Consider the following 272,721-nt stretch of genomic DNA (forward strand, 5'->3'; position numbering starts at 1 on the left):
TAATGTTTAATTAGAAAATTAAATCTTAAAGACAATATAACTTTAAATAGGAATTAAACAGAAAATACAATGAAGCATTAAAAAAGAAAATTAAACATTAAAAGGTGGTAAAACATTTAAAAAGAAAACCTTAAAGATTTAATCGAAAAATTAAACATTGGGAAAGAAAAGGAAATTTTTCAAACAAGCTGATAAAACATTTGAAAAAACAACAATTAAACATTAAAAAGACAAAACATTTCGAAATCAGATCAGACATTAGAAGAGAATAAAAGGTGAGAAAATAGCAAAACTAAACATTTAAGAAGACTCAAACTAAAGATAAAACCTTTGAAAGGGCACCAGTTAAACTTTAGAATATCAAATTAAACAGAAGAAACAATAAAATGATCAAAAGAGCAAAAACAGATAAAGGCCTTAAAGTATTTTCTAGTCTGAAATGAAAACATCGTTGTTTCTTCAAACATTTCCTCTTTCTATGTTCTTGGTTTGATTGTGGACAGATTTACTAAGAACTCATTTCAGAAAACTGATTTCCAGATAAAGTCTACTAGTAGTTGAAGGCAACGATCAAACTAATGTTACCTTCTGATCTCCACAAACTTTACTGTTCAGTGAAGAGAATCAAAGTTTGTTCAGGATTTCTAAAAAACCCACAGGTGAAAGTCTGAGAAGAACTCAGATGGATGATCTAAATGTGAAATCAAGACTCATGGTCACAAGTTTTAAGGCTTCTGTTAACTAGAAAGTTCAAACTAACAGAGACGTACTGAGAAACTTTGAAAATTTCAGTCCTCAGACTGTCTGAAGGTTCAAACGAACAGAGAACTACTCAGGAACTTAGAAGATACCAGCCCTCAGACTGTCTGAAAGCTCAAACTAACAGAGAAGTACTCAGGAACTTTTAAAATTTCAGTCCTCAGACTGTCTGAAGGTTCAAACGAACAGAGAACCACTGTGGGACTTAGAAAATTTCAGTCCTCAGACTGTCTGAAGGTTCAAACTAACAGAGAACTACTGTGGAACTTAGAAAATTTCAGCCCTCAGACTGTGTGAAAGCTCAGGTCCTGAGGACTCAGGAGGTGTGGAGGCTTTGGAAAGTCTTGGAACTGAGGGTTCAACCCTCCAGCACAAAGGCTGAAGTCCCACCTCCTGAGAAAAACGGTCGAGTCGAGACCCGAGTTAAAAAAAAAATCGAAAACGACAAAAAATAGATGATAAATGCGCAAAAAAAAGAAGAATTAGTATCTGAGCGAATAGCTCAGGGGGATAAGAAGAGAGACTACAGAGTGGAAGGTCGCAGGTTCGAGACCCGCCACTGGCACTTTTCTTTCTTTGTCTTTGTCAGGATTTTGAGAAAACTTTAAGAAGGGTCTGGTCTTGAACCAGCGACCTGCAGCTCCATAGGCAAATCCTTAACTCACTGAGCTACAGATCAGATACAAAGAAATAAATTCGTCGTCCCTTTGGCATCGTAGTTGCTGAAGTGACCACATGGGCGGAGCCAAGGCGGAGCCTGGGTGGAGTCAGGGCGGAGAGTAGGCGGGGAGGTGGGTGGCGGCCTCCCCCCTCTACTCCCCCACCTCCCCCCCACCACCCACCACGCCTTCCCCCGCCCGACGAGTTCTTCGAGTCTCCACGAGTTCTTCGAGTCTCCACAGGTTTTCCCCAGTTTCTGGAGTTTCCACCAGGTCGGAGGCAGAACAAGTTGTCATGAAGAGGTGTTGAAGTCGGCCAGGATGGACTGACTTTTTACAGCTACTAGAAGGAAGACGACTAGAAGAGCAGGTCTTTAACCACCATCCATAAAATCCATGGAGTCGCTCCAGAGAAATGAAAGAAGGTCAACTTTTATCAACCTCCATCCAGATGTTCAACTTCATATCTTTGAGATTTTTAGCACCACAAACCTTTAGTATCACACTTTATTATCCTTTATTAGGACTTTCATGGAATCCACCAGCAGATTTAGTTTTTGTTGAGAAACTTTATTCTTGCCATCGTGGGACTGCAGTATTTAAAACTCTTCCTTCTATTTGACCTCATGTTTATTAGTTTTAGTGGAGAAAGTTATTTTAATTGTCAATTAGTCTCTTAAAAACTAAATAATAAATTGGATTAGTCAAGAGGTTTAAATTTCTTACTTTGTCATATTTTAAATATGACAAAAAATATAAAAATAAAGTGTCTTGAGATAATTTGACCTGTAATTGGCGTTATATAAATAAAATTGAATTAAAATTGTATGTATCTTGTAATGTTGGAGTAATTCAGCCATATATGTTAGAAAACACATTTTCTTTGTCCATTAATTTTAAAAATCGAATAATCTGTCGTTTTCTCCAGTAATTCATTTATTGTTTTGGTTTATAAAATGTCAAGCCCAAATATATTCAGTTTACGGTTATAAAAACCAAAAAGATTTACATTCATAATGCAGGAATCAGGCAGTTTTTCACTTTTTATCTTAGTTTAGTCAGAAAGATAGTTGATAATGTGTGAATTGTTGCAGCTTGTGAGCCGTAGAAGGTTTTAATCTTTGGGGCCGAGTGTCAGAAAACATTTATAAACCAACATCAACAAAGCACTCAACAAAGGGAAATCCAACTTTTGCTGACAATGTCTAATTAAAGGTCATTTATTTCCAATGTAAATGTGTGATATTCATCCTCTGGAGCTTTCTCTTCACATCGTCTTCCACCTGGACTGGTTTGGTCGGGAGCATGTGCAACAAACATTTGAAAAACTGCACTTTACCATCAATGAATGACACTGAAGTTTAATCTCTACATAAATGAGACTGAGTCTGGATGTGCTGCTCTTTCATTAACTCCTAAGTTTAGGGAAAGTTCAAACAAAAGAGGACAGTTCAGAGAAGACTTGAGAATGAGCTTATTTTGAACAAACATCTCAGACTTTCTGAGCTTCAGCACCTACAGCAAGATATTTTAACAAGCAACTCAAGAGATCCAGAAGTTGGAGAGAGTTAGCTTTAGCTGAGCCAAAGAACATGTGGGACGCTAACCTAGCAAACATTTCAGACTTTTCTCTGTGAATTCTGAGAAATAATTTACCATTTAATGACAGAGCTACACATCTTAACTCAGTCTCATTAAAACAGACTCTAATTCAGTGTCATCCATCCATATTAAAGTGCAGTTACCCAAAATGTTTGTTGCATGAGCTCCAACAAAACCTGTCCAGGTAGAAGGCCACTTTGACAAACAGGAAGTGGAAGATTCCAAGCAGATTTATAGAAGGGGGAACCAGACTGTACTAAGTGTGGTCGAGTATAGAGGGGTGTTTTGTGGGTTTATAAGGCTGATAATGATTATTAGTGAGACATTTGGAGTAGATATTCATTTGCAGTAAATGAAAGTATTTAAAATCTTGGAGTTAAACTTACAAGAACACAAATTCTAACAGAAAACTTTGTTGATACGTTTTTGTTTTGTTTACAGATGTTAAGTTAAAGGAGTTTTATTTGTGACGTATAACCAATCAAATCACTCCAGAAGACAGAGCGACCACAGGTAGATAAAGGTTCAGAGACAAAGTAGCACCATTTTTAAATGTATTTATTACCGTAAATCAGTAAAAAATAAAATATTGATAATCAGTAAATCAGTCAGCCCACAATTACTACAATTCTACAATGTATGTCTCTTTCCTTTGACTTGTTATTTGTACAATATACGATGTATATGATAGCGTTTTTTCATCCCAAAGGCTATACTAAGATGTTTTCTAAAAGACATACGATGCTACTCTGCTTGTTCTGGCTCTGGGCTGCTGCACTACTCCTCTGCTGTTTTCTGGATTGTACTCAGCTGCATACCTTCGTCCATCCGGCCTCCGTTGACTCGTCCCGCCTGCCGTCTCTGGAGCTGAAGCTGGATTGGAACAGACCAAAGTACAGTCCAATCACGATGCCAGCTGCCTCTCAAAAGGCTCCTTCATCTGGCAGGTGGCACCACTTCTTCTGAGGGGAAGCTGAGCTGGTCCAGCAGAACTTTGGAGATGTGTTCCAGTGGTTGGTGGATGTGTGGGGAGATAGAGAGGGACCTTTGAATTGTTCACAAAGGAAAACAGGGAACCTATTGGTAGTTTTAGTTTAGGGTGCTACTGCGGTGTGTTTTTGGGTTTTAAGAGGTGAACAGGAACAGGATTTTTTTTTTCATATTGATTATCTTTTCTGTTCTGTTGATTTATTTTTATTTTACTAACACCCATTTGCTTTTAACCCCCTCACATGTTGTGTTGTTGTAAACTTACTCTTTCAAATAAATTCTCGTCTAACCCTCTGGAAACCAGCGTTTGGACTGTTTTTGTGTTGCTCCTCACCTACTGACAGCTGTGGACTAAAGGCTATACTGTGACGTTTTTAGAGCGACATGCTATACTATGATGTTTGTTGGGCGACATGCTATACTATAGGCTTTTTTAATTGACATTACTGTGACGTTTTTTTTGTTTTAGTTTTTTTGTTTTTTTAGCAACATATAAGAATTCGAACAGTTTTAAAAGTTACTATATTTTTACAATGAAATTATTATTCTATGGCATTTTTTAGATGACATATTATACTCTGATGTTTTCTTGAATTACATACTATTTTGACAATATACTGCACTATGACATTTTTTGAACCACATATCATACATGACAATTTTAGGCAACATCCTATCATTTTGGGCTTTTTGAACCACATAATAATCTATGGGGTTTTTTTGCCGATATGCTGTACTATGAACTACAGGCCATACTATGTTATTCTTGAGTAAAGCATACTATACTTTGACATTTTCTGAACTACATCCTATACTATGGCGTTATACACAGAGTGCTTTGGTTACATGTTCATTTATAATCTAGATTTTTTTCTGTTTTGTTTTTTGACGGGATTACCACAGACCTGACTGTGAACACCGTCGACACCCACCTCAGGGAGACGCTGTCTAAGATCTCAAGGCTGCTTGGTCGTGGTCTTTCTGGCACGTACTCTTCCAAGATGAGCCGGGAAGTTTAACACTGATGGAATGACACCAGGTCTAAGCCGACAAACTTCCAATTCCTCCTCAACCCATAGTCTCTGGGAAACCTACATGGAGTAAGAAAAGTAGACAGAGAAGTAATTAAGTCTGTACACAACATATTAAAAAAGAAATCATGCTAATAAATTAAGTACAAAGAACCAAATTCGCCAATATACTGGAGACCAGAGCTATTTAATTTGATAAGTATAACCTTGTTTAGTAACATTTCAATTATTTGAGAGCAGTCCTAAAGAACTGCCTGTAATCCCAATCATAAAATGGGTTTGGAGGAAGAACATAGATTGTAATCTGGATATACATGAGTTAGGCTTTATAACTACTATTGGTAGTATTGGTGGTAGTAATAGCAATGTGGCTACTACTAGTAGTAGTGAGAGTACACTACTGCTGCTGATACTGGCACTGCTACTACAACTTGTAATACTATTACAAATGCTGATACTACTTCTACGACTCTAACAGCTGATTTAATGAGCCATTCGCAGTTTCACTGTACCGGCCGTGTGTACTTAGACTTGCATGGCTTAATCTTTGAGACAAGCATATGCTACTGGCAGGATCAACCAGGTAGCCCACAGAGGACTACTGCTGCTTGTACTTTTAGTATTACTACTACTGCTTGTACAACTATACTACAGCTACTATTAATCGTCTGGTATTTGGTTGTCAAGCTGCTAGCTCACCTTAGCATTTTGCTAGTGGCTAACTAGTTAGCTCTCATAGACTGGAAGCTCTCAACAAGATTTCATAATGAAAAAAGAGCCAAAAACTTCTTCTTCTTACCTATGAAAAGTCATTCCAAGTTTCCTTGTCTCAATCGTACGACGTAGTGTGTAACTGTATGCAGCACAGTGAGCCGGCATACTTGTTGTTTACGTTTTCACGCCGTCTACATCAACGGAATGCACTGAAACTTTTCCCCCACTAGCTTAGCCTTGCTGTAGCACGCAGCTCAAAGGGGCGTGTCCTATCTACTCATTCATATCTATGAGAACAACGATGGCTGCACATAAGGACGCCTGACGTTGATTAGCTGCGTAAATACCATTATATACAGTCTATGGTAAATACGTATGTGAATCGCATCATTGGCTGCAGCAGCCAGTCACCGGTCACTCACTGACTCACATTGAAAAATAGCACAGAATGAATTGTTACGTGTTTATTTTATTTACAATTTAGGTTGGATTATTTTTTTTTGTGCGCAGCGCAGATTTTCTGTGCGCAGAGACCGTGTCAGCAGTGCACAATTGCGCACGCGCGCAGCTTAGAGGGAACAGTGGTCCAGGGTGTCCCCTGCCTTCACCCCAAGTCAGCTGAGATCGACTCCAACCCCCCTGACCCTAATGAGGCCATGGGTCCTCTTATAAAAGCATTCACTCTCACAGGATTTTGAGACCTGGCTGCAGGGATTTGCTCGCATTCGGCCTCAATAGCAGTTGTGAGCTTGGTAACTGACGGTGGCAGTAAAGCTTGGCTCACAGACTGCATGTCTGTTCATAACAATGGTGCTGATCAAGGTTGAAGTCACGGCTGTGGAGGCCAAAAAAAATTCCTCCACAACAAACTTGAAATAGCTTTTCTTGGTGGATCAAAAGGAACAGGCAGACCTATTGCCGCAATATTGGAAATTAATATTGTCCAAGCACCACTGCATGCTGTGAAAATACAATGACCCTTAAATGGAGCAATTCATGAAAATCAAATTACACTTCAAATCCTTTTGTAATATCCACTTTTAGTGTACCCTAAATGCCACAAAACTTTGTATTAATTTGTTCTCATACCTGGAATAAATCAGTATCTATGCTGTCTGTAGTTTGACCACCCCTGCATTTCCATTAAACCCCTCAGCAGGATACCTATGGCATGTATTTGTTGACCCAAACGTATACACTGCTATCGTAAAATGATCCCCATTTCCCTCGCTTTGTTAATATTCCTTCCCACACCTCCTGCATATAGACCAGCTCCTCAGTGTCTGCTTTTAAAAAAGAAATCAGAATCCATCTCAGTAAATTATTCCTGTATCATGTCCCCCTCGTCATGCTCCTGCCCACCTTTTGGGAGAGGTGTGGGGAGCCCTGGCTTTGTACCTCATGTCATTCAAGAACAAACACTGAAAAACTGCTTGTCGTCGACTCGGTCTCATTACATCGCTGCACAGACAGTAGCACAGATGTCGCGGCTCCTGTAATTACATCTCCAAGTGCCGAGGTGCCAGTTTTGTGTTACCTTGTTGTTTACTGGGGCTGCTGTCATCGACTCTAACCGGGGAATTCGCTCGGCGTTCGTTCCAAGCCATTGTTACGTTTGTCTGCTGAGGTTTTTTTTTTAAAGGCAAAGGATGGGGGTCTTTCATTAGCAAGTTAAGTAGTGAATTTGTATGCATAAACTTAGCTCTGAGCGAATGAGCCGCGCTGTCTGAGAAGTGATAAGGGAGCCAGTGTTTTTAGTTGATGGAATGAAATTGCCCCTTGAAGATTTGGAGTTGTAAATGAGATGTGTGCATGTGTGTCTTCGGTAGGCGGCATCATCAACCTTTTGCAGCTACTGTAGCATCCTCCTCCTCATGCAGTTTTACTTTCCCTTAACTTTTCCTCACTTTTTGTTTTTCTTAATCAGAAAGGCCTGACTAACCACTCCTTTTTTTTCTACCTGTGTCGACTCCTCAGCAGGCTTCCAATGACAGTTTTAGTCTTAGCGGCCTAAGCTGTTGTGTCCAGCACGGACTCCTAGCAGAACTAATCCTACAGGTTTGTAGTAAGATTTGTTTCGCATCCATTCTTCCCAAATTCTGAGAGAAAACGCAATCATCTGTCTTAAAGCTGGACACATTTTGCATTGGTGTGTGCATCTCTGTATCCTCCTTCAAATGATTTCCTATTCCGAAATGTCTATTTCACAACCGTTTGAGATGAGGTATTTTTGATTTTGTCCACAGCAAAGCAAAACTGGTGCATCACAAAGAAAGAAATGGTGTGAAAGAAACCTTATTTCTGTGTCTGGCCAAGCTGCTCTTAATGTATTCTCTCTTTCTGTCTGTTCTCATTTCCTCATTCTCCTACAGTTCACCATCTTTTATAATGACCTTGGGTCGACTGGCTTTTCTAGATCCTAAACCAAGTTACCCCAGCAACCACACATCGCCAGGACAACCTGAAGCACTGCTGTGCATATGTATGACGTACAGAGAGCACCCCGAGCTATTTCTGACAGCGTTGTTGTTTACTGTACTCGACACATTAAGTGCTGTTTGTGTGGTATGCTCTGCAGGTATTCTAGGTTAGAACTAGCTTCCCTGCTGACCTTCCAACAACACAAATGCCACATGTGACCAAATAAACAATTCAATATCACTTCCAAGGTTTGTTTGTACTCTGCATCTGTGCTGGCAAACATTTTTACGGAATATTAATAGAAGACGGATGCACAAACCCATCATCAGGCAGCAGGTGCAAGGAGCACCACTCACCTGACTCTCGAATGAAATATTTCGGTGTTGCAGCTGCATTCAGAAGTCAGCATACCAGTTCAAGTGGCCTTTAACAGATTTTACCACATCAGTGCACCTGAAAAATGTAAGTTTTAAATACACACGGACAAAATTGTCGGTACCCTTCGGCTAAAGAAAGAAAAAGTACACAGTGGTCACTGAAATAACCTCAAACTGACAAAAATAAATAAAAAATTACTGAAAATTAACTAACGAAAACCAGATATTGCTTTTGAATTGTGGTTCAACATAATCATTAAAAAAAAAAAAAAAAAAAACTAATGAAACTGGCTTGGACAAAAATGATGGCACCCCTAGAAAACATTGAAAATAATTTGACCATTGGGACATGTTATACTAAGGTGGGTCCTGTAAGTAGCATCAAAGGAGTTTTCAAACTTGTAATCAGTCAGTCGGCCCATTTAGAGGGTGAAAAGTGGTCACTGAGCTGTTTGGTATCACACTGAACATGCACCACAGAAAGCTAAGGAAAGAGTTGTTCCAGGAGATTAGAGAGAAAATCATGGCGAAGCATGTTATAGGTAAAGGCTATAAGACTATCTCCAAGCAGCTTGATGTTCCTGTGGCAGTGGAACATATTATTTAGAAGTTTAAGGTCCATGGGACTGTAGCCAACCTCCCTGGACGTGGCGGCAAGACAAATTGAAGACACGGATGGAACGAATGGTAACCCAAGAGCCCAGGACATCTTTCAAAGAGATTAGAGGTGAACTCCAAGGTGAAGGTACATCAGTGTCAGATCACACTATCCGTCGCTGTTTGAACAAGTGGACTTAATGGAAGGTGACCGAAGAGGACACCACTGTTGACAGAAGTCATAACAAAACAAGACTGGAGTTTGCCAAAATACATGTTGACAAGCCACAATGCTTCTAGGAGAATGTACTTTGGACAGATGAGACGAAACTGGAGCTTTTTGACAAATCACATCAGCTCTATGTTCACAGACACAAAAAGGAGTGGACCAAAATACACATCAACAGGTGCAGAAGTCTCACTGAGAGTTACAGAAATCACTTGATGGCAGTGATTGCATCAAAAGGTTGTACAACAAAATATTAAGTTTTGGTTACCATCATTTTTGTCCAGGCCTGTTTTATTAATTTTCTTTTTGTCAGTTTGAGGTTATTTCAGTGACCATTGTTGTGTTTATTTCTTTAACGCAAGGATACCAACAATGCTGTCCGTGTGTGTATACATTAAGTGATCTTTTGGCGGTTTTAAAGCACAAGAAGCAAGCCGAAGCGATATCACCCCCTAAAACTTTGCAGTCAGGTTGTGTTTTTCACCTTTTTTGTGATGCAATCCCAATATTCATGCTTCTTTCTACTGAAATGTCTGTCTTTGTGGCAGCTACAGGCTCCACTCTGTTCCCTCACACTACCTTAGTCTGCCTGCCACGGTGCGCTGAGTTATTCTTGCTACCTTCTCTGAGGCTCCCTGAACTCTGACGCCATATTTTTACTGATAATTTTATGAATCAACATTTCATCAATATTTCATTGTTGCAGATAGATTGCACTAGGGCTATGAGTGTGCTCGTCTCCCCGAGGTTTTCAGGTTTGACATTGTAAGATCAGAGCTGACACTAAAGTCAGCCCTGTTGTTGCCCTTCAGTCAGTACTGCCTGCCTTTCATGTAAACTCTCCAGACAGAGTATAGTTGCTTTGTTGGAGGAGAAGACTGTTATTTCATCTGTTGTGTGGGGCTTGAGGAGTTGTGGAGAGAAAAGAGAGTGCAGGATCAGAGAGCCATTTTTGTTTTTCTGAACAGCAGTTCCACTCTGAGCTACTGGTAATGAGCAAGGCTGCTCGATAGCTCCTTTTTCAGCTGAAAAGGTGCCGCCGTATCGCCCGTCCGACGCATCCTCCCACAACTCTCCCCCTCCCTCGGCCCATTCATCACACTCAAAATGCCTCTCACTGCCCGAGCTCATCTCCAGCAGGTCGAAAGAAGATTGATTTGTTTGTGTACAGAGGCAAAGGGAGTGCGAGGGGAGCAAGGAGCAGAAGGAACGGAAAAGACTGAGGTGGGAGCCAAGAAAGACGGATGCCAAGGTGTGTTTTGTGTTTGTGAGCAAGTGCCAAAGACTCCGCCAGTCAGACAAGCACAAAGACAGTCACACAGCATGAATGCGTGTATTCAGCTCCGATCCAAAGATATTTTCACTCCCTTTCACTCGCCTCTCTCAGACTATGATGTCTACCTTTCTTGTCCAGTATATTTAATCTCCTTTGCACAATGTGACCAGAATAGTGGCAGTGTAAGTATTGTATCAGTATCAGCTCAGTGAAGATTTTCTTGACTTATAAATGGGCACATTTTGGACAAATAACCACATTGGAGAAAACCTCAGTAACATGTTCATAAATTCTGAAATGTCAGGCTGTCAAAAATGTTTCCAGGTAAGCAAAATGGTTTAATCATCTTTGTATCGTTTTTGTCTGAGCCACAGGGTGTAGGAATATGAATGGATTATGCCGTGTTGAGACCTATTATGCCTTCATATTGGGGCTGAGGAAGGAACCCTTCGAGTTCTGGGTAAACATCTGAGTCAGCCGAAATGGCGTTCCGTTCCTGTCAGTGTACAATCATTCATCTCTACGTGAGACCGAATGTTTTGGTGATGCAGCTAATTATCATTGGAAAATCTTTGCTTCGTAAATGTTTGATTCAATGCCTGGAAGCTGTGCTGCCAATTGCCGTCGTCCTGTATGCCTTGTAAAATTTCAAGGTCCAATTATATTGTCTTTTTTCATTTACGCTTTGAATTTACTGGCGGGCCCTGAATGGCTGCCAGCGAGCCGCAGCTCCTGCTGTAAACAGCCACGTTTAAACATTCCACTCATGCTGACATGGTTCAGTGGTTATGTCAAGCCTTAATCGACATGCAGTTCAGTAGAGCCTTTAAAGGACCCTTATGGCGTCCTTCAGGGTCAGACTGATATACTGATTTGCCATTGCTGGTTCATTATTTAAAGTGGATAGAACAATGTTATCCATGTCTATGGTGCTTATATGTGGTTAGCAGTTAGTTATTTATCATTTAACTTTATAGCATTCTGTGATTAATTTTAATTGCTTTTTAATTTTCCATGAAATGTGTCATTACCGTTCCTAAGTTAGGGTTGGGCATTGTGATGGATGGACGCATAGATAGGTAGATTGATATGTAAAGTGTACATTATGGAGAACATGCAGTGTCTAAAGATGTGAAAGAACAAACATACAATGTGCAAAATCACATAAAACCTAAAAATATCTAGATAAACATTTGGAACATAGCTCCAACAGCTGCCAAATCATCAGAGAATTTCTGTAGAATAAAGCTAAAGGCACTTAAGAATGCATCAGAAGCATCCAAATGTGGTCACTCTCAATGCTAGCAAGGGGAGGATATGGTTCTGCACTGCAGGTTTCATCTTCTTACAGTCACTAATCAGGACTCCGCCACTGTTTTCCATTGATGTTTTTCATCCAGTAGAGTGTTGGACCTAAAGAGAACGTAAGGGGCAAGATGGTTCAACTCTGTCTTGACCCTTGTCTCTGAGTAGGTGGATAAAATGCCCCCTCAGGGCATAAAAATATATATTATTATTGATGAGTTGCTGTCAGTGATGAGCTTTGGACCCTGCAGAGAGCTGCTAACTTGTCACTAATGAACACTAATGGCTGCCATTTCAAAGGTCATTCTTATTGGGTAATGTGCTCAATTCTAGATCCCCTGATCCCTCCTTGTCCTCATCTTTATTTGATAACTTAATCCCCCCCTCTTAACCAGCAGCAGCCTCCTTTCCCTGAGCTCCAGTCTTTAAAACCTGCTTTGCTGCAGTTGGAAGTAGATCTATAACCGTTTGCACTTGTTTGATTGGTAGCAGAGGGAAGGTGATTGTCTCCATCCATTTCACTGGGTAGAACCTCCACCTCAGATAGATACTTAAGCCAATTACTGCATGTCTTGGCCCATGTTGACCGCAGTATCCCAAGATCTATCAAGTAGTTAATGAGCTGAATATTCTGCTTTTATCCTGTTTTCTCTAAGAAGTCCGATCTCAGGGATTCAAATGTTGCCAAATTTTGGCACTGCATTCATTGTGCTGCAGCTTTGAAGGTGCAGTCTGTGATTTTGGAGATAAGTTTTTGATACTGAGCAAGTTAGCATGTTTAGATGTACCAGATTTAGCATCCCTCTCGATCCTACTGCTCCCTCTCTAACCATCTGTCCTCCTTTTTGTCAGTCTAGCACATGAGCACAAACGTGCACGAGCTTGAACATGCACAGGACACGCTTGAATAGTGGTCCAAGACATTTAATTTGTTTCCTATTTAAAGAGCCAGGACTGTGTGGGACCACCAGATTTTTTTTAATTGCACACACAACAGGCAGCTAGCACACTAGTAGATAATCACCGAATCTAGCAGAAGGTGTCTACAACCACTGACTGTATTTTTAGGGTACCATGTGGACATTTTGACCAAAGGGCTCTTTATAGTAACAAAGAGAGTTCAACATAGTCTGACTTTCTTTGCGTTATCTGGCTCAAGAAAACCTAAAGTCTAATCAGAGATAATTGGTATCACAATGGTGGTTATCAACCTTTTTTGTTATTCCAGGTTTTCCTCGTGTGGTCCTTTGATAATTCGAGGCGTTTTTTGACTCTTCTTTTAAAATAAAGTGTTGCATGGTGCCTGCTACATTAAAACATCAAAGGCATTGGAACCATTCAGACAAGCATAAAAGAGCACAATGAAAATGAAAAATATAATAAAATACTGAAAAGGGAAGGAAAATTTGAAATATATTAAAAAACAAAATTACAACTTGCATTTAAAACAAGCTATCATAGGAAAGCAGTGGCAAACAGAAAAGTCTTAAGCTATGATTTAAAAGAAGTGAATTGGAGCAGACCTACAGCTTTCAGTTTGTTCCAGATATATGGAGCATAATGAGGAGCTGCTTCACTGTGTTTAGTTCTAATTCTAGGGACTGAAAGCAGACCAGGACCTGATGACCTCAGAGGTCCAGATGGTTCATAAAGTGACAGCAGATCAGCTATATCAGCTATGTATTTTGGCCTAAACCATTCAGTGCTTTATAAACCATCAGCAGGATTTTAAAATCTATTCTCTGACAGACAGGAAGCCAGTGTAGAGATCTAAGAACTGGACTGATCTACTTTTTTAGTCCTTGTTAGGACTCAAGCAGCAGCAGCATTCTGTGGGAGTCCAGTGAAGACACCGTTACAGAAGTCTAGTCTGCTAAAGACAAATGCATGGACCAGTTTTTCTAAATCCTGCTGAGACATTAGTCCTTTAGTCCTTGATATATTCTTAAGGTGATAGAAGGCTGATTTTGTAATTGTCTTAATGTGGCTGCTGGAATTGAGGTCTGAGTCAATGACTACAAAGGTTTCTGGCTTGGTTTGTACATTTCATTGTAACACATTGAAGCTGAGCAGTAACCTTTAACCTTTCTTTCTTGGCTCCAAAAACAAATATTTCAGTTTTTTCAGGTTGTTTTAATGCAGAGCTAAATACAAAACGCTGCTGCTACAAATCATGCAAGAGAGTAGTGCTAGTAGAAAACTGTTAATTTATAAGGTAAGGTTTGTAAGTACCAATAAGTATCAATGCACTCTGAATATAGCTGCTTGTTTTTCACGAGAACTGCACATTAAAGCGCCTAAATTTAAGTCCTATAATGACGGATACATGGAAATGCCTTCAGCTTTTGGCCAAATCAAAGCAAAATTTAATGATACTGAGTATTTTCTGTCATAAATACAAATAGAATAGTAATTAATTGTCTAATCTGTGTTCTGTTAGCTGCAGTGTTAAACAGTCTTGGCAACTCAGGACCATCAAGAACATATTTATGCATGTAGGTTTCCATGGCAACGCGGCACATAATTTGTACTACTCTAAGTGCTGCTGACATATGGCTCAACAGGTTTGCAGGAACAATGTATTTGTTCAGCTGAGAATCTGTGTTGCTCATAGAAAATATAATCAGGAGAAGAATTAATGAAAGAGTGATGCTTATTATGGCCTATTTCAATCCTAAAGTCTGTACATGAGCTGCTCCCATGGACAAAGTCTGAGCCGTTTCCATGGTGATCTAGGAGGTTAAAGGAGATCCACCTTCATGACATTTAAACTCTGGCTTTAGGCTCAACATACCTCTGAGTTGTACCCGTGTTTTCATGAGAATGTCCCCCTTGTTTTGTTTGTTTGTTTCCGTGTTCACAAAGATGCAAATCCGTGCTCAGATGCAGACAGGTGGCAGTGATGTAAGAGACCCCAGCTGAGACAGGGAAGAAGACCAGAAACAAGCACGCATGAATAGAAACAATACAGGTTCTGCATGTTTTATGAGGACGGGAATGTATTCAATGCATTTGTTGGATGTCAGGGATACACTCTGTGTATTTTGATGCTGACTGTAAACAGAACCACCGTGTGTTGACAGGAAAACTCCAGAGGGCACCTTTAACTCTGGATGTCCCTTTTGTTTTCCAGTAATTTCCCTGGCAAGGTTTTCAATTCTGCTCGCTTTTTCCGGTTTTAGCTGGCAGGTGCGTCACTGTGGTGGCATCCTGTGTTGCTGTAACTTTCCCTCAAGCTTTAATGAGGGGTGCGTGGCTACTTTTTGCATATCGCTGCCGTATTGACTGAGTTGTCATTTGCATAGCTGGCTTGCAAGTGTGAATGTTTTGCCACTGGCCTTTGCACTCTCCGAAGACACTTCTGCTAGCGCTGACTGTATATTTTAGACAAATATGTGATTGAAATTGTATACTCTCCCTCCTCCGAGTAATAAATGACCCCATCTGGTTTTGCATACACACCAAGAGTGCATCATACTTCCACTACATGCACTTCCCATAGGGTAGAGTGATTACCATGTGTCCATAAATGAGCATTTTAGTGGAGAAAATGGCAGCACATGAGGCATTTATAGCCGCCTCTTGTTTGTAAACTGTACGTGCCAGTAAGCCCATGGTCTGGCTGTTAATGAAACGCCACAAGTTTAATCTAATGTTTAAGCCAGGGGTGTCAAACATGCGGCCCGCGGGCCCAAACCGGTCCTCCAGAGGGTCCAATCCGGCCCTCAAAGTGTAAAAACTACAGAGAAGACATTAAATGCTAATTTGTGAAACTGTAAATTTAAAATAATTCCTAGAACATGACAAGCTGTTTTGATCATAAAGTAAAATATTAGATTGCTCATTGCTCTTTTGTTGTTTTGTGTCTCATTTTTGTAATATTTTGTCTTGTTTTTGTCATTTTCTTGTGTTTTTTAGTCTGATTTGTCATTTGTCTCATGTTTTTGTCATTCTGTTTCTTGTTTTTGTCGTTTTGTGTTTCTTTTTTGTCTCGCTTGTGTTGTCTGTTTTTTTGTCATATTCTTCTTGCTTTTGTCTTTTTTGTCTCGTTTGTCATTTGTGAAATTTTTTGTCACGTTTTTGTCATTTGCCCGTTTTTTTGTCGCTTTGTAACTTTTTTGTGTACTTCGTCTCTTTTTTGTTTTGTTTCATGTCGTTTGTCGCATTTTTTGTCATTTTGTTTCTCGCTTTTAACATTTTGTGTCTCATTTTTGTAATATTTTGTCTTGTTTTTGTTGTTTTTTGTCTGACTTGTCATTTTAAAGGTAAAATACTATATACATGCCTGTGACTAAACGTTTTGTATCTTTATAGATACTCAGTGATCTGTAAGTTGTAATGTACAAATGATAAACTGAGGCATAATGTTGTTGAAATTGAACTTATTTTTCTTTAAAAAAAATCAGGTTGTTCATAATATTTTGTACAAAAACAAATCCTTAATTGTGAACATTTTTGCACTAAGACAAAGGAAAGGTTTAGAGTTGTGGTTATTTATCGGTATTATGCTGTGATTTTACTGGTCTGACCGACTTGAGATCAAATTGGGCTGAATGTGGAACCTGGACTAAACGCCCCTGGTTTAAATGAACAGCAAATGAAGCTCCGTCACATTAATCTCAGCCCTTGTGCAGACAGCATGAATGAACAGATAATGTTAACTGAAACACAAGCTGGGGAAAATGAAAACACAGAGGCAGACGGTGTATTTTTTGGAGAGAACCTGATGAACACCCGCCGACTGTTTCTTCACTGGCCGCGCTTTTAAATTTAACACCGAAGACAGATGCTGATGTGGAGCTGCTCTGCTGCTGTGTGATTTCTGATGTAATCTACTAAGCTGGTTCGATTCTGTTATTTCCTCGCCGGGTGGGCTGGAAAGGGCCTGCCGGGCGAGTCTTTGTTGGAAAATGGAGCATAGATGTGTGGTGGAGCCGGGAAGAGCCCATAGGAGCTGTCATAGTTTTGTGTAATGTAGGTTAATGCTGCTCATGGAGGCAAGGCAACACAATGCCACACAAACTCCCAATCAGACGTTATCAACAGGGTTTGCATGTAGAGGAGGAAAACTATAAAGCTGCTTCTGAACTGTGCTGTTACACTGTACATCCAGAACCCTTGTGGTTTGTCTTTATATCATGAGATATGAATTCTAATGAACCTATACCCCTCTGTCGCTGTATCTCATCAGAAACTGGCTCACCTATCAGCGCCACTTGTATCGGTCTGGGAAACTCACTGACGCCACCTGCAGGCCAGGCTGGCAAACCAGTTCCAGGCTACAATGGTAAGAGATGATGAAAATCCCTGCTACAGCACACAGCGAACGCATCAAACCTGGTCTATCTATCAAAAAAGATGCTTCTGATTTAATGTGTTTGTAATTAAATCTTCCTGTCAGGCTGTTATTTTAATCTACTCATGTTCAAACCGTTACCCCTCAGCCTACAGATACAGTCGGCCACAACAGAAATGGATAAAAACTTTGCAACTGCTTGTAATTCCCTGCAGAATGTTTAATCTTTTTGCGCTTCCAGTTTGCCAGTGGGTGATATACCACCTCTGAATATGAATTGCTTCTTCTCCCCTTTGCACTAGTCACAGTGATCGATGATGACATGCAGGAGGTGAAGCCAAGAACCCTGGGAAATATTGTGGTGAGGTAAGCTGAGTGGATGTGTTCACAAGCGTGCGAGGAGCTTAGTTAATGCTTTACCTTTCCTCTGGGACTCACACAAACACATCATGCTGAAAAAACGCCATCTGACCAACTGTCTGCAAATGAATAAGTACATTTAACCCTGTAAGACTCAAATATAGAAAAAAAAATAGCAAAAAAATGACATTATATATATATATATATATATATATATATATATATATATATATATATATATATATATATATATATATATATATATATATATATATATATACATATATATATACACACACACACATTTGCAAAAAAATTTGCAAAAATAATATATATACATTTTTGGGATTTTTTTTGCAAATTTTAATATATATATATATATATATATATATATATATATATATATATATATATATATATATATAAATAAAATCGGTGTCAATTTTTGCTATAGTCAACCAGCAGACGAAGTTGGGTTTTAATTTTAATTTTTAATTTCAACAAAATATCAGCATTTAATGTTCTCCTTGCAGTGAATTCATCTATGCAGAGTCATGTTTAGGGTTTCAAACGTGTGAGATTGGACCATCTTTATCAAGACACCAGCCAAGAACTGGGATTACTGTGTAGTCTCTTGTTCAATAAAGACTGAGTCGCTGAGCTTTCCTATCTATCCTGTGTGATTGTTTGAGCTGACTCAGTGTGAGTCAGGAAGGTGAAGTCTAGCAGAGTTTTTCTGCTTGTGGAGCCTCACTGCAGAGAAGTGAAATGAAGGCAGATCCGTCTTTACACACCCCTATGGCTTTCGGGAGTGAAGCCTCATAGAGTTGGGTGCTTTGCTTTAAAATGACCCAAACCAGAACAGATCCAACCAGACATTTTCTGTGTCGGGCCATTGGTGCATTGCTTTGCCATGAATGTTAATGTTTTTCATGTATTAAACTAAATTCAACTTATTATTCCTGCCTTTCAGACTACCTTTACCACCTGGTGCAGCTTTGTCGTTGTGGCAGAACCGGGATTTGTTTAAGAAGCTCTACTTCACCAAGTTCCCAGTAAGTTGGATGCTAATTTCTTCACGGAATCATTGCTATTCCTCCACTTAAGGCAAGAGCTGAGGTGGAGGTATGTTCTTTTTTTTCTTCAGAATTTTAAACAAAAAGTACCAGACTTAAATTCATGGTGGGCAGGTGGAGCATGGACAATGGGAGAAATCATTGTATTTTGGTGCAGCGTCGGACTGTGCTCTCTGAATGCACTCCTAGTTGGACAAGAAACATCTTGTACTGCAGAAACCCCATCTAATGTAACCCTGAGAGCAGTGGTTCTCAAACTTTTTCTGTCAGGCCCCCCTTCTGAGGACAAAAACTTCCTCGCGGTAAAGATCAGGGATGTCAAACTCACTTTAGTTCAGGTTCCACATTCAGCCCAATTTGATCTCCAGTGAGCCACACCAATAAAATCACAGCATAATAACCTATAAATAACCACAACTCCAACTTTTCCTCTTTGTTTCAGTTCAAAAAAGTACGTTCTGAAAATGATCACACTTAATGAACTAACTTTTTACAAAACATCATGAACAACCTGAAATTTCTTCAGGAAAATAAGTTTAATTTCAACAATATTATGCCTCAGTTGACCATTTACACATTACAACTGACAGATCACAGTTTATCTACGAAGGCACAAAACATTCAGTCACAGCTCTCTGGAACTGAACAATCTAGTATTTTACTTGATGATCAAAACAACTTTTTAAAAGTCTAGAAATTCTTTTAAGTTTATAGTTTTACAAATGTACAATTTACAGTTAATGTTTTCTCTGTAGTTTACACTTTGTAAAATCGGTCCGACCGAAACAGACCATCTGGAGGGCCGGTTTTGGCCCATGGGCCATATGTTTGACATCGCTGGTAAAAATAATCACAGTAGATGAGCCGAGGTGGTGACTTCACCAAGTATGCTGGTGTTCCAGTTGCACGTTAACGATGCGTTCTCAGAAGTCTGTACTTGCGTCCGTACTTTGCAAGTATGCAAGTATGGAGTTGTGTACTTGGTATTGAGAAACGGCCAGCGCAGTTTGAGTATTGTTGTGTGCCCACGTTGAGACAATAGTTCAGCTAATTAGTTCCACGTAGCTGGAACTTTTCCTCCCAGTCGTTTGCGTCTCCCCTGTCATGCCTCTGAAAAACGCTGCCTTAGAGCCAGATAAAATTCACATCCAGTCACGTCCTTACTTCTCGGCCGAATTGCACACAGAGCATTCGTAGCAATGAGCTAGAGTGCAAATCAAATGAAACCGCACGACTTGACCTTTCCAACGATTCCAGTTGTTTGTCTCTGTGACCAAGTGTTATTGAGAAAAATCATTTAGAAATTATATTCAAATGTAATCATAGTTATTATCTGCATCCATCTCCACGCTTGTTACGATTATTCATGAACGGAACACAGGAAACCGTGGAACTGAATATTTGTAATGTTGCTTCAGGTGTTTGTACAAACCAAAGTATTCACCATATGAAAACAGATGAAACTTCTGCTCTCCAATTTCTTCACCCGTTTTCAAACTCCTGCTTCTTGCTTGAACAAGTCCCAATACGAGTCTGCAGCAAATGAAAAAGAAACAGCAGAAATTAGTTGGAGTTGTTTCTTTGCGCAACAAAATACTGCTGAATAATCTGCTTTTGAAATTACAGCATATTTGTGAATTTTAGCTGGCATACCATCTCACTTTATCAGGAAAAAACACAAAACAAGAATTAGATTTTCATTGCAAAGATTCAGAGCTGCAGTTACTGTATGTGGACAGTATTTTACTTAAATGCCCTCCTACTGTCATGATTCTGCTATTGGCAGCTCTTCTCCACACACAAGTATGAAAAGATACCTCTAGTGCCAGCAGTATATGATGAGACAACATTTTCACTGAGATAAAGAATAATATCAGAAAAATTGCAAGCATAATCAGATTAAATAATGGCAGCTCTGCATAGTCTAGACTGTTCTAATAAAGAAGGTACAGTATACATGTGGGTTGTCATTGTAATGATCAAGATAAGAGCTTAAAAGTGAAGGCTTAAAAACAGAAAGGTATTTTTATACTGTAATACCTGCAGTTCTTTGAAGTGGTGCTCAATTCTGCTTTTATGATGCTGGATCAATAGTGCATGAGAGGTAGGAAGTGTTGTGTTTGTGGTCAAAGGTGGCCCTCTAGTGTTGGAATCATACATTGCAGAATCTGACTGTGACATTCCTCTTAATGTGAAATTTCCCTCTGATATAAAGGACATACTGACCTTTTTTTTTTTCTCTCTCAGGGTTACTATGACACCATGGATGCAGGTTTTGTGGATGACGACGGTTTCCTTTACATCATGTCCCGCTCTGATGATGTCATCAACGTGGCGGGTCACAGGTTGTCTGCTGGAGCCCTGGAAGAGGTACCAGAACAAAGTGATGATGATGATGATGATGAAGCTTTTCCCAACTCTTTTCTTGGCGGTTTTATGACGTTTGTGTTTTGCAGTCAGTGATGCAGCATCCAGCTGTGGGAGACTGTGCAGTGGTCGGTCTGGAGGACTCTCTGAAGGGCCACGTTCCCTTGGCCCTGTGTGTACTCAAGAATGGTGAGAACTGAAGTATTTTACACCACCTTTTGAGGATAATATTGCATGTTATTGGTGACTGGGATATCAGTATTTTGCAATGAGTACTTTATCTCTTCGTTTTTGCTGATACCAGACAACTTGGTCAAAAAAATGTACAACAAAAAGGTGGCTTTAAAGCTACATGTGCTTGTTTGCATTATACGCTATGTGTCTCAGGTGTGCAGAAAACCGAGGAGGAGGTCATAAATGAGATGGTGAAGCTTGTGAGAGACACCATCGGACCAGTGGCTGCCTTTAAGAAAGTGCTTTTTGTCCGCGGATTGCCGAAGACTCGCTCTGGCAAGATCCCTCGCTCCTCTTTAGCCAACCTGGTCAACGACAAACCCTACAAGGTATGAAACGACTGATGGCTTGCGCATTACAGTGGTACCTCATCTATCATGGGGGTTACGTTCCAGACCCTCCGGTGACAGACGAAAATCCACGAAGGAGTCATTATGTTTATTTTATTACTTATATACAGGGTGTCCATAAAGTCTCTTTACAATTTTAAGAGTTTATCACAAAGGCAGATGATAAGATATCTGAACCAGATTTGTTTTATTGCAATCAGTGTTTGTCAAAGTTTTCTCTACCTCATTTAACCCTCCTGTTGTCCTCATTTACTGGCACCAAAAAAATTGTTTCCTTGTCTGAAAAAAATCCAAAAAAATTCAGCAAAAAAATTCCCCAAATTTCTGAAAATTTGCAAAACCTTCAGGAACAAAATTCCAATAATTCCTTAAAAGTTTCCCTTAAAAGTTTTATTTAAAAAAAAAAACAAACAATTTGACAAGAAAATAAGTATAAAAAATAAGTAAAAATCTTCCAAAAAAAATCCTAAAAATATCTAAAGTGATTACATATATATATATATATATCAGTAAAACTTCTAATATTTTCTTTAAGAACATTCACCAAAAAAATCAATAAAAAAACCTATATACTGCATAACCCCGCAATATAGCGAAAAATCCACGATACCGAATGAAATTTCAAAATCCATGAAAAGTGAACCACGATATGGCGAGGGACCACTGTATATCCTCACCAGTACTTTTTTTTTTTTTTTTTTTTTTTTTTTACAAGTTCTGTGCTACAAGAACAACTCTGAAGGAAAATATAGTGTGTTTTGTTTCCCGTCCCCTGTGAGACGGATCCCACAGCGGCTCTGGAGACAGTAGAGCTCATTGTGCCCCTAAGAGTTTGAGCGATGATGTTGCATTAGCGGCCCCATACTCACTAAACAGAACCGAGGCTCATTTGGGATTTCAGCTCTTTATACTTACTGACTCAGTGTTGTTCTGATCAGACGCCCCCCATGAGACCTCCGTGACAAAGTGAGAAACAATATCTAATAGCGATAAACTGCAGCCATTACAGGGTCGTTCACAGGATTGATACATGATAGCTAGCGAACTAGCATTAGCTTACCCTCACATGTCGTTTAGTTCATATCCTCTTGTCTTCAGCTTGATTCTGCTGTATCGCCTCCCAAACTCTCCTGTGTGTCTCCTGAGTGTTTCGACTCGCTGCTCTCAGCTTTCTAAGACTCTTTTATTACTTTGAATCTGACAGAAAGCCACAGACTGAGCAGCAGGTGAACCATCGCCTCCGTTATGTTGCGTTTGTGTCGCACACAAATGACGTTAGGGACTTTCGGCTCGCCGTACTATGACGACTCCACACACGATGAGGCTATATGGAAAAACAACTAAAGCGAGACGAGCCGAGTCAAATACAATAGTGGTGAGCCGTACTGCGCCGAGTAGATGCTTGTGGAATCGCGGCTAATGCCTCTTAATATAGTAGGTTAGTTTACACACAGAAATGCGCGGACTCAGCTTTCAAAGCCTCTAGATACTTCATCCAAATGTAATAAATGCATTACAAAGGCTTTGTGGCACCATTTAGATCATGTGAAGTTTTTCACAGTAGGATTTCAAAAGAGCTGTTTTTCTCCACAGATCACTCCGACCATCGAGGACCCAGAGGTGTTCAAAGACATCGAGATACAAGTTGAGAAAGCTCTCGGACGTAGCCGAGCCTGAACTGAGCTGTACGACGACAGAGAAAACTGAAGCATGACAAACCAGGGGACACAATTTCACTTTCTTTTACAAGAAACATGCAAGAATGTTCACTCCATGTACAGTGTGCTGCAAAGTAGAAACAAAATTAGCGATTATTCCAGTTTTCCAAGTCTTGTTCTTGTTTTATTGTGAACCGGACCTAATCCAATATTTTCACTTGTAGTAATGAAATGAACTATATATTTTTTACTTAATCTGAATAATAATGTGAATTAAGGCTGCACTACAGACTCATAATTAATGAAAGGAAACAAGCTACAGCTACTGTTTTTACAGAACCGAGCGCTCAAGCTAAGCATTTTCAAATATGAATGACGAATAATGAAGGCGACTCATTCACTGAGTTTTTTATTTTATTGACAATGAAAATTTGTTTGCTCACCACTTAGTTTTGACCAAAGTACAAGAAGTAATAAATAAAAAAAATGGACACAAAATAAAATGATTCATCGTTCGTGCAAATTGAAGATGTAAAAACGAAATGAGAAGACGTCGTTTTGAGTTGTCCGTGGGAAATAACCAAAAGACAGAAAACAGGGCTGTACAACGGGTCACCCTGGAAACTCTGACGGAAACAAAGAGTTAACAGTTACACCAAATGTAAGTCACGGCAAGCAACAGGGTTTTTTTTGTCATTAAGTCACCTCACTTCGACATGGTCATATACACTCTACACACACTATGAGCTAAAGCAGTCTGTCTTTCAGTTATTTCATCGGTTTAAGTGTCCGAAGGGTTCGGGGGAGAAGGCCAGCTTGGCTGAAAAGTGTAGTTGTCCTTTTTGTGTTAATGTGTCGCCCGACAAAACATACAGTACGAGTGACGGCTTCTACGGACGACGTACTGCTTTCTTTTTGTTCTCTGAGGGCAAGTTTTGTGCAACTTCGGAGAGCGACGGCGTCTCTTGTTCCGTCCTTGGCTACTAAAGAGTCCGTTGAGTTGATGCGGTTGTATGAAAGTGCTTGTCAGGTTTGTTCCAGTGCGTCGACACGTCCTCATAAAATGCTCCGAAAGGATAATGAAGTTTTGTTGACTCGGGCTCGGAGTGGTGCTTGTTTTTCCTGTGTTCGCCACTAGAGGGCAGGCTTTCACACGACATCCACAATCGCTTCCTCTCCATATGGTGCAGCACAGGTTCCTCATCATCATCATCATCATCATCATCATTAGCACAATGAAAAAATAAAACCGTATGTACAAAATGATCTAGAGGGACGGGGGTAATATGGAGAGAGTTTAAAGAGCAGCATATATTAATCTATGGTCCACTAAATGAGGTGGCAGGGACGTATTTTTTGCACAAACTGAATATCTTTTTTTTTTTATACATAGATGTGTGTATATATTAAAAATGGCATATTTATATTAATTTACAGATAACCTACACATCTCCTGTAGAAGAAATACACAGTACATTATGCTTTGACAAGTTACTGTACATGTAAAAGGTAGAAATGGTGACAACGGAGGGGGGCGGCCTGCAGGACAGTTTAGCACCAGCATCTGGTGCTCACATTATAGGGGATGGAGCAGGGCATCGGGGTGGGGGGTGGTGGGTCAGGGAGGAGAGCAGGGCTTCTTGGCAGTGCGTGTCGTCAGAATGGTTCACTCCTCAGCAGGGTCGGCCCGTCCAGCAGCTCCACTAGTTAGTCTCCGTTCAGAACTGTACCTGCAGGGATACAAAAGCAGTAGGGTTTAATGACACCCGTGAAATCTCCAAAGCTGGGGAGATTTTTTACCAAAAAGAGAGGAAAAACTGCATAATAAGATGCAAGAAAATGCAGCTTGTAAGCCAAATTTGGTAGTTTAGTTACTGGCTATATTTACAAGGGTGACTTTGAAAATAGGATTATCAGGGTCAATATATAGCTGAGAGACTTTTGAAGTCCATGGGATATATCTTGCATACATTTCTATTAAAAGAAAAAAAAATAAAAAATTAAAAAAATTAAACAAAAAATGACAGAAGTGAGAAGCAAAATGATAAAAAATTGGACAAACGACACAAACGATACACAAAACAATGAATAAGCCAAACACAAAATGACAAAAATAAGGCAAAAAACACAAGCGAGACAAAAAGGAAACAAACGACAAAAACCTTGAGACAAACGATGAAAATCAGACAAAAAACAAGTGCAGAACAAAATATGACAGAAATGAGACACAAAATGAACAATCTCGTATTTCACTTTATGATCAAAACAACTTGTCATGGTCTACCAATTATATTAAATTTATAGTTTTACAATTTTAAAATATGCAGATAATGTTTTCTCTGTAATTCTTACACTTACCCAAATTTTTATTAAAAGTAAAAAATAACTTATGGCAATATATGAAATTTATATGGAAAATAACAAATTGTATCTGTGACCAAGAAATCACTTTCAACTAAGTTCCCCATTACAAAAACACCTCTCAAGGAAGTGTGTTGATTCCAGATCACATGACCTGCTCCACATGATGATGTCATTTCCTCCTGAAGAAAAGACTGGCCAGACTCCAAGGCTTTCTGAGTTATTTAATATAAAGTAGTGTGTGAGTCAAGTGTGGATTTATGGCACGTCAACAGGTTTACTACAATATTTTTAGAAATAACTTTCAATTTCAACTTTACTCAGTTGTATATATAATATTTAGAAGAATCTTTCTGTAAAAATGCCATGTGGTGTTTGGTTATAGGCGGCTATGTTGATTTTAGGCCTGAAAACAGCAAAAATGTCAACTATGATATAAAAAGTCCCGCAATTGCATATTGACCCATGAGCTACTAGCTGCATAAATCAGATATAAATGTCAATTTTTCTGCTTGAAAGCAGTAAAAAAACAAACATTTCTTAACACTTCTTTTATGCCAGTTATTTTAAACGAGATGGATCAAATTCTGTCTTGTGATTGGTGGTGTACGCTTGCATCCTTTAAGTTATTTTTAACAGCGTTAAAGGCTGTCTGCACTGACTGGACGTGTTTCAGACATCTTTTCTTGCCGTCTGTCCCACATGCATCTGACACGAAGGATTTGCGTCAGTGTTAATCAATGCAGCTGTCCGTGCTTGACGTGAAATGGATTGGTCATGAGTTGGAACCTTTGAGCTTTAAATCTGTTTACTTTAAACTCGCGCACATAAAGGCAGTAATTGCATATTGGGCTGGAAATGGTGATAGAATATGTATGACTGTGCCACTGACATGTAACTGAATGCATGCAGTACAGGAGGCGATGATGGTGGATGTTGTTGTCCATCACTTGTGTAGAAAAAGTATTCACCTCCTTGGATGTTTTTGGCATTATAGTGATACAAATTAGAATGACAGGGGGAATTAATGTGGCTTTTTGAAAGAAGGTCAACAGACAAATAGAGACGACAGGACACCAAAAATCTGAGCATTTAACCCTGTAAAACCCACTGCTGCAAAAATGCAACATCAGTATTATTTTTTTTTACTTCTGTTTTCTATTTTTTTTATATATATATATATATATATATATATATATATATATGTTTTATTTTATTTGTATTTAAATGTATTTTTTGGTTTATATATTTATATATATTTTTTAAAATCTTTTTTGCAGATTTTTTCTATATTTGGGTTTCTATTTACATATATATAACTTTTTTTTTACATTTTATTTATTTTTGCTAATTTATACTACTCATCTATCTATCTATCTCAATATATATATATATATGTAATTTTTGTTTTATTTTAGTTCATTTTTTTGGGTCATTTTTTTCTATATTTGGGTTTTTATATATATATGTGTGTGTATATATATATATATATATATATATATATATATATATATATATATAGAGAGAGAGAGAGAGAGAGAGAGAGAGAGAGAGAGGTGTGTGTATTTATTTAGTTTAATTTTATTGCTTTTTTTTTCTATATTTGGGTCTTACAGGGTTAATACACATCTAGACCTATTTTACAGAACCAGGACCGTGAAATAGTCAAATTCTTTCTGAATATATTGCAAATGTAACATTTTGCTTTAAATGCAGGGTTGGAAATAAGGGAGGTCAAAAGATTGAGAAAATGTTTTTTTTGTGCCTCTATGCAAATCTTGTACTGTAATGTGCACCAGTGCAAAAATGTAAATGTCAACAACTGAGGATTGTGTACCAGAATTCAACCCATGGTGCTCATTGAACTTTGCACTTCACTGTTTTTGCTGAGGAGGAGTAGTAGTACAATAAGCATTAGAAGTAGCAGCCTGCAGGGGACTCCAGGGGATGAGCAGATGCTTTGGAAAAACAAAATTAAAAACTGCAACTTTACTCACTGAATCCAACCTCTGTTCAGCTTTGGCTTTCCTTACTGTCTCTTTTAAACACTCTTTTCCTACATGATCACCCCATCAGCATTATATTATCGAGCTGATGCTGGTTCAGTTTCCTGCTTTCACTGCACCCAGATGCCTAAACTGGTAAGTAAACTGTTTGTTGTTAAACTACAAAACATTTAGATGACTACAGAGGTTGCAGGAGTAAAGTTTCCAGCAGGAAAACAGGGATATCAAGACTGCACTGTGTGTAGTGGCTAAGTCTCCCCTTGGTATAGGTCTGTGTACTTCTATCTGCATTGGACTGCATATGGAACGCTACTCAACTTGTGACTGAGTGTTTGATCCTTGGAGTGGATCAGTCTTTATCTAAGAACTGGATCTGAATTGCATGGAGGCCTGCAAAGGTCACGGCTAGAATTTTTTTGATTCGTATTACCTTACAATAGGTTGTACATCACTTTGCAACATGTTTTGGTGAAGATATGACTATACATATGGGCACTGTTCAGACTGTTTTGGCAATGTGGATACGTCCAGGAACACACACACAACCGCTGCATGTTGTCACTGATACAACCATTAGAAACTAATGTGCCATAGATATAATTGAGACAATGACATGACCTGCAGGCTACTGCTGACTGTGACCACAGAGACTCAGACACATGCATTGAGAAAGAAAACTAGAGGAGCTGTCACTATCTGAAGCCATTGTTGCGACTACAGCTGTGACATATTCATTTTTAATGGTTGTAACACTGACATCTTACAGTGACAGTGTGTGCATTCCTACAAAAGCAAATAAACACATCCTTTATAGAAGCGCTACAGGTTTGAATAGTGGAAGCCCAAACAATAGCCACATACCCAGCCAAAGCTTCATCATTCCATCCAGGTAGAGGAGCTGCAGCTGTGCTCACAACTAGCAGCTGGAAACTGTTGGAGATCTGCCTTTAAAAACGAATAATTACGGATAAAAGCAAGGAGCGTGAAGCCTATTGTGAGGGAACACAAAAGTAGTCCTCAGAAAGTTCTCACTGTGATCTTTAGGGGTTTCTGTAGAAGTGCTCTGGTATGTTGAGCTTAGAGGGAATCCCAACTTCCTTGGGCCACATGGTAGAATGTTATGCTTGTTCTTCATTTTTTTTTTCTTTTCAAGATCTCTTTGCTGATTGAATGAAAGCCCAGCTGGAATAGCCACAGGTTTTCAGTGCTTTCTTCAATATGTGTGAGCTGGTTTTCATTTCCATGAGTGCTGGAAGGTTCCAGTAACCTCCAGCTTATGTTCCACTGGGTTTTGGGAGGAAGTACTGGTCTGTGTGTGTTTGTTTCTGGTAAACCTCAATGTTGAGACAGCACAGTCCAAAAAAGGCAACTTGTTTTCCCCGAACTCCTTTCTTGTGAACTTTATGTTGCCATCCACAGAGTTCAAATGAAAGCTTTTACTTCTTGGGTTCTAACCCAGGTGTCATCCACATATCAGAACCAGCGGCTGAGAGTTGTTCATGTAGAGACTGGCCATACTGGGAGCCCACAGCACAGCAGTGCTTTCATCTGTACAAACCCTCATTAGATTTGAAGTAGGTGTTAGATGGGCAAAGACCCAAACAAAAAAACGTTAGTTCTGTTGTTTTGCACTGGTCGTTTTCTGCCTCTGTCTCAGATGTTGGTGTACATGTGAAAAAAGAGGTGATATTGAATGATACCAGTTTCAGTTTGTGGACCTTGTAGACATATTGTGTGTGATTTTGGACGTAATATACATATACCACTGCCTGATACTGGCTGGCCGCTTGTAGCTTATGATCAAACTGTCACTTCAGTGCTGCCTATTACATAATATGCTAATTTGATGCCCATCATCTAATTTTATGACAAGTACTGTTGTAAATGTAGGCTTTTATTTCTACCTTGATTGAAATTGTGGTGCAAGAAAATACACTAATAAAAGTATTTGTTGTTGCAACAGGTGCTTGTATTCGAGCTAGTTTTGGCAATAACGTCACTCCCTACAACAGAGAAATGGGTCAGCCATCAATCGTTTATTCATTTAACATTCTGGCTCAGCTGCTAGGCTAGCCATAGCTATGTTAGCTAAGGGGAATTCAAATGTCACCTCCTGTATTGGCAAGAAAATATGAAACAGCTTTACCTTTTAACTAAACAATTAAAAGGAGCAGTATAGTTTTGTTTATTTATGTAAAAATCATTTTCTTGCACTAAATTCTTAATAAAGCAAGAAATAGAGGTATACATTTAGGACAGTGCTTGTCATTAAGGGGGGTCATCAGCTGTTGGAAAGCAGAATACCATCCAAGAGCAGCAGCTGACCACTGTAAAAAGTACTTTCCAATCCTGCTATCTGTCACCACTCAGGATGAAGGATTCAGTAGAGCTCTCCAGTGCAAAAGAACCTCCTTCCAACGTCACAACCTTGGAAAGGAAGTCAGTAACATCTCTAAGCAAAGACCAGAGTATCACTACTACAGAATTCCGAAGATACACAAAGAAGGAGCAACTCCACTTCTTTTGTCAACAACATCCAACCTGCCCCAGATAGAACCACTGCATCGTTCAATGTCACCTCACATTTCACATGTATAACTACATCTGAGGCAGTAGAGACTGGCAGAAAATGACTACTGCAAGACATCTCTTTAAGCAATAAAACCAACTTCAACTCCAGTCAGACATGTGACTTATAGACAAAAACTGGGTTGCCCAAAGGAAAAATCACCCAAACACAAGCTCAGCAGTATTATATATGCAGTCGGGATGCAACATGGAGTGCACAGAAATATACAAGACCTAAGGGAGACTAAACAACTCCTCCTCAGAGTAAAGACCACTCGTTTATGGACAAATGGAACAGCCATCTCTAAATGCAAGAATTGAAAGTTTGCATGTCAGTGTTTTGGGTGGCAGTTAAAGTGTGAGGTAATGTTACATCAAAGAAAATCACAATTTCCATCGCACCTGACAGTACAAAGCAAACATTTGGAAAGGAAACTAGGGCAGGTTCACTTTGTAATCTGCAAAGTCTGGATAACTCTGACGAGGCCTATTTTAGGAGCCTTGAAACTGTCATAATCATGTAAATGAACTTTGCTAACTAATCTCTGCATGAGGCACTGAACTCCTCATTTATTTGAAGCAGATTTCTAAAGCTTCGTCCATAAGTGACTCATCTTTTTTGGACAGACATTAAAGGGGAGACATCAGGATGAGACGGTGGCTCGCTGCTAGCCCTGCCGTCTCGCTGCTAGCCCTGCCGTCTCGCTGCTAGCCCTGCCGTCTCCTATCACAGCTACCTGGCAAAGACGCCGCAGAGGCTCGCCAAGCCGATGAGACAGACATGCTTATCTTGGGAAACAATTGGCCCACTTCTGTTCAATCCAATATCTGTTTTAAGTGCTTCTGAGGAGAGCTGTGTATTTGACAGAGTCTGTGTTGTGTTACATACAGCGTACAGTTTAAGGTCCCTCTCTTCCTCCTCTCAGCAGGAGTAGGTTCTCACCGTGGAGCTGTCCAGTCGCTGCACCGCAGAAGGTCCGACTGTAGGGGGAGAGAGCGAGATAGAGCAGTTAACTCTGAACATCACGACTCCGACCACATCAGATGGACCCAGAGGGAGAAGGAAACATTCTTCCACTCGGTTTCCACCCCAAATAGGTGCCACAAGATTCCTCAACAGTGACAAGCAACAGTCTTTCCACACAATGGCGATAACTTGTAGTGTCACCCTTAGAGGAGAAAGCCATGGATCACTCAAAGGACGTGTTTGGTTTTGAGTGGACACCACCAGCGACTAGATTTCAGTGTGTTGCTGATGTCACAGACCAGGGAGCACAGAGAATCGAGACAGAGGAACACAGGAAGGCTGTTTCAGTGTCATTAGGAACACCTTGTTAAAAGAGAACACCGGCCAACAAAATCAATGCATTTGGAATATTTCCCAGCCATGTATAACAACCTGTATGGCCTATTTCGAAAGACACAGTTGCTAATACACTCTGCATCCTTTTAAAGGACAATTCTGGTTTATTACCGTCTTGGGTCTGTGGGTTTGTCATACAGCCTTCATCAGCAGATCAAGTTTGCTCAGTCGTCGTAGCTTTGATTCTGGGCTTAATGTTCATCCAAGTTGGTAAAAAAAAAAAGGTTGAGCTTGACAATGGAAGCAATAACTAGAGGTAGTCACAATGAGGAATGTTCCAAGCCAGCTGAACAAACTCCATTTTCTGGTGAAGGCTCTACTGCGTCATGGCTAGCAAAGGCTATGTTGGGTTGGTCCGCATCGGCTACTGGGACTAAACTAGCTACCACAGCTAATGGGTAGTTTTTCATGGTTTGGAGTCTTGCTTTAATTTCAGTAAGCCTTGCGGATTCACCTCGTGCTGCTAAAAGACTGCATTTATTACAAATCTCATTGTTGCCAAAGGAGGCAAACAAATAATTAGAGATACGGCAAAAAAGGAAGAAGCTAAGCGAGAAGCATTGAGATAGCATGTTAAGCTAAGTCTAAAGTTATCAGGGAATTTTAAAAAACAGGTTCTTGGGTGGAGCAAACATATGTTGCAATTCAGAATTAGCTGCTGTTTATAAAAATATAGTGTACTAGAGTCACTGTTCCTATTATTGACAGGAATATATTTGAACTTTAAAGAAATAATTGCTGTGATGTGGGAATACAGTGATAGAAGTAAGACAGAATTACAAGGGGAAATATGCAAGAGCAGTCAAACGGTCACACAAGTTTTAAACAAATACCCTGTTTAGCCAAACTTAATGGGAAGAAAACCAAGACAAACAATAATCACAGGAAATTTTTGGCTCACTATGCTTATTATAGTGCAGTTTTGATGTGCAATCAAGGAATACATGGGTCTCCACACTTGAGGTCTGGCTAAACTGTTGTTTACTACCTGTCTGATCTTCTGACTGTTCTTGTCCTGACAAACTTTGTAATGAGTTTTTCTAAAACCCCAGATTGGAGACGACATTAGCTGTGTTTCCACTGCAGCCACACAGCAGAGAATAGCTGGTTCTAGCTTCGTCCTCACTGTCTAAACTGTGCTGGACGCTAAAGAGACTCGCTCTCAGTGCTTTTCTAGCTTCTACCTGAATCTCTGTGGTCTCAAATTTCACTTGTGTTTGTACTTTCAGGTATCATCCCAGGAAAACCAATGTGTTTGTCACCCAATTAACAGATTTTCCGCAGTGGTTCAGATAAACTACTTAACCCTCGTGTCGTCGTGCAGGTCAACATTGACCTGTTTTAAAGGTTGAAAATATGGAAAAAATTGAACATTCACAGTGAAACTTCTGATGATGGGAAATCTTTCAACATTTCTTGGTGGAAAAAAAGAAATGTTACAAATATTTCTTAAGAACATTCACAAAAAAATCAACCAAAATCCAGCGAATTTTGGTTGATTTTTTGTGAATGTTCTTAAAGAAAATATTAGATGTTTTACTGATATATATGGAATCACTTTAAATATTTTTAGGATTTTTTTTGAAAGAGTTTTACTCATTTTTTGAAAATATTTACAAGAGTTTTTTTTGACAAATTTTGGCAATTTTTAAAAAATAAAACTTTTAAGGAATTAGTGGAATTTTCTTCCTGAAGTTTTTGCAAATTTTCAGAAATTTGGGGATTTTTCTGCTGAATTTTTGGATTTTTTTCAGACAAGGAAACAATATTTTTTGGTGCCCGTAAATGAAGACTACAGGAGGGTCAACCCTTCTGTGTGGTGCAGCGGAAAAACAGCCATATACAGCTCAAAACAACTCTCCCTAGTGGATAAACCCTATTACTTGTCACATTTCCCCCAAATCTCAGCAATTCTTTGGTGTTTCATAGGTTTCTGTTATCATAACCAACAAATGGTGGCCACAACCAAGAGGGCCCAAGCTTTAGTAAACCAGCGTTGTCCTTTATTATAAGCCTGTTGAAGCCAGTGTCCTCTTTTAACAGCAGAGGGATGAGGAATGACACAAACCGTCAGTTTTAGTTTCTGAAACATCCAAGACGTACTGTTTACGTATGTAAACCTCCTGATTCAGGCCAACTTACATAGCACCGCTCAGCCACCATTTTTTTTTTTTTATTTGTTTTTGCAGCATCGCTACTGTAACTTCAAGGGTTCCACCAGCAAGCATGGGTCCTAATCCATAACTTGAAAGCCCTAGTTTGTTACTACCAGGGTGACAAGACAACTATTTTGCAAGCTCTGCAAAACAACACCCTTGGAGTTAGAGATTTAAGAGTAGTGGAGTTAGAAAGAGAGAAGAAAGGCGAGGGTGAGAGACCACATAAAAAAAGGAGAGATACAGCAGGACAGCGGTTGGCAGAGATCATGTGAAGAGGGAGGAGTAGATGTAGAGTAGTAATAATAATATACGCAGGGCCAACAAGCCCGGAACCTTCAGAGGGGCATATCTGACCTTGAAACCAATCCAAATACATGTCGTCAGGACTGTCATCCAGCGCCTCATAGAGGACTGCAGAACAGCCGTCACAGAGTCAGAGAAAACAAGAGACACAGTGAGAACGCTCCCGAGAGCAGAAACTCCTGCTCCCAGGTGTGCTGCTTTCATCTACCTGTGCATAACCTTTGTGCTTAACAGTACCAGCCTGGAGATTGTTTTGTGAGTGAGAAAGAGAGAAATAAAATTGCCAATGGGTGAATGAAAGTGCAGAGGCAAGCCCTTACCTTCAGGGGGCAGTCTTCGGGAGTGACCGGACGTCGCAGTGAGGCGGAATCCTGCGGGGAGCGTTTCTGCTGATCCAGGCATCATACTGATACCATGGACGTCCCGGGGAGGGAACTGCCTCCGCCACGACGGACCTCGGAAGTCTTTGTCGTCACACTGAAAACACATGGAATTGGTCAGTGTTAGCAGTGGATAAAATCAGCCAAGCTAATAAAATAAGGACATACTGTTAAAAACAATACGTATGGGGCACCCAGGTAGAGCGGGTTGAGTGGGTGACTCAAAAACAGAGGCTATAGTCCCCGAGGCAGCGGCCTGAGTTCAATTCCAGCCCTCAGCACCTTTGTTCTTCTTCCTACTTTACCTGTCTGCCTCTCAACTAAGTTCCCCATTACAAAAACATCTCTCCAGGAAGTGTGTTAATTCCAGATCACATGACCTGCTCCACATGATGTCATTTCCTCCTGAAGAAAAGACTGGCAAGACTCCAAAGTATATTCTTTCTCCTTTTTCTTAGTTATTTAATATAAAGCAATGTCAGTCAAGTGTGGACCATGTTACTGCACTATCTTTACAAATAACTCTCAATTTCAATTTTACTCAACTGTATACATAATATTTTAGAGGAATCTTTCTGTAAAAATGCCATGTGGTGTTTGGTTATAGATGGTCATGTTGATTTTAGGCCTGAAATCGGCAAAAATGTCAACTATGATATAAGAAGTCCTGCAATTATATATTGACTCAGCTGGGTTTTCTTTTTGTGCAAAACCAACATATCCTTCAACCTCAACTGAGGGTTTTGGGGTTCAGAGGGTTGCATATAGTATGTGCTTTAAATACATTACTAGCAGCTTAATTTAACTGATCGCATTTACAGAATATATAAACATCTCTGACATGACAATATGAATCAGTACAATCTGTTTAACCATCTAAATAAGTTGCTGTTACAAATCCTCAGAAAGGACTACAAAGCTCTGTTAAGGCGTTCCACCTCACAGTGGTGTGATGTCTTCTTGTGTCTCACCTCATCCAGCCTCCTGTCAGTGCCCAGCGCCAGCAGATTATTGTACTCTCGCTCCAGAATCTGACGTGCCTGAGGAGACCGAGGAGAAAATAAATTACAACGCAATCTAATTTTCACAGGGCCGCCTATTTTTAGCAGCCTGGTAACAGAGGCAGCTGACACATTACGTTATTTGTGCTGCACATCCATTTTACCCGAATATAGATGAAGATAAGCAGTGAAAATTCACAGGGCAACGTGCCAGGGTGACAGTTGGCAAATCTGCATGTTCTGATTTAGATTGCACTCGCTTTTGAAGGCTGATACCAACATTCCTCTATTTTTGGACTGAAGCTGGTGACAGATGACATCTCTGCACATATTCAGCACCTTTAAATTTGCCAGTGTCAAAAAAACATTTGCACCATGTCTCCTGCGCAATAAAGATTTTCCTTACTGAATGTGGAAAACCAGTGAAATTATATCTAGACCATGAAATTTAGAAGAGGAAGAACTTTATATTAGTTCAAGTTCATTATTTGGGTCAATATATGATTGAGGGACTTTTGAAGTCCATAGGATATATCTTGCATACATTTTTATTAAAAGTAAAAGAAAAAAATAATGTGCTTTTATGTTCATTATGATCATGTCTTTACAAATTCCATAATGATTTATCATGGAAACAATCACTCATTAATAAAAAAATGACTGGATGTCACTAACATGTCAACTAAATAACCGTAACTAAACAGTAATAAAATGAGCTTATTCAAAAATTGTTTTGATTGATAGGTTTTCTGTCTCGTTTTTGTCATTTTGTGTCTCAGTTTCGTCAATTTCTGTCTCATTTTTGTCGTTTCGTGCCTCATTTTAGTCATTTTGTGGCTCGGTTTTATTGCTTCCTGTCATTTGTGTCTTATTTTTGTCAATTCATGTCTTGTTTTTGTCATTTTGTGTCTTGGTTTTGTCATTTTCTGTCTCGTTTTTGTTGTTTCGTGCCTCATTTTTGTCATTATGTGTCTCGGTTTCTAATAAAAAATGACTGGATATCACTAAAATGTCCACAAAATAACCATCCAATTTTAATAACAACCACCTTCTAATTAGCTAAACAATAATAAAATGAGCTGATTCAAAAATAGTTTGATCGTGTTCTTTTTATTAAGTTGAGATAATCATGACATATTTTTTTTCAATATATCAAATTTTATATGGAAAACAACTAATTGTATTTGCGTAGTGTTGCTGCAGTACCTGAGTGTTTTGGTTGGGGATCTGGAGGAGCAGCGCCAGGCTGCTGTAGTCAAAGTTGTCGTCGAGGGCGACCAGAGCGCCGTGCACACCGCTCTCCAGCAGGATGTTGGCGTAGTCCCTCAGGCCTATACTCTGCACCCAGCGGATGACCCGCTCATTACTCCACACCAGCACGTCTGCAGGAACAAGTATAAACTTAATACAAGTCTTTTTGCATGTTAATTTGGTTCAATCTGGGGAGGATTCTTTGTCTTTCGTGTATTCTTGCCTCTCATTTCATGCTGGCTCTGCTCCCTGCGTCTCTCCAGTTCTTTTCGGTCGTAGTTGAGCTTCTTCAGACACATGATGCCGTACTGTAAACTTGTTCTGATGTCAGAAAAACATACAAGAGAAAAACTTTATCCATGTGCAAAAACTGGTGGCTCAGCATGTCCCAAAAAACACCCTAAACAGGAGGAATTACCAGATATATATATATATATGCACACTACTGTTCAAAAGTTTGGAGTCACTTAGAAATGTCCTTATTTTTGAAAGGAAAGCAGCTTTTTCCGATGAAGATAACATTAAATGAATCAGGAATCCAGTCCAGACATTGCTAATGTGGTAAATGACTATTCTAGCTGGAGATTTTTCATGGAATATCTCCATAGGGGTACAGAGGAACATTTCCAACAACCATCACTCCTGTGTTCTAATGCTACATTGTGTTAGCTAATGGTGTTGAAAGGCTCATTGATGATTAGAAAACCCTAATTATGTTAGCACATGAATAAAAGGGTGAGTTTTCATGGAAAACATGAAACTGTCTGGGAGACCCCAAACCTTTGAACAGTAGTGTAATACTGTATGCATATTTAACATCTTTGAATCTTTTTAGGGGAACTAGACTGACTTTTTTTCTTCTGGCTGTGAAGAGAACAAGTGACGTGAGTTCGGTACCTGTGGAAGCTGTCCACCATTTTAAGGTGCACCCTCAGGTCCTTCTTGGTGAGGTGGTCCAGCATGCGAGCGTCCACTAGGCACTCCATGAAGTAGCTGCGGTACTGAGGTAGTCCTAGACTGGGCAGCCACTCGTTCCCTATCCACTCATGGTTCATGTCGCCATAAGCAAGAGTCTGGCAGGAAGCACAAAATCGGCACACTCTACCTTTATTCTGAGCCTCAAAAAGTAACCGATGCTTGTACAGCACACATTTTCAGCTGGACTGTAAGAGACAAGAGTTCTTTTCTTACCTGTGCCCAGCTTCCCTCTTCAGACTCTGACTTCTGATTCAAACACAAGGAAAGATCAAGTATACTCATGAGAGAAAATGCAGAATCACCGGCAAAGAGTCTACAAAGCAATGAGCAAACAACGCTAAAAAGCAGCAGCTGTTATACATCATTATTGTTGTCTACATTCGCAACCCAAAGTTGAGCTCGCCTCTGCTGCTTTTGCATCCAAGTCATATGAAATTCATTCCCAACTTCTGCTAAATTTCAACAAACCTTGAACGAACTGAAACCAGCTTTCAAGAAAGTTGAAAGGAAAGAAAGTGCCGCCCTAAATTGCTTTTTTAAGCTCAAATGTGGCCTGGCCTGACAGCTTCCATTTGGGTTGGAAATAGGTTGCTAATGGGCTAAAAATTCTATCAGACTGGCTTTTGGCTTTGTAGTTCCTGCAGGCACAGAGAAGATATTGCCAGATGCTTATAATATATGTTGTTTTTTATAAGGAAGGAAGGCCATTAAAATAAAACCTTGGAATTGTAATGAGTGTGTTCAGCACTCGGGGTTGAAGCAGTTTTGTGTTGCTGTGGAGTGAAGGTACTGATGGAATCTGAATCCAGCCATGTATTCGACTGGATAATTACACCTAATTATTACATTAAACCTTCCTGCTACAGCACAACAGATATTCACCAATAACATGGAGTTTAAACTTCACTGCACATTAGATTTCTGCATGTTTGTCTTTATTTTTGCCTGTGTTAAGAGGGTTTATTTTGGATACAAATGCTACATTTCACATGCTGCTTCATTAGGCAGACTCCCCGATGTGCCAACCTGGAAAAGCTGGCTGCTAAATGTGATTTAAATAACTTAGAAATCTGCAAGGGAAATAACAGCCTAGCCTTGATGATTCGTGACCTTCATTATGGAGATGGACTGAATCGAACAACAGCGAAAACTGACTTTAACCGTCCTGTTGTCCTCATTTACAGGCACCAAAAAATATTGTTTCCCTGTCTGAAAAAAAATCCCAAAATTCAGCAAAAAAATTCCCCAAATTTGTGAAAATTTGCAAAACCTTTAGGAAGAAAATTCCAATAATTCCTTAAAAGTTTGCCTTAAAAGTTTTATTTAAAAAAAAAAAAATCCCCTAAATTTGGCAAGAAAATTCTTGTAAATATTTTCAAAAAATGAATAAAAATCTTAAAAATATCTAAAGTGATTCTATATATATCAGTAAAACATTTTCAAACTTTAAAACACGACACGAGGGTTAAAACTTCACCACTGTTAGCACTGAGAAGAGGTTCACAGACCAGGGAGGTGGTTTAGTTTGCATGCTTTCTCTCCTCATTCAGCCCCTCTGATGTCCACTCTAACACACTCATATGACACATGACAGACAGAAAGGAAAGGGTGACAGTAGAAGAAACAGTGGGACTGACCGTTTTGGAAGGGGCTGCCAGGGTCTCCATCTCCTCATGGGTCACCCATACATTGCCTGATGGCTACGAGGGGCAGAGCCCAGGAGACAGAGCAGCAGCAGCAGGGTTGGTAGTAGAGGTCCGGTAGAAGGGGCAAGCAGTGTTAAAGAAGAAGAGCAGCACCACTGTAAGCCAATAGTGTTATAGCATCACGGTCAGATGATGAACTGGCCCCAAACCCGCCAGGGGTCGAAGGGCAAAGGACAAAAAAAACGCAGCACAGAACACAACATCCCAACAGAAGACGACTGCCATGCACAACAGAGAATAAATTAGCACCAATAACACCAACAGACACACAAACCCCACGTTACTCCTCTCTCCCTCCATCTTCTACCAGCAGAGGGTCACTCAAATTAAAAAAAAACCCCACCAGGTCTAATGGTATCTGCCACATCACCCCCCGTCTACTGGTGCCTTTCTGTCTCTAATTTATTGCTGAATGGGCCAAAACAATGTTGAGCATTTTGGGGTTTAAATTGACTCAAAATTAGCAATTAATTCCTTGAAAACCTAAGCAGCCTCTGGGCAGTTTTTGCTCAATTTTTGGTTCATTTCTCAATGCAATATTAAGTCCTGTATTGATATGGAAACAGTACAAGCATTGCTTGAAGTAGAGAGAATTAAAAAATGCCAAAAATATAATATAAAAAGAACAAAAGCATTAGAATTTCCTTGATTATATGTTTTTTGTCTCATTTTTGTCACTTTGTGTTTTGCTTTATTTATTGTTCTGTGTATCGTTTTTGTCTTTTTAGGTATTTTTTGTCTCTCTTGTGTTGTCTATTTTTTGTCACTGTTTCTCGCTTTTGTCATTTTTTGTCTCGTTTTTGTCATTTGTCCATTTTTTTGTCGCTTTGTAACTTCTTTGTCTAAATTTTTGTCATTATTTGTCATTTTGTTTCTCACTTTTGTCATTTTGTGTCTCATTTTTAGAATATTTTGTCTTGTTTTTGTTGTTTTTTTTGTCTTTTTTAAAGTAAAATACTATGTTGTTCAGTTCCAGATACCTGAAACTGAATGTTTTGTGCCTTTGTAGAAATATCTGTAAGGTGTAATGTCTAAGTGAAAAACTGAGGCTTAATAATGTTGAAATTGAATTTATTTTTCTTAAATTTCAGTTTGTTCATAATGTTTTGTAAAAAGATAATTCCTTAAACGTGAACATTTTCAGAATGTACTTTTTTGCACTAAAACAAAGGAAATATTTGGAGATGTGGTTATTTATAGGTTATTATGCTGTGATTTTACTGGTCTGACCCACTTGAAATCAAACTGGGCTGAATGCAGCCACAAAACTAAAATAAGTTTGACACCCCTGATCTAATCTGTATGACAGGCACAGGACTCTGATGCTCTCACTGCATGTTTGTGGGTCTCCGGCTGTAAAAAGCTGAAGTAAAATGACTGTTCTGCTTGACGTATGCTCCATTTACAAGGTCAATTAACCCCCTCTGTTAAGTGCATGGAGGGTTTTAAGTGCAACAACAATCCCGTCATAGCTGGGGGAGTTTGTGATCAGACATGGAGTCTCGTGCTCCGTAATGAAAATTTCATGAGGTGTGGAAGTGGAGCTAAGTGGTAGAAGACTGGGTGAGGTAAAGGAGTGACACGGGGGAGAGTACTGGCATTTAACAACAGGAAGGGACAGAAAAAGTGCCACAGATTCTGAGTTATGAGGGTGGCATGCGTACTAGTATAGTCGTCTAACACACAAACTTTAATGAATGTTCTCAGCTGGGTTTATATGACAGCGCACAACTTCTCACGTCTGTGTGATATATGGGCCGCATTGTGGCTGTGTGTGTACCTTTTGTATGCAGCTCTGCAGTGTAAACAGTTGCTATCATTAAGAAACAGCAGAGTCCTTAGACACTGTATGCAATTACCATGACAACAGGGAGCTGTGAAAGCAACCGTGGTGTGGAATAATTTGAGAGCTAAATTACAGTACACGCCGGAGCCATGTTTTACAGTCTAGACCGTCTCAGACTCCCACTGTAATATTCACTTATCTTTAAAAACGTATATAGATACAAATATAGATGTGCTCGGTGTGATCTTCTGTTTGCGAATCGTTTCCTCGCCACCTACTCGCGTTAGCCATGTGTGAAGGCGTGGTACATGGAAGCAGAGAGGACATTCGTTCACACAAACATTTGCTTCGGAGGTAGAAATTACATATTTTTGCGTCAAGCAACCATTTTTCTCTGGCTAGGGTGTTAGAAAAACACTGAGTAAAACAGGTCAGGAGCTCTTGTTGTTACTTGAGGGGGAAAAAAAATATCTAGTCGTTCTGAGTTACTGATTTCAGATTGTTATGCTTGTTGATATTTCATTTTTACTTCCAGGAAGGAGCAAATTAGTTTTTGTGTTGTGCTTTCCAACAAAAAGGTTTTTCATAAGTCATACAAATTATACAAGAAACACAACAAATACAAAAAGACAACTTACAAGGACATACATATATAGAATTTAAACACATAGTGCATGATTTAAAGGTCCCATTTAGTAAAAAGCAGTTTTTTATTGTGTTTTGTGATTGTTATAAAGTTGAAGGCATAAAGGAAAAGCTGTTATGATGTGAATGCGTTGACTTCTGCTAACTCTAAAATGTCTCAGCAACGAGAAGAATACACAAAATGTTCTGCTGTTGTCTGCAAGAGTGAACACAAGATTCTTCATGCACTCCCAGCATCTGAGCAACTGGAGACCCCAGCATAACTTTTATGAATGATGGCAATCTCACTTAACCCTGTAAAACCCAAATATCAAAAAATAAAGAGCAAGAACAACACACACACACACACACACACACACACACACACACACACACACACACACACACACACACACACACACACACACACACACACACAGTGTATATATATATATATATATATATATATATATATATATATATACACACACACACACACACACATACACACACACCCATTTATATATATGTTTATTTATATATAAATAATAAAAACTAATAATTAAAAAATCTAATATATATATGTGTAAAACCCAAACATAGAAAAAAATAGTAAAAATAACATATTTAGACAAAATTAATAAAAATAATTAAACTAAAAATGTAAAAATATTCTATATATGTATAAAATCTGTAAAACCCAAATACAGAAAAAAATTTGCAAAAATAATATATATTTATTTAGATATAAATAATAACAATAATAAGAATAAGAATAAAATATAACTGATGTTATATTTTTGCAACAGTGGGTTTTACAGGGATAAACAAAAGGAAAATCCTAGTGTTTGCACATTGCGTGGCTAATGTTGTTATTGTTACCATTAGCTTTGATTGTATGCTCACAGGTCAGAGCTCTGAAAAATTTGTAATGCTGACGCACATTCAGAAATGGCAGAAACTTAAGAACAACGTAAAACCAATAAACAATGACCTAGTGGGTTACTGTGTTTTCATGTCAATTCAACAAGATTTTTATGTAAAATTATTGCTCAGAGAACTGACTCTCCCAGTGGTCAATAATAGAAACAGAGAGAGTTTTCTTCCTGAAGGAGGCGTGGACAGCAGCATCTCAACTGCACTGAAAGTTTCAGACGCTACAACAGCCTGTCATGCTGAAATTAACCATCTTTGCAGTATTTTGAGCTGACATTCTGGGGACTTGTGAGACATTCATTATTTGTTTAAAAAGGGCACAATATGGGACCTGTAAAATTACTAAAACAAAAGGTATAATTCAACATTTTGGGCTTTCTTGCTGAGAGTTAGCTTAGCTTAGCATAAAAACTAAAAACAAGAGAAAAGAGCAAGCCTGGCTCCGTCCAACCAGTACCTCTAGAGTTTTTGAGCTACTGGTCAGTGGATTCAGTTACTTTATGACAGGGCTAAGCTAGCAATTTTCCCATTTCTGTGCGCTTGTGCTGAGATTCTATGCTTCAAAAGCTTCATAATAAATTCAGTGATATTATCGTGCTATTTCTTAGCTGGAAAACCAATACACTGGTTACCCCGGATGCTATTATCATTGCCTGGTACCTTTCTCGTCATTTCAAGCGAACTGTGAGGTCACTTATTCCTCCAGAGCAGTGCTGCCCTTAGCAAATGTTTGCAGAAATAAAACTCCCTTCTGCGTCCATTTTCCCACTTTTTGTGTTTTACTCACGGTTCTGGAGGTGGGCGGGGCCGAGGGGCTGGTGAGGGAGACCATTTCCTGGATGGCCAAGCGAAGTTTGAGCCGGTGCAGAGGGTTACTGATTCCAATCTCCCTCTGGATCTCGGTGTCGGACAGGGCCGACATGATGGCACCGCTCTTCACGTTGGCTCGGCACGCCGCCACGTACCAGGCCGGCATCCCCAACCACAACTTCAGTACAAAGAGGGAGAGGAGACGAAGAAGCGAGAGATGTTGAGTTTGGTAAGATGGAAACTAAAGCTGGACTGTATCAACTCATACTCCACTGGTTGTCCATCTCATATACATTTCTTGTGTTTTGGTGTGTTTAATTTCACATCTACTGAACCATTTGCCAAAACGTGTAGTTCTTAAAATATATAATCCTACAACAAATGGGTCAATATATAATTTAAGGACTTTTTGTAACATAGTTGACATCTGTGCTGTTTTCAGGCATAAAATCAACATGACCGCCTATAACCAAACACCACATGGCATTTTTACAGAAACATTCTTCTAAATATTATATATACAATTGAGTAAAATTGAAATCGAAAGTTATTTATAAAGATATTGTAGTAAACCTGTTGACATGCCATAAATCCACACTTGACTCACACACTACTTTATATTAAATAACTCAGAAAGCCTTGGAGTCTGGCCAGTCTTTTCTTCAGGAGGAAATGACATCATGTGGAGCAGGTCATGTGATCTGGAATTAACACACTTCCTTGAGAGGTGTTTTTGTAATGGGGAACTTAGTTGAAAGTGATACAATTTGTTGTTTTTCATATAAAATTTGATATTTTGCCAAAAAAGAAACATCTGTCATGATTATCTCAAATTAATAAAAAGAACACAATCAAAACTATTTTTGAATCAGCTCATTTTATTATTGTTTAGCTAATTAGAAGGTGGTTGTTATTAAATTCAGACGGTTATTTAGTTGACATTTTGGTGATATCCAGTCATTTTCTATTAACAAGTGACTGTTTCCATAATAAATAATTCTGGAATTTGTAAAGACATGATCATAATGAACATAAAGACATTATTTTTTTTTTTTACTTGTAATATTAATGTATTCATGATATATCCTATGAACTTCAAAAGTCCCTCAATTATACATTGACCCAAATACTGCCTGCCTGAAACTCAAAAATACACAGCACTCTGCCTTTGTAGCTTTATTTGACTCCATCCTTAACTGGAACATTGCGTTGGGTGGTTGACTAGAAAAACTGGCCGCAGGCTGTGTGTATCCAAACTCAACATTAGGGGGCAGAATTGTTTCTGTATTTTGGCATTTTCAACAGTTTGTTCTGTTACTCCAAAACAAGACGACCACAGACACAATGATTCACCGCAGTGATGCATCACACACAGTTCAGCTATTATTTTTAGCTTCATAATCAACTCTGTTGTCTCTAAATGTGAAGGCTGATTATTGGAAACGGGGTCATAGCTTAAGAACATTACTAATGTAGGTCAAGTCAATAGGAAGCTTCTGAGGAGGCAACGTGAAGCTGACGGGTATACATAAAGACCCTCTCTGGTGAGAATTAGGCTTCCTTTTTTTTAATCTTATTAACATGTCCATATGGTGACTTTATGTTGGAAGATAAATCAACACCGTGACTCAGCATTTTCCACATTGAAAATGCAGCGTACCAGTGACCTTTAGTCTTAAAAATGCAGATTTATATGCAACAAACATAAGGAACCAACCCTGTCAGCTTTACAGGATTGTATTTCTGTGTCATGATTCTGCTTCAGTATCATTTTCTGAGCCCAACATGGAAGGCTGAGTTACTTCAACAGTACAGTGTTCCATTGTGTACTGTAGAGCAGTCTTTTAGCGTCAAATCAATGACCAGAGATGGACTTTCGGCTCCTCTGTGTCGCTTAGAGTTGACTATATCAGCTCCATATATACACATATACCACCATAAACTGTGAAAACAAGCAAACAAAACCAATCAAAACTATAAATAATGTCCACATTAGAAATCAATTTTTTTTTTATTATTAGTAAGTCGTCTGAAGATCATTGCTGACTAGTGGTTTGACATCAGAAATGTAAATATTAGTGATGATAAACTACAAACTATAAATTGTTCTACAGAAACATCAAAAAGACATTAACTGTCATTAATCTGAAATGAAGACAATCTAAAAATAATTCCTGTATGTGTTATCTAACAGACACACTGCAGTTAAAGTCAGAACAACTTTTTTTTTTGGTTTGAATCAAAAGGACTCATGAGGGAAGAAGCGTCTATACAAGATTTTACATTTAGTTTAATTATAACAAAGCTGAAGTCTGTTATGATGTAAAATTCCCTCTAAATTAGTTCACTTTAAAATCCTTCTTGTGTACATATGATGCTGATATTCAACATAAAACTCAAAAAACTGTTTTCTGTCAGTTTATACTTTACTAGAACGCTCTGAAACATGGTGGAACTCATCAGGATCAATTGGAATGATAAAAAACTAAATTTTCTCCAATGTTTGTGACAATTTTAAGCCACATGGACTATTTGGATGAGCCAACTGTTGAAAAATAAAATGATTAAAAATGGTAAAAATTTTGGAAATCTATCACTGACATCTCTGTTTTACCAACTTCTCTCACTTTTTTATGGCATATCCAGACAGAGGAAGCCCATTTTTTTTAATAAAAGGCAAAAAATTTGGCATAATTTTTGGGTTTAAGAATGATTCATGAGCTAACATAACTGCACAAGGGTTTTCTAATCATCAATTAGCCTTTCAACACCATTAGCTAACACAATGTAGCATTAAACACAGGATGATGGTTGCTGGAAATGTTCCTCTGTTCCACTATGGAGATATTCCATTAAAAATCTCCAGCTAGAATAGTCATCTGCCACATTAACAATGTCTAGACTGGACTTCTGACTCATTTAATGCTATCTTCATTGAAAAAAATGCTTTTCTTTCAAAAATAAGGACATTTCCAAGGGTGTATATATGAATTTTAAAAGATTTTATTTCTTTTCCATTGTGTAGAGTAGTTTTTAAGTAAAATCAATGATGGGAGATGGTTTCAAAGTTCCTCTGGGTTGCTTAGTGTTGACTATACCAGCTCCATATGCATAAATAAAGCATTTATTCCACAAACAGTGACTATTTACCTCCAGCCAGGCTACCACTGTGGGTCCGTCCCACTGGGCGAAGGGTAAACCCTTTCTCCTGGCCTCCTCCAATAGCTCGTGTCTGAATGCAGGGACAGAGGAAACCCGGCATGAGCACATGAACTTTAACATCTCAAACACACATTTACTGATACAACACCCTCTTAAACTCTCTCACACACTTGCCACAAATCCCTGTAGTCTCATTCTGTGTGTGTGTGTGTGTGTGTGTGTGTGTGTGTGTGTGTGTACATGAGAGGAGAGTACTCGTACACATTTTATCTCTCAGTCCAGCCTGTACACCAAGAGTGTTGAAAAGGGCAACGCTTTATCATTCATCTCTGTGCTGACAGAGAGCCGAGCAAACACAACTGAAGACACACACTCATGCACACACATGCTTTGTGTTGCCGGGCTCATGAGGGAAATTCACTGACCGAATTTACAGCCTGTCTTTTTCCCTGTGCGACACCTACAGTATTTCTCATTGAAATTCATGTGTCATTGGTTTCCAGTCAGATTTACATAAACATCTTGTGCACCTGCAACTCAAAAGGATGTTACCGCTACTGTAAGAGCGCTTGCACTTGACATCACTTGAAGTTTGACACAATCACTCCTTGAACAAGGTCAGAGTTTCCATAATGGTATTTAGTCTTTTCTTTTCTCACCAGAATACAAGGACTGTTTCTAAAGTGCGTGTTTTAATGCAAATTTGGGCTCTAGATTCAAAATGTATACAGACTTAGAAAGTAAAAAAGCCACAGTTAGAGGACTGTGCATCATTGGTGGAGATACTTGATGTGCTGAGTGCAAATACAGTAATAAATACAAGGGTCAATATATAATTGAGGGACGTTTGAAGGACATGGGATACATCTTGCATGCATTTTTATTAAAAGTAAAAAAAAAAATAATGTTTTTTTCTGTTCATTATGATCATGTCTTTACAAATTTCATGATTATTATAGAAACAATCATTTATTAATAGAAAATGACTGGATATCACTAAATTGTCAACTAAATAACCATCCAAATTTAATACCAACCACCTTCTAATTAGCTAAACAATAATACAATGAGTTTATACAAAATTGTTTTATGTTCTTTTTATTAAGTTGAGATAATCATGACAAATATTTCTTTTTTGGCAATATATCACATTTTATATGGAAAATAACTAATTGTATCACTTTCAGCTAAGTTACTCATTACAAAAACACCTCTCAAGGAAGTGTGTTAATTCCAGATCACATGACCTGCTCCACATGATGTCATTTCCTCCTGAAGAAAAGACTGGCCAGACTCCAAGGCTTTCTGAGTTATTTAATATAAAGTAGTGTGTGAGTCAAGTGTGGATTTATGGGATGTCAACAGGTTTACTACAATATCTTTAGAAATAACTTTCAATTTTACTCAATTGTATATATAATATTTAGAAGAATCTTTCTGTAAAAATGTCATGTGGTGTTTGGTTATAGGCAGCCATGTTGATTTTAGGCCTGAAAACAGCAAAAATGTCAACTATGATACCTGTCAGCTACGTTACAAAAGGTCCCACAATTATATATTGACCCATAAACACCTGGGAGGCAGTTTGCTGCGGTACCCACTCAGTGAAGCTGGACACCTCATTGCTAATCTAAGCACAATTTTCATCCCAATTCAGCCACTCACAATTCATTCTGCTGAGAGAGAGACTTTTTTTTTGGGATGTGGTGTATTTTTAAGCTTTCTTCACATTTTCTGCACTTGCTTAGGAAGTGTTTCCCAAAGTGGGGTCGCTTTGTTTTGCCACACTTTTGAGGGCTGATGTAAATTGCACCTTATCGACGAGGAGCAACGGATAGATGCTCTCGGTCTGTCGTGCGCAGAGCCTTTCCTCTATTGTGCCGAATCCTCCCACATTTGGGAGATCGAGAGACGGAGAGCTGATAAACAGCCTTAAAAAACAGCCTGACAAACAGGGGACTGAGGAACACACTCACACCCACACAACAAAACAGCACAGCTCTTCTTATTCTAGTTTGTGAACACATTTCATAACAAATCTCTGAACCAACAAACCCCCATTCCCTGAGCGCGTTGTCAAAGAACTTGACAAAATGCGAGGAGTGGGTCTGGTAATAAACATGATAGACACTGTCAGCGTTGAAAGGCCTCAGTACAGTGAAAGGGCACTTAAACACACAGCTTACATGGGCAAACAGAGGAAATGTGTTCATCCAGACACAAACCAGGTACATTCACTGTCTTATCTATCCAGCACATGGGGGGGAGATAGAGCTCATGTCTTATGTTCAGGTCAGGTTTAATGCATGGAGAAATACATCCACTGAACATAGCTGGGGAAAGGGAAGTAAGGAAACAGTTATGACAAATCATACAAACAAAAAGAACCTTTTTGACATTCCCATAACCAGATATTGCAGCTGGTTATTTCCACACAAATAGATAGAGACACATATAAGGAGAGGAAGCCATTCTTGGGTATTAAAAATTGGGCCCCGGCTTTAGCGGCAGCACATTCTCTGTCCAGCCATGGGTGCAGCTGCCATTGAACTGTAAAAAGGGGGGAAGAAAACGTCTTCATGTGGTGAACGAACAAAACAAAAAAGAAAGAAAGAAAGAAAGCAAATGGCGTCATCAACAGCCATGAAGGATAGATAGATAGATAAGAGATGTCAGCTTTGGCACTGGTCTTTCAGGAGAGGACGGATGGCAGGACGGACAGGAGAGATGGACAGACAGGGCAATATGGCTGAGACAATGGTCATATCCAGGAGGTTCAGTTATACATCCTCACAACTTACCCGCTTTGTTAGAGTCAGAGGATGATGAGAGGGGAGAGGAAAGGGGGAGAGAGGAGAGAGGAAAGAAGGAGAGAAAGAAGAGAGCGACGGGGGAGACAAAAGTACACAAATGTTAATGAGTTAATCGGCAGTTAACGTTCTAAAAAGAAAAAAAAAAAGAAGAAACACGTGCGCAAACACACACAAACGCACCCACACACATATATCTCACGATGGAGGACATTCGTTTTTTACAGGAGCATCTGTAGATCAGTCAATAAAACATCATCTTCTACAATGCAGTCCTGATCACATCTCGTGCAGCAGAAGAAAAATGAGGAATGCACTGAAACACATCAACACCCCCCTCCCTGCCCCACTTCCATGGTTTTACATTCAAATGCTCAGTTACATTCAGATACTTGTTGCTACTTCTTGAAGGAAAAAAAAAACAACCAACAAAATACACCAACAATGAGATCACGGCAGTATATTGATCGATCAAGATGCTGAAATGGAAAAAAATAGTGCAGGCAGCTTAATGGCATGCAGCGTGGAGGAAGGCACCAAGATGCAAGGTGGTGGTGGTGGTGTGGCCTTAATCCCGGACACTGCTATGGAGAAGTCAGTGCAGTGGAAGGAAAACAACACATTTGTCAACGTACAACGCACAATACTCTCTATTGACCGACTACATGGGAGGCAAAGTTATTCGTCATGACAACTCAATGTGCACTTCGAGCAAATGACATTCATCATTTGGCACTGGGGCATGGCAATGCTCACACACACACACACACACACACAAACACACACACATTTATAAATTTATATATATATATTCTGCAACACTCCTGCTGAAAGATTTGATCTGCGAAGGGGTTTCCTTTTTCCTGGAGAGCAGGACGCACCCAATCTGAGAGTGTGTGAGTGTAATCTATAGGCGGTGTGTCAGGAAAGAAAATCTATAGCTCGTAAATTGTCAAAGCACCTTTTGTGGGATTAACTAGGCTTTTCAGGTGGGACTAATAGTGCGACTGGTGTGAATACAGTGAGGCTGATCTCTGCTTCTGGATCCTGATGCAGCTTCTGCTTTCTATCGATCCTGTTCCCAGCGTGGGCTGAGATACTACATACAGCACAGGAAAAGAATTAAAGGGACCCACAGGAGATGGAGACTATAGCTGCCGTCTGCGTGTCGGAGGTCAGACTGCATTCTATACTGTAATGTAGCAGTGAGGGTAAATACAGAAGAGGAGCTTCCAAACACTATGTTTCCTCCAGATATGGTTGTTTACTCATAGCCGTGTGTGTTAGCAGGTATATTAAATGGGTGTTGTGTATGAGAAGCTAAAACTACCGTCTGGGTGAATGGTGAGGAGGCACTAGGATTAAAGCTTACTTCTTTTTCAATCTGCGGTCCTTCTCGGCCTGAGTTCCCAACTTGCCCACCCCCATGTCCTGGCCCGCCATGTCTGGGTCCATCATAGTCGCTGTTAAGGGAAGACAAACCGACATCAGTGAATATAAACTGGAATTTATATGATTTTAAAAGAATCAGTACGTCTTTCTTGTTTCATCAGGTAAAAATGGTATTTCCTAAAATGTGTCTCTGATTATTTGGATTTCACATTTATATATTTATATTAAATTAATTACATCAGGGGTGTCAGACTCATTCTAGTTCAGAGGCCACATTCTGCCCAATTTGATCTCAAGTGGGCCGGACCAGTAAAATCACATCATCGTGATCTGTAAATAGCGACAACTCCAAACATTTCCTTTGTTTTAGTGCAAAAAAGAAAATGTTCACATTTAAGGAATTATCTTTTTACAAAACACTATGAACAAACTAAAATTTGTTAAGAAAATTAAATTAAATTTCAACAATATTATGCCTCAGTTTTTCATTTACACATTAAAACGTACAGATCACAGTTTCTACAAAGGCACAAAACATTCAGTTTCAGGTATCTGGAACTGAATGATGTAGTATTTTACTTTAAAAAAGACAAAAAACAACAAAAACAATACAAAATATTATGAAAATGAGACACAAAATAACAAAAGTGAGAAACCAAATGACAAAAAATGAGACAAACAACACGAAACAAAAGAGACAAAAAATTGGACAAAAAAGTTAGAGAGGCAACAAAAAGGACAGATGACAAAAAGCGTGAAACAAAACAACAAAAACGATACACAAAACAATGAACACTAAATGACAAAAATAAGACAAAAAACATAAGCAAGACAAAAAGGAAACACAAAACGACAAAAAAAGAAACAAAACAACGAATTCAGACAAAAAAGAAAAAAACGAGATGAAACATTACAAAAATGAGACACAAAACGACAACAGAACAATGAGCAATCTAGTATTTTACTTTATGATCAAAACAACTTGTCATGGTCTGGAAATTATTTTAAATTTATAGTTTTACAAATTTATGAATTGCAGTTAATGTTTTCTCTGTAATTTTTGCACTTAAAGTCATCACATGGGCCGGATTGGTCCCTCTGGAGGTCCAGTTTTGGCCCACGGGCCGCATGTTTCATGCCCCTGAATTACATGCAATTATAATCAAAATGACTTTTTTCAGATGCTAATGCATGCGTTTACACCAGTAACGTTAAACCTGCAGTGAGAGTAATTACACAAACAATGTTCATGTATGGATTAGGGCTGCAACTAATGGTTATTTTCATTGCTGATTGATTATATTCTTGATTAGCAATTAATTTGATCTATAAAATTTAAGAAAATATAAAAAAAAAAAAACAAGTGCTGATCAGTGGTTCCCATAGCCCAAGCTGATGTCCTCAAATGTCTCCAGTGTGGTTATGAGACATGCTTTGCCGTCATTAGCTTTTTAGACTGTAACGCTTCTTCTCAACGTCAATTTATTTCTTGTATCTGGATATTTCGTATGTTATTCCACAACAGGCTCCATCACATTCCTAGCTGTTGCACCCTGCTCCATCTCCATAATGGTTGTTCCTCTCTTTGGCTAAAACAATACAACTGTTGTTGGTTGATGTCGGCAGCCAGTGTGGGAATGTTGCCACAGAAACCAGATTTTAAACTCTGATTTACTGTGAAATACAGAGAGATTTACCGAGCGCTGGCAGGATTAACCAGCACTGTGTCAACTTGAATGTAATGAACCTTCATTTCTATGTAAAACTCATGCATGTCAACTCTAAGTAACATTGTGTTTCTGTTTATTAGCAGCAGTAACACAATTCTACATTTCAGATGAGTTGATTTAACATCAAGTTTTATGAACATGGAGACTATTTTACACCACATACCCATTTTTTAAAACATGAAATCAATCAGATTCTATGGTTATCAAGTAAAATATCAACATTTCACAAAACAAGCACAGTATAAGTTTCCATCAGTGTTACCAGACCTGTCAGACTAACACTCACCGTGTGGATCTACCATGACCTGTCTGTGTGCTAGATGTGCCAGTCGGCCTTTCTCCTTCTTGCCAAACAGTCGCCCGATGGACGACTTGATGCCTTTCTTCTTTGGCTGTTTGTGGAGGGAGTCTTGGCTGCTGGCTACACTACTTAGGGCGCTGGCCTCAGCCTCCAGAGAGGCCACAATCCTGAGATCAGAAACATACACAACAAATATGATTAGAAGTACTGTTAAAAGTTCTAGGCTTACTTCAGTTGGAGGAGAATTCTCAAACATCCAACATTTTGAATTCTGATGAAAAGCCTAAATAAATGTGAAGCATATTTGTACTAGTAGTGGACTGGGTCAATGTATAATTGATGGACTTTTGAAGTCCATGGGATATATATTCCATACATTTTAAAATAAAAGTTAAAAAAAAAAATGCTTTTTTATGTTCATTATGATCATCTCTTTACAAATTCCATAATTATTTACTATGGAAACACTCATTTATTAATAAAAAATGACTAGATATCACTAAAATGTCATCTAATTTAATAACAACCACCTTCTAATTAGCAAAACAATAATAAAATGAGCTTATTCAAAAATTGTTTTGATTGTTTTCTTTTTATTAAGTTGAGATAATCATGACAGATATTTCTCTTTTGACAATATAGCAAATTTTAAAAGGAAAACAACAAATTGTATCCGTGTCTGAGAAATCACTTTCAATTCAACACCTCTCAAGGAAGTGTGTTAATTCCAGATCACATGACCTGCTCCACATGATGTAATTTAGTCCTGAAGAAAAGACTGGCAAGATTCCAAGGCTTACTACACTACAATATCTTTATAAATAACTTTCAATTTCAATTTTACTCAGTTGTATATATAATATTTAGAAGAATATTTCCGTAAAAATGTCATGTGGTGTTTGGTTATAGGTGGCCATGTTGATTTTAGGCCTGAAAACAGCAAAAATGTCAACTATGATACCTGTCAACTATGTTAGAAAAAGTCCCAGAATTATATATTGATCCGACTCACCTATAGTCCATATCACATGATTGTTATTTTAAATTATTCTAATGTCTTTGGTCTTGATTCTTAAAATAAAAGACTTTTTTTAGTGTTTTATCTGGAAAATATTTCCTGCTTTCCACAACTTTGCTATTTAATCAAGTTATTCCTTCACTGATGCTTCATCTATTATTACTGTTGTCTGTGCTGTTGAAATATTATTGATGGCAAAATTGCAGTTAAATTGGAAACTTCATTACTATGAAGACAACATTTCTGCAGCCCAGATATTGAACAGTTAGCTGCAGGGCTGCATCCACACAACATTCCCAGGGAGTTTTTACAGGCCAGAATAGTTGCTGTTTACATCTCTCTGTCTGATAACCTGGCAAATACAGGCGATCTCATCCACTCTGTTACACTGAGACTCCAGGTTATGCAATCCCAGTACTCTGTAGTATTATTGTATTGCATTTCTTGTATAATTTCCATATACCACAGTCTTGAGCAACTGTTAAAAACAATATCCCTGTGGAGATTATTAAAGTTTTTCTGACTCATCTCATTTTCATCCAAAGCACTCAGAGCTAAGATGACTACACCATCAAAAACTAGGCCATGAAGCAGACATTTTACAAGAAAGAAAAGCATGTTCACCGAAGATACAAAGCTAGCTGAGCAAACATTTTCTTTTACACCAGTATACCACAAGCACTAACGATAAACTGTAATATTAAAGGCCCCATAATGAGCCTCTTTTCAGCAAATTAAGGAAATTTCCCCAGCATGTCTTTGGACTGTGGGAGAAAACCTACGCATGCACAGGGAGAACATGCAAGCGCCATGCAGAAAGATCCCAGGCTGGGACGCAAACCAGGGGTCTTACCACCGCTAACCACCGAACCTATTCCTGCTTCATGTGGCTAAAAATTCAACATAAACCGAAAAACAAGCTATTTCGTAACCAATGCGATTACCTCTGCCTTTTAAACGTGTGCACAGCGGACACTTACCCTCGTGCGTCGTTGTGCGAGGAGGCTGGCAGTGTGTGTGTCATTCGGACAGTGCGTGGCGTTGGAGGTGGGGATGTCTCACACTTAATTGTGGCCTTGTCCTCGCGGCCATCCTCTTCAACCGCCGCTATCTAAGGGACGAGGGCAGAGCGGCAGGACATTACACGTGACCTCGGATGCTTGTGAGTCGACAATTTATCCACGGCATCATTACAGCAGCCACTAAACCACGGATATGAGAATTTATGGTTAAATAAAATCTTACTGAAAATACTGTGTGTACCTTTCTCCTGTGTTTCCTCAAATCACTGGGCTGTATGGATGAGAGAAAAACAAACACAACAGTCATTATCCACGTGTGAGAGCATTAGTATGCTGCACGTTGGTTATAAATGAAAGAATTGGTTCATTCATATAAATATCATGCACCATTAGATGCCCGTGAGTGTTTGCCGTGTACAGGGGCATCTATTAAGAGACCAACGCTAAGGGATTGGTAAACAAGTCACTTGACGGATCAATAAAATCAAGACCTTATTTCTTTGAAAGCCTCTGGGTGAAGAAGACATTTACACATTACATCTTTCTCGTGCTATAGCGCACTATGAGGGCGTTACAGGAATAGATTTAGAATGGCAGGCACATCTGGAGTGTTAAAGCCTCAGGTCGCCGTGGAGACCATTAGGGATGGAGAACATATCATTGTGTATTCTAAGAGAAACTGTAAGGCATCCCTTTGACACCTCGGCTACGTGATGACAGTTTAGAGAACAAAGCAGCTTCACTGCATGCTTATTTAATATAGATCTTCAAAAATGTATGAACTCTCCATATTTGCAGATTAACATGCAGGGAGAGTGCAAACACAGCAGCTGATAGCCTTAATTTCTTCTGCCACCCTGTTTCTTTCACAAGAATCATATTTGCCATGACTGAAACAACCAACTACATCATAATATTCTATATATAATGGTCCAGCATTACAAAATGTCACAATTTATGGTGCTTAATTCAGTTGACAGCGCAGATTTGTTCAATTTTATCTCTGAAAACACATTTTATACTGATATAGGTGCTGATGAAGTCTTGATCAAAACTGATGTATATTTATTTTTTACATTGCTTGGCAAGTAAACCATAAAGTAACTAATAAAGGCTTTAATTATAAAAGTCCACAGACTCTTGCTCTTTGATATTCAAGTGCCTGAAGATTGCTCTTTTACACATTTGAAGACTGTAGCCCCAAATCACTAGGTGACTGTCTTTATCTCATAAATATTATTTATCATTAATTCATAGCCATATTAATTATACCTTTCTACATTAGTTTTATTTTTTTAAATATTATTTTCTATTATATATATATATATATATATATATATATATATACACACACACAAAAATATATATATGCATTTTTTTGTTATTTTTGCTCATTTTTTCTATATTTGAGTTTTACATATTATTTATTGCTCATTTTTTTCTATATTTGAGTTTTATATATTATTTATTTATTTATTGCTCATTTTTTTCTATGTTTGGATCTTACAGGGTAAAGAATCCATGTTACAGGTCACTCAAAGTCATATTTATTATTAATTAAAGAAGCCATACAATGAATTAAACATGAAGCCCCAAAGTGTCCATTTTAATCAGCAAGTAACTCATATTATGGAATGAGCGCTTTTCTAAAATCAAATGCCCTTTCAATAGATAGTACAGTGGAGCAAGTAAACAGTTAAAAAAATGAATTCTGTAAACACCCACAGATGAAAATTAGCTTGGTTGGGGTTATGACAGTCACTTACCAGTGTCATGACCCCCATGCGCTCCATGTCACGGGCGGGGCTTCGGGGGTCCAGTTTTGGGGTGGAGTGTCCGCTGGGAGGGGAGGAGGAGGCCAGGGAGGAGGCGGTGGCTGAGGCAGTGATGGAGGCTCCGTGGTGGTGCATTCGAGCCAGGTTGAGGCCCTCGAGGCTGACGCTGGCCACCCGGTTCTCAATCTCCTCCGCCCGCAGCTCCGTGGACTCCTTCTCTTCCTGGATCAGCCTGACAGGAGGAGGAGAAGTGAGTGGAAGATGTCTTTCTTCATTTCAGTCAGAAATGAAACAACAACCACACTGTGATCATCTCCGGCTTGACTAACTGTCTGACCCCTCCACCTACCGATGGGTTTGTAAGACATGTTATCTTTGCAAAATTGCTACAATTAAATGATTTTTTTTACAGCCAGATATGCTAAAACCACAGGGCATTGTTGGATGTTGAACTTTCTGACAGTCCTTGAACTACTCATCTGTGATTTTCCATTCAGTCATGAAACAAATCTATGGTTGAAATTGACATATTTCATCAAAATCACTTTATTCCACATGTCTAATATGAACACACTGGGAAAGAAAAAGAACCTTTTACTTTAATCAGATTCTTGAAAAAACAAAAAATTCTGTGCTTCTTTATGGAACTGGTAAGCCCTTATTGACACAGCTGTGACCATCAGTCACTTGACAAAAATTCAGAGATTTTTCAGTTGAACTGGGCTGAACTGCTGGCAGTGTTTACACCGAACACACTAAAGTAGCCACATATCTCTAATATGTAGAAGCAACATTTTCCCCCCAGTATTGGTAACACCTGTGGGTACTTGAAAAATGTTGTACATGTTGATTCTAGTTATTACATTTTTGTAAAAATAAATAATTTCTATTTTTTAAATTGATTTTTATGGAATTTGGACGCAAAAATGTGACAGAAGAAGAAAATTGCTTGGGGATGAGAGGGTTAAATGATGACAGTGCAGAATATACATTAATTGTTCAGTTGTGCATTTGTTAGAAGACTCAAACGGCAATCGAGATAGCAGTATCATTGCTACAGAATTCAGCCTTATCTTTGGATGTGGATTTCTGGAGATTTGCATAACCAACTCCCTTAAATACCTGCAGTATGAGGCAAACTAATTAAAGGCCAAACGTAAGATAAAAAGGCTAAAAGTCAAGTCATCAATTTTAACCATAGCTTTGTAATTAGCTGAGAGCTCAACTCGTCGGATCACTACATGCCATCAGATTTGAACTCTTCCTGAGAGAAATGTGCCACGGCGCCTGTTGACGGTGATGTAAATTAGCAGAGACCACAAGGCGCATTAACAGCCCTTGAAATAAAGAACTAAGTGAAGTTGCACCTGAGGTTATGAATACTTATCAGCACGAGATAATTGCAGCATTAACAAGCAAGAGGCAGCTCACATTTCCCAAAACATCGAGTGCAGACAAGAATAGTGTTTGGCTCGCAGACAGAAAAAGCCACCTACAGCCAACTGATACCTTCATATGGGCAGATTCCTGCATGCATACACAAAACAATGAGTAACACAAAACACAGAATGACAAAAATAAGACAAAAAACACAAGCGAGACAAAAAAGAAACACAAAACAGCAAAAGCGAGAAAGAAAACGACAAAAACATGAGACAAATGACAAGTCAGAAAAAACGACAAAAACAAGACAAAATGCTACAAAAATGAGACACAAAATGACAAAAGAACAATGTACAATCTAGTATTTTAGTTTATGATCAAAACAACTTGTCATGTTCTAGGAATTATTTTCAATTTATAGTTCCACAAATTTACAATTAGCAGTTAATGTCTTTGTAATTTTTACACTTCATAAAGTCGTCCTGAGGGCCGGATTGGACACTCTGGAGGTCCGCTTTTGGCCCACAGGCCACATGTTTGACACCCCTGGTCTAGAGGGTGGATTATCACGTAACTGGGCTTCTTACAGTATCTCTGGCTTGTTATTTTCTTGTGTCTGTAGTCAGCATATGAACACAAGTCAATAAAAATCGATGAGGTGTGGTATCTAATACTAAAAATGTAGTTTTTCGGTTAAGATATCGATCCAAGCTAACTGCTTACTCGCAAGCTAGTTATAATGAAGTTAACTAATAACTAGCTAGCTAGTTATAATGTAGCTAACTATTTACTAGCTAGCTAGTTATTAGTTATCCAACATTAAAAACATTTTTCTATTCAGTGACTCTAGAGTATTTTTGGCGCACTGGCGGCCATTTTTGAAAAAACTTGTTTATTTCCAATACAAAGTGTGATCTCACTTGTGTCTTTGGATAAATTTATTTATATGACCCTAAGGTACTTCCATGCCAAAGGGGACCTTTGCATCATGACTTGAGGTAAAATGCCTATATTTTGGGCTTAACCTCCCTACAACAAGCAAGGAGCCAAGAATGGAGCAAATAAGTTACAAATATGTTCATAAATAGGCAAAATTAAAGAACATCTCCACATTGAATAAGGTAATCTGCATCTTTCCAGGACATAATCTTAAAACTGTATCAGGTGGTAAGTAGTGCTCAAGTAAAACGGATTAGCAATGCAGCAGAAGAAGCCGATCAATACGTCTGGCCGGTTGTATTAAATTTATACTGCGCTGTGCGTCACGTACCGAATCTCCTTGTTGATGGCGTCCAGCTGCTCCTGCAGCATCATGGCCAGAGTTTGTGCATCGGAGTGGCCGCTGGGGGAGAGCAGGTCCATGGAGCTGAACAGAGTTTCCCTGTCGTCGTCATCGATGTCCGACATCTCGGTATCGCTCTCGAAGTGGTGGCCCCCCAGGACCCCCAACTGCTGGGAGCGCCATTCATGCTCGCCCAGGGATTTTGCCTGCAGACACACAGATAAATACAAAACAATATACATTAGTTCCAAACATATGCAAATTATGAAGCATCCTCAGAAACATGAAAACATTTTCTGAGTCAATATGTAACTTTATGTAACATAGTTGACAGGTATCATTGTTGACATTTTTGCTGTTTTCAGGCCTAAAATCAACATGACCACCTATAACCAAACACCACATGACATTTTTACAGAAAGATTCTTCAAAATATTATATATACAATTGAGTAAAATTGAAATTAAAAGTTATTTATAAAGATATTTTAGTAAACCTGTTGACATGCCATAAATCCACACTTGACTCACACACTACTTTATATTAAATAACTAAGAAAGCCTTGGAGTCTGGCCAGTCTTTTCTTCAGGAGGAAATGACATCATGTGGAGCAGGTCATGTGATCTGGAATTAACACACTTCCTTGAGAGGTGTTTTTGTAATGGGGAACTTAGTTGAAAGTGATACAATTTGTTATTTTCCATATAAAATTTGATATATTGCCAAAAAAGAAATATCTGTCATGATTATCTCAACTTAATAAAAAGAACATAATCAAAACAATTTTTGAATAAGCTCATTTTATTATTGTTTAGCTAATTAGAAGGTGGTTGTTAATAAATTCGGACGGTTATTTAGTTATTTTAATTTTCAATTTAAATTTTATTTATATAGCACCAATTACAGTCAAATTGTCTCATTTTAGTGATATCCAGTCATTTTTACTAATAAGTTATTGTTTTCATGATAAATAACAGTGGAATTTGTAAAGACATGATCATAATGAACAAAAAAAAAACAGTGTTTTTTTAACTTTTAATAAAAATGTATGCAAGATATATCCCATGGACTTCAAAAGTCCCTCAATTATATATCGACCCTTCTTCTTGTAATCCAAATTTCATTGTATGTCTTGTATTCTGCACTTCTATTTTAAAAGTACTGCTCTACGAACAAAAATACGTACCAAAAACAATTGGTTTGCAAACAAAGTGCTTTTTAACATCAGTCTTCCCTTGACACAGTGAAAATATAATATAAAAATATAATATAATATAATATAATATAATATAATATAATATAATAGAATAGAATAGAATAGAATAGAATAGAACAGAATAGAATAGAATACAGCAGTGAAAATATTTCTTCTGAAACCTTTCCTTTAATTCAGACAGGGAAAGGGACACCTTCTCTCCTTGGAACCACATATTTTTTGTGTTTGTTTGAAATGCCATATGCTATATTTAGAATCCAAAACTTTCAACCTCCTTAACAGGAACCGCCTGGACTCTTCCCTCTTGGCCCATAAAAAAACGGCTGTGACTTTAGAGAGAGATGAGAGGAGTTGATCTCGTTATTGAAGCCCAAACCGTCCTATAATATGCTCACAACCTAAGCTGGACCTGATGTGCTGTGGCTGTGATTGTGTTTTCAATCCAGTCACCAAACTTTGCTAAAATTAGTCATGTGCCTGCACCTGCTTTTACAAAAATAGAACTTGAACCTGCATTAGACTTGCCTTTAAGTCTGCTCATGTATACTTTTAATACTAAACTGAGTAAAACATGCAGCTTCTAACAATTTTCAATGGAAGCAAGATACAAAATGCTTTTCTGGTAGCAGCATTTTTGTACAGTAATAGTAATTAGAGTGCCTTTAGGAAGATTTATGCTGACTTTGCCAACTTGTAACTCAAACCTCACCTTGGGTTCACGCAGGCCCATTCGACCTCTCCTCGGCCGGCGGATGACCTTGGCTGAGCGGTAGTGATCCGACTGGGTTTCAGCCAGAGATCCCAAAGAGAATCGAAGCTCGGCCGACGTGTCCAGATGAGACCTGAAACGCAAACTTTCATGAGCAAAATCGCACCTGAAGTCTCCTGCTCTGTGTGGCTTCTTTTCAACAAACTCTGGGTCTTTTATTTTGAAAATCAAGCAGTATCTATAAGTGTTAAACGCAACAGGATAAGTAGTGCAGCAGAATTTTAAACATGTGGCAACAAAAATCTTTTGATAATGTTCAGTTTTGCCAACAGTAAACCAATCAAATCTCGTGTTTGGATACCTAATAGTCATAATGAAGTGGTGTAAAGTGTACTTTTGGAGGGATCAGCGCTTGTTATGCTTGCCTCTATGGCTGCAAATCATTTGTCTGTGGAGGAGATTATGTCTGCTACTGTCAACACATCGTCACTGTAATATTAGAACTTCACGCTGCGTGAAACGGAAGCCAGAAATATCCGAGAATAGATACCAGGGGATCAGTGATACCAGTGTTTCTAACAATAGTGTAACAGAACAAGCAGTTTCATCAGCAAGGGATAAAATAACACTCCTGGAGAGAGTGTATCTGTATTCCCTCCTTACATGTCTAGTGGAGCTTATGTTTTCCAGTAACAAAATAATCAAGCACGAGTCCGTAGCACTTTAAGTACACAGATGGCAAAGTGACTTTATGTTACAAACATCCATGCTTTTTTCCCCTTGACTCTACTGCTCGACTGTGAAATAGTTTAAGTCTGTGTCCAAATGATGAATAATGTTTGGACACAGAGCCATCTTGATTTCATGCAGTTGCCTAATTGTCCGTGTGCTCCTGAACGCCAGTGAACTGAACTGAATCTTCTTTGTCTTCTGCCCATTTCTGCGAAGCACTAGACTGGCAAGCTTCATCACCAGCAGGGACGCAGATTTCTTCTCTTTACTCTCCTAATAAATCCGGTAAAATCTGTCATAAAACTTAATTTTCTTGGCACACAGGCTGTTTGTGAATTTTAGCGGCCAAATCATGCGGGATGTATTGCAGATTGTCTTGTGGTAGTAAACTGCTACAGGTGCTAATCCGCCTAAAACCACTGACTGTTTGCTAAGCCCGTCCCCTGAACAAAGACAGGCCAATCATACCTTAGCAACCGTAACCAGGCAAGTTTTGGTTTACTCCACATTTTGAAGCAGGGAGTATAGAACTGCGGTGAAACTTGGCATTTAAAGAGTTTGAAGGCGTTTTTTTGCTGCCTTTCCCAAGCATAAGTGTGTAACAACTTATTAAACTGTGTTATCAAGTTAGGCTAGCATTGCTTAAAAAGGGTGTCCACTTTGGTAGACATGAATTATATTTTTAGCAAAGTTCCTAACTGCTGTCCAAACCCCCTTTCACACAACGACTCCTTCCTGTTAATGTAATAGCAGCTGAACTTGTCGGCGTGATGCCTGAATGAGCAACCTGCTCGCTTATTTTGTAAAAGTTGTGATGGCAATCTTACTAGGTGGGACCCAGTAATATTTCTGGCCTCACATAACTTTTAACACCACACACAGTCTGAATTGCATGCAGCCACATTAACAGATTAAAGCATAAACAGAGCACCTACAATCACAGGGAAACTAGTGAAACATGAATGGAGCCCTCGCCCTTGTGACATTTATGTGTTTGGAGAGAAATCCCAAAAAAAAAGGAGGAGGAGGAGGAGGAGAATATGGACGATGCGGTCGTGGCTCGGAAAGAAAGGCCAACTTTGGATGCGAAGTTTTTAACGGGAGCCTGAAGTAAGTGCTTGATAGCATCTACTAGCATTGCACGTTAGCATTCATTGTTATGGTCTGTCATTTTCCAACAAAATGCACCACATGTAAACATAACAAACAAAATGAATGTGATGACTATCGAGATGTTTTAAGACAGACAGCGTCTTATCAGAAAGATTTAACACAACGTACTAAAAGTCTGCTTGTGATATCGTTTAAATAGACGATTGAAGTGGCTTGAAAAATGTATCGACTAGGCTGTCTTCTTTGTTTAAATCCCACCTACTTGTTTTGATGCATTTTGCCATTGTCGCCGCAAATCATCTATTTGGATTTAGCGCCAGTGTCGAGCTGATCAGTACGTCATTTCATCCTGCATTTCTATTGGTTAGTTAGTTGTCGTAGGTCGCAGCAGCAGTCAGACTGTGAGACGATCATCCCAAATTTATGACAGTCAGAATTTAATCGTAGCTTGTCTTTGGGCGCAAGACCATGACAACGGCTGTCCTTGAACCTGTCTCACAGTACGACGTAGGACCACCGATTTAAAGCCAAGACCAAAGATATCACCACGATTCTCTCACGATTGTTATCTTTCGTCTGGGATGGCCAAAAATCGCAGAGTGTATAGAGGCTTTAAAAGGAACGCATTAGTGATTTATGGAAGGCTTTCTTCACATTTCAGCACCAATACTCATCCAAAAACATCAATGAAAAAGACACAGTTTCAGTGCTAAAATCACAATAAATGTTTTGACCTACAACTTCGCACCTATCAGACTTCAAACTGAAATCTCTGTAAAAATGGACATTTACTGTGGTGGAACTAACAGCACAGATTAATGAGATTCAACAATAATGAATTAAATCTGTGTTTTCTTTTTTTTTTTCTTTTTTTTTTTTTTTTTTTACAAAACATTAACAGGAGCAGAAGTTTAGTTTGTTGCTTCCAGCCGTTTGTAGGAGTCTTCCCTCTAAGTTAATTAAATACCTGCAGCATCAAATAGCAGGATCTAGGTTTTAGCAGGATCCATGTAAGTATCTTCAAAGTAAGAGAGTTGCATGCATTTATGCACACGTAACAATGGCACAACAGCATCTGTAACTGCACTGATCACTTAAAATACCCCCAACATAGAGACAGGATTGATCAGGCTCTAACAGCACTGTATACATTCCTTCATCTCACACAGGTGAGCTGTCACATATAGTCACAGTTTAAAAGCTGCAGCTAAATCATTTGGTAAACAGCCGCCATCTTCAGGTTGAGTTCTGAGCTCCCATCACAGCTGTGGGGATATTTTTATTTTCCTGTTTGTTAAGTATTAGTCAGATTCTCCTCACACATGGACAGAATTTTCACTGTTTAGAAATGTATAAATAAACTTGGCTGTTATGGTTTTTGGAAAGTTTGATAAACTGCCGTCAGATTCGATGTAGTTTTTTGCCTAATATTGTAATATTACGTATTATTAACACTTCATGTACTATCCAATCTCATGTTAATGGCAAATACTGTGTGCGGCTCTCTCTATCACTGTTGGGAGTATACCTGAAAGAAGCCATGAGAGCATTAACGGAAAAGCAACTGATGTCTGAATAACAGAATGTCTCTACTTTAACAGGCTGATGTAGCCGGCATTGTCCCATGTCTGAAAAGGATTTAAGTGGCAGCTATGATAAGAGCTGGTTGAATTCTTTTAAACACTAAGAAAAGGTGCTTCAGTGCTTCCTTTCATATCTCCTACAGCATAAGATGTACTGGTTCAACCTTTATAAATAGCAAGGAGATAATGCTGCTCCACAGTTCCTAGCAGCAGCAACATTTGAAGTGGCACTCCACCCACAACAGACATACGTCAGCAGCATCCAATGTCTCTTGATTATGTAGCCTAGCGTAAGTGCAGTTCCTTCCATCCATCCATCCATCCATCCATGAAGATGAAGCAGGTCATTCCAGATGTCCTTCCCCCCATCAACACTTTCCAGCTCTTCCTGGGGGATCCCGAGGCGTTCCCAGGCCAGATGAGATACATAATCACTCCAGCGATGTTCTGGGTCTACCCCGGGGTCTCCTCCCAGACGGACTTGTTCAGAAAACCTCCAAGGAAGTCTCCCCGGAGGCATCTAAATCAGATATCCAAACCACCTCAACTGGCTCCTTTTGATGCGAGGGAGCTGTGGCTCTACTCCAAGCTCCCTCCGGACGTCCGAGCTTCTCACCCTATCTCTAAAGCTGAGCTCAGTCACCCTTTGGAGGAAGCTCATTTTGACCACTTGTATCTGTGATCTTGTTCTTTCGGTCACTATCCAAAGTTCATGACCATAGGTGAGGGTTGGAACGTAGATGGACTGGTAAATCGAGAGCTTTGCCTTGCAGCTCATCTCCCTCTTCACCACAATGGTTCAATACAACGCCCACATTACTGCTGCCACCGCACCAATACGCCTGTCCATCTTACGCCCTATGTTCCCATCACTCATGAACAAGATCCTGAGATACTTAAACTCCTTAGTTTGGGGAAGCAACTCCCCCTAACCCAGAGGGAGCAAGTGTAGTTGGATTCTCTTAACGTGGCAGTTGCGTTTTCCCAAGTCTGCATGATTTATCCATTACATCTCCCCTTGACCTCATGATGTTTTCCATCAAAGTCAAAGAAAACTGGTTACAAAAAGACACAAGCCTTAATGCATTCAACTACTTGACTGCAACCCTTGACCTAATTCTAAATGGTAGTCTAACTTCATGCATGGATTAATTGGAAAATACTAGTAGCTGCAAAAAAACCCACATATTTCAGGTCAAATCCTAATAAACTGAGACACGAAGACACAACCAACCTACCGTGACAGGGTGGGTTCTGTGAGGGATCCTGCCCTCAGTCTGAACTGGTCGAGCTCTGATCTCAGTTTCTCAATCTCGTCTGCCAGCTGCGACTGGACGAAACAAATTGACAGCATCATTACAGTCTGTTATATTGCACATCCAAAGAATGATGATCCCAGTATCTCCCACCCCTAGTTACAATGGTGCATGTTAGTTCTGTGGAGTGACATGGCTGAAAGCTACTGCGGCTTATTAAATCCATCTTGCTGAATACTAACTGACACAGGGGTAATTGCCACTGTTTTCCATACTGCTTATGAAATTCAGCTCATTACCCTCACCCCTTGCGGGAGTTTATGAATAATCAACAGTAGAACTCTCTAAAAAAATTAATCTAATACCAACAATCAACCTCGTTATTTCTCAATCAAAAACTTCATCATTAAGGCATGCAAAATGCAGGTGGCTTTACAAAAACAGAGGTAATCATTTCTCCAAGTTGGAAACCTACTTTTTCTTGGATCGACTCCTCGTACTGTTTTCTGTAACCCTCTGAGTCTTGAATTAACAAATTCTGCAAAAAGAAGAAGAAGACTCAGTGTCTTGTCCACATCGTCTGGACTAGTTATGTATAGGTTTCCATATTTCACCTTTTCTTCTAGTGCTGCCATTCTCTCTTTCAGGTGGAGCTGCAGACGTTCGTTGGACTCTGTGAGGAGTCTGTCCACTGTGTCTGAGAGTCGCTTGTTGTGCTCTTCGTTCATCTTTTCTCTCTGTCGAGCCTGGGAAAAAAAAAACAACATTATGATCTACCAACTGAAAAATGAGGCACCAACCCCTTTACAAAGCTACCTTCCAGTATTCATAAAGAGGTCATCTGTTTTCGGAAGCTTTTGATGTGTTGAAAGCGAATAATTCACACAAGCACCTCCCTGCATGACCTGGAATAAATCACCATACAACTTTGCCCTGCATAATGTTTCCAATTATGGGTTAAATTCAGGTTTGCTCCCGTCTAGCTATGAGAACAGCAGCAACACTGCCTGCTAATCAGTGTGGCGTATCGCTAATTATGCTATTATGCAAATAAACCCCAAGCAGCCGGTTTTAGAAGAAGTCTGTGTCTGAAAAAGGAAGGTCAATAAAGGTCACAAAAATAGGAAAACAACTCCCTTTAAAAGTAAAATATGCAATTATTTTTTGCATTGGCTTTTTTTTTATTCATTACCAAAACAAAACTCAAAGTCGAGACCTATTATCTATCAGTCAATCACTTGAGTTTCTACTGAAACGTCAATATTCACCCATCAAACCTAACATCCAACAGTAAATAACTATAATTATGCTCATTATGTTACTTCTGCACATCATAATTTGTTTTACTCATTTATTTATGCTGCATTTTTATATAACTACCGTCTTTATTGGTGTTTATGTCTTCTTTTGCAACTACCGCATGCCTCCACTTTGCAGAAAGCTGCTTGGCAAGGTTACAATTCTGCTTCCACACAATATGCTATTCTCTCTCGAGCTGGGGTCTCCAGCAAAGTGTGAAGATGCTCACATAATCGAAAATGAGCCATACATGACTGCATCGTTTGTAAACATTTTACAAACCATTCTGTCGACAAAGTGTGCGAAAACACTCATTTGGTCAACGTTCATTGGCGATAAATGAGACAATGCCATCACTTGCAGTCGCCTCAAGCTGTCATGCTCATGCAGGAGTGGCTGCCTGGTTAACGCTGCCTGGCACGACGCCTCCGCAGTGACTCACCCTCAGCAGCTCCTGGTTCTTCTCCTCCAGCTGGCATTCCAAGTGCCTCATTCGCTCCTCAATGCTCCCGTGACGCTCTTCCGCCTACAGTTGGATCACAGCATAGACATGACAGAAACGAGAGAAAAAAAAAAACAGAGGCCACGATTATCTGTGTGTTTGACAGCCCAAGGCCCAACAAAAAAGAAAAGCAGTGGCAACAACACAAGCCAAAGCCTCTACCCCAAACTCAAAGATGGATATCTATTGTTTAAAAGCATAACTGGAAAGAGAGCTGATCGAAACAAAGAGGTGACGAGGAGAAAGATGGAGAACAAGGCCACCAAAGGACAGAATGAAAGAGGAAGAGAGCTGCTCCAGCGCTGCCAAGTATGAGCTCCAGCCAGAAGTGCCATGCAGCTGTCCCATAGTGGTAGAACAGCCAGAGCAGAATCCCAGTAAACACGTTCGCCACAAAACACTAATAAGATAAATGAATGAAATCTGCTCTCTACAGGAGTTGGCAGTAGCTGTGATGCCCTGTGGGACTACCTTCCTAAGAATGGAGTTCATGTCTTGGAGTTTAGCTTCCATAACAAAGTGATAATCATCAGGGGAGGAAGAGGAGCTGGAGTCAGACTACGTGGCCGAGGAAGAGGAGAGGGACATGTTGAAACGTCATGACATGACACCACATGGACACTTACAAAGGTACAGAAAAATCTAGACATGAGGCCATCTGTGGGAATGTGTTAACCGAATATGTGTTCATGTATGGATATATGTGCACGTTCTTACCTTGGTGAGGGCTGCTATCCTCTGGGCCAGTTCGGCCTCCACCTCCGGCAGCGTCTCGGCCTTCCTCATGGTCTGCTGGAGCTTCTGCTCTGCAAGCTCCAACCTCTCCTGTAGCTGCCGGTTCTTCTCCTCCATCTGCACACAAACACAATAAAGACAACATTAGTTGTTAGCTATTCAGAGGATTAATGGGATATCGCATCTCCTGTGTTCAGTGTAAGGTTTTTCAAATTACTGAAATGATAAGCCTAACAGGAAGCAGAGCGATCCCAGCCACCTTGCACCTGATTCTACACATTTTCATAGTGTATGAGGGTCTACTAAAAAGTTTTGGGACTGTGCCTTTTACAATTCAAAATCTATTTATATTTGGTTGCCTCACTGTTGCAGCAGCCTCCTTGTGCAGTGTTACACAGCTGCCAGTGCTCCAGCAGCATGTTCTCTAGAAGTTCCGTAATGTAAAGTACTATCTGTGATGACTGTGGAATCTTCCAAACTGCGCTGAAATCACAAAATTGTGTTGTTATGGCAAAAATCCTTAACATAATTAACATACTGTGATTCTATGCAAGACACATTGGAACACCCACATATTACATCATAGTTGAGGTTGTTTGCACCAAATATTCTCCCTCAGACACCTCAGAATGTTACAGGAGAACTGTAGCCCTTGGGGGACTAACTGGGTCAATATATAATTGTGGGACTTTTTGTAACATAGTTGACAGGTATCAAAGTTGACATTCTTGCTGTTTTCAGGCCTAAAATCAACATGGCCGCCTATAACCAAACACCACATGGCATTTTTACAGAAAGATTCTTCTAAATATTATATATACAATTGAGTAAAATTGAAATCAAAAGTTATTTCTAAAGATATTGTAGTAAACCTGTTGACATGCCATAAATCCACACTTGACTCACACACTACTTTATATTAAATAACTAAGAAAGCCTTGGAGTCTGGTCAGTCTTTTCTTCAGGAAGAAATGACATCATGTGGAGCAGGTCATGTGATCTGGAATTAACACACTTCCTTGAGAGGTGTTTTTGTAATGAGAAACTTAGCTGAAAGTGATACAATTTGTTATTTTCAATATAAAATTTGATATATTGCCAAAAAAGAAATCTCTGTCATGATTATCTCAATTTAATAAAAAGAACATAATCAAAACAACTTTTGAACAAGCTCAGTATATTATTATTTAGCTAAATGGAAGGTGGTTGTTAATAAATTCGGACAGTTTTTAGTTGACATTTCAGCGATATCCAGTCAACTTTTTGATCAACGCGCTGATATCTTTACACTTAGTACTGGAAAAAGAAAATCTTTCCAGATAAAAAAAGATACTTGACTTTACTCAATAATTAGTAGTAATTGCTAACTTTGAAATATAATACATATTCCACGATCTAAACCCTCCAAAGATCTATATAGCAAATACTTAGGATGCTGCTTATACACTTTGAGCCAATATGAGATTTTTGATGTAAAATATTTGCAGAAAGCTTTATTTTGAAATACTTATAAATCATCACACATCTGAGTTAATTAATTCTACTAAAACAGATGCTTTTAATATAAAAATGCTGGGCTTGCCGCTGTGGGAATGTACATCGTCATTAATTTATCCCAACAACAGGTAATCATGAAGGAGGTGTGATTGCAATGGCAGCAAACAGCAGCGACAAATTAAAATAGGAGATCAGAAAACAGAAGATGAATAAATTATGATAAAAAAAAGCACTTAGAAAAATATCTTCAAATATCCTATTTCAAATAGTCCCTTCAGTCAAAGGTTTTCTGTGCAGTGAATCAGAGCATTTACAGTATTTGTGTTGTGCCCCCTCTGAGAAAACCACAAATGTCTTCTACAAAGATGGATCTCTTCCTTCTTTTCCCTTTAATGTCAGCAGTGCATCATTGGCTGTTGAAAAATAGAATCGCAGATATTTGTCTGTCGTAGGAGGACTGGCTACTGAGGGCTCTGGCAGTGTGCCTTAGCTCGTCTTTAAAATAGCACCATAACAGAGTCAGAATAGCAGCAGCTCGGCACTTGCCAGGAGCGACAGTGGCAACTTTTACTCAGCAGATCCTGGTAATTGCCCTGATTAAGCATTCACATACAGTACACGCCATCATAAAGAAGGAAATGAAACCTAACATTCAGTGAAACTGCCAACAAGTGACTTATGTTTCCCTGTTGCACGTTAAGACTTCTCACCCCGCCTTGCTCAAGGCAGTTTTAAGACTCTTTTTTTTGGAGCTGGCTTGGCAGCCTTTGCCGTTAGCGACAGATGCTCTGCTCCCCAAAGCACCGGGCCTGGCAGCTCAATATGCAATAATTAGACTGGAGTGGGCTAAGGCTGCGTTGTGTTGTGTATGTCAGTGATAGTTTCTGTCTGAACTCATCCCACTGGTGTTTGGGATGACACTGGGGGAAGCATGACAGTTTGTTTTTGTTTGTGATATCCTCCCCAGATGCCCTTCTATCTTTTTTTGCCATTTTGCTCACCATTTCTCCTCATCCCTTCATTCCTCTGTAGCAACGGCCAAGCCAGCACCCCCTGGACAGCTCATCTTCAAACATCAGCGGCCTGATCCCGGGGTTCAGCTGCTGGCACAACAGCAAGCAAACCCATCACACAGCCAGCGAACAAGCGTGCTTGTGTGTGGCAGCAGGAGCTCAAACTCAAAAGCTTCAGGGCTTATTTAGGGGATTCCTCAACACATCTATTTTCTAGATCAGAGGGGTTATTTTGTTAGTGCAGTTTTAATGATGTGCTTACAGTTGGTTGTGCATGACAAAAAATGAAAGCTAAACATAAATGTTGCTAATAATGTGAAAGTCTCATGTGGTGGAATTCTGTTTTTATTGTGTTTTGTGCTTGTTAAAGAGGTTTAATTCTGCCTTACAAGCCTATAGGGACTTTCTGAGCTGCTACAACAGTAGAAGTAATAATTGTATAGTTCAAACTTTACATAATCTTGACCTTTCACTTGTGAGGTGGGCCTCTCAGTATCTTCTGCTAACTCTAAAATGTCTCAGCCACAGGAAAAACATCAAATGTTTTTGCTATTTGCTGCATGACTGAACACAAGTGTCTTCACACTCTCCCAGCATTTGAACAACCGAAGATCCAATTCACTTTAATTGATCGCAGTGTCAGCACAGCAATGGGAAAATCCTTAGTGTTAGCATGCTGTGTGGCTAATGTAGCTAGCATTAGCATTAATTTTGACTGTATGCCCACAAGTCAGAACTCTATCGAAAATGAAAGGGAGAGATCCAGAGATGGTGGAAACTTTAAGACCATTTTAAAACCAATACACAAGCAATAATAATAAAGTAATAAGCACAACAAACCATTTGGATTCGTGTGGTTTCACATCATCTGTTTTGCAGACTAGTTGTTTACATCTGTTTGATTCTCGCCTTCTCTCTGTGCTCACATGTACAACAGCTTTTTAGCCAAATTCCCAATAAAGCTGTTCTCATTTATATATCTTTTCATTTCATGAGACTTTCAATAGTTTGCTGAGAAAGGAGCTTTAACTGTGAAATTGCCTGGTCTAAACCACCTCATATGCAGCAAACCCAAACACTGCTTGTGTGTCTCTGCGATTACTTCTGCTCATATTAGTTTGATACTCTTTCCTTCCAGAGCTCAGCTGGTGCTTAAGCCCGCACTTATGAAAATGTCACTCAGTCTTCTATGGTCAGGCAATTTATCTAATTGGCTGCAGTGAATCACAAAGAATCATCAAAAGGAGAATGAATCTGTACCATCGTTTGATGACATTGTACAGCATTATGACTATTAAGGAGATGACTTTGAGTCATGTGCATCTGCTCAAACTAAACATTTAAGTAAAAAAACATCAAAATTCCTTCCAGTAGCAATTTCCTCTGACATTATCTGACACAATGTCAAGAGGTTGTCTCACTGCCAAACCTCTGTGGAAGAAGGCAGAGGGCTCTGTTAGCTGACAGGATCCATCTTACACAACCGGCTGCATTCATGGTTTGAATTCTTCACTGGATCCATTTAGATTATGGAGAAATATGACTGATGACGCAGCCGTGAATGGTCCGTTTCAGCTGCCACCTGGACCCAGAAAGTTCGAGAGCACATTGCAGAACTGAAAAACAACCACGTGGCGTCACAAACCTTCCTTTGACTTTACAGACCTGTCTGAGGAACGCCTCCTTATTGGCCAGCTCGTTCTCCAGCTTGTCATTGATGTCGTGCACGGAGGTGGACTCTCGCTGGGCGCTCAGGTAGCGTTTCTCCAGCGTGACGATCCGTTCCTCCATGTCCTCCTTCTGACACATGGCCTGCATGCAGAAAAACAGTGAAGTCAGAGCAGGCCTACAGTAACACAACAAGCAAGCAGGGCTGGACACAAACATCCGAATATTTGGTCGTTGTGGTGTATTCAAAAATTTATTTTGAGATCCGAATACTCCGAATCACGTCACACTTCACTTCACCCGTGTTTGTAAACAGAAGACAAAATGCCGAAGACGGAGATATCCATGCTAATGCTAACGCTGTCGGACTCTGAGATCAATGTGCCAAGCGAGAGATGGAGCAGTATTTGGCGAACTCTGCTAGAGTCCAGTCTGGCCCACTTGGATGGTGGAAACAAAACTGTGACCGCTATCCTAAACTGGCATTTGCAGCCAAATACTGCCACTTCCACCCTGTCGAAGCGCATTTTCTCAAAGGTTGGCTACATTGTGCACAAAACCAGGAGTTCGCTTTTGCCAGAAAATGTAGATATGCTCATCTTCCTCGCACATAACATGAAGAGAGAGTAGGTAGGCTACTGAAATGTCCGTTCTTGAAATGCCGCTGTTTCAATTGCACAACTTCTTGTTTTGTAGAAATATCTGTACATGTAAATATATGTCACTGTTTTGCACTACCTGTCTTATTCATATATATTACTATTGTTAATAGAATTCATTAGGTAAATGTAACATTTTCTAAATGTCCCTAACCCTTGCCGGTGAGCCGATTATTCAATTAATCGGCATTAACTGAGCCCGAATATCCGGAGCCCAGAAACTGCTATTCGTACCAGCCTTTTAACCAAGATGAAGGCGCTCTTAAAACTTTTGGATGTTAAAGCGTACAAAAAGAGGGAAAAAACCCCACATTTTTAGCTGCTGCTCAGCTTAACTTAAAGTCAAATCGCCTGCAGCTCTGCCTCTAGTTTGCAAACTCACAGAAGTGTTTTGCACACATAAATTTTGCAGGTTATTATCTGCACAGGCTTATTACTTAATTTCATTACTGAAGATGAATTATACAAACTGCAATCCAGGTGCATGTTATTAATACTGAACCTCCTCAGTGTTTATTGATGCTAAAGATAAAGGCGCAACATGTTTCCTCACATCTAGACTTCAGTAGATCCATACATGACACTGCAGTATAACCTACACAAACAATATAGCTTCATAAAGCACAAACACACAGCTGTGATCTTTTATCTCACACTGCTGCCATGAAACGATGCTCCCCCCTCCCCCCGCATGGAGGCGGCATTATCATAGAATTTCTGAGAGTTAATTTCCTGCATGGAGAATAGTTCAGGACACAAACGGCACACATTGTTTCAAAACCACACAAAATATAATAGTTGTTCTGAGAAAACTGCTGCTCTCAGAGGACGCAGTACGGGGTAATAACACACGCTCGGCCCGATAAGGCTGTGTTTGCCAGGCCACAATATCTGCCTCTGCCTACATTATTGGCAATCAATAGTCATTCCAGCCGAGGGGCCATAGGGGCATCAGCTTATATTCACAACCAGTGCCCTTCAGTGAAATTCAACCTCACACAGACGTACTGTATACTGAATGAAGCTATGATTGGGCCCTTAACTGCTGGTTTATGACACGACTTTCTCATTTCTCCAGGAAAGCCACTTTCAAATGGTTGCGTTACACGTTGAAGCAGCTCCAGAAGCAACCAGTGGTGGAAGTAGAAACAGCTGCTTGTTCTGCCTGGAGGCTTTTTTTTTTTTCTCTATTGTGTGTCCTTGAGAAGTGTTTCTATGATCAGCCAATTTGCATATATAGTATATTTATAGGATCCACTTGCTACTATGTGAGGTAGACTTTAACAAAGCCGAGCGCTTTCAGTCGCATGTATTCATGTGAGATACATAGAATCATACAGAAGGAGGCAGTGTGAGGGAGTATGCAAATAAAAGCCTTTTTTTTAGGCCACTGCTAGCCCTCTTTGATGTCTCTCTTGCAACTGTTATTCCCTTGCAAGTGTGTATGTCCAAGTGTCCTCAGAGTGCGTGCGTGTGTGTGTGTGTGTGTGTGTGTGTGTGTGTGTGTGTGTGTCTGTGTCTGTGTGTGTGTGTGTGTCTGTGTGCGCTGTAACCTCTTTGATGTCCCTCTGGTACTTGTTGTTCATCTCCTCTGACTTGATGAGGTCCTTGCGGGCGGTCTCCAGCTCCTGTTCCACCTCGGACACCCGGGAGGAAAGCGAGGACATGCGCTCCTTCATCTGGGCCAGCTCGTAGTTCTGCTTCTCCAGCAGGTCCTGAAGCTCCACCACCTGGCTCGCCTCGTGGGCCGACTCCAGAGAGCCGTTGGACAGACGCTGAGGGAGAGGAAGAGAGACGAGTAGGAAAAGGTGAGCAAAAAGGAAAAGAAAGGTTGGCCAAAGAGCTGTGAAAGTTGCCTGAAACATACATTCAGTCTAGATGTGGGGATGTTGCTGGATTATTTTGCTTTTCTCATTTACAAATTATTTTCAGGAGTAATTTGGGGTTTAAATCTCTGGACAACTGCTGAAAACTAATTTAGTTGCATTTCTTGTCTATGCACTTGGTACAAATTTCTAATCATCTCTCAGCAATTTCACAAATGTTCTCAAGAACACCTATGCTGCAGACTATTTTTTCCAAAAGATGACTCACTTTTATTTTTGTCCAGAACATAGGACTCACATGGATGTGAAAGCTTTTTCCCTGTTTTTTTCAAGCAATATTTTAAGAAGAACCTTCCTGGCAGTTGAGGTAAATCTTCTTTATTTTAGTGTTGCTGAGGATTAATTTAGCAACAAGAAAAGCACTCAGAGAGCGCAGTACTCCGCCAAGGCTGCTCAGTCGTATCATTTCCGACGGATGAAATCTCGGAAAAAATTAGTGGCAGAAATCACGGCAATATAGAATGTACCCACAGATAAAATTATCTTGCACTGAACACAGGCGTGTGATATGCATGTGTACGTTATGTACGGATACTGAATCGCGTGACCTAAATACGTAGCGAGCGGTGGGAATTGATGGGACTCAGAAACATCCCCACAATTTAATCATAAGTCCGCAGCGGTGGGTTTGTAGCAGGATCGCAATCATGGTGTCATCAGCAGGCAGCTGATGTAGTGTTCACATGTAGTCATAGTTAGAGTGATGCCATCTCACAATGATATAGGAATCTTTAACAAATCCGTGGATCCAGACTATAAGCCGTATCACTGCCAAAATCTAATCACTTGGTCCTTGTGTCATTTTTGACCTTCCCTGAAAATTTCATTCAAATCCATGATTCAGTTTTTGAGTAATGTTGCGTAGACAGACACAGACAGACAGACAGACAGACAAACGTATTCCACTCGTCACATAACTCTGCCTTCAGATATTTGTGGATGTTTACATGTTGAACTGCTATATAATCACCTTGTATAGTGTTGTTTGTTTATGCAATCTAAGGATTTTATAATGTGTCATCAAATCACTTTCTCATTAAAGGTTTTAAGAAAGTTTTGATGGGTCTAAAAGAAAAAAAAAGCACCCAAGTAAATAAATAAAGGAGCAGAAGTTTGAGATTTGAAAGCAGGAAAATAGACACATTATCGAGACTAAGAGCGAAGCAGATGGAAAGCAGTTTTCAGATTTCCTGTCATGCTTCGGGTTCCCGTGGCGTATTCAAGTGGGCCTTGACAAATCAGTCTCGCTTCCACTTCAGATACCGTGCCTCCTTTTGGGAGTTACACACATTAGCACTCTAATAAATTCAAGTTCAGAAGCTCAAGGCTTTGGTTCTTCCCCCTGCTTTGATTTTGGATGGCGACAAAGAATGGGTGACTGAAAATCACACCAGACTCCACTGGAGAATTGCTTTGACACTTGTGTTAGTAATCTGATCTGCATGAGGTAGATTAATGAGGCGAATTCCAGAGAGATTCAACTTGCACAGGGAAGATTAACACGTTAGAACTGATCACCAGTAAATAACAGTTTGAGATACCAAAGCTGTAGTTAATGTAAGACCAAGGAAAGGTGATCTCTTCATTCTCCGTCTTCCTCTGAGTCTCCACTGCATCAGGAGCAGCTGCCCATCCTCAACTATCCATCTGCGAGGACAAACCTAATTGGGCCTCTCTGTCTGCTGCCGCTGATCAATGATTCACCTGAGCAGGGAACAGGACTCACTAAATCACACGGCTGATTTTAATACCGGCACGCCGGCCGCTCATAAATGACAGACTTCAAGAATTTAGTCCTTCTTTATTGCTAAAATGACTCAGCTGTCCCACTGACGACGCATCACGCAGCTCTGGCTCCCATTACTGCACTCGTTTCACAGTCTCACAACATTAAGACACGTGTTTTTTTTATTTGATTTTATTTTAGGACTGGGAAGTTTAAAATGGACAGTCTTTTATACGACCGGCAAGAGCAATCTGAGATTTTAAATGCTCCCTTAAATTATCTTTTACTTTTAATTGTTCTTAAGTTGTCCAGTTTTTGAGGCATCTGAAACATCTGCTGTCTCTCCAGGATAATGGAGAATAGATTTTTTTTCCAGCAATGAGAAATGTCGCAAAACATTTTTGCAGGAATGTGTTTTTCCAGAAACGATGGGAGACATTGGAATTTCAAAGCAATATTTCTCTTCACAGTGAAGTTTGTGGGTTAATCAGAGGACCAGGAACATGTTTCCCCCCTGGCAAGACCTGTTGATTTTGCAATTCTGTACTCCTGCGAGCACCACAGACTTAATTCAATTAACCTTCATCTTACTCAGGTGGATTCAAAGGTTGGAGACACACTAAATACAGGTAGTGAACGTGCAGCAAAGTCTAATCCATCAGAAGTTAAAGCCCTGCATGAAAAATCCTATGTAAATCCTATTTCACTACTACTATATGACATTATTAGATTATTTATGCATCAGTTTGTCAGCAACATCTAATTGCTAGAGTATACTTAGTTACTTTATATAGTTTTACATTCAGGGACAGTAGATAAATCTGAGGGTTTGTTGGATGATTAACGAGAGGGGAAAGAAGAAAGAACAAAGCCTGGATACACAAAGAGAAGGTGAGAAATCAAGAGAAGTGAGAAGTTTTGAGGGAAAAAAAAAATCACTGTTTAGTGGAGGTGTTAACGACTCACAGGCATCTCAAAGCAGACCCAGATTTCAGCTTTTCTTACGAAGCTAAAAAGGTTGGAAACCCCTGATTTGACCCTGTAAACCCCAAAATCCAACAGCAGGTTGGAAAAGCTTTCTATCCTCAACACAAAACAAAAACGAACAAAATGAAAAAAAAATACTCAAAAATTACAGTAAGTCACCATGTTTGACATTAATCAAAGGAATTTAACTTCAGTTTTTTCTTTACCGTGATTTATAAATTACCACGGTGCCATACTGTACAGAAGAGATTTTGAAGTTCTCTCTACTCCTACCCATGGTTGTGCTGATTCTATAGTGAAGAAATATAGTGGAGATGGTGATATAGTGGAGCTCTTTAATGGAATATCTCCATAGGGGTACAGAGGAACATTTCCAGCAACCATCACTCCTGTGTTCTAATGCTACATTGTGTTTGCTAATGGTGTTGAAAGGCTCATTGATGATTAGAAAACTCTTGTATAATTATGTTAGAACATGAATAAAAGTGTGAGTTTTCATGGAAAACATGGAATTGTCTGGGTGACACCAACCTTTTGAATGGTAGTGTGTATTTAGTTACTTTCCTTTGCTGAAATAAACCCTATGCATACCTAAGCTGAAATTATAGCTCTATACATTCAGTATGTTGTTTAATTAAAGTACAATTTTGAGGTATTATGTTTAATTTTGTGCCACAATAGTCATGAATACCAGCACTTCTTTCATACCTGCTAACTCTGCTGAACCAACCCATTAAACACCACTCTAAATGACTACTTGCATGATATGGAAACCATAAATATAAGCAATTGAACACTAGAAAAAAACAATTCACCTCACTTCTCAAAAGTTGTCCCAAGTGAAGGAGTTGGGAGGTTTTTGATGACTGCAATAGTGAAACCTGGAGCCAAAATGGCCGTAAGCCACTGCTGCAGGCACTTTAGTGTGAATAAAACCCAATGTGAACACTAATAAAAGCAAGACAGTTATTAAAAGAGGAGCTATAAAGGCTACATTTATGCGCAGTTTAACTTGTTAATAAAACACTACAAATACACTAAGTGGGAGGCAGCCATGTTGAAATAATGACATTATTTGGATGTTTGCATATTGTTTCCATTCTAATTTTCCCAGAACAGTGTAATTTATGAAACAGGTACTACATCAATTTTTTAGCCATGTCCAGGATGTGTCAGTGAAATGCAGTGAAAATAATTCAGAACCACTGCTGTGCTGGATGATTACTAAATGAAAAATTAACAAGGTGAAGCAACCGGCTTCATCTGTCAGGCCTACGGCCCTGGACCACTGCACTCCTCCTCCTCTGATTAATTTGTATCAGGTACAGCTGGTCCTGCACCTTTGTCCCTGTCCTCACCCCGCCCACAATCCCCGGAGTTGGATTCCAATTGGACCAGGCAAAGTTAAGAAGGCTCATTCACTTAGCATTCGGCGGAGGTTCTGTGTAGGAGACATAGAGCCGCCTGGTGAACTATTAACCCGTTGATGCCTATTGTCACAAATTCACAGCATACCACTTTCATTCCGAATGCAGCCGAGATAGCGTATACGTTCCCCCAATGCTGGTTTGTGTATATTCAATACGTACCTCGGAACCTTTTGCAAGCACTGGTTTCTCGTAGGACCGGTCGGAGTGGGACCTAATTATTATGTATCTGTTCTATGTGTCATAGATAAACAATCTCCACTTATTTTAGCATCAGCTGGAAAGCAAAAACACACCCAAAAGATGTTATTTTATGTAATTGTAAATAAATTCAGGCGTCAAGGAGTTAAAGAACCTGTTTGTGGTTAATATGTGTGAGGGGATAAGAGCTAGTGAGTATGTTGCCTGTTGATCTGTTAAACTACATTATTCTGAGTATTTATTGTCATATTTCAGCTAGGGGTGCTGCCCACTGTATTTTTGAGTTTTCTTTCAAATAGTTGTTAGTTTTATTACCTTTTTTTCTTCTCACTCAGTTTGGGTGTTATCGGCAAAGAGGAAAGCTCACTTTTTGTTATGTTTAGTTCTTTGTTTTGGCAGCATCCATTTGCTTTAATCCCCTCAGTTTCCTGTATTGTTCATTGTTTGCGATACTTTACCAACTATTCCAAAAAATAAATCACCACCAACCAACTCTGGTCCTAGCATTGTTTCGTTTCTTTGGTTACTGTCTGGCAACCCTAGACAGCTGGGCTGTAACATAAAAAAACATTACAAATACACTAGTGGGAGGCAGCCATCTTGAAATGATGACATACTGTGGATGTTTGTGTTACACTTGCATGATGATGACAATGAATGATGACAACGTTCATCCGGGTGCCAGCGACTTCAATGTCTCATAAACAGTCTGCAAAGATACAAATACAATTTCTGATCAGTATTGACGGCTACCTTACTCTTCCTGTGAAGACTCGGTTTACTTCCTCGTGTCAGGGTAACAGCTAAATCTCACATTGCTACGCAACATAAACACACGAGATATGAAATATGCGGCTTAAACACCCAGTGAACTGCCAAATATATTTGCTTAACACTGCTATCTGAACGCAACAAACAACTGTTACTGTGCTATGTCACTATACATTGTTTATGCTACAGCTACCGCGGGCTGGCGGGCCTACATTAGCAGCCGATGCTAGCGATAGTTAGCTTCCTTCCAATATGACATTTTACACACTGCAAACAGAAAACACGGCACCAGAAATGAAACATAAGTGTAATACAAATATATACATATGGCGTTTGTGCACTTTCCTCACCTGCAAAGATAAAAATACAATTTCTGATCAGTATTGGCGGCTATCTTAATTCTTCCTGTGAAGACTCGGTTTACTTCCTTGTGTCAGGGTAATAGCGCCGGTCTTTCACAGTGACAAAACCAATACTGACTCCTACTGGCGAAAATTGGTATCGCCCTACAGTCACTTAAGCAGAAGCATGCAAGTTTCCCCTATTTTAGGAGTAACACAAGGCCTTGGAAATTATATTAAAACGAAAAATAATAGTGGTGGGACCAAACTAATTACAAGAACTAAAATTCTGGACATCAACATGAACAATAAATATGTCCAGGGTGCCACATTTGCATTTTGTTTCCATTCTCATTTTTCTAAAACAGTGTGATTTATGAGTAAGTTACTACATCAATCTTTTAGTCATGTCCAGAATGTGTCAGCAAAAGGCAGTGAAAATAATTCAGAACCACTCCTGTGCTGGATGATTACTAAATAAAAAATTGACAAGGTGAAGCAACCGGCTTCATGTGTCAGTCTGCATTTGCTATCTGCTGGGGAGATCCGTCGCTGTGCTAAAGGTTCAAGAGCTTAGAGATTCACTTGAGAAGCGCTTGTTTTTTCCCTCCCTTCTCACTTCTGACTCCATCCCCTCTCGGTGACCTCTTTCCACCTGCCACATTAATGACATCCTGTGAATATGTGCATGTGTTTCTCAAATCACGTGGACGGCGTTGTACGTCTGGAGAAGAAGGGCGATCGAGACAGTCATCCTCCCCTGATGCCACGTCTCTGTCAGCGCCTCCGACTGCACTGACACTGAATAACACAACCGTCACTCCAAGGTTACTGATTCTCCTTCACAAAAAAAATTAAAAAATCCTCCCGAAGACAAACACAAACACGTGTAAAACAACACATTCATATTAGCTTCTTTTATCTCCACAGAACAGAGCAGATGATAGCTGTCTCCTCATTACCCCGTCCTTCAGCAGGAACACTCTTCATCTCTTTACTCCTGATGTTCCTCCCCAAAAGCTGCACCCCCCTGACAAGACTAGCCAAGTAATAGCATCTCCATTGATCTACCCAGGTATCCTCTGCTGCCGTCTGCATGTTCAATTTTTTTTTCTTTCCCATCATCTGCATTGGCCTTTGAGCTTAGTCGAGTCCGGTTCTGACGCTCCTGACATAAAACAGCATCAGTGTAATCTAGTAAATGTTGATACAGCTACACCTCTGCTTTTAAATTAATAATCAGAAGGGAAATTTGTATTCAGCTGTGTGCTCCGGTGTGATGGGGAGGCTGAGATCACAGCGAGAGCTTTCACCTGACTGTAGATCACCTTCAGGATGTTGGCTAAATGTATCATGATCACATATGTTTGAAAAGGTTAGAATGATGAAACACCAATTTACAGGAGTTTTACCACCAAACCAGCGGTGTGGACTAAACGATGACTGCTAGTGCTGTGATTTTCAAACTGAAGACCTCTGTGGGTAATGTATAACCGCCCACGTAAATATGTACATATTTAATACTGTGCAAATTTTGGGAATTTATAAAACGTTTTCTGCAACCATAGCAACAGCTGGGCATATTCGTGGTCATGCCTTGTTTACTGAATAAAATAAAAAAATCCACACTGGCTGCAACTCATTTTAACCCTCTGAACCCCCAAAACCTGCAGTTTTCTTAAGAAAAAAAAAAGGAAGAAAATCGTAGAAATTACAGTATTTATTAGAGCCAGAAACTTTAAAAAAAAAAACTATCTATCTATCTATCCTTAATGAAATCGAGGCTGATGATTTAACATTTCTTTAAAATCCGTTTCTTCAGCATGTGTCATTTAAATTTTTTTTGTCCAACAAAACAACTGGGAAGACAGAAGTAACTCAGCAGCAACCAACAGTGATGTGACGAAAACTCAAGGTATTTTCAGCTAACCTCGATTGAACTGCAGGCTGTGTTTACACCGAGCAGAGAGGAGACAAGTATGGAGACAAATTAAAAACATAAGTAGGAAAATATCTACAGTGTGAGTCGCTGTTTTTTCCCCCAGTATTGCTAACCCAAAGTTTTCCTATTTCTTGGGAAAACAATTCATTAATAATTCCCTAACTTTTTCTCTTTTTTTATTATCTGTTATACTGTCATACTGCACAACAGACATTTTTGAGTTCTCTGTATTTCTAGCCATGGTTGAGATGCTTCCATAAAAGAGTAGGACTTTATATTGTATTGAAAAGTGACCTCGCAGTGAGGAAAAAATGCAATGGGAGCAAAAAACTGCAGGAATCTGCTTGGAGTGTTTCATGACTTTGGTGTATTAACTCCTCATCTATAGGTGACAGTAGTTTCATGCATTTTTAATTTAAGGTTCTGACGCTTGTGTGATTATGTGACACTAAAAAGGCTGAAATCACAGTCGTTTATAAAGAGGTATTAAACATATATTGTGTATAACTTGCTAGTTTCAAGAAAAAAAAAAATAGGCTAACTCCACTGGCTGATTTTGAAATTTTGAGCAAAATTTTTAAGAGGGAGAATTTTTGTAGTGCAGTATATTTAGGCTTTGAGCCCCATGGAGATAGAAAAAAAATCAGCGAAATCAGGAGGTCAACACATTTTGTATACTAGCTGTTCATTTGGGATCATACCGTAGCATATTTTGCAAATGTTGCTCAGTTAGAGTCGCATTGCACTTGAACAGTGATGGAAACATCAGGGTCAATATATAATTGCGGGATTTTTTTTGTATCATAGTTGACATTTTTGCTGTTTTCAGGCCTAAAATCAACATGGCTGCCTATAACCAAACACCACATGGCATTTTTACAGAAACATTCTTCTAAATATTAAATATACAATTGAGTAAAATGGAAATTGAAAGTTATTTATAAAGATATTGTAGTAAACCTGTTGACATGCCATAAATCCACACTTGACTCACACACTACTTTATATTAAATAACTCAGAAAGCCTTAGAGTCTGGCCAGTCTTTTCTTCAGGAGGAAATGACATCATGTGGAGCAGGTCATGTGATCTGGAATTAACACACTTCCTTGAGAGGTGTTTTTGTAATGGCTTAAAACTTAGTTGAAAGTGAGACAATTTATTCCCCATATAAAATTTCATATATTGCCAAAAAAATTATATTTCATGATTATCTCAACTTAATAAAAATAACACAATCAAAAATATTTTTCAATAAGCTCATTTGATTATTGTTTAGCTAATTAGAAGGTGGCTGTTATTAAATTTGAACAGTTATTCAGTTGACATTGTAGTGATATCTAGTCATTTTTTATTAATGTGATTGTTTCCATAATAAATAATTATGGAATTTGTAAAGACATGATCATAATGAAGATAAAAAACATTAGTCTTTTTACTTTTAATAAAAATGTATTCAAGATATACCCCATGAACTTCAAAAGTCCCTCAATTACATTTTGACCCATTACATAAGGCTGACTTACTGTATACAACCTTAGGAAAGTTTAACTAAAACACATTTGTTTTAAAATCATATTTTTCCCTGTATTCATTGAGAAAGCTCACCTTGCCATGGACCTTCTGTTGAGCTTCACTGCCCTCCAGGATGTCCTCTCCTCCCTCTCCAGATGCCACTTTCCTCTGGATGTGAGCATTTTGCTCCCGTAAGGCCACAATCTGCAGGAAACACAAAAACAGGTCACGAAATGGGAACAATGTAAATATACCTACATGCACATAGGAACACAGGGTTAATGCTGAAACAGAAACAGGGTCAGATTTTAAGCTGATATTGAATTGGATTTCTTTCAGTGTGTCTTAACAGCAGCAGCCAAACCTGTTGAAAACAGTGTTTCATACACAAAATTAGCACAAACGCCTCAGTTAACCAGTCAGTTTTCCTTCTTATGCAATACTAGTAAATTACAGCGTGTCCTCTTCGCAGAGGAATTTATGGACCTTGGCTTTAACAGCATGAGGCTGGAAGCATGTGAGCAGTGATACAATCACTGTAATTATCATGTTCTGCGGACCTCATACTTCATCTCACCACCTTTCTGCAACTGTCCTAAAGTCATAATCCTGTCAGAGGGGTGACCGACGACAGTAATAACAAGCTCCTTCCTTCACAAACACCGTATGATTACCACTCTCCTCACGATAAGGAACTGAAAGGTAGACGGTGTGCTTGGTTGCTGCTTGTCTCTCATAAACAATCTGAAACCCCTGACACTTCAGTGGTACCTCTTCTTTCCAAAACAAGACTTTCCAGAGCCTAAAAGAAGAGAATAGTGATCTGTAGCAAACAAATCATTAAAAATGACCCAACAAAAATGGCAGCTTCCTCCATCCACCCTGCTAAAGCTTCACTGAATACTTCAGTAAATTGCTGCAAATGCATCAATCTGTGTGGGCGTCGAATGTGTCAGTTCTCCTCAAGCTGCACTGAAGTAAACACTCCAGTGCATCTCTGAACACTACTACAGCAATGGAGAAAAGCACACAGCTATAGTGTAGCATTACTACCCTCAGTGTTGTGACAGTCCTCTGGACAGACAAGCCAAGCTTCTCCCTGCAGGAACCTGGAGGGCAGCTGAGTAATCAGGGAGACTGAACTCACCTGCAATGACTGCCAGTCGACTGTAAGCAAGCCGGTGTTAGTCAGCCAGTCTCCCTCTATTCTTGTCTTACACCTTTTCGGTTGACATTTAGTGTATTTTCTACTAATAAGTCAAGACAACAGCCATTGAGCCAAAGTGCTTTCCAGCAGAGAGCCTTAAATAAGTTTAAATATTACAGTTAAAGTCCTAAAGTGCTTTTTATGATGTTAATTCACCTGAGTAATTTAAATTATATAGTTAAAATTGTACAAAATCATATCACATACAAATTTACCTGACTAAATTAAACATTGAGTTTAAAACCCTATAGGATTAGTAAATATAAAGATTTCCCTGACTCAACTAAAACTAAATATACACATGAAACAGCCAAGTTGCTACTCATATGTGCTCTTTTTTTTCATTTGAAAACACAATAAACTACACCCAGAAGCACATACACAAAAGCTTGGTAGTAGGAATGTCCCAACCTGCTGTCACATATCTGGATTAGGGCTGATCAATCAAAGTCTGATTTCTTGAATGCATCACTTCCATACAGATGACAGAAAGGGAACATACAAATTGTGGCAAGTCACCTTCTATAAAAAAAAAACAAAAAAACACTCAGCTGAAAGACATAAAGCGTCACAAAAGTCTCTGTCATGGATTCGGAAATGCTTGTTCTCCCTTTTTGTAGGTTTTTTTTTTTTTTTTTTGACAATTTCAGTTAGGATTGCCAAGCAGCCCAGATGCAAGACACAATACTGTACTCAGGAGAACTAAACTGTGGTGCTTCAAATTTGCTCCCCTACTTGAAGGAAGAATATTGTGTTTCTCCCAACAACATATTTTTGCAGCGAAAGGAGCCTGGGGACAATCAATGAGTGTCGATAAATGAAACAATGCTCCCACGTGACTCTGAGAGATCTTAACCTGCACTCATTGACACCAAAGTGCAAATCACAGTTTCTGCCAGGAATCCTTCAAAGTGGAACACAGTGAGATCATCTACAACAGAGAGGGTTTATTTACACTCAACTTTGCCAGCAACAGCTTGGCTTCTCCTTTGCCGCTGCACAGTGCCTACCGAGCGACTCTGTTCATTATTTTTAACGAGGGCATAATTATGCCTCCGTATGTTGCTGTACCATTATTCTCAGATTGTCTGTAATTTCTCCAGCTCAGAGATCAAACGCGAACAACACCCCTGACATAAAGGCACAACAAATGATGAAGGGAGTGCTACAGACGCATCTCCAGCTCTGAAATTACAGAAAGCAGAAGTTTGCCAGATGCAAAATGAACACAGTGTCTTATTACTTCTTTTTGATGCGGTTGATCTAGCTCTCATCAAAGGCAAGCGTCTGATGGAAGGAGATAAGAAGGACAAGAGGCACCGACGTGAAGCGTCATGATTTCCTTATCGCTGTTTAACACTTCTGTGCTGGACTGAGAGGAGGTAATGTGATGAAGGAGGAGGAGTGAAGGGTGTGTGTGTGGGTGTGAATGTGTGAAAGAGACATAAAATTACCACAAAATGATGACAAAAAAACAAAAAATTAGAACGAAGACTGCAAAATAAAACAAAATGACCACAAAAAACTACCACAAAAACACACAAAACTACCACAGACAAAAAAAAAATCATAAATTGATGACAAAAAAAAATAAAGTAAAAAACCTCCAAAAAACTATTCAATTTGTAGTAGGATTGCAATCATGAGATCGTCAGCAGGCAGCTGACGTATTGTTCACTTGTTGTCATAGTTACAGTGATGCCATGCTGCTATCTGGAAATGATACAGAAATCTTTAACAAATCCGTGAATCCAAACCGTAAGCTGCATCACTGCTAAAATCTAATCAGTTGGTCCTTGTGTCATTTCTGGCCTTCCCTGAAAATTTCATCCAAATCCGTTTGGCCATTTTTGAGTAATGTTGCGCACAGACAGTCAGACAGACAGACAAACGTACACCGATAATCACATAACTCTGCCATTCCCTGGCGGAGTAATAAGTGGTTCAAAGACTGTCGGAAAGTTCAAAAACATGATTTTTACCATTTCTAGCTCTAATAAATTATGGAATTTTGGCACTCATTGGTAGGCTTTTTGACTCTTTTTGGTTAAAAATAAATTTAAAGCATTGTTAAGCTGTTAAGATTTTTATAGGTTCTTGTTTTGCTTACTTATTGAAACAATTTTTTTTTCTGGTATTGTAATTATTTTTGAGTTTTTGCTTGAGATTGGTGAAAATTAGCCTTTGAGCCACCTCTGCTGATTAATACCCATTGTCATTTATAAATAAGCAAATAATCAGCAAACAACAGTTCACCCTCAGACAGATTCCGCCACAACAGTCCGGATTACAGCAAATTGCAATCACGAGCAGTAATCAGCGTGTTGCCACTTAAACACCTGAGACCACACGAGGTCAGGGGCTGATGATTCCATAAAGCGTGTCCGTGTTGTCCAAATCCCCCGCAGGCAGAAGGGACTCATACCAGACCTCCATCCCAAATCAATTACCAGTCTGCTGGCTCACAGCTCCGCCCGCCTCCCTGGAGCCTCTGAAGTGTGGACATTTCTATTCGGTGAAGCCGCTTTAACCACCCCCTCCACCGCCCCAAGGTCCAATCACTCATCCGTCCACAGCTCTGACAAGTGTGCTGTTAAGCATTTATGAGGGAAAGCCTCACAGATGTACTGTACGCTTTCTCTAACCTTGGCTGTGTGATGTGAGAAAATCCTTCAAAGTGCTACGTCCGCAACAGAGACGTCTGTCAGGGACTTTACAGTTCGGTTAAAAAGCAGACTTTGTTCAGAAGCTGTCAAAGAAAAATGAGAGACAGCTGTAGTAACCAGCGGTCTGAAACATTATGTTTTTAACTGTTCGCTCCTCTTATAAAAGCCTCTCCCTGTCTCAACCACTCCAGGCGACTGGAGCATCTACTTCCATAAAACATATGGGTCAATATATAATAGAGGGACTTTTGAAGTCCATGGGATATATCTTAAATACATTTTTATTAAAAGTTTAAAAAAAAGTTTTTTATGTTCATTATGATCATGTCTTTAAAAATTCCAGAATTATTTATTATGTAAACAATCACGTATTAATAAAAAATGACAGGATATCACTAAAATGTCAACTAAATAACCGTCTGGATTTAATAACAACCACCTTCTAATTAGTTAAACAATAATAAAATGAGCTGATTCACAAATTGTTTTGATTGTGTTCTTTTTATGAAGTTGAGATAATCATGACAGATATTTCTTTTTTGGCAATATATCAAATTTTATATGGAAAATAACTAATTGTATCACTTTCCACTAAGTTCCCCATTACAAAACCACCTCTCCAGGAAGTGTGTTAATTCCAGATCACATGACCTGCTCCATATGATGTCATTTCCTCCTGAAGAAAAGACTGGTCAGACTCCAAGGCTTTCTGAGTTATTTAATATAAAGTAGTGTGTGAGTCAGGTATGGATTTATGGCATGTCAACAGGTTTACTACAATATCTTTATAAATAACTTTCAATTTCACTTTTACTCAGTTGTATATATAATATTTAGAAGACTCTTTCTGTAAAAATGCCATGTGGTGTTTGGTTATAGGTGGCCATGATGATTTTAGGCCTGAAAATGTCAACTATGATACCTGTCAACTACGTTACAAAAAGTCCTGCAGTTATACATTGACCCATATCATTACAGTTTGTCTGCTGCGCCTCACTTTCTTCACACCTTGTCATGTGTTTGGACTGAGCGCGCCCTCATTAACACAAACCAACACACGACCTGCCTCTGCTTCCCACCTGCCATCTCTATTTCTGTCCTCTGCCTCTCTTTGCTCTTTTCCATTCCCTCCTCTCTCGTCTCCAAACCCCATCTCTGCCTGTCCATCCTCCCTTCTCCCCTCTTGTTCTCCTCTCCTTGCTGACTTTTATTCTGGGCTCCAGTGTCAGACTGGCATGTCTGATAGGCTGTGAAGTGCCAGCCTGAGGGCTTTTTCTCAGCAGGAATAGGACCATCTGCAGTGTGAGAGCTGCTCCAGCACTTGTCGGCCTGAACCAGGAGGCTGAAGAGGCCACCTCAAGACCACAGTCGCTGCTATGCTTCAGCCCCTCCTGGGTTCTTTCGACCTGTTCCCTGGAAAGTCGCTGATTCATAATTCAGGATGCATCTCTGGACACTTTTAAGGACACATGCATTAGATCTGAGATTTGAGTACATCCTGCACATGTAGTATTCTGCCTTTTTATGTTGCACATTCAGTGTCTTTCACGCAAAACACTTTACAAACAGCTAAAGTCTAAATGGATTTTTTAACCTGCTAAATCCCCACAACCATCCAGTGGGTTTTCAAGGGCATGTTATTGTTTGAAAAAAAAAAGCCACATCACAGCATTTACTGAAGCCAGAAACTGTGAGAGAATTCAACTTCCAAACAGCCCCTGAATTAATCATGTGTGACATTCAGTTCCATCAGGGAAGATAATCAAATCAAAGCATAAAATCCTGATATTTAATAAAAAATGCATTACTCTATGTGTCGTACTTGAACCATTCACCCTAAGCACTCTCATGCTATAAAAAACTTTCTTCATGCAACTATGAAGCCATTAGTGACCCACCTACAACTAACAGCAAGGTGACAATTATTCAGAGACTTTTTGGCTAAACTGGGATGAACTGCAGGCCGTGTTCACATGGAGCAGAGAGGAGACAAGTATGCAAACAAATTAAAAATGTAAAGAGCAAAATATCTACAGTATGTAGAGTCAGTACTTTTGTCAGCATTTTAGAGGAGCAGGACTTGATATTAAGTTCAGGAACAGTTTCTTTCTGAATCATATTATATTAATACATTTTCTGATGAAAAATGAGTCAGCAGTGAGTAAAAATGTGACAGGAGCAGAAAACTACCAGAGAGTTGAAAGAGATGAATTGAAATTTGCCTGTGACACCTCAAGACTCTTTCAAAGAACCTCAATCTTCCCAAGTCTTTTTATTTTACTGTATACTAAAAGTCTTAACTCTCAAGTAGAAAAATATACAATATATACAGTCATGGAAAAAATGATTAGACCACCCTTGTTTTCTTCAATTTCTTGTTCATTTTAATGCCTGGTACCACTAAAGGTATATTACCTGAAGAATACAATGAACACGAGAAAAAATGCAGCTGATTCCATAATACTTTATGTCGTATTTGACATGCTTCAGCTTCACTGTATTCCAGGGTATAAGAGGACATTTCATGTCATCAGCAGCACATGTAAATGTCTAGAGTGGTTTCCTGCTGACATTCAAGCCGTAGAACAACTCAGAAGTTGTCAGTGTTATGAAATCACTGGACCTCAGGTGGTAATTGTTATGGGAGGGCATAACAATTACCACCTAAGGTCCAGTGATTTCATAACACTTTCTGTCCCCAAGGTTTGCACTGTCTTTGGGCGGAATTCCTTTTGCTTTGCTGCAGCGATCGATTGGAATTCCCTCCAAAAATCTCTGAAACTGCCATCACTTCCATCTCCTTACATTTTTAAACAGAAACTGCAGCAGACCCTTGTTGACTACTGCACATGCCGAATGTTTTCATTGAATTTCTAGCATTAATTTAGGGTGTTTTTAATCTCTGTTTAAACACTTGTGTGTAATTTTTTGTATATGTATTGTTTATTTGTTATTGTTCTTCCTGCTGGGGCCTCTTCCCAGGTCATCACTGTCAATGAGAAATTGTTCTCAACTGAGCTTACCTGGTAAAATAAAGAATAAAAAATGTTCATTATATTATATAAAACTGGCAGCTCCTACCTCCTGATTGGCTGCTGTGAGCTCCTCCTCTAAGGCAGACACCCTCTCCAGCGACACTCGTAGCCTCTCTCTTACCTGAAAATCAAAACAACATGTATCATGATCTCCTCACTGATGGACTGCGTTATTAACATGCATTTGCACTGAGGTGACTTCACTGTAAAGAGAAAAATGCAGTCAGTATTTTCCCCTCTGACTGCTGTTTAAATTCCCCTCTCAGCAGTAACAGAAAAGCAGGAGAAGGAGCTGCTGTCCTTTGTTCCTCCCTCGGCCTCACAATAACACTCTGCCGCGGCTTCAAAGCAGCATTATGAAGCTCTCATTGCTTTTAAAAGCACCATTTGCTGAGAGGAGATTCCCCCTCTCCCACTCCTCTCGTGGTCTGTGTTTGTTGTGATGGTGATGGAACAATTACTTGCACCGTGTGGCGACTGTGGACCTCCGTCGCTGAGGCCCAACAGGACGCCACATCTCAGAGGAGGTTGATCCTGGATTAAAAAGTTAGCTGGGGTCCACGTCGGGATGCTGCCCCTGCCTCCCAGCCGCCCAAGACGGCTTTTATTACCTTGAACAGCATGCCGTTGGACACGCTTTATAAATGATGGCTTTTAGAGGAGAGGATGAATAGATTACAGGGGCGGCGGTGATGTGGGGAAAGGGGTGAAGGTCATAAATCAGCAGGCTGGGAGGATGAGAGGAGGCTGCTGAAAGGGACGTTTAGAGGCTAAAACCAACAAACTGGAGCAGGAAATTACAGAAATGACAGTGCAGGCATCATCTGGAATGAGATAATTTAACCACTATTTTATAATAACATAACAATGTGGAAGAAATACTAGTTAGCCAAGACAAATAGTGTTGTTTTCTAAATACACTACAGTTCAAAAGTTTGGGGTCACCCACACAATGTCATGTTTTCCATGAAAACTCACACTTTTATCCATGTACTAACATAACTGCACAAGGGTTTTCTAATCATCAATGAGCCTTTCAACACCATTAGCTAACACAATGTAGCATTAGAACACAGGAGTGATGGTTGCTGGAAATGTTCCTCTGTACCCCTATGGAGATATTCCATTAAAAAATTCCAGCTAAAATAGTCATTTACCACATTAACAATGTCTATATTGGATTTAGGATTAACTTAAAGTTATCCTCATTGAAAAAAAATGCTTTTCTTCAAAAATAAGGACATTTCTAAGTGATCCCAAACTTTCGAAGGGTAGTGTATTCTTGTCATTTTGGACAAATTCAAGTAACTCTGGGCATAAGTTTTGAGTCATTTAAAAAAGTTTTTAAGTCAAAATATCCAAAAGTGGAACTTTGTCTGGTCAAACATCAAATTCTACTGATGTTAGAGCATCAAAAGTTGGTGAAATGTCAACCACAGTCTGCATTTTAGTTGAAATATGGATCCATCCATATATATACACTTACAGGAAACACAATAAAAGCCTCAACTGAAGATTTTGCGCTTTTTTCCATTTTGAAGAACAAATAATTATTCATTGTTGTAATTTGGGACAATTTTGAGTCATTTTAGACAATCTTTATCTTAATTTGCAGAAACTTTAATTATTTTGGGACAAGTTTTGATTTTTGTCTACAATAAATTCTGCTGCCTCCAAATGCTGACTTCTCTTCCAGATTTTTTAAAAAGACCTTTAACATTTGAACACTGTCAAGTCTTAGACTCTGGCCGATGATTTGTTACTTAGATTCCACTTCATCAATCTGGACAGAACTGAGGTTTGAGTATTTGCTGCTTGTCCACTTTGACATGAGTCAGTGATGTGCTCATGGACTCACCTTCTCATCGAGGGCTTTATGGTGTTCAAACAGGGACTTGAGCGCTTTGAGGACCTCGACCTCGCTGGAGACTCCTGAGGGAGACTGAGCCTGCCGCTTGACCACCGTCATACGAAGCGACCGCTCATGTCGGGACACCAGGCACTCCAGATGTTCCAGCAGCAACTGAAGGGACACACAAGACAAAGCAATGTTGATATCAATCCTGAGAAAAAAGTAGAACTGCTCGACACAGCGGGATAAAAACAGAGGAATCCAAAAATAAGAACAGAATGTGAGTTTTTGAACTGTATAATTTTTCATTGATTTGCGTAACCTTCTGAACCCCAATACCCTCAGCTGGGTTTGAAAGGCATGTTGACTTTAAAATAGGATACTATTTATCAGATCTAGAAACTGTAACGACAGAAAGATGATTTTGTTTTCCCAACAGTCCTTGAACTCAGCTTAAAGTCATGATATTTCCCTTTAACTTCATAAATCACTCAGCATGTCGTTTTTAAAAGTTTGCCAAAAACTAACCGTTGGCGCTGAACAGATTCTACAAAAAAGAAAAAATTCTACAATTTTCAGTGCCGCCATGAAGCCATTAGTGACTCAGCAGCAACCAACAATCACATGACAAAAATTCAGGGACTTTTCAGATGAACTAGGTTGAACTGCAGGCTGTGTTTAAACACAGCCGAGTACGGAGACAAATTAGAAATTTGAGTGGTAAAATATCTATTGCATGTAGAGCTACCATTTTGTCAAATTTTGGTAACACGAGTGGGCAAATGTTGTACATGTCGATGAGAGTTTTTTAATTTTTTGTGAAATAAATAAAAATATTGTAAATTTTCATTAAAAAAAGATCTGAGATATTTTGGTTCCCTCTACTTCTTGTCACAATTGTGCTGTTACCATTAACACTTCAGCAGTTAAGTATTATGACTTCATGTGCACTTTATAAGGCTCCCTTCTAGACCTCAAAGACATTTCAACAGTCTAATGATGCTATCAAAGAAAACTATTCATGCAGCAGATGTCAAAATAAATTTCTTTTGAAATTATCTTAAAGAGAAATCCTAATGGAGCACACACAAAAGCATGTTTGCTCTTCCAGTGGTTGGAAAAATATTAAAATAAAAAGTTGCCCAACCCTTTTATTATGATAATATATTATCACATCATTTACAAATTAAAATCACTGTAACCACCATCCTTCATGTTAATAATAACTGTCAGCTGTATTGATTTATGTCGTTAGAATCACAAGCCATGTTTACAAATATTTTCCAGTAATAATTTTCCCTCGTGCATCATGCATACAGTACAGTCCTGGTCACCACTATTGGCACCCTTTCATTTTTTGCATAACCTGTACAGTATCTTCAGAAATAAATGGAAATGTTTCAAATGGCAGATTTCAGCTCATGACATTTTCGATGGGATTAAGATCAGGACTGACTGGCTCCATTTTTTGCTTTTCAACTATTCCTGTGTGCTTTTGGATGTGTGCTTTGGGTCTTTATCTTGCTGGAGAACTCATGATCTTGGACCCAAACCTAGTGCTCTTACACTCAGCAGCACATTTTGCTCTAAAATTCCTTGGTAATTCTCAGATTTAATGACTCCTGTGGTACGGTCAAGGCCTCCAGTACCAGATGCAGCCCCACAGCATTATGGATCCTCCACCACGCTTAACTGTTGGTCGGGTGTTTTTTTTCTTTATGTGCTTCATTGCGCCATCTGTAAACAAATTGTTGGTGTGCATTGGCAAAAAGCTCTATTTATGTTTCATCTGTCCACAAGACATTTTCCCAGAAGGACTGTCTAGGTACTCTTCGGCAAAGATCAGTCATTCCTTTTTATGCCTTTTCTTCAGCAATGGGGTCTTCCTTGGTCTTAGAACATGAAGTCCTGCTTGGTTTAGTATGTGGTATATGGTATGTGTTGAAACCATTACCCCAGATTGTTCCAGGTCAGCTTTCAGGTCTTTGGATGTTTTACGTAGTGTTTTTTTTACACAGTTCGCACCAACCTTCAAAGACTTCTCTCATCAATTTTCCTCTTCCCCCATGTCCAGGCAGGTTCTCGACAGTTCAATGCTTAGCAAACTTCTTAAAAACATTGCACACTGTTGAAACAAGGGCACCAAGGTCCTTGGAGATGGCCTTATACCGTTTAGAAGTCTTGTGTTTGGTAATAATAACACTTCTGATTTCCTCAGACAGCTCCCTTGTCTTCACCATTGTGACAAAGGAACAGGGAATAACATGTGGCTTTTTAAAACGTTAAAGTCATCATTAATTGGCTAATTTATGTCATGTGGGCCCTGAAAGTTTATCACCAGGTGATTCTAATTTCTGATTAATTACAGCTGAGTCAAAATGAGAGGTTTTCCCACACTGATTTAAATGGTGCCAATACCAGTGTTACAGTGCATCTTTTAATTTCTCTATTTCTTTCCTCCTAATGCTTTTCTTACATTGTTGTTTTGTCATTTGCTGTTCAGTATCAAACATGAGTTGTCTGTAGACCAAAACTGTTTCACTCGATTCACTTTTTCATGAGATATTCGACATTATGTATTTAAATTCCATGGGTGCCAATAATGGGGAACAGGACTGTATATGTAACATCTTGCCAAAGTCTGAATAATGTGAATAAATCTCACTCGATCCTCCTCGAAGGTAACCACAACCCCTTACAACAACAGCGCACAAAAGGATTACGCTAATCTGGGCTGCCACAGTAGGTAGCGAGTCACGTCAACCGCCAGCAGAAAGCTACTCAAGGACAGAGAAGAGACGCAGAGCTGCGAGGATGACTGAAAAGACGGCAACTACACAACAACGACTGGGGGATGTGAGCGGGAGTGACGCTGCCAGTCATGCTGCAGAGATAAAACATTATTTGTTGCTGTTGCTCGCTCAGGTTCCAATGTGAGATCGGCTCAGGATCATCTGCTTTCATTCCCCCCCTCGCTGCTCACTGGGGCTGGGCACACCGTGGTGATGCAGATCTCCACGCCTCACTCAGAAGTCTTCTAAGGAAGTAATATTATAACCCCAAGATAATGATCTGGTTACAGAATCTTCTCTGTGTTGTTTCCTAGAAAAACCTCGCCGTCACTGCACCGGTCCAAGCATCTCCCACTGAGGCTGTCTGACAGAATGCAGCTGGATTCAATGCATTCTGTGGTTAACCACTGGTTAGGAAATCCAACTCCTACTTATCTCTAATCAACTGAAAGCAACTGCATTTTTAACCCAGCACTGAGAAGATACTCTGAAAAATAGATGTGACAAACAGCAACGAAGGTGAAGGTGAGAGAACTCAAGATTTACATGAAACCTCTCCATCCAGCAGAGCCTTTTATATCTCCGTTATTCCATCAAGGACCTTCTCCTCAACCATCTCTGATTCCTTGAAATTTGTAAAACTATGGACATGTAACCCTCCTGTTGTCTTCCTTTACAGGCACCAAAAAATATTGTTTCCTTGTCTGAAAAAAAAATCCAAAAATTCAGCAAAAAAATTCCCCAAACTTCAGAAAATTTACAATACCTTCAGGAAGAAAATTCCAATAATTCCCTAAAAGTTTCCCTTAAAAGTTTTATTTAAAAAAAAAAAAATCCCCCAAATTTGGCAGGAAAATTTATGTAAATATTTTCAAAAAATGAGTAAAAATCTTCCAAAAAAAAAAAATCCTAAAAATATCTAAAGTGATTACATATATGTCAGCAAATCTAATATTTTCGGACCACAAATTTTTTTAAAGATTTCATCCATTGGAAATCATACAAAGACTGAGCAGCCTTGGCGAAGGACTGAGCTCTCTGAGTGCTTTTCTTGTTAGAGCTATACTTACTCTGATTTGAATGTTTTTATTGATTTTATTATTGTACTTGTATTCATCAATACTGGCATATTGCACTGTCTTTTTGCATCTTCACTTTGCTCTGTTTCATCCTATTTTCTGGCTTCCTGCTGTTATTCTTCCTACTCTGCTTCTGCTTTGTATGACAAAGCACTTTGCAAACCTTTGTTTTTATAAGCGCTTCATAATCAAGTTACTATTATCATTATATGAATCCAGAGAAAACAACACAAGTAAAGTAAAATTGCCCACCCTAATCCAAATCTAATCAATAGCACCCAATCTAAACCTCAAGCATCTGGATTGCATCTGTTGCTATGACGAACAACACAAAACAGGGACATAATCCATAATACTTTTATCCCCTTTTTGGCTTCAAGCGAAATTTGTGTGTCTTATTTTTCCCAAAGGATAGTGAAGAGAAAGTTTCAAATAGAAAACACCGCAGCAGTGATGAGAATCTCTGCGGGAGAAAGCGGGAACATTTTGACAATGAAAACTGGTAACAGTGGAAATAAAGACCCCTGCAGACGACTACAGCAGACTGAGCATCTTGTCTTCTTTTGTCTGTCTCCGTCTGTAGCCATCGTGTCTACACACACACACACACACATGCTTCTGCACAGTCAACAAAATGCTAAATCGATCGGGAGGTCAGTGTTTACTCCAAGCTCTGCCTTCAAAATAAGAGCAGAAAATAGCTGCAGTCTAATAATATCCAGTAAATATTTTCATCCTTTTTCTGTGCTATCATGGCTCTACTCAGGTTTGATCTTTATCCCAAACATCACAGAGACACAAAATGACCAAAACGAGACACAGAACGACAAAAATGAGATACAAAATGACCAAAACAAGACACAAAATGACAAAAACGAGACACAAGATGAAAAAACAGAGACACAAAATGAAAAAAATGAAACACAAAATGACAAAAACGAGACACAAGATGACAAAAACAAGACACAAGATGAAAAAATGAGACACAAAATGACAAAACCGAGACACAAAATGAAGAAAAACAAGACAAGATGAAAAAAATTAGACAAGATGAAAAAATGAGACACGATGACAAAAACGAGACACAAGATGGAAAAAAACAAGACACAAAATGACAAAAACGAGACATAAAATGAAAAAAACGAGACAAAATTATAAAAACAGACACGAGATGAAAAAAATGTGACACAAGATGACAAAAACGAGATGCAACATGAAAAAAATGAGACACAATGACAAAAACGAGACACAAAATGAAAAAAATGAAACACAAAATGACAAAAATGAGACAAAATGACAAAAATTAAACATGACAAAAATTAAACACAACATGACAGAAACAAGACATAAAATGACAAAAACGAGACACAAAACGACCCAAAGGAGACATACAACAAAAAAGACACAAAATGACAAAGGTTAACTTGTCTTTTTATAGTCCTAGCATCTGTTGTCAGCCCCTCAGTCTACCGTGTGCCTGAACATGCCTTCAAAGATTTAATTATGCATTTCTAAAACCCTACCAGTGACAAAACCAGGCTTAATTAAAGTTTGCTGCGTCATTTCCTGTTGGAGGATTTGAGGTGATAATAAAGTGAGAGAGTGACAATGACTTTTGTCTGGCCCCGTTTCTTGCACCTCACCTCCCTCCGTTCTGTATTTCTCAGCCAGCGTTGTGCAAAAAAAATTCTCCTGCCTCCACCAGAGAAAGATAGACTGTAAATCCACACTTAATCAGCGCTGGGATGGAAAACAGAGTCTTATCTGTCAACAGCAGAGCGCACTTGCCGCTTTAAAACAAGGAAATAAGATACAAGACTTCAACTCTACCAAATCGGGCTGATCCGCTAATGTCTTTAGTTGTGTTTTTTTCTTCCCAGATTCTTTGAAGTGGACACTGCAGGGCATCAGTGCCATTTAGACTTAGTTTTCCTGTTGAGCAGCCATCCATGTGGAGTGAGTGGGGAAATATTCAGGCAGAAAGTGGGGAGCTAACGAGGTATGTCTGGGCATTGGAAACAGACAGAGCGCATGGTTGCTTCAGTGCTTCTGTAGCCTAAAAACCGTAGCCATGAGATAGCTTAAGCTTCCTCAGGGTGGCGTCTATCGCAGCATGCAGCAGGCTGTCGTTTCCCTGCGATATTAAAATCTGAGGCGAGTTCTGGAAGTTTGGGGAAACTTTTGGAATCCAAATACAGGGGATTGAATATGGATGAAACAAGCAGCATCATGTTAAAAGCAACCAAGTCAGGCAAGACACGGATTGAAATTAACTTTTTACCAACTTTTCTGACTCATTGTTTAGGTGATCCTAAACTGCAAATAATACAATAAAAGTGTTATTTGTATCGTAACTTCCCCCTTAGACATTAGTAACATTTTTCTGTCCTCTTTTTAATAAAAACAAGACACAAAATGACCAAAAATGGGACAATAATGACAAAAACGAGATACAAAACAACCCAAACAAGAAACAAAACGACAAAAACAAGACAGAAAATGACCAAAATGACATACAAAACAACAAAAATAGACACAAAACAACAAAAATGAGACACAAAACAACAAAAACGAGACACAAAATGACAAAAACGAGACAAGATGACAAAAACGAGACACAAGATGAAAAAATGAGACACAAAACGACAAAAACGAGACACAAGATTTTAAAAAAATGAGACAAAATGAAAAAAACAAGACACAAAACAACCAAAACGAGACATAAACAAAAAAAGACACAAAAGGAAAAAAAACCCACCCGGAACAGAAGAGGTGTCTTAATTAATACAGTTAGTTCTCCATTTCCTAACGCCTGACTGGGGAAACAGTTGGATCATTGGGTTTCTATTTGATTGTATTAGATGTTCAAGTGATTACGGATCAATTCGTTTGAACTTCTGCCAGCTACCCTCACATGCATCACTACTATTTACTCTGGAGTCCTGCAAGATTAACTGGCGGCAGCGTAAGCAGTTTGGTGAATGTGTTCAGATTTGTTGCTGGCCTCACCCTGGTGTTGTTCCTCTCCGCTTTCAGCTCAGAAATCTCCTCCTCCTTCTCCAGCAGCTGCTCCCTGCAGGCGTTCAGCTCCTTGGTCAGTGCAGCAAACTCCTGAGCAACAACAAAGGGAAAGAGAAAAGATGGGTCAGCATCACAGTTAGCACCACACAATACTCTGCAACAGCCCTCCATGGTGTAAGAGTTGCATCACTGTACCTTCCCTATAAGCTTTAGGCGCTGGACAGCAAAAAAGAGAAGAATAACATCCTCTACAACAACACACAACCGCTAATATAGACTCGTATTTTGCTGCTTTTTGTGGTAATATTGCAATTTGACATGGCAATGTATTCATTATTTCAACATAAATCACACAATAAAGGAGAAGGATTGGATGCTCTAATGGTAATCTGTGGATGAAAGAGGATTGGCTCCATGCAGTGGTGCAGGCGCAGTGCCAGGAGTTGTGGATTTACACCTACAGTACTGAGTGACAACACAACGGGAGGACCGGCAGGACGATGCTTTTGTGGCTGCAGAGTCGTACTACGAGTTCAGAGCAGCAGCTGAGGAGACAGACTGAGAGGACTGTGACGGAGTGACAGCTGCAGAGGCTGCATCACAAAGGCGGCGTGCAGTTTTAGTCATACAAACACATTACAGAGGCAGAAATAATCTCAGACGCGGCGTTTGAACGTCGGTGGGCAGATTAAACCGGGACCCACTGAGAAGAGGAGGTGACTAATTAGTGGGCTAATCCACCGTTTATGAACTATGGCAGCATTAGAGCTACTGTACTCCACCTCCTCCCACTAGGACTTCTGTTAGGAACATGGGCAGGAGGGGAAGAAGACGAGGAAGGGAAAGAAAGAATAAGGAGGAGGAGAAAAGGAGGAAAAGAAGGAGGCGGTGGAGGAAGAAAGAAAGACAAGAAGGCAGAGAATGTAGGATTAGGATAAGGGAGAACAAGGACACAAAGAGGAAGAGATTGAAAAGATGGAGGGGAAGGAGGGGGAGTGGAGAGGAAAGGGTTGAAGAAATTAGAGGTGGGTAAAAGGGAGGAAGAAGAGAAAGAGAAAATGCAAAGAAGAAGACAGGAGAGGAGAACTCAGCTTTATTTAGGACCCTTTTGCACAAAAACTCCAATCAGCACTCATTATGTTGTACTGTAGAGGTCATAAGGACACATAGAGCTGTTAAGAAAAATGAAACGCTTGAGTCATCCAGTAATATATTAAGCAAACAAATGAAAACTCTTGCATTCAGTCCATCCCTGTCTCTCATCATCAATACAAGATCTTGATGAAAAATTAATTCATCTCTGGACAGAAACAAAGGCTGTGACATTGCAGAAGCTTATCGAAACGATGCCACAGTAAACGTCCGTCATTATCAGAGCTAAAAGCAGTCCATAGAAATATGAGTGTGCGACTTTTTTTTGGGACAGGCAGTGTTTATCTGGCCGGCCACTTTGCTTTTCTCAACCAAAACCCCGAAACAGTCACTCAACCCTCTTGTTTCTTTAACCACACTTCTGATTCACTAACTCACCGAGGGATTCTGAGCTATACATGCATATCTATGAGAGTAACGTTGTCGTAAACAAGCCTCAGAGGAGAGACAGGCTGTCGCTCGGGAAGACTTCAAACCTCCATCCCTGTCATCTCAGTCTAAATTAAGCAGAGACAGAACAAACACATCTTGGGGAGCAGGGCACGTCAGCCAGGTACAAAGAAATCAAACAGAGACACAACTGTCTCGCTGCATTACATTTTAATTCCAAACAGGTTGATGTGACACAATAACCGACATGCTCAGTGTTTGATTTCAGACTCAAACGAGGGAAATGTGTGCATATTTTAGTGTGTGTAGTATGGAGACAAACTGCAGGAACTGATGCACTACTGTGGCCTGCTTCTCAGTAGCAAAAAGGTGAATTTGCTCAGTTTAACTCCAAAAATATTAGTTACAACACAAGAGATGACTTCTCTTACGTCAACTGCACAGACAGAGCAGCTTTAGTAAATAAGTTCTTCTGAAGGTCGATGCAACAGCAGCTGAAGACTTTGCTCCACAGTGAGTCGTCATATTGTATTGAACCGCACTACACTGAAAAGAAATTTATTATTTTGTCCACCCCCATTCACAGACAAGATGTGTACAGAATATTAAACAGAACTTTAATCCCATTATCCTAAGATAATTCAATGATTTTTTTTATTCATATTAATTATCGCGCTTAAAAGAAGCAGTCCTTTGAGTGTCCTTTCCGCCATTGTCAGACGCTGACAAAATAAAATATTAAGCATTAATTAACTGTGCTCTCTCCATGCGGTTTCTTTATTTCCAGTTCTGTAAGGAAACTCCAGCAACAAATTAACAATTAAGTTGGACTATGGGTGCAACTGAGGGTTTTTTTTTTAAGTGGTGATTTTTTACAGCAATTTGTCTACAATGAAAATGACACTACACTTGGAATTAGACTCATTTCTCATTAGAGGTTATATGATGTCTGCATGACAAGAAAGCACAGTTTTTATGATGATTTTAATAGAAAAACATGGGGAGAAATGTCCTTAGACTGCTAACAACTGCATGCAACAGTTAAATTTCAATATAATATCCAGCTTAAGACCCCAGAGGCAAATCTAGGCCAAGAAAACTAATTGTCCACAAAAGTCAAGAAGCCAAAGGTTAAACTGCCAGGACAAACGCGTCTATTTTATGTAAGGGGGCAGTTAAAACAATGTCTAGTTTATCAACAAAGGAAGCTAAGGTCAACTGTTAGGGCTGAGCTGTTACCGTAGCAACGGGAGATAGGAAAAAAGAGTGTTGGCGTGGTAACCAAGCCATCTCTATAGAGGCTTGACCTATAATGGGCCTGCAGAACAGAAGAAGGAAGACTCTAAGTTGCATTTTTAGGAATATTTTTTGAACTTTAGAGGATTCTTACTGTAAGATTATGCAAACAACTCTATATTTATGTCATTATTACATCACTTTGTTCACATTGCAGTTATTCTATGCTAAATATAATCTAACCTGGTTGTATTTTGCTTTTAAAGTGAGCCATACTCCCAGTGGGGATCATCGTAATTATCATGGGAATTATCTTTTAATGAAGCTCCAGTGTCTGTACAGAAAACTTTGCCTACTGCATGCATTTTCCCAAACCTGAAAAAGCATGCAGTAGGTCAGGCACAAAACAGAAGCTTAGAGTTCATAAATCTGCCTCCCACAGGAATGCAGCTAATCACAGTCAGTTCCTCTTCAGAAAAAAAAGCCGCTCTGCAAATTGAACAATTTTTTTTAAATGCTTGTGAGACCCAGCAATCCCCTGCGTGCTCCAACAGCACCTCATCAACAGCCTGCAGTAGACTCTCCCTGCAGCTCATCTTTAAACAAGCTCAAGTCTCGGAGCCACGGTTTCCCTTGGAGCCGAGTTAAAGGAAAGACTACGAGCCCAAGGGTGAGGAAATGTTTCTGCCTCCTCCCAAAGGCCACACTGTCAGGAATCTGACAGATTATGAGCTCTGCTGAAACAACATCTCACATAGTTGTGGCTTCTAGAAACCGCAACATTTCTAAAGCGGTGAAAATGTTCTTTAAAAGCGCAAAGAAAGATGCTCTAACAGATGCGAACAGCAGTTTATAAAGTTGCAGAGTAGACGTTCAAGGTTTAACTTTAATCCCACACACAATGCCTGCTGTAAATGTCAAACTGTGCTTAAACATGACTGGATGCAAGCTGTGAGTGTTGGTAGCTGGTGTTTGGAGAACAAAATGTATGTCTTTGAAGTGAAAAAGTAGTTTAGTTGTTATATAATGTTGGCTGGTTTCATCTACAGCGATGTCCACAATCAGTAACATCATCATATGTTTAGTAGCACGGCTCAGTATCCTGTGAGAAACACACACCTCTTAAACTTTACAGAGCAGCCATGTTTTCAGCTTTGTGACACTTTCCAGCTAATCCAAGGATTTTTTTTTTTTTTTTTAAATAGTTCATTCAGCTTAGAAAGTAGTGGAACTTTCTCCTCTCAGCACAATCACTTAATCCTTCAGTTTATCACAAACATTCAAAAGTTGTGGACGCACAGTTTTCACTGGATAGTCTGAAGTCTGAAACTTGTGACTGGAGCTGCTACACTAATGTAGTGAATTATATAGTGAGGTAGAAGTAAAAAGTTGTGCAAAAGCACCTAAAATCTGTACTGAGGTACAGTATACATGTAAATTTATTTTGTGTATGAGAGTAATACTGAAGACAGAAAATTATGGGGTCATCCTTTATTAACCTTGCAGCAATGTATTCACAAACTCGTTAGCAGTTGCCATGAAGTCATCCCTTGACTCCACACCACAATCTGCTAACTTCATCCTCTGCTACATGTGCTGCAGACAGTGTTGAAAGTGTTATAAACAATGGAGCTGGAGCTGCTCTGCTGCATATATATGTAATGACACATTTCCAAGTATCTTTCATATTTGTGCATATCAGACAACATATATACCAACACAGATATATCTGTGACAAGTCAATATGATAATACCAGGCAACTTATATACTGGTCAGGCTCTACTGTTGACATTCTCTTCAACTGTTGTAATAAGCCACCAGTCAGTCAGTGTCTACAACCAAAGGCAAACCAAATGAATACAGAAAGAGACAAGCTAGGAGACAACGTAATAAAAAGACAAGATAATGCTTTTAAATGTAACATGCTAGTGATTTTTAACAGACATTTGCAAGTAAGTAATCAGAATTTAATGAAAAGCAAACTAAAGAACTAGTTCAACAACATGAGGAAGTATTTGCCTCATTCATGTGTTTGATATAATTTTTTAAAAATCTGCCCACTAGCCCATCTAAGGTTTTACTCAATACACTACTGTAATTATCACTACAGCAATGTAAAACAGACAACTGTGAGTTTTCATTTTCAGTCAACCTGTCAGACTGTGCTAGTTTACATTTCTACTACACGACATATTGTCTCTCCAAATTACTGGATACATCCTCAACCTGGAAACATCAATATGAAAACAGTGAGTCCCATCCGAGGTGTAACATAACCCATTATGCTTAACCAGAGTTGCTTACAGCACACCCCTGCCACAATGAATTATTCACAACAACCAATATGCAGCAAATGGAAGTCAGTTTCCATTCACTCGTATTTATTTTGCTGTATCTCTCAAAGAAAACCACAACCCGGTGAGTTTTTATTCCCAGGAAACTCTGCCTCCAGGCGCTACTCTCATAAATAACATGAAAATGGATAGAAAAGTAGAGAATGGCCGAACGCACGGCGGTGGAATATGATTCAGTGAGTGTAGAGACAGAGAGGGGGCCGAGGCGTAAGCGTATAAATAAAAGGTGAGGATGCACATGCTCAGGCTTGCGTGACAGAGCATCTTCAGTGCATCAGTGAGGTGGACTTTCACCTCTGCTGTGGTTGTACAAGTCAGTATGTGCGGTTCACTCGGATACACTCAGACTGCTGGGATGCTCTGGGGACAGCAGTGGATTCCCTCAGGGGAGGAAAGTAGTGCTGGCATTCCTCAATGTCGCCGCCCAGCTGTGAGCAGCAGCAGCAGCAGCAGCAGCAGTTTGCTAGCAAAAGGTTTCAGAGTTGACAGGAAAATGAGGAAAATGAGCATCTAGATCAGAAGTGTCGGACTCATCTTAGTTCAGGGGCCACATTCAGCCCAGTTTGATCTCAAGTGGGCCACATGTTTGACACCTCTGTTCTAGACAGTAGGGACTGACCGAGACGTGCTTTCCAGGGTCGATACAGATGCCGATTATTGGTGATCAAGAAAGGCCGACTTCCGATATTTGGGACCGATATACATAAAACCTAATGTTGTGACGTCATGTGATAGCAGAGAACCTGTCATACATAACTACACTTCTTCATTAATAAGGGTGACTACAACTGAATTTGTAAACTGTAAATACTAGTGATTAAATTAGAACGTTCTCCTCTGTTTATGTTTGTCTCCTGCAGTTACATCTGCTGCAATTCTCTATTTTTCTTAGTCTTTTACTGTTTTATCATTTTTATTGCCCACTAATGCCCATATCTTAAAGTTTTATTAACTTTTTTCTTCCAGACTCTGTTTCAGCTGATTTCTAATTCAGCCACTAGCCGTTAGCATTGCATTAGCCACTGTGAGAGGAGCTAATTTCCTGGTTTGTTGTTTGTATTTCTGGTTCAGTTCTGGCAGTCTCTGCTTGAGAGACATTTCTCAGACTACAGAGTGATCAATAATTGGTCAATAGAAATACAGCTAATCAGAAAAATGCCGATAATCGGCCAGGTCGATAATCTGTCTACTAGATACTGTAAAGTGCATGTATGTTTGGCTGTGTACAAGCCAAAAATGTCATCCAAGGTCGTTTCAGCAGGGGTCAGTTTTGATGAAGTGTTTCCACTTTATTTTATAGTCCATTCAAATAGCTGGGAAGTATAAAACAGCACTTGGATGAGCTGAGGTTTTGCTCCAAGCCTCTCTCTAGCACTACTTTACCCATGACCTGCCGGACCAGTTTCCCCCCACCTCTCTCTTTTCCCCATTTCTCATTACCTGGGCAAACCGCCTAGCACTGCAATATGTCAGGTAGCTGTATGTGTGCATGTGTGTGTGTGATAGAGAAAGTCTAAATGCATGAGCCTAGAAGGTGAACTCTAAATAAAATGGTGGACGAGGATTCCTCCCTGAGTGGAAGACTGTCAGGCCAAATTACAGCAGCGGCTCCATATTTTGGGTTTTTTTCCTAAACGGAGGTGTGCTTCTTGCAGCAGAGTCATGCTTCCAGGCTAAAAACAAACCCTGGCAATTGTGCGTGGCTCTGGGGAGAGCAGGAGAAGCGCTGGTGTGATTGACGGCATGCTGATTCACCCAGTGAAACACAGGGAGCAGCTCAGCCATGTGATGAGACGTCTCCTGCAGCCAAAGCTTCGGAACTGCCTGAGCGAAAAATAGGTGTTGACAAATATTATCTGAAACCAGCAGCAAAATTCTCAAAAGCCTAAAAACGAGGCAAATGAAGATGAGTCAACAATGCTCTGTTCTTAGGAATAAATTGAGATAACTTTGTGGAAAGAAGCTTTCAAACTGCAAAAGGAGCTCTTTGTGAATGTGTCACGAGTCTCATTTGGTGAACCGCAAATATTGTTGGGGAAAGCACCAGATAATGAGTAATAAGCAACAAACAAGCTTTATTGTGATATCTGTGCTTTCTCAAGAAAAGCTAAGCTGTGGCTCTTTATATGTATTTAACACAGTGGTGTATTTACAGTGTGAGACCAAAGGGAGGACAGGACAGAGGGTGCTGATAAATAACTAATGAGCTGAGCCTGCTGTTATTAATGCCAACACTGCATTTCCCGTGGTTTACAAGTGTCTACATGTGCTGGAGAGTGATGCCGTGCTGATCTCATTTTAAACATTTACATCCTGTAAACCTGCGGCTGTGCAATGACCCGGCAGACTGGTACAATCAGGTACGAATAGGTGCCGCCAAACTAGTGTTGTTTTCATCGTTTTGATCATCAAGATGCTTAAGTGTGTAAACAATGACCCAGTGAGGTTGCTTTCTTGCAGCATCTTTGTAATGAAAAGTTCCTAATTAAAAAGAAACATTTGAACATTTGCCCTTCATTGTTGATAGTTTATTTACCATCAGAGATGAGAATCAGATAGTGCCGGACATCACTAAAGATCACAGATTGGTGACTACAAAAAAGAGCAAAGACCGCATCAGGGACAAACCAGCACATTTTTAAAGTAACTTATTTTATCAAAAACTGGTTGAAAAATCTAACCACAAGTGCAGAATATTAGATCTGATAATGATAATCAATCTATCCCCGGTATACAAAAACTATGTACAGGATTTTTTATCACTAATCCTCAGTGTTGTTTTTACGAGACTTCCAAAAAATGTACTTCTCTCTTTAGAACTGCAGCTCTTCCAGAAAAATGCATTTTTACAGAAGCTGTTGGTCAGAGAGATGGGACCTCTATTATATCAGTCACAGAACAGCAACAGCAGCCCACTGAGGACGCTGCCAGCTGAATTCTTGGCCTACATCTTGCTGATAAAGAGAGATCGCTCACCGAGACTCTATAGATCGGACACCGAGGAGCCGCAGAAACCCCGAGGAACCACTGCAGGAGTTACAGCTCAGCCTGCAGGCTCATTTCCTCAACCTTAGATGTTCAGAAAGGTTATCTGTAAGTGTTGCATCCAGCACACTTTTATCAAAGGGTCCTCCTCAGGATTATATATCTGCCTTTCATCTGTGTTCAAATAACACCAAAGGACACCCACCATTTCTGCTGACAACCAAGCTGCTGCTGTCATACAGTTCCAAAGTACCTCCAGAATCTATGTGAGAATGCATTAATATTCCAGTATTTGTAGGTTCACTCTTTCTTTTATTCTCTGAGGAGAAAGTGGCAGGTCGTAAAGCCATCGTAACTTCAAAGAGCTACTGTATATTTTTCTTCTTATCCCAACACAAGAAACGCATTTAATTCGATAAAGCACTGACTGACATCTGATTTTACGTCTCTTTACACGTGTCCTCTAAAAATCCACATAAAAATCAAATGGCTTTTCCCACTGGAAGATCTTTTGTGCGTAATGAACCAAGCAGAAATGAATCATTCACAATTAAGCATTAGGCTGAGACGAGCCAGTCATGAATGAATCCTCTCGGCTGAATAATGCATTGATTTCACTCGGCTTGATTGCCTGTGATTAATTTTTTCCCTATTGGACAGTCAAACATTTTAACACACAAGCTAAAGGAGACAAAAGAGCAAACAAACAAACAAAGCCTGCACAGAGTTTGTTGTTGTGATGTTACATGAGGACAGAGGTGGACTGGTCACTGCACTCATTCATTTAATGGGACCAACAGCGGAAAAAGGATTATTTCAGGTAAAAATTTTAAAAAAAGGGGAAACGAAAGGTCAGTCGGGGTGTTTGCATAAATACATGTGTGTGTGAGAGGGAGAGTGTGACGGCGTTGATGGTGGCAAGGGTGTGATTTACAATAACCTTTAGCCGGCGAGGTAAGAGGGGTCGTCTCTGTGCTGTAAAGGCCACTTGAGGCCAAGTCGTAAATCTGAGAGTGGAAATTACAGCCTGGAAATTTACTGCCCTTCAAGTGCCTAATAACTAATTTTGATCCCTTTGAACTCCTGTAGGACGACCTGCACACCGGCCTTCAACCTCTCACCTGAATGGAAGCTGCGCAGGATTAAAGAGAATTTGCCCCTTCATTGGAACACAAACGGATTAGTCTCATTACAAATACCAGGCGGCAAGAGATGTGAAAAGTATGTTAATCCTAAAGTCACTGCATCTGCAGGGGGTCCTCGGTTTATGACGTCATGGACCTACAACATTTAGTTGTTGTGTCGGAACTGAGTTATGGGCCAGTCCTCGGTTTAACGTACGCCGTTTTGTCGTTACATCGGATCTGGTTACGTGGAACTCGTTAACGATTACGTCATCATGCTGCACTATTAGACGGCTTTGTTTACATTCTTCGGTCCACCTTGGATTATGCTACATTCACTAACTTTTCGCCTTTCTTTATGGCTCCCAAGCATAAGTTAGACTCTTCTCATGGCAGTGCTTTGAAGAAAAGGAAAGCCAATCAGAGGTGAGCTAACTAAACATGGCACGTTCACTGACATCAGGTAAATCTGGAACTGAACAATGAACATTGAAACCTCAACATCAACAACAATATCAGTCCATTTTAATATTCTGTTGTCTTCTTGTAAAATGATTCATACATGCATGAAAGTCATTGGTATTCATGACTTTTATGAAGAACTGATTAATATCATGATGCACGTAACGGCTTTGTTCACATTTTCTCCTGAGTTCTGACTTGCGGCAAAAATCGACTGACATCGATCTGAAGGAACGGAACTCCGCCGTAAGTTGAGGACCCCCTGTATACTATAATGCAGAATTTCAGTCTTAACCCTTAGATGCATAATTGGGTCAAATATTACCCAATGAGGTCGTTTCCTTGCAATATCGTTGTCATGAAAAGTTTTTATCATTTCATATTCCAGATATTACTCAAAAACATGTTGTTGATATTATTCAGTCAAAGTTTTAAAGTTAGCTTTTATACTTTTACAGAAACTGTAATATTTGTATTACTACCCCAAGCTCTTTATCACTGATAATATCATACAAGGGGTGATGAAGTACACAAACCTAGAGGGACAGAGAGCAGCAACAGCTGGAGGAAAAGAGTGGAAAAATGTCAACGAAATGGATGTTGACATTCTTCTATTGCTTTTCTGTGTAATATTCTTTTTTTTTTTTCAATTATCAAAACATTCAAAATCTGTTATAAAGTGAAAACTAAACATATTTCAAACATAAAATCATTCTTTTGTGGGCAATAATATTATACAAGCAAATAATACAACTTATTATTCTTAACCAAAATGACAAAAATGGCATCAAGACACACTGATTCTTATACGGGTCATTTTTGACCTACTTATGGAAGAGTGTAGGTCCAATCAGTGGTGCATCTAAGGGTTAAGCGCATCAGTTATTTGCTCCACCTTCAATGAAAAAGAATTCTTTTCATTAAAGAATGAATGGATATGAAAGTCCTGTAGTTCAATGAGAGTACAAAAGATGTGCAACTGAACAAAAAAAACCCAAAAATCTGGTTCTTTGATTTTTAAAAAAAGAAGAAAAAGTCAAGGGTATAAGAGAAAAAGCAACCTCCAACTTCCAAATAGCATAACTTTTCTTTATTGCAGCCCTAACAATCAACTGAAACCGAAAGGTTTCATTATATTAACCAAGTTGGTTAAGCTTCCCTTTGATATTTATATCGATATTTTTATCTTTAAGCTACAGGAGAGTAAAAATGAGGATAGGAGCTTAGATTTTCAGATTTGGACTGCTTTCAGAAGCTTTCAAGCAGTAAAAGGAGCCCTTTGTGAATACACTGTGGCTCTGATTTAGTGGACTATAAAAACATTAATGGACAGTGCTCCTGCACAATACGAGTACCTGTTTTCACTGAAATAGAATATTGCCATTTGTTGCAGTCTCTATTTGCAACAACAATATGTTCATCAGTTTTTTTGTTCCAGCTTTTAAAGCGACAGCAACTGAAGCTGATGAGTATTTCGGCATTTGGAATCAATCTCCCCATCAAACCGCCAAGAAGAATACATTTCTCCTCAGAAATTACATTTTAAAATGATCTGTAATATCCTGTAATTCTCCAGGAGATTCCCATATTTCAGTGTACGTTACGGAGCGGAGTGTAAATGTGGATTCAGAATGGTATAAAATACTTTCTGAGTCAGCTGCTCCTCCATTTCACAGAGCCAAGTTTCTCTCGAGGCAAGTTTAATTGTATATGTAAATTTCTTTTCATAAAACACCACTGACACATGGCTTGAATAAATGGTGTTCAGAAAAATGTTCCTGCGTGTTCAGACAACATTTTTCTGATACCATATGAATGAACATTAACTGAAACTATATGAATGTTTTTGCAGTAAATTAGCACCAGCAGCCTGTTAGCTTAGCTTAGCACAACAACTGGAAACATGTAGTCTGGCTCTGTCTGAAGGGAATAAAAACTTTCTACTGATGCTCATTACATTAACAAAAAAAGCATATAGCAGACACAATACATAAAAAAACACTAACATGCACAACAGTACAAGAACAAGGAATAAAAATACCCCAAAACAACAGTTAAATGTAATCATACTTTGGTCCAATTCAAAAGAAAAATACATTTTTTAACTTCTTTAATCAATTTTTAATTTTGTTTCAATTTTCCCCCAGCTGTAGGATTTTTTTTCCTTAAAAAAAAAACTGTAAATACGTCCAAAAAAATGTAAAAACACAGAATTATTTCTAAAAACATAGATGCATTTTGTATTTTTTCATTTTATTATGGACAGAAAGTCTTTTTTTTGTAATTTGACAAAACAGGAAATGTTAAATAATGTTCAGTTTTAACAGCGCATTTTGTGTAAGCTGATTAACATTGCTTGCATGTTAAATGTAAGGTGATAAAGAAATTTTAAAAAGTCAAAAATGTGGAATGTTTTCCTCTGAAAATATCCATTTTAACAAATCTATATTTATACATCAGTCTGCTGAAATATTTTCTCTCTGTGTCTCTGTGAGGAAAGACCTGTGCAAAAAGTGAGCTGACAGTAATTGAAATATTGTGAGGAAACACATAATACATACTCTGATAAGGTTACATAGTCAATCTCCATCTCTTGGCCTCTTAAGGCATCACATCAATAGGAGTAATTACCACACTGGGATGTTCTATGAAAAGCCAACAAGCGCAGCGTAGAGGAGTGTCGAGCTTCCCTCACGCATACAATATGAAAGTGTTTGAGGATTCCTGCCCATGGAGGCCAAGGTCACGGTAAAGAAGCTACAAGCCTCATCTCAAGGAGGATTATTTGGCTTTCACTGGGGAAATGAGAGTGAAGCTATGACAGGAAGTATCATAGAGACATCTTTTCTCCAGTACACGGATGGGAGCAGTGTTTGCTACAGTGATAAACTGATGCGGCTGCAATGCGTGGCGATACCGTGGCCGTATTAAAAAGGTCAGGGAGGAGGTTTTATTACCCAGTCAGAAAGCCCACTGTCTGTGTTCCACATGTAATGTTCTGTCTTCTCACTTGGTCCCAATAATGTCAGGCATCCAGGCAGCAACAGAGCTGCACATCGTCATGAAGCAGCGGCCAGAAATGTCACACCATCCATCATTCATTACCAATGCAGAGAAGTACGCTCAGATTGTGCACTTTTTTTTTTTTTTTTTTCAGGGACCAATCAGCAGCAGACTAGCTTGGCTTGTTCAGCAGGAGATGATTCACATGGCTGATGGCCCTAGCTGTGAAATAGGATTAGTGTCTGGTGTTGGGATGCAGCTAATAATTAGCAAATAACCCTGTGAATGTTAGGCTCCTACTCTGCCTTTATTTACCAGTTAAAAGCGAGACCTGTCTCCATAAATATACACTTCTTATTCTCATTCACAATTACGTTTTGGTGGAAATGTTTGTTCTCTCGGATAGTCTGTGATTGTGATGTATAAATAAATACTATTTTGTATCACTGTACTATTAAAATCAAATGCTTAACGGGAAAGGCATGACACTGCAACCTAGCAGCAACTTCATCTAGCAAAAAAAAAGGATATTTGATGAAAAAACTGTTGTTGTATTGTTGTAGTATTTGTTGTTGTTTGTCATAGTATTTGTTGTATTTATTGTAGTATTTATTGTTACATTTGCTGTAGTATTTGTTGTTGTATTTGTTGCTGTATTTGTCACAGTACTTGTCATAGTATTTTTTGCATTTATTGTCGTATTTGTTGTAGTATTTGTTGTTGTATTTGTTGTAGTTGTTCTTATGAACAGAACTCTCTTTTTGAAAAAAAATGAAGTCTTAGGAGGTTAATCATGACATTTTCATAACCCGACCAAGTGGTTTTGGTGCTTAAACGTAAACAGACATTGAAAGAAAATGAAGCTGAAGTCTAATAATAATGGCTCCACATGGGACATAAACTCCAGCCTCTTGGGTCGTCCAAACTGCTAACATGAATGCTGTGGATCCCTTAACAATGGAAACGTTTACTTCAACATAATGCTGTCATGTGACTGGAAGAAAATACATTTCTTTGTGCAGATTAGTTGTAGTTGAAAGGAATTTTATGGTGACAGAGTTGCCACCTGACACTCCATTCTTTGGTGGACATAAACAGGAAGAACCTTCACTTAGCTAGCCTGTTTGACACAAAAATCAGTGCAAAGCCAACAATCACCTACTATTCTTTATAATAGTATAACGTTAAAGTCTCAATTTGATGATTATAATGAAAAAACCTTTTGTTGTGGTACCAATTAACAGTCATTTCAATTTGTGAATAATCTGCCTATTATTTTATCAGTTATTTAATGAATAGATGGGTCAATCTTGTTTTCTTTCATACTATTATAAATAACAAATGACTGCTCCTCTACACTTGAGACTCAGCTCTACTTTTCTATAAAGAGAAGAAATGATTTAACCCCTGAATCTCATGGGTATTTTTTCTAATTTCCACCTGAAATAAACATCACTTAATTTAGTCGGGAAAAGCTGCTGAACCAAAAGACCAAAATGAACAATCATGGGCTCTCTACTGATGAGAGATACTTGAGTTGTGACAAACATTATTTCTCAAGGCCACGGCGAGATGTGAAAGACATTATTTTTCTTCCACATCATCGAAATTGTACATTAGAAAGTAAATACCAGCCTTATGTGACCTGTTTTCACAGAATTGTCACCTGTGTCTCTACCAAATTTGGTGCAACAGAAGTGACACACAATAATTGCTATATCCATTTAAGCTATATGAGTACAAGGTGTTCTCGTCACTGAATGTGGATTATTATTATTATTATTATTATAATTTTTTTTTTTTTTTTTTAATAAATGGTCCTAGAACAGGGACCTCCAAGGTGGAACATCTGAGAAACTAAAATAAGCAAATGATTGGTATTTCTGCTTGATACATTCACTAAAAGATCTGTTGTCTACAGATACCTTCATGTTCTACATGCCTGAAATGAGACAAACCCATTTGAAGGAAATCAGATTCGCTGCCGCAGTGCTACGAGAGGTGAATGAACACTACGGAGATGAAAGCCACAGAACATGAGCTTCGGTGTAGTCTTATAAATCAAAGTCCGGCTGCCAGATAAGCATGGCAATTTTAGTTAGGCTCATAACCAACTGAGCAACGGAGCCGTTCGCTTGGGCGAGGTGCCACATTTGGAAAAATTCATCAGACAAGTGGTGGGATTTGCAAAGATTACAGTAGGCAGAGAGGGTGGGCTTTGGAGCATTGATGATTCAATCCCTGTCCATGCAGATAAAGTCTGCGACAGCCACGATAAACAAAGCACCCTCTGTGTATCAAAGGAGCACCGGCTGAGGTTTACTTCTCAATGATATGAATGAGACTGGTAATATCGGGGAAGCGACATCGCAAAAGCAAAGAAAGACAAGCTGTTTCAAACTTATAACGTACACGAATATACAGAACTCCATCTAGAGTGAAGTGAATCCCTATCAGTCTGCTTCTTCAGGCAAGTGATTAAGTGATTTGTATTCTCCTGACCCTTTGACATTTCCTTCTCCTCCCCTGCTTTGTGTCCTGGACGTTTTGTCTAAAATGGAGGCTGCACAGCTATCTCTAATCCCCAGGGACTTCCGAACCCACTGACCTGAACCTTGGCTTCATTTGTTACAGATCCTTGAAAGGAAAGCACCATGAACCCCCAGGATTAAACTGAAGGATCCTTGGAAATAAGCTACAGTAGAGAAAAAAAATACCCAAGAAGATGATCAAATATATCTGAGAAGTGACTGAATTACTGCACAGGAAGCAAAAGCTTGAACTGCTTCTGCTCTCAGGGGGGATTTGTTTCTTATGTATACAAGCTCAAAGTCATTCATTAAGATTTAGTGCAGTTTGATGAGACCAAAGAGGTATCAAGGTGATCATACAATCCCCAATGCTGGTTTATAGTTGACTATAAAGCATTGTGTGTGGTGTAGTTTTTGCATGTATTTAGTCCTGCACACATCATTAAAGCTAAATGGTTAATAAAAATCCTGATTAACAACTACTGGCTCAGCATTCTGACCCGAGGACGGCAGTTTAGAGCACTGAGAGATTACAGCACCGCTAGAATTTTATTTCACCGTAAGACACATTGTTACTGCTTTAGCGGTAGAGGGTCAGTTCACCCAAATTACGAAAAAAGCTTCTCATTTACAGCCAGTGGCATCATTTAGCGGGAACAGCAGAATTTCAATAGGCTTCAATTATTTCTTAGTTTTCAAGTCACCGTGGAGGGGAAGCATTTGAGAGGTGATAAGAATAATAAACATTGTGAATACCTACAATGTCATGGCAACTGAGCACATTTAATCTGCCGGTGAGGACTATGTGTTATGGTTGAAAGGTTTGCAACAAGTGAGTAAGCAGACCTATATTGACAACATCAAAGATTGGACAAATACATTGAATGCCAACACTCTGGAAAGGCATGGTTGTCAACGCTATTGCGCAAGACACCTAAGAAGAAGAAGAAGAACCTTATCACATCCCTAAGCTTGTTTTGGGAGCTTATAGCTTTTGCAAGTCTATCTTTGTCAAGCTTCCCGTTAAGAGAAGAGATACATTCCAAATGTAGTGCCACAGGCCCATGGTTTGTTAAGATGCTTTTCTGTTCCTCTGCTGGGATGGATGCACCTGGTTCTTCTTCCCCATTGTTCTAAGAAGACCTCAAGACCTATAAGACGGCTTTGTTTACATTGGCCGGTTGTATGCCACCTTGAATTGTGCTACATTTGCTAATTTGTAACTTGTAAAATGACTTTTTCATGACTTTTCCGAAGAACTGATTGATATCGTGATGCACGTAACGGCTTTGTTTACATTTTCACCAGAGTTCCGACTTGCAGCGAAAGTACAGAACTCTGACATAAGTTGAGGACCCCTTGTACCTGTGTAGGAAAAAGACTAAAAGGACCACTGTCGTTGACTTCTTTAAAACATGATTTTCAAAGCTGTGTGCACCACAAATTAATCTTGATTCTGCTCTTTTCACTGCAGAAATCTTTTCAGACGTCTTGAAAGCTTGTTGAATAAACCTGAACACTAATCAAGAGCAGAGTCTATTATTACCTCTACACACCTTGTTTGCAAACACTACCAGGATCTGCTATTGAGCACGACTGTTATAGATGTTGTAAAAATAGATCATATGGTTCTCAGAAATAGTAGAAGTAATGGTCAGATGCCTTCCAGGGCTGATGCATTAAGATCATCATGAGAACCATCTGATACAAAACTTCATCTCCTTTTCCCCGCACTTGTCTTCTCCAGTCATCTGAGCCGTCTTTGTGGAGACGACGTTATCGCTCTCCTCCAGGCCTCTCTACCGAGCACTCTTACGGACACTTAGCTCAGCGGCAGATCACACGGTTTCTACACGAATTACATGGACTCAGAAGGAAAAAAAAAATCACAGTCGTGGACGCGAGGTGAGATGCTATCCGAGGTGCCCTGTGGGCTCATGATGAGGCATGATTAGAGTAAGGTTGGTTCAAAAACTGCCTCAGAAACATCAGAATCAAACCAGCCAAACACACATGTATCATCCATGCTGGCTCGTAGCTGCAGTGTTGGCTTTTAAAGGTCAAACTGTTCAGGATAACAAGGTTTTGTCATGCAGCTACTCTCTTTAAACCACTACCGACAGAAGTAAAGACCGAAATATATATCTAATCACATTTATCCTCGGCTCTACAAGCGTGTACATACTGGATTTGCAGTGAAGACGAGAAGAAGAGACATGTTGCTACACATAGGCTCTCACACACCAGTACTTCCTCCTCCCTTTCTCTCGGTCTCTCTGCAGGTAAACACTGAAAGTCAAATGGCCTCTGGCGCTCTTCAGAATGAATTAATGTTGAAGGCCTGGTGCTGTGAATCTCTGGCATTTTAGAAAAGGTCTGCAGCATGAAGGAGACCACCTGAGAGCCAGGAAACAGCATCCAGAACACACACACTGATCAAAACAACTCTTTCTGCTTTTTGGATATGAACAAGCAATTGTTTTGTCCATTTAAAGTTCACACAACTCCGTGTTTCTGCGTGTTTACAAAACAAGGATTTCCGGCAAAGCGCATCAGCAGCAGCGGGGAAGGAGAGCAGGCAGGACGCAGACATTAACACAGATCGAGGCAGAATGGGACGATAATGCTTTCTGCTGGCAGGCAGGCAGAGGTGCTGAGATAAGGAACCTGCAAGGCAAGAAAATGCAGCACAGACAAGTCGCAGGCCATGAACATGCAGTCCAGCCTCGTACATGCTGACCGCGTACATCAATGCCTGAGCAATGACTCAACAGTGCAATCGCTTCTCTTGTTAGTCCGATAAAACGGCTGTGATTGGCTCCAGCAGGGGATAATGATAACAGACAATGATAGTTTTTATGCTGTGAATTCGAAATGAGCTGTTGATGATGAGGCAGCTTTCTGGTCTGGACTGATTGGAAGAGAGGTAGAGAAGCCGAACAGACGATGTGATTGGGCGCACAGACCGAGAAGACTGTCCTTGGGAAGCTAATGTCCCCGAGTTCTCTAGAGGCTCGGTGGCCAGATGTTTTGCTTCGCCTGCTTGCCTGGTTTTGGCCCCAGCGTCCCATTACGAGCAGCATCCATCACACTGTAGCATGAAGCTCGCAAGCTGCAGGACGCAACAACAAGCTCAGTTGTACACGGCAGGTACATGTGGTTTGCTTGTGTCGGGTAAATCGCTCTGGTAAAACAATTGGAAAAAGTGTCTTCATTTCAAGGCAAAGTTTCATATGTTTCAGAATTGGACAAATGAAAGAAAGCATGTTATTGTGAAAATACTAGAAAAGAATCATGTATTAAAGCATAAAAGGGGCACTCCACTAATTTAATTTTGTCTATTTGTCAAAGGACAAAATAGCCAATGGTAAAAACCCCTACAAATAACAAATTTGGGGCATGACGTTTGAAAGACGTGAGCGTTTTTAAGTCTGACCCATATTACAATCTAAAGTCAGAATATCTCAGTCTTGGCTGCATCAAATTTCATGATACTTTTAAAAATCTGTATCTTGTGCGCCGCCCAGTTCCATTTTTAGCCAATTCTCAATGGCTAAAAATGTTGTAAACAAATCAGTTGTGTTGCACTGTTCTGTCTGAAATCTAAGCTTAAAATCATGATTTTTTATTAAAATCACTTTTTCAAAAAATGTATTAAAAATAAGCCATTTAGATTGACATAATTCTGTACAATGCAAAAAATCTGCAGCTTATGGTGCAACCAGGAAGCTATTAGTGACTCAGCTGTGATCAATGGTCACATGATAAAAATTCAGGGACTTTTTGGGGTGAGCTAGGATGAACTGCAGGCAGTTTGTACACAGAGTAGTGTAGCGACAAGTATGGAAATAAATGAAACATTTAAGTTGTAAAATGTCGATGACGTAGCGTCACATTTTTTCTAGTATTAATAGCAATTTTTAAATAAATTTTTGTAAAAATAAATAAGCAGAGAAATGTACCTTTTTCCTCCCTTTTTATGATTTACGTCATAACTTGTAATAAAGCAGAGAAGATAATTTTGAGTTCTCTCTACTTCTAGTCATGGTTTTGCTGTATCCACAGAGGTACAGGACTTCATATTGCGGTGGAAAATTAGCCTGCATTGAGTAAAAAACACCTGGAAACTAATTGTAATTCAAAGGATTAGGACGATACAATTTGCAGCACAAATTATTATTACTACTATATTATTTTCCAGGTATAATCTCAAATAGGGAAGGTTGGAATAGGCTGAACAAACTACTTACAAGTGTGGCAGTGAGGGAACACGTGCAGGTTTTCCGCTCTACTGTAACATGACAATTAAAAAGCCATTAAAAAGACTGGGACCCTCCTGGAACATCAAACGGTGGAAATTTTGCCTACAACAGAAAACAAAGAAAACCCTTCCACACATGCTCCGGTCATTGCAGTGACAAAGAACACCCAGGAGTCTTCAATTGTTTGCTGCAGCACTTTACCGGGTAGGGCAGGGCTGTGCTGGTGCAGAAGGAAGGATTGCTTCACATCAGCCTCAGACACTCTGCTCAGCTGCCACGCTTGTCTACAGACTCAATCACTCTCAGATTGTCTCTGAGCATCACAAGTCTGCCGGCCTGAGTCACGCAGTCAGAAGGCAGCAGATTCCGTCCATCCATCCATTATCTACACCCTGCTAAATCCTCATTAGGGTCGCAGGGGCCTGGAGCCTATCCCAGCCCTATCGCAGGGCTATATATATATATCAACGGACAATTTAGAATTACCTCTGCATATTTTTGGACTGTGAGAGGAAGTTGGAGTACCCAGAGAAAACCCACATATGTACGGGGAGAACATGCAAACTCCATGCAGAAAGATCCCAGGATGTGACGCAAGCCGGGTATCTTCTAGCTGCAAGGCGACAGTGCTAACCACCGATCCACTGTGCAGCCTGATAACAGATTCACTCATGGAATATTTTGAGGCCGCAAATACACACACTCGTGTTTTTTATTCGTCTCTAAAGCCCTATTCGCATGGGATTAGTTTTACCTCGGGACCAATGGTGATTTGTAATAATTGCGGAGGATTTCTGTGATCTTAATCCCGTGTGAATGCGCCATGTCTATAATCTGTGAAGTAAAAATTCCACCGCAAATTACCTACCATATTTCATCAAACACCAACGTCATGTGATAATACTAGTCACGTGTAAATCTGCATCTCAGTGATTGGGGGGTATTTTAGTTTTTTTTTTTTTTTTTGTTTGTTTTATTGCACGTCTTTTTCTACCTCTTTCCCAGTTGAATTCTGGGGGCTACGGTGGAATTTATTGACAGCATTTTAGGTGCAAATGCGGGAGTAGTCCAATACAAAACAGACCTATGGACCATTCACAGAAATGACAAAATCAGATCAACAAGAAGAGGGAAATTTCTGAGGATATTGAGATGGATGAGATGCGTAGCATGCAGCAAGAAACATTTTTCTAGGCCTGTCTTTCAACAATCTTAATACAAACGCCCTGACAGCCCGTTATCCCAACAATGCTGTCCACTGTTCTCAAGTTACGCTGCTGCTTTGACACATTTACTGTTGCCATGACGTCTACATACCACGTTAAAAGTGATCATTTTAACCCGAAACCACAAGCTTTCCATGAACCTAACCCAGTGTTTTTTGTGCCTAAACCTAACGAGATCCAAACAATAGCGTTGTTACAATACAGGCTTTTAATGTTTTTAACCCTCGTGTCGTCCTGCGGGTCAAAATGGACCTGGTTTTAAGTTTGAAAATGTGGAAAAAAATATATTTTCACAGTGAAAACTTCTGATGTCCACATTTTCAAAATTTTTGGGAAATCTTTGAACATTTTTTGGTGGAAAAAAAGAAATGTTAAAAAATGTTTCTTTAGAGCATTCACAAAAAAAAAATCAACCAAAATCCAGCGAATTATTAGAAATATTATAAGTTTTACTGATATATATGTAATCACTTTAGATATTTTTAGGATTTTTTTTGAAGATTTTTACTTATTTTTTGAAAATATTTACAAGAATTTTCTTGCAAAATTTGGGGGATGTTTTTTTTAATAAAACTTTTAAGGGAAACTTTTAAGGAATTATTGGAATTTTCTTCCTGAAGTTTTTGCAAATTTTCAGAAATTTGGGGGATTTTTTTGCTGACTTTTAGATTTTTTTCAGACAAGGAAACAATATTTTTTGGTGCCCATAAATGAGGACAACAGGAGGGTTAATGTTTCCTGGGGCGACCAGTGTCTGTTTTTTTTCTTGCATGTAGCAGCCATTTTATAGAAGGATGTGCACAGATTTGACATCATATCTGGGTTGTAATGCCAGTAAAATCGAGTAAAATACAGACTTCGCTTATCCCATGCGAATGCACTGCAAGAAACACAGACGTGGGGAGAGATCACCAGGCAATACTAATCATAAGTAGTATTTACAACATGAATGACAGAGCAGAATGACCAAGAGTACAATTCTGTTGTAAAGTGGAACTAACTGTAGCCTGTATCTATGTTTCAGTAACTCCAAGCAGGTAAATCTCACATATAAAACTGTGATATTGAGGAACATATAAACACATTTCTATGCCAGTGCAGAGGAGTAGAGTATCTCCCTGTGATGCACAAGGCATATATTGCACCATACTCCAATATGCAGTGTAATGTAAGACCAGAATACTGACAGCAAGAAGCACTACAGCATTCTCTCAGGACACAAACAAGTGCTGAGGCTCCCTTGTGGCATCTTAATGTAGCAGCAGGGTCACATCAAGGGTAAAGGAAGACTGATCTGCTGCAGGATGCACAAGTATGACAGAAAACATTGGAAAAGTGAACGGATAATGCATTTTTCTGACACCGAAAGGTATCAGTGTAACCTAAAAAATGTTAAGGAATTTTAAGTAATATGCACTATTGCTTTACACTGCAAAACACAAGGGAAAGCACAAGTCAGCAAACTGAGTGGGTGCAAGCAGCATTTCTTCCCTATTGTCCCGCTGCCCCCATTGTTCTAAGAAGTGGCTTTTCGATCCAGCCGTGCTCCCGCTTTCTTCACAAAAACACGTCGAACTCTCTTATCACGAGTCCTAAACAATTCCATCCAGTACAACAAAGGCCGAGGTTCACAAGCAATCAAAATTTAGATCCTGTATAATTCGTACTCCCGGTGTCCTTTTCAGTTCTAACCAACAATCATTTCCCCTCATAAAACCTGTGCAGTCAGTTTTTGAAATCTACATTGTTTATACCCCTCTTTACTTGCGAGCAATCTTCTAGTTTCTTTGCCTCTTTTGGCACATTGTTCCATTTCTTGGCATGGTACCCTCACCAACTGTTGACTGTGTGTCATGTTGCTGCTGTGCGTCCCAGTGCACATGTACACAATAATCACAAAATATGGACCCACTCTTAAAGACACTGCTTTAAAACACAACTGGTGGTCTCAAAAAAATACACAGATTGCCTTTAAAATGCGGCTGGTAACTGTTCTTGGATTGTTTTCTACATTTTCACAAAGATAACGTTAAATTAACCATTTATGCCACTGAAGAAATACAGAATAAATTGTGAATTACCCCACAACTTTGCTACGAGTTGCCTCATGTAAATACCAAAAGGCCAAACAAATGATGGCAGAAACGGGCCACTCCTGGTGGGTTGCCAGATTCATCCTCTGTACCAGCCTGCTCCCTGCAGTTCTTGAAGGCTGCGACGTTGCCAAATCAAGATGCACCACGTGGAGCGAGCCCTGGTGGGATGGTGCCCTGCCAGATATGCATATAAAATCTCAAGGGGTCACTGGCGTTGTCAGATATGTGTCAGAATGTAATCTCCAGGGTGAGAGGGCTGCCAGCTCCGCCTCAGACCTCGACAGTTACCGGGTTGCCAGCTCTGATTCACAGTGCAGCCGTTATTTGGGTGACACATATGCATCAAAGGCTGCCAGAGGCGAGATGTATGTAACACTACGTGAAGATGTGAAGCTTAAAACACATCGTGGATTCCTGAAGCAGCAGCAGCATTTGTTCCAGCTTCATAGATGGATTATTTTCTTTTGATGTGGATGAACTTAAACCTTTGAGTTTTTATATGCCACTCCAGGCACTGATTAAACCCCTAAAAACTCATCTATGTGTGTCAAAGTGGCATATTGAGAAGTTTTTTACCCATGAAAATAATCCCTTCCTGCCTTAAAATAGCTGTTGCCAACTTTAGAATGTGCAGCTGTATCACGTCCTCATCATGCCTGATTTGCTTGAAACTGTTATTTATTTTTATTTCTCATATGGTTCCTGTGAAATTATAGATTGATTTATTAAGTACCTCTGTAAGAATGCTTTGTAATTTTTCCCGTCGAACCATTTTCAACGCATTTTTCTTCCATTGAAATTTGAGGTTATGCTTGAATGACAATATCTCAGGAACTATTAAAGATAAAAGCCTGAAATTTTCACTGTTTATTTCTCATCGTGGTATTGATTCAACAACTTTTCAAACCTGCTCAATCAGCTATGGAAGTTCAACAAATTTCATTATATGTTTGTGATCAAGTACTGTATATTAAAAACGATTCTATGTTTTGTTGTGCCGTACAGGGGGTTGTCAACTTGCGTCGGAACTCCAGCGAAAATGTAAACAAAGCCGTTATGTGCATCACAATATCAATCAGTTCTTCGGAAAAGTCATGAATACCAACGACTTTCATACATGTATGAGTCACTTTACAAAAACATAATAGAATATTGTAACAGACTGATGTTGTTGTTGATGTTGAGATTTCAATGTTTATTGTTCAGTTCCAGATTTACCAAATGTCAGTGAACATGCCATGTTTAGTTAGCTAACTTATAGGGTTTTAGCTATTTTGGCGTTGGCTACGGCCCATATTGGCCTGTCTGAAGGTTCAATAAAAGACCAGAGAATGGGATAAAGTCTCACTCATTCATCACAGAGAGTCGCTACAATATGTTGCACTATTTTTACAACTTGACCAATGTTCGTTGGTGTTTTGCCCTGTTGCGAGCGTTTTATTATACCTAATTTCATTTTCATGGAGATGGCTTTCCCTTTCTTTGAAGCATCAGAAGAGCCTGATTTATGCTTGGGAGCCACAATGAAGGGCAAAACATTAGCAAATGTAGCACGATCCAAGGTGCTGTACAACCGGAGAATGTAAACAAAGCCGCGTGACGACGTATTCATCCGCTTCGCTCGTCAACTAGTTCCACGTAACAAGTTCCGACAAAACGACGAAACGCCGTAGGTCGAGGACGTCATGAATGAGGATCCCCTGAAAATATTAGTAGCTGACTGCATTATCTTTTTTCTAGTGCTTTAAGTGCTCAAACAAGCGTCATACTCGTCATGACACCTTCATTTTTCCCCTCATATTTTACCTCACCCATAATTAGAGACTATTTGATCAACTTGTCCAGTATCACATGGGTCTGAAACAATGGGAATATGACAAATATTGGGGAAAATTTCAGGCTTTTATCTCCGATTGTGAGAAAACGTGCTGAAAATGGGACAATGGGAAATTCTTTAAAATATTTAGCATGGCGATTATCTGATATATTCAGTGCATATTAAGTTTAAGCATAATCTATATATTAAGCACAAATATCTTTTTAAAAAAATCCATATTTTATTGTCAAAAACATTCAGGCAAATCGGAAATGACTGAGATGGAAAAATCAGTCTTGGACTAATTCAGCCACACATATTTAAACCAGAAACTATTTTCTAAAGAAAGAAAATGATAAAAAGATCCAACTTACTCAGTCATGACATGTCATTTAACATATAAAAGCACCATATGGAGATGCTACATGGTTAAAAACTGCCTATTCATCAGAGCTGATGCTGTTCAAAATCAAATGAATGTTTCCATCGATCCAATGATCCGTACTGTTTTATCAGAAGAGCATGACTCATGCGTCTGTCTAAGCCTCCAACTGAGAAATGTGTAATATAACCACTCTTTGATTATGCTACTGCAGTGATTATAGCCAGTTTTACTTAATCAAAGTCCATTTATTAAGAGAAATAAATGATTTATGGATCTGCTCATTCAGTTTATTTACAGCAATGACTTAAAAGAGCAGGCTTTCATGCAGAAAAATGATATTTCTCTATAAAAGGTGGTCTTTATTCGGTTTTAAAGCTCATTGTTTTTACCCTGTTACTTCCATACCGCTATCATTACCAACCTAGCTAAACTCAGTGTTGCATCTCTGTCAGTTTTTGCTGTTTGGGTCCATCCATCCAACAGGCAGACTGAGTGATGTACACAATCTGTTGCTGCTACAGCTAAGAATAGGAGCTCACACTGTGAAGAAGCATTTCTTATGGAAGCTGGCAATCAGTGGCTAAAAAGCATATTCGGAAATTCAAATTGCACTTCATATTGTTAACAGTCTATTTAGGATTCATAGGCAGAGAGTAAAAACATTGCATAGCCCTCTATTATGATTTATTTCCTCTTCTTTTCTGCATGCTGAGTTGTTTTGCGTGTAACTTTGCAGAAATAGAGGGTAAAACACAGTATCAGCACAAGAAAAACAAATGGTTTCAGAGTGGAAACAAGGCTGCATGTTCCTACAAGTCTCAAGGGTGTCGGTTTATTCCTTTATAATCCTCTGTTGTTATTTTTAAAACACACAACACCTCCATTCACCGCGGAGACACAAAGACACACACACTGTTAGAGTATCTCCAAAAGGTGCTGCTGATAAGCCAAGAGAGAAGAAAAATCCATTATGGCGATGATTGACTTGGCAGTAGGATGGGCTGACCTTGAGCAGCTGCTTTTTCTGTAACTCAAAGAGAAAAACCTAAAGAACCAGGAGGACGTACACACCTATCCGTTCAAAGCAAATCCTCGTGCCGACCTACAAATCACACAGCCTGTCAGTCTGAAAGACTTGATCTCATCCTCAGTATAGAAACAGCAGCGCTATACGGCTTAGACAGGATAATGTAGCTTCTGCTCGCACAAAACTGGGCCGTTTCTAAAGGTGTGTGGTGACATATGTATCGCCAGCTCCACTGCTGTGCTCCTAATCCACCACTGAATGCCTAATTACTGTTATATAACATAAATCTCCCCTGTATAAAGCGTTTATGCCTCATCTCCTCCACCTGTAGCGCCTCATCCGCCACAGGTGATGATTTCCTCTGTTACCCAGAATGACTTATCTGGCCTTGAAAGCATCCAGTCAAAGCTCAGTGTGTGATAAAGAAGCGTTCTAACGGAACTAGGGCTGCAATTAATATTTATTGTTTTAAAACTGATTAATCTTTTCGTCTATAAAATGTCAGAAAATGGTGGGAAACAATCCAAGCTCAATTCTAAATAATTTAGCGCCAAACATGATAGGAAAAAAGCACCAAATTCTCACATTTTATAGGATGGGATAAGCAAATATTGGCACTGTTGATTAACAAAAATGGCAAAAACAATGTTTTCCTTGGCCGACTGATTATTTTGAGTTCTAAATAACTGGTTTGGAATTAGTTTTTTGAACACTGGTAGTGACAGTATTCTACCACTGGTGGTGCTTTGTTTTCTTTGTATCTTGTTCCACATACTTTGATTCAGTGTCATACAAACTGCATCAAACTCAGATTTTTACAGTCATGGTTTGACAGTTTTTCACACAACACATTTTTTACAGTGTATACATAAATAAGCGCACACACAATGCAAATAGGAGCCTTGTATGTGTGTTTGTGTCGACCATATCCCTCTGTATATCCAGTCGACAGCATCACTGAGGCACATCTGCACATCCACAGCCACAGGAGCATGTCTATGCTAATCAGCTGGCATGATCTGCTACGAGTTTGGCTCCAACCCGACAGGGAATCCTAGCCTACAAAATCTGCTATTTATATCCCTCCCAAGTCCTCCCACTGCCTGTCCCTTTCATTAATGCTGGTGTTGGCTTTCCCCAGACAAACGTCCTTAATTAAAACCGGGATCTCGGATGCAAGGCAGACCTGACATACTACGAGCCCTCGCATTGTGTAATCTGGAAGACCTCTGTATTGAGAAAGATAAAGAGAAGGAGGCGATCTGAAATGACTTTGAACCTACAGTATATGAGGAGGGCAGGCATCAATGATTCATTAGTAGAGGAGCCGCAGCATAACTGATGCATATAGACAGGCTTTAGGGTTGATTCCTGTTAGAAATACAGGAATTCTGCTTTCCATTTGCACACATGTAATCTTCAGCATCTCTGGATTAGAATATTGTTCAGAGCATCATTATGATTGAGATTAAAACTAGAAAGGGATTGAAGGAAAAAAAAAAACTACTCCATGAATCTCTGTTCTCTCGGGATGATCCCTTCCAACATTCGGCTGGATGTTCCTTTTGTACACACGATATTTGTCCGTACGAATTGACTATTGCAGAGAATTAAATGATCTCCTATTCTTCCTCGGAGAGCTTCAATCATATGTTCATCCTGCAGATGATGCCGCAGATTAAAGATGCATGTTTCAATCCGAAACACTTGAATAACAGGTTTTCATGAGGGGAATTATTTAGGAAACAAAACAGCCATAATCAGATGACATGGGGAGAAAGCGGCGTTTCCTAATGACACAACTTGATGGAGCATTTTGAAATCAAGGCCACCTTGAAGTGGAGCATCTTTCATCTTCTCTACCTACATCTGCAATGTGGCAACGCACATCACCTTGGAAACAAGCATTCTTCTTCTCCGAGCATTGTTACCATAGTAAAGCATGTGACCTCTCCCCTCTGGTGTGCTGCAACTGTTTGTCCTCTGCATCGTTCAGTAAATAAAAGTGATTATTCCCTCCACTGGAAGTCAGCTATCGCTGCTGCATTCTTCAACTTGGTAAATAATGGCAACCAAGTAATTCATGCTTGAATTTTTGGGAAATGTGAATAATGCGACACAGTCTGTGTGAGTTCTTCATAATATCCCTACTCATACGGGATGCTGCACTTGATTTCTGCACAAACAAAGGCTTTAAAATGAACAGAAATAGTAAAGTCTGTACCTAGATGTTAGAGAAATAAACTAAATCAGTGTTTCCAAGTTTTTGGTTCAGAGCATCACAGCTTGAAGTAAGGATGCACGGTGTTGGCATCATCATTGCTATTTGTCAATTGAGGCTTGAAGGAGTTTTCCTATTTTGACTGGTGAACATGTGCATTTGAAAAGCATTGTATTTTATGTCTGCACCCACCAGTACACCATTAGGATAAAAGCAGGCATGATATATTCATTCCACAACAGGAGAGACCAAAACTACAATCATCACACTGAAAAATATGACCATATATGAAAAAAAACAACTTTAAGTTCTTGATTTCAATGCAACACTGAAAGTCTGTGTTAGGAAATGTTAAGAAAGTTTATTATGAGTCAGTTCCGACTAAACATTCAATTCAGTAACTTATTACTTTATCTACAGGGTGAAAATGAGGCTCACGTAAAAGTAGACCCCTGGGTGTCAAAGGAGACAGAAGGTGAGCAAAGATCCTCATCTACTTAAATATTTCATGCCAGTATTATCTCTAAATAACCATGTGCTAAAACTGGCAACCCTGTTGAACCCTGCTTCCTCCATTTTTTTTTCAGAAGTTGGCTGCTGGTGGGATCATTTTCTATATTTAGAGATGAGCTCCACGGGAGGAATAATCACTATTAATGAGTGTTATTCAGGTAAACAAATACTCACTCCTGTGCACTTCAAGGGCCAGTAACTTGGAAAATATTCATACTATAAAGGTAGAATTTTCAATGGCTTCATTAAACATGTTAAAGTTATTGCACATAAAAAAAAATCTGAGGGAGGCCATGATCGATTTTTGGAAGGAACAATTTAGTTTGATTGTCGTCAGCAGCAAACCTCAAATATTTCCAGAAACGGAAGACATTTGGTCACCATGTACCACCAGGGCAAAGTTGAAAAGAGAGAGGGAGGGACACAAAAAGCTCACTTAGCGGCCTCATTTTCATGCAGGATCAAACCCCTCAGCTGGGTAAAGGACAATTCCTCCTTGAGAATGAAGCGACAACAGAGATGATCCCGCTGTGGGGCTGGAGCATTAATGATGGGGCTTTGGTGTGTGTGTGCTCCTGTGTGCCACCAGCGCTTGCCAGGAATTACCTATTATACGATCGCCTTGAAATAATAGAGCCACTGAATTGATGTTTTGGTAGACACACCGAAATCCATAAAAGTGGGAAGCACTGGTCATGTAATGAATAGCTGCCATCTAATCATCCCTGCATGCTATGCAGACGCCAAACCGTGCAGCAGGGAAATCCGGAGCACTGCAATACAATCTGTCTGCGCTTCTGTCTTCGTTCACTGGCAAAGTAAAGGTCATGATCAGCTCCGGGGCTTGTACTAAAGGAGGAAGGTGGTGGAGGGGGGAGGAAGTTCAATACTGCGGAGACACAGCGGAGGAGTCATGCATCAACTTGATGTTTAGTTCCACAGGGGCTGAGAAGTTCCTACTGGCTGCAGCCACTGACTCAACTCTTCCAACACCAGCAGATTCTGACCTCATCCCATTAGCAATATTGCTCAGCTGTGGTCAGTAATGTTAAACCCTGACTCTAGTAACACATGGAATGCAAAAACAAGTCCTATCTTTGTTCAATAAAGCTTCAAATCCATTCTTTTTTATGCTAACACTTCCTGCTATTAGTCAGAGGATGCATTTACAACACTTTCATTCCATTCTTCCCTCCTGTTTGGACAGTAAATCAAAGCATCCATACAAAGAACACATGATTAATCACATTCCAACACACTGTGCATCTAATCAGACTCTGAGATAAAACATCTACGTTCTAACTATGTACAATACATGATCACAGGATTACAATAATCAACTCAGGGCTGTGATACTGCATTAGTTTTAGCTACTTATTAGGAACTCGCTGCGAACATCAAAAAACATGGAGGCATAAACGAATAAATAACTAAGGAACAGATTATGGAAATGGTACTATTATCATGTTGTATAAATAACTACCAAGCATATGAGGAAATACAAACGCACATACAGAGACAGACCTAAGATACCAGGATAGTCGCCAAAGAAATGTGTAACAGCAACATTGGTCAATAGTATTGGCACAAAAAAGGTTGTGAAATGTAAGATGGTTATGTTTTTTAGGAGCTATTCATGGGGTGGGACTCGTCATAATAAGAAAGTGTTAAACAACCAGCAGCTTTGTGCTTAGTGCCGAAACTTCTGCGGCATGAAAGTAAGAAAACAGTCACAGAAAAGGATAGAAAATGAAAGTAAACTGCAACTGAAAAGCATTTTACAGGCCTCTTTTAACTCAAACCATGAAACACAGCTAACCAAGCTAAATTTAAGTAATTCTGCAGCATAAACAAAAGGAAACAGCGACAGACCATGAAAAAGAATCAACTGGACCACATGGAACTTGAAAATATGCTGCCTTTTTATTACCTTTAAACAGTGTAAAATACTGCTATCATTGTGGTATTGCTATTTTTATTTTAGTAACGGATCTGGATGCGGGGGCTGCACAGTGGTGTAGTGGTTAGTCCTTTCGCCTTGCAGCGAGAAGATCCCTGGTTCGCATCCCGGCTTTCCCGGGATCTTTCTGCATGGAGTTTGCATGTTCTCCCTGTGCATGCGTGGGTTCTCTCCGGGTACTCCGGCTTCCTCCCACAGTCCAAAAATATGCTGAGGTTAATTGATTATTCTAAACTGTCTGTAGGTGTGAATGTGAGAGTGATTGTTTGTCTCTGTATGTAGCCCTGTGACAGACTGGTGACCTGTCTAGGGTGTCCCCTGCCTTCACCTGAGTCAGCTGGGATAGACTCCAGCCCCCCCCAGAATATGCAGGGAAAAAAGAGGTTCCGTCTTCCATTATGCAATAAGAAAGCTCTTCTACCTCTACCTCAGAGAAGACTGAGTGATGGAAGGAGGAATGTCACATCCCTATAAATTGTTACCTTGAATGAATTCAAGATTTGAAAATAATTCGAGGGCAATGGAAAAGTCATTTAGTTAAAGCAAACCACCAGCAGCACTCCCTCCTCAAACACTACAAGTAGTTCACTCATGCAGAACCGAGCTGAGCTCGCAAATCCAATATTTCAATAGTCGCCTTCGCAAAGACAAATCCGTTCAAGCTTCACTGGACCTCGCTGCTGTAGCCGAGGTTAAGAGACAGACAAATTCTGCAAAGCAAACAAAAAATCAAACTTGCGATAAACAACGCAGAGGTTAGAAAGTTAGAAAGCAACTTTTCCCAAAGACACGCTCTTGGAAAGTGTCGGCAAATAATCTCCTGGAGGAGCCCCCGAAAGCAAGCAAGTCTTTTCATCTTTGTTCACAAACGAAGCTGCTATTCACGGCACAACAAGCGGCGATGACTCACTGATGCTGCATTATGGAAATCAAATTCACTAATTGAAATTCAACTTCATTTCAATTCTTTTTAACCTTTTAAAGGATGTTGTTTTTTTGTTTTTTCCCTGACACTGCATTTGATCCAAACAAGTGTGATGAGTCACAGAGGCTTTGGGAGCATCTGTATAATGGTGATTATACAAGATCTTATTATGTGGATCAACAACTTGCTCTCATATCCCCAATGGTGACTAAAGACAATCCCAACATTCAGCCCGGTGTGGCTACATTAGTGCAATACGGATTAATGACTGGAAAATAATAATAATTAGAAACCTGATAATACAGTTGCTGAGATCAGATGTCAGATAAATCAATGAAACACACAATGATGCTTACAGAAAATACACAATATGTTCATATTGAAATGTTTGAAATGGCACTTTTTAACTAGCACCTACTCGGCTCGACTCTACTCGGTTTGTGAGGTTTTCCATTAGGACGTAGTTCCTGGTACCAGGTACTAATTTAGTTCCTACTCGGCCGGGGTTCTAAGCGAGCTGAGTCAAGTCGATAATGTGACGTCTAAAGAGTGCAGGCCACTGATTGGACAGGGAGTGACGACACACGAGATCAGTACAAATGAAGAGGTCGAGACTTTTCTGTCTTTGGTGGCTGACCAAAGAATACAGAGGGAGCTGGACGGTGCGACTCGCAACGAGAAAGTTGATCAGGAGGTCTCTGAGAGGATGGTCGCCCAAGGATACAGTAGGACAATGAAGCAGTGTCAGGAGAATCCGAATATTCGGATCTCAAAATAAATATTCGGATACCACTGTCACGATAGAATATTCGGATATTCGGGTCCAGCCCTAGTGGAAAAGCACCTAAAATGTCTCATTGACTGAGCTAAATGTTGAAAGCAGCTCTGATGGCTTCGTTCAAACTTTGTGTGTTAATTAATGCACAAGTCAAGCCAATTCCTATTACATATTGACTGGAATCCTGCTCCACACTACTTCACTGAACTCCTCCCATTAATCATCAAGAGCTGAAATATAGATTTTACACTCAGTGGCATAATGTTTATGATGTCAAGTCATTAAATAGGGCAACGTTTCAGTACATAATCGACAGTCATTCAAATGTTTGCACCATCACTGGACAGGACTCATGTTAATGCAAGGGTTGAGACGTCATGGAAACCCAACACTGAATCCTATATATGCGTTGCCAATTCTTTTGAATCTAATTTGATTAATTTGATTTATGTAGATAGCTTAGTTGTAAATACTTATAAAGGAGCTACAGTTATAACAACGGTTATATTCATGCAGGTTTTTCCTAAAAACAGAGAAAGTTGATAAGCGATATACACTACTGTTCAAAAGCTTGGGGTCACTTAGAAATGTCCTTATTTTTGAAAGAAAATCTTTTTTTTCAATAAATATAACATTAAATGAATCAGAAATACAGTCTAGACATTGCTAATGTGGTAAATGACTATTCTAGCTGATTTTTTCGCTCTACAAGGTCTCCCCTGACCTGCACAGATCACTGATATCCACAACTTTAGGATGAAGCAGACTGTGATCCAGCTCTAACTGTCAATCATCAGTGGTTGATCTCACTAATGCTCTTGTGGATAAATGGCAGCAAATCCCTGAAGTGGAGTTTTAAAAACTTGTGGAAGCTTTCCCAGAAGACGGAGATCAGACTGATGGCTTTGAAATCACACGTGCAACATGTCTCTTTTCGTTGTACGTAGTTGACTTTATTTGCCTTTGAATATCTGAAAATGATCTTCTTGTTTGACTCTTACCCATTCTACTTGTGTTCTTCAAAAGGCCTTTACCTCAGACAAACCTCACCGGTAACTTTTCCTCACCTCTGTTCAGATTGGTTGAACCAACTTGGAGACAGACACACAAACAGCGTGGCGTCTCCCTGGGTGTTTCGCTTCAATCTCGATGCCTCTGAGACTTTGTTGCTTATCACAAGTGAGCTCGGACATCAAAGCACGAGAGTGAAACTTGAGCGCCGCATGACCGACTGCTAACTGATGCCCCCATAGATGGGCTCATTGATGCCAGCCACTGAACTCTGGCTTTCATGTTGTATCTTCGCTTTACGGCAATATTTACGGCACGAATGAAAGGAAACCGCCACTCTCTGGGCGAACAGGAAACATACAGGAAAACATGGATTGATTGAGGGCTTAAATAGTTCATTAAAGGAAACTGGAGATGGGAATTTAACGGAACCGCAGTAGCGATTTCCTCTGGAGATCGCTGGTGTCACAATAAAGTCAATTCAAACACCAGCATCACATTTTCATTGACTTCAAATGTGCGGAGACGGGGATCAAACGAAGTGAACTGCCGGAAGGAAAACGACCGTGACGGGAGGGCAAAAAACATAAAAGCCGCTGATGGACAAGTCATTGTAATCGGCAGGTCTGGAATATACAGTAGGAGAAGAGGGGAATAAATCAAGCAACAAACATGAAAACAGAAGCGGACAGATCGCGAGGAGGGAGATGGGGGAAATAGTGGCGTGTTATTTCCTGTCTGCTGGATAGCATCATGAGGACCAGACAGGGAGGGGATCTATTCCTGAACCTGGAAAGGAAATGAGTAACGAGACATGCACTCAGCTGCCCGACACCATACAATAACCTGACATACATCTCTACTCACATCCATATCCGTCCCGTCACACATCTCAGCCTAATGGGATGCATAGAGAACGTAGCCGACACTCCGAGGGAGATGACCGCGCATACGTGAGTGGCAGCTCCCGGGGAGGAACTAGTCGGGTGTAATTAGAGGAGACGGTATGGGACTATAGGCAGGCTTCTGCAATTTCCATCCAACTTTAATCAAATTGACTTTGTGGTTTCTGCTAGTCAACGGACCTCTGACCAACCAGAGCCCCGTCCCCTCCTCCTGACCCCTGCCTCTGTCTCCAGCATGGAGCTGATTGCTTAGGCTGCTTATGAGGAACACAAGATGGAAATGTTGGGATAAAAATCACAGATATAAGTGAAATATGCAGATTTTGTGTCCGACAGTGTATTAAATCAGTTTTCAGTGTCTCAAGGAAGGGTAAATTTAACAGTCTCTGAAATATCTTATGACTTACTCTTATTGCCACTACTACTACTACCACAACAACTACTCTTCGTTAAAGTAGGAGTAATAACAGTAGTAGTAATAGTAGAAGTAGTAGAAGAAGCAGTAGTAGTAGTACAAGTAGAAGTAGTAGAAGGAGTAGTAGTAGTATTCACACTGCTACTACTACTGCTATGACTACTTCTAGTACTACTTCTGCTGGTACTACTACTACTACTACTTTGACAACTTCTAGTATTGCCGCTACTACTACTACTGCTGCTGCAACTACTACAGTGACGCTGTGACGCTATCTTCCAATGATACAGAAATCTTTAACAAATCCATGGATCCAGACTATAAGCTGCATCACTGCCAAAATCTAATCAGTTGGTCCTTGTGTCATTTCTGACCTTCCCTGTAAATTTCATCCAAATCCATTAGTCTGTTTTTGAGTAACGTTGCGCACAGACAGACAAACAGACAAATGTATGCCGCTCGTCACATAACTCAACAAAAAATATTTATTAAGTTTGTAGTATGACTTACAAAGATTCCAAGTTTCTGTCAAGTCCATTGAAGTGAAAAAGTATATTAAAGTGTAACATGGACACAAAGCAGTGAAAGCTGGTAACAGTTTAGCATTTTATGAAAATGTAGAATTATTTACACCTTCTGTTTATGTTGTTTGTTAGTAAAAATATTGATGCTGATGCATTTTCAGGGTCATCAACTATGCAGACTAATCAAACATTTTAAACACTGGTTCTCATATGTGCTATACAAATGACAATTATAATAATTTAGTAAATCTATTATTTTCTCACATCTATGCAGTCCAATAAGACTCAGATTATCATCTTGTCAAATAAACTTTCTTCTAAAAGCAGTGGAGAGGAAATGTGTCTTCTTTCTATCACTGTGACCAAACTTCCACTTTTCAAATGCCAATTTCAAAGTTCTGAAAATTCTGCAATCTGTAACCTGAGATGAAAAGCCACCAAAGCATTTGGTGAGTGCAGATTTCTGACTTTAGTAAGTTACAGAAATATGTTCAGCCTCCAGCTAAGTAGGATGACAGAGACGTCTTCCTCTTTAAAGGCAGATCATAAATGAAACTCACTTCAGTCTCACTGGAACTGCACACATAGGATTCTCTGTGGGTTGTTTTAACAGCCACAGTTTGGTTCGAAAACTCAATTACAGACACGATTATGATATTTTTTTTTAATCCCAAAGAAGTTCTGTTACGTAATAAACCTTGAATAAAACCACATCCTTCTCCCTAATTAAATAATCCAGAAGTTATAAATATTCAGATATTGCATTTTCAAGGAAGGTACACAACACAGGAGGTTTATGGCTTATTGAAAAATCTGTTTTTAATGTGCAAGGCAGTAGTAACAGTAGTAGTAGTAGAAGTAGTAGTAGTAGCAGTACTAGAAGTAGTCAAAGTAGTAGTAGTAAAAGTAGTAGATGTAGTAGTAGTAGAATTATTAGTAGTGACAGCAGAAGTAGTAGAAGCAGTACTAGTAGCAGTAATAACAGTAGTAGTAGTACATGTAGTAGAAGCAGCAGTACTAGAAGTAGTCAAAGTAGTAATACGAGTAGTAGAAGTAAGTAGTAGCAGTAAGAGTAGCACTAGAAGTAGTCAAAGTAGTAGCAGTAGTAGTAATAGAAGTAGTAGTAGTAGCAGTGCAAATACAACTGCTACTATTACGACCAACATTTTCACTGCTTCTACTACTTCTACTATTACCACTACTGCTATTACTCCTACTATAACTATAAGTAGTTGTAGCAGTAGTGGTAGTAGTAGAAGTAGTTGTCGCAGCAGTACTAGTAGCAGCAGAGGTAGTAGTAGTAATAGTAATACTAGTAGTCGTGGTAGTAACAGTAGTTGTAGTGGCAGTAGAAGTAGTACAAGAATCAGTAGAAGTAGTAGCAGTAGTAGAGGTAGTACTAAAAGTAGTAGTGGTAGACAACGGTTGGCTTTCAAACTTGAGGTAAGATCACCAAATCTTGGTTGTTTACACATAAACTTTCCTCTTGCAGTAGAATGTGAAAACAGTGTTCTCGTGTCAAACTGTGGACACACATCACACAGCAAAATCTATCAAAAACACAAAATATTTTCCTCCTGAGCTTTAATAACCTATTTCCAGAGTTAGAGGTTGACTCACAGTACAGACAGACAGATAGACTTCCTTTCCAATAATATTAAAATCACAGATTCTGACATAAAAGTTTACTCACCATTCAGTGAATCTACTTTCCCGTCATTGAACCAACAGACCACTTATTCAATCACTCTAAAAAAAATTAAATTCTCACCAACCTCTTAATGACTTTTCAATGACCAGGGTAGGAGGTTATGTAACCAGATGCGTTCCCTCTGGATGAGCTTATTAGATCTTAAAATGAGCTGCTGCACCTCTCACAAGATTAGAGCAGAACTGAGTGTTAAACAATGAAGGGACTGTGTGGAGTGAATGGAGCATTTGTGTTGTTTCCGAGGGAGAACCATCTAATTCAGTTAACCAATATGTCTAAGAGAAAGAATCTCATCATCTGAGATTTGTTACAACAAATGGAGGAGAGACAAAGAAATAATGATAAACTTTAAGCTGCGGTGTTTCAGGAAATGTGAGATTTGTATTTGGTGGACAAAATAAATGTGATTTATCATCATACAAGCCCTGTTTTTAAGAATGAAGGCTTTATGTGCATGGTTTCATGTTGAAGTAATAGAAGTAGAGATAGCAGAAGTAGCAGTATAAGTAGTAGCATCAGAAGTAGTAGTAACAGTAGTACAAGTAGTAGTAACAGTATAAGTAGTAGAAGTAGGAGGAGGAGTAGGAGTAGTACAAGTAGTAGTAGTAGCAGCATTAGTAGTAGCAACAGTAGAGGTAGTAGAAGTAGTACTAGTAGTACAGTAGTAGAAGAACTTTATTTGCATGTTTTCCATGTTTTAATGCTGAAACTTTTCACAGTGCAACGTCACTAAAATCAATCACCCACAAACACAGAAGTATCAGAACAAAAAGCATACAGCTCCCCGTTCCCATGGTGCACTAAAAGCCTGGCCATTAATGCCTCCACGCTACATACAACCTACATCTGAGCCAGCAAACGGAAGATTTATGTGTTCGGAGGGACGGAGGTCGTCGCAGCAGACGTTGCTTCGGCTCTTTCAAGTGGGGGCACTCGTAAACATGACCATGAATAATCCATTAGAGTATGTTAGACAACAACATGACAGAAAGTCTGGATGGAGCTTCTCTCATTAGCTGAGCCCTAACGAGCCAAACGTGTCACGTGGTTTTAGCGAAATGGGTTTGAGTGTATGGCAGCAGATCAATGAAGAGTTGGTATGTTTTTTATAGTGTACATGTTTACTGTAGGTCCTCAGATATGGAAATGTTGTTTTCTTTAGGTTTTTAAGTGTGTCTCCTGTGGTTTGAGATTTCTAGAAATATTACACAAATTTAGTAGTTTTGTTCGACTAAAAAAGCAACTAGCTTAAATTAACTTGCCTACTGCCAATATACCGTATGTGTATTTTATTGCTATGCCAAGGAATGCAGCGGAGTTATGCGGTGATCAGCATTGGTTTGTCTGTATGTCCATCTGTCTGTTTGCAACGTTACTCAAAAACGGACTAACAGATTTGGATGAAATTTTCAGGGAAGATCAGAAATGACAAAAGGACCACCTCATTAGATTTTGGCAGTGATGCGGCTTATAGTCTGAATCCATGGATTTGTTAAAGATTTTTGCATAATTGCGAGATAGTGGTATGGCATCACTGTAACTATAACAAGTGAACACTACGTCAGCTGCCCTCTGACAATCACATGAGTGCAATCCTAATATAAATCGACCGCTGCAGACCACGAATTGAAGAAGACGACAAAGAGCCAAAAGTATTAACCAGACATCCAAACTCTTCAGATCCCAATGTAATCGAGCATCCACAAGATGCACCATAACAAGCCGGATCCATCAAGATTTCATTCACAGATCCAAAAGATTCATTCTAACTTCTACCGTACCTGAATATTGGGATCAATATTGGCACAAAGGGAGGTTATGCAATATTCAGCAAATAGTTTAAATGTTATGGCTAATCAGTGTATCTTCCAGCGCTGATCAAGCCAGTACTTTTTAATCATTTTTCTGGTTCCGACTTGGAAAAAAAAAAAAAAGATGAAAGAAAACTCAATATATTGCTGCAGGTAAGAAAGAGTCCAATTGTCAGTTTCAAGTTCTGCAAATTACAATAATACAACTCTAATTACTTGAATCCTTTGTGTGACTGGGAGCAGAACCAGCATCAAAATAAGCTGTAAACTAGGCACAGATCTTGTTCTGAAACACAGAAGTGCCTCCTCTAGATGAAAAACTCATGTCCTCCACAGGCTGATGCCACCACAGAAAAGTTTATTCTACAGTTATGCAACGGCTTCGATTAATGAACCTGGATAAAGTGATCAGCTGGCTGCCAGCCACTCTTTCACAAGCCCTCTCTTGGTAAAGCTGCTAAGCAATAACGCCTCTCATACTTTTTTATAAAGCAGACATCTCCTCTAGCTGGTGTTAAACTCCCTGCCAAATCTTTCATGTTAATTTCAAAAACAAATGTCATTTGAAGCGGGAAAAGCTCCGACTTTCTTGACATTTCATATTAAAACGCTGTCATTTTTGCTGACGAATGCACTGATGCACTGATTACGCAACGCTGCACATGAGCACTGACTTTTATCCAGATGAAGGAGTTGGTTCTCGTGCAGCTATCAGGCGTTTGACCGATCACCTCGGAGTTTTCTTCGTGCCATATAGGCGGCATGCATGATCTCATGTGAGTTCTAACATACCTAGGCTAGCTGCATTAATGATTCAGTGCAATCTTTAAAATAGCACACTGACTTTATAGCTCGTGTTGAATTATTCATAGCGGTGCAACAAATGGGGAAATATGCACGCTTTGAATCATGATGGCATGTCCGAATGTTGGTCATGTCACTGCCTCACATTCTTCAATCCTGCTTCCCAGCAAATATACCAGGGATGTTGTTTAAGCACCACTGCTCAATCTTAACACCATCATTTTAAGGACCTGCAGAATATTTACTTTAAATTCACATGTAATCCTTCTTTTGTTGCAACAAATGACACTAGATCCTCTGCAAGCCCTAATATTAGCATACATGCTAGTTTATTCCGAGGCTATTCCCAGGCCAGGTTGGGCCTCCTGGCTTTCCGTGTAATGAACTGTGTTGCAGAAAAATCCCAGCTGTAATCATTTGCAACCTCAGGAACCACTGCCGACGTGAATTAAATTGCATAATCCTACAAAACAAAACCAATATATAAAACAATACGGTCAATATATCACTGCGGGACTTTTTGTATCATAGTTGACATTTTTGCTGTTTTCAGGCCTAAAATCAACATGGCCGCCTATAACCAAACACCACATGGCATTTTTACAGAAAGATTCTTCTAAATATTATATATACAATTGAGTAAATTGAAATTGAAAGTTATTTATACAGATATTGTAGTAAACCTGTTGACATGCCATAAATCCACACTTGACTCACACACTACTTTATATTAAATAACTCAATTTCTGCTTCATCTTTTCATTACAAGCAGGAAGACATTGGGAAATCATTGTCATCATTCGCCACTTCGCACAATTTCCACACCATATGATGATCTAAAAAGCGTTGCAGAACAATGACACACTGTGTTACTACAACAGTGATAGAAAAGCTGGTATTTTACTTGTTAAAGCTTATATTTTTTCTTGTCTGTGTTCAAAGCCTGACGTCTGCTCAGTCCTCCCTCGCACTTGTCTTCTAAACCTTCCCTTTATTCCAGACACCCATGGGTGTGGCAAAGCCCATCCACCACTTTGTGCTGAGATGAGTCGCAGCCACCGTCTCCACAGCAACCGAGGGTGGATGCTGAGGTCTTTCTAGGGCGGACGGCAGCTCCTTTTTGCGCGTTAAAGTGACCGCCATGTAGCAGGTGGTGCTCCCTCCTCCAGTGAGGGCTGGAACGGCCTGCGGGGCCGCGGGGCCTGGTCAGAGCCGTGCCATGCCGGGCTAGCTGTCAGCTCACATTAGCACAGATCACAGAGCCAGCACCAGTCCACGGCCTGCTTTGTGTCGGCATCAGGCTTATTATAGAGACACAGACAGAAGGCATGTCCTCCGTGAAGGGGCTCTTGAAGATGGCATCCAGGGGCTTCTGGCGCTTTCTTCAAGAACCCTCCAGAAAAATGAGCCACAGTTTAATTCCAGTGTAATTAGCATCATAAAAACAGGAGGCTTCTGACTGATTATTGCAGTCACACCTCCTTTGCACGGTGTTAATTCATAGGTTAAAGTTTAATAACAACATTAACTCAGCAAATTCTAAATACAGACTGGGCAATTAATCCCTGGAGAATATCTCTATAGGGAGCTCCTCTTCACAGTGTTGAGCTTTGCTTTTACCCTAAATCCTAAACCACCTGTATGCATTCAACAGACAGACAACAGCGCAGCTCTATAAGCATTTAGATTGAGTCTGGCAGCGGCACAACACAAGCTATTTGACCACACACTTCATTTAAGTGCAACAACTTGAAGACAACTAGCACAGCCTGTCATTCATTTTAAAAAGTGACTCAAGCTAAAACCACTGATAGAGGAGCTGAAAAGCTGCAGCCTGCAGCATATAATCGGCCTCTGAATACAAAGGGACTTTTAATGGATACAAACAGAGGCACTTCAGTCTCTGAGGCAAGCTGTACAGGGTCTGTTGCTTATCAGTTCATCATAGAAATAACTGTAAAAGATTTTTAAAAAGATTGTCTGTGCTGTATGCATGTAAAATGAGCTGTTTAAAGAGTCTAATTTTCCAAAGTAATGACATCAGGGATGTATAAGAAGGAAATGTCAGCTATTAAAACTGTAGCTAACATATTTAAAGATCCCCTCCAAGAAATATAGATTGATGTGACACCACATTGCCATATCATATACAGCAGGGAGCAGCAGTTAGCATCTGCTGCATGTGCAAAACTGCATGTGGTTTGTGTCAGTGCAATAGACAAACATACATACAAATGGCCAGAAGCCATGTAATAATGACAGAGGAAAGAATGCAAAGTTTTAGATTAATATAATGTTCAACAATGATTTGGGTAAGGAAAAGTAATCTAATATAAAACCTCTCAAAATAATTACATCCTTGCTACAAAAAAAGAAGGGTAGCCAATCTGATCTGGGTCTCAATAACTTTCTGTGTTAATTGCTGTGCCCCTGGAAAACTGGCTGAGGAACTCCCAACAGTAGCCTGTCTGTGACTCCTCTTCAGTCTTATTGACAGCGGTGACATCATAGTTTCATTAAAAATCCTGAATGGCTAGCTGCTCCCAGCTCACCTGCAGGGCTCTTGACACAAATCATCTTTTCAGGAAGTGAAAAAAACCAAACTGTGAAATGATCTAAGGTTAAGGCTGGAGCTCGATGCCACAGAAAGCCACCACAGCAGGTGAAGATGTTTCTACAAGCCAGACAGGAGACCTACGAAGATCTCAGACAATTAAGTTCTCTGCTGGATTTCTGGGCACAGACGCACGCTGTGAACAAGCCTTAATGGAACAACATTAGGTGCTGAGGTGGTGTTGTCTCAGCAGGGGCTCTGTGTTTTTGCCGCTGGATGAACTGATGCAGTTTATCCCATGTGAGCCGGCGAGCAGATGTATTGATTTTGCATGATGGGAGGGTGGAGGGAGCAGGAGTGGGAATACAGACCTATGGGCTACAAAAACTGCTTCTGTGTGTTTAAAGACCGGCATTTTCCAGCAGTGTTGTGGAAACAAAACACAAATCTAAGAAGAAATGAATGCCTTATTGGTAGAGATCCAAACATATATAAACCAAAACCCATATTTAAATATTATATATATATATACAATACAGTGTTTCCTCGAGGAGTTTTTTCAGCAGCGGCGGCAGGCCGTTGATTTGAAACAGGTGCACAATGCATTTCACTGCGCATTATACTATGTATAATTGTGTTTTTGATAAATAAAGATCTTGAATCTTGAACCCTCCATAACCTAAACTTTACAGCCAGGATTGGATTTGCTTTGCTCAACTGCCATTATTTCCTTACACATACTCACATCTTATGGCTATCAATCTGGATTCCCTTCATTTAGCAAAAATGGTTTATGTCCTTCCAAAAAGCAAAACTCATTATCTAATTAGGGTCTGAGCACTAAAAGTGCATGGGTTTGTTTTTTTTTTCTACGAGCTTTTGAAATGGACTTTTCAAGGCCTAAAAATACCTGAAAACGTGCGAAAATTTGCGCACATAGAAACTGTGAAAAATTTGATATTTTATTAGAATTACACGTGTGTGCCAAAATGGCTCCATAGCGCCACCTGGAAAATTTCAAACAGGATCTACGACCAGTACGTGGATGAGACTCCGACCTTCATCAGATACATAGGCCGAAATGCACTCTCAGTCGCAGCGCCACCCAGTGGACATGCTTGGATTTGCTGACCAGCAAGGCTGCGAGGACCTGTTCAACGCTGTTTGCAGCTTTAATGTTGACTTTGTTATGGATACTGGAGGTTAGAGGTGAGCGGATGCCTAACAACCATGATCGAATTCCTCTCTTTGGGAGAGGTTTCACTTTCTTTGGCATGTCTTGCTAATTAACTACACTGCCTCTCATTTGTCTATTGACTCAGACACAACATGTTTAAATCTACGCTAAAGGCCACAGCCGAGACATCACCAGACCTAATAGAATTTGGAGAATTGCAACGTGACCAGCGACAAAGGAAGACTATAAAAACGTCATGTGACTCCCTCAAATGACTAAAATATGTCAGTGCTGTTGCTCATAAGAAACCATGCGGTTTAATAGACAAATAAAGGAGGATACAATTACTGTTGCTGTGTCAATAGCCTGGTCTGGTGCACACACTGACAAAGCTACACGCACAAACAGGGAGGGTGAAGCAGTAAAAAAAAAAAAAAAAAAAAAAAGGACAGTGAAAGCTGGCGTAATTGAACATAGCAAAGGTTTTATTTCCTCTGCATTATACACAAAGGCCACCGCATACTGTATCACCGTATGTGAATGACTGCGGGGGAGACGTAATGTTGCAGAGAGACAGTGTGGGTGAAGGAAACACGGGGATGATTTTAAAGTCTAGCACAGTGGACTTTTGGGAGGGCCTGGGGTGAGTGAATTGCTTAGATTGTAAATTGGAAACACAGAGTCGTGTACCTCCAAATAGACTGCGTTTTGCCCTTTAATTCAAACCTGCACGGTTATAGGCTGCTGAGGCAAATTGAAATGTATGTTACAATCTAAGGGAAGGGAAAGAGGGTCGTAGGACAAAGAGGCAGAGATGTGGAGTTAATGACAGAATATAGGAAGACCCTTGACATTCCCTGAGACTTCTAATATGGAGCAGGCTTAAGCTATAAAATTAAACAGCAGTGGAGGAGGGCCCTATGGAATAGGGTATTCTGGTTTCAGCACCACGGACAGTGAATTCTCCCAGCATGGATAAAGAAATGAATGGAATCAGGTTAGATTAAATGAAAGCTACAAAGTAAGTGTGAAGGTAAATAGTTACCAAGTTCTCCTGTTCCAACAGATCTCCCTTTTAGCTTGATTAGAAAATCATCTTTAACCTAATAGCTACAGCTACTGTGCTTACCCTGTCTGAATATCAATGGACCCCATACCCAAGAGGAAAATAACACAGAGACTCATTAGGAGTATTATCATCCATTGTGACCACTGATAAAACATCAATAAATGTGAATTTGTGAGTCAAGCAAGGCAGCAGGGGTGCCCCAAATGAAAGTCTAGGGTTAGACTCAAATTTTAAACAGCGCATGAGTTAAGTCGCATTAATTCGAGCTTGCATTTTATTTTGGAAGTGTCAGCACTACGTGAGGCAGGTGTGCAGTCCTTTACCCTGATTACCCTGAACTCTTAATTGCCGCCCACATCTCTACTTTGCTTGGTGCTCCAAATAGATCTCATATGGAGCCCATTTACAGCTGCAGGAGTGGGGCTGGAGATGAAGGAGTGGACGAGGTGACAGCTGAGACAAATATGCTGATGATGCGGCTCTTACCAGGCCGAAGCGAGGATGTGACCCTGTTCTGATGTGCATTACAGATCTGTCGGAAGGATGGGAACGCTGCATGTACACGCGTGTGCAAGTGTGTATGTGAAGAAGATTAAAAGATGGATGAGAACTGTCATTGTAATTCCAGTCTGCTGCGTCATGGATGCACATATTGGATATACTCAGTGGCTCAGCATTGAATCTTGGGGGAAATGACGGCAAGTCAATGCCTGGTTGAGCCTTTACTATGGTGATTAGCAACGGTTTTATTTCTAGCCATGATTCACATCTCTAGCATCTCCATTTCTCATTCTTTTACGCCATTCCAACCAGACAGTATGCAGCTATTGTAACCCAGTCACGCAGCTAATTCCTACTGACATGCTCCAAACAGGTCAAACGTTTTCTCGGAGCTCAATCTATCCTAATAAAACGTAACCTTATTTTCTACACCTCGATCCACCAGGATTGATGCCACTCGCCTAGACAAATAAATGGCTAGTCATTTGACCAAATGCACAAAAAGCACACCTATCCATCCTGCTTTGCTTTCACCCTGTGAAGGAAAAAGAGATAAATTCACAGCTTTGTATTCTAGCAGGTTTTCAAGTGCACATGGTTGGATAACAAGAGATCAGATCGCTGCAATAAGCCAGGCAAAGGGTTACAACATAATTGCATCAATGAGGAGAGGTTGTTGCCATACTAGAGTCTATTGAAGTGAGTGACTTGGCCTTTGTGTGCACCGTACTCCACTTTAAAATCTCTGTGGGAAGTGTGCCGCGTACGCATGCACATCAGTGAAAGTCTATGGGGGTTGTAGCTCTGGGATGCTTTACTGTTCAACATGCGCTAACTGTAGCTGATGATATACCAGGAGATTAAAGGATGATGTGCGACAAAGAGAAGAAAAAAATTACATAAAAGGATACAGGAAACATTTGAGCTTTTTGTTATGGAGGTGAAATCCCATGAAAAGGCTAACATCAACAATGATTAAGCCCAACACTTACTTTTTTTTTTAATACTTCCCTACCCTGCCTATGACCCTAAGCCCATATATGTAGGGTATAAATGATTTAACAGGGATTCCAAATATACACTTTGATATTTTTTTCCCCTTTTTTGAAAGTTAAACAATTTCCCAAGACATCTCTCAAACAGGAGTAAACGCATTTTGAAGGGATGGATGTAGTCGTGGGAAAAAACACATAAGCATGTTAGCTTAACTATCAGCCACAACATTAAAACCACCAGTCTAACATCATGGAGATCACCGCTGTGCCATCACAGCCACTCTGACCCACATTTCACGGATGCTAAATTGAAAGTTTGGAGGCTGTATTAGAACCCTGGGCTCTTTGCCATGTTCCTCGAGCCATCTTTTAGCAGTTTATCAGATGTGGTGGGGCTGCTGCCATGGGGCAGAGCGCTTGGTCTGCAACAGTGTTCCGCTGTGAGTTTATGGGTCAATGTAACATCCACATGACCACCAGGACTTAAGGGGTCAATATATAAATGCAGGACTTTTTGTATCATAGTTGACATATTTGCTGTTTTCTGGCTGAAAATCAACATGGCCGCCTATAACCAAACACCACATAGCATTTTTACAGAAAGATTCTTTGAAATATTACATATACAATTGAGTAAAATTGAAATTGAAAGCTATATATAAAGATATTGTAGTAACACTGTGAGCACCTGACTCACACACTACTTTATATTAAATAACTCGGAAAGCCTTGGAGTCTTGCCAGTCTTTTCTTCAGGAGGAAATGGCATGTGGAGCAGGTCATGTGATTTAGAATTAACACACTTTTCATGTGCAAAACAACTGAAAATCTGTCAGCATCTAAGGAAACTATAAAGTGCAAGAGGTTACAGTGGGCTATTGTAGTTTGTTAATGTGAGATGTCAACTTGACGTTGGATTTTAAAGACTCCCTCCTGTGAAAATCATATTTTTTCTACCGTGTACCGAGTAGAATGTTACATGAGTTTGTGAGTTTGTCCTTGAATTAGTCAGTCCATCCAGCATTTTCTGAGCCCATTTGTAAAATAAAAAGAGCAGAAATTCTAATGAGAGCAAGAATGAGGTTGGGAGTACTCAAGAGTGAACTTTTCATGAACATTGCGTAGACAATCAGACACTGGACCACAGTAGCACCGTCGTAGCACACTTCATCTTCGTTCGACACTAGAGGTCTGGTTGGTAGGCATTAAGTGTCACAGGAGACCTTCTCGTGGTGGCCCTTCACTTGCTAAACTCCCTCTGTTTCCTAACAGAATTGCTACTAGTCTGAGAGGCTGCCTCTCCTAGTCGCTACTGTTTGGAGTAACCAGGTATTACAGCTAATCTACAATACATTTTTGGATTTGATTGTCCTCTGTCAAGTAGACGAAGGCACTTTAGTCACTTCCCCCCCAAATTTCAGTTTATGAAGCCAAGATGGTTCTCCTTGTGTGCTCATGTTTCCATTAACCAGATGTCTATCTTTAGGTATTACATTAAAAATATTTCTGCTATATTTATTTTTCAATGGCAGTGGAGAAACCTGCTATACAAAACCTTCAGGGAACACTCTTCGACAAGTTCTACGAAGTCCTGTCTACATAGCTACAGGTTTGTTTTGAGACAGAGGATGAAATTGGTCCATATACTTGAACTCTTACTATTCATTGTAGAAATATTCCTGAGACTGGTTGTTTTGTTTCTTACCACTGAATGATCAGAAATTGCAGAGCAGCAACACAGCTCCCTACAGTACAGGAAGGCTGTCTATATGTGTACCAAATAGACAGTCAGTCTTCTATTCCATCTCTCTGTCACTTGTTCACACACATAAACACACAACAACACACCCTGGTGTACAGGGGCCTCTTGCTTTCGAAAGCTCACTCATCCTTTTAATCGGTGTGGAATCCATCAAAGTGGGTCAAACTCCCTTCCCCATCTGCCCCGGCCAGATTTTAAAAGCACGAGGGCTGATTAAAAAAAGACCAAGAAAATAGGGCAAACGCCTACAACGCACACATGTATACATATCACCCAGGAGACCGGCGGCAGTTGACACCAAACAGGGGACAGTGTGCGTCGGTGAGGATGTTGGGGGCATTTGTAAGCAATTACCACGTGCTGGTGTGACAAATAAAAGGTCAAGCGCTCCGACTTCAATCTGCTGTCCGTGTATCAATGTGCCATGTTAGTGCTAATTTGCATACGGCCACCTTTTGTTGCTCCATCAACCGTCTCTGAACACATGACGCGGGGAGGGTGGGGCACAAAAACAGGGGAGGGGGAGTGTGTGACGGGGCAGCTGGGGGGGAAAAGCTCGCTCTTGCATCTGGGTGTTATTACTGTGTGTGTGAGCAAATGTATATGTGTCTGCTCTGCACCTGAGTGACAAGGCAGCTTTTCTGTGTCAGTCTCGTTGCAGTTTTGCGTGTTTTTCTAATGTTTAATTACATGTTGCCGTGGATACATATGCATGCATTCATTAATCACAACAGAAATAGACAGAAAGAGCAACAGAAATAGCCCTGCAAATCAGTCACCTTCCCCTGCAGATCAGCCTGCAGCGCCGTGCCGGTGTCATGTGATGGGTAGCGTCACTGAATTCTGTTTTGATACAGAGATCATCAAAGGGGGCAGGACCCTGCATTTAGCCTGTCATCACACTGCATGAGTGGGGATTTCCAAGATTAAGTGTGGATACGCAGTTGATGGAGAGAGGACACTCAGAGTATCAAATACATTCAGCAAAGATGATGGGAAAAGTATTAAAATGCTTACAGAGCTGCACCTCTTTGTCACGTCATCATACACTGCCTGTCCAAAAAAAAAAAAAGTCGTCAACTGGATTTAACAAAGCAAATAGGTAAGAGCTTCCATAATAACCATAAGGGGAGAATTGAAAAGATTGCATTCAATATTAAAAAAGTGATTTTGTACAAAAAATTCAATGTAAAATGCATCTTAAAAGCGCATTTCCTATTTCAGTGACAGATGTATTGCACAAATATTGACCAAACTGCCAAAATGAATACTGCTTAAGGAGGTTATCCCTCACACTGTGATCTCATTGGCTTCCATTGGATAATTACTGCAGTGATGAATATGTTTCAGCTGCAACAGCTTATTTAACCCTAGCTGATGCAGTGAGGAGCTTCTCATTTCTGAAACAACCATGTCGGAAGACATGGATATTAATCTGTCTCAGAAGGGTCAAATTATTGGCCTGCATCAAGCAAAGAAAACAACTGAGGAGATTTCTGAAACTATTAAAATCAGGTTAAGAACCATCCAATGCATTATTAAAACTTGAAGGATAGTGGTGAACCATCATCTTCGTTCTTCCTTCGGTTATGGTTATGATCTGGGGTTGGTCAGGTTCAGCAACGTTATGTTCCCAAAGAATGAGGTCAGCTGACTACCTGAAGATACTGAATGACCAGGTCTTTCCATCAATGGAGTTTTTCTTCCCTGATGACATGGACAAGATGGTGATGCCAGGATTCATGGGGCTCACATTGTGAATGAGTGGATCAGGGAGCATGAGATGGATTGTCCTCCACAGAGTCCAGACCTCAGCCCCATTGAGAACCTTTGGGATGTGCTGGAGAAGATTCCAGGACTCTCCGATCATCAATATAAGATCTTGGCAGAAAATTAATGCATCTCTGAATAGGAATAAATGCTGTGACATTGCAGAAGCTTATCGTAACGATGCCACAGTGAATGTGTGTCGTTCTCAAAGCTAAAAAATATTAGAGTGTCCAACTTTTTTTTTTGGACGGGCAGTGTCTAAAGCTGCAGCTAGCAATTTTTTCCACCTCACAGAGTGAAATGCTGATTAGCTTCTTGATTATTCAATTCAGCTTTTTAAATAGAAAACCACTTGATTTGACCTCAGGTTGACACATGCAAATTTGAGGTTTATTTGACCAACAATCAGAATCTGTAAGCAGTTCATTTTTTTTATTTTTTTGCATTGTTGCTTGAAAATGTTAAATAATTTATTACTCAAGTCCTTCTCCAGTGGTGGAATAAAACACAAAAAAATCTCCTCTCTGTGCATGAAAGTTAGATGTTTTTCTGTAAGAAAATTATCCCCTCATCTTCAAATGATTTAGACGTAACTCTACATAATTTCTTACTCTGGAATATGCAGATCAATGCACTAAATGCCTCTTTTTTTAACCCACTCCTCTGCTACTTACTGCAGCTTGAGCACTCCAGCTCACTTTCTACTCTGCTGAAACATTATAAAACTAGTTGAGAAAAAATCTAATTATATTATTGAAATATATGTTTGACTGTTTATTTTCCTGTACCACTACATGGACAAGTTGACGAGTTGATTTTATCCAGTAGGGGTCTTTAAATTTCAACATCAATCTGACATCTGACACTAAAATAACAAGATGGTATCCAAGTGTAACATATTGCAGTTTGCATTTTTCTTCAATGCTGGAAGTAGTTCTATTATTTTGCACAGGAAAATTCAGAATAACATCAATATTTCTTCACAAGAGGGAACACTGAATGCTATCTTTTGTACTGTAGCATGCTTTTGAGAGTGTTTCACAGATAAAATCCCCAGTTTCACATGTCCAAAGCTTAAATATGGTCAGTCTACAACAATACAGAAAAGCAGAAAATCTTCACATTGGAGATGATGGAGCAAACAACTGCTTGGCCTTTTTACTTGACAATAAATTCAACCACATTTTTCAGCACTGACAAGGGCTGCAGTGAGAAAATAAACACTAAGGTAGACTGTGTCTGCTGTGGATAAACTACAAGATGAAGCATCGAAACGCCGATGGGCCAAGAAAAATAGGTGTTTACCTGTCACTCAAACCGCTGTCTGGGTATCACGCAATGACTCATCCTGTCTCACAGACCTTTCTGTGCTCCATGAGCCTGATTGGGTTTGCGAGAGTGCTCGGGCGTGAAAGTGCAAGAGTGTGTGCAGTAGTTACCACTGATTTATGCATCCAAAGACGCAACGCTGAATAAGAGGCGCCGTGCCATTCCTGCACTCAGCTAAAGCGACGTGCAACGCGAGTTCTAGCTGATCCTCGGTGTAAACATCCCCGCGTGGAGGTGAGCGCCAAGCTAAATGAGAAGTACCACTTTTTAATCAGCGTGTGCAGCCGTGTCATCCGTCTTTTCTGTCAGGCCCTGAATGTAAACCCTCAGTCAGACAGCCGGAAAGGGGGAACCCAAGGAGGCGCAGTTTTAACGGGTTGATTAAGCGCCGTTGGCCTGGTGCTTCCAAACAAAGCACCGAGGACTCACAGACAAACCCGACCCCGAACAGCAGCTCTTTAGCCAAATTCCCCCTGTGGCCGTGCAGCTATACGTCTCCCCAATGTCAGTTTGCTGCCGAAGAAAGGATTACTTTGAAGAAGAGCTGTGAAAATGAGCTCATTCTCTTTTAACGGCGAGCCAGAGGGATACTGTTGTACAAAACAAACCCTGAAGGGATGAGTAAACACTATCTGACAATCTGTCTGAAAGTTGACTGCCAACTTTGGTATGACTTTGCCTCAGCATTGATTAGATTAAGAGGTCAGCGTTACCTCCTTCTTGTTATCCAATTTCTTTCAATTAACTCTACATGCATGAGCCTCTCTCTGTAATAATGCCTTCTGTTGCTAGAGGTGACAGACTGTGTGGGTCATATGGAAAACAATGCATTTTAAACCGAGAGAGAGAGAGGCTGAGGGGCTTTTAGGGCAAAGACTTTGCAGCTGAAAAGACTAATCACTCTCAGCGCTAATTTGAAAACCAAGGACAAACACTGGGCAACAATTACGGACCATTTTTCAGGTAGCTCAACCCTGACAAAGTGTTTGGCGAGGTTATTATAGGACAGGAACAATGAAATATGAAATACAAGGACACGGACAAAGCAACTAATAAGAATTCAGGCTTGAGCTCAACTTGAATAGACTCTCTTTAAAGTAACACTTGGAAAAAAAAAGGGAAATATCATTGAAAGATCTTGAAGTTTTTCACTTTTCCACTCAATGAGCTTATTTTTCTAAAAGCTCACAACCGCCTTCAGCTCAGCAGAAAAATTGTCCACGGATCCGAAGCACTGTGTGCATTGTTCCTCCAACTGATTCCTATAAGAACGACTCTATGAAGTGTTGCATGATGATGACATTATACGAACACTTCCTGCTTTAATTAGGATGAGCAGGGGTTATCCAACACATCTTTTCAACTCTTTAAAGGCCAAACAACAGTCGTGATCTCACATAAGAACTTGTGTCACATCAAAGAGACCCGTGGCTCAGACTCTGCAGTGAACTGACTAATATGGCCCAGTGTTTTCACAGTACAGCCAGCAAAGCTTCTCCCATGGGAGGGATTTCAGTGAATGTCACTGCAACGCTAGCAAAAGGCACATACAGAGATATTTGCTGTGTTTCTCTTCGTCGCCTTGTCACAACACAGAAATAGCATGAAAAGGGAGTTATTTATTCCAGCAAGCTGCAGATGTATTTGTAGACAAAAGTAGCAGTGCAGCTCTGTGGACGCCAACATTGATCAACTTCTTTTGGTCCAGACAGAAAAACTCCTGAATGGACAGCCATGACAAATTCGTAGAGACATTCAAAGGTTATGTTTCAAATCACATACTTTTTACTGTAGACACGTACTGCAGCTTCTGGTAGTATCCAGTGTACAAATGGGACACACTATTTGGTCATAATATTGCACCTTCAGCTCTGACAAGTCTGTAGTGCAAAATGAGCTGTCATCTTTGCACTCAAACTTGTTTGTACTGATGCAAGACACCACAGCTTCAGTGGTGAACTTCACAGCGGATTGTGGGTCAGACAGTTAGAAAAGCATGCTAGCTTGCAAAACTCCAAAACCAACCAGAAGCAGTAGGATCTATGTGTTGGACATGCACCAGTAGTTCCGTTGGTTGGTTGGTTGGTAGATAGATACTTTAAGTAACCCTTGAGACTTCAGTGATCTTGTAACTTTTCTCATAGCACCATCATGATGTCGACATTTGTGGTTGAAAACGAAGCGTCTTGACAACCACAGCATTTCAGCTTGCACCCATTATCAAGATCATCTAGACAAAACTTTGTCCATGACCAAAAAGCCTGGATTACCCAATAACAATCTCGTCACACATAGCTGGTTATTGAGTTCAGTGCTGACTAACTTTGCCAAACCAAGACAGTTAACATGATGTGATAGACTGATTCGCCACAATATTAGAACCACTAACAGGTGAAGTGAACATCTCATTGCAATGCCACGTTCTAATGGGAAACCTTGAACCTTGATATTCATGTGGATGCTACTTTGATGGATACAGACCAAGCACATCCCTCCATACAGCAGCCTCCACCTCATTACACCACAAAAATTATTCAGGAATGGCTCGAGGAGCTGATCTGGCCTCCAAACTCACTAGATGCCAACATGATCCGGCATCTGCTGGATGAAACGAAATAAGCCTGACCCATGGAGGCCTCACTCTGCAGCCCAAAGGATCCGCTGCCAACATCACAGAGCCAGACACCACAGGACACCTCCAGAGGTCCCACGTACATGCCCCGGTGAGTCAGAGCTGTTCTGGTGGCACGAACAGGACCTGCACGGTATCAGGCAGGTGGCTGATCGATGTACCTGCTCTATTCAAGCATGCTACCAATGTCAGAGGTCAAGTATACAGCCACCAAATAGCACTGTTTAGTTTCTGGGGTATCTCAGTCATCCTTTACAGAAAAACTACAATCAAGTGCCATTTCATTCTCATCCCATCTCTTCCTTATCTTAACCCCTTTTGCCTCCAAATGTTATTAAGGGAATATCAGCTGGGAGTTGGAGCATAATACAGAGACTGTAGACACAGCTGTGTGGCAGACTACCAAGCTCCCAAACTAAGCAAACTCCGACACTTCTGGGTACATGTTTGCAGAGCCTGACGGTGAATACTGAAGGAACTGAATAACTTCATCCCCTGATGGAGCAGCTGAGGCTCCACCAGGCACCTACTTTGCAATTTAATTCAATCTGCTAACGAGGAAAGGGCAATCTGATAAAACAATATCATCGATGAGCAGTTTTTAAACCGTACGAAAGGCACTGTACTGAGAAAGTACAAGCGTGGCCTCAGTGCAGCGACGCATGCTTTTACCTAACCAAGCATGATAGATCTGTATCACCTCAAGGGTGGAAGGAAAAAGTTGTTGTGAGCAGCCCCAGCATAGTTCGTTTTTATGGGGATTTCCTGGGACTGTAATCTGCGAGCTGAGGATGCCTTTGATTCCGACGATATCAGAGGAGCTTCTTCCAACAGGTACGAGCCCTCGGGGAGTCTTTCTTCACTAATGATTTGACATGAAAAGGCAAAGCGGAGGTTACGACGCCCCAGACAAACACTGAAGGGAGAAAAAAATCTTCAAATGTTAAAGTCACAGCGGCTCAGAGGCTGGAGGGCACGATGGATGAGATATCGGAAGAAATGCTACAGATAATGATACTGCGGCTTATTAGGCTTTGGCAGCCCCTAGACTTTCTTCAAAAACATCAAAAAAAACAAAGAGTCACCAAAATATACTCAAGACAAAAAATAGGGATGATTTTCAGCTCTATTGCCAGCCGATTGTGATTTGATTGATGGACTGATGAGGCAAATTTTTGCACAAAAACCGAACTCCATCAGCACTCGAGCTCACTTGAAACTCAACCCACAAACCGCTTTCCACTCAGTGGCTTGTGAGAGCCTGCTGACTGCACCTGGCTGCAAAAAATTCAACCGCCATCACCTTTATTTCTCCCCACCTCCCCTCCTCTCTCTCTCTTTTTCTTACACTGCAAGACAACCCAGCAGGATCTTCTTTAAAACTGCTGTGAAATCACTGAAACACTTCCTTCTCCTGCTTCCTTCCACCCACAGTGAAAACACAAAGTACTGGCTCGGTTACAAGAGGAACACATACTCGATCGATCTTCCACTGACACTGCTTCATTGCCATGCATGCGCGGGGCTCCGGCCAGAGTTGAATTATGCACGGGCAATGTACAGTAATCAATGAGGGCCACTGTGCATATCTGCCCTTATTTCTCTTTAGAGACAGGAGGATGGAGTCGGTGCACAATTGAAATCGATATATATATATGGAGAGAGAGAGAGAGAGGGTGATACAGTGGGCTAATCATGAATGATTAAACATCATTACACAGATGGAGATGAAGTGTAGTTTCTCATGATTCCACTCTCAGATGTTTTATTTACCATGTGGAAGTCTTAAACTAGAAAGTCCCTCCTTTAAAGGGATGACACAGAGCGGATGAGATGAAACATTTTATTGCTTTATCTGCTCCATTCACCGCTTCTAAAGAGTCTGTTCTGGCCACATCTCTTGGACCGCAGTGCAAATCCAAAACAAAGTCGTGCACAATGAGGGTTGTCTGCGCGCAGGTAGGAAACACCCACAAATCACTCTTCTGCAGAGAACCAAATCTGCAACAAAGCTTCGTTTTTTCCCAGAAAAAGTAAAGTATGGCAACACATAAGCAGCATTAAAAGAACAAGAAGCACAGATGGAGAAAAGAAGGACCAAAGCAGCGCAGTTTCACTTGCCTGGAATGTGTAGAACCTCGTCCCGTTCGGTGGATGCACCTTTGGGGAGTTGTTCCCCGTGCTCATGTCTGAGAAAATCATAATCCCTTTGATGGGTAAACAATCCAGATCTGATGCGTTGTTTTCACAAAAAGTGCGTCAGCCTTTCAGAAACTCTAAAAAGGATCCGAGGCGAGGTCTCGGATCAGCTCCTGACCTGCGCTCCCGGCATCCGAAGCTGGTGCGTTCCGGTCAGATGCGCAAAGCTCCGAGAGGAAAAGAAAAACCCGGACGCGGCGGTAAAAGTGACAACAAGCCGAGTGTCTGGCTCTTCCTCGCATGCAGATGATTGGATCTGTGTGCCCCTTGCTGCGATCAGGGAGGAGAGTTAACCCAGCGGGTCCATGGTGTCCCTGCTCCCGCTGCAGGCAGCTCTGATCGCGGCTCGGATGGATCCGTCTGTGCGCGGATTATCGCCTCCCTCCCTCCTCCGGATCAACCAATCAGCGGCCAGAGCATCACAGCCCCGATCAGCCAACAGCAGACTGGGAGCCCGAGTTGGCAGCAGAGACACACGTTCGCTGTGTTTGTACACTGTAAAACGTGCTGCTGTCACTTAAAGTAACCCAGCATGTTCTTTCTTGGGGGAAAAAAGTCTAAATTATAGGGCTTTTTTTGTTCTCATTTATAGAAAAACTAAAAAGACAAAAAGGGGAACATATATCTGACATAAATATGTTTTAAAGAAGATGAGATTTGCATTAGAAACCAATCAAAGCTTTATTTGGGATTTAAAAAGACCCAGATATCATAATAATGGGTCAATATACAATTGTGGGACTTTTTGTATCATAGTTGACATTTTTGCTGTTTTCAGGCCTAAAATCAACATAGCCACCTATAACCAAACACCACATGGCATTTTTACACAAAGATTCTTCTAAATATTATATATACAACTGAGTAAAATTGAAAGTTATATTTTATAAAGATATTATAGTAAACCTGTTGACATGCCATAAATCCACACTTGACTCACACACTACTTTATATTAAATAACTCAGAAAGCCTTGGAGTCTGGCCAGTCTTTTCTTCAGGAGGAAATGACATCATGTAGAGCAGGTCATGTGATCTGGAATTAACACACTTTTCATGTGCAAAATAACTGAAAATCTGTCAGCATCTAAGGAAACTATAAAGTGCAAGAAGTTACAGTGGGCTATTGCAGTTTGTTAATGTGAGATGTCAACTTGATGCTGGATTTTAAAGACTCCCTCCTGTGAAAATCATGTTTTTTCTACCGTGTTAAAAAAAAAGTCCAAATAGTGTTTTTTTTATACACTAGAAAACAGATTTTTCTTGGCTCCTTGCAGCATTGCCTCAGCTATTACCCACAGTGGAGACAGTCTAGCTTAGTGTTTATTTTGTCATGGACTGCAGCTGAAATTTCTAGCCCTTGAAGTAAAGTTTTTGTTGCAGCCTTGTTAAAAATGTGGTCAATTGACAGCAATTTGGGAACAAAATTAATTCATCATAGAATTTAATCATTGTTCATTCAAGAACAGAGATTTGTTTGCCCGATTGAAAATAAATTGGCAACCGTTCTGAAGACCCCCCTGGTGAAAAATCAAGTTGTTTACCTTGCAAACAAGTCCACATGGTGTTTAAATACATGCTGGAAGACATACACTACCAGTCAAAAGTTTTAGAACACCCAGAATTTTCCAGTTTGTTTTATAGCGTTTTCAGACAATTTATTATTGTAAGTAAAAAATACCCCTTAGAAGTCCTGAGAGTCCATCTGACATCTTGCTTGTTTTCTAGTTTAGGCTTTTCGTTACATTTACAATGAGCTACAGTACAATATTCCTAATGTTTGAGGAGATCTCAAACGCTTCTTTTCAGTCCATCGACTAGAATAGTAGAGCTGCAACAGTTAATCACTTTCCAACTATTAAAGAATTCATCAACTTCTTTTTGTAATCCAAAAAATCTGTAATATGTGAAGAAAAAAAGTCAAAATTCTCTGATTCCAGCTTAATTTTGAATCTACTGTTTGGTTTCTTCCCTCTTCAAAGACAGTAAACTGAATACGTTTGAGTTGTGGACAAAACAAGACACTGAAGATATGATCTTGATTGGCATTTTGCACCATTTTCAGATATTTTGTAGACTAAAAAAATTACCAAAGAAGAACTGTAAATAAAAATCAATTTAATGGACATGAGATGGAGTCAGATTGACTGAATCAGTGTCGTTTGTTCATCTGTGAGAAGTCCTAAACCTAAAGATGTAGTGTGCCTGTAGTGTCTTCAGCTGTCATTCATTTGACACCAGTATCATTTCTAAGTGTGAACTCAGGCTACAAATTCAACAGTGCACATCATCATCAATACTTTGTACATTTTCATGAATCCTCTCTCACACATGCACCTAAAATTGGAGCCTGTCAAGCCTCCATCCCACCAGCAAGTCTCCGGCCAGCATCCATTATCGAGTTGTCTCAGAAACATTTCCACATCTTTCACCAGCTCTCGCTTTAGAGACATTTCTACAGACCTGCCATGTTCCAGTGCCATGCAGCGAGGCTCGTATTGATTTTTCTTTCTGTCTTTTTGACGCACTTGAAGGTTTCTATGGAGAACAACTGCTTCTACCAGCTTCAGACAAACTCATTGACTATAGGCAGCTTTTAGCAGCAATTTCAGACGAAGAAAAAGCACTTCCACTTCAACAGACTCCCAACCAGGAGTGATGGGGTCTCCATTTTTCATCCAATTTTCTCTCATCAAGTGGCCCTTCCATGACAGTAATCCACATTTACTGAATTGTTTAATCCAATTCTCGGTCCAAGCTACTAACACACACCTATAAAGAAATAATAATAAAAGGATTGTCTTTGTTCCACTGATGCCAAGTGCTTTAAAGTTAACATTTTCTATCCTCATGATCTGAAAGCAAACTGTTCAGGTATTATTGAGATATCAAATCTAGTTTAGTCACTATGGGAACGAGCCAAGCAGTTCACGCTCTGGGCTGATTTCGTGCAGTTAGACACAGCTCAGTGGGCTTGATTAAGCTGAGTGGGTTGAACTCGCTGCTCGCCCTCCACTCTTTGGAGGGATTTGGTTCTGGGAGACTTCAAAGTATTTCCTCTTGACATAGCAGGTTAGCAGCATTTCCAGCTGTGGAGCAGCAGATCTCATTAACCAGACTGAGCTGAGGTTGCACCCCTGACCTGGACATACATCCATCCATCCATCCATTATCTATACACCGCTTAATCCTCACTAGGGTCGCGGGGGGTGCTGGAGCCTATCCCAGCTGACTCGGGTGAAGGCAGGGGACACCCTAGACAGGTCACCAGTCTGTCACAGGGCTACATACAGAGACAAACAATCACTCTCACATTCACACCTACGGGCAATTTAGAATGATCAATTAACCTCAGCATATTTTTGGACTGTGGGAGGAAGCCGGAGTACCCGGAGAAAACCCACGCATGCACAGGGAGAACATGCAAACTCCATGCAGAAAGATCCCGGGAAAGCCAGGACGTGAACCAGGGACCTTCTTGCTGCAAGGCGAAAGTGCTAACCACTACACCACTGCGCAGCCCACCTGGACATACATACCAAAAAAAAAAAACCAAAAAAAATAGTCCAGACTGCTTCTCTAACACACCCTGAACACTGTACTATTATAGCAGACATCCACTGAGGGGCTGACCTTTCATGTGAGATATTAAACGTGAGATCAAACAGTTTTGTGAGACAGCAGCAGAGACCCCAGGAATAATGATTAGCAGTAATTAAAGGAACACACTTCAGCGGTGTCAGAAATCATTGTTCCTTTTTCTCCTGTCACTTGGGAAGAGATGCATGCTGGGAGCCGAGATGCCGGTGACATAAGAGTGCCAACAGATGGGTCTCAAACTGAAGCATTTGATTGGATGATAAGACTTGCGGATGGTTCAGTTTGAGGTATAATGGGGACAAAGAAAGTAGATCCAATCTGGTCATCAGACATGTTCATGTTATCGTAAAACAGAAATCACACGTCGCAAACTTGTTACTCCATGTAAGAATGTCAGTTTAGTTTGACATGAAGCTTTTGTACAGAATTCTACTGTTAGTGTTCAGATCCAAACAGTATGAGAGCTTACTTACTTCTATAGTATAGACTGATGTAAGTCGATTTTCGCCTCAAGTCGCAAAAATGTAAACAAAAATCAGGTCTTTGGAAAAGTCATAAATAACAATGAGTTTCATACATGTATGAGTCATTTTACAAGAACATAACAGAATATGTTGCACTGTTTTTAGAACTTGATCTAATAATGCTGATGTTTATCGGTGTTTCGCCCTGTTCCGAGCGTTTTACTAAATCTAATTTCACTTCCATGGAGATGGCTTTCCTTTTCTTCGAAGCACTGCCATCAGAAGAGCCTGACTTACACTTGGGAGCCACAATGAAGGGCAAAAACTTAGCGAATACAGCACAATCCAAGGCGAATGTAAACAAATCCATCTTATAGCGCCATGTGATGACGACTTCGCTCACTTTGCTCATCAACTAGTTCCATGTCACCAATTCCGACGTAACGACAAAATGCTGTACATCGAGGATGTCGTAAACCGAGGACCCCCTGTATTACAACTGCCTCTGTGCAGTGTAGAGAAGTTTTGCAGGGTTTGAGCAGAGTTGCAGGTGAGCTGGCATGCTCGAGCTGCAGGTAATGGAGGAGACTACATAGAAAACTTAGCTAAATATTGTAGATATGCTGAATGAAAAAAAAACAATCCTGTGATAGAACACAGTCGGACATCCACACTCTCTCCTGCATTTACACTGTAAACTGTGAGGTGCAGAATCCTTCAGTATGAGTGTGATTCCTAATTATCTGTTCTCACCGTGTTCAGACATGTTTGAATACATACTGCAAGCATTTCTGATAATTGACCGTCAAACCACACAATAGAGAAGGGACAACAAAGACTTCCTAGAATGGCACAAAAACAACATTAAAGAAATTGGCTGGTTCCTTCAATGCATGTTCAATTTTATGCTCCTGCAGCAAAGTATGTTCAGTTGAAAAAGAAGACATTTATATAGTTACAACTGAGGATTTTGGGAAGCCTTTCAGAGGCATGAAAGAAACTCAGATAAAGAACCCATGCTTTTGTATTTTCCACACTGAGCAGGAAACTTTGCTTCAAACAGAGACATTCTCTATTTTATATTTATTTTCTTTGCTGCTTCATGACCTTTTCAACAGTGACAAGCTGTGAATTACTACAGAGCGGGATCTTTGCCATTGTGGGAGACTAAGCCCTTTTGCACATCAGGCACATAGAAGGACTCGTCTGTGTGCTGCAGCGCTCTGGACTCTGACGTCATCGTACAGATGTGCAGTGGGCTTGGCTTAGGGCTACTAAACGCTCATTGGACGAAGCCTCTCAATCCTCTCTGTGTTTACTCCGATCGGCACCACTCTTTGTCTTTCAGCATCCCACCCCCAGAGCTGCCAAAGCATCGCAAATGGAACATTATATTTAAAAGAAGTCCTATTATTTGCATTACAGTTTTTCTCAGTCGCTTTGATACATTTCTCAGATCAGAATTGAAATTCTCCAAACTACTTGTTCAATCTTCACATCATTTTGTCACTTGTGCACATGGAAAAAGCAGTTTCTCATTTCTCTGAATAAGTTGCAAATGCTTTGGTACATCCATGCAAATGATTCTGTATGATTCTCTGCTGTTTCCTACATTATCAATTGCTTATGTCACGTTGATTAAAATGTATTATCATGGGTCTCTGTTGAATAGTCTCACCCCCCACAACATTTAGACATTAGTTCATCGCATAAGTCTTCACGTGCAAAGTGGGTGAATAAGTTGTCATAATATGTCAAGGATATTTCTATACATTTCCATTAGACTTTTTTTTCTAAATATCTCCTGAATTGGTAAATTGCTCCCAGGTGAATCTTGACCTTCTCTAAGAAGGGAAATGTGTGAAGGGGTAGTTTTCTGAAATCGCTCAGAGACGCAAGAGAAGACGTTCGTGACGTGGATGAGAATTTGTGGCCCAACAGACAGGAACATCAGGAGGTGTAGGAAGACTGCATTGTAATTCCTACAGCACTGCATGTACAGCTTTCCCTAAGCAGATTGTCCCATGTCCACATTTCTACTGTAGTGTTTTTCTTTGTGCTATGCAGTGCTGTTTTCCTGTCTGTATCATAATGACGTGGTCTGTCAACAAATTACAATACAGACAATAAAAGCCTAAATGTGAATCTTGTCCAGTCTCTTGCAATCAATCTTCCACATGCACTAAGGTGTCACTTACAATTTACAATAATTGTCATCAAAACCTTAGCCATAGTTTACATCAGAACATCCCTCCAGAGAACACTGTTATAATGACAACATGACTCAGCAATCTGACTGTCTGATCCGCACAATGACATACAGATTTGTCATTCTGATGCCACTGCCATGTTCATTGACACAAATATTTACTTTTGAGAGATGAACTAAGTATTTTGAGCAAGAGACTGGCTTTTGCAGGTTAATCTGTGTTTTGCTATTTGTACGAATTGTTTTGAGAAATGCACTTACTGTTTCACAAATGTCGAGGATGATTCGAGAAATGTACCAAAGCGACTGACAAAAACTGTAAATGAAGCAAAACAGGTTATTGCCGCACAAATCGAACAGCTAATGGAATTTCTGATGGATGTGGGATACGTGAAGATTATGCTTCCGATCAGTTTTTCATTAAAGTGCTCGAGCGGCGTTCATTAAACGCACACCTGAGTGCATGTGTCTCGTTTCACAAGCTGTCATGGAGGCCCGAATGTGTCCTCAAACGCATCACATCCCCATTTCCATCCAAATCCTTTAAGAAGAAAAACACACACAGTCTTGTTTCATCAATCAAAGAGCTCAAACAAATTGATTCTCGGTTTGAAAGCCCGTGTTCGAGCGGCGTGCGGTCCTAATCTATGAGGCCCAGCGATCGCCTTGGACAGATATAACAGATAGCAGCAGCGATAACAAACCGGGACATGAGAGACGTTCTTGTATTTCTGTAAAGCAAAGGTTGGAATGCTGTTTTGAGAGGTCTTGTTAAAGACAGATAAGGAGTCCTCATTAAACCTCAAGCTGTTGAGCGAACAAAACACTTAGCAATGACCCATAGCAATAATAGTGGGAGTAGAAGCCACACATTTACACTAGCAGGGCTGTAGTAACCTGAGGATATATATGCAAATCGCACATTTTATTTTGTGTGTGTGTACCGTATGAACACACACACACTGTAAGCCTGTGACAGAGCATTTTGCTGCAAGCCCGTTTGGTCAAACAACCACTTAAACTGCAAATGAGCTGCAAACAAGGAACAGCAAAGAGTGAGACTTTGCGCATACGTAATGAGGATTCGGTTATTTCAACTTCATCTTGCAAGACGCTGTAAGGAGCCGGAACAGCATTAACAGGGAAAAATAAATAAAAGGCAGACTTTCGTGGCATGGAATAAATTCTTTTAAAAAATGCAGATGGCACTGCACCAACTCCACGGCGTCGGCAGCAGGTCTGTTTCAGAAATTCAATTAATTGGCTACATAAAATACTCAGAATCTCCAAAATAAGATGACTGGGAGGAACAATTCTGGAAACAAATCATGAAAGTCAGCGCAAACTTGCAAATGTGATAATCAAACTGTCAAAAAGAATGAAGCTAGTGAGAAATGTGGTAATTTATTTAAAACAAAGACAAGACTCTTGCTTCTTTGCTTGAAATTAAATTGTACAGCTTTTTCATAGGATGAAGCTACTTTTTATGGAATTGGGGCAGCATGTTTTGACAATGTATTATTGGCAAAGTGAAAGATGTCTGTTCCAAGTCCTCAGAGCCCAGGTGACATCTTCAGATAGCTTGTTTTCATTACATCTACAGTGAGCTCCAGTAAAATATTCCTATTGATTGAGGAGAACTCAAACACTTCCTAGGGGTCAATCAATTATAATACTAGACATAATTAAATAATAAGCTAATTAAATAACCAACTTTTTGATCATCAGTGAGTTGCAACTAAATGAGAAAATAATTGGCAAATGAATCAACAACGAAACTACTCAATACGTGCAGCTCCGTGGAGAAGCAGACCATTTATTTCAGTGATGCATGGAACTACACGTGAAATTATTGGTAACATTTTACTTCATAGCCTACAGGGTCTACGGCCATGTTAGCAGGTCTGTAAGATTAGTAAATGGTCTGCATATATTTGAGTTTCTTGTGTCTTTAAAGCACTGAAAGCTCTTTATAGTGCTTTGCATTTAGACACCAATAATGGCAGAGCTGCCTTGCACGATGTTCACCTGCTATTTGAGAAATCTAGGGTTCGGGATATTGCAATTAGTGCACAAAATGTTCTACCAGCTGAGTCACAGTTGACCGTCTTATTATGCAAAGCTAAAACTAAGCATCCTTGCATGCCTACAATGACAACTCTACACGCATTTGATGCTTTTTGCGTCATTCTTTGTGCTACACATTGAGATACCAGCAGGCATTACTATCCTTGCTACCAGGATGGCGAAAAACACTCACTGCAACCCCGCAGAGCCCAAGGTGACCCCAGCAAAGTGATGGTTTTGAAACAGGTAAAGGACTAAAATGCATAGTTGTCATTCTTAAAGACTCCCTTCAATGGATATCAAGCATTTCTTTACCTTGTTAACATGTCCATATGGTGTTTTTTCATATGCTGGTGGATACATAATGAGCAAAATAAGTAGTCACCATGATGACTGAGCATTTTTACCTTGAAACTACAGTGTACTGATGACATTTTCAAAAGACTGGATTCAGACTTCCTGGGTTTCATACATAACAAACTTAAGGAACCAATCCTGTCAGCTTGCAGTGTACTCTTCTTCTTCTGAATCAGAATTTAGGTACGACATCAATAGCTGAATTACTCAAACATCAAAACCACTGAGTAATTTAGCAGTGTTTGAACAGAGTTACAGGTGAGCTGGTGTGCTCGAGTTGCAGGTAGTGGAGATGGATAGATCTGCATTTTCTCAAGGAAGCAATGGTGTAAAGTCACATCTAGATCATTTCAGGGCAGGAACTAATTATTTTCACGGAATAAAGCATTAAATATGATACACACAGATGAGATTTGAAGACTTAAATCACTAAGTGAAGAGTAACTAATACAATAAATAACTTATGAAACATCAATTCATTTTCTGTGAATTGACTAAATGGAATCACTCACATAAAATAATAAGTGATATTACCTTTTGGTGCTGTAAAAGGGATTTTACGAGACGTGTTTTTTTTATGATAAGTGCATGTAGTTAGCAGTGCAAAGATTTAATAACGCACCGTTTTTATCTCAAGCCATCACGAGCCGGTATTGCTGTAAATAGCTCTTCTTCTCTTTTACTACTCGCCAAGGTGCACATTTGATATACAGCCCATGATGAATCTCTGCGGGCTCGGGGCCACTCGGGGGAGACGGTGGCATGTTAGAATTAGCATACTCCGCTGTCACCGGGCCTGGCACACGGTGTCAAACACACACTCCTAACAAGCTGACTGGAGACGAGGCCCTTTAAGGCGCTGGAGCTGCGTTGTCATGTAGTATAGTTCCTACTGTATTACACAGCTCCCCAAAGAGCTCAGCTGTCAGCCGAAGCAAATGGCAAATCTGCACTCATCCTTTGGGTGTGGAGTCGGATTACAGGAGGAGACAAGGATCTATGAGCATCACGAGGAGGCTTCAACTGTGAGACGAAAGAAAGGGGACATTTTACAGGACGAATTGTTCAAGATAAAGAGTTTTCACGGCTCTGATTTTCCTAAAAGTTTTGTGGGGGAAAAAGCTCAGGGTTTTCTTTCTGAGCAACTTCCTGTGTGACAGCTCAGTCTCTAGCTAAAGGCCTCCTCCAGGCTCCACAACACTGTCACCCTCCATTACCAGGAACGTCACCGCCTAATTGGGTCTTCCACTGGTGCCACACTGTGCACCAAATACCACCGGCTCTTATTACTATCAAGAATAATATCATACAGGGTTTTTTTTCCTTGAAAGTTAGACCCACATAATCTGTAAATTTTTCATTCTGTATGAACAAAATATCATTCTCTTCCTCAGTTAAATGTGCTTTCACTTGTAATTATTATGGAATTTTATTCTTTTTTTTTTTCCACAATTTGAGTGCTGCATTGAAGGCCATGCCAACCAAGCAGCAGGTCTCTTGACTGGCCTGTTTAACAGCTAAATATTCCTGCACATTACCAAGTAAAACTCCCACCAGATCTGCAGGTGTCAGTAAAGGTTGTGGGTCCAGTGAGGTTTTCCTGGAACGAAGGTCTGAGCAGCAGCAGCAGCAGTAAAGGCATATTGATCGTGTCAACAGTCGTGTAGGCAGACAGCTGTGATGGACGTTACCCTGCTCCTGTCACTGCTGAAACATTGGGGAGTTACTGTCAAGACTACAGCAGGAGTGAATATTGTTTGGGTGTATGTGCAGACAACCTAAACCAGTCGATAAAGTATGGCCAAAAGTACAAAGTTATGGCTACAATGGTTGTGCTGCTGGGCAAAAACGTTCTCCTAATATTTTAATAATTTCATATATCAGTAACCACATCTCTAACCCAGCTTAGGAGATAGATAGATAGGATAGATAGGATAGATAGATAGATAGATAGATAGATAGATAGATAGATAGATAGATAGATAGATAGATAGATAGATAGATAGATAGATAGATAGATAGATAGATAGATAGATAGATAGATAGATAGATAGATAGATAGATAGATAGATAGATAGATAGATAGATATTGGATGGATGGAATATGGCAAGAAATGTTTTACAAATGGCATATATGTGCTTGTGGATTCCTATATTTGCATCTATGATATTATTCTGAAACATGCTAAGAGCAGTAAGACCCAAATACAGGGGAAAAATGAGCAAAATTTTTTTAAATTGGATTAAACAAAATAAAACAAAATAATAATAATTAAATATATATATATATATATATATATATATATATATAAATAAAAACCCAAATATAGAAAGACGAACAAAAATAACATTCATATTTTGGCAGATCTTTGCATCAGTTACAGTCCGAACTACTCTTTATTTTAGACCAGCTGTTACTGCAGCCACTCACTTTAGCTTGTGGCATTCATTCTGACACCCAGAAACAGCCTGGTGTTGAGACAGTGAGGCTAAACCCAAAGCTAACTTGCTACTAAGGCCACATTCAATCATTACTGGTGTTGTACCTGATATGAAGGTGGCTACATACTGTCACTATGGTAGCTGTGTTTGTTTTGTGAGTGAGAATTAAAAGCGATGCTGTGGAGTTTTGCCCACTCGTAGCATTGCGATGCTTTTATGCGATATGTTCTGCACACTCTCGCACTCGTTTCCCACTATTCAACAGGTTAAGGTAGGTAAGACAAGTACAAAAGATCCGGCATAAAACACATCGTGCAAGCTAGCAAACATGAAAGTTTGGGCTTTTTTGTTTAAATGGCTTTTAAAAAGTTCTACAAAGAAAGATTTAGCATGTTTGTTGGACCTGAACAATATACACAATGTTCTTTGTGACTAACACTAACTGTAGAAAGAATTTGACTCCACAAGGTTAAAATTTGGTCAACAAAGTAAATCTCTATTAAAGCCATTTTTATTGTAACGAAGAGGATCAGTTTTACACAACAATATTTCCTGGTGCAGTAAATATTCTTCCCCCATATCTATATTTAATATTCTGGGCTTCTGAGTATGCTGCCTTTTGTCTTTAGTAGCCATTTTTAAGCTCTGACTCATGCAGTCTTTGTGGCTTCTGTGTGATGCTTCCAAATAACAGACAAGTGACGAAATCTAAGAGAACGTTGTTTTCCATTTCTGATTTACAGTGTTTCAAAGCAGGCTGTGTAAGACATCCAGTGCCACAAAGAAAGAAGAAAGAAAGAAGAAGATTTATACGTCGTAGCTGGTACGGCAGGCTATAACTTATGGCATCCTCTGGGAAATTCCAAGTTCTCTTAACAGTCGAGTAGTTTCCACCAAAGCTCTACAGGAAGCTGAAACAGCCTTTGACATTTTTCCCTGGGAAGTTAGTCTCAAGGAGAAGATTTTGTCAGTGGCTTGTCATTTGAAAACACCCTTGTTTCTCTCTTATAGATAAAGAAAGGCTTTTGACAGGGCCTAAAAACCGTGTAAAAGCTCTATAGGAAATGGAGCTCTCGGCTCTGGAGGGCAGAAAGGCCTGGAGGTTTGCAGTTGAATGACCTCTTGAACTCACTTCCTTCAGTCTTGACAGCAGATACCAAAGAAGAAAAGCCTACTCTCTTGACCATGGGTCTGAAACCTTGTTGTTTTTGTGCATCATAGACTGAAAAACAATATTAAGGATTAGAAACCAAATCTCGCAAACTGCTTTAGTTTGATAAGAAAATTCCTAGTTTGCTTCATCGTAGCTCCTACTGTATATTCAGCTCTTCCTACACAACCACTGGTGACAGCTATTTGTTTACTCATACATAAAATAAGAGAGGCAGAGCGGCTTCTGAGACGCATTCCGAGTGTCCATCGGGGAAAGTAATCAACCTCGGAGCGAGCAGAAAGCAGGTTTTCAATCATCCCCAAGCGAACCAACGCCGCGTCACAAACATGGGGCTTTCTGAATGTTCCGATCCGGCGTGCCGTCGTGCTCAGCAGTTCTGAAGAAACATGCTGATTCGGGTATATGAAGTGTCAATCATTATCTTCGGTGTAGTTATTCATGTGCGGACGCTGACAGGAAACATCCGCGGGATGCTGGGTAATTTTCTACGTGGAAATAGAATCTGACAAAAGAAAGGAGAGGAAGTCAAAACTTTGAAATGATGCGCTTGTTCCTCCTCTGCTGCAGTGTGGATGCACAGAAATCTGCTCACACATTTGTGACTAATGGCTTTTCTCTTATAAAATCCCATTGCATCGGCAGAACTACAAAGACAACAGTATGGTGTCAAACATGTGGCCCATGGGCCAAAACTGGCCCTTCAGAGGGTCCAATACGGCCCACAGGATGATTTTATAAAGAGTAAAAATTACAGGGAAGACATTAACTGCAAATTGTAAATTTGTAAAACTACAAATTTTAAATAATTTCTAGACCATGATAAGATTTTTTGATCATAAAATAAAATACCGGATTTCTCATTGCTCTTTAGTGAATTTTTCTTTCATTTTTGCAATTTTTTTTCATTTTTTTTGTCTAGTTTTCGTCATTTGTCCATTTTTTGTCACTTTGTAACTTTTTTTGTCTAGCTTTTTTCTCTTTTTTTTTTGTTTTGTGTCGTTTGTCTCATTTTGCGTCTCACTTTTTTTTGTAATATTTTGTCTTGCTTTTGTTTTTTGTCTGACTTTTGTCTGACTTGTCATTTATCTCTCATTTTTACCATTTTTTGTCTTTTTTATGTCATTTGTGTAATTTTTTGTCTTGCTCGTCCATTTTTTTGTGGCTTTGTAACTTTGTCTCATTTTTGTCTCTTTTTTGTTTTGTTCCGTGCCGTTTGCCTTATTTTATGTCGTTTTGTGTCTCATTTTTGAAATATTTTGTCTTGGTTTTGTTGGGTTTTTTTGTCTGATTTTGGTCTATTTGATGATAAAGTAAAATATTATATCATTCAGTTCTACATACCTGTGACTAAATTTTTTATGCCTTTTTGTAGATAAACTGTGACCTATAAGTTGTAATGTGTAAATGATAAACTGAGGCATAATGTTGTTGAAACTGAATTTCTTTTTCTTAAGAAATTTCAATTTGTTCATAATGTTTTCTAAGAAGACAATTCCTTAAATGTGAGTATTTTTAGAACGTATTTTTGCACTAAAACAAAAGAAACAATTGGAATTGTGGTTGTTTATTGGTTATTATGCTGTGATTTTACTGGTCCGGCCCACCGAATGTGGCCCCTGAACTAAGATGAGTTTGACACCCCTGATTTAAAGGCATATGATTTTGTTACAACATGCATTGCGACTAACCTATAAAAACTACACATCCATGATCAATCTTGTGTCTAAGACGTCTTAAAGTGTGTTTAAGTTGTTCTCATAAAGTGGTGAAATAAACACTCCTACTTGAAGCCACTATTGTGATGTTTCAAGATAATCAAAAAGAAATCCTCCATAATGGCTGAGTCACAAAACACAGTGCATTGATGTGAAACCGCCCACATTTCATTCTTGCTACTTGGCTGTGGAGTCTTATTAGAATGTCACAAGGCTTTTTCTCTGGGTGCATAAATTGCCACACATCATGGAAGAATTCAAAACCTAACAACTTGACAGCATCTATTTAATCCAAAATGAAACCCAGATACAATATTTGAGCTGACTTTGTTGGAAATCTGCATCATTTACTGTGTGTGGGTTGAAGTGTAAAAGTTGAAAAAGTCAAACAGAATGAGGATCTCTGTGAAATGTGAGGAGGATTTGGAGTTCGCAAACAGCTAACAGTAGCAGTGCTGCATCATTCCCGCTGCATCCAGTATCAGACCTGAAACCTGTTGTTCAGTCAGGAAATCTGGTGCTATTGTAGGTTTTCTGATGAGTAACAGTGGATTTAATGCACAGAATGCAATCAAAGCATTTTATACAAGAGGATGCATTGTAAATATAAGTGGTCAGATCACATCACTGTACAGAATAAGTGCAATTCTTTGATTTTTTTTATATCAAACTATATTTTCTTATTACATTTCTCTTTAGGATCACTTTTTAGGCAAGCTGCAAACAGCAAAGAAAGACTGAAACACAACAGGAATACTGCACAAAACATTATTTTACATTTTAACTGGCTCCATTTTTGTGATTTTGACCTTTAATTGTAAGCTTTAGTATATTTATGATGCATAAATAAGTCACCATTTGTCAAATTTATACAAAAGAAATGGCACCCTTGAGTAAACCATGTGTTTTGCTATCAGTAATACTGCACAAAAGATTATCTTACTTTTTAACAGGCTACATTTTGGTGATTATGATCTTCAATTTCAAGATTTTTAATACATTTACAATGCAGAGACATATCACTATTTACCAAAATTTGTGGGGGAAAAAAAGCCAAATAAGTCAGAAAGCCTTGGAGTCTTGCCAGTCTTTTTTTTTTTTCTGCAGGAAATGACATCATGTGGAGCAGGTCATGTGATGTGGAATTAACACACTTCCTGGAGAGGTGTTTTTGTAATGAGTAACTTAGTGGAAAGTGATGCAGTTTGTTGTTTTCCATATAGAATTTGATATATTGCCAAAAAAGAAACATCTGTCATGATTATCTCAACTTAATAAATAGAACATAATCAAAATAATTTTGTATAAGCTCATTTTATTACTGTTTAGCTAATTAGAAGGTGGTTGTTATTAAATTTGGATGGTTATTTAGTTGACATTTTAGTGATATCCAGTCATTTTTATTAATAAGTGATTGTTTCCATAATAAATAATTATGGAATTTGTAAAGACATGATGATAATTAACATTAAAAACATGATTTTTTTTTTTTTTTTTTTTAAACTTTTAATAAAAATATATGCAAGATATATCCCATGGACTTCTAAAGTCCCTCAATTAGGCCTATATATTGACCCTGTTGCCAATAGCAGGTTGACATTTTCACATTTTTTGTGAAATATCTCAAGATCTACTTGATGAAGTGGCGTAAAATTACATTCATAGCACCCAAGCAATGCATCCTAATGCCTTTGATGATGACTTGCAGCCTGACAGATTTTGTTTTTCCACTGGAAAGTAAATAACTATCATTCTCAGATGCCAGACTTGTTTGAGGTAAGCATCGGAGACGAATCTTTCATTTCACTTTACACCTGAGGAAACTGAAACTCGGAGCAGACAGGGACGCTAATGCGGTTATGCATCTGGTACAGATTGGAAAAGCAGATTTTCCTCTTTGATTCTACCTGAATGAAGCCCAGTGGAGAGATAAGATGGCAGCTTGCACTGCCTCTGGGGATGTGGGAGATTCTACTGCAGTCGCACAGGCTAACACGCTACAATATGAACACTCAGGTGACCTAAAGAGAACTCAACCATCCTCCACATCACACTCTGCTGGAACACGGAAATTACCAATGCAATACAGGTTCACCTGCTCTAACTTCCCAAAAATGCTTTAACAATACTATCAATATCCAAAATGCCCTGACAGTGGCACTTCTGGGAATATCTGTTGTGATGTGGGTTGTCTGGCAGGTTAACAGGAGTCATTTTGAAGGTTTAATGAGCATTTACACATGCACAAACACACACCTGCACAGTACTGTCAGTCCACAGAGCTTTGGAGTGGGTGGCTGATGCTTTTTAAACGGAGTCCAGAGCAAAATCGTGCGTAACGACCGAGCGCTGCATCTTAAAACTAAAACAATAACACAGCCGAGTGGAATCTGCAATTTTCTGCTCGGAAAAGACGCTCGAGTCTGCTAAGATTGTCATTTCTTTTTGTCTTGGAACACTTTCTGAAGTCTAATTTCCATTTGAGAAAGAAGTATCACGATTAGCATAACTGGAAAGAAAAGCCGTGATCTTTCACACTGAAGGATTTGCAGTTGAATTTCCAGTGAGCGAAAGGTTTTGACATGACTGACCTCTGCTGTAGGAGTGAAAATACATCAGAGAAGTTGGCTTCTCTCCCATCGAAGAGCATTTTACTGCAGTCAATCTTAACTAGTGCCATTACCATCGCGATTTGATAAGGCTTTCAATGGGAGAAGGTGGACAAGTTTCATTCACCGGTGGAGTTTCGTCCCCGTAGCTGAAGGAGGGAATCTAAGACGAGACATATTGCACCGCAGAAATGACCTGAATATTGACACAATCAATCTTCCAGAAGTATACGAGGCACATCTCTTTTTATTCGCTAGATATGTGTGTGTATCTTCCCTCCTACCCACTGTTTCCCTTGATTGTTTTTACTTTATTTGCAACTTCGGGCTCATCAGTCTTCTCCGGCGGCACAGAAGGAGGGGGAGGAGGTGAGGAAGGAACAATCTCATAACTCTCTCATTACCGCCCCCAGCCTCATGAAGAATAACGCTGCTGCTCACAGATAACAACAAAACCTCGCTTTTGGGACACCAAATACCGTTTCTGCAGCAGTTTTAGCTTCCGAAACTCATTAAGTAATCCACTAAAGGGGCGAAGGAAATAAGGTTAAAGTTCTCATGATAATGGGGGGGGAAAAGGAGGCCGCATGTTATATTTAGGGTGAGTCATGAGACCGAAATATTATGACTACACGGGATGAGCAGAAAAGCACCGAAAGATGACTAATCTTGATCAATTAAAGGTGATAAATGGCTGGATTTATGAAACAATTATGGTGCTGCAGAGGAGCAAAACTCTTCTATCAACTTAAGAAAGTTTGCGTGCAGCCGAATCATTCAAAAGCTCATTTACAGGGCGGACAGACGGGCCCATTTCTCTAAAGGCCGAGTCACCAGAGCAGAGGTGATGGATGGAAATGAAAGCTGTCCCGACTGCTTCACCGAGAGCACACACTGTCCCCAAACACACCATCCATCCTGGACACAAACCACTACGTCTTCTGACCTGTCGCCTTCAACCAGCACAGACCTGCACTTGATCACACGTCTTAATTGGCCTCCCTGACAGTGCAAAAACAACCAAATTAGACCTCAAAAACCAGCTGAACAATCAAGAATCACCACCGTCTTCCATTAAGGATCAAAAAACGCAGCCTAAGTCTCTGCTGCTGAGGTTAAAACTACAAATTCTGTCTGTCAAAGCTGTTTTCATGAATCCTAACTCCTTCTTCCTAGTATTCCCTGAGCAAGAAAGTCATTTGTTTCCATCTTTATCGACACCGGCTGCAGCTTTTAACCTGATAAAGAGCATTATGAAGTCCGGGAGAGTGCGTTGACACAAATGACTTGTGATTTATGGCTTTACTTCACTGGAGAGCCAATTCATATTCCGCTGGTGGAGGTATCAAGAGAAATTGTCTCAGAAAATTATCACAGCTTCAACACTGCTTTACCGAGATCAATGGATTCATTTAATAAACGCCTAAGACACGCTGGAGGAGACTGGAGGAGATACAAGTAATGGTCTGTGTGCGGAGAATTAAGGGGGAAGGGAAGTTTGTGCTGCTTGGACTGAATAGACTTCCTGTTATATAGCCCCATCTACTGGGCAAATACAGTAGCAGCCTCCAATGTGGAAAGATTTTACCTGTTTTAGGAGGCACTGAGGTACTTTTATATCCAATCAAACACACGAGAAAACTATCGAAATTCAGTAGAAGTTATGTTGATATGATAATTATGATATACATCGAAGAAGGGACAGAAAAACATTCAATACTCAGCTTTTAAAGTGATGTGTCTTCAAGTAAAATGGGTCAAGTTATTTTTAATGATATTGTAGTAAATTTGTTGACATGCCATAAATCCACACTTGACTCACACACTACTTTATATTAAATAACTCAGAAAGCCTTGGAGTCTGGCCAGTCTTTTCTTCATCATAATGAACATAAAAAACATGAGTTTTTTGTTGTTTTTTTTTTACTTTTAATAAAAATGCAGGATAAATCCCATGGACTTCAAAAGTCCTTCAATTATATCTTGACCCAGATATCCTCACATTAGCACAATGACTTTAAATAATGCTTTTGTAATGATTTTGGACAACACAGCAGATACTTTCAATTACTGCCGCCCAGCTACATGACAAATCAAAAAAAAATCAACTCAAATTTGGTTGTTGCAAGGAGGAGTGTAGGCAGCCTTGGGAGCCATGTTGAGGACAAACACTACACTTGTAACACAAGCAGCTGTTACTTGCAGTTTTAAGCGAATGGCAAATATCTGACAGAAAGAAAAAGAAACAAAATTAGCAAAGGAAAAAAGAACTTACAGTTAGCAGTGCAGTTTGGGTTGCCTTTTATAGAAACCATTCCTTCTCTTTTCTATCAGTTATATAGGGAAGAGGTATGCGATTCCTGTTTAAACTGACCAATCAGGACATATCTATTATCCAATCATATTTGAAAGCACATCTACTCAATAAACCAATAAGAAAGCTGCTCTGGAGGCGTGCAACCTTAAAAGCTCCAGAACAAGATAGCCTCTGCAAGGAAGAAACTCCGGTGTAAAATGCTGGTGGCTTCTGTAAACTTTGTCTTTTTTTTTAACAGGCTGCTGCTTTAACCAGACAAGCTGTAGCTACTGGAGTTGTAAAACTAAATAAAGTAAACACAAAAAACTAAGTAGTGTGTGGTTTGCGCCCAGTTTTTTCGTTTTAAAAAATACACAAAAATGAATTTTGCTGTACAGGGTTAACCACTAAGTCTGAGAAACTCTGTTCATGTCTCTGTAAAACCACCTCACAATGAGTTTTTCATCACTTCATCTATGGAGCAGCTTCATTACTGCTCATTCTTTATACATCCACAAATAAAATATCAACTGTATGATACTAAACCTCCTTTTTAAATTTTCACCATTTTCCACAATTTTGAATCATTTTAGAGACTAAATACTAAGAGTTGAAACACCACATGATTTAACAACTAGCTGAAGATGAATTTGCAACCATTTTAAAGACCCCTCCACTGAAAATCAAATTGTTTTTTACCTTTTTAACATGTCCATATAGTGTTTTTTGGTTTTTTTATTTAAGTTCATCTGAGCCATTTTAAGGTAAGGAGGAGTTATTTTCATGGACGAAACCCTCATATGAAAGTGATACACAGATGAGCTTTTCGGGGTTTAATCAATGACAGGAGAGAATATTGACTGTACTATCTGATTTGGCCACAAGATGTCAGAATCCTACAACAAGAGAAACTTGATTTGCAGCACGTGCTCATGGGATAGAAGAGAAATTGACTTATTAAATGATGCTGCCAAAATTGAGGCAGACACCGACCTCCAGGCTTTACAAAGATTTTGTTTATAGCCTTAAGGGTAGTGTAGATCCAACACTGTTTCTTACATAGTTTTGCTGTATTTTGTTGCAAAATTGACTAAAATTGGTGTTGAAAAAAGCTTTCAAAGAAAAATATTGAAAATATATATGATTATAATTTTGATGGCAACAATCAATGGCTTTCATGCTGATTTTTAAATCATGTAGTAATACAAAACATATTTTAATAAGCAGATAAACATGGATTTAGTCCATTTTTATTCCAAATCTGAACACTTCTTCTGAGATGCGTTCTGTTTTTGTTTCTTTCTACACCGATTTTGTTCATTTAATAAAAGAAACTCCAAACTGATATTTTCCTCCCTACCGGACAGATCTCTCCAACATTTTGTACTTTCGGGGCCATTATCTGTCATTTCTCGGGTCAAATGTAAGAAATTAGCTTTGCCCTTTCATTCAGGAAACTGCACTGCTTGCACATACATCTACTGTATATCCTCCGATCGATAGACACTAGTCATCAGCCGTCAGAACGAGGCAGCCTCCCACACTCAAACACACACAATCTATATGAGCTGCTCTCGAGGAAGTCGCACGCTATCAGGGCAGCAAATTACAGCAGCTACTGTAATCCCTCACAACAGGGGCTGCTGGGAGCCGACAGCATCCGGCGTCTCCAGTCGTAAATGTTCAACATTGGACCCAAAAATGAGCTCTGTAATGACCGGTCATTGTCTGACTGTGTGGGGTGTATGATGCACTGCTTGGGATTGTGTGTGTGTAGTTGTGTATAACGCTGAATGTTCTGAAAAATGACTTGATTTGAGTTTTGTTACTGATAATGATTAGTTTTTAATACTTCATACAGATAGTAGCATTTAACAAACTACACTGCAAGCACAACTATTAGGCAAGTGAGTATTTTGACTTTATTTTCATTTTCATACATATTTTCTAACTAAAAACTATATAAACTTGAATGCTAATTGGTTTTAACCATTATCAGGTATGTGTGTTTTTGTAATGAGGGAGGGTGTGGCCTAAAGTGATCAACACCCCATATCAAAGTGTGCATAATTATTAGGCAGCTTCTTTACCTAAGACCAAAAGGACCCAAAAAGAAATTTAACAGACTCGAAAAAAGGGTGACTCTACACACTATGGATAATTTACTAATTGCATTTTTATTTGTTTACATACTTGTATCCTATCTGGTTTGTATAAACACAGCCAGCAATTCAGCCGAAAAGTCATTAAATTTTTGTCACGTGACCCCGTTGAGTCACTAATGGATTCTCAGGTGCAGGATCATAGATGTTTTTTGGGAGTTTTTTTGCTTTTTGAAGGACCTGTTCAGTAAAAAGGTTTGATATGTGGGGAATTTTTGAATTAGACATGTAGAATAAAGTAGCTTTGATGAATAATTACAATCATAAACTCAGATTTAGTACATTTTCACATTAAAACTATGCATCACACATGATTAGTTCATAGACTGGCTGTTGTCACAGTTTCTAGCTCAGATAAATGGTTGAATTTCAGTCATTTTTACAAGTTTCAGAGGGATAACCATCTTACGATCCCTCCAGTCTATCTCATGCGAGCCCCTATAAGTTCTGAATGAGTAACTGTAGTAGATAAAACTAGCTCCAGTTAAAGCTATAGTTACACACTGATGCATCAGCATGAACAATCTAATAGGTGAATATATAATTGAGGGACTTTTGAAGTCCATGGTTTATATCTTCCATATATTTTTATTAAAAGTTAAAAAAAAAAATCATTTTTTTAATGTTCATTATGATTATGTCTTTACAAATTCCACAACTATTTATTATGGAAACAATCGCTTATTATCACTTATATATTGACCCTAATACTGTCAGACAAAGTAATAAATTAGATTTACGGCAGAAAAACATCCAATATTTCAGCACATTTTTTCATTAATACACCTGCAGTTTTATTTAAATAAGATTCTGAATGCAGAACTTTTACTGTACTGATGGAGTAATTTGCCAAGTTTTCTTTTTTGTAAAGGATCTGAATCCTTCTCCCACCACTACATACATGTGCGATTGCGTCTCCATTCCCTCTAACCAGCCGCTACAATTAAACACTCCAGCTCTTAGCATCCTTCTCACCTTATCTCAGCCCAACACTGTCCTTGGCCCTCTGACCACTGGAACTTTCTCAGTCGGAGCTCAGGCGTGGCTGTTTTCTCCCAGTGTATTAATGAAGCAGAAAATAACCTTTAGCTGTGTGACATTTCACTGCTCCTGCTATTGTACAGCATTAGGGAAGTGTTCTGGGAGGAGGTGTGGGTTCTAGTCTCCCCGAGGTCCATCTACATCTACACATCCACATATTTGCTTTAGACCGAACTAAAGCATGAATCCTAATGGGGACCTTATTCCCAAATATGTGATTTAGTCAAAACGGGTGGTTGGAATCAGACTACACTACCGGTCAAAAGTTTGGACAGACCATCTCATTCAATGTTTTTTCTATACTTTTACTACTTTGTACATTGTAGACACGTATTGAAGACATCGAAACTATGGAGCAAGATATATGGAATTATGTAGCAAACAAACAATTTTGAAATAACTCTATGTTTTATATTTTAGATTCCTCAAAGCAACCACCTTTTGCTTTGATTACTGCTTTGCAAACCTTTGGCATTCTCTGGATGAGCTTCATGAGGTAGAACCTGAAATGGTTTTCACTTCACAGGTGTGCCTTGTCAAGGTTCATTTGTGGAATTTCTTGCCTTCTTAAAGGGGTTGGGACAATCATTTGTGTTGTGCAGAAGTCAGGTTAGTACACAATTGACAGCACTATTTGACAACTGTTAGAATCCATATTATGGCAAGAACCAATCAGTTAAGTAAAGAGAAACAACAGTACATTGATACTGTAAGAACTGAAGGTCAGTCAGTCAGGAAAACTTCAAGAACTTTGAATGAATCCTCAAGGAACCATCTAGGAACTACCCAGAAACTTATGGAGAATCATCTAGGAACTACCAAGGAACCTACGAAGAACCATCTAGGAACTTTCTATAAACCTACCAATCAGCTAAGTAAAGAGAAGCGACGGTCCATCATTACTTTAAGAACTGAAGGTCAGTCCGTCCAGAACATTGCAAAAACTTTGAATGTATCCCCAAATGCAATCGCAAAAACCATCAAGTGCTACGACCAAACTGGCTCACATGAGGACCACCCCAGGAAAGGAAGACCAAGAGTCTCCTCTGCTGGAGAAGTTCATCCGAGTCTCCAGCCTCAGAAATGGGAAGTTAACAGCACCTTAGAAATGCCACACAGAGTTCTAGTAGCAGACACATCTCTACATCAACTGTTCAGAGAAGACTGACCAATCAGGCCTTTAGGGTCAGACAAGAAACCACTACTAAGGAAAAGCAACAAGCAGAAGAGATTTGTTTGGCCCAACAACCGCAAGGAATGGACATTAGACCAATCGAAATCTGTGCTTTGGTCTGATGAGTCCAAATCTGAGATCTTTGGTTCCACCCACTGTGAATGGATGGTCTCTACATGCATGGTTCTCAAATTCAGTGAGAATCTACAATGTAAATAGTCATGAAAATAAAGAAAAACCATTAAATAAGAAGGTGTGTCCACACTTTTGCCTGGTAGTGTGTCAGCTGTGTTAGTTTCAATAAAACACTCCAGTGTAGAGACTTGGATTTAGCTTTACCCATTCTGACAGTGACATGCTAAAATACAATGTCATCGATAATCTGATAATCAGAGAACTGAGAAAATGGATACAGACGGTTTTAAGACTTGAAACATGCCCTGAGATTTTCTCTGTAAGACTTAAATCTGCGGGAAGCGACACAGCCAGGCTTCCTTCACCACGCTCGCCAGCTCCTCTTCATCTTTTCTGGGATATTGGCTGCTGTTACAGCCCAGTTTTATTTACCGCTGAGCAGCCTTTACAGTTTAAGCATGCACACAATGCTGCAGCAGTAGCTCATCTGGAGTTTGTTACAAACAGCTCTGCGGTCTTAAAAGGCTAAAACTGCACTTGATATTGGATGAGGAAAGCGAAGCCTCCGTTCCCACCCCACTCGGAGCTAAGATAGTAATGAGATGCCGAACCCGCTGCACTCAATTTCCCAAATTAAAGTGTCTCCATGGGGCTTCAGCCGGATAGTGGCTGAGTAGCCTCGAATAGGTGCAGCGTCGGCTCGTGTGGGCTTGTTTGAATGTGTTTGCCTTTTATGTGTGTCAGTGGATTCATGTTGCATATTGCCATATGCTCTTATTTACACTCAGACTTCCCTGTAGACTTCTAACACTTAACGAGCAGAAGTAAAACAGAAATCAGTGGCAGCTTTACAAGATGAGATAATTTTGTGGAACAAGCAAAAAAACATGACATTTAAACATTCATTTAGCAACATATAATCTCCAAACACAAAAATCTAGAAATCAGGGACTAGATTTTGACACTTGGACCCTCTTCCAGACAGGAGATCCAGATCACACAATAAAGCAGGATATTGGATAGTGGATATTGGATTTTTTGGTTGCATACTCATGTAAATAAGCACAAATCTAGCCTTGCACAAAGACTCCCGTGGCTTAAGAAGACTCTCAGAACAAAACAACAATGCACAAGAGGTTTGACTTGCAGTGCAGCGTCTCTACACTCTATAGGAATGAATAAGAAGTGGAAAGTAAGTTACTTACCTGTGGAGCGAGAGTGTAACCAGGCGAAGAGGTCGTGATCCAAAAAGGAGAGGCAGCAAAAGGGGAGAGAAAGAAAGACAGAAAATGTTAGATCAGTTAAACTCAGAATCAGGAATGGTGTAAAACTTTGCTCACTCTGCCACAAAGTAACATAATATTTGAAGGATTTGGAAGCAGAGTGGTCAAATCCACAAGTCTGATCAAAATACAATGACACTGTGTACTGTTGTACGATGTTTTTCCAACAGATGGCATTATCCTTATGAATGTAGCATCAACAAGTGACATCTACAACATAACAAATGTCTAGACGCCAATGGCCACCACTTTGAACATCTCTTGTAATTGTAGAGGCCAAAGGTAACTTGTATTAATCTTGTGATATCTGAATGAATTTGGTATTGAAATATTTATGCAAGTTTTTCTTTTCCTGTGTGCATACATGTATATATAAATATATATATATATATATATATATATATATATATATATATATATATATATATATATGTGTGTGTGTGTCTATATATGTGTGTGTGTGTATATATACACACACACACACACACACACACATATATATATATATACATGTATATATATATATATATATATATATATATATATATATATATATATATATATATCCATCCATCCAACTTTAAAGCTGTCAACAGTTCTAAGAGTTGATGAGACTGAAACCACTCACATGTGTAAAGCTAACACCAGAGACTATTAGCTTAACATAAGACTACAGGGAGTGCTAAAACGGCTAGCATGGCTCTGGTCAAAATGTAGTTTAACAAACAGTTCTGCACTTTAACTACAGCTCTTGTTTTTCCTATACATATGCATATATGTATATGTATGTGAATCTGTGTATAAGATGTGTTGACAGATTTTAACAGCTACACACACACACACACACACACACACACACACACACACACAAGCGAAGGAAGTGACACGTACACATGCAGAGCCGCTGGTGTTTGTAAGCGTCAAACAAACGCTTCAAAGCTCGTTCTGCGCCCATGTCGCTCCTCCAGCCTCCGATCGAGCGATATCTTTATTTCTCTGCTTTTTCCCCCCCCTTCTCCCTTCTGTTCTTTGAAGCCAGGCATGTGAATGAATCTCATGAAGATCGGAGAAGTGTTGTGATACCACTGAAAGGCACGGGGAGGGAGGGGATCAGCTGAGAGGTTGCTATGGATTCTCAAAATAACTTCTTGGCCCAGTGATGTCAGACAGAGAAATTCTCGCTTTCTGTCTCGTTTTATTTTTTGACAACCAAATTGCTCGGCTTCTTCTGTTGCAGTAAATTTTGCGCTCTGTTTTGCCTATGACAGCCACCCTCCTCCTCCTCCTCCTCCTCCACTCCTCTCTTCTTCTTCAGTAAATTTGTGTCTTGTAAGTGCTTGTATGCGACTGTGGACAAGAGCAACCGGTCCACAGGGGATGACAGTGGAGAAATGGAAAGGGATGGAGAGGACAGAATCACCCAGCGGAAGAAGAGCCCAAACCCTCTTCACCTCGAAGGGCAGAACCGGGGGCATGTGGTTTTTTGAGTTGCTGTTTGTCACGCAATGCCACCCCCCCCACCCCGCCCTGCTCCTCATCTCATCTCTGACTCTTTGTTATTTGGGGAATTTGGGAAATGACAAGGACAGCGAGCAAATAAAGTGGATGTAGTTGTGGGGAAAACTGCACGAAATTAAATAAAAAGGCAACAAAAAGACATCAAATGCCTTTTGTTTTTATTATCTTAGATATCAGTGATTAAAATTTGAACATTGTGGCTCCGCTGCATCCTGACATCCACTTCCAGCTGTCATTTCCACTATTAAAGTTAGATCAATGAAGGCATTTGTTAATAACATTTTGGTTTGAGGCGATTCACATTATTTGTCATGAATATTTAATGTCTTAATATCTTTGATTTAAAAAAAAAAATCCAAATAAATTATTCATTTCTTGCAAATTGCAAACTATAATTTGCATCTTTATAACATATTTTATGTATGTTTAGATAGAAAGTGATGCAAACGTACAGAGCTACATGAGGGTTTTAGGCACTTTGGATGTTTAGATTCTTGTACAATCAGTGCATCAGTCACAAAATCACAATCAGACTCAGCTTTATTGTCCAAGCATGTGTGCACACACTAAGATTTCACTCAGCTTTCTTCTTCTATGCTCCCAGAGCAATTTATCATAAATAAATAATTTAAATATATATTAAAAAAAACAAGAAATTAAACAAAAATGCATTTAAACAAAGGCAAATGAGGAAAAAACTAATCTTTAAATATGTACAGCTATAGATATGTGTAAAGGAGCACGATTAAAGGGAACCAAAAGTTTAGTGCCAATATACTGCATTAATAAAAAAATCACATGACCTGCTCCACATGATGTCATTTCCTCCTGAAGAAAAGACTGGCCAGACTCCAAGGCTTTCTGAGTTATTTAATATAAAGTAGTGTGTGAGTCAAGTGTGGATTTATGGCATGTCAACAGGTTTACTACAATATCTTTATGAATAACTTTCAATTTCAACTTTACTCAATTGTATATATAATATTTAGAAGAATCTTTCTGTAAAAATGTCATATGGTGTTTGGTTATAGGCAGTCATGTTGATTTTAGGCCTGAAAACAGCAAAAATGTCAACTATGATACCTGTCAACTATGTTACAAAAAGTCCTGTAGTTATATATTGACCCTGTATATAGTGAGCCTTTTTCTATTTTTTAATCTATAACTGGGAGTCAGCAAGTGAACTCTAGCTGTGTGAAAACATATTGACAATACAGATTCTTGATATCTTGGAGTTGCAGTGGTTGACAAACTATCAAACTCACACCTATGGACAATTTAGAGTTACTAATTAACCTCAGCATGTTTTTGTTCTGTGGGAGGAAGTATCCGGAGAAAACCCACACATACACAGGGAGAACATGCAAACTCCATGCAGAAAGATCCTGGGAAGACCGGGACATGAACCGGGGATCTTCTAGCTGTGAGGCGAAAGCACTAACCACCGATCCACCGTGCAGCCCCGACATACAAAGTATTCATGAAAATATGTGTAACTTTTTTGCATAATTTTCTAGGATTCATTTCTTAGATCTCACAGTGTGTATTTTTGTTTCCCTCACACAGCTCCATCTTCCTCCTTCCTCTTCTTCTGTGTGGTTACTAAACACCTAAATTTCCCTCATGACTTTCGGCAAACTCCAAGACAGGAAAACAGTGTTTCATGTGGATATCAAAGCAGAAAAACTATGTAAATTTTCTTCACCTTCCTCTGGCCCTTTTAAAACAACTGATTCCTTTGGGTGACGCTTTGGTAGATTTTCTTTATTTTTAACTCTATCAAACACAGCTCTAAAAATACCCCATCCTGATGTTAGATCAAATGACAAAATGGTTTCAATGACTCAACAGCCTTTACAAGCTTTCCAGGAACATGGATAAGCGATACAATTAGGCATTCATATTCTTTCACATGCAAAGATTCAGAGATGCTCATATACATTTTCTGCATGTTCCTGCTTACACATAAATACCGGTCGGTTTCATTGCCACGGCAGCTTTCTCCTCCTTTCTCCCCATTTCTCTCCCCCTCATTACCTCCTCTCTCCTCCTCAGAAATGTCAGCTTTCTCACCGATACGTCGGCGCACATATGTCGCACCGCTTGGCATTTAAATACCAGCGCTGAGGCGCGTACCTGAGCCTTGGCTTCCAGGCGGTTAAGATGCAGAGCTCATGCGACGGATTTAAGAGTGGAGTACAACTGCAGCGAGGTCAGAGGTTACGATGCATCAAGTGTATGAAACAGAGAAGTGAAGTCACAGAACGACCGCTGAGGTTGCAGAGGTCAGTTTGGATCATTTATTATATAAAAATATGCTGAAGGCGGGTCCACACTGTCAGTGTATCTAGTGAGGCCATAGAAACACATTCAGTTGTATATATTGCTCTAGAAATAGCCATTTATTACTTTAACTGACTGTGCTTCCATCTTGTTGTAATCTATCTTCTTAAAACCCTTTTTTAGATCCTTGCTTTGGTGTGATGTTGCCAATTTCTATTTTAAGTTCAATTTTAATTTATTAATATTACTATTTAATATTTTTCGAACTGTATTTATTTCATTGCTCGTTTTATTCTCTTTTACCCATTTTTTTCTGCATTTATTTTACTTATTTACTATTACTACTATCATTACTATCATTTTTAGCTTTGTGTTTATGGTTTTACCCTCTGTTTTCTTTATTCAATTAGTTCTTTCTTTATTTGGGTGTCGCATTTTATTATTTTATCTCGTGTTGTTGTACCGATTTATTTTGATTATTTTTAATTTATTTATTTTTTTGGACTGACCAGCCTTCTGTTGTTCAATGTTCCTCCTGAATATTCTTTTCTTTTTTGCTTTATAAAGCCTTTTGGAACCCTGTTTTTTTTTTTTTTTTTTTTTAAGTTTTATTTAAAAAAGCTGTTGATGCTATTTATGTATTTATCTATGTATTTATTTATCTATTTATGTATCTATCTATCTATCTAATCTATTTATTTCTATTTATTTATTGTTTTTCTATTTATTTATTTCTCTATTTATTTATCATTTTTCTATTTATCTATTATTTATCGTTCTTCTATTTACTTATCTATTTATTTATCTTTTTATTTATCTACATATTTATCTTTTCTATTTTTTTTCTACTTATTCTTTTCTTCTCTTTATTTGTCTGTCTGTCTGTCTGTCTGCATTGTTGTTGTGTACAACCAGTTTTAAACCTGTGATGCAAAAGTACATTTCATTCTTTGTTATTTTTTTTCTTCTTAATTTGGCTTTCTGTTATTACGAGATGCGTGCAGTTGACAGTATATTATTTGCTCCAGCTGGTCGGAGGTGTCTTTGAACATTCTATGTTGTGTTGCTTGACATCGCTGCAGCATCACAAGGAATCATTTGGAGTTAAAGGCACAAGCTTTAACACCGGCAGAATATATTTGCTTTAGTGTCTAAATGCTGCACAAACCTGGACTTTGATGAGGTGGAGCCGTGTGAAAGCAGCAAAACTCTTACGACAGTATAGCAGCATAAAAAGCACTGATGTCTGATTCTTTTATTTACTGGAGCAGTTGGGGTTTAACCCCTCTGATCCCCAAGCAGCTTCTCCTGTCACATTTTTTTACTCACTGTGGGCTCATTTTTCTCTGCAATATAAAGCCATGCACCTCTTTGGAAACAGCACAACCAGTAGATAGAATGCAAACATGTGGTCTGTGCAATGTACCACAGTTGTAATGCCACAGATCATTAAAAAAAAAGCATAAAGAAAGTTGAATTTCTTTTATCATTTATTTAATAAAAACTGCAAAAACCACACAGCATTTTTCAAAATGCCCAGAAGCTTTATATACTGAAAAAAATGGTGGTTTTATTAGAGATATTTTCCTAATTACACTTTCAATTTGTTTCCATATTCTCCTATCTGCTCTGTGTAAATGCAGCTTGCATTTCAGCTAAAAAAAAAATCCCAGAATTTTAGTCATGTCACGGTTTGTCACAGCTGAGTCAGTCTTGGCTTCACAGTAGTGGCAAGGAGCGCAGAATTTTTTGTTTTTTACAGAATCCGTTTAGTGCAAATGGTTTATTTTTGGAGAATTTTTAAATGTAGAATTAAGTCATGTTGAGGAACTTTTACGACAGAAAACTTGGTTAATTCTCCTGCTCAAACTGCGTGTCAGTGCCAGAAAGTTAAAAAATTTAACCATCCCTCTGTTTATACAGCATCTGTCTCTGAAAAACTGTGTGATTTGGTGATTTCTTTTAAAAGACAAAATGCCTTTTTAACCTGCCAGAGGGTTCCGGAGGTGAAAAAAGAATGAAGGATTTTGCCGGCTCCCATTGTGCCGGTCGGTCAATCCGGCCACCTTCCAGCCACAAGGTCCCTCCTCTGACCTCTACAGTCCCGCTGCTCCCTCAGACTTGTGCTAGCAGCAGCTCGGATGCTTTTGCTGGTAGCTGGAGGCCATAACTGCAGCGTGATAAACGGAGCTTAGACAGGCGATGCATGGCTCTGAATCGCTCGTGTAATTATGGACATGAAGCAGAACGGCTGCAGCGAGCACACATGCAGAAGAGTAAAAGGACGTACTCCGGTGGTTTTCTCACACATCAGCATATGCTCAGACAGCTACATCAGTGTGTGTGTGTGTGTGTGTCTGTGTGTGTGTGTGTGTGTGTGTGTGTGACAGACACAAAGACAGCTCAGTGCTTTTGTGCTTGGCCGTTGTGGAGGAGAGAGATGAGATGTGTCTAAACAGAGATGGTGACATCACTTCTTGGCAGGCGGCTCCAGGGACACCAGTGGTGCCTGGACCAGGGACACACACTCATCCAATCACAACATGAGCCACTGTATCTGTGTGTATCTGTGTGTGTGTGTGTGTGTGTGCGCGTGCGCGTGAGCAGCATGCTGTGAACAGTTCAGTCAGCACATGCCTCCCACAGCTAGTCCTTAATCAAACAGAGGGAGGTCAACCCGCAAGAAGAAACGGGAGTACAGAGTGTGTACCTGTGTGGGCCGACGTGTGTGTTTCCTCCGCTGTGTCTTTGACCCCCAAGTGTTTCAGTGTGATAGCAAAAAAACAAACAAAAAAAGCAACAAATAGTGTTTTTGTATGTCGGTGAGAGAAGATGATTTATATATGTGCGTAGAAGGAGGACAGAAATGGACCAGTGGGGAAAAAAGCCAAAGATTTTAAGAAGCACAAGCAAAGGAGAGGGAGACGGTGAAGGTCTAAGAGGGAGGGAGATGTGTTGGTGTGTGTTTGTGTGCATGGAAGTGAAAGCAATGGAGAAAGAGCGCCTGATGTGTGGAAGTGTGAGCGAGAGATAGTGCTGGCGGTAAGGTGAAAAGGATAAAGACAAAGCAGAGTAAGGGAAGAGTAAAAGCGGGGGGAAAGCTGGGTCATGGAGGCCTTATGTAATTTACAGGTCAGTGTAAACTCCTTTAGGAATGTTTGAAAGAAACACTGATAACAGTATGTTTGGATTTAAAGTCTTTATCTCCTACCTGATATATTGTGCAGAGTTTTGGCCAAATATCACAAAGAATTCCACTGGAAATCGCCAGAAATTACATTAAACTGCGCTGTAGCTCAGAGATGCAGTGCCACATTCCAAAGCTGAAGGTTGTTAACAAACCAAAATTCATATAATGACCTCTGATAAAAAAAAATAAAAAAAAAATTTAAAAAAAAGACGTGCTCAGAATCGCTATGAGATCAGATTGTGGCAAATTCTTTGTACAATCCTTTGGTTTTCACGCCCCGGTGACCCTTATTTCATTATAAATGTCAGCTAGAATCTCTGTACATTTCCCTCAATCTGAGCTCTTTCCGTAAAATAGAGAAAGGTAAGAAGCCAACCAACACGTTTGAAAGGAAACTGGCTTAGAATCCAGTTCCTGATTTTGTTTTTTCACCCAGATCAGGTGAGATATAAAGAGCAGCAAAGTCTGCAATTGGAGTAGAATATGGTGGCTGAATAGTCTGAGGGTGTGGAAATGGCCGCCTCCAGAATTTGTGAAGCCGTGCCCCTATCTTGCAATGATAAAGAAATCTTTAACAAATCTTTAGCTCCAGACTATAAGCTGCATCACTGCCAAAATCTAATCCGTTGGTCCTTGTGTCATTTCTGACCTTCAATGAAAATTTCATTCAAATCCATTAGTCCGTTTTTCAGTAATGTTGCTAACAGACAGACAGACAAACCAACACCAGTCGTCACATAACTCCACCCAGTGATAAATGTGTGCCTGGACACATCAAGAGTATCAGTTAAAAGTAGAAGAATTCAGAAATAAAGTGTCCCCAGTGTTCCAGATTTTATATGGTAGTATGTGGGATAGCTGCTGTTCCAAGGTATGTATGTACATATAAGCATACAAGTGGGACATACTACTTCATCATTATCATCATCATATATCTGCTGCAGGCTGTAGTGAGAAATGAGCTGCACTCTGCCTGGGTCAGAATAGATATAAGAGCATTCAGGCTTGCATACTGCAAAATCCTGCAAAATTATCAGATGCAGTAAGACATCCCAGTATTTTTGCCATCCTGCATTTGACATGCAATCTATTGGGACACTTAATCTTTGAATGGCATACTATATATTACGGTAGTATAGTTTGGAGCAAATAGCAGTTGTTTAATATTTCACTAAAAAAATTAAATTTTTGACATCTACGAGAAAAAAATGGAGAGAAATCTTCAGAAATTGGTTTTAAACAGGAAAGTTGTATTTATGCTTCCCCATCCGCTGATATTGGATGTGTTTCATGCTGTCTGGAGGCAAAGGGAACAGAAGAAGGTGAAATGAGGGAAATGTTTGCTGTGTCAGAACTTATTCAAAGGTGCAAAAAATGACATTATGGAAACACAGCTATTATTAAACACTAGCTAAGGTTAAAAGACGCTACGTGAGTGGAGACCATTAACAATTTACCATTTACAAATTTGATATGAATGATCCAGAATGATACTCATCAATGCAGGTCAAGTACTCATTTTCTGTTTGTCTCCACCAACTCCTACAATCACCAGGCTATCGCTATGCTTAGCAGCTAGTTGCGCTGGGCAGGTTGTATATTTCTAAGAAAGAACAAAGCTGGTGAAAACAGAATCTGCAGGCCACAAAAATAAAATGATGACCAAAAGATACACACCTAATAAAAAAGTTAATATAGTTGAAGGAAGCTGCGTGGACTCATCAGTATGAGTTACAATTTCACTTAATGCTTTGTAATTCAGATCCATTGTTAATATGAAAGTATCGATTAGTGCAGCTTTACTGAGACACTCGACCAAACTCATTCAACATCTCCTCACAGCTTGTCACACATCCTTCATCAAACAAGACAGGCAAAAATTTTCTTTTCTTTTCGGCCCATTTTGTCAGTGCATCCATCACACATCCAGCCACCCGTACGCTTCTCTGATCTGTAACCAAGTCTAGACTTCTCCGGAGTGAAGCCCTTCCTGCGGTAGCTCGATCAGTCGACACAGTGGCCAATGATTTCTCATTATGATGATTAGAACAAAGCTTTTAACATTTAAGCCCTGGGTAAAATCAATGTCGGTGTTTTAGTGCGGAAAAAAAAAATTCATAATAATGTGCTGTGGTCCCTGCAGCACTTTGAAAAGTAGAAATATGTCATCAACACGGCTGTCGCACCTACGTTTATGACACATGCTTTAACTGAATAGGCCCGTCATCCGTATATAATGTACACGTGCATAACACACGTCTGTGCTCAGCACAAGGTCATTTTTTATTGAAGATTTCATCCGTCGGTAATGATACGACTGAGTAGCCTTGGCGGAGTGCTGCGCTCTCTGAGTGCTTTTCTCTTTCAGACTCTCTGACTGATAAATGTCACCATCAACCACATAAAATGCATCCTGTTAGCAGAATAAATCTTCAAATTCAGACTAACAAACTCAAAATCTCTCAAAGACAACTCAAATGAAAACTTCCCATCAAATGTCAGATTGTTGAGCCAACATCTAAACCGGTTAGCTGTTAGATCAGGGGAGAGCCAGGTGTTTCCCATCATGCCCACTGGAGAGCAACTACAGCAGCTGACTCTAAAAGCTGCAGCCATGTTATTGTTGCCTGAATCAGAGGAAGTCAGGATCCAGAGCAGAAATGGAAAAGACAACGCATCTCGACCAAGCATAAAAACAGGAAAAACCTTTACGTAACTTTATCAGTATGGTAGGTGACCAGAGAAATATTACCAAACTAAATTAAATGTGTAAAGTCAACAGTTGGTGCTCGTAACAGCTGACAGTTGGAATTGACATCACAATGAGTGTAATTATTCTTTTCTATAAATAAATAGTCACAGACAAACTGACTTTTTCTTAGAATGAGCTGACAGTGAAGTGTAAAAATATTCAGAGTTGCAGCAAAAAATGAAATCCTTCTCTTGAAACCACGGTAATAACGTAATGATATTCTTTTGTCTTCCACTCTTGAGTTTCTCAATGAGCCCTTAGCCCAGCCCATAACCTCAGCTGGCCTCTCCTACATCCACCTTGCAGTCATCATCGCCATGGAAACCCTGACTCTCGCTGTGACACCGGGGCTTCCTTCTTATCTTGCCCCTACTGTAACCTTTACGTGAACTCAGGGACCCCAGATGGGTGTTAGAGGGAGATTTAGAGCAGGCAGAGTGGAGACAAACACAGAATGAACACAGTCAAGATGCCAGATTTTAACCTTGAAAACACCTTTACCCTTTATGGTAAAGATCCCACAGGTGACCAAGGTAAAAATAAAATTAACTAACAGATATCAAAATGACATTATTGACATTAACACAATTATTTTTTGCATTGCAAGTTTTCTAATATGTTTAAAAATGCAACTGTGGTATTATCTTTCAGAATACACACTTGTTTGTTAGACGAAAAATCTGAACATTACATAAAGAGGGTCAAAATTCTGCATTCATTTGTTGACACAGGAGAGTTAAAGGTTTTCAGGGAGAGTTATGAATATCTCTTTTTATCACTCCAATAATCAGGAAATACTGCACACAGCCAGAAAATGTTTAAGAAATCAGGATATATAAACAAATCCCTCAGTAATAACCTTCAGAATATGTAGATATGAATAAAACTGGATAGTTTGGCATGTTTAAGTGTAATTAAAGTGGAGATTTCTGGCTCATTTTGAGAAGCTATCTATATAAAATTTGCTATATTTTTGTTGCAAACGCCTATTCATGATTACTTCACTTCATAAAGGAAATTATTTTATATGCTACAAGTTTGTGCAATTATTTGCAAATGAGGTTATTATGTCATTAAATTAGCGGTGGGACTAAAATGCATGAAAGTAAATCAGTGCAGAAACATCAGCCCAACATGGCGGTTCGGTCACAAACTTTCTCTTTTATTATGAAATAAAATAAACAAAACTACTTTATGCAAATGAGCTCTGGGGCGACACACCATACGTTAGCCAGCAAACACTGTAGCCAGCCCACAATAAACCACTTTTCAAGACATGAATGTGCTTACAAAAAGTCTTAGAATGTTGAATATAATTATTATGAAAAATGCAGATTAATATAAGTGAAACAAACATTTTTGATGTTTAACTTCATGCACATGTCTATTCATTGATTCAGTCGTCAACCAAAATTATTTGAATTGAAAACTTTGGTTATTGTGTCAAATATTATTTGACAAAAATGCGATTAATTAATTACAAAGCCTCTAATTAATAAGATTATTTTTTTTAATCGTGTCCCACCACTACATTAAATAGATGCTAATTTCCATAAATGTCCATGACAAAGTAGTAAAATGAACACCTAAATGTGTATTTTGGACAGTTTCTTTCCACTAGTGAGAAAAAAACAGAAAAAAAACAGTGCATTAAATAACAATGTCTTCACCTGAAGTGCCTCGCCTCATCTAGGATCCATACCGTCTGTCAAAACCACTCTGAGAACCACCTCACTGTCCTGTTTACGTGATCTCACTCTTAAAGCAGCGAGAAACTCGGCAGAACCAGAGTGAAAACAGCGTGTTCTCCTTCTTCAATGAAGCCCAGATAAACTGACCAGACATGCAAACACAGAGCTCCGATGGAACAAGAACCACAACAATTACCACAAAACAGCATCTGTCAGGTCGGCCCGAGACCAAGAACAAGGAAAGTGTGAAACAGCAGCTCAGACGGCTATAAATGTCTCTGACAGCTTACAAATAAAGAATTTCAGCACTTCGAGCTCAGAGAGATGAAGTCAGTTCAAAGCGTTTGGTGTGTGGGACGTGACTATTTTTAGACAACTGACTCAAGACACGTTAGATGAGAGGAGTTATGAAAGAACAAGAGCTATTATCAGTGGGATAGTTTCATGACACACTGGGCAGAACTATGGACGTATAAATATATATGTACAAATACCTGCAAAACACGGATTTCTTCTAATAATACCTCCAGCATCCTTTGCCTTCACTTAAACGACTTTGAATTAACACAATTAGAATAACCCTGACAAACAAAAGAACTTTGCTTTTATTCAAATATTACTTTAAGCTGAGAAAGTTGCTTGTTGTGGAGCATTTACAGGTTTATTTGTGTTGGTTAAAATGAGCAACAAGTTGTTTTTCTGAGTCTCCCACACTCTCACAGACTAATAAATGATATTAAAAACTCACTCAGCTGCAACATTTTAAATGCAGACTGGTTCTATTAAAACGTTTCTGTGCTGTCCAACAGTGTGGGTTCGGAAATGTGAACAGTGATGAGTCAACGGTGACTTGTTTTGAAAGAATTACATTTGTTCAGGATGAAATAATGCACTATTTTCCCTCTCTATTTCCATTTTCAGGTGAAATTAGCATCACAGAAATTAAGATAATCATTAAGGTGGAAATGACTTGTACTCCTCGAGGCTAAAAACTGATGAAATGTTTTGTTTATGCTTCAAACATCGGCAGCCTGCAGTGCTCCAGTCAATAATGATCAATTACCAATCCCACTGTGTCTGGGCCTTAACTGTTCATCCCAGAGTCCCCATTTGCTGGGGAAAAATATGGAGTTTATGAAATGTACGATTGTTCTAATTACCATTTGGTAAAACATTTTGACACGTATAATCAGTTAGATTTTATAAATATGGAGCGACACTCATTACTTCTGGTTTCTTGCTTATTTGAACCAAACACATCAAAGCGTCTATCAGCGGGAAAAAAAATTTATTTTCCGTGCTGACAGAGATGAGATTAAAAGAATTAATAATTAAACAGGATAAGCTTAAAAAATAAGAACAAATGAGTGAACTGTAGCAGAAGAGGCTTTTGGAATCTATTACAGGATATTGGACCAGTAATCCCAGTTTTCTTAATTCTACGACAAATGACACTACCAGTCAAAAGTTTGGACACACCTTCTCATTTAATGGGTTTTCTTTATTTTCATGACATATACATTGTAGATTGTAGATTTTCACTGAAGGCCAGGTCATCTGACACAGCATTCCCTCTTTCTCTTGGCCTGGAGGTTTTATTTATTTATTTTATTTAACCTTTATCTTACCAGGAAGTCCCTTGAGATTAAAAATCTCTTTTCTGAGGGAGACCTGGCCAAGACAGCGCACCAATTCAGACAATGTAAAATGTATAGTATAAGTAGGTGTGTTTGGGGTCATTGTCCTGTTGAAAAATAAATGATGTTCCAACTAAATGCAAACCGGATGGGATGGTATGTTGCTGCAGGTTACTGTGGTAGACATGCTGGTTCAGCCTGCCTTCAATTTTGAATAAATCCCCAACAGTGTCACCAGCAAAGCCCCCCCACATCGTCACACCTCCTCCTCCATGCTTCACGGTGGGAACCATGCATGTAGCATGCAAAATTTGAACCAGATTTTCTGCTTCTTTCAACATCCTCTCATCTCTTGCACAGGGCTGTTCTGAGGATGTGGTCCCCCCTATTCTTATCAGTGTGGTTGAGTTAAGTCAAGATGCCTTAAGGCCAATAAGGTCTGCAGACAGTAAAAGTCTGAACTGGTCTGTTGTGCTTCAATTTGTCCTTTGTCTCTGTGATGTGGAAAACATCTAGTCTTGTCTCCAGTTCTAAAAAAAAAAACACTACTAAATGTGAGTAGCAGCCTCACTAATTTTAGACCTGTCATCACACATAATGAAATGCTTCTATAGAGTTGTCACCTGAGTAGACAGGTATCAGTTTCCCTAGACCCTCTTACAATTCACATAGAGGAAAAGAGTGGGAGGAGATGATGCATGACTTTTCATGCTTCGCAGAATTTACTCCCAGCTGGAAATAGCTCTGTTTGGATTGGGTTCTTTGATTTTTGTGGTTAATACAATACAATTCAACCACACCTTCTAGCAAACAAGTGACACAGATTATCTTTTTTTCAGCCCTAATTTGCCAGGCTTGATAACATGATGCTGTCTTAACTAAAACTGTAGCTCCACTGGGCATGGTTTAATCAGCTTGTCAAAGTCAAAGGTTTTCAGATGATACAGCAAGGGTGTCAAATATGTTGGTCTCTATCTGGACAATACATTAAACTGGAAAAAGAACGTGATATTACAATAAGTATTATTTAATATTCAGTAAGGCTAAATCAAGACTACTGGTGAGGAATCCTAGATCCTTTGCTATTAGCATTAGCTTCATCTTTTTCATGATTGAATGTTATCTAGTGTCCTCTTTTATGCTGTGCTGGGGGGACAGCATCACTGCAGATGATAGAAACTGGATCAATAAAGTGATTAGGAAGCCTGGCTCAGAGTCATCTTAGACTCTCCTGAGGTCATCATAGAAACAAGGCTAAATTAAAATCAGGTTTGTATTTTGAGGGCCATGAATTATACAGTGTTTTGAAAAGATTTAGAAGCTCATTACTGGGCTTCTAAACCCTTCTGTCGTGGTCAGATTTTTTTAATAAACACTTTTAGGTGTGGTATCGATCACCATGCATCTGTTTATCATCTGTTTATCTAAGCAGCGCATTATTTAGCACCTGTTTCCACATCTATTGTAAGAAAGGTGCCATTCAACTACCACATTAACTTTACAAGACAACACTGTTACTTAGCTGAAATTGGAGAAAGGATGCAACTGCCTCAAACAAAAATGCAGCTGCTAAACATCTTAGGAGTTTTCACTTTGCAATTTTTAAGCAAGGCATTTGTCGCATCAGACTGAAAAGAAGTGTCTGTAATGATGCTAGCGGCTCTAGGAGGCTGCACTCAGCAACAGTGGTGCTTTGAATTAATGCAAACACGTGTTAGTTCATGGTACTAGCATGCTAATATTTGCTAATTAACACTAAACACAAAGTCCAGCTCAGAGTGACTCAAATGTTACTCACTTTGGGGGTTTTGATCATACATTAGTGATTTAGACAAAATAGATCTTTGACATAATAATGAAGCAAATGTAGCTAAAAGTAAAGCCAGGGCATCTTCACTAACATAACATTAATTGTGCAAGCAGTCCATCTGAAAATTGGTGTTCCTAAAAGACCTAAAAGGACTACAAAGTCAACAGACTACATGGCTGCAATCATGAGTATCATTCTAGTCCATCCAGTATGTTGAGTTTGACCTCAAATTCAACATACTGGAGCAATTATCCAGTAAAATCCCAGTGATAGCTGTCACTAATAACAAAAAAATTATCAATTTCACGGTGGTATTAGTTCACCAAAGTGAATATTTATGAAATAATTGTCAGTTTTAGTTGCAGGTATATCTCAGTTTGACGGACCAACAAATCCATGTGGCCCATCATTTTAGCAGCGTTTCAACTCCAACAGTTACTGTGGTCTTATTCTACCGTCGCATCCTCACTCTGATTTTCCGCTCCTGTTGCCTTTTTCTCTTTGTTCCTCCCTCACTTCATAATCCAGCTCAAAATATCTCTCTTTTGTCTTTCAAGCCTCGAGGAGGACAGTTTATCGTGGTGATGTGCGGAGGTCAAGAGGGGACAAAACGAGTCACCGCTTTGTTTTAAATGTAGGTTCATCACAAGAGAACACATGAAAGCAGAGCCGCGGCCACTTTTACATCTGAAGCCCGTCATTTAGGACAATAATAGGACTGTGTTCAGTCACAGGGTCATTTGACTGGGCTTTGCGCACTATGCTTAACTGACTCATTACCTCATCTGCAACTGATGCAGACAAATGACATTTAAAACTCACTGAATTACTTTCAGTGGTGTTTATTCCAACAAATGTTGGCGTTACAGAGGAAAAGCCAGCATCACAGTGTATGTCAGGTTACTCCGGTCATTAGATCTGTGCCGTGTGCCTTCATTGGTAAAACTCCACTGGTCTCCATCTCCTTCCCCATGTCTGTCTATCTGCCAGTGTCTCACCAGAGGGGGTAGTTGGCTGCGACCTACTTTGCGGAGTAGAACTGGAACTGTCAGTCATGCAGCTGTGCGTCACATTGCTTTACCAGCCGCTCTATACTGCTACCTCACTTTGGCCCGCTTTTCCTCACCATCGCACTAGAAGCTTCCACGGTGGATGATATTTTCAGCTCTCTACAGCGACTCTCCCCCTCCGAGTCTCTTCACGATAAACACATGGGGAGCGGAGTCCTTTCTGAAAAACCTCCGGGCCATTACAAAATACTACAAGCAGGATGTCTGTTGATCGTCAAGTGGCACCTTGTAGGTGAAATGACTGTTCAGGCCTCCTTCATGTCCAGTGGTTCCATTAGAGCAGGAAGGTGGCATTTACATCCATTAGCCCCGAGCAAACCGGAGTTGAATTATTGAGACCGTCAACTTGGTGCCACTACATTAACTAAACAGGATCTGGCTAGCAGGATATGGCTTCATTTTCACATTTCTTTTACCTACAGCTGCATGTTGATGGCCTCATTAATGTCTCAATCGAGCTAAGATGCTGTGATCACTTCTTTTAAAACTGGGTCGTACATTTCCGCTAACACTATATGACAGAGATAAAGCAGAGGATTGGAGGGTCTTAGTAATGTAGTAATAGTCGTTGTGGTGGTATCCGAATATTAATTTTGAGCGACAGCGACATTTGGAAACCAAAACAGGCTGACAAGAAAAGATGCCGATCCATTTTCTAATGAAACTTTAAGAAACTAAAGTAAACAACAATAGTGTAAAATTTAAGAAGTTGAATGAAACATAGTCAAAAACAACTATTGCTTTAGTACATTAATTGCTTTACACAGAAAACATATCAAATCATTCTCATGTCCATTACAGCTGACATTCATGAAGGGGTTATTATTTCTCCTGACCAAAAGTTTAACTGAACTCTGACCCCAATTTATAATTCCTGAGGTGTTCATAAACAAAAAAATATATATGATTACCTGAAGTAAAACAACGATATCTTAATATTTGACTTAATTTTCCATGAGTTTTGCTGCTGTTTCCATTTTGTCTCGCTTGTTTGACAGCACTAGTTTTTATTTATTCAAATGGTGAATACATAGTTAAAGTATTTATTATCACATTTTGTTCAATTTGTATTATGCAGGGATCCATATCAGTTCTTGCGTTATGCAAAAATTTTGACATAAAACATGTATTTATTAAAAGAAACATCCACCGTCATTTAGGCTGCCTTCATCTTTTAAGGTGATTTGACTTGATCAAGATCTCTGCTTTATTTGTCAGTGAACTGCATTAAACCACTGCAGGCATCACTTGGAAGTGTAACAAGTAAACCAGGACTGAATTCTACAGTCAAAATGTAAGAATTAAACTGGAAGTGATTCAGTATCATGTTCAGAGAAGAAAGAAGAAGATTTTCTACTTGAAAGTGTATTCTCCCACCATATATCTTTAATTCTCCCCATCAGTGAGTGTCTAGTAACTTTTAACTACTGTAGATCGAACACCAAAAAATCATGCACTGAAGGAGCCTCACTTTATCCTGTATCACTGAAAGCGTACAAAAAAGTCAATAGCATTTTATGCCACTCGTATCTTGCTGCTGCGAGCCAAGAAACTGTCTGTCTGAGCGGTAAAACACTGGCCAGAAACAAATATTCATTCATTTCACAACAACCTTGGGTGAGTACCGTGTTCGTGGGAGGACGTATGTGGGAGTATGTGCGTGAACGCCGTCCACTTTTCTTTGAATGGGCGATGTCAAGTGTGAATGCGAGCCAGAGAGGAGCGCTCGGAAGGAGGCTACAGGGTGAGTTACAGCCTGGATTAGCCCATGTCTGAACACACGGTGATAAAAGTCTGACCCCTGTGTCATTTGCAGCACATCGCTCTCGAGTTGCTCCGTCGCCATCTATTTTCTCCCTCTACGCTCCTTCCCAGTCTTCATTCCTCTACTTATGTGGCAGTGAATCACGTCAGCATTCCGCAGCGAGAGGAAATCATCAATTAGTACCGTCACATTGATGGCCAAATATAGACAAGCATCACATCCGCAGAGATATGTGTCATAACAACTGCACATCACGCTCAGAGGCAAAATGAGAACACAATTAGTCGTCCTAGGGGCTATTGTATTCTTAGACAACTGCTTTGCTTGATTTTTGATTGTATTGTGGTCAAAAAAAGCACAATATTATCTTATTTGAATACACAGCTGCCAAGTCAGGGAGGATTTTCACTGCAGCTGATAAGACAGTGAGTGTGTTTTACTCAGGGAATTATCACATAATTATTTCATGAAGATATAGATGCATTTTAATACCGCAGCAGTTTAATATCGCAGTCTGAGCTGCAATTTAAGCAAAGTGTTGAGTTTTTAGGTGCCCAAAAACCTCTGGCTATAGTGCTGCAATATTTAACATTCACTTATTCTATTTTTTTTATTGTTTTAGCTTTGTTAATCATATTATATTGAGATTTATTATCCAGTAAGACAAATAAGTCAAATAAAGCCATGAAGTGCACACAGTTACCTCAATCACAGCCACCCACACATATAGTTGAGTACTTTCCACACTGGATGAAATGTTCTTGTGCTTAGCTCATTTTTTTCCTCCATGTGGAATAAAAAAAACCCTCAGATTGTTGAAAATCTTTATTGGAAATCAGCTGCATTTATTGTGTATATGTAAGTGTGAGAGGACCGAAAAAGAGCTGAAGTGATTGAGGTGGTCATCAAGTTTTGAAATCTGGGTGAATCCAAAGGAATTGGCAGAAAGCATCAAGTCAGACTGAATGAAACACGTCTGATGGTTGCATCACTGCAGCACTACACTTACAAGTAGGGTTGAGACTTTATTACGTTAATTTCAATTAATTAATTACAGAAAAATAAAGCTTTAAAAAGAATAATGCATTTAATCAAGCCTTTCTCAGTTCTCTCATTTCTGGCACAGCGGTAACACTGATGAACACTCCAGCCCAGTAGGTGGCGGTAATGAACCTAAAGTCCATTTGCCAGCCACAAAGAAGATGCACAGGACAAACTGTCAGCGAACTGTTTTGTCGTTACTCCGCAAAGGAGGTGGAGCCTCAGATGAGTTGTCTGACGATTGATGTTGGTTTGTCCGTCTGTGTCTTTTAATAACTTAATTCTAAACTTTTAGTTTATAAAAAAATGACATTTATAATTAAAAATTTATATTCCTAAAAAAGAAACATTACACCATTTATCAGCTCCAGAAACTATGAAAACAGAATGAATCTATGGATTTTCAACTTTTTGAAGGTCCTTGAACTACTTATGCTTATATTATGTGCAATACAGTGGAAAAAAATAACTAAAATCATCAAAATCAGTTTTTTCTATATGCTCCATTTTTAAATTTTGGAAATTTAAAATTATAAAAACGCATCTGTCTCTTCATTGATTCAACTGTCAACCAAAATGTATTTAAATTGTAAAACTTTACTTATTTTTTCATATATAGCTATTTGATAAAAATATGATTTTTATCAAAAATCATAATATTTTTTTTTAATCGCATCCCACCACTACTTACAAGACCAGCTTTTCAAATCCGATGTCAATAAACAGAGCGGACTGATTCTGCACGACAAATCATTTAAAAATTCTGAACCTATCAAATTACTTCGCTTCGAGACAAAATCAACTAAAATTTGTCAACCAGGAAATACACAGCGCCGATTCTGACCTCAATCAAAGTGAGGGGCGTCCAGAAATGTGCCCATGAATGCAGTTCACATTATAGAACAAAAGGCCCGACTAATCCAAACTCCAGGGCATCTGCGATCAGTTGTGCATTCGTCTGCATTTTACATGACTAATGCTGTCAGAGATGGAGGGAGATTGCTTCAGATTGGCCAATCAAGATGGTAATTAGCTGCATTAGGCATTTCAGCGACAAGCCGGAGTCAAAGGCAAGCAAGATTAAAATGAGCTGCAGCTAATCTATATTCTGTGTGCATTCATGAGAGGGAGGGAATAATACACAGTTGTACACTCTCTCAAGAAAAGGTTCAACAAAATCACACTTTACTGTCCCCTAAAGCCTTCAGACCTGTGATGTTCACATGCTGCAGCAGCGCAGCGACGTTCTCCCAGTCAGACTGCAACCTAATGGCTCCAGTCAGATGCTCCTTTGTTGGAAACAATGGTCACATTTTACTACACAGAGTCATTCTGAGTAATTCGGTTAGCCGTGTGCTGTGTGAGTAGCAGCGTCGCACTACAGTATCAACACACCACATTCCCACAGTAACACGGGCAAATCTGCAGAGAGCCGTTTGATGATAAGGCACTTTAGAGGACACCATGCGATTACAATTTTCCTGAATTTCCAAACAGCGGCACCAATGTGAAATTCATCTGCAAGAACTAACGGGGAAAATTGGCTTTGATTGGGTGCACATCTGCTCTTTTCTGCAGAGAGAATACAGTTGCTGGAATTAACGTGGACCTATAAGCAATTTAATCACTGGGCTGTTTGCAACCTTCAGTAAAACAGGTGTAATGTGACACTAGATGTTCACAGCAGTGGTCCCAGCATGGAGGGGTAGAGGTGATGTTATGATATAATAATAGTAATCACAACATGCTGTGTTGGTGAGATTTCTCTAAGCTCAAGACACCAGTGTGTTTATTTGACAGGCTGGCATTATACAGTCATGGAAAAAATGATTAGACCACCCTTGTTTTCTTCACTTTCTTGTTCATTTTTATGCCTGGTACAACTAAAGGTATATTTTTTTGGACAAATATAATGATAACAACAAAAACGGCTAATAAGAGTTTAATTAAAGAGCTGATATCAGACATTTTCCATGGTTTTCTTGATAATAATCAAAATCACTTCAGTTCTTCCATCAATAGCTATGGCATTGTTCTGCCAAAAACAGCTTTTAGGATCCCATGTCTTCTTTTCTGTCTGTTTTAGTCCCATGATCCACACAGGAGTTAGTACTGATTCATAACCATTGTTTCTGATGACTGCATCCATGTGTCTTGGCTGCTCTCCACCAGCTTCTGACATTGTTCTGCTGTCACAGCAGCCCATTCCTGTTGCACAAATTCAAACAAATTTGCTTTGTTTTTGGGCTTGTGGTTCTCCATTTAGCAGTTGATGATTTTCCACAGGTTTTCAATTGGATTTAGATCTGGTGATTGAGCAGGACAAGGTATGGTTCTAATGTTCTGGTTCTCCATCCAGGCTCTAACTGACCTTGTCTTGTTGGAAAATCCAGTCATTGGAGGCAGGAAAGAGTTTTCCAGCTGATGGAAGAAGACTGTTTTCTAGAGTAGTCCTGTACATGACCTGGTTCATTTGTCCTGTTCCACCCAGACTGAAACTACCCCAGATGGTCACTGATCTACCCCCATGTTTTACTGTAGGGGCAGACAGTCTGGTTTGTAGCTTCTCCAGGCTTCCTTCTAACCACTAAGTTGTCTGGAGTGGACATCAACTGAAAACTGGATTCATCCCTGAAGAGAACCTTAGTCCTTAAGCATGTCAAATTGGACATAAAGTATTATGTAATCAGCTGCATTTTTTGTCGTATTCATTGTATTCTTCAGCGACTATACCTTCAGTGGTACCAGGCGTTGAAATGAACAAGAAATTGAAGAAAACAAGTGTGGTCTGATAATTTTTTCCATGACTGCAATTAAGATCATACCAACTGAGGAGAAGCATCAGCCTTCTTGGATGGTACACACAAATGAGATATTATTGGAAAGAAATGATTCAATTAAACATTGAATTTGATAAAAATGCTCATAGTTCATTGACACATCCAGCTTGTGTCTATATGTCCTCCATTCATCTGCCTGTTTTCTTCTTATTTCTTGCTTTTAAAACCACATTGTTCGCCTGCTTGAGCATTAACAGAAAATTTCCCTTTAACAATGATTTTCATGCCTTCTGTGCCTCAATTCGGGTTCAAGCTCCTGCTAACACGCTTGCAAGATGTTTGGTGCACAGTGGTGCTTCTAGTCAGATGCTGAGGAGACCAGAAACAATGATTCAATGCAGAAAACTAAACCCGGTTCACACCTATTTCAGTAGCTGTATTCTTGTTAAAGCTTTATTTATCTGGAGTAATGTAGTGAAAACATATGAGGCTCCTTAATTAGTTTGTTTATCAAGGACAATCCCACTGATCAATGGTGAAACTGTAAATGAGCTTTTGTAAACAAGATAAGGCTCATTTCTATTTGTTGCTCACTGGATGTTAAAACTTAACGATTACTTACAAAGTGCTACAAAGCTAAGACAAATAGGAGCATCACTGCACATTACCCCCATTAATGCCTTACTTCGGGGCACTTCACAGCGATGCATTTATCATTTTTTAACTATGATGGTGCTGCTTATGAACATTTACCAGCTCTGTCGCAGCGGAGCGGATGTGGCCGTGCCGCAGTACATGACGTGCCCTATTGGATACCTGTGATAGAAGCTGGCTGAGCAGCAGCTGGCAGCGAGAGGCGGGCACCAAATTACTGCTCTCAGCACAGGGAACAAACAAGCAGCTGTTGGAGCGGTGGGTGGGTCAGCCCTGTCTTTGAAGGAAGCCAGGCTATGATTATCACAGTGCAAAGCCGGGCCACAAAATGCTGTTAACATAACCAGGCCAGCTAGCTAAGACTTGAGGCTAATTAACCGCCACCACCTGCAGTATCTGCTTCCTACCACTTCCAACAATAAGTGACATACTAGTCCAGTTGTACAATATGACTTTTCTACTTCTAATACGCATTACGCTATTCTACATTTATTTGTATCGATTTTAATTCTAAAAAAAAAATTAAGGAAATCTTCAAGAAATGCATAATAAAAATTACAAAAAAAAAATAAATTTGGGAAAAAAATTACAATAAAAATAACAAATAAATGAAAGCAAACATACAATTAACAAATTATTGTGACATAAACAGAATAAGTCAACAACAAGGGTCATTCCAGAATTGGAGGACATTGTACGTCCCACTCATCAAATTTCAAATAATCCATGTACAAAATACCAAAACATGCATTTGTTGTGTAAATGTGCATGTCCTGAGACCAGATCTAAATAAAAGTAGGAGAAAAGAATGTTTAAAAATATTATACATACATACACACGCATGCACGCAAAAAAATCAGAGTTTAACATGACTTACAATTAGAAGCCGTTCGCTTCTTGCTGAGTTTAATGACTCTACAGCGCTCTACAACACTACAAACTAGAAATTTCTCTCTGCTTGTGTGTAGTTTGTGTCTTTTGTGTAGTTTTTCACTCCCTACAGGTCCAAGAATTTATTCGACCATCCTGAAAACCTGCTGCATTCGGGTGTAAATTATCTGTACGGACAGCGACAGTACAATCAGACAGGACGGGACATTTCCAAGTGAGAAAAAAACTCAAAATGCAACATGTCACATAGCTTCACGAGCCGGCTGTCAGCTGAGAAACTGATATCTCAGCATCTTTTATGATTTATTCAACATGCTGAACACTTGTGCAAAATCTATCTGTATCCCTCTATCTCTACCCCTCTATTTCTACCTCTCTACCTCTTCTGTCCCTCTCAACCCGCCCGGCCAGCAGGCAGATAGGTCCCCCCACATTAGAGCCGGGTTCTGCTCGAGGTTTTTTTCCCTGTTAAAAGGGTGTTTTCCTTGCCACTGTCGCCTTTTGGCTTGCTCTGGGGGTCAGGCATATGGGTTCTGTAAAGCGTCTCGAGACAATTTGACTGTAATTGGCGCTATATAAATAAAATTGAATTGAATTGAATTGAATTGAAAATGGTGCATAAGGAAGAGGACGGCCTGGCTGTTTGATTCTGGAGAGGCTGACACCAGAACGCAATTTACAGTTATTTAAAAGACATCTGCAGGTTTGTTTTTCTGCTGCTATTATGTCTCGGAAAATATGCAGAGGTGATGTCATATTTAAAGAGCTAGTGTGTTTACAGGTAGGATTTGCATCGTTTATATGCTTTACAATTGCATTTTGTTCATAGGATGCTTTTCCTTATAGGATGCTTTTCAACTGCTAATACACACAGCAACGCCAATGGAAAGCTGGGATGCATGGAAACTGTAACATATCAAGCTTTGACTTAATTACATCAAGCATCTCTGGCTCATTGAATACACAACGCCTGCAGCACTGCCTGGACATGACTTGGCCGTCGCGCTATATTACCTAACACTGGACACGTGATTGGGAGTGACATTATAAAGTGCGCCGCTGTGATGCACACTGTTGGCAGTGGAAGGCATATGGTCCAGCAGGAAACCTGAGTCACATCAGTGGGCTGGATGTGGGCTCTCTGTAGGGAAGTGCTGGGAAGCTGCCATATCTGCCACTGAGAGGAGGAAGATGCAGCGTGGCAGCGAAAGTTTGGGAAGACGCCGCTATAGAGAGACACAGGGGACCGAATCCTTGGAGAGCGTGAGCAAGTCATTATATTTCACCTTGAAAATGATGGATTTTATTCCTGTCCTTGTCACATGATGCGTTTGGTGTTGAGAGAAAACCATATATAGGTCGTTTGTTGATGCTATAAAAAACTCGACTGTTGAGCTGAAGCTCATTTAAGTGAATGCATATGTGGCCTTGGAGGTAGCTGAGGGCAGAAGGGGACATCTGCTCTGAGAGACTCACTCAGCAGTTTGTTCTACTAGCATGGTAATGTTGGCAGTATGAGAAATCCGAGAGAAATCCGAATGAAACAAGCTGTAAAGCTCAGTTTTTCAGTAATGTATGCTTTCTTTTATTTTTTGGGTACTTAGCCTCCATGAGGTTTGCTCCTAACAGGTTAAAAAACACACTATGCCAAAAATAATTGATCATTGTTGTCATTTAATTACTCCGCCAAAGAGGTAGAGCCTCAGGAGAGTTATGTGACAATCGGCATTGGTTTGTCTGTCTGTTTGTCTGTCTGTTAGCAACATCACTCAAAAACGGATAAATGGATTTGGATGAAATTTTCAAGGAAGGTCAGAAATGACACAAGGACCAAGTGATTAGATTTTAGCAGTGATGCGGCTTATAGTTTGGGTCCATGGATTTCTTAAGGATTTCTGTATCATTGTGAGATAGCGGCACGTCGTCACTGTAACTATGACAACAGGTAAACACTATGTCAGCTGCATGCCCATGATCACATGATTGTGATCCTACTACAAATCTACTTATCGGGACTTATCCATCAAACATGATACAAGGAACAATTGATTAAATTGTGGGGGTGTTTCTGAGTTCCATCAATTCCTGCCGCCCGCTACATATGTAGGTCACACAATTTGGTATCCCTACATAATGTACACATGCATAAGACACGTCTGTGCTCAGCGCAAGGTCATTTCGTTTGTGGGTACATCTATATTAAATGGCCACACTCTATGGTGCTGTGATTTCTGTCACAATTTTTTTCAAGACTTCATCATTCGGAAATGATAAAATGATTGAGCAGCCTTGGTGGAGTACTGCGCCGTCTGAGTGCTTTTCTTGTTATTAGGCATAATTTACCCCAAAGTCTACATTAGGTGAGTCAGACTATGTTTAGTCCAGCAAACAGTCTAAAATGAAAGCAACTGGATCTTCCTTGAGTTTCTTAAAGATGTTCTACTTTTCATCTGAAAGCCTTCTTTAACTCGAAACTGAGTGGTCGGGAGTCCCAGGCATGCGATGTGAAAGGAAAAAACTCAAGCAACTCCTGCTGCCTTCATTTTAGCACTTTGATACACCATGACCTGGAGGACTGAGAATCTTCACAAACATTTTTCTGCACCACTTTGGGATGAACGCCCTTGGACTGGTGTGACAGTAGGAAAAGACATCCAGAGCCTGGGACTCCTCTACCCACCAGGGTAGAAGGATGATCCGAGGTGAAGGATCCTCAGGAAAATAACCAAATCTAGTTGCTGCTGTTTTAGTATTTCAATATTCCATGACCTCGATGACTTCACAGACAAAAGACAATATTTGATTTTTAAAATGATCTTTAAGTGCCAATTACTTCCATATGCTCTACTCTAATAAGCAATTCTGGGTAATTAATGTTAGAATAAAAAATACATTGTATTAAGTCAGGTAAAATTTTAAATTGCAAATACTATTTTGGGTGGATAATAATAATGCTGGTAATTGTGCTTGATATTGTGTCTAATTTAAATTCAATTTACTGTGTTAATTTATTTAAAATTACAGTCAATTTGTACAAATTTCACAAAATTGGCTTGATAACGTAGTTTTACTTTTCCATGAGTCCCAGTTTTTAAGTCTCCTGCCCACTTAAAATGAAAAAGTTCATTTGGTTAAGATGGTATGGTAAAGGGACTGTAGGTTGAACGAATATCATACAAAGGACATTTCAAGGTGACATTTCCCAAGACACAATGTGGTTATGGACCTAAAACAGAGACGCTAAAACTTGTCACTGGAAAAAAAAAATGGCATTGGAAATAAAACTTGTCATTTGAATATCAGAGATGTGTGTCCCAGTTAAATTTTCAATGACAAATTCTTTTTGTTTACTCAAAAACAGACTAAACGATTTGGATGAAAGTTTCAGGGAAGGTCAGAAATGATACAAGGACCAACTCATTAGATTTTGTCAGTGATGCGACTTATAGTCTGGATCCATGGAATTGTTAAAGATTTCTGTATCATTGCAAGGTCCATGTCACGAATAAATAAAATATGTAAAACACTCTTTACATGATCAGCTCACAGGTTATAGATCAGGAAACTATGATAACTTCAGTATCGACAAAATAAACACACCATTTTCACAGGAAAATGTACTCACAGCAAGGTAAACATAAACACAGCAAGAGAGATGTAGATATATATGTACATCATAAATGAGGCTCCACAGCATTAGCATAGTTATCATGCTTTCCAAACTTAAAATATACGCCAAAAAAACACCACCTTAAAACTCAGTGTCTTCAAAAAACTTAAATAAACAACAGCAGTCATACTCACTGATTTCAGCCGTTGAAAATGATACGACTGAGCAGCCTTGGCAGAGTACTGCACTCCCTCAGGGCTTTTCTTAAGTTGGTGGTAATTAAATACACCTACTAATTCTCCTAACTCCATATAGTTTGTTAGCTGAACATAATTTCACTGAAGTTGCCGTAACTCAACAAGATGGATGCTGAATTAATAGTTTGAGCATTTGTACCGAGGCTCACATTGGTCTGATCCACACTGAGTCCAACCTTTCAGCACCCGTTAAACACAGATTAGGTATTTGGCAATAGTAAGTGAAATCATTGTAATGATGGGCTCCTGTCTGCAGATGTGTAATGGTGAAATGCTGCACAGTTCGTTACACCATATTATAGGTGGGAGCTGGGAGGCAATGAAGCAGCACATCATCATGGGACTGGCTCTCTTAGGAGCCCTTGATCAAGATTCTCAGTCGGTGCCAAGAGCCGGTGACATCATGCTCTATTTCTGACTGTCAAGTGGAGCATTGAGAAGCTAAAAGTTCTCCAATAATGGGGACCAGCTGCAGGGTCCAGAACACCGACCCAACACCAAAGACCTGTTCCAGGGAGTCAACAGAAGCTGCCAAACGGACCTAAAATTATCTCTTTCAACGAGATACTGTGTCAGAAATGAATGTCAGTCTGATTCCTCCTGCTGCTGTCGTCTGGGACATGTTTGGGTTTCTGGTTAAATCATCATGTGTCGGGCACAACCACTCGATTCACATTTTTTCAGTCGCTGCAAAAGGCAATTTGTCAATGGTGGAATCAAAATAAACAGACTTAGTGGCTTTTGGAGGAGGGATTACATTTCCAGGTCGGCACAGCAAGAAGCACTAAGTATTGGTCATAACCTCATTTCAGTCTGCTCACTTAAGTGGCTCTCAGGGGACCAGTTCTCTAATTCATTCAGGCAACGCCAGCAAAGAAGAACGACTACGTGTCTGTGTGTGTGTGTGTGTGTGTGTGTGTGTGTGTGTGTGTGTGTGTGTGTGTGTGTGTGTGTGTGTGTGTGTGCGTGTGTGCATGCGTGCCTGTGTGTGTGAGTGTATGTGGACTAAGATTTGAGAATTTCTTGCCTCGGGGTATGACTCATGCCCATGTTCTCCCCACAGTGATGCAAACTCTAGCGCAGCTCCCCCGTCCATCCCACCCACACACATGCACGCTCAGCACGCGTGCACTTTCTGCTCAGTGCAGAAGATGACATCAAAGTATTCAGAGCGTGTCTGCTTACGCATTGTCGTTTCCTAAATGCAAATGATTCATCACCACGTTTTTTTAAGGACTTTCGGGAAAAAAAGCACCTGAAGATTCTCCAATATGTTTTGCCCTGATCTTTGCTTAGGGTAGTAAAACTAGCTGAAAATGTCAAAGGATGTCACAAAAAAGTGTCACTACAAAAAATATGTGCTTAAGATACTGTAAAGCCAAGTTATGGTTCTTTGTCAGAGTGTTTCTATATATGCAGAAAGTCCCACCATAACATAGAGATTCTTTGGCCTATGTGGAGACTGTTGAACAGAACTGCATTCAAAGAGCCATAAGGTCCATGTTAGTAGTTTGGAACGGTGGAAGACACATAATGATCAAAATAAGCTGTCAACACTGTGGCTGAACATTTCTATCTTGAACTACAGTGGGCCAATGAGTGTCTCAAAGAAACGATTCAGACTTCCAGGGTTTCATACATAACAAACCAAAGGAACCAATCAGCAAAGCCCTACCATAGCAGTCACTTGTTCAATGTTTAATGAGTGATTCCACTTCAAATCATGAAATTATGGATGGATGGATGAATGGATGGATGGATGGATGGATAGATAGGTATATCAAATTGCATGTCGACTCACTTTCCGCATTTTTCGAAACTGAAATGTGTCTCTAAAAGCACTTGATATATCAACCTAAAACTTCCCAAAAAAGATATTTTCTCCCAGTAAAGTGACAATGGCACGTAGTAGGGACCATAAAGTCTTACCTAAAACCTAATGATCGAATCCTGTAAACTTACGAGGTGGGATTTTCTCCATTATTCTTTTTTCAAAATATTGTCTTGTCCAAACATGTAAGGCTGAATTACACTAATAATATAAGCTGTCATTGCAGGGAGCAGTTTGCTTGACAAGAGTCATAAGTGAGCTGGTGTGCTTAAAGTGCAGCGAGTGGGGAGAAGTGTGTGTAGAGATAAGCAGGGACTTTCTAGACCTGCACATTCTAAAGGAAGTTGAGTCACATTTAGCCCATTTTAAAGGCAGGAACAGATTAGTTTCATGACACAAAAAATCTAAGTATGTTACCGACACTCAGAGATGACTTTTTAGAGGTCTAATCAATGACTGGACATGGACTTCATGCTTGAAGCTTCTCCAACCCATCAAATATGAGATTGCCTGGCAGAACAGGAGCAGCGGCAGGAAGGCAATGCAATAAATGGCAAGATATGTTGATTAGAAATGCATCTGTCAAAAAGAAACATAATCTGGGAGAAAATATGCTTCCTTCAAAGCCTAGACAATTCAATTCCATGAGACGTGATTGGTCAGTTAGGAATATTTACAGTGTTTGTATTATATGTTAAAGACAGGCTTATGCTGTCCTTTTATTCAATGGTATACAAATAGTATAATGCAGCAAAAGCAATTTTAAAACAACGCCATTCACTCAAATGAAATGGAGAACACAGTTATATGGTTTGCTGCTATTTGAAAATCATAAAGGAGCCACACAGCCGCGTAATTTCCACCTACATAGCATTTGGATGCACTACAGTAGTCAGTGGGCTAAATGCAACACTGAATTGGACTAATCTCTGCCATAGTCATCTATGCAGCGATGGAGGAGCATAATTTATTCTTTATAGAAGCAAATGACATCTACAGCAACTGTACTATAAAAATCAGTATTCAGCTCAGAAGCCAATAGTGACAAATTGTTGTTTTCATGTGCATTTTCACGCACGTTTCCAACTTCGACTTTCCCTTTTCAGCTCAATATCAACCACTACGAGCCAACAGTAGCTTCATTCATTAATAACTGGCTTGAACAGTAGATGCAAATCTAAATGATTTATCACCCAAGACCAATCACAGCATTAAAAATGTTCAGATTTCACCTCCTACTCTTTCTGCCTCCTGCAGATCACTCCGGTGTCCGTTCTGTTATATACAAAATACAGCAGGTGTCACTTGTGTAAAGAGCCTCTTTGTAAAATTGATGCAGTGTGTGAGGAAACTCAGATTAAAAATGAATACCTTGCAATTGCCATCTAAAGGCAGTAGCTTAGCAGCACCACATATTTCATTCTACAACTGGGTCCATCACGCTTGAGTAATTACTCCCCATCCGTGGAGTCATTTCCACCATACTGCAGACAGCCTGAATGACTGGTGCTGCAGCTCTGCCCTTTTCACTAATAAGTGCACTTACAGCTCATATTAAACAGTGATCACTATCTTGGAACAAGTCATTTCCCGAAGCGGTGGGAAGTTTTTTGATCTGCGCCGCGATAACTGATCCAGTGTTCTCAGGCATCGTTTTAAAACAAGCTCTCACTGTTTACAGTCATTTCAGCTAAACTCCCCTTTAAGTATTTTATTCTAAATGCTTGAAGTGGGATATTGCAGTAGTTTAACAAACAAGGCTGTCAGTAATGTACATTTTTAATAGATTTGCAGGACATACATATAACCTAATGGTGTCGTAAGATTTTGAAACTATGTTCAGACATCACAATGACTGCACTGTGCTTTACTAGGTCAACAAAACAGTCGAGCCCTTTTTGATTTGTCAGCTTAACATCGAGTGTAAAGACAGATTTTGTTCTCTTCTCCATAATATGAACTGGACCTGAATAGCACTCATTTATTACGCCGCTGACACTACTGATAATGAGACGTTTGTACTTGTTAACCACGTGTCTCACAATGGCACTTAGAAACGGCTACAATCAGTGCCTCTTGACGCTTCTTCACATTTGACTCTGCAAACACTCGACTAATGGAGCAGCTGTTTTTGTTTCAACTGAAGAGAATAATGATCTTTGTTCATTTAATTGGGCATTCAAGATGGCACTAGAACTCAACCTCAATTTCAGTTAAAATTAGTAATTATTGATCATTTTAGTAACCTATTTCTAAGAAAGACAAGGAGAAAAAGATTCAATTTGAATTTAACCAGTTTACTGCCTATTTATCAAGGTGTACATGTAATAATTTTAATGTTAAGCGGTATGGTTGAAATTGTCTGATCTGGGCCTGATACTCCGAACGGGGACTTTGCATCAGCCTCTACATGTATCTCAATATCAAGCCTATAAGTTTTTAGAGCAGGCATCTTGTAATGCACCGATTAAATAGAATTGATGGGGGACACAGGGTCATGGTGTTTTGTTTTTTTTTTTACCAATAATCCCATCTCACAAGGTCAACCAATGGTGCTGGATGGAGGCAACAAGAGCCAAGGCACCTGTGGACCAGTGTGCCTCGGAAGACCTGCATGGAGGCCATGTGGTGAGCAACGGAAAGTGCAGGGACTCCATTATTGAGGGATAGGATTATGAGGGCAGTTTCTGAGCCAGGAAAGAAGCACACGAGGTTTTCCCATGAAACTAAACTTTGTATTTTCGTTTCGTGCTTTAGTGGCAGTTTGTATGTGTTTTAGTACAACTATCAAACATTCTGCTGCGCAGTTTTACCATTTTTGTCCAGACTCTACTCAACAAAGAAGACTCAAAGCTCAACTATTGGGTGACATGCAACTTTTGCAGTCTTGTCTCATTATGTCTTCAGAGACAAAAACTTTCCCGTTCATTGGTTTCTCAGTGACCTGAGGCTGTCCATAGTGATTCTGAGGCCAATGCAAGCTAAGTGGGAACAATCTGTGTGTACGTCAATGGTGTGCAGCAACTCAGAAAAGTAGAACTGGCTCTCCTGTGTACTGCTTTATATCTAACTGACTGGGATCTCCGAGTACATGCACTGGATAACCCTAAAGAAAACTTTGTATGCAAGCGGCTGCTGTTGCCTTGTTAGGCTGATCTACTGTTCCTGCAACTTTCCAGCACTCCAGTACCCTACCGCGCTGTTCATTAGAGAGATAATTACATCTGCAGGAGATCTTTCTACACTGTCTTGTCGCCTTGATGTGTCTGATCAGAACCCCTACCTCATTCCCTTTCCTGTGTCGTCGCCCCCCCCGGGCGCCAACCCACTGTGAGACGACAGTCAACCGCTGTATCCTGAGCTTGGCATTGGCGCAAGTGGTGATGATTCATTCGGAGGAGCTCGATCCATCTCCCTAATCAGACCCTAACCTTTCAAAGGTATTGATCACGCATCTCTGTCAGAGCCATTACAGACACTCAATGCATATTGTGCATCAGGTGTATGCCAAGGCCTCATCCCTTCTTCTGTGAAGAGGAAGATTAAAGGGAGAGAAGAATTAAGGGAGGAGAAGAAAAAAAGAAAAACAAGGCTTTGGGGGTAAATTGAGCAGAAAAAGGAGAAAGGCTTTAGTTGGCAAATTAACACTTGCAAGACAAGAAAATTGGAAAATACTCTGTGACTGTCTGTCAAAGTGTGAGACAAGAGATGGCTGTACCAAGGGCATTAACAAATGAACTACCGCATTTCCCAGCATATCAAACTCACATTTGTACAAGTCTATAGACATACTTATGCCATTTATGATATATTTGGAAGCTTTATGAAGACTGTCCTTACTGGTATCCTCCTGAGCAGCCCGTCATTGCACAATTTCCTTCCTCTCTCGCTGCCACGCATCAGCCGCACATCTAGCCTGCAGGCGGCATGAACTGGGGCACAAACAATAACAGTAATCATGGAAAATCATGTGCTGCTCTGGCGGAGGAGACCAGCTGACTGGCTGACTGCTGGAGCCCAGAGGGCCTCCTGCACAAGCAACAGAGAGGCAGCGAGGGGGCGGAGGGACAGGAGCAGTAAGAAGAAGAAGAAGAAGAAAAAAAATCGAAAGCAAAGAGGAGAAGGATTCACCTCTCATCCCCCTCCTCTCGATGAGCTTAGTCATCTTCGATTCCACAATCTGCCCTTGTCAGGGAGCTTCACCGTCTCCTCCCTGCCTCCCACCGCCTCCCCATCCTCTCCTCATTCAACCCCCTGTGAGTTTTGCAGAGTGGTACGTTCCGTGAAACACTCATTTAGTGATATTGGCTGAAGTTTGTAGAGGGATGGAAGGACATAGCCATGCGCTTGTGTTCAGCGGCAGGGTGCTATTGACGTAAAGCACAGCATCAACTAGATGTACATACTGGTAGCCCTTTAGATATATCCACTGCTAAAACAGCCTGTAAATGAAAGCAATCATCTGAAATTAAAGCATGTTTCCAAGCTCAATCACTCTTTCCTATCAAACACGGTGTAGGAAACCCACTGTTGTAATTTCGACTGAGACCAACATGGTAGTCATGAATGAGCAAACCACAGATCAATCAGCTGCTCTATTCAGTTCAGTGTTAGCTTTCATTACAACACCAGTGTCTGAATGATCAATTGGCTGGGATCTTATTACTGTCTGGCTGAGCAGAGAGAGCGTCGGGACCAAGATCTAGAGATCTGAGGCCGAGCTGTTGATCTAGAGGAGATTTACACTTCCACCATGACTGACATAGGAATTTCATCACCACAATATTTTGAGCAAAATCCGAAAGAAACCACTGACACCAAAAAGATGAGGGCAGATTTTTGTGAGGTGAAAGTGACCGTTTTTGATTATAAATGCATTGGATCAACCCAGCTAAAAGGGAGATACAGTGTACAAGTTGTTTGTCTCACTAACATCCGTCCATCCACGATCTACACACCGCTTAATCCTCATTAGGGTCGTGTGGGGGACGGAGTCTATCCCAGCTGACTTGAGGCGAAGGCAGTGGACACCTTGGACAGGTCACCAGTCTATCACAGGACTACACATAAAGACAAACAAGGACACTCACATTCACACCTATGGACAATTTAGAGTTACCAATTAACCTCAGCATGTTTTTGGACTGTGGGTGGAAGCCGGAGAACCTGGAGAAAATCCACACATGCACAGGGAGAACATGCAAACTATGCAGAAAGATCGTGAACCAGGGATCTTCTAGCTGGAAGGCAAAAGTACGAACCACCACTAACCACCATCACTAACATATACTACCACAACTACATTTAAACCATACAGCATATAAAATTGTTCACGTCTTGGGGATATTTTTTTTGTGTATTTTGGAATTAGAAAAAGCACCAAACACCATATTTATGTCTTAACACTGCCTCTAGTCACTTCATGTGATTCCCCTGCTCTTCCTACATCTACAAGTCAGCTGATCTCCTCTTAAGCACATCTGCTGACCATTTATGACCACAAATGGTTACAAAGAAAGATAATCAGATTTCATAATGTCTCCTTTGTTTCTTGCCTTGTCAGGTAAAGCGATACTTTGTACCGATCAGCCGCAAGATTTAAACCACTGATAGGAGAAGGGAATAACATTGATTATGCTGTTAAAATGCAGTGTTCTGTTGGGAAATCACGAGTCCTGGCATTGTACATTGAAATATTTCACCTCCCTAAAGCACCTACTCAACATACACCGCAAGAATAGCTTGAGAAACACGACCAAGAGCCTCAGCTGTTGATCCTGCCTCCAAACTCCCCAGACTTCAACCAGATCAAGCATCTACAGGATGTGACGGAACAAACGGAGGCCCTACAAAGCAAACCACAAAAATCCATTCCAACATCCTGGTGCCAGACACCACAGAACCCCCTCAGGTCACTAACACAAGCAGGTGGTCATAACGTTGTGGCTGATCAGTGTAAACAAACTGATTTATTCCATGTCCGTAACATCTCATACTCTCAAGAAACATTCTGTATGACATGTTTAAAACTCCGATGCTCGTTTGTGGAAAGCTACAGCTCGGTGCCAGCGTGGAGGATTAGCAGGAGAGGAAGCTAACGCAGAGAACATCATCAGCCGCAGCAGCTTCCATGAGACCGTGTCTGGCAACAGTAAATAAACAGCATGAGAAGGAGGCTCCCGCAGCCCCTCGGGGCCCCTCTAGTACAGTACCACACAGCTGAGTGCTCCGGAGAACGCTGCCTGCCTGCCTGCCTGCCGCTGTCACGATACAGGGGCTGATGGGGGATGGAGGAGGGTCACATGTGCGTGGTGCTGCAGGCTTCGGGTTCATCTGCACACTCCATGTTGTCCTTCTCCATCGCTTTCTCTGAACCGGGTTGATCGAGTAGCGGGGAGCCTCTCTGTTAGCCGTTAGATTCGGCGTGGCAGTGGAAACAAGCCGGAGCAATGCAAGACACGGAAAAACACCAGGGTTTCCGACGACAGCGGTGCTCCTCGTTTCCCAGAGAGGCTTACAGTTAGAGGCAAGAACAAATTGCTCCGCCTGTGCAATGAAACGTATGTCGCATTGGCAGCAGAGAAGCGGCTGATTGTAAACCGATTCATTTATTCACTGAAAAGAGATTACTCACGATTTAAATATTTAAGGTTAAATCATTCTAATCTGATATAATACTGACAGATTTGGACTTAAAGTCACTTGGCAGCCATGTTTTGCAAGCCATCCATATTTGTATCATTTGAGAGAGCACAGAAGCAAGATTGCCAGTGATTATCAATCAGAAAAAAAAAATATAAACCCTCTGAACTGCATTTTCACTCATGCTTCTACCACATGTTTACTCAGTGTGGGCTCATTGTTCTCTATGGAAACAGCACAACCAAGGCTAGGAGAAGAAAGAACTCAAAAATGTCTTGTCTGCAGCATAACACAGTGATAAAAAGAAAAACAAAACTTAAATTTGTTTCATTATTAATTTTGCAAAAGTTAAAGGAAAAAAAGGGATCGACATGGACATTTTTCCCAAGTGCCCACAGGTGTTACTAAACATTAAGGCAAAAATGTGCCTCTAAAAACGTGAGACAAATGACAAAAGTCAGACAAAACGCAACAAAAGCAAGACAAAATATTACAAAAACAAGACACAAAATGAAAAAAACGAGACAAACGACACAAAACAAAACAAAAAAAAGAGACAAAAAACTGGGCAAAAAAGTTACAGTGACAAAAAATGAACAAGACAAACAATCACACAAATGACACAAAACAAAACAAATGAGACACAAAAAATGAGACAAAAAGGGTGACCAATGAACAAGGGCAAGTCCCCGATGCAGCAGGCCTGGGTTTATCTCACTCATGGCCCTTCACTGCATGTCTTCCCCTACTCTTCTCCCTACTTTCCTGTCTGCCTCTCAACTGTACCTATCTAATAAAGCCAAAAGGCCAAAAAAAAAAAAAAAATTTAAAAATGGACAAATATTTTACAAAAATGTGACACAAATGACAAAAGAACAATGAGCAATGTAGTGTTTTACTTTACGATCAAAACAATTTGTCATGGTCAAAAAATTATTTAAAATTTATAGTTTTACAAATTTACAATTTGCAGTTAATGTTTTCTCTGTAATTTTTACTTTACAAAGTCATCCTGCATGTTTGACACCCCTGCCGTAGAGCATTCCTTTGCATTAATGTACAGGGTGCATGTCATGCAGCAGCGACTGTACGACACGTGTAGAGCTAATGGTCGCTTCTGCCGTCCCTCCGTGCTGTAACAAAATGGCCCTGATGAAATGTGGAAAAGACAAATCAAGGGATGGACAGCGGGTGAGGAGAGGAGGCACATCAGGGAAGGGACAGGGGAACTGCCGGATTGCTATGCATGTAAAGAAGGGGGGAGGAAGTGTTGCTGGAAGCGTCGAGTGGGGACGGCGAATGTCACTCCGATCAGTCGAAAGTGTCATGACAAGTGGCGGAGCCGTGACCTCTGATGGAAAGAGAGAAAGAGGAGGGGGGAAAGAGGGAGACACAAGGCGAAGCGCGACATAACAGAAAAGGCAGTGACAGCAGAAACAGAGAGAGAGAGAGAGAAGGAAGGAGGAGGCGGAGGGGGGAGCAGGAAGAAGAAGAACAAGAGGAAGGGAAGTTTGTGGTGGGCCAACATCTAATCCTGCCAGCGCTCTGGGCCTCAGGAACAGAGGAGTGATATTAGTAAAGACACATTCACAGGCTGCCTATCGCTTAAATGAGGCCAGTTCTGTATCAAAAAAAAAGAAGAAGAAGAAAAAGAAGCTCTGCTGCTTCTCCTCTCATTCATCACCTCCTCTGCAATCACACACACTGAGTGGACCTGGAAGCTATCTGTTGCCCTCTTTAAGAATCCCCGCTACATCTGCCGGCTCCCCGAAATTTACCGCAAAATGACATCTTTGTTAAACAATTAGAACTCAAGTGTCAGATGCAGTAAAATCATGACAAGACATTCATAACACAGTGACACAAAGGTGACCACTGCTTCTGTGAAATTGTTCTTTATTGTTAAAAAAAAAAAAAAAAGGCTGCAAACACAACTCCAAATGCCTCCGTATATAATTACCAAGGCCTAACAAACCTCTTCATAAACCATTAGAGCGATGTTGATATCACACGGGCCAATAAGATGCCATCGGACTAATTAATAGAAGCGTTTGTACCAGGACAGTCGCTAGGAGGATCCCAATGACATCTAATTTGAGCCAGACGGCAGGAAAAGCACCAGAGCAGTATGTCAGCTCTGTCATTATGCAATGACAAGCCATACATCAACGTGGAGCTTTACTGCCGGTGGACATCAGCAAAATTGTCTGATAATGGAAATGTTATTTCACTTTGGCAGCCCCGGATGCCTCCGCTGGAGAAGGAATGTTTGGACGGGTGAAGGAATATACGCCAATAGGAAACATATGCATTCAAATACACAGGAGAAATGGGACTGGTGTCTTTCTTTGGTGCTGTTTTTTCCTCTATATTCAGTGTGTGCAGCAGCAGCAGCAGAGTGTTTGAAAACAGCCATAAAAAGCATTTTGTAGCACTTAAGTTTTCCCTTTTTTGTCTTGTTCTCTCCACTGTATATTATGTCTGCCGGGTAACTTCTGAGGCAGATAAAAAGCCCCGAGGCTGAAGTATGAGCTGGAACTACATAACAGTGAGCTCAAACCTACAGTCTGAGATGAATTCAAGATTAAACACAGCAAAGACGGTCTCTGGTAAAAACTTATTTATAACATCTCGCGATTCCAATGACGCGTTTCGGACGTCATAATAAAGAGGTGTAAGTCTAATTATTCTAAACACCACTGGGCAAGAAATGGCTCTCATCTTTTTAACACTTCAAACCCCTTTTAAGTCCTAATGTGCGATCAGACCAAAGCCGAGGCAGACGCAGTGTATTGCCCAGCCTGCGTCTCCAAAAACCATGCGGATTACCGCGCTATCAGCGGGCACCGCCTGCGAACAAAGTCCTCTTCTCTCCACCAACAAACCTCCAGAGTCTCTTGGAAACAGAGTGGGGAAAGCGTGTGACTAGAATTACTGACACACTTTCAGCTAATCTCCACTTTACTGTAGGAATTATTACGTAAGGCCTTTTCTTTCTTTTTTTTCCACATGAAAGATGAAGTCGAAGCCGAACACACCGAAATGTTCACCTCGCTGGCATGTTGCGCTGATTCCACTTCAAACGACACAACTAATTACGTCTGACATTTCAAATACTGATGTATCTGCAACGTCACCACAACCAGTGGGCATGACAACAACAATATGCCATTTAGTGTATGCTCCATTGAAAGCACTTTACAAAATTAGCTGCATGTAATGGAACTATTTATTAGATCCCATTTATTAAATATTTAAAGAATGCAGAATTCATGCTCTGAAACGACAAATTCTTTTCCATGATTTCATCCAGGCTTATTTGCGTGAGAGCCACTGAGTTGGAAAATGTTCCAAAGCCAAAGTAGTGGAAGACACAATGTTTATGCCATGTTCACTTAAGCACACTCCAGTGATGTACTGCAAATGAAAAGATAATTACTCAGTTGAGATGAGGAGCACTGCTGAGGAGGGATTTATTTCACATCGCACATTTTGCGAGGTATGGAAGCACATATTGTAAGCAACAGCAATCAGGAGCTCAAAGTTCAGATGTAATGTGTGGGTAAAACACTCTAAACTACTCAATAAAAGCTACTTAATGCAATATTTGAATAAAAAGCAGGCATCCTGGTGGCCCAGAGGTCAACATCACACCAGAAAAACCACAACATTCAAGCCTTAGAGCTTCACTGCAGGTCGAACTGTCTTTCCTGTCTGTATCCACACAATCAAACAGTCAGTCTCTAAAGAAAAACGAGTCAAAAGAGGCCTTGTCGTCACTCACCTGTGGCAGGGCGGAGCTGAGCTGGCGCTGCAGCGAGTCTCTGTCGTAGATGACGTCCTGAAGGTGCTGCTGGGCCAGTCCGAGGCTCTCCTGGGTTTCCCTCAGCGTGTCCAGCAGCCGGTCCCTCTCGTCCAGCATGTTGACCATCAGCTGCTCGAAGTGGGAGTCCGGGTCCGAGGCGCTGCTCTGAGAGCCGCGCTGGCTCAGCGCCGTGTCCTCGCTGATGGTGGGCATCACCTCGCACATCATCTTGGCTCTGCTGAAGAGGAGGAAGATCAGAGGTTAGACAGAAGTGTGGAAATGAATGTGTGATGCAGTAGTTAGCATTGTTGCCTCACAGCTGGAAGGTTTGATTTACAGCTAGGGATCTTTCTATGTAGTTTATATGTTCCCCCTGTGCAGCGTGGGTAATTGGTAATTCTAAATTGTCCATAGGGGTGAATGTGAGTGTGATTGTTGGCCTCTTTGTGTGGCCCTGTGATAGACTGGTGACCTGTCCAAGGTGTCTTCTGCCTTCACCCTTTAATTTATATTTTACCAATAAAGTTTGTAGAGGTGAGTGTGACAAAGTAACCCCAGAAAACCCAGACACTCACTTATTAAGTAGTATTATGGGTTGCTGCCTTCATCAGCATCATTGAGCCTTAACATGTGCTTTTATACTATATGGGTCAATATATAATTGAGGGACTTTTGAAGTCCATGGGATATATCTTGCATGAATTTTTATTAAAAGTAAAAAAACTAATGTTTTTATGTTCATTATGATCATGTCTTTACAAATTCCATAATTATTTATTACGGAAACAATCATTTTATTAATAAAAAATGACTGGATATCACTAAAATATCAACAAAATAACCCACCAAAATTAATAACAACCACTTTCTAATTAGCTAAACAATAATAAAATGAACTGATTCAAAAATAGTTTTGATTGTGTTCTTGTTATTAAGTTGAGATAATCATGACAGATATTTCTTTTTTGTCAATATACCAAATTTTACATGGAAAATAACAACTTATAGCCAAAAAATCCCTTTCAACTAAGTTACTCATTACAAAAACACCTCTCAAGGAAATGTGTTAATTCCAGATCACATGACCTGCTCCTCATGATGTCATTTCCTCCTGAAGAAAAGACTGGCAAGACTCCAAGGCTTTGTTAGTTATTTAATATAAAGTAGTAGTATTTAATATAAAGAGTGTGAACTTATGGCATGTCAACAGGTTTACTACAATATCTTTATAAATAACTTTCAATTTTAATTTTACTCAATTGTATATATAAAATTTAGGAGAATCTTTCTCTAAAAATGCCATGTTGATTTTAGGGCCTGAAAACAACAAAAATGTCAACTATGATGCCGGTCAACTATGCTACAAGACATCCCACAATCATATATTGACCCATATACAAAAAATCTTACAGAGGATAAAGTGGTATATAGATAATGGATGGATGATTGTTCCCACTAAAAAAAGAGAACAACTTGCATTTTGAAGTCACAACTTTTACTTATATTATTGTCAATTTCAGCAAGCAGTTCTTATAATACATACAACTCCTATGGATTGATCATCAATAAGACGCACAAGTCATCGTTGTGAAGTTTTGCAATTTGCAAGTTCCAAATATGTATCTTCAAAGACACTTACTGCCACAAGTGTGTGTTTCTGCTGTTGAACACTTGGAGGAAAATAGCCTTGTTTTTGTAGCCTAAGTCTGAGGTTATAAGTCTGAGATGATATAAGGGAGAAATTTGGCACTTAAAGAATCCTGACAAAAGAAATATCATAGAGAACAATAGTAAAATTCTGTATGAAATAAAGTCCCGCCAATTATCTCCTTTGTGAAACATCCAGCCAATCATGTTGTTGCAAAGGCGCAAGTGAGCATGCATTTTGTAAGTATAACCTGCAGGGAAAAAACAGATTTTGGGGGAAAGTCATTCGTTTTATGAGCACTTATTTTTTTATCATATTTGACGGGTGATTCAGTAAATGCACTTGTTTATGTACTGGTGACCACTGAAAGCGAAATAATGGATCTTTCAGCATTCACTTAGATCAAGACCTGATCTTGTTAGCATGAAATAACTGCCTGGAGGCGTTACCAAGATGACTGCTAAGCGGCGAGACTTGCTTCTGAGGGGTTTGGTGATACACTATCAGAATTAATCAATAAAAAAAGCCAAATTCAAAAAAGCAAGAGGCAGCACATTCAATTTCAGGACCACCATATTACCCTACAATAGTAAATATCAAGTAATCAAGGAATATATACAAAAAATCTTTGAGATTGAGTTTCATTTCTATATTTAAACAACATAACAAAACCAAAACAGTTAATCTGGAAAAGATGAGCATCCACATATACAGAAAAACAAACATGTCCGTCCACTCCCTACTACACGTGCCTCTGTAAATATCCACATGCTACTGTTTGTATGCCTGTGTGCATGTGACTGGGCCTGACACAGTTGGAGCTTGGCTCAGCATCACCCCAGCGTTTCAAAGCTGCGGAGACGTCTTGGGATGCTGGGCGTTCTGCCCTAGATTTCACGCTTCTGCTGTTTAATGGGCCAGCCCAGATCGGGTTGCATAATACACCGTATCTATGCTATAGTGGATATGTGGAAGCCATATTCCAGCCTCCCCCAGGGGCCTCAGAGAGCGTCAGGAATCGTTCAAACCGATGGGTCGCTTCATGAGCTAAAAACTCTCTTTGCATCATCGGACGTCAGAGCCAGATGCGATTGGGCAGTAAGCCACGAAACGCCACTGGTTAGAAAGATTTGAGTGGTTTAACATAAAGCGTGCAAGAAAATGGTAGGATACGCTATTTGGAGAGACTGAGCTTGGAAAATACGATTCTGTGCTTTCATACCATGATTTAACATTAGCCTGATCCATGTGCCTTAAACGGAAAAAGACATGCTTAGATGGAAGCCTCCATCAAAACAGACAAAATCTGATTTCCAACAGCAATAATATTACCTTACTTACATATTACATTCAATTATTAACAAGAAAGTGGCGCGAGTTTTGTCTAGTTGCCAATCGTCTTCAAGAGAACATCTAGCATTCACGGTCGCTGGACCCAGCTGTTTGGTATAGAGATTAGTGAGCTCACTGTTCATTGAAACACAGCGTCAAATTTTCTGAATTCAATGCAGGTCAAGTACATGCACATAAAATATCATGTTAAAATCACAGTTTTGAAGTTGTTCGAAGGTGCAAAGCCAGCCAACTGGCCTGATTCCAGTCTTTCTTTTGAAGAGCCTTTCTGTTTTTAACAGGTCTTCTGCCTTGTTAACATGTCCATATGGTGTTTTTGATAAGTGAAAAAAGCAAACAATGCCAGGAATATCCACCTTAATGCTCTAGTGTCTCAAAAACATGTACGTTTGGGGTTTCTTAAGTAAAAGAAAATTCCACCATAGCAGTCACTTGTTACATACAGAAGCTACTTGGTGGAGCAAAATATGTCCCTATACAACTCCAATCTCAATTACGTTTTGAAAGAAACATATTTCCTCCAACACGATGGCAGTATAACATAGTTGGAAACAGGTTTCAAAGACCCACAATGTCCATATTAGGAAGTGAGATAATTCGTAGTGGCATAAGTCCGATGCAGGACTTTCACTCAAGACAGTCGCTATATTATACTTAAGTAGATCGAAGTTTTGCTTTTAGCATAGGTTCAGACACCAAGCTACTTGATAAGGTTTAGAAAAATAGAATGCTTTGTGGTAAAAGACATTAAAAAGCCCTTCGAGTGAAAAACATTTACTGTTTTTTTTTTAATATGATAGAAGACACATCATGAGCAAAATTAGAGGTCTCAGCCCTCTCTGCCTTGTAGCATCTGTTTCCAAGTGTAATTTTGAAATTGAACATTTTTTTTGTTTACTCTTGCACACTATTTGCACTACATATACAACGCTTTGTTTATTCTTTACATAGGAGATTTTGCATTTTATATTTTTCTTATAGTTTATTTTAATTTACTGCAAATTATTGCTTATTTTTCTGTATTTATGGCAGTAGGAACTGTACTCTTTCTGCTGCAGCAACCGAATTTCCCCTCGGTGATTAATAAAGTATTTCTATTCTATTCTATTCCATTCCATTCTATTCTATTCTATTATCTACTATCCTTTTTAGAATTGATTTAAACATTCATGGCTCAACCACTCCAATAATATAACACGCATTTGTGTAGCGTAGAGTAGTTTTACGGTGTTTGGAAAGAGCTGGTGTGTTCAAGCTACAGTGAGGAAATCTACACTGTTTAAAGCAGCAGTCTTCAACCTTTTTTGCACCACAGATCAGTTTCAAGCAAGAAAATTTTCTATAGACTGGTCATGGTGCAGATGAAAAATAATATTTTCTTTTTTTATTTAAAAAATGTGTCCTAAACAAAAAAAATTAGTTTTATTCATCAATCAAGTACGGGGAACAAGCCCAGATTGAAGTGACTGGAAGACATCTAGTCATTTTTCAAAATAAAACGGCCTGCAGACTCCGCCGGAAACAAAATAAAAAACATTTTTATTCTTTCTGTGTGGCTCGGAACCAAATTACTCACGGCCTGATACCAGTCCGCAACCCAGTGGTTAGATCGCTGCTCTCAAGGATATAATCACATTGAGCCATTTTTAAGCAGGAGGTGATTACGGAGTAGTCAGAGTGCCAAATTACTAAAATAAATCTATAAAAGAATAAGCAAATAAAAGGGGAAATATCAAGATGAATTAATAAAATGAAAAATAAAAAATGTTGCTATATAAAGAAATATTAATTTTTTAAAAATGAATCCATAAACAAAAAGGCTAATAAAAATAGAAATATAAAGACAAATAAAAAAAACTTTTATGTTATTTATTTGCCACATTATTTCTTTTTAATTTTATTTATAAGCCCATTTCATCTTTTTTTAAATTATTTTATTTATTTGTCCTTATATTTCTACTTTTATTAGCCTTTTCTTTATAGATAATTTTTTTGATAAATATTGCTTCATATTGCCACATTATTTATTTTTAATTTTATTATGAGCACATTTCTTCTTATTTTTTAATTATTTCATTTATTTGTCTTTATATTTCTTTTTTTATTAACCTGTTCTTTTATGGATTAATTTTTGACCATTTTTTTAATATAGCAACTCTATTTATTTTTTCATTTTATTTATCCATCTTTATATTTCCACTTTTATTTGCTTATTCTTTTGTGGATTTATTTTTGTAATTTGGCACTCTCACTGCTCCATAGTGAACGTTTAAATATGTAACTTTGACACAGAGACTATTTTTTAATTAGTGATCAGAGAGAAGTCTTAACTTAATGGTAACTATGTCTTGAACCAGTCTCTCAATCATCCAAGGAAGTCTTCCAGAGCAACAAATACTGAAAAAACACACACAAGAGCTAACATCAAAGCAGCAGCTAACCATGCCACAACCAAAACACTCAAAGGCCTCTCAATGTACAGACCACTACATCCAAAATCCTTCTAAGTTTCTGGTCATTCTGGCCTCAACGTTAGGCCATATTTACTCAGTGTCCTGACCTCAGCCAGGTTTATTTAGCGAGATGAGAACATCCCATTGCCCAGACTTGGTCCCCTCTGGGTGGGTTACAATGCCAGGTCTGTGTCTCAGCATGTTCTGGCAGTAAGACCAGTGGTCTCCCATATCTTCTCCAGGCACCCGGCCAGGCTCCCACCAGTTCACCATTTAGCCACCATCCGCTGTCATTTAGACCGGAGAGACTGAGCCTGCATGCCGCTTGGCTGGACACGCCGCACATGCCAGCCTGCGCTTGGAGAGCAAGGAGGGCTGGCGGACAGACCGGGGCATCGCTGGTGCATTTTAAGTAGAAGGTAGTGATTTATTCCTGACTACGGCTCAATACATGTTGGTTGTGCAGAGGAGGAAGTCAAAGTCAGCTTTATTGTCGGTTCTGCTACATGCGTACACATACAGAGAAGGCATCGGGTTCATTAAAAAACGCACACAAATCTGGCATCAGATAAGAAAATGAGCTATAGGTTGAAAGTAGGGATGCAGGGATGGTGGGGTAATCTGTAATGTCTGCTTTAGTTAGTAATTTAAAAATACATGGATCATTTCTCCTGATTTGGAGGGGCTAGCTCTCAAATTTGACCTTTTATGTTTGATCTCCTACATTACATCACACTCTCCCACAATGCGCCGGCGAACATGCTCCGAAACGCATTTTATTTCTCCTTTAAACCGCACGGAAAAGCAAAGTGTATTGAGGATGTTTTTCTGCCTCATGGCACATACAATCCCCTTTTGTCCTATTCCTGCACCTTATGCTTTGATCTCACCGTGACTGTGCCTTAAATCATTTCTGCTGTCTATGAAAAATCAATAGCTACGGAGGGAAAGTGCACCGACTGATCTGCTTCTGTCTGCGCTTTTAGCCGTACGAGGCGCCCTTCCTGAAAGCATACCATATCACTCAATGAAACATTTATCTGCCTAATTATGCCCCTCAAAAGGCATCAGGCCAGACTCTTTAGTTAAACTTGAGATTCAGAGTGAAGCCTGAGAAATGCATCTCGTCTGTAAAGCCTTGAAGCAGAATGCAGAGATAAACAGCGTCTACTTTTCCTTCAATTTGCCTTTGTGAGAAAATTCTGCTCCTCTGCTGCTGGATCCTGTTATTGGACGGACTGTTTGGACAGCAAGTCATTAGTTTCCCTCTAGAGTGGAGCAGCGGTGATGACAGGTAAGAGTTAGTGAGATCCTCTTGGATAGATATACACTAATCACCTACTGTGGGCAGTGTGAAGAACGTGTGGATTGAGGGGCTCTTATTGCCAGCTGGGATGCACATGTGGAGATTTCTCTTGCTAACAGTGCCAATACTATTTCCTCGCAGCCTAGAAGACCAATTTACCACTGCTAAAACAGCTACTACAGACAATCCTGGAGCTTGAAACAGAACAGAGCGGCTCCTGCTAGCTCGTTTCCATTGCAATGAAACATCACAGCACATTATGATAATGCGAGAAGCTGCCGTCCAATTCCACAAGCATGTCAGAGTATGCTTTGGCATACATCTAAGTCAAATATTGAAGAATTATGTTGCAAAAACCAAATGTAGCTGCAGCTGGTTAAAGATGTTAAATGTGAGGCTAAAAGTATGCAGGAATCACAGGAGGGATCACAGCAACACGCTCAATTGAATACATTGTAGGCCACAGATGCACTAAGAAATGAGCACAGACAGACATGCAGGGATCATTGGGCTTTTCTCTCCATGCCATATGCCAATCAATGAATTATTCAAAGGGCTAGGAGGGAGGTTTTCGTCCCAATCAGTGCAACAAATCCAGAGCCCTCTTTTTCTCGCCTAGGAGTCTCAACCGAGCTCAGACACCTGGCTCCGGAGCCATCCAGTCGGCGTCAAGAAGCCGATGAGCAAACTTGCATCCAGCAGAGAAGACGAGTAAAAGTGTAGCATGATAATGAAAGGAGGCGATCCAATCTATGACATCAAGGCATTATTGGACTATTTCATTTTTGTATGGCTAATTTTAAGGGAAAAATACAGTGTTTTAGGCCAATACATTGGTCCAACATACAATTTTTATATGAAAAAAAGCTGTAAAATTGCGAGATTATTGTTGTTTAGAAGCTGTCCTTGAGGCAGGACTCCTCATCTTAGCAACGTAGAAAACACCTGGAGTTTTGTGGTTAGTTTTTGGGTGTAGTTGAGCTCAGATGGTGCCCATTTCCAAAGCTTAACAACACAGTTCTTGTACCTATGTAACCAAGTAGTTGTGTAACAGAATGATCCCTCACAGCAGACAAACTAGTGTTTCCTGGGTCAACGTATTACCTCTATCTCTATTTTTACATATTTGTGTCACTTGATTCGGACACGCCATAGATCATCACACAACCTTACAGCCTTTTTTAAACACTAGTACATTCTGTGCTGTAACGATTGACATAGCGATCACACATTTTGGTGTGAGACTGTGTTGACAGGTGAGTATCCCCAAGAATGATGCCTAAACATCACTATTTACATCCACCGTCAACTCTTCGTGCCACTGCAGGAGGGAGTGTACGGTATGTAGCAGGTTGGTGGATGGGCATGAAGCATCTGTAGCTTTCACATCCCATCCTATTAAAAAAAGACTCCTTCCATTGAAAATCAATCAATTTTCACCCTGTTAATGTGTCCATATGGTGTTTTTTCAACCATTTCCACCATTGAAACTACAGTGTACTCATGATGTCTCCATAACACAGATTCAGACTTCCAGGATTCTACACAAAACTCTAATCCAACCAATCCTTCCAATTTGCAGAGCAGGACTTTCTGAATTTTTCTTCAGAATCAGTTTCTGGCTTTAAAAGGTATAGCTGAATTACATTCTGTGGCTCTAGAGAGAGGTAGGAACCTCATAGATCTGCACATTCCAGAGGAAATCAATGGTGTATAATTAAACTAAGCCATTTTAAAGGTGTAAACAAATCTGAATGTGTAACTTTGGTACACAGAAAATTAGTTTTTAGGGTTTTAATCAATGACCAGAGAGGGACTTTAAAGCCTAATGTAATATTTTTCCTGTGAGAACTAATTTTTCTTACTCCTCCGGTACCCCAGAGCCTTTTACTAAGCTGCAGTGATCGTGATTTTCACTAAAAACAAATAGGTTAGCACTAATATTAGTCTTTCATCATGCGTAATTGGTGCATGGCCCCAGAATGTCACAACATCGCAGGTGAAATATCAGCTGAAAGCATTAGGAAAGGTCAGAAGGGATTATTTTCTTGCAGGTATGTGACTATGATACACAGAAATGCATTTTAAGGGGTCTAATGAATGGCCAGAGAGAGACCTTTTAAGTTCACATTCAGCTTTTATTAACTGTGTCTTTGAGTCAGTTCTCTACTGAATGCACAGAGATGAAATTAATATTTTTCCAGTTATTTATTGCAAGCCTTCCACCGGAAAAAAGATACAAATAAAAGTCACAACAGAGCTACAATCAAAAGAACAGCCAAACGAGTCGCAAAATGTACAGGTAACCATACCTAGAATTCTCACTTGGACTTCAGCGGGGTGTCCCGACCACAGTCAGGTTTATTTAGCGAGATGAGAACATCCCATTGCCCAGACTTGGTCCCCTCTGGGTGGGTTACAATGCCAGGTCTTTGCATGTTCTGGCAGTAACAGGGTCTCCCATATCTTCTGAGAGATTTGAAGATAGGAAGGGGTTATTTTCCTGGAAAAACTTGGAAATATCCAACTCTGATACACAGAGAGGAGTTGTAAGGTTTAAATCAGCAAATGAAGATGGGCTTTAACTAAGGACAGACTTATAATCATGGCCAATATTTGGTATTTTCCTGATTATCGGTGTGAGTATTTTTATTGACCGATTATTGATAAATTAAATGCTCTACTTCAAGTCCAATGCAGCATGTGACAAATCTGGTTTGTATTTCAATGTGCTTGGTTGTTTTATTCTGTGGTAGAGACGCCATATTCAGTTATAGTTCCCATTTAAACATTAAAGAAGAAGCCTAGTTATCAGTAACAGGTTCTCTGCTATCACATGCTGTTAAAACATTACATTTATTGCATACTGGTTCCAAATATTGGTTATCGGCCATTGTCGATTACCAATAGCTGGTATCAGAACTAAAAAAAAAAAAACATATCAGTCAATCCCTAGCTTTAACCGTATTTTATTTGCTATAACAATGACCTTTCCTTAAGTCTCAATACACTCAAGACAAACTTATTTGTATAACATATGATTTGAAGGCAAAAGGGTTGCAAAGTCAAAAGTAGGAGGAAAAGTCCTAGAGAAACGAGATTATTCTTCAACTCGTCTAGCAAGTCCGGCCTCCACTGACTGTACTTGCACAACAGCAAGCTGGACCGAGAAGTTAAAACCCTCTACACCTCGACCAATCGCTGCATGAAGTGTCTGTTCCGAGCAGACAGAAATAAAACACCTCCATGAGCAGTGGGTGTAGGTTTAGACATTGACAAGGACTTTGTTTGAAGCATGCTATCAGTGACAGTTAAATCATAACGTTGGCATGTACAAACATCCCAGAAAGCGAACAGTCTCCAAAAACTGGCAGTGGATGTAAAAAAACAAAAAACAAAAAAGGAAGTAATCCGTGGTTTTGTACAGTCATCCCATAATATTCTTGTCTGGCAGGAGGCTTGATCACTGCTATGTCCCCCTCATCTGTATTTCCTGCCAAAATGATTACTATCTGTACTTTGAAAACAGCAAAAAGCACAAACAGGGAGAATATGACAAAATGTACAACAAATCTCTGGCACTTTCCCTTCAGCGAATAAAAAACACACAGTGTCTATATGGGACAGATGTAAGTTTGGCCACTTATGTAGAATCGCTTCGTTTTGGCAGGAACAAATCAGCAAACTGCGGCTAATTTCCTGACTGTCTTCAGTTAATCTCATTAATGGGAACAATTGTGCGTGCAGATAAGGAGCGGCGCACAAAAAAACAGCAGTATGTTTCCGGGCTGTATATGGCCGAGTGAGGCGAATTCAGCACTATTCACCACCTGGGACACATCAAAAGACATGTGGAGTGCGAGCGTGAGCAGAACGGGCAGAGGACTGAACACAACACTCTGTGGCTTTGGAGATAAGCCGTGTGCTTGTTGAGCTGACTTTGGAGGCGCTAAAATAAAAACCAGCATTACTTAATAGCGCCTTTAAAGCCCCGTTATCATCAAGCCCAGAATTAATAACGCTTTAACTCATTAAGTTGGGAGATGGTCATTTAGAAACCAGTTAAACAAACCAAAGCAAAAAAAAAAAAAAAAAAGCTCATTATGGAGCTAATTTTTTATGAAATGCGAGGTCAGCTTTTCAAATATTCGCAACAACCTATTAGACTCATTCAAGCACATTGACTCCCAACAGGAATGAGAGTGTACGGCAAAACAAAACAAAAAAAAAATGTTTTGATGATAATGCACTTCACTTGCATCATTACTAGAAGCAGAAAGGCTGATTACACACGTCGCTTTGTGGCCGCCAGGGGAGCTGACTAGTGGGAAATTCCACTTTTAAATAATGTCTGTGTTTGATTTCTTGGCGCACTGCTGAGCACAAAGTGCATCTACAGACTGCAATGATGAGCTCAAAGGGTAATGGGAAAGCTGTTGTGCGCCACTCTTCCCCATACTTGGCATCCGTGTCGGGCCGACAGGTGGGAAAAGCGTGACGCAGCGTTTTTGTGAATGGAAGTGGCCAGATTGCATGGTACACTCATAGCGCTGAGAAATCTCATTCATATGGCAGCCGGCACCGCAGAGACTTCTAACGAAATGCGAGAGCAGCCTGCCAACACAACAACAATTCAAGTCTAGTCAATTTAATCACTGCCATAGGAACGTACAACAGCACTGAAGCAGGATACTGTTAACTCATCTCCAACACTTGCTGTGACATTCTGGGGCGATTCACCAATTACACACGATGAACGACCAATATCAATGCTTATTTATTTGTTTTAGATGTAAAACCCTGATCACGGCGACTTAGTGGGGTAACAGACGAGCAAGCAAAAATTGATCCCACATAAAAAAATATTACAAAAGACATGCAACATATTGTTTGAAAATATACTTGAAAAAGATTTTTTTCTTAATAATACCGTGCAGTTTCAGACAGGATTTTGCGAACCTTGAAGAATATAAAGTCTAATCCTTCAGATGATCTGAAAAACAAAGATTTTACTTTATAGGAATTGATGTTGGAAGGGATTGTCAAAGGCTGATGGCAATATTTTTCAGATAGTCTTTATTGCCTGACTATAATTTTGCATCTATCACAATTCAATACAGCATCTCCCTCCCAGAAAGTTATTCCTGCAATGTTTAGCACGTTCATGGAAAACACAATTTAGAACTCACTTGTATATAAAACTGCTTTTGGTAAATTTACATTCTCTCTCATATGACCGTCAAGTAGAAGTAGAGGTCGGATTAAAAGTACTGTGATGAACACTTACAGTCAATTAGAGAAATAGATTCTACAACTAGTCATGTTTTAGTGAATCAAGCACGACATTTAGAAATACAGGAGCAGTATTGGGGAAACCACAGTGCAGGAGAAGAGTGTATTCAGGAGAACACACAATTACATTACCTATACTCATTAAACTTAGATAGAATCTGTAAGCAATGCCCACAAACCAACAGAGACGAAAACCAAATTGTTCAGTGCTGACAGTGTGCAAAATATATTTGTTTACTCAGTGGACTATAAAATTGTCTAAAATAATAATTGCACACTCAGATGAATAAAATGATTTTTTTTTCTCTCAGAGTGCTGCTCATATGAGCTTCTTTTTCGAGAGTGGAGCCACAAGTACACTGGTTCTATCACCATATTCCATGACACTAAAACCACTGACAGGTGAAGAGAAGAACATTGATCAGTTTGTGACACTGAAACATTCTGCTGGGAAACCTTGGATGGTGACATTTATATGAACATTTAAACACTGTTAGAGACGGCCCCTATGGGAACCGCATTCTCAGGAAACGCACCCCGACACACCACAAAACATGCTCAGGAAGGGATCGAGGAACGCAACCAAGAGCTCAGGGCATTGATTCAGCATCTAAACTCCACTCATGGTAGGGATCAACAGATGTGGCTTTTTTCTCAGTCAATATACAGTTCAGGGACTTTTGAAGTCCATGGGATCTATCATGCATATATTTTCATTTCAAGTAAAAAAAAAAAAAAAACAACTAATGTTGTTTATGTTCATTATGATCATGTCTTTACAAATTCCATAATTATTTATTAAGGAAACAAACACTTATAAATAAAAAATGACTGGATATCACTCAAATTTCAACTAAACAACCATCCGAATATAGTAACAAACACCTTCTAATTAGCTAAACAATAATCAAATGAGCTTATTCAAAAAATGTTCTGATTGTGTTCTTTTTATTAAGTTCAGATAGTCATGACAGATATTTCTTTTTTTTAACAATATATCAAATTTTAGATGGAAAATAACAAATTGCATCACTTTCAACTAAGTTACTCATTACAAAATCACCTCTCAAAGAAATGTGTTAAATCCAGATCACATGACCTGCTCCACATGATGTCATTTCCTCCTGAAGAAAAGACTGGCCAGACTCCAAGGCTTTCTGAGTTATTTAATATAAAGTAGTGTGTGAGTCAAGTGTGGATTTATGGCATGTCAACAGGTTTACTATAATATCTTTATAAATAACTTTAAATGTCAATTTTACTCAGTTGTATATATAAAATTTAGAAGAATCTTTCTGTAAAAATGCCATGTGGTGTTTGGTTATAGGCGGCCATGTTGATTTTAGGCCTGAAAACAGCAAAAATGTCAACTATGATACAAAAAGTCCCACAATTATATACTAACCCAATTGCTATTTATATTTGGAACTGATGTACATTACCAGTAAAGAGTTTGGACACACCTTCTCATTCAATGTTTTTTATTTACTTATTTTACACATTGTAGATTAATACTGAACACATCAAAACTATAAAAGAATAAATATAGAATTGTGTTATAAACAGAAAGTGTTCATCTTCAGTATTAATCTACAATGTAGAAAATAATCCAAATAAATAAAAAGCATTGAATGAGAAGGTGTGTCCAAATTTATGACTGGTAGTGTACATTACATGTACTGTTTTGACAGCATGTGATAGCAGAGAACCAGTCATTCCTAACTAGGCTTCATTGTTTTATTTCAGGGTTTGTTTTTTTTTTGGCCTTTTTGCCTTTATAGGACAGTGGAGAGAGACAGGAAACATGGGTAGAAGAGTGGGGGAATGAGATGCAGTAAATTGCCATGAGCTGGATTTGAACCCATGACTGCTGTGTGGGGGACTACAGCCCCCGTTTATGGGTCATTATCTGGGCGCCCCAATTAATCTTCATTACTAATAAGGAATATGTAAAATAGAAATAGGAACAATTAAGTTATGACATTCTTCTCTGTTTATGCAGGATGAACTGAGATTGATCAGTTTGTCTCCTGCAGTTATGTCTGCTGTTCTTCTGTTTTTCTCTCACTTTTATTGCCCACTAAAGTCCATATTTAAAGCATTCTTAATTATTGTTTTCCAGACTTTGTTTCCGGGCAATCTGTGGCTGCCTTCTTACTTAGCCGTTAGTATAGCAATAGCCACTGTGAGAGAAGCTAATGTCCTGGTTTGTGGCTTGTGTATCTTGTTCAGTTTTTGCAATCGCTGCTTGAGTGACATTTTTAAGACCATGGAGAGATCAATAATCGATCAATAAAAACACCAGTAACTGGAAAAATGCCAAATATCGGCCACGTTAATCAGCCGGGCCCATTATCGGTCAATTTCATGGGGTGCATTGGAACAAGTCTGATCTCACTCTGCAACTAACAGGACCCAAAGGATCCGGTGCCAACGTACTGGTGCCAGGTCAGGGCTGCACAAGAGGGGCCTACACAATATCAGGAAGATGGTTTTAATGTTTTGGGTTACTGGTGTACGTAAAAGGGTGCATATGTCCACCCAAACCATCATGGACTTAAAATCTACTAACAACTGTTGCTTTGCCTCCTGAGATCCTCATTCAGTCCAAATCACATTCTGCTCCTGAAGCATTTAAATGGAAATCAGACCCAAAAAAATGCATAAAGAATAGCTTCTGTAAAACGCTGCATCACAAAATACTATTTTCCTGCATTCATTGATGTCCTCGTGTGATACAGCGAGCGGGAAAAAGTGAATGAGACGGAGACGGGATGAAGAGAATGGCACGGGTGTAGAGTTACACCCAGGATGCTGCCATTAGGGAGGGCGGGAAAGGAAGAGGAGGCTGAGCATCAAGTGTGTGTGTGTGTGTGTGTGCGTGTGTGTGTGTCTTCATTTGTCTCTGAGTGCACTTTACCTCTATACTTGTGTGTGAGCATCTGGCTGATGTTTGTGCGTCTTCTGCTGGACTGAAAATGAGTCTACGTGCACGTGAGAGGATGAAAGGACGAGTGTGTAGCCTTTAACTTCACCCACAATCCCCTGCAGCAAGGTCATGCAAAGCGTGAATCGATGGGGGGCTGAATGAGGCGCGCAGATCAAGGTGAACAAAAAGCAAAGTTGTAGCTGATCTTAAGCGACTGTCACCGACACTGACAGCATTTTAACGTCCTCATTAGGGAAGGTTTAGCAAACAATCCCGTGCTGTAAAAAAGACGCCGTCAAACCCTCATTCCATTGGCATAAAAAGCTGCCACAGGTAGCCACTTCCCACACCTCCTCCAGGCAGGAGAAGCTTCATCTACTGCTCACCAGACACATTAAAGCTAGTGTAGAATGTAAAATTAAGCTTTTTTTCTTCTCTCCATGATGCATGTGTGAAACAACTTCAGCGGAGATGTCATGCGTCCCAGCACCCATAGGAAGATTTAACCTTCTTCCTGAACCTGCACGTCTTCTCATTCATTCATTCAGATCCATCTTTGGAATAATTCTGTTCACAGGAGGGGCAGCTAGTTCCCCCAATATGACAGCTCCTTAACCACACACACACATGCAGATCAGCCCCGACTGCGGCGTTGATCTTTTTCCTTTTCCACCGCTGGAACAAACTCCTCCTCATTCTCTGAAATGATAATTAGGGAGAATCCTTGGCTATTGTCTCAAGTGCATTACATCATGCCAGCCTTTCAGTCTGCATCCCGCCCCCCCTTTAACTCTCTCCTCTGTCTCTCCACTGTGACAGCCGGCTGTATTTTTTGCTTTTTTTTCCTCCTCCTCCTCCTGCAGAGCCTTCACAATGTCAACCCCACACAGGAAACATATAGCTTTTTAACATCCAGCATCCAACAGCTCCAATATGGCATAAAAAAATCACCTTGAGCCCTGCAGGAACAGGGCAATGTAGGTCACTGCGATACCGGCGGGCAACAGTGTGCAATACTCACGATTTTCTCCCTTTACTATCAGTGGAGGATCAATGACAACCGCAGTCCTCTCAGCTTATACCATCAAGCAGGACAATCCTAGGAGGCTTGCTCAGCGCGAACATCCAGCGACGCCGAGGATCCGATCGGGAAGGTGCGGCTGGTCCCCGCCGCTGGCATGGTCAACGCAAATAACGACAAATAAAACGCGCAAGAAGGAGCAGGAGGAAGAGGAGGAAGGGGAGGTAAAAACGTTAGCCGCGACGCGTAATGACATCTGATTCCCCGGGATGCACACACATATACACGCACGCACGCACGCACACACACGCACACCGGGGTGAAGAAATTATGGCATGTTACAAATTCTGCTGTGATAAGCTGGAGCTGGAAAAGACCATTGTCGGAGATGACGGAGGGGAGGCGTGTGGAGTCTTAAAGTTGCAGCTGTGCAATTCTTCCTCCTCTCTGTGCAAAGCTGTAGTAGTAATAATAATCATACAGACAATAGCCGTTTATTCAGTATTTATCCACATTTGAGCTACTAACAAATACAACCGCAATGTGGTGCCTAAAATACAGAAAATGATCTCCAAATGGTGCCAAAAATTATTACATCTCCATTCTAATAACGCTTCTGTAAAATGTAAATTTATGTTTCTGTAATCAGCCACGTTATGCAGTATTAATCAGAAACTGTTATTCACTAATTTTTCCTCCACCTGCAGCTCTGCTCACCTGCTCCTGCCACATACATGGTCTGTGCCAGGTCCCAAATGTTGGAGTTGATTTGAACCACTGGGAAACTGTTGTTCCGCAGCTCTAAAAAACTTTTTATATTAATATTTCTGTTAATTTAGTCTTCAAGCAAGGATCCTCCAACAGAACTTGATCTTTTAATCTGTTTAAATCTTCTTTAAATACGATTTTGTTCAAGATTGTGATGGTGTCCACTTATAGATACACATCTGTATAGACAAGTGTTGTTGGGACCCAGTAACTCAACAATACAAAAAATCAGTACATAAATGAAAATATTGATAGTGGGTCAGATCAAGCCACTGGTACTGTACTGTAAAATAAAATAAAGCACATAGATTTAAAAAAATCCAGCTGCAACACAAATAATGCTCACCAAATATATATATATATATATATATATATATATATATACTTATATACTCACAAACACACACACACACACACTACAGTTTGATTTTTTGGAACATAGTTGACATAATTGACATTTTTGCTGTTTTCAGGCCTAAAACCAACATGGCCACCTATAACCAAACACCACATGGCATTTTGACTGAAAGATTCTTCTAAATATTATATGTACAATTCAGCAAAAGTGAAATTGAAGGTTTTTTATAAAGATATTGTAGTAAACCTGTTGGCGTGATAAATCACACACTACTTTATATTTAATAACTAAGAAAGCCTTGGAGTCTTGCCAGTCTTTTCTTCAGGAGGAAATGACATCATGTGGAGCAGGTCATGTGATCTGGAATTAACACACTTCCTTGAAAGGTGTTTTTGTAATGGGGAACTTAGTTGAAAGTGATTTCTTGGACACAGATACAATTTGCTATTTTCCATATAAAATTTGAAGTTTTGCCAAAAAAGAAATATCTGTCATGATTATCTCAACTTAATAAAAAGAACACAATCAAAACCATTTTTGAATAAGCACATTTTATTATTGTTTAGCTAATTAGAAGGTGGTTGTTATTAAATCTGGATGCTTATTTAGTTGACATTTTAGTGATATTCAGTCATTTTTATTAATAAGTGATTGTTTCTATAAATAATTATGGAAAGTGTGAAAACATGATCATAATGAGCATAAAAAAGATTTTTTTTTTTTACTTTATATAAAAATGTATGCAAGATATATCCCATGGACTTCAAAAGTCCCTCAATTATATATTGACCCAACTAAAATGTGGGATTTGCAAATACATTATATATGATTAAAAAAAACAGTATTTTTCTGTTTGCCAGTTCTAGATATCACATTTTTTCAACAGATATGACGTAACAACTTTCTGTGAAAATTCAGGCCCAATACTTTTTCAAATATGTATTACATATAAACAAAATATTAGTGAAATTGCCATAAATTTGCTATAAAAATTCTTTGAAAAATGAAAATTTTATGGTTATGTAAAGTCAATGTTTTATGCATTTCAAAAATACAGAAAAAAGATCTGTAAAATAAACTTTTTTTTAAAAAATTCATAAAATTGCAGAATTTTTCTACAGTGTAGATAAAGTCATTGCAGAGCCGTACTGATCCACAGTGAGTCATTCTTACGTTATTATTTATTCTGGTCTCTTCCAGTTCTGTTGGAATAGTATTTTAGACAGATAATGATGCCACTAATTTTAAAATGAGATGTGAGAAACCTGTTAGTCATTGTTCTAAAACATTGTGTAATGAATCAGTTAACCAACTGACTATTTCATCTCTTACAGTTAACAGAATTAAGGTTATAACATTAAGGATCACTGGTCTGGTGGACAAAGCACAAAGAGTGATTGAAATATAATAGATTCAAGCTCATATTTTCATACATAAACATCGCTTAACAGCTGTGCTAGCAACACATCTAGCATCCAAAGGCACTTTCTCTCCAAGAAAATTGACAGTAGAAGGAGAAAGGCATAATATTTATCCTAAAATAGTGCAATTTTGATTTCTGTTTTTATTTCCTAATTATCAGTTTGTGATCAGAAATGTTGAGGAGATTGTTCTGCTGATGAAATCCTTCACAGTGACTCCGAATCACTGCATTATTCTCTACTTTCTACATAGACCACGTTGCTCCCAGAGGCAGTAAAATGTCACCAACTTATGACTCCATATTCAATCTTGTCTGTAAGAATCAATTTCCTCTCTGGACGTTTGGGAGGTTTTCTTGTGGGTGAAAACATACGAGTCGCTTTGAATGCTGAGCGGTAATAACAGGCCTTCAGACAATTCATACCGTGAAATACAAAATAAACCAGGGAACTAGTGCTCAGGTCTCCTTCCTCTAATAGGTTTTTATATTGAATGGAGTAGAATATTCTATTATTTAGTGAATCCAGGAAGGTCCTCGGAAACATAGTTAATCAAGCGTCTAATGGTTACTGCTGTATAATTCTCCTATTGACCCACTGTGACACATTACCTTACACCTCGCTGAGAGTCCAACCACTGAAAGAATAACACCTTTTCATGCTCATCAAATATTAAAGAACAAGAATAAGTTGTGGCCGAGTGTCACTGGGGCCAGGATTATTTGGATTTAAAATACAGGGATTCTTAGTGTGCGCCTGCAGGATCCTGGAGATCAGTAAGAAGTGACCAAATAACTAAGTTCTTATTTGTAGCAGTAAGTTAACACATTTAAAGACCTCCTCCGGTGAAAATCAAGTTGTTTGTTTTTACCTTCACAACATGTCGATATAATGTTTTAATATGCAGGAGGGCACATCATGATTGAAATAAGCAGTTAATTAACAAATTAACACCATGGCTGAGCATTTCCACCTTAACCCTTTAAAGGGCACTCATTGAAATACTTTGAAATTAAAAATTTCAACCCTAGAGTGTCTTTGGAGGACATAACGGTTTTAATTTTGTGACATTTATCAAATTTTTTAATTTTCATGTTGAAATTCAACATCAGTGAAGTTACCATATATGGTTCCTCACCCATTAGTGGTTAAAAAAAATAACATTTCAAGAAATGTATATGTCATCACTTAGCACAACTACTCATCCGTAAAATGTGTGAGTTTGGTCAACTAACCATGGTTAGTTTTGACGTTTCAACCAAAAATATGGAAGAGGACTGAGCCACAAGTCCGTCTTTTTCCAGCTTCGGAGAAAAGAGAAAGTCTGATACGTTCCAGGCCTCTGCTGATTGGTCAAATGCTATGATGCTGTGTTCTGTAATGTAGAGTGATCTTCAAAGATTGGCTGGGTGAAAACCACATGCTTTTCAACCTCACTGAGGTAAAGAGTTGAGGCTGTGGTGTTCTGATGACAGCCTTAAAAACATGGATTCACACTTCTAGGGTTTCAGATGTAACAAACCTCAAGAACCAATCCTGTCGACTTGCAGGGCGTATCATTATTCTTCTTCAAAATTGGTTTCTTACTCCAATATTACATCTTGCCATATTTATCATACAGCATAGAGCTGAGGTGTTTGTAGAGGTGGATGCAGTAAGCTGGTGTGCTCAAGCTGCATTGAATGGAAATTCACTCATTCATTCTGAAGAAACAGTGTAGAAGTCCTTCAAGGGGATGTGTTATATTCCTGGAAAAACTTCTAATTTCAAGTCCCTTCAGGAATTCCTGATGTTGCAATCGCAAAAATGAATGCAAATTTGCAATTTTGTCCAATCACTGCAACTTTTCCGCAAATGGCCAGCCTCCCATCAGTTTCAGTCATAGCAGTCCCCACCACGTACGTAATGCATGTATGTCACCAAATTCACTTCCTTTTTTATAGTTTGAAGATGCAGACATGTCCCATTCTAATGTCTCTCATTTACCAACAAAAATTACTGCTAAAGGCCATGAAAAAACAACTCCCTAATGTTCTTTACGAAAGCGGAGGTAAACTGTTTTGCAACACTGTGATGAAATACAAACAAAAATCATTGATTGACGAACATTTTTCAACTGCGAAACATATTAGGAGTAAGGCTGAAACAAGCGGACCACAGACCAGACAGATCACCGTGATGGAAGCTGTTGCATCCAGATCTGTTGGAGCTCTGAAAGAATGAAGGTAAAGTTAGATTCATTAATTGATATGACAAGCCGTGTGTGTGTGTGTGTGAACATGTGTGTGCCAGGATGTGAAATTAACTTTTTAAGTCACTGACAGATATGTTAAAATATGATTCATTCAATAGTAAATGATCATTTTGTGCCTTAAATCTACCAACCATTTGATGTTAAACCAGGATCTGGCTGCTGCTAATTTCCCACCATGGTGTGCCAGCTTGTGGAAATCGATTCGACCGCATTAAAGAATTACTTTAGGAATAAATATTGTCAAGTAAAATGTTGAAACTTGTTCTAAAAGCTGAAAAAAAATGCAACTTTTTAGCAACTGCCACTGTCTCCCACAATTTCATCGCAACAAACGCGCTTAAAACTTTGCAACTTACATCGCAATTTTTTAGAAAAGATGCTGCAATTCAGGCATTTTAGGTCACAACAATCTCAAAAAAGGATCGCAAAATCCTAGAGATACTGAAATATGTAACTTTGATGAACAGAGATGAGTTTTGAACCAACCACCGGAGAGAGACTTCAAAATGTTGCATAGATTTAGTCAATTGTTACTATGAAGTTGACACAAAAAGTGATCCCTCTAATATAAGACAGGTGTATGCAGTTGTGTTCCAATATACTTTATGTCCATTTCACTGAATTTCTCCTCTTGTCTGCTAGCTCTGTGTTCTGTTTGTGTACCAAATGGCAATGTCTTGGGCTGAAAATACAAGAAAAAATGTAAGATCAAGTGCCACAAACTGCAGTTACTTGAATGGCCACTTGAGGCTGACTCCAAAAGTGAGTAACTCCCCATAGACCCCCTTTTGAAAATGTCCAACTTTACAGCAGAAATAAACATGTTTACAAGCTGGTACAGAGAACAGTTTTGGTCTCTATGGCTAATTTCTCTGCTCATGACAACTGTACAGGAGGTGAACTTTCATATAACTCACCCATTTAAATTGCATTAAGCCCTAAATTTATGTACAGGGGTCCTCAACTTCTGTCAGAGTTCTGTTCCTACGGATTGATGTAAGCACATAACAACACAGCTACACAGCTTCTTTCCATCTGCTGCCCTCCATCTTTCTTCTGACAAATTGCGGCCGGTCCACAGATTGATGCCGCTGTCCGTGGTGCTGAACCCTGCATGCTTTGTCTATGTACTGTATTGCACTGCAGTCCCTTATTCCTCCAAGTGCTGCAAACCAGTTGTTCTGTATTGTCACCCAGATAATTACATCAGATCTTTAATCTTGTCTCTTGAAAAACAATTACCTGCTAAGATCTGTCGACCAGAGTTTCCATTCAGTATCTAGACTCTGGATTCTGGGAAAACATCCACTGTGGAGGATTTATCTCTTGGCTGCCCGTCACTGGCTCGGATATTTAATCAACATACGTTATGCACTGGTTTGATGTTGTTCTGTCTTGCTTCTCTCTTTAGCGGACACTGAATCCCAACTGGGAGAATGTTTTCAGACGCTCTTTTTCTCTGTTGCACCCCCAACTTGTTCTCCCCACCGTTCTTTTTCTCTTGTCTGACAAATTAGAAAAACAAACACAGAGCTGAGTGGTGGAGTGGAGCGCTGGCTCGCTTCTCAAATCAAAGAAAACACAGTTTGTTTGTTTGTTTGTTCGTTTGTTTGTGTGGAGGCACTGGGTAGTGTAATGGAAAAACTGGCTCTTATGACCTAAAAAAACGTGCAAGAACAACTTTGCTCATCTTCGGTAGATTTTGAGCTCTTGCAATAGGAGAGAAAATCAGAATTTGTTCAGCATCTTGGAATTTAGCAAACATATGCATACTTGGTTTTGAACAGAGGATTAACATGTAAATAAATGATAACTTTTGAGCTATGGGCTTACAAGTGACTATTTTTTTTTCACAGTACACGGTAAAAAAAGTTACAATTTTTTTGACTTTATTTACTGTAATTTCATATAACAATGTATTTTAGACTTTTGCTGTTTTGTTAAATCACAGAAAATATGTTGTAAAATCACAGAAAGAATTTATTTATACATTTTTCTGTCTTGAAAAATTGGGAATATTAATAATTTTGGATGTTGCACTTCAAAAAACAGAAATAGGTCAACATTAGCATCTCTAAACCAATGACTTACTGTCTTTTGTCACTTGTTTATGTCTTTTCTAGTCATAATAAACCATCAGTTTTATCCATTTCTTTTTTCTAATATCTCTAGATGTCTAGATGTCAATAGCACGTTGTAGATTTTAGGACTTTTTGGTGAAGTAATGGACGATAAATTTATGATGAACAACCACAAAGTAAGTAAAAATATGGAAAAAATCCACCATGAACATGTGGAATGGGATAAACATAGTATTTTCTTAAAAAATTGGGAATATTAATAATTCTGGGCGTTGTATTGTTAGTAAAAATGCAAAAAAAGTAGGAATAAATTTAGTTAAAATACTAAAAAAAAAAAGGCCAATAATGTAAAAAAATTACAATTTTTACTGCTTTTAAATCAGAAAAAAAATTCACAATTTTACATATATTGCTGTTATTTATGAAAAAAAGAATATCTGAAAAACTGGGAATGATTTGATTGATAATTAACTGTTTACATTTTTTCCGTTTTGCTAAATTACAGATAAAATTGAGTAAAATTATAGACAAAGATATTAATTCACACATTGATTGTACATATTGTTCACACAGTTTACACCTATTTGTTTGTTTACAATGAGAAACAATAAATTCGACTGTTATTGCATTTAAATTAGCTAAAAATAGCATTATTTTATCAATTTCAAATATTATACTTGGTCCTTTTCCCCGTTTTTGTACATTGCTGCCAGATTTTCCATTTTTTAAAAACTTTCTTGGTTGTTTTTCTTTTTACAATTAAGGCACTGACAGAACTAGAACTTGACACTTAAGGCATCAGAAGATTTGTCTTGTTTTCCCCACTTTCAACTGTGAAGAGATATTAACCCTGATGTGAGACTAGTTTTATGGTGAGATTATGCATCTGATTCTTCCATGTGACTGTCAGAATGACAACAACGGCATCAAATTGCCTGTTTATAATGTACCATGTGCCTGCTCTGCTACTACGACGTCGTGTCACTCTGTCATTCCGTATTCATTTCCCCAGAGGAGGCCGGATAAGCCTCTGCATATGAATGGTCGTAATGCAGCTGGGTTATGAAAATGAAGCCCTTCTCATATCTGGAACGCCTTGAAGCCGAAAAGCCACATATATATTGACTGGTTTGTCTCAGAGACGAAGCTCAAACGCGGGATTTTTGACTGCGCTTAACGCGGCAAACGATGCTAAAACGAGCGCCGGTTAAGAGGCGAACGATCAAAGCGATAAAGGAATCAAGAGGAAGCTATAAAAAGAGATCTATAAAAAGAAAAGAAGACCTGTGACGCCACTCAAGTCTAATCCCCCAAAATGCCATCAAGCGAGTCAGCCCCCTCCCACCCGTCGCCCTGCCTTCGTCATGCAAATGGGCCTCTTTTCATGCAAATCTCACATAAAAATCTCAAGGACCTCAAAGGCTAAGCGGTCGAGGTCTTCACAGCCAATTAGAAACACACACACATGCACAGGCTCGCCCATCAGGCTGCAGAAATGCTGATGCAAATATTTGAACAGGATGATGGAGGAAACTACGGTTAATATTAATGAACAAATGTGAAGTTAAACAGGCAGCTGTACAATGTGACAGCTGAGAAAACGCTCCCACAAACCAGAGAGCGAGGAGTGTTTCCAGGTTGTTTCACTGAAGATCAAAGCAAATGTGTATTATCAAGCCTGACATTTTCCACGTCTCCCACTGTTATTTTGCACCCTAAAAAAAACCAAACTCTAAACATTAACATATATCAGTTGCAGCCTGCACAAAGCCTGAGCAGCCAGAGGTCTACTATCTTTATGACATTCTTGAACCTGTGCTTTTAAGGCCCGTCTGGAATCATAAATGAAGCGGGTTGCCAACCTCTCGCTGCTCGATACGCTGATAAAGGAGATGAGTTGGAGCCGAGGTGTGAGATGCATTAGAGAGACACAGCTGAGAGGGATTACAGGTGGCTGGGATCCTGTAAATCTTTATATCTGCGCGGCCCACCCCTCGAGAAGGCGATGTTACTGCGCCTTAACACGCGCCTCTTCTGTCTGTCAGCATGAAAGCACCAGACGTAGACGCTGTATCCCGACATTAAACGGTGTAGAGGCTTGTTTTTAAAGCTCTCTGTAGTGTAAGGATGGATGGGTTACACCTCTGCTGTCAGGCCAAGACTCTGAAACGCAAGATGATATATGAAAAAACAGGAAATTCACATGAATTTTTTTGTGTGATAAATGATCAATCAGCATGACCAGTCATTAAAATTAGCACCAGTAAATGTTCTGCACACTATTTCGGGGTCTTTTGCCAAATAATCGACACAATTGAGTCACAAACAGCACAAAAAGATGTTTCTTGGGTTTGTGAGCTACAGTAGACGTGGTGATTGCTGAATGACTTAGGGCAGGGGCACTAATTGGCGGACCACAGTCTGGATCCGGACCCAGATGTCATCTTACACGAATCCAGACCTGGAATCACTAAATAAACGGGATTTTAAATTTGACGGGTTGCTTCTATTTTACTAGAGCAGCTTTTCCAGTATTTATCGCATCAGTTATCAGCTCATGAAACACACTGACCAATTATGTACGAGTTTGGCCATCCCACATGATGCTACTCAGCCAGTGAAGCCTCTGCATTGCAGGCACTAAACATCACAGCTCTGCGTTCAGAAAACAGTTAAGACGTGAGGGACAGATGAGAGGACAGACAAAAAAGAAAAATAAATAAAGCAACACCAAGAGGAAATACAGCTGTGAGGCAGCTTTCTCAATTATGAACATAATCAAACAAAATATACATAATTTTTTCCATGACTGTATACTTTGGATAAAGCCCAAAACTCCAGCACAATCTGTTAGAACCTCACTGGACCTCACTGAAAACCTATCAAAACTCACTATGCAAAATGGGTGGAGTGCAGCTTTAAAGCTGTAATTTTGATTTATATGTATACTGTAAAAAGCCAGATTTATACATAACCGTATAAACATGGCTGATCTCCTTCACTTAACATTTCATCTCCCACACAAACATGAGCTGCCAGTGATTCATGCAGCAATAAGACCTGACCCGTGCTCTACGCTATATAACAACTCATAACAATTAGAACACCGCCACCGTATGCTCCCTTTCCCTCACAGGTTATAGGATTCATCTCATTAGAATTCACCGTCAGTCTTCATGGGAGATGGTAGGAAGTTATGATCACATTCACAATCCTGTCCTTTCATTTTTTATGGCCAACACTATACCGGCTGAGGATAACATAGCAAATGTGTCTGAGTAGAAGCTGTTTGAATAAAGCGCTAATTGTTATAGCAGTATTTGATGTAAATGTTTTGCTGAGTGAGCAGATGGAAGCAATTTTTACGCGATGAAATGTGCTAAACATGTCTTACGTGTGCAAGAACGCTTGATGAAGTCTGTCTTAGCATAAATGAAGAGCATTAAGTGAAGATGGATGCTGATTTGAAAGCAAGAGAGGAAAAAAATGCCAAAAGCTCAAAATGATGGCGAAAGAAACCAACACAGACAGAGAGCTGCACCTTTAGGTCAGAAAACAGTCAAATAAGGCCTATTGGTGGAAATCACACATTCTACATAGACTGATCGGGTCCTCACAAAGACAATCTTTCTCTTTTAATCAGCTTTCGCATTTGTTTATCAGTCTCTAACTGTCGCACACATTTCCCCACCGAAAGATTGCTTTCCTCGTGAAATAGCCTTTTCAGATGGAAATGGAAAACGTCACTTTGAATGTGTGTCTTGGGGTTTGAGGGAGGAAAGAGTTTGTTTTTGTTGTTAAACCAAGCAGGATGGAGAGTCAGATATCATCTTGTTTTGAAGATCAACTCAGAAATTCAGTTCAGCTCAAGATTATCTCTGAAATGAGGTTCTTTATATCAATCGACTCGAAAAGTTTCAGCTTGATAATTGCAACATGCCGTTAGCCAGACCTCCCTCCACTGTCTCCAGTCAGGACAAAACGCTGCTGCTGGACTCATCGCCAGGTAAAGAGGTATGATCACATCGCCCCCTGTGCTCGCCTCCCCATACTGGCTCCCGTTAGATTTGGAATTGATTTTAAAATTTTATTGCGGACTTTAAAGGCCTTAAACGGCCCCACTCCTAAACACATCTCTGAGTTATTGACCTGGTAAATGCCCTCTCGATCCCTGAGATCTGCAGATGGAGCCCTGCTGGTTATTCCCAGGTCACAGTGGGTGAAAAAAGGCTGATGTAGCTTTTGCTATTCGAAGCTCCACAGTATGGAACTGTCTGCTTAGTGAAGTCAGACTCAGTAATGTCACAGATACACTGAATCCTTGTGTGCTCGGGCCCAGCGACGCTGGGCTAACCTCTGTCTCTCATTGGTCAGGGGCTTCTTGACAGCCTTGTAGGACCTCAAGCCATGATCTAAAAGTCAATGATGTACAGTGCCGTTTTCCCTGGACATGTGGATCAGGATGCAGTCATTTCTTGCTGAAGAAACCCTTGGATGCCCAAATCTTGGATTGTCTTCCAAGCTGTTGGTTCTTCTGTATTTCTACAGAGTGAATCCAGCTGCTGAAGGACTGCATCTGCACTTCCTGGCGGCAGCTGTATCCTTCCTGGCTGAGAATCTATCTTCAGGCGTATTTCCTGCATTAGGTTCCTTGTTTTAGCCATTTTTGTCCCTCAAGAACTTTCAAATGTGCTGGATGTATATAGACATGAAGCACGACAACAACAATCGTGTCTTTTAATAAAAAGCAGGACCTTCATTAGTGGATCACTGGTACCGAAATGGCCCAATACTCAAAATTTCTCATATATTTTTATGGAACCAATTAGTTTGAAGTTTTTAATGGCTTTTTTTCAAGGATTTGTTTAGTATTTTGACTGTGACTGTACTAAAAGAAATCACACTTGAAGACGTAAGAGTGATTCTTAATGCAATATTTCACAAATGCATGGCGTGTCAGAACTTTTTTTCCACCACTGTATTAGTCAGAAACTTTTCCACACTCTCTGGCCACATTAGCATCCCTTCATCCTCCTATATTATTCTTTTTTCTTGTGACAACTATTTCATCTCCAGCTCACAGCGTGGAAATGATAGCATCAGGAAATTCATCCCTGCAGAAGTCGCGTGTCGAAGGTCCAACCTCTTAGGCCACGTACTCATCATAGCTCGCATGGACAAAAAGACAAGCCACTGCTGTAGCCATTAAGTATTAATCGAGTGTGCTCCTTCACAATTTGAAATCCAATTGACTTTTTGTAGCAGGGTGGCAGCGAGATGAGGGAGGATGGAGTGATATTTTGTTGATAGGAGAGACAGCTCTGCCTTGAACCGCCGCAGATATCAGTGGAGCTTTGAGACGACAGCAACCCCGGCATGATGTAGTGTTCGCCGGGAGCAAATCCAGTCTTACGTTTCTGTTCAAACCTTATCTATTTTTAATGCTGCCGGGCTTTTGACACTGATACATCGAGTTGATGCTACAAAGTTACTGTTCATATCTCAATCACACCAAAGGAAACGCTGTGAAACATGCTGGGAAGAGTGGTAAAAAAAAGACAAAAACTACAAAGTCGTTTTAAATAATATTCAGAAAAGAGCAAAATGTAAAGAAAAGAACTACAGGTGAAGAATTATAGTGGAATCAGAAAAAGAATCACATGTTCACGTACAGAAATACATTTTATAGTATGGATTATTCTGATGCCTCAGAGATGTGGAGGGTATAGAAGCAGCATACAGAGAATACATTCGATAACACAACTAGTGTAATGCATATACTGCTCAATGCACACACACACTCCCACACACACGTATCACAGCATCTTTTCTGACGCTCCAGGCAAAGTGGAATCCTGTATCTCATAAAAAGCTGCTCATGCTGTGGTGTAAGCTGTTACAAGATGTAACTCGCTGTAAAATTCAGCAGTTTAGTCAAGTAGGTGCACTCGTAAGTGTAAAATACTCACAACTGTCGGGCCAAATGGAACTATCATTGTTTTAACGACATGTAGAAATCCAGATTCTGTGTAAAGACAGGACAAAGTTATTTGAGGATTCACTCTGTCTTTGGGTTTGGGTTTTGATCACACGCTTCAATGTGTACATATGGCTTTAGAGGGAATTACACACCATCAAACACAATGTAAAATCAAAGAGGAATCAATTTTCTTTTCTTTTTTCTTTTTGATCCCCCTGTGGGATCAGTAAAGTTTCTTATATATATTTCTTATATAGAGACAGAATCCTTTCTTTTAGGATTCTAAGCAACTTCTGCATTTAAAAAAAAAAAAATGAATACAGACTAATGTGTCATTTCATTAGAAATGCAGTGAGAAAGTGAATGAAGTTTAGCACCCTTTTTTACCAGTCATTTACAGCATTATTGCAGGTCACCCTCATGCTACCAAAACAGCTCTAACCCATCAGGGCATTGACACAGGACCTCAGGAGACTTGCAGTGTCTGACAGCAGCTCCCTGGGGCCTTTGGGCTGGCACATGGATGCTCAATTGGACTAAAGGCCTCTACACACTGTTTGATTTTAACAATCTTATGAGTTCAAAGATTACCACACTGTACGACATGAATCTAATAATCTTTGGGCACGACGTGAAGTTTGCTCTGGGCAGACAGCATGATTAAAACACAGCTAAATCGCAGCCTACGATGTACTTGAGTCGAGGTCATGGTTAGCTAGTTGACGTACGTCGCAGCAGCAATCACCCCAAATTTCTGACGCTGTCCGAATTTTATGGCAGCTTGTCTTTGGTCGCAAGTCTATGACAACGGCCGTCCTTGAACCTGTCTCATTGTGCGAAGTAGGACCACCGGTTTAGAGCCAAGACCAAAGATATCGTCACAATTCTCTCACGATTGTTATATTTCACCTGGGACAGCGGAAAATCACACAGTATGTAGTGGCCTTGAGATCTGGGGAGTCTGGAAGCCAGATCAGCACACTGAGCTCTTGGTCGTGTTCCTCGAGCCATCCATAGACAGATTTCAGCAGAGTATTGGGAGTGCTGTTGCCATGGGGATATGCTTAGACTTCATTATTGTTTAGGTGCATGGGACATGTCAAAGTAGCAGCCTCTTGAATGCCAGGACACAGAATGTTGACTTGTAGCAAGATGATCAAAGTTATTCACATCACCTGTCAGTGGCTTTAATGTTGTGGCTGATCTGTGCATATGGCCTGATTCTTCCATCTTTGAAAGGAGAACATTAATTAAATTTTAGACTTAAATTTGCTAAAATGTAACTTAAATAAACATATAAGGTTGCTCAAATAAACTTGGATCACACTATATCATACGATTAGTCAAACAGAAATGTGGCATTAGAAATAATTTTCAAACAAAGTTTGAGTTAATGATATATATGAGTGAATATATAATTGAGGGACTTTTGAAGTCCATGGGATATATCTTGCATATATTTTCCATAATAGTAAAAAAAAAAAACCTAATGTTTTTGTGTTCATTATGATCATGTCTTTACAAATTGCAGGATTATTTATTATGAAAACAATCGCTTAATAATAAAAAAAAAATTAATGGATATCACTAACATGTCAAATAAATAACCATCCAAATGTATTAACAAGTGTGGACTTATTGCATGTCAACACGTTTACTACAATATCTTTATAAATAACTTTCAATTTCAATTTTACTCAGTGGTATATATAACATTTAGAAGAATCTTTCTGTAAAAATGGCATGTTTTGTTTGGTTACAGGTGGCCATTTTGATTTTAGGCCTGGAAAAAAAACAAAAATGTCAACTACAAGTCCGGCAATTATAGATTGCCCTTATGTATATATTTATCTTAGTATCTTTGAATATTTGAAAAGTCCTTTCAGAATGTAAGAACACATTTGGTTTTTGCTTAGGACTGTATGACTGAAGCAGGGTTTGAACAAAACATTGGTAGATAAGGGTAAAAATGTGCATCTAACTTACTATTTCCATTGTGGAAAGCATAAATAAAAGGATTTCTACTAGCCGTCTGCGCATTATGTAACTCACAAGACATAAATGTGCCTAAAATCAATCTCAAACTGGCATGTTGCTTGTTACCAATAAACAGCTGCCAGTAAATCTCTTTATATATTTACAGCGTCTATACATATGTAATTCTAACATCTAAAATCCCCTCAGCTTAGAAACAATGCTTCTCTTTACATTCTGACTCATTCTGCAAGACAAAATGGGGAAAAAAAAGCAGAGACAGCGTACCACAAGCACTTTCAGACACGCAGGTAGAAACGCTGACAGTCTCTTAGCAACATTGGTGCAGGTAGAAATTTTACAAAATGAAGTTCCAGGGCTCCTTCTATATGTATTTCCAATATATCATGTAGCACCACGCCTTAAAAAGGTAGAACACAGGAAGATGTGTCATGATATTGGTCCTCAGAACGATGATGCATTGCTTTTGCTCCCCAAACCGGGCCATTCGTTAGAGGCCGTGGTTTAGAAATGATTCAGCGAGCTCAGGGAGAGCTCCTCTAATGGCCGCCTTTACCGTCTTATCTACAGGTGCATTATCTGGAGCAAATGGCCTCAGTGCTTATTTATTACCATAAGCCACAGACGAATACTGCAGGGATGTTTTGCCCTCTGCTGCTGTGCATCACGTCGCTGATGGAGAGGGCTGCTGGCGTGCGTGTCTCACATCCTCCTGGTGTGGAAGAGCAGCGGTGGGATTTGCTGCTTTTTCCTCTCCGTCTTCCAGTACGGAGCGGGGCTGTTTCTTGAAGATTCGCTCGTGACGGAGGCGACTCTAGGGAGATATCTCCCAAAACGGCCCCCGGTTAACACAAGTTATATCGGCTGACTCACTCGCGCCACGGTAGGGGCCGAGCGCCTGGTCTGCCCTTGAAGTGAATGACACTGAGGCGAAATCAATTGAATCGGAGGACAACTCAGTCTCTCTCTTTTATGTGTCAAGGAGAGAACTCCTGTTGCATCCGGTCCTGATTGGCCAAGCAGGGTCCCAGTTGCCAGGCAACCATGCAGCGGTGTACGGGGCCTGAGCTGACAGACAGCTGCTAATGAAGTCGGGGCGGTGGGTGGAGGGAGCATGCTGCAGGAAAAGGGCTGTGCAACCTCCTCTGGTATGGATCCACACCTCCCCAAATGCACGTATGCTCGCTCATTCACTTGGAGGCACGTCTTCACCTCTCACAATCCTCACCTACACCCAAGCACTAGTAATATTTACACAGCACATGAAAAAAAAAAAACTGCACACATAGCCACTATATAGGCTTGGAAGGTTTCAAAGAGAGCAAGTGAGGTTCCTTTTATTTTGGAAATGGAAGTGTAAAGGCACAGATGGCATCCACGCAAACATGGCAACCACAGAGGAGAGTGTTGATTGCCGCGCATGAGTCACGCTCAGGTCACACGTACAGATCCTGCACAGCTAGCGTCCCACCCAATCTGTTTGGACACACTGGAAATTCAATGGGAATAGAAGAAGCTACGGCGACATAACTCGATTTATCTCCAAATGCTACAGCTTGTCACGTTGCAATATCCTCCAAATGGGATGTTTCTATTAGTGTTTCACTGCGCTTTAAGCTTTGTGATACCTCATGCATGTAATATTCCTGTAATGATGCAGTGTTGTACTTTACCGTCTCCTTATTGTCTGTCTCAGCGCTCCGCATGTCGCTGTCACACATTTTGGGGGATGAAATACACCATTTGTGTGCTCTTAATGTCGCCTCGCTATGTCCCTCCGCAGAGCACTTTAGCAGCCACTCTGTGCTGCCACTGGAACAGCAACGCCGAGCCGCCAGGCCCCCCGCGACTCGCTGCCTCGCCTGTTAACGGTGCAAATGGAGCAAAGCTCAGACCGCTGGGCAAATTCACTCTGACAGACGGATTTTCTTTTTTTCCCCCCTTTAAATATTTCTAAATAATGCCGGTTGTGGGAGCAGTGGAAGCAGGAAATGTGGGAGTTAATCAAGAATTTAATATTGAAACACTTCGAAATCATGCACTGGGTCAATATATAATTGTGGGACTTTTTGTAACATAGTTGACATTTTTGCTGTTTTCAGGCCTAAAATCAACATGGCCACCTATAACCAAACACCACATGGCATTTTTACAGAAAGATTCTTCTAAATATTATATATACAATTGAGTAAATTTGAAATTGAAAGTTATTTATAAAGATATTGTAGCAAACCTGTTGACATGCCATAAATCCACACTGAGTCACTACTTTATATTAAATAACTCAGAAAGCCTTGGAGTCTGGCCAGTCTTTTCTTCAGGAGGAAATGACATCATGTGGAGCAGGTCATGTGATCTGGAATTAACACACTTCCTTGAGAGCTGTTTTTGTAATGAGTAGGTTAGTTGAAAGTGACACAATTTGTTATTTTCCATATAAAATTTGATATATTGCCAAAAAAGAAATATCTGTCATGATTATCTCAACTTAATAGAAAGAACACAATCAAAACAATTTTTGAATAAACTCATTTTATTATTGTTCAGCTAATTAGAAGGTGGTTGTTATTATATTCGGATGGTTATTTAGTTTTATCCAGTCATTTTTTTATTAATAAACGATTGTTTCCATAACAAATAATTCAGGAATTTGTAAAGACATGATCATAATGACAATAGAAAACATTTTTTTTTACTTTTAATAAAAATGCATGCAAGATATATCCCATGGACTTCAAAAGTCCCTCAGTTATATATTGACCCAACTAAAATGTGGGATTTGCACATACATTAGCAAATGTGTGATCATCAACCACTGAAATGTCACTTTTAAACGTATTTTAAGCAGTGCTGATGGATCACTTTTTAAAATGTTGTTTCATTAAGGTGTGCACAGTTCAACTTTCATGTTTTGGAAGAAATACAATATTCATAATCAAACTTTAAAAGAAGAGTATTTCTCAGGCATTTCTCATCTTCAGTTAGCAGAAGTTTGCTCAGTTGTCATTACAAAAGGCTAAATTGTGCCTTCACAGTTAGAGCTGAGTCCTTAAATGTGGTGTTTTAACAGAAAGCACTTATTGAACAAAGAAAAAATATACATACCACTAAAAACCTAATTTGTAACTGACTGACAAAATGCACAGACATTGTAGCAACTGCATCTACCACAATGCAGTATAAGAAAAAAGAAACATGTTCTAAGTTTTATAAGAATTTTGTCTCATTTCTGCCACTTTAAAATGTAAGTTTCTGGGCAACAGTTCTAGGGTTGGTGCTTTTTTTTCTGAAAGATCTGACTCAGGAGTCTTGTTGTTGCTTGTGGGTTTTTGGGAGAACACAGAAGCCAGTCCCCGGCACAGTGCATTTGATACCAGAATGTAAGAAAAATGAGGTAATATGTTATTAATACATTAATAAGCACAACATGAAATAATTAGAATACATGAATAAATGGGGCTCATCCCCTTTAATCTTTTAAGGGGAACTCTGTGGATTTTACACATCAAAGTCTGTTTACACGTCTCGGGGAGTGCGACTGTAAAATCTGAGAGAAAGCTGTGTTGAGTCTTTTGTGGCATGAATCAAGGAATGATTTCAGTTTCAGCTGAGTCTTTAGATGACAGGTTTGAAAGTGACAAAAAAAAGAAGCTGGCAGTCTGGATTCTGAAAGAGGTCAGCTTACCAGATCTTTGTAGCTCAGTCTTTGTCTCTGCTTGAGGCTGGTGAGTCAAGGCCACCTGTATCTCCGATCAAAGCGTTGGTGGTCGATCTGCATGCAGGAACCGGATCTGAACAAGGACGGAGAATACACAGAATAGAAAAGTTAACAATTTAACCATTCTTTCCCAACAATTCATCAGAGACTGTATATAAATGATAGATGTAGCTTCAAGGTGTGAAAAGTGAAGCCAACACAGAAGTGGATTAAACCTGCAGTCTTTCTAACAGCCAGCAGGGGGCATGTGGCTATAAATAAGCTCTAGAAAGAAATGACCCAACTTCTCAATTGATTCATTACCCTGATAAACATTTTCCTGTGGAGTTTATGGTCTCAATTTGTAGTTTCAAGTCTCCATCAATACAAAATAATGTGTATTTTAATAATTATACTTCCATTCACAAGGAAACAGACAATAAAGCTGGATATGTTTCAGGCTGGGGCTACTTGTGGCTGACAGGTTGCCATTGTGTTGGAAAGTGTCATCAAGTGTTACAGTTCTGATACTGAGACTCACATGCAAGCAACAAAGACACAGCAACAGGGATTTAAACACAAAGATTTATTTACAGAATAAACGGATTACACACACTGCGAACTGAGAAGCAGAATCACCAGAAAACTAAAGATAAGCGGGGCACAGCAGAAATACCAGACTACGAAAAACAAACAGCAAAAACTAGAAAACGAACCCGAACAATATACGACAAAGTCAGGAGAGTTTAGCAGAGTAACAGTAAGCACTACAGAGGAACCAAACACCAAAACAGGCGTAAATCCATGAACTACTTACGACTAAATTTACTGAGATAGGATTTCTAAATGGTCAAAAGCGGCCAGCGAAACTTACACAGAAATACACTCACTAAATGAAATAACACTTTACATGCCAACACGGTAGACTACAAACCTAGCGTTCAACTATACAACAGTAACCTAAGACTGGGTTACGGAGATTTAGCAGGAAACAAACTGCCTACTGAATGAGATCATCAAGTTCTCAGTCAGATCCATCACTCATTTGTCATAACAAAATTCGAAACGCCAAGATGGTGATGACTAAATTCCAAATTTGAGTTTTCAAACTGTCATCCACAAACCGGTGGGTGATGTCACAGTGGCTACGTCCATGTTTTATGTACAATCTATAAGAAAAACTGACAAAAGCTGAGTGCAGTGCTGAATCAGTCTAAATCTTTCTTTGCAACTCTCAAAAAAGCCTTTTTTGTTGTCATTTCCGCTCAGACTTGATTTTTTCTTCTAAAAATAATCTGTAACACTGGTGAAAAATCACTCTCTAGTGCTTTCATCCAATATTATGTCTGTCCATCCATTTGACCACTCCCCTCCCACATTTAGAACTCTGCGCCACAGACTTCCCAGCTTGTCGCATCATGTCTGACATCGTCTATATGCAGGGAATCTTGTTATGTGGAATAAACAAGATTCTCGGCTCTCTTGATAGATAAGGACCTCCCCTCAAGGTCTTCCAGCAGTCTCCCCAGGCTACAGCTGATTGATGGCGCTCCATAAAGATTTTATGAGGCCAATGTCAAAGGGCCTTGTACTCTCACCTGCTGCGATTCCTGTGTTTCGGAGGAATGATGGACCACCTGTCTGCTTGATTATGGGAATATGCTACGAGGGAGGAACTGCTATTTCTTTTTATTCACACAGTTATTAAAAATCTAGATATTTCAGTGTCTTTACTATGCAGAAACCAGCCCCATGATTGTCTTATGATGCTCAAACTTCCAATAATGACTCATCTAAGGGGAGGACTTTATAAAACGTCTAAAATGCCAGAGTGGCCCCATCCTGTTGTCTTCTGAACAATGCATTATTTCCCCCTGAATGCTGTGTGCTCTCTATTTCATAGGCAAAGTGTCTTGGCCCTGCTGAGAGGCCAAATAGGCAGCAGACATAAATAATTCAAGGCAGTGATAGCAAGGGCAGGATACACAGAGGGTCCTGAGAGACTGGAAACCAGAAAATCTCGCCAGTGCTAGACTGGTTATTTAGATTGATGCGGCGAAAGAAGCTTCAGCCTCTGAGCCCTTTGGGAGATTTTGAGACAGGATGGTTCTCAGGTTGGATATAATACTGGAGGAAAACCTCAGGAGTGTGTTAATGGAGTAGAACTATGGCTAGGTTTGAGGTTGTAATTGGCTGGAGTTAAAGACCTGGATGGAGTATAGGTTGGTAGCACAAACTGGAAAAAAAGGGAGCCTGCAGCAAGGTGATTACCTATGTGAGCCAGAGTGCTGTTTGAGGGAAAATAGCTGCACTGTTTATGTGAAGCTCCTCATTTCTGAACCCATGAAATTAACCGCGTCTCTTTGTCCTGAGGGACTCGTAGAAAATAGCTTTAAACGGAGGTGGGTCAAGGCATCTAAACACTCAAACGAGCTGGGGAGAAGCATGAGAGACAGAAGAAATTAGGAAAAATGAGAAAAAAACTGATGGGGCAATGAATGAGTCACGGAATTAATTAATGAGTTGATAATTAGGACTCGTCTATAATGCCAGGGAAGCATTCCTCGAATCTGCTGCCAAGGAACTTCCATTCCCCTCCAATGGACCCAGAAAGTACATCCCTCCTACAGCATCAGCAGCACTGGACACTCTATATTTAGTACTCTCAGCGGAAGTATAAATAACACGCCCAGGCAGGCTGATTAAGTCTTCTGGAGAGTGAAAAAGTTTAGAATTAAACAGAAAGGCCAATTAGCCAAAGCCTTGAGGCATGAAATGAGAGTGAAGCCCTGTACAATCTATGACTCGGTACATGCGTGCATACAAAACTGCTGTCGACATGTAATCAAGAGATATCGCCGCCGACGGTGATCAGCAGTGGCAGTGAGCAAACAAGCATGTCACTGCTTATTGATGTCTAATTTGTGGAGCCCTGTAGACTTCCAGGTGAATACAAGAGCAGTTTTTCGATTTGAATTTAAGGTGTTTTTTTTAAACTGTGTTAAATTACACACGTTTTCATTTAATCCTTGTAGTATCAGCCCATGGATGTAAATGGACAGATGAACTGGGTTTATAGCATTGAAAAGTCATCAAATCTTACCGCGGCTGCACAGTGGCTCGGTGGTTAGCACCGTCGTTAGCATCCTGATGTTTTTCTTGTGCGTGCGTGGGTTTTCTCCGGGTACTCCGACTTCTTCCTGTAACAGACGTGTACATGTGTGACCAGGACGTCAAAAAAGATAGTCCAGTTGTATTTCCTTCAGTCTTTATTCTGCAGAAGAAATTAATACATATAAATTCTTCTGCTGAATGTCCTTCTTCTTCTGCACTCTGCTCCCACAGCAAGTAAACTGCTACTGTGTAACGTTTTTAGAAAGTACATTTTCAACAATGAAGATAAATCAAACACAAAACGAAGAACAATGCCACCTGGTGACCACATTAACAGTGTCAGGGTGGGATGACTGAACGAAAATAAAACTTAAAATTAAACACATACCCGCTGAAGAAATGAATACATATAAATTCTTCTGTTGAATTTTCTTCTTCTGCACTCTGAGGACAATGAGCACGCGAGCTGCGTGAATATACACAGGGCGCGCGCCTCTACTGACAACTGGCGCCAAAAAAAAGCATAACCAAAAAATCATCCATAAAACCTCTAATAACGGTTAAAACAACATAATACCGCTTGACATCAAAATAATACACGATGACAAATAATATACACCGAAGACTACAACATAAAACGCTAAATTTATAAAGAAAACAACATGGCATCACAGCAGCAAACTATCCCACGACTTACCCGCAGCCGGTATACTACTGTGTGGGATATACGGGAGAAGCTACGGAAGCCCGAGAGGAGCTACAGAAGCCCAGGAGGCACAAACAGAGCGGGGTGCAGAAAAGCAATTCACATTTCCAAAATCAGTAAAATAATGGCAAATAAAAATAACACATTGAGATAAAATTCAAAAATACTCAACATAACAACAACTAACATGAATTGAAAATAATAAATAATAAAATGAATTGTTAACTCTGTTACATCCCCATAGTACAAAAACATCCATTTATCTATTATCTACAACGCTTAGTCCTCATTACGGTTGTGGGGGAGGCTGGAGTCTATCTCCCAGCTGACTCAAAGCAATGGCAGGGAACACTCTGGACAGGTCGCCAGTCTATCCCAAGGCTACATATACAGACAAACTACAGACAATTTAGAGTTACCAATTAACTTCAGCATGTTTTTGGACTGTGGGTGGAAGTCAGAGTACCCAGAGAAAACCCACACATGCACAGGGAGAACATGCAAACTCCATGTGTTGTAGCATTTTAAGATTGAACAAATGATAAAAATCAGATAAATAGGATTTGTGAATCAAATTTAAGAGCAAACAGTGATAAGACTGGAAGCCCTAACCTGTCAACTGAAGTTATGAATACACTAAATAATCCTGTGGAAAGCGGCAACCCAACGGAAGCCCATGGAGCCCATATAAGGCATAAGACTGGAAGTGTATGCACTCTCCTCATCTGCACTCGTGAGTTGAAACCAAAGTCATGCTGCGTTAAGCAGAAATAATGTCAACCTAGATGAAATAAAAAAGAGGAGGTGGACTAATTTTTGATACGATTACATCATAGACATCCTGATTGGGTCTTAAGACAATGGGTTGTGGCTTTCCAGAGTGGAAGAGGAGTGTTTAGAAGGAATTTGCATAGGTATAAAAGACGATGTAACATTTTGTGTAGTCAGTTAAAATGCCAAGATTTTGCTCATGTTTGTTCTTACAGTCTCTGTATTTGCATCGGACTCTAAAAACTGCTTAAAGACTCTTTCCTGAAAACTTCAAATTCTGATCCAGAATTGATTTTGTTTGTATGTTTGACTAAGCTGCCAGATCATCACTGGCCTTTAGCAGGCAGACTGAGTCACCACACATGCAGAAGGATCCCGGGAAGGCTGGGATGTGAACTGGGGATCTTCTAGCTGCAGGGCAAAAATGCTAACCACCAAGCCACTCTGCAGCCCAGTACAAAAACATGCTGAGGTTAATTGGTAATTCTAAATTGCATAGTATTAATAGTAATGGATAATGGATGGATGGAAATCTTACTGTGCATATTTTTGTGTTGATTATTGTTGGGAAAGGTGCAACATGGGTTCCAAAGCTCCATAGAAAGCAAAAGTCAAGTTCCAGGTTGGCAGACTGAGGTCAAAAACATGCACACAAGAACAAAAAAGGTCTATGAAGAGGCGTGGTACGCAAAAACAATGTGACATGAATGAATGGTGGACTGCTGGATTGGTCACTGAGGACACTAATGACTGAAGTGGATGCAGGTGAGCAGAAGGGCAGAGAAGATCAGATGATGCAACTGGTGCGCAAGTGGGGCAGGTGGGAGTGGCAACCGAAACAGCATGAACATAAAGATACAAAATCATGACAGCAAAGGGAATACAAGCTATAGAGTAGTGATAGATTTAGTTCATTGTTGCCTGTTGTATCCCAGCTCTGCTTGGTTTAAGGAAAGCAACATAAAAATAGTTGTTTTTGGTTTCCAAAAGTTATTTATTGCTTAGTAATGCAATTAACAGACAAAAGAGGCAAGGAAAATAGGGCCTCTGGGTGTTGCAAAATCAATGGAAGAAATAAAATCAAAACAGGGCTAACAGAGCTCCAAACTGCAACAGAAAGCAGATGAAAACAAACTTCCTATCCAAACTGAAAAACAAAGGCAGCAGCAGCCCTTCTCCTAATGCACCTAACAGAAGGAGTCCTAACTTAATATGGGTGTGGTGGTAGAGCTACGTGCAGACATACATCTGGACTACATGCAGTTGAATGATGCTTCATTACACAAATGATAAAGCTCTGAGCTACAAGCATCCACTGGGGAGCAGCCACAGAACATCAACCAGGAGCCTCCAGCTGACACATACAGAAAACACAAAGCTGCCAGCAAAAGTTGCAGAGTTACAACTACACAAGGGAGGTGATCATGTTAAATCGCACCTATCAAGATTAGGTAGACTTTTAAACCCAGGTGAAGTAACTGCTGCAGCTTGATTGGTCAGCGGTCCAATCAGTAATGAGGGTAGGAGGAGAGAGGAGCAAGGGCTGGAACTCCAGGTTCATGAACCAGGATGTGGAGAAAGTATAGGAACTAATCCTGATCAAAAGCTCACACAAACAAATTCAAGCAAGGTGCAAGACCACCAGGGGCTGTCACATTGACCTAAAAATCTCCCTTTTCAGCAAATTAAGTGTTGCAGGTCCTTGGGATGTGTTTAGTTCTTTTCTAAACAGGCGGTTCCAGTGCCTGTAGCTGTAAATGCCGCAAAGCAGAACTGCTGTCCAGCAACCAACACAGACATTAATGAATGTCTTAGATCAGAACTTTCTATCTCTTCTAACTTCCTCTACATGATCAGTATCCATGGAAACACCATCTATTCCATCCATGCCAAATTGACAGCGCAATCATTGTTGCAAAGAGATGTAAACGATGGCTGAGTTCTGCAGCGTAGCACAACATTCTACATGAAAACACAGTAATTCACCACTCCTTGTTGATTGGTTTTAAAGTTTCCAACACCTCTGAATGTTCCTCAGTGTTCCATAGAGCTCTGACCTGTGGCTATGTGATCAAAGCTAATGGTAATGTTACCCACATTAGCTGCACAACATGCTAATATTGAGGATGTTGGTAGGACATTGCCATCAAAAATAAAAGTAATCCACTAGGATGCTGGGGGTGCATGTAGACTCTCGTGTTCACTCTTGCAGCCAGCAGCAGAACATTTGGTACATTTTGCTCATGACTGAGACAATTTAGAGTTTGCTGAAGCAGTTCTACAAAGTTGAAAAACCTGTGTCAGAATGGATCAGTAAGGAGGAACTCTTAAGCCAACATGCATGAGTTCTTGAAGAGAAACAAATTTAAATATCTACAGTTGTCGACAACTGAGAAAATTCTATCTGCTGATAAAAAATCATGGCTTATGTTCATTATGGTCATTTGCTTTGGTAACTCACCAGATATAAGCCTTTTGTGGGAGCTTCCAAAGTGCACGTGTTCAGTCCTTGAGACTACAAGGAAAAAGCTTTTCATTAAGGATGGTATAAATAGACGTCAGCATGATAGCCTCTGAGGCAAATTTGTGGTGGAGATTTTGGGCTGTACAACTAAACCCGATCTTATTTGACTTAAGCAGACAACATTTCATAAAAGATAGACATTTTGAAATGGCCCAAGGGCCTGACATCAAGTATCTGATGATGATGTTATGTGTTAGCAGGAAATGAAGGGTTTTCGTTAAAGATCAGTTATGAATTTGCTAGTAACATATTTTCTGGTAAATCCGTTCATGACAGAAGATGTGAAAGTGTTCTGTTGTGCTACAAAATAATCAGAATAATCTAAAACAAATTAGCTGCAATATAAATAGTAACTATATGTGCATGCATGCAGGAAGTACATGTTGTTTCAGTCCATTGTTTTTCCCCCAAACCTCATTATGTACTGAATCTATGTGATTCTGTCTCCTGCTGCCTCCAGAGCTCTCCTTGCTGTCTGAGCCAAGAATCTGACAACTACCCTGGGCTTAGATTACTGCCTAGGACTCCATGCTATCAGTCACTTCCTGGTCTAAACCCCAGTGTCCCTCTGCCATCAGCCTGGCTTGGCTCCATGGAAGACTTTCTGAGTTTGATTCAATAAGGGAAATCGACTTTCAGTCGCTGTTCCCATCACAGTCACCTAAAACCAGCTGTGTGATTTAAAATCCTTGAAACCTTTAACCCCCAAAGGTGCCTGATGGGTTTGAAAGACATAAAAAATATCCAAAATTACACCATTTATCAGAACTAGAAACTGTAAAAACAGACAAAATGATTAGGGACGTCTGATACTGGCTTTTTTGCCAACAACCGATATGCTGATATTGTCCAACTCTCAATTTCCAATTCCGATATCCATCGATACCGATATATGTGGGCTATTTAACTAATTTTCGGTAACATCACATATCTCCTGTCGTGGAATTAACACATCATGCCTAAATTTATTTTGAGGCTCCATTTTCAAATGCAACGTCTTTCCGAATGCAAATATTGTTTGTGCAAAATAAGAAAATTACTTCAACTTATGCTATGGAAAAAAATGCCTTTTTTTTTTTTTTTTATTGTTTCAAACAACAGCCAATCTGTCTGTCTCCACAGCACTCTCACTCCCTCACACAGCAGGAATTTCAATTCCTTGCATTCAGGATGTGTGGAGGATATAGACAGGAGCTGGAGGCAATGTTTAAAGGGCGCACCTAGAGGGTTTTGTTGAATTAGAAACGCTTTAGATTCTAACACTGTCTGCAGGCTTTATTTGGTTGTAATAGTGTGTAAGTATGCTTTAAAATGGTTTTGAAGATCCAAACAACAAATGATTCATATTTCCTCTTCAAGGAATTGTTTCAACTATTTAGAATAGTTTAGCAAAAAGACTGGAAACAGAGGGAAGCAAATCTAACACTGTTCAAAACAAAATCTGTCTGCTACTCATCAAACAACAAAACTGTATTTCCCATTTGTTTAGTTTTTTGTCCAAAGACCATGAGAACATCAGATTGCTCACACTCCTAAAACCAGGGACTTTCACAGACAATGTGAGAAGCTGTTGCTCTAATCAGAAAAAAGATTAAGACCCCTCCGATTGGATTTGTGTAAAACAAAAAAATCAGTAATAGATCAATTTTAAAGATTAATGAAATGCATAAACCTGCCCATCGTTCGTGTAGGTGATGAAGAAAATAGCACACACCTTTTGCTACAGATACCATCTACTGTCATGTGTCACACCATTCGATTTCCCACGGTTATCCACAATTCTTTTATCTTGTTTCATTTATTACTGTCTGTCAGAATGTCTGAAACCACAATTAACAAAACTGGTTAATTTTTTTATTCTCAATTCTAACTTTTCTACTGTAGATGATTTTCCATTGGCTAAGACAACTTTGTTGGGCACGTAAAACCTCTGTGGTGTAGCAAAAAATTCCTTTCCAGCCTATTGATTTAACATGCATTTAGCAGACGCTAAATGTCGAGCCAATCTACACAAGAGCAAGGAGAATCTAATTAGAAAGTGAGAGGCTGACATTTGAATAATGGCTGACAGCCTCAAGTGTGTCTCCATGTCTCAGTCAGGAATATCATGACGTTGAATCTTGGATTTCAAATTGGGGCCTATAGAGCTGAATCCGTAGGACAACAACAAGCTTCAAAGTCATCTCCCATATAGGTGAAAGGTCGTCCAGTAGTCCTTCCCTTGAGATCATCCAGGAACACAGCGGGAATAAAGCTAAATGGATTTTCAGGGTGCAACATTTTCACTTAATCATGGCAGGTCAGATTCTATCGACCCATGATGGCATTTCACCGGGTTGGACTCATTCCAGTGGATTTACACCTAGGGCTATTGGTTTGTAACTCCCATCCAGTGCGCCTTGACCAGATTACATGCGGTGTGTTATTGGATACTGGTGACATTGATGAAGGAGCTCCATTGATGGCTAAATTACATATTTAACCATATAGTCATGATCCGTACATTAGATTGCATTCGGTGTGAACATATTTTTACACCAAAGCATTCACTATGGAGCCACATACAGTCTTGATCTCCTGTTCCGGCTGGTGGAGATCCCTGGCTGTGCACTGATCCAAAGGGTTGGTTTTAATTTCTTGCCTTGAGACCAAGATTGTGGAGAAATCGCACCTCACAAAGTGAAAACGGGGAAAAAGAATCTCTGGAAAAAATCGACTTCTTCCTCATTAACAGCAGAATAACGTATGGAGAGGCAAAGGTCAGCTGCATGGCCAAGCTGAATGTCAATAAGCCACCAGCGACCAGCCGCACATCGACTCCCCCAGTGAAGCCTGTTGAACAGAATCGTGCGGCAGATCTGGTGAGGCTGCGTCGGACGGAAAGAGCAAACCTTTAAAGGCAACTGTTCAGTCAGATCCTCTCAGACAGATCAGACCAGGAGCTTCTAGAGAATCAGGAAGAGCAAAGCTGCCGAGCCTTCTGGGAGATCTGTGTTTCCTCTGAGTGTGTACAGTAAGAAAAAGAGAAGTCAGATCTCGTGCTATCTGTTCACCTGTAGACATCTGAGTCCTCATTTCAATTTTTCTTTCATGCTTTGCTGCCCCATGATTTATTCATGACTGCTTTCTGGTCAGGCCATCCTCTCAGGAAGGCCTGGAGGAGAATCAATAGCGGCTGGCAAGAAGAAGAAAAGCCCTCCTTTTTCTCTCCAAATTTATTCTCCTTTCTTTCCTGTGGATGACTTATTCTATTATGTCAGCTATCAGATTCAGAGGACTGCCTATGAGGACTGTTGGGCCAGTTTCACAAGAACTTCTATATGTCAGATTTTTAAAAAGTGAAAAAACAAAACAGTGCAACTTATAACTTGAGGTTGGTTTCCAACAGTTGCGGCTCATTTTTTAGACTATGATGCAAAATTTTTGCTAAAATTGACCCTTGTCCATTAAGAATTGGATGCAATCGTTAATTAGATTTAGATATTGTCAAGAATAATACAAGAGAATTTCAAGATTGGATGCACAGAAACAAGAGATAATCATTGTTTTTATCTGATAAAAATCTCTGATGCTGCAAATTGTTTGTGGAATCCCAAAAAACTGAGTATCAGCTTTGTATGAAAGGGAATATAAGAGCTGTCCTGGGTATCCCCCGGACTACTGCTGCTGTCAGCGTGCATTCATAGCAGTTATTTGATGCTCAGACATATTCTGCTGTTTCACAAAAACCAAAGAAAATGCTGACTTCAAGACCAATTCGTCTCAGAGCAAAAGGAATGGGACAACTCCTTCTGAATGTAAAGTTAACTCCTTCCTTTTTGTCTATCGGGGCTAAATACGTTGTGAAGAGAATGTTTTGTCAGAAAAGCAGCAGCAGTCCATAGGTGAGTCCTCAAAGAGCATGTCTGCATATATCTAAAAGCAATAAGGTGATTGAGTCAATTCATTCAAACGCTACCTCACATTAATTATCGATTGTGGATGTGTCTTGCCCATCTGTCTGCCAGTCTATGTGTGCTTTATTTTCCCACACTGAGCCTCCAACACAGTGAAGATGGACAGGGAGCGCATCCATCGACTGAGTCAAAGATGGAGTTGAAACAGCTGTGTTATTGATCTGAGACCACGGGGTTGGTGACAGCTTGTCAGCTTGTGAGGCCAAATCTGAGCTGGACAAGGATGATGTACTTCAGAATGTTTGCGTGCGGTTACAGAATGCTGCCACAATCACAAATGTCTTGCTGAGATCTTATTTTCCTACCTTATGTGATTATTTCCATGACTTTCTTGCATCGTGTCTGATTTCATGTGGCTTATAAAGGAGTGATTTAGGAGCTGAAGCACATTCACGCACAAAGAATTTTGTAGAATGACTCCATCTGATCTACTGAGCTGGTTGCTTTCAGTGAAAAAATATCCTTTGGCACTTTTTATATTACTGGTTCTCCTTCCAGGAACCTAGAAAATATTTTATTTTACTATTTTGCAGCCCAACACCGAACAGCAGTGGCAAATACTGACAATGTAATATATGGGTGTGAACCTGATATGTGGGTTTTCTCCGGGTTCTCAGACTGTTTCTTTTTGCTAGGATGGTGACCTGTCCAGGGTGAACCTGCCTTTTGCCCCATGTCAGCTGGGATAGACTCCAGCCTTCTACAGGACAAAGCAGGTCTAGCTAATAGATGTAGGAAAGTTTTCAGTTTAAAGTCCCGTTTCTGCAAGTAGAAAGTGGTGATTCTGTAATAAAAAAAAGACTGAGTCAGCACATTGTGACAGAGTAAGACAGTAAGTTGTAATCTGTGTAGGCTGAGGGGCAGTCAGGAAGAACTGGAGAGACATTAGAAAACTGAAATTAGAAATTAGCTCTGTCTGGACCACACCCATTTTACAAAATTACTGAAAACAACAAAAATGTCCACTTTAATACTGCAAAGAAGGATGTACATAAATTATGTTTTTCAAGAAATATTGGTTTGGTAAAACCCTCTAATCACTGAAGCCCAGTGATGTGTTTGAAAGGCAAAAAAAAAAAAATCACCCAAATGACATCATTTACCAGAGCAGAAGGAATTGTCACATTTTCATCTTTTTGATAGTCCTTAAACTAATGACTGTGTTACAACTCGGCTCTGAAGCTGCAACAAAACAGGGAGACAACAACTGGGTGGTGACTAAAAGAAAGGTTTTATTATAATGCAAACCAAGCCAACAAGGTGCACTAAAGACTACAAACCAAACCAGGCTTCTGGAGCTCCAGAAGGAAGCAGCTCCTGTCAGAGAGAGACAGATGCTGGAAATGAGGGAGGTTTTATGCATTTTGAGCCACTTGATCCCAGGTGTGGCTGAAAATCATATGTCAAGAAAATCATTTTGTTGCAAATATCACATTTAAAAATTTGCCAAAAATAAAGTGTTTGCACTGAACAGATTCTGTACAAAAGAAATAAAAATCTGAGCTCTTCAACACAATCATAAATCCATTAGTGACTCAGCTGTGACCAACAGTCACATGACAAAAACTTTGTTGAGTTTCTGCGTGAACTGGCCAGAACTGCAGGAAGTGTTTACACAAAGCAGGGAAGTGACAAGAGTAGAAGCAAATGTCTGTAGTTTAAAATCTGTAGTAAGTAGATTCAGTAGTGGTAACACTTGGGGGCATTTGGGAAAATGTCATACATGTCGATTCCATTTTTTTCTTTTCAAGTTTTGTAAAATGAATAATCAAATATAGTATAATAATAATGTCCATCCATTATCTGTACACCACTTAATCCTCAATGGGGTCGATCCAGCTGACTTAGGGTGAAGACAGGAGACGCACTGGACAGGTCAACAGTCTGTAGTCACAGGACTACATATAGAGACAAACAGCCACGCTTTCATTCACACCTACAGACAATTTAGAATTACCAATTAATCTGAGCATATTTTTGGACTGTGGTTGGAAGCCGGAGAACCCGTAGAAAACCCACGCATGAACAGGGAGAACATGCAAACTCCATGCAAAAAGATCCCGGGAAGGCGGGGACGTGAACTGGGGATCTTCTACCTGAGAGACGAAAGTGCGAACCACCAAGCTACTAATGTTCTTTTTTCTAATGATTTATGGTATTTTAACTGCGCCACATTTGACAGAACATACTTTTGAGTTCTCTCTACTTGTAGCCATGGTTGTACTGTTTCCATAGAGGTGTAGGTCTTTATGTTGCAGTGATAAATGTGTAAAAATGATAAAGAAAAACAACCAGAGACTACTTGGGATTCAGAGGGTTAACCCCAGTGAATAATAATTCTTGCAAAAAAATCTTTGGCTGTGTGGATTTGTTATAAAAAAATAGTCTCATCCTAAGTAGTCACAGCTACAGCCATCTCAAATTTCATTCTTTTAATCGAACTACAAGACTTGGATTCATACCGTACATGGACAAAAACAAAGTTATTAATGAGCACAGTTTGCAAGATGTTGGCAGTTTCTGTTAAACAACACAGCCCAAAGTGTCCCTATGTTGTCAAGTCCAAACGTCGAACACTTGATCTTCCCAAGAATCTTCTACTTACTTCTATGCACAAACGCACGTCATACCTGCAGCATCTCGCCCACGATGTCCGGCTCCCTTTTCTACGCTATCAATAGTATTGCGACTCAGTGGAAATCATGCTCTCACCTCCGATTAAAGTCGCACGTTCACACTTGGAAGTGTTCGTTTCCTCTCTCATTACCCACTCCTCTCTTCACGAAATCCAAAGATCACAAACAAAATGCTGCACCTTTTATTTGTGGGAAACAAACACAACCAGCACTCAGCCAAAATATGACTCTTGACTACACACATCAGCTATTGAAGCTTTGTTCTGTAAATGAGGCTTGTTTTTGCTATAGCTTTAAACTCTCTATGTGGTAGCAACAGAGAAATGACCAACAGGAAGGGAAGTTTATTTCTAATTCTGGGTTATTTTGATCTTTTTGTCTGCATGGGTTCTTCTTTATGACAGAGTCAGAGTATTTGAGTTCAAAGATTTTTTTTTTACATGAAAAAAGTGGAATAAAGTCGGATTTGATTGTATTTTTATCATCAATATATGCCTTTTGATGGTCAATAAACATAGATACAATAAATCATGAAAAATAAAGGCTAGAGTTGCTCTCTTGTTGGCTATATGATGATTTTTCTGGAGTTGAGGTGAGTGTAATAGCTGTTTTGTTTCTGTGGGCCTCACCATAGAGATGGTGATTTAATCTCTGTTATGAAGCGTGGTGCGATAATGGTGTTCTGTGGCTTTTATGAGCTCAGTCCTCTACATCACTAGCATATTTCATAAACAGTCTCTGCAGCATCTCATCCGAGTTACAGATAATTCAACCTCTGTCGCCCGTCACTGCAATCAAGATAAGGGGCTGCAGTGGGAATATAGTGCTAATAAATATGATGTATACTGCACAGCATGTTTGGAGATCAATTATCTGGCTTGTTTCCTTTTAATATGTGGTCATTTGATAATGTGTTGTGGTTAAGCATTTAAAGAAAACAAAGAAAAATGTTTCCTGATCCCACATATTATATGCCTACAACCAGTGTTACTATAGTCTTCGACAATGACGCTTGGTCCGCGCTTCTCATCTTGGTAGATGATGCCAGTACAGCAGAAGAGCCGCCTTGAAGAGCATGTGCACCACCTGAAGATTGTCCATGTCGTGAGGCAGCTGGAAAGGGCCTCATCGCTGCCAGCCTGCTGGGTGCCAGTATAGCTCAGGGTGAAGTGTTCACCTTCCTCGATGCACACAGCAAGTGTTTCCATGGTTGGCTCGAGCCCATGTTGGCAGTAGAGGAACGGACAGCAGTGGTTAGTCCAGAAATCACCACCATTGACCTCAACTCTTTCCAGTTCCATAAACCGGTGGCCACCAATCGCGCTTTCAACCAAGGCAACTTGGACTGAAGTCTGGCTTTCGGCTGGGAATCAATCCCAGAGGATGCAAAGAAGCTGCACAAGGACAAAACCTACCCTGTAAAAATACCTACATTTGATGGGGGTCTCTTCTGAATTTCAGAGACGTATTTCGAGCACATTGGAGCATACAGTAATGGAAAAAATCATTAGACCACCCTTGTTTTCTTCAATTTCTTGTTCATTTTAATGTCTGGTACAACTAAAGGTACATTTGTTTGGACAAATATAATGATAACAAAAAAAAATAGCTCATGAGAGTTTAATTTAAGAGCTGATATCTAGACATTTTCCAGGGTTTTCTTGATAATAACCACTCAAGTTCTTACATCACTAGCTATGTTATTGTTCTGCCAAAAACAACTTTTAGGATTCCATGTTTTCTTTTCTGTGTGTTTTAGTCTCATGATCCACACAGGAGTTAGTACTGATTCATAACAATTGTTTCTGATGACTGCATCCATGCATCTTGGCTGCTCTCCACCAGCTTCTAACATTGTTCTGCTGTCACAGCAGCCCATTCCTGTTGCACTAATTCTAACTAATTTGCTTTGTTTTTGGGCTTGTGGTTCTCCACTTTGCGTTTGATGATTTTCCACAGGTTTTCAATTGGATTTAGGTTTGGTGATTGAGCAGGACAAGGCATGGTTGGAATGTTCTGGTTCTCCATCCAGGCTCTAACTGACCTTGTTGTCGGCTTTCTTCTGCTTTTCCTTGATAAAGGGCTTCTTCTGTGCACTGTCTGACTTCAGACCAGCTTCAAGAAGTCGGTTTCCAACTGTCCTTGCAGAAAAAGTCACATTTCTCCACAGTGCCCACTCATTTTTAAGGTCCCTGGAAGTCTGACGACAATTCCTGACAAAGTCATCTGGTGGGTAGAAAGACGTTTCCTGCCACGACCAGCTAGCAGTTTGGTAGAACCATGTTCCGCTTGTTTTTTCTTGATGTAATGAACAGCTGTCTTGGACATCTTCAGTTCTTTCGCTACCTGTCTCTCACTCATGCCAATTTTCGGCAGTACCAAGATGGCTGCCTTTGTGGCTTCACATAATTCTTTAGTTTTAGGCATTATGTGAGAGCTGACAACTTCTGAGTTGTGCTATGGCTTGAATGTCAGCAGGAAACCACTCTAGGCCTTTACATGTGCAGTACTGCTGATGACATGAAGTGTCCTCTTATATACCCTGGAATACATGAAGCTGAAGCATGTCAAATAGGACAAAGTATTTTGGAATCAGCTGCATTTTTTTGTCGTGTTCATTGTATTCTTCAGGTAATATACCTTTAGTTGTACCAGGGATTGAAATGAACAAGAAACTGAAGAAAACAAGGGTGGTCTAATCATTTCTTTCCATGACTACATACCTGTAAACCATGGAGGAAGGATACTGCTGGGAAACTCAGTCAAGAATCAAAACATCATATATGACAGGAACAGTTCTTATACATTTCTTTGGTGAAGTATATTTCAGATCAAGCAAACTGCAGGAAATCTTTCATTGCAGTTAAACCAGCAGAGAGCTTTTGTTAGAATAAACCTTTATATCAAAGCACAGACACTGATGCCGACACAAACACAAATACTGAGACACAAAGAGGACAGTTATCTGTCAAACCCGCTGGTTGGTTTGAAAAGCATGTTTTCTTTTTTTAAAAGTCATCCAAGGACACCTTTAATCCAAGCAAGAGACTGCTAAAACAGAATGAATTTTCAACTTTCTGATAGTCCTTCAATGCATCATCAGTGAAGTGCAGGTCCATTGGGGAAATTAACCAAATCTAAGTTTAAAATTAGGATATTTAATCAAGAGAAATCATTTAAAAATTTGCCAGAAACACATAACTTGCTTTGCCCAGATTCTGTTAAAAACTTCAGCAAAATGAGAAGTCGTTAGTGTCAGGACGGCAACCAACAGAAGGGGTGGGATTGGACAAGTTTGGACTTCTTCCCACTCCTTTTTGAGCAAGTTATTCTTTGTCTTCTGTTGCTGTTTTTATTTTTTTTGTGGACATTTTCAAAATAAACTTTCAAAAAATCTATATAAATAATTAAAAATAACAAGTAATAATTAAATAAATACATAAATAACAGTCCATCTTTTTCTGTGAAGTGTCATTATTTGTATCTGATTTTAGAAATATATTTACATTATCAAACTTGAATAGAACAGTTTCATATATTAAAGAAAGGGGAAATATTTGTGGAATTGCATTAAATGTGTGAATGCATTTTAGGTCTTTCATTGTTTTTAAAAAAAATTTTTAAATAGATACTGTCAAAATTATGAATTGTTTAGGCTTTTTTCGTCTTATTTTTCATTAGACAGGTAAACTCAGTCTATTTTTGTCATCTTATTAATATTTTTGTGTATTTAAAAATAAATTTTTTTTGTTTGTTACAGTGAAGCACATGGTATTAAAAATTGACCTATAATCCTGAACACACTTTTTAGATACATTAATTAAGCAACCACGTAACCATTGAAAATATATATATTCTCAAATGGCATAATTGTGTGTACACAGTGAGTTTTGGATTTTGTCTTCAACACTGCAGCTGCTAATAGCAAGCTTTATCAGAGAAAATAAGGAAGTATCTTCTCCTCTTTTTACGGTAACACACATATTTATTCTTTTATGTATTTAATTGTGTTCCTGCTAAAACTGAACAATGTTAGAAAAATACGTCTGTGGTCTGCGTCAGTCGCTCCCTATAGTCCTGTTTGCAAGTGAATTTTTTACGGTGTGAATGAAAAAGAGGTTTGTGCGTGAACCTAAATGTTTCAGGGGGTTTAGCATAGCAGGGATGATATTTCACCAGCGGTTTTATTTGTTTCGAAAAATACAATCTGGCAATAAGATGCTGATATTTACGCAATAAGTGGTGCACAGTATATAGTACCTGTAAATAAACCAATTCATTTTATTGTTACACACACACAGACACAGACACACACACACACACACCCACACACACACACTTTTACAATGGGTAACCCAGACAGCCACTGGCCAGGGAGGAGCTGTCTCCTAGCAACTGGTTCTCATTTTGGTCATCCAGCTTTTCCTGGAGCAGAGAACACTGGCACAGCACTGTGGTGGGTCTGATGAACTGACATGGGATCAGTTCGATGCATGTGAATGTGTGAAAGATATAGTAAAATAAAAAAACAAGAGTAAATACAAGTCTGTAAAATAGCAGCTGAAAGACTGGACACGTTGAATGACTTATGTCTCACCTATTATTCTTGGTGATGAGCGCTGTTGATTGCATCGCGGCCCCGTCAAATTAATACAGCGCGGTAAAGTCAGACACTTCATCATATGGGACATAAATTCCCCGGTTGGACAGATTTGCATTGATTGAGCGTGCCGAGATGAGCCGAACACGCCCCTTTGGGTAATAAAGTGCCACAGTCGATCAGCCATCAGACTCTCATCACAGCTGCAGCGCTGCCAGCCGGACGATCAGGCAGCTTCCTGCTCAAGCTGTCCAGAAATACGTGGAGCCTGTGTGGACTGAGAGGAACAGAAAGCCTGGAGGGCGGAATAGAGGCTGAGCAAACACTGAAGTTGGTGAAATTGATCTCCATTAGCAGAACATGTATGGATGCAGGATCTCACGAGGCAGTCGTGCAAAAAGAAAAAGCTCAGTTACTGTCAACAGCAATTTACGACGTAGTAGGAGCTGTTTT

The 272,721-nt window shown here is 39.6% G+C and overlaps 2 protein-coding genes and 1 long non-coding RNA gene across 10 annotated transcripts in view; 1 reads left to right on the forward strand and 2 right to left on the reverse strand.

Moving 5' to 3' along the window:
* The window catches only part of LOC129347907 (uncharacterized), an 8,618-nt gene extending 2,342 nt beyond the window's left edge, over window positions 1–6,276 (reverse strand). The window contains exons 1-3 of the long non-coding RNA XR_008600247.1: window positions 5,841–6,276; window positions 4,943–5,101; window positions 3,769–4,065 (exon numbers count right to left, since the gene is read on the reverse strand). This is a non-coding gene — a long non-coding RNA (uncharacterized LOC129347907). The remainder of the gene's footprint in view (window positions 1–3,768; window positions 4,066–4,942; window positions 5,102–5,840) is intronic.
* Window positions 6,277–10,471: 4,195 nt separating this feature from the next.
* acss3 (acyl-CoA synthetase short chain family member 3) lies at window positions 10,472–23,457 on the forward strand. The gene is made up of 8 exons (XM_023264603.3): window positions 10,472–10,631; window positions 17,152–17,247; window positions 17,559–17,622; window positions 18,590–18,671; window positions 20,940–21,062; window positions 21,149–21,248; window positions 21,447–21,622; window positions 23,237–23,457. Exons 1-8 carry the CDS (start codon window positions 10,487–10,489, stop codon window positions 23,318–23,320), a joined length of 870 nt encoding a protein of 289 aa, XP_023120371.3. The 5' UTR covers window positions 10,472–10,486; the 3' UTR covers window positions 23,321–23,457.
* A 240-nt stretch (window positions 23,458–23,697) lies between these two features.
* On the reverse strand, window positions 23,698–235,792 carry ppfia2 (PTPRF interacting protein alpha 2). 8 transcript variants are annotated; one of them, XM_055006694.1, is made up of 32 exons: window positions 235,408–235,791; window positions 219,385–219,640; window positions 99,825–99,926; window positions 92,951–93,115; window positions 91,139–91,213; window positions 84,278–84,388; window positions 74,944–75,165; window positions 72,729–72,875; window positions 68,536–68,670; window positions 67,759–67,842; window positions 66,632–66,763; window positions 66,493–66,555; window positions 66,000–66,091; window positions 61,334–61,466; window positions 59,397–59,614; window positions 56,735–56,975; window positions 55,210–55,239; window positions 54,927–55,057; window positions 52,914–53,095; window positions 50,878–50,968; window positions 46,684–46,765; window positions 43,511–43,711; window positions 39,309–39,371; window positions 37,885–37,917; window positions 37,591–37,766; window positions 36,917–37,014; window positions 36,649–36,824; window positions 35,413–35,481; window positions 34,382–34,538; window positions 34,113–34,169; window positions 31,126–31,217; window positions 23,698–25,031 (listed from the first exon to the last, which is right to left on the reverse strand). In XM_055006694.1, the coding sequence occupies exons 2-31, from the start codon at window positions 219,631–219,633 to the stop codon at window positions 31,159–31,161; spliced, it is 3,774 nt and encodes a 1,257-aa protein (XP_054862669.1). In that variant the 5' UTR covers window positions 219,634–219,640; window positions 235,408–235,791; the 3' UTR covers window positions 23,698–25,031; window positions 31,126–31,158. The 8 variants fall into 8 exon arrangements, with proteins under 8 accessions (XP_054862669.1, XP_054862670.1, XP_054862668.1 ...); XM_055006695.1 differs by having other exon boundaries at window positions 31,180–31,217; window positions 219,385–219,643; XM_055006693.1 differs by having other exon boundaries at window positions 219,385–219,643.
* Window positions 235,793–272,721: the final 36,929 nt, after the last annotated feature.

The sequence above is a fragment of the Amphiprion ocellaris genome, chromosome 21 (assembly GCF_022539595.1).
Source record: "Amphiprion ocellaris isolate individual 3 ecotype Okinawa chromosome 21, ASM2253959v1, whole genome shotgun sequence".
Lineage (NCBI taxonomy): Eukaryota > Metazoa > Chordata > Actinopteri > Pomacentridae > Amphiprion > Amphiprion ocellaris.

Bases quoted from the DNA above. Each gene is read 5' to 3' on its own strand.
- ppfia2 (XM_055006694.1), bottom strand. From the start codon at position 219,633: ATGATGTGCGAGGTGATGCCCACCATCAGCGAGGACACGGCGCTGAGC. The intron at 75,166-84,277 runs GTGAGCTTTCTC...CCTCTCCCTCAG, and splicing joins AACAGAAGGTCCATGGCAAG to CGTCTGTCCAACGGCTCTCT. The intron at 43,712-46,683 runs GTAAATAGTCAC...TTTGTACTGAAG, and splicing joins CAGTGGTAGCCTGGCTGGAG to TTGTGGTTGGGGATGCCGGC.
- acss3 (XM_023264603.3), top strand. From the start codon at position 10,487: ATGCCTCTCACTGCCCGAGCTCATCTCCAGCAGGTCGAAAGAAGATTG. The intron at 18,672-20,939 runs GTAAGTTGGATG...TTTCTCTCTCAG, and splicing joins TCTACTTCACCAAGTTCCCA to GGTTACTATGACACCATGGA. The intron at 21,063-21,148 runs GTACCAGAACAA...TGTGTTTTGCAG, and splicing joins CTGCTGGAGCCCTGGAAGAG to TCAGTGATGCAGCATCCAGC.